The 288358-nt window shown below is 42.6% G+C and overlaps 3 protein-coding genes across 12 annotated transcripts; 2 read left to right on the top strand and 1 right to left on the bottom strand.

Moving 5' to 3' along the window:
• Nucleotides 1–67840: 67840 nt before the first annotated feature.
• Nucleotides 67841–229958, top strand: cdk5rap2 (CDK5 regulatory subunit associated protein 2). 8 transcript variants are annotated; one of them, XM_041193294.1, is made up of 52 exons: nt 67841–68077; nt 76861–76931; nt 78813–78880; nt 97289–97399; nt 100397–100473; nt 103118–103241; nt 104015–104181; nt 106056–106212; nt 110823–110876; nt 118848–118982; nt 119282–119401; nt 119572–119664; nt 119774–119992; nt 121887–122057; nt 125003–125119; nt 126613–126750; nt 127548–127727; nt 128130–128324; nt 129360–129551; nt 135617–135743; nt 138805–138950; nt 139082–139195; nt 140589–140729; nt 140837–140946; nt 142699–142838; nt 147021–147173; nt 150882–150997; nt 151156–151299; nt 151776–151868; nt 152429–152808; nt 153493–153949; nt 156933–157158; nt 158893–159009; nt 159586–160291; nt 162242–162474; nt 171339–171390; nt 178304–178441; nt 180804–181051; nt 183692–183790; nt 190409–190744; nt 195018–195143; nt 195657–195773; nt 200034–200223; nt 205218–205330; nt 208801–209058; nt 211859–211996; nt 213010–213266; nt 217613–217756; nt 218622–218760; nt 220147–220193; nt 227259–227310; nt 229174–229958. In XM_041193294.1, the coding sequence occupies exons 1-52, from the start codon at nt 68025–68027 to the stop codon at nt 229320–229322; spliced, it is 8448 nt and encodes a 2815-aa protein (XP_041049228.1). In that variant the 5' UTR covers nt 67841–68024; the 3' UTR covers nt 229323–229958. The 8 variants fall into 8 exon arrangements, with proteins under 8 accessions (XP_041049228.1, XP_041049227.1, XP_041049226.1 ...); XM_041193293.1 differs by having other exon boundaries at nt 183683–183790; nt 229177–229958; XM_041193292.1 differs by having other exon boundaries at nt 183683–183790.
• A 12351-nt stretch (nt 229959–242309) lies between these two features.
• On the bottom strand, nt 242310–257758 carry LOC121280686. Of its 3 annotated transcripts, XM_041192778.1 has the most exons (8): nt 257634–257758; nt 257142–257361; nt 255475–255607; nt 253623–253735; nt 250646–250745; nt 250098–250222; nt 244721–244957; nt 242310–242746 (listed from the first exon to the last, which is right to left on the bottom strand). In XM_041192778.1, exons 2-8 carry the CDS (start codon nt 257221–257223, stop codon nt 242640–242642), a joined length of 897 nt encoding a protein of 298 aa, XP_041048712.1. In that variant the 5' UTR covers nt 257224–257361; nt 257634–257758; the 3' UTR covers nt 242310–242639. The 3 variants fall into 3 exon arrangements, with proteins under 3 accessions (XP_041048712.1, XP_041048713.1, XP_041048714.1); XM_041192779.1 differs by lacking the exon at nt 257634–257758 and having other exon boundaries at nt 257142–257499; XM_041192780.1 differs by lacking the exon at nt 257634–257758 and having other exon boundaries at nt 255475–255617; nt 257142–257498.
• Nucleotides 257759–258102: 344 nt separating this feature from the next.
• Nucleotides 258103–263519, top strand: rpl28 (ribosomal protein L28). The gene is made up of 5 exons (XM_041192834.1): nt 258103–258171; nt 259176–259267; nt 261874–261997; nt 262396–262514; nt 263382–263519. Exons 2-5 carry the CDS (start codon nt 259187–259189, stop codon nt 263469–263471), a joined length of 414 nt encoding a protein of 137 aa, XP_041048768.1. The 5' UTR covers nt 258103–258171; nt 259176–259186; the 3' UTR covers nt 263472–263519.
• The last annotated feature ends 24839 nt before the right edge of the window (nt 263520–288358 follow it).

Genomic DNA, 288358 nt, shown 5'->3' with positions numbered 1-288358 from the left:
ACACTCTGTATCTCACACACACACTCTGTATCTCACACACACACTCTGTATCTCACACACACTCTGTATCTCACACACACTCTGTATCTCACACACACTCTGTATCTCACACACACTCTGTATCTCACACACTCTCTGTATCACACACACTCTCTGTTCACACACACACTCTCTGTTCACACACACACTCTCTGTTCACACACACACACTGTATCTCACACTCTCTCTGTATCTCACACTCTCTCTGTATCTCACACACACTCTGTATCTCATACACTCTCTGTATCCCACACACTCTCTGTATCTCACACACTCTCTGTATCTCACACACTCTCTGTATCTCACACACTCTCTGTATCTCACACACTCTCTGTATCTCACACACTCTGTATCTCGCACTCTGTATCTCACACACTCTCTGTATCTCACACACTCTCTGTATCTCACACACTCTATCTCACACTCTCTCTGTATCTCACACAGACTCTTTATCTCACACACACTGTATCTCACACTCTCTCTGTATCTCACACACTCTCTGTATCCCACACACTCTCTGTATCTCACACACTCTGTATCTCACACTCTCTCTTTATCTCACACACTCTCTGTATCTCACACACTCTCTGTATCTCACACACTCTCTGTATCTCACACACTCTCTGTATCTCACACACTCTCTGTATCTCACACACTCTCTGTATCTCACACACTCTGTATCTCACACTCTGTATCTCACACTCTGTATCTCACACACTCTATCTCACACTCTCTCTGTATCTCACACACACTGTATCTCACACACTCTCTGTATTTCACACTCACTCTGTATCTCACACTCACTCTGTATCTCACACACACTCCGTATCTCACACACACTCCGTATCTCACACACACTCTGTATCTCACACACTCTGTATCTCACACACACTCTGTATCTCACACTCTCTGTATCTCACACACTCTCTGTATCTCACACACTCTGCATCTCACACACACTCTATATCTCACACACTCTGTATCTCACACTCTCTCTGTATCTCACACACTCTGTATCTCACACACTCTGTATCTCACACAGACTCTTTATCTCACACACACTGTATCTCACACTCTCTCTGTATCTCACACACACACTGTATCTCACACACACACTGTATCTCACACACACACTGTATCTCACACACACACTGTATCTCACACACTCTGTATCTCACACTCTCTGTATCTCACACACTCTCTGTATCTCACACACTCTGTATCTCACACACAAGCTATATCTCACACACTCTGTATCTCACACTCTCTCTGTATCTCACACACTCTGTATCTCACACAATCTCTTTATCTCACACACACTGTATCTCACACTCTCTCTGTATCTCACACACACTCACTGTATCACACACTCTCTGTATCTCACACACACTCTGTATCTCACACACTCTGTATCTCACACACTCTGTATCTCACACACTCTGTATCTCACAAATACTCCCTGTATCACACACACTCTGTATATCTCACACACTCTGTATCTCACACTCTCTCTGTATCTCACACACACTCACTGTATCACACACACTCTGTATCTCACACTCTCTGTATCTCACACTCTCTCTGTATCTCACACAGACACTTTATCTCACACACTCTCTGTATGTCACACACTCTCTGTATCTCACACACTCTCTGTATCTCACACACTCTGTATCTCACACAGACTCTTTATCTCACACACACTGTACCTCACACTCTCTCTGTATCTCACACACACGCACTGTATCACACACACTCTGTATCTCACACACACTCTGTATCTCACACACAATCTGTATCTCACACACACTCAGTATCTCACACACACTCTGTATCTCACACACACTCTGTATCTCACACACACTCTGTATCTCACACTCTCTCTGTATCTCACACACTCTCTGTATCTCACACACTCTCTGTATCTCACACACACTCTGTATCTCACACACTCTGTATCTCACACTCTCTCTGTATCTCACACACACTCTGTATCTCACACACTCTCTGTATCTCACACACTATCTGTATCTCACACACACTCTGTATCTCACACACACTCTGTATCTCACACTCTCTCTGTATCTCACACACTCTCTGTATCTCACACTCTCTCTGTATCTCACACACTCTCTGTATCTCACACACACTCTGTATCTCACACACACTCTGTATCTCACACACTCTCTGCATCTCCCACACTCTCTGCATCTCACACACTCTCTGTATGTCACACACTCTCTGTATCTCACACACTCTCTGTATCTCACACACTCTGTATCTCACACAGACTCTTTATCTCACACACACTGTACCTCAGACTCTCTCTGTATCTCACACACACTCACTGTATCACACACACTCTGTATCTCACACACACTCTGTATCTCACACACACTCTGTATCTCACACACACTCTGTATCTCACACACACTCTATCTCACACACACTCTATCTCACACACTCTCTGTATCTCACACACTCTCTGTATCTCACACACTCTCTGTATCTCACACACTCTCTGTATCTCACACACACTCTGTATCTCACACACACTCTGTATCTCACACACACTCTGTATCTCACACACACTCTGTATCTCACACACACTCTGTATCTCACACACACACTCTGTATCTCACACACACACTCTGTATCTCACACACACTCTGTATCTCACACACACTCTGTATCTCACACACACTCTGTATCTCACACACACTCTGTATCTCACACACTCTCTGTATCACACACACTCTCTGTTCACACACACACTCTCTGTTCACACACACACTCTCTGTTCACACACACACACTGTATCTCACACTCTCTCTGTATCTCACAATCTCTCTGTATCTCACACACACTCTGTATCTCATACTCTCTCTGTATCCCACACACTCTCTGTATCTCACACACTCTGTATCTCACACACTCTCTGTATCTCACACACTCTCTGTATCTCACACACTCTCTGTATCTCGCACTCTGTATCTCACACACTCTCTGTATCTCACACACTCTCTGTATCTCACACACTCTCTGTATCTCACACACTCTCTGTATCTCACACACTCTCTGTATCTCACACACTCTCTGTATCTCACACACTCTATCTCACACTCTCTCTGTATCTCACACAGACTCTTTATCTCACACACACTGTATCTCACACTCTCTCTGTATCTCACACACTCTCTGTATCCCACACACTCTCTGTATCTCACACACTCTGTATCTCACACTCTCTCTGTATCTCACACACTCTCTGTATCTCACACACTCTCTGTATCTCACACACTCTCTGTATCTCACACACTCTCTGTATCTCACACACTCTCTGTATCTCACACACTCTGTATCTCACACTCTGTATCTCACACTCTGTATCTCACACACTCTATCTCACACTCTCTCTGTATCTCACACACACTCTGTACCTCACACAGACTCTTTATCTCACACACACTGTATCTCACACTCTCTCTGTATCTCACACACACACTGTATCTCACACACACACTGTATCTCACACACACACTGTATCTCACACACACTCTGTATCTCACACACACTCTGTATCTCACACACTCTCTGTATCACACACACTCTCTGTTCACACACACACTCTCTGTTCACACACACACTCTCTGTTCACACACACACACTGTATCTCACACTCTCTCTGTATCTCACAATCTCTCTGTATCTCACACACACTCTGTATCTCATACTCTCTCTGTATCCCACACACTCTCTGTATCTCACACACTCTGTATCTCACACACTCTCTGTATCTCACACACTCTCTGTATCTCACACACTCTCTGTATCTCACACACTCTGTATCTCGCACTCTGTATCTCACACACTCTCTGTATCTCACACACTCTCTGTATCTCACACACTCTCTGTATCTCACACACTCTCTGTATCTCACACACTCTCTGTATCTCACACACTCTATCTCACACTCTCTCTGTATCTCACACAGACTCTTTATCTCACACACACTGTATCTCACACTCTCTCTGTATCTCACACACTCTCTGTATCCCACACACTCTCTGTATCTCACACACTCTGTATCTCACACTCTCTCTGTATCTCACACACTCTCTGTATCTCACACACTCTCTGTATCTCACACACTCTCTGTATCTCACACACTCTCTGTATCTCACACACTCTCTGTATCTCACACAATCTGTATCTCACACTCTGTATCTCACACTCTGTATCTCACACACTCTATCTCACACTCTCTTTGTATCTCACACACACTCTGTACCTCACACAGACTCTTTATCTCACACACACTGTATCTCACACTCTCTCTGTATCTCACACACACACTGTATCTCACACACACACTGTATCTCACACACACACTGTATCTCACACACACACTGTATCTCACACACTCTGTATCTCACACACACTGTATCTCACACACTCTGTATCTCACACACTCTGTATCTCACACACTCTGTATCTCACACACTCTGTATCTCACACACTCTGTATCTCACACACTCTGTATCTCACACACTCTGTATCTCACACACACTCTGTATCTCACACAGACTCTTTATCTCACACACACTGTATCTCACACACTCTCTGTATTTCACACTCACTCTGTATCTCACACTCACTCTGTATCTCACACACACTCCGTATCTCACACACACTCCGTATCTCACACACACTCCGTATCTCACACACACTCTGTATCTCACACACTCTGTATCTCACACACACTCTGTATCTCACACTCTCTGTATCTCACACACTCTCTGTATCTCACACACTCTGCATCTCACACACACTCTATATCTCACACACTCTGTATCTCACACTCTCTCTGTATCTCACACACTCTGTATCTCACACACTCTGTATCTCACACAGACTCTTTATCTCACACACACTGTATCTCACACTCTCTCTGTATCTCACACACACACTGTATCTCACACACACACTGTATCTCACACACACACTGTATCTCACACACACTCCGTATCTCACACACACTCTGTATCTCACACAATCTGCATCTCACACACGCTCAGTATCTCACACACTCTGTATCTCACACACACTCTGTATCTCACACTCTCTCTGTATCTCACACACACTCTGTATCTCACACTCTCTGTATCTCACACTCTCTGTATCTCACACTCTCTGATTCTCACACTCTCTGTATCTCACACACTCTGTATCTCACACACACTCTATATCTCACACACTCTGTATCTCACACTCTCTCTGTATCTCACACACTCTGTATCTCACACAAACTCTTTATCTCACACACACTGTATCTCACACTCTCTCTGTATCTCACACACACTCACTGTATCACACACACTCTGTATCTCACACACACTCTGTATCTCACACACACTCTGTATCTCACACACACTCTGTATCTCACACACACTCTGTATCTCACACACTCTGTATCTCACACACTCTGTATCTCACACACTCTGTATCTCACACACTCTGTATCTCACACACTCTGTATCTCACACACTCTGTATCTCACACACTCTGTATCTCACACACACTCACTGTATCACACACACTCTGTATATCTAACACACTCTGTATCTCACACTCTCTCTGTATCTCACACAGACACTTTATCTCACACACTCTCTGTATGTCACACACTCTCTGTATCTCACACACTCTCTGTATCTCACACACTCTGTATCTCACACAGACTCTTTATCTCACACACACTGTACCTCACACTCTCTCTGTATCTCACACACACTCACTGTATCACACACACTCTGTATCTCACACACACTCTGTATCTCACACACAATCTGTATCTCACACACACTCAGTATCTCACACACACTCTGTATCTCACACACACTCTGTATCTCACACTCACTCTGTATCTCACACACTCTCTGTATCTCACACACACTCTGTATCTCACACACTCTGTATCTCACACTCTCTCTGTATCTCACACACACTCTGTATCTCACACACTCTCTGTATCTCACACACTATCTGTATCTCACACACACTCTGTATCTCACACACACTCTGTATCTCACACTCTCTCTGTATCTCACACACTCTCTGTATCTCACACACACTCTGTATCTCACACACACTCTGTATCTCACACACTCTCTGCATCTCCCACATTCTCTGCATCTCCCACACTCTCTGTATCTCACACACTCTCTGTATCTCACACACTCTCTGTATCTCACACACTCTCTGTATCTCACACACTCTCTGTATCTCACACACTCTCTGCATCTCACACACTCTCTGCATCTCACACACTCTCTGCATCTCACACACTCTCTGCATCTCACACACTCTCTGCATCTCACACACTCTCTGCATCTCACACACTCTCTGCATCTCACACACTCTCTGCATCTCACACACTCTCTGCATCTCACACACTCTCTGCATCTCACACACTCTCTGCATCTCACACACTCTCTGCATCTCACACACTCTCTGCATCTCACACACACTCTGTATCTCACACAAACTCGCTATCTCACACTCTGCATCTCACACACTCTCTGCATCTCACACACTCTCTGCATCTCACACACTCTCTGCATCTCACACACTCTCTGCATCTCACACACTCTCTGCATCCCACACACTCTCTGCATCTCACACACTCTCTGCATCTCACACACTCTCTGCATCTCACACACTCTCTGCATCTCACACACTCTCTGCATCTCACACACTCTCTGCATCTCACACACTCTCTGCATCTCACACACTCTCTGTATGTCACACAAACTCTGTATCTCACACACTCTGCATCTCACACTCTCTCTGTATCTCACACAGACTCTTTATCTCACACACACTGTATCTCACACTCTCTCTGTATCTCACACACTCTCTGTATCCCACACACTCTCTGTATCTCACACACTCTGTATCTCACACTCTCTCTGTATCTCACACACTCTCTGTATCTCACACACTCTCTGTATCTCACACACTCTCTGTATCTCACACACTCTGTATCTCGCACTCTGTATCTCACACACTCTCTGTATCTCACACACTCTCTCTTGTCTCACACACTCTATCTCACACTCTCTCTGTATCTCACACAGACTCTTTATCTCACACACACTGTATCTCACACTCTCTCTGTATCTCACACACTCTCTGTATCCCACACACTCTCTGTATCTCACACACTCTCTGTATCTCACACACTCTCTGTATCTCACACACTCTGTATCTCGCACTCTGTATCTCACACACTCTCTGTATCTCACACACTCTCTGTATCTCACACACTCTCTGTATCTCACACACTCTCTGTATCTCACACACTCTCTGTATCTCACACACTCTATCTCACACTCTCTCTGTATCTCACACAGACTCTTTATCTCACACACACTGTATCTCACACTCTCTCTGTATCTCACACACTCTCTGTATCCCACACACTCTCTGTATCTCACACACTCTGTATCTCACACTCTCTCTGTATCTCACACACTCTCTGTATCTCACACACTCTCTGTATCTCACACACTCTCTGTATCTCACACACTCTCTGTATCTCACACACTCTCTGTATCTCACACACTCTGTATCTCACACTCTGTATCTCACACTCTGTATCTCACACACTCTATCTCACACTCTCTCTGTATCTCACACACACTCTGTACCTCACACAGACTCTTTATCTCACACACACTGTATCTCACACTCTCTCTGTATCTCACACACACACTGTATCTCACACACACACTGTATCTCACACACACACTGTATCTCACACACACTCTGTATCTCACACACACTCTGTATCTCACACACTCTCTGTATCACACACACTCTCTGTTCACACACACACTCTCTGTTCACACACACACTCTCTGTTCACACACACACTCTCTGTTCACACACACACACTGTATCTCACACTCTCTCTGTATCTCACAATCTCTCTGTATCTCACACACACTCTGTATCTCATACTCTCTCTGTATCCCACACACTCTCTGTATCTCACACACTCTGTATCTCACACACTCTCTGTATCTCACACACTCTCTGTATCTCACACACTCTCTGTATCTCACACACTCTGTATCTCGCACTCTGTATCTCACACACTCTCTGTATCTCACACACTCTCTGTATCTCACACACTCTCTGTATCTCACACACTCTCTGTATCTCACACACTCTCTGTATCTCACACACTCTATCTCACACTCTCTCTGTATCTCACACAGACTCTTTATCTCACACACACTGTATCTCACACTCTCTCTGTATCTCACACACTCTCTGTATCCCACACACTCTCTGTATCTCACACACTCTGTATCTCACACTCTCTCTGTATCTCACACACTCTCTGTATCTCACACACTCTCTGTATCTCACACACTCTCTGTATCTCACACACTCTCTGTATCTCACACACTCTCTGTATCTCACACAATCTGTATCTCACACTCTGTATCTCACACTCTGTATCTCACACACTCTATCTCACACTCTCTCTGTATCTCACACACACTCTGTACCTCACACAGACTCTTTATCTCACACACACTGTATCTCACACTCTCTCTGTATCTCACACACACACTGTATCTCACACACACACTGTATCTCACACACACACTGTATCTCACACACACACTGTATCTCACACACTCTGTATCTCACACACTCTGTATCTCACACACTCTGTATCTCACACACTCTGTATCTCACACACTCTGTATCTCACACACTCTGTATCTCACACACTCTGTATCTCACACACTCTGTATCTCACACACTCTGTATCTCACACACACTCTGTATCTCACACAGACTCTTTATCTCACACACACTGTATCTCACACACTCTCTGTATTTCACACTCACTCTGTATCTCACACTCACTCTGTATCTCACACACACTCCGTATCTCACACACACTCCGTATCTCACACACACTCCGTATCTCACACACACTCTGTATCTCACACACTCTGTATCTCACACACACTCTGTATCTCACACTCTCTGTATCTCACACACTCTCTGTATCTCACACACTCTGCATCTCACACACACTCTATATCTCACACACTCTGTATCTCACACTCTCTCTGTATCTCACACACTCTGTATCTCACACACTCTGTATCTCACACAGACTCTTTATCTCACACACACTGTATCTCACACTCTCTCTGTATCCCACACACACACTGTATCTCACACACACACTGTATCTCACACACACACTGTATCTCACACACACACTGTATCTCACACACACTCCGTATCTCACACACACTCTGTATCTCACACAATCTGCATCTCACACACGCTCAGTATCTCACACACTCTGTATCTCACACACACTCTGTATCTCACACTCTCTCTGTATCTCACACACACTCTGTATCTCACACTCTCTGTATCTCACACTCTCTGTATCTCACACTCTCTGTATCTCACACTCTCTGTATCTCACACACTCTGTATCTCACACACACTCTATATCTCACACACTCTGTATCTCACACTCTCTCTGTATCTCACACACTCTGTATCTCACACAAACTCTTTATCTCACACACACTGTATCTCACACTCTCTCTGTATCTCACACACACTCACTGTATCACACACACTCTGTATCTCACACACACTCTGTATCTCACACACACTCTGTATCTCACACACACTCTGTATCTCACACACACTCTGTATCTCACACACTCTGTATCTCACACACTCTGTATCTCACACACTCTGTATCTCACACACTCTGTATCTCACACACTCTGTATCTCACACACTCTGTATCTCACACACTCTGTATCTCACACACACTCACTGTATCACACACACTCTGTATATCTAACACACTCTGTATCTCACACTCTCTCTGTATCTCACACAGACACTTTATCTCACACACTCTCTGTATGTCACACACTCTCTGTATCTCACCCACTCTCTGTATCTCACACACTCTGTATCTCACACAGACTCTTTATCTCACACACACTGTACCTCACACTCTCTCTGTATCTCACACACACTCACTGTATCACACACACTCTGTATCTCACACACACTCTGTATCTCACACACAATCTGTATCTCACACACACTCAGTATCTCACACACACTCTGTATCTCACACACACTCTGTATCTCACACTCACTCTGTATCTCACACACTCTCTGTATCTCACACACACTCTGTATCTCACACACTCTGTATCTCACACTCTCTCTGTATCTCACACACACTCTGTATCTCACACACTCTCTGTATCTCACACACTATCTGTATCTCACACACACTCTGTATCTCACACACACTCTGTATCTCACACTCTCTCTGTATCTCACACACACTCTGTATCTCACACTCTCTCTGTATCTCACACACTCTCTGTATCTCACACACACTCTGTATCTCACACACACTCTGTTTCTCACACACTCTCTGCATCTCCCACACTCTCTGCATCTCCCACACTCTCTGTATCTCACACACTCTCTGTATCTCACACACTCTCTGTATCTCACACACTCTCTGTATCTCACACACTCTCTGTATCTCACACACTCTCTGCATCTCACACACTCTCTGTATCTCACACACTCTCTGCATCTCACACACTCTCTGCATCTCACACACTCTCTGCATCTCACACACTCTCTGCATCTCACACACTCTCTGCATCTCACACACTCTCTGCATCTCACACACTCTCTGCATCTCACACACTCTCTGCATCTCACACACTCTCTGCATCTCACACACTCTCTGCATCTCACACACACTCTGTATCTCACACAAACTTGCTATCTCACACTCTGCATCTCACACACTCTCTGCATCTCACACACTCTCTGCATCTCACACACTCTCTGCATCTCACACACTCTCTGCATCTCACACACTCTCTGCATCCCACACACTCTCTGCATCTCACACACTCTCTGCATCTCACACACTCTCTGCATCTCACACACTCTCTGCATCTCACACACTCTCTGCATCTCACACACTCTCTGCATCTCACACACTCTCTGTATCTCACACAAACTCTGTATCTCACACACTCTGCATCTCACACAAACTCTCTATCTCACACTCTGCATCTCACACACTCTCTGTATCTCACACACTCTCTGTATCTCACACACTCTCTGTATCTCACACTCTGTATCTCACACACTCTATCTCACACTCTCTCTGTATCTCACACACACTCTGTACCTCACACAGACTCTTTATCTCACACACACTGTATCTCACACTCTCTCTGTATCTCACACACACACTGTATCTCACACACACACTGTATCTCACACACACACTGTATCTCACACACTCTGTATCTCACACACTCTGTATCTCACACACTCTGTATCTCACACACTCTGTATCTCACACACTCTGTATCTCACACACTCTGTATCTCACACACTCTGTATCTCACACACTCTGTATCTCACACACTCTGTATCTCACACACTCTGTATCTCACACACTCTGTATCTCACACACACTCTGTATCTCACACAGACTCTTTATCTCACACACACTGTATCTCACACACTCTCTGTATTTCACACTCACTCTGTATCTCACACTCACTCTGTATCTCACACGCACTCTGTATCTCACGCACACTCTGTATCTCACACACACTCTGTATCTCACACACACTCTGTATCTCACACACACTCCGTATCTCACACACACTCCGTATCTCACACACACTCTGTATCTCACACACTCTGTATCTCACACACACTCTGTATCTCACACTCTCTGTATCTCACACACTCTCTGTATCTCACACACTCTGCATCTCACACACACTCTATATCTCACACACTCTGTATCTCACACTCTCTCTGTATCTCTCACACTCTGTATCTCACACACTCTGTATCTCACACAGACTCTTTATCTCAAACGCACTGTATCTCACACTCTCTCTGTATCTCACACACACACTGTATCTCACACACACACTGTATCTCACACACACACTGTATCTCACACACTCTGTATCTCACACACTCTGTATCTCACACACTCTGTATCTCACACACTCTGTATCTCACACACTCTGTATCTCACACACTCTGTATCTCACACACTCTGTATCTCACACACTCTGTATCTCACACACTCTGTATCTCACACACTCTGTATCTCACACACTCTGTATCTCACACACTCTGTATCTCACACACTCTGTATCTCACACACTCTCTGTATCTCACACAGACTCTTTATCTCACACACACTATCTCACACACGCTCAGTATCTCACACACTCTGTATCTCACACACACTCTGTATCTCACACTCTCTCTGTATCTCACACACACTCTGTATCTCACACTCTCTGTATCTCACACTCTCTGTATCTCACACTCTCTGTATCTCACACTCTCTGTATCTCACACTCTCTGTATCTCACACACTCTCTGTATCTCACACACTCTGTATCTCACACACACTCTATATCTCACACACTCTGTATCTCACACTCTCTCTGTATCTCACACACTCTGTATCTCACACACACTGTATCTCACACACTCTCTGTATCTCACACACACTCTGTATCTCACACACACTGTGTATCTCACACACACTCTGTATCTCACAAACTCTCTGTATCTCACACTCTCTCTGTATCTCACACACACTCTGTATCTCACACACACTCTGTATCTCACACACACTCTGTATCTCACACACACTCTATCTCACACACACTGTATCTCACACACTCTCTGTATCTCACACACTCTCTGTATCTCACACACTCTCTGTATCTCACACACTCTCTGTATCTCACACACACTCTGTATCTCACACACACTCTGTATCTCACACACACTCTGTATCTCACACACACTCTGTATCTCACACACACTCTGTATCTCACACACACTCTGTATCTCACACACACACTCTGTATCTCACACACACACTCTGTATCTCACACACACTCTGTATCTCACACACACTCTGTATCTCACACACACTCTGTATCTCACACACACTCTGTATCTCACACACTCTCTGTATCACACACACTCTCTGTTCACACACACACTCTCTGTTCACACACACACTCTCTGTTCACACACACACACTGTATCTCACACTCTCTCTGTATCTCACACTCTCTCTGTATCTCACACACACTCTGTATCTCATACACTCTCTGTATCCCACACACTCTCTGCATCTCACACACTCTGTATCTCACACTCTCTCTGTATCTCACACACTCTCTGTATCTCACACACTCTCTGTATCTCACACACTCTGTATCTCGCACTCTGTATCTCACACACTCTCTGTATCTCACACACTCTCTGTATCTCACACACTCTATCTCACACTCTCTCTGTATCTCACACAGACTCTTTATCTCACACACACTGTATCTCACACTCTCTCTGTATCTCACACACTCTCTGTATCCCACACACTCTGTATCTCACACTCTCTCTGTATCTCACACACTCTCTGTATCTCACACACTCTCTGTATCTCACACACTCTCTGTATCTCACACACTCTCTGTATCTCACATACTCTGTATCTCACACTCTGTATCTCACACACTCTATCTCACACTCTCTCTGTATCTCACACACACTCTGTACCTCACACAGACTCTTTATCTCACACACACTGTATCTCACACTCTCTCTGTATCTCACACACACACTGTATCTCACACACACACTGTATCTCACACACACACTGTATCTCACACACACACTGTATCTCACACACACACTGTATCTCACACACACTCTGTATCTCACACACTCTGTATCTCACACACTCTGTATCTCACACACTCTGTATCTCACACACTCTGTATCTCACACACTCTGTATCTCACACACTCTGTATCTCACACACTCTGTATCTCACACACTCTGTATCTCACACACTCTGTATCTCACACACTCTGTATCTCACACACTCTGTATCTCACACACTCTGTATCTCACACACTCTGTATCTCACACACACTCTGTATCTCACACAGACTCTTTATCTCACACACACTGTATCTCACACACTCTCTGTATTTCACACTCACTCTGTATCTCACACTCACTCTGTATCTCACACACACTCCGTATCTCACACATACTCCGTATCTCACACACACTCCGTATCTCACACACACTCTGTATCTCACACACTCTGTATCTCACACACACTCTGTATCTCACACTCTCTGTATCTCACACACTCTCTGTATCTCACACACTCTACATCTCTCACACACTCTATATCTCACACACTCTGTATCTCACACTCTCTCTGTATCTCACACACTCTGTATCTCACACACTCTGTATCTCACACAGACTCTTTATCTCACACACACTGTATCTCACACTCTCTCTTTATCTCACACACACACTGTATCTCACACACACACTGTATCTCACACACACACTGTATCTCACACACACACTGTATCTCACACACTCTGTATCTCACACACTCTGTATCTCACACACTCTGTATCTCACACACTCTGTATCTCACACACTCTGTATCTCACACACTCTGTATCTCACACACTCTGTATCTCACACACTCTGTATCTCACACACTCTGTATCTCACACACTCTCTGTATCTCACACAGACTCTTTATCTCACACACACTATCTCACACACTCTCTGTATCTCACACTCACTCTGTATCTCACACTCACTCCGTATCTCACACACACTCCGTATCTCACACACACTCCGTATCTCACACAATCTGCATCTCACACACGCTCTGTATCTCACACACTCTGTATCTCACACACACTCTGCATCTCACACTCTCTCTGTATCTCACACACACTCTGTATCTCACACTCTCTGTATCTCACACTCTCTGTATCTCACACTCTCTGTATCTCACACTCTCTGTATCTCACACTCTCTGTATCTCACACTCTCTGTATCTCACACTCTCTGTATCTCACACACTCTCTGTATCTCACACACTCTGTATCTCACACACACTCTATATCTCACACACTCTGTATCTCACACTCTCTCTGTATCTCACACACTCTGTATCTCACACAAACTCTTTATCTCACACACACTGTATCTCACACTCTCTCTGTATCTCACACACACTCACTGTATCACACACACTCTGTATCTCACACACACTCTGTATCTCACACACTCTATCTCACACACTCTGTATCTCACACACTCTGTATCTCACACACACTCACTGTATCACACACACTCTGTATATCTCACACACTCTGTATCTCACACTCTCTCTGTATCTCACACACACTCACTGTATCACACACACTCTGTATCTCACACTCTCTGTATCTCACACTCTCTCTGTATCTCACACAGACACTTTATCTCACACACTCTCTGTATGTCACACACTCTCTGTATCTCACACACTCTCTGTATCTCACACACTCTGTATCTCACACAGACTCTTTATCTCACACACACTGTACCTCACACTCTCTCTGTATCTCACACACACGCACTGTATCACACACACTCTGTATCTCACACACACTCTGTATCTCACACACAATCTGTATCTCACACACACTCAGTATCTCACACACACTCTGTATCTCACACACACTCTGTATCTCACACTCACTCTGTATCTCACACACTCTCTGTATCTCACACACTCTCTGTATCTCACACACACTCTGTATCTCACACACTCTGTATCTCACACTCTCTCTGTATCTCACACACACTCTGTATCTCACACACTCTCTGTATCTCACACACTATCTGTATCTCACACACACTCTGTATCTCACACACACTCTGTATCTCACACTCTCTCTGTATCTCACACACTCTCTGTATCTCACACTCTCTCTGTATCTCACACACTCTCTGTATCTCACACACACTCTGTATCTCACACACACTCTGTATCTCACACACTCTCTGCATCTCCCACACTCTCTGCATCTCACACACTCTCTGTATGTCACACACTCTCTGTATCTCACACACTCTCTGTATCTCACACACTCTGTATCTCACACAGACTCTTTATCTCACACACACTGTACCTCAGACTCTCTCTGTATCTCACACACACTCACTGTATCACACACACTCTGTATCTCACACACACTCTGTATCTCACACACACTCTGTATCTCACACACACTTTGTATCTCACACACACTCTATCTCACACACACTGTATCTCACACACTCTCTGTATCTCACACACTCTCTGTATCTCACACACTCTCTGTATCTCACACACTCTCTGTATCTCACACACACTCTGTATCTCACACACACTCTGTATCTCACACACACTCTGTATCTCACACACACACTCTGTATCTCACACACACACTCTGTATCTCACACACACTCTGTATCTCACACACACTCTGTATCTCACACACACTCTGTATCTCACACACACTCTGTATCTCACACACTCTCTGTATCACACACACTCTCTGTTCACACACACACTCTCTGTTCACACACACACACTGTATCTCACACTCTCTCTGTATCTCACACTCTCTCTGTATCTCACACACACTCTGTATCTCATACACTCTCTGTATCCCACACACTCTCTGTATCTCACACACTCTGTATCTCACACACTCTCTGTATCTCACACACTCTCTGTATCTCACACACTCTGTATCTCGCACTCTGTATCTCACACAGTCTCTGTATCTCACACACTCTCTGTATCTCACACACTCTATCTCACACTCTCTCTGTATCTCACACAGACTCTTTATCTCACACACACTGTATCTCACACTCTCTCTGTATCTCACACACTCTCTGTATCCCACACACTCTCTGTATCTCACACACTCTGTATCTCACACTCTCTCTGTATCTCACACACTCTCTGTATCTCACACACTCTCTGTATCTCACACACTCTCTGTATCTCACACACTCTGTATCTCACACTCTGTATCTCACACACTCTATCTCACACTCTCTCTGTATCTCACACACACTCTGTACCTCACACAGACTCTTTATCTCACACACACTGTATCTCACACTCTCTCTGTATCTCACACACACACTGTATCTCACACACACACTGTATCTCACACACACACTGTATCTCACACACACACTGTATCTCACACACACACTGTATCTCACACACTCTGTATCTCACACACTCTGTATCTCACACACTCTGTATCTCACACACTCTGTATCTCACACACTCTGTATCTCACACACTCTGTATCTCACACACTCTGTATCTCACACACTCTGTATCTCACACACTCTGTATCTCACACACACTCTGTATCTCACACAGACTCTTTATCTCACACACACTGTATCTCACACACTCTCTGTATTTCACACTCACTCTGTATCTCACACTCACTCTGTATCTCACACACACTCCGTATCTCACACACACTCCGTATCTCACACACACTCCGTATCTCACACACACTCCGTATCTCACACACACTCCGTATCTCACACACACTCTGTATCTCACACACTCTGTATCTCACACACACTCTGTATCTCACACTCTCTGTATCTCACACACTCTCTGTATCTCACACACTCTGCATCTCACACACACTCTATATCTCACACACTCTGTATCTCACACTCTCTCTGTATCTCACACACTCTGTATCTCACACACTCTGTATCTCACACACTCTGTATCTCACACAGACTCTTTATCTCACACACACTATCTCACACACTCTCTGTATCTCACACTCACTCTGTATCTCACACTCACTCTGTATCTCACACACACTCCGTATCTCACACACACTCCGTATCACACACACACTCTGTATCTCACACAATCTGCATCTCACACACGCTCTGTATCTCACACACTCTGTATCTCACACACACTCTGTATCTCACACTCTCTCTGTATCTCACACACACTCTGTATCTCACACTCTCTGTATCTCACACTCTCTGTATCTCACACTCTCTGTATCTCACACTCTCTGTATCTCACACTCTCTGTATCTCACACACTCTCTGTATCTCACACACTCTGTATCTCACACACACTCTATATCTCACACACTCTGTATCTCACACTCTCTCTGTATCTCACACACTCTGTATCTCACACAAACTCTTTATCTCACACACACTGTATCTCACACTCTCTCTGTATCTCACACACTCTGTATCTCACACACACTCTGTATCTCACACACACTCTGTATCTCACACACTCTGTATCTCACACACTCTGTTTCTCACACACTCTGTATCTCACACACTCTGTATCTCACACACTCTGTATCTCACACTATCTGTATCTCACACACTCTGTATCTCACACACACTCACTGTATCACACACACTCTGTATATCTCACACACTCTGTATCTCACACTCTCTCTGTATCCCCCACACACTCACTGTATCACACACACTCTGTATCTCACACTCTCTGTATCTCACACTCTCTCTGTATCTCACACAGACACTTTATCTCACACACTCTCTGTATCTCACACACTCTCTGTATCTCACACACTCTCTGTATCTCACACACTCTGTATCTCACACAGACTCTTTATCTCACACACACTGTACCTCACACTCTCTCTGTATCTCACACACACTCACTGTATCACACACACTCTGTATCTCACACACACTCTGTATCTCACACACAATCTGTATCTCACACACACTCAGTATCTCACACACACTCTGTATCTCACACACACTCTGTATCTCACACTCACTCTGTATCTCACACACTCTCTGTATCTCACACACTCTCTGTATCTCACACACACTCTGTATCTCACACACTCTGTATCTCACACTCTCTCTGTATCTCACACACACTCTGTATCTCACACACTCTCTGTATCTCACACACTATCTGTATCTCACACACACTCTGTATCTCACACACACTCTGTATCTCACACTCTCTCTGTATCTCACACACACTCTGTATCTCACACACTCTCTGTATCTCACACACTCTCTGTATCTCACACACACTCTGTATCTCACACACACTCTGTATCTCACACACTCTCTGCATCTCCCACACTCTCTGCATCTCACACACTCTGTATCTCACACACTCTCTGTATCTCACACACTCTCTGTATCTCACACACTATCTGTATCTCACACACTCTCTGTATCTCACACACTCTCTGCATCTCACACACTCTCTGCATCTCACACACTCTCTGCATCTCACACACTCTCTGCATCTCACACACTCTCTGCATCTCACACACTCTCTGCATCTCACACACTCTCTGCATCTCACACACTCTCTGCATCTCACACACTCTCTGCATCTCACACACTCTCTGCATCTCACACACTCTCTGCATCTCACACACTCTCTGCATCTCACACACTCTCTGCATCCCACACACTCTCTGCATCTCACACACTCTCTGCATCTCACACACTCTCTGCATCTCACACACTCTCTGCATCTCACACACTCTCTGCATCTCACACACTCTCTGCATCTCACACACTCTCTGTATCTCACACAAACTCTGTATCTCACACACTCTGCATCTCACACAAACTCTCTATCTCACACTCTGCATCTCACACACTCTCTGTATCTCACACACTCTCTGTATCTCACACACTCTCTGTATCTCACACACTCTGTATCTCACACTCTCTCTGTATCTCACACACTCTCTGTATCTCACACACACTCTGTATCTCACACACACTCTGTATCTCACACACACTCTGTATCTCACACACACTCTCTGTATCTCACACACACTCTCTGTATCTCACACACTCTCTGTATCTCACACACTCTCTGTATCTCACACACACTCTGTATCTCACACACACTCTGTATCTCACACTCTCTCTGTATCTCACACTCTCTCTGTATTTCACACACACTCTCTATCTCACACTCTGTCTGTATCTCGCACTGTCTCTGTATCTCACACACACTCTCTGTATCACACACACTCTCTGTATTACACACACTCTCTGTATCTCACACACACTCTGTATCTCACACACACACTGTATCTCACACTCTCTCTGTATCTCACACACACTCTATCTCACACACACTCTATCTCACACACACTCTATCTCACACACACTCTATCTCACACACACTCTATCTCACACACTCTCTCTATCTCACACACACTCTCTATCTCACACACACTCTGTATCTCACACACACTCTGTATCTCACACACACTCTGTATCTCACACACACTCTGTATCTCACACACACTCTGTATCTCACACACACTCTGTATCTCACACACACTCTGTATCTCACACACACACTCTGTATCTCACACACGCTCTGTATCTCACACACACTCTGTATCTCACACACACTCTGTAACTCACACACACTCTGTATCTCACACACTCTCTGTATCACACACACTCTCTGTTCACACACACACTCTCTGTTCACACACACACTCTATCTCACACTCTGTATCTCACACACTCTCTGTATCTCACACACACTCTGTATCTCACACACACTCTGTATCTCACACACACTCTGTATCTCACACACACTCTGTATCTCACACACACTCTGTACCTCACACACACTCTGTATCTCACACACACTCTGTATCTCACACACACTCTGTATCTCACACACTCTCTGTATCTGACACACTCTCTGTATCTCACACACTCTCTGTATCTCACACACTCTGTATCTCACACTCTCTCTGTATCTCACACGCTCTCTGTATCTCACACACTCTATCTCACACTCTCTCTGTATGTCACACACACTCTGTATCTCACACACACTCTGTATCTCACACACTCTCTGTATCTCACACACTCTCTGTATCTCACACACTCTGTGTATCTCACACACTCTGTGTATCTCACACACTCTGTATCTCACACACACTCTATCTCACACACACTCTATCTCACACACACTGTATCTCACACACTCTCTCTGTATCTCACACACACTCTATCTCACACACACTCTATCTCACACACACTCTATCTCACACACACTGTATCTCACACACTCTCTCTATCTCACACACACTCTGTATCTCACACACACTCTGTATCTCACACACACTCTGTATCTCACACACACTCTGTATCTCACACACACTCTGTATCTCACACACACTCTGTATCTCACACACACTCTGTATCTCACACACACTCTGTATCTCACACACACTCTGTATCTCACACACACTCTGTATCTCACACACACACTCTGTATCTCACACACGCTCTGTATCTCACACACACTCTGTATCTCACACACACTCTGTAACTCACACACACTCTGTATCTCACACACTCTCTGTATCACACACACTCTCTGTTCACACACACACTCTCTGTTCACACACACACTCTATCTCACACTCTGTATCTCACACACTCTCTGTATCTCACACACACTCTGTATCTCACACACACTCTGTATCTCACACACACTCTGTACCTCACACACACTCTGTATCTCACACACACTCTGTATCTCACACACACTCTGTATCTCACACACTCTCTGTATCTGACACACTCTCTGTATCTCACACACTCTCTGTATCTCACACACTCTGTATCTCACACTCTCTCTGTATCTCACACACTCTCTGTATCTCACACACTCTCTGTATCTCACACACTCTCTGTATCTCACACACTCTATCTCACACTCTCTCTGTATCTCACACACACTCTGTATCTCACACACACTCTGTATCTCACACACTCTCTGTATCTCACACACTCTGGGTATCTCACACACTCTGTATCTCACACACACTCTGTATCTCACACAGACTCTTTATCTCACTCACACTGTATCTCACACTCACTCTGTATCTCACACTCACTCTGTATCTCACACTCACTCTGTATCTCACACTCACTCTGTATCTCACACACACTCTGTATCTCACACACGCTGTATCTCACACACTCTGTATCTCACACACTCTGTATCTCACACACTCTGTATCTCACACTCTCTGTATCTCACACTCTCTGTATCTCACACACACTCAATGTATCACACACACTCTGTATCTCACACTCTCTGTATCTCACACTCTCTGTATCTCACACTCTCTGTATCTCACACACCCTCTGTATCTCACACAGACTCTTTATCTCACACAGACTCTTTATCTCACACACTCTCTGTATCTCACACACTCTCTGTATCTCACACACACTCTATATCTCACACACTCTGTATCTCACACTCTCTCTGTATCTCACACACACTCACTGTATCACACACACTCTGTATCTCACACAGACTCTTTATCTCACACACAATGTATCTCACACTCTCTCTGTATCTCACACACACTCACTGTATCACACACACTCTGTATCTCACACACACTCTGTATCTCACACACACTCTGTATCTCACACACTCTGTATCTCACACACTCTGTATCTCACACACTCTGTATCTCACACACTCTGTATCTCACACACTCTGTATCTCACACACGCTGTATCTCACACACTCTGTATCTCACACACTCTGTATCTCACACACTCTGTATCTCACACACACTCACTGTATCACACACACTCTGTATATCTCACACACTCTGTATATCTCACACACTCTGTATCTCACACTCTCTCTGTATCTCACACACACTCACTGTATCACACACACTCTGTATCTCACACACTCTCTGTATCTCACACTCTCTCTGTATCTCACACACACTTTATCTCACACACACTCTGTATCTCACACACACTCTGTATCTCACACACACTCTGTATCTCACACACACTCTGTATCGCACACACTCTCTGTATCTCACACACTCTCTGTATCTCACACAGACTCTTTATCTCACACACTCTCTGTATCTCACACACTCTCTGTATCTCACACACACTCTATATCTCACACACTCTGTATCTCACACTCTCTCTGTATCTCACACACACTCACTGTATCACACACACTGTATCTCACACAGACTCTTTATCTCACACACACTGTATCTCACACTCTCTCTGTATCTCACACACACTCACTGTATCACACACACTCTGTATCTCACACACACTCTGTATCTCACACTCTCTCTGTATCTCACACACACTCACTGTATCACACACACTCTGTATTTCACACACTCTCTGTATCTCACACTCTCTCTGTATCTCACACACACTCTGTATCTCACACACACTCTGTATCTCACACACACTCTGTATCTCACACACACTCTGTACCTCACACACACTCTGTATCTCACACACACTCTGTATCTCACACACACTCTGTATCTCACACACTCTCTGTATCTGACACACTCTCTGTATCTCACACACTCTCTGTATCTCACACACTCTGTATCTCACACTCTCTCTGTATCTCACACGCTCTCTGTATCTCACACACTCTATCTCACACTCTCTCTGTATCTCACACACACTCTGTATCTCACACACACTCTGTATCTCACACACTCTCTGTATCTCACACACTCTCTGTATCTCACACACTCTGTGTATCTCACACACTCTGTGTATCTCACACACTCTGTATCTCACACACACTCTATCTCACACACACTCTATCTCACACACACTGTATCTCACACACTCTCTCTGTATCTCACACACACTCTATCTCACACACACTCTATCTCACACACACTCTATCTCACACACACTGTATCTCACACACTCTCTCTATCTCACACACACTCTGTATCTCACACACACTCTGTATCTCACACACACTCTGTATCTCACACACACTCTGTATCTCACACACACTCTGTATCTCACACACACTCTGTATCTCACACACACTCTGTATCTCACACACACTCTGTATCTCACACACACTCTGTATATCTCACACACTCTGTATCTCACACACACGCTGTATCTCACACACTCTGTATATCTCACACACACTCACTGTATCTCACACACTCTGTATCTCACACACTCTGTATATCACACACTCTGTATCTCACACACTCTGTATCTCACACACTCTGTATCTCACACACTCTGTATCTCACACACTCTGTATCTCACACACTCTGTATCTCACACACTCTGTATCTCACACACTCTGTATCTCACACACTCTGTATCTCACACACACTCTGTATCTCACACAGACTCTTTATCTCACACACTCACTGTATCTCACACACTCTCTGTATCTCACACTCACTCTGTATCTCACACACTCTATCTCACACACACTCCGTATCTCACACACACTCCGTATCTCACACACACTCTGTATCTCACACACTCTGTATCTCACACACTCTCTGTATCTCACACAAACTCTGTACCTCACACACACTCTGTACCTCACACACACTCTGTACCTCACACACACTCTGTACCTCACACACACTCTGTACCTCACACACACTCTGTATCTCACACACACTCTGTATCTCACACAATCTCTGTATCTCACACTCTCTCTGTATCTCACACACTCTCTGTATCTCACACACTCTCTGTATCTCACACACTCTCTGTATCTCACACACACTCTGTATCTCACACACTCTGTATCTCACACTCTCTCTGTATCTCACACACTCTCTGTATCTCACAAACTCTCTGTATCTCACACACTCTATCTCACACTCGCTCTGTATCTCACACACACTCTGTATCTCACACAGACTCTTTATCTCACACACACTGTATCTCACACTCTATCTGTATCTCACACACTCTGTATCTCACACACTCTGTATCTCACACACTCTGTATCTCACACACTCTGTATCTCACACAATCTGTATCTCACACACACACTGTATCTCACACACTCTGTATCTCACACTCTCTGTATCTCACACTCTCTGTATCTCACACTCTCTGTACCTCACACACTCTCTGTATCTCACACACTCTGTATCTCACACACACTCTATATCTCACACACTCTGTATCTCACACTCTCTCTGTATCTCACACACTCTGTATCTCACACAGACTCTTTATCTCACACACACTGTATCTCACACTCACTCTGTATCTCACACACACTCCGTATCTCACACACACTCTGTATCTCACACACACTCTGTATCTCACACAATCTGTATCTCACACACACACTGTATCTCACACACACTCTGTATCTCACACACACTCTGTATCTCACACACTCTGTATCTCACACACTCTCTGTATCTCACACACACACTGTATCTCACACACACACTGTATCTCACACACTCTGTATCTCACACTCTCTGTATCTCGCACTCTCTGTATCTCACACTCTCTGTATCTCACACTCTCTGTATCTCACACTCTCTGTATCTCACACTCTCTGTATCTCACACTCTCTGTATCTCACACACTCTGTATCTCACACACTCTGTATCTCACACACTCTCTGTATCTCACACACTCTGTATCTCACACACACTCTATATCTCACACACTCTGTATCTCACACTCTCTCTGTATCTCACACACTCTGTATCACACACAGACTCTTTATCTCACACACACTGTATCTCACACTCTCTCTGTATCTCACACACACTCACTGTATCACACACACTCTGTATCTCACACACTCTGTATCTCACACACTCTGTATCTCACACACTCTGTATCTCACACACTCTGTATCTCACACACTCTGTATCTCACACACTCTGTATCTCACACTCTCTCTGTATCTCACACACACTCACTGTATCACACACACTCTGTATCTCACACTCTCTGTATCTCACACTCTCTGTATCTCACACTCTCTGTATCTCACACTCTCTGTATCTCACACTCTCTGTATCTCACACTCTCTGTATCTCACACTCTCTGTATCTCACACACTCTCTGTATCTCACACAGACTCTTTATCTCACACACTCTCTGTATCTCACACACTCTCTGTATCTCACACACACTCTATATCTCACACACTCTGTATCTCACACTCTCTCTGTATCTCACACACACTCACTGTATCACTCACACTCTGTATCTGACACAGACCCTTTATCTCACACACACTGTATCTCACACTCTCTCTGTATCTCACACACACTCACTGTATCACACACACTCTGTATCTCACACACACTCTGTATCTCACACACACTCTGTATCTCACCCACACTCTGTATCTCACACACACTCTGTATCTCACATACACTCTGTATCTCACACACACTCTGTATCTCACACACTCTGTATCTCACACACTCTGTATCTCACACACTCTGTATCTCACACACTCTGTATCTCACACACTCTGTATCTCACACACTCTGTATCTCACACACACTCACTGTATCACACACACTCTGTATATCTCACACACTCTGTATATCTCACACACTCTGTATCTCACACTCTCTCTGTATCTCACACACACTCACTGTATCACACACACTCTGTATCTCACACACTCTCTGTATCTCACACTCTCTCTGTATCTCACACACACTCTATCTCACACACACTCTGTATCTCACACACACTCTGTATCTCACACACACTCTGTATCTCACACACACTCTGTATCTCACACACACTCTGTATCTCACACACACTCTGTATCTCACACACTCTCTGTATCTCACACAGACTCTTTATCTCACACACTCTCTGTATCTCACACACTCTCTGTATCTCACACACACTCTATATCTCACACACTCTGTATCTCACACTCTCTCTGTATCTCACACACACTCACTGTATCACACACACTCTGTATCTCACACAGACTCTTTATCTCACACACACTGTATCTCACACTCTCTCTGTATCTCACACACACTCACTGTATCACACACACTCTGTATCTCACACACACTCTGTATCTCACACACTCTGTATCTCACACACTCTGTATCTCACACACTCTGTATCTCACACACTCTGTATCTCACACACTCTGTATCTCACACACACTCTGTATCTCACACACTCTGTATCTCACACACACTCTGTATCTCACACTCTCTGTATCTCACACTCTCTGTATCTCACACTCTCTGTATCTCACACTCTCTCTGTATCTCACACACACTCACTGTATCACACACACACTCTCTGTATCTCACACACTCTGTATCTCACACACACTCTATATCTCACACACTCTGTATCTCACACAGACTCTTTATCTCACACACACTGTATCTCACACTCTCTCTGTATCTCACACACACTCACTGTATCACACACACTCTGTATCTCACACACACTCTGTATCTCACACACTCTGTATCTCACACAGACTCTTTATCTCACACACACTGTATCTCACACTCTCTCTGTATCTCACACACACTCACTGTATCACACACACTCTGTATCTCACACACACTCTGTATCTCACACACTCTGTATCTCACACACTCTGTATCTCACACACTCTGTATCTCACACACTCTGTATCTCACACACACTCACTGTATCACACACACTCTGTATATCTCACGCACTCTGTATATCTCACACACTCTGTATCTCACACTCTCTCTGTATCTCACACACACTCACTGTATCACACACACTCTGTATCTCACACTCTCTGTATCTCACACTCTCTCTGTATCTCACACAGACACTTTATCTCACACACTCTCTGTATCTCACACACTCTCTGTATCTCACACACTCTCTGTATCTCACACACTCTGTATCTCACACAGACTCTTTATCTCACACACACTGTACCTCACACTCTCTCTGTATCTCACACACACTCACTGTATCACACACACTCTGTATCTCACACACACTCTGTATCTCACACACAATCTGTATCTCACACACACTCAGTATCTCACACACACTCTGTATCTCACACACACTCTGTATCTCACACTCACTCTGTATCTCACACACTCTCTGTATCTCACACACTCATGTATCTCACACACACTCTGTATCTCACACACTCTGTATCTCACACTCTCTCTGTATCTCACACACACTCTGTATCTCACACACTCTCTGTATCTCACACACTATCTGTATCTCACACACACTCTGTATCTCACACACACTCTGTATCTCACACTCTCTCTGTATCTCACACACACTCTGTATCTCACACACTCTCTGTATCTCACACACTCTCTGTATCTCACACACACTCTGTATCTCACACACACTCTGTATCTCACACACTCTCTGCATCTCCCACACTCTCTGCATCTCACACACTCTCTGTATCTCACACACTCTCTGTATCTCACACACTCTCTGTATCTCACACACTATCTGTATCTCACACACTCTCTGTATCTCACACACTCTCTGCATCTCACACACTCTCTGCATCTCACACACTCTCTGCATCTCACACACTCTCTGCATCTCACACACTCTCTGCATCTCACACACTCTCTGCATCTCACACACTCTCTGCATCTCACACACTCTCTGCATCTCACACACTCTCTGCATCTCACACACTCTCTGCATCTCACACACTCTCTGCATCTCACACACTCTCTGCATCTCACACACTCTCTGCATCTCACACACTCTCTGCATCCCACACACTCTCTGCATCTCACACACTCTCTGCATCTCACACACTCTCTGCATCTCACACACTCTCTGCATCTCACACACTCTCTGCATCTCACACACTCTCTGCATCTCACACACTCTCTGTATCTCACACAAACTCTGTATCTCACACACTCTGCATCTCACACAAACTCTCTATCTCACACTCTGTCTGTATCTCGCACTCTCTCTGTATCTCACACACACTCTCTGTATCACACACACTCTCTGTATTACACACACTCTATGTATCTCACACACACTCTGTATCTCACACACACACTGTATCTCACACTCTCTCTGTATCTCACACACACTCTGTATCTCACACACACTCTATCTCACACACACTCTATCTCACACACACTCTATCTCACACACACTGTATCTCACACACTCTCTCTATCTCACACACACTCTGTATCTCACACACACTCTGTATCTCACACACACTCTGTATCTCACACACACTCTGTATCTCACACACACTCTATCTCACACACACTCTATCTCACACACACTCTATCTCACACACACTCTATCTCACACACACTGTATCTCACACACTCTCTCTATCTCACACACACTCTGTATCTCACACACACTCTGTATCTCACACACACTCTGTATCTCACACACACTCTGTATCTCACACACACTCTGTATCTCACACACACTCTGTATCTCACACACACTCTGTATCTCACACACACTCTGTATCTCACACACACTCTGTATCTCACACACACTCTGTATCTCACACACACTCTGTATCTCACACACACACTCTGTATCTCACACACGCTCTGTATCTCACACACACTCTGTATCTCACACACACTCTGTAACTCACACACACTCTGTATCTCACACACTCTCTGTATCACACACACTCTCTGTTCACACACACACTCTCTGTTCACACACACACTCTATCTCACACTCTGTATCTCACACACTCTCTGTATCTCACACACACTCTGTATCTCACACACACTCTGTATCTCACACACACTCTGTATCTCACACACACTCTGTATCTCACACACACTCTGTACCTCACACACACTCTGTATCTCACACACACTCTGTATCTCACACACACTCTGTATCTCACACACTCTCTGTATCTGACACACTCTCTGTATCTCACACACTCTCTGTATCTCACACACTCTGTATCTCACACTCTCTCTGTATCTCACACGCTCTCTGTATCTCACACACTCTATCTCACACTCTCTCTGTATCTCACACACACTCTGTATCTCACACACACTCTGTATCTCACACACTCTCTGTATCTCACACACTCTCTGTATCTCACACACTCTGTGTATCTCACACACTCTGTGTATCTCACACACTCTGTATCTCACACTCTCTCTGTATCTCACACAGACTCTTTATCTCACACGCACTCTATCTCACACACACTCTATCTCACACACACTCTATCTCACACACTCTCTCTATCTCACACACACTCTGTATCTCACACACACTCTGTATCTCACACACACTCTGTATCTCACACACACTCTGCATCTCACACACACTCTGTATCTCACACACACTCTGTATCTCACACACACTCTGTATCTCACACACACTCTGTATCTCACACACACTCTGTATCTCACACACACTCTGTATCTCACACACACACTCTGTATCTCACACACGCTCTGTATCTCACACACACTCTGTATCTCACACACACTCTGTAACTCACACACACTCTGTATCTCACACACTCTCTGTATCACACACACTCTCTGTTCACACACACACTCTCTGTTCACACACACACTCTATCTCACACTCTGTATCTCACACACTCTCTGTATCTCACACACACTCTGTATCTCACACACACTCTGTATCTCACACACACTCTGTATCTCACACACACTCTGTACCTCACACACACTCTGTATCTCACACACACTCTGTATCTCACACACACTCTGTATCTCACACACACTCTGTATCTCACACACTCTCTGTATCTGACACACTCTCTGTATCTCACACACTCTCTGTATCTCACACACTCTGTATCTCACACTCTCTCTGTATCTCACACACTCTCTGTATCTCACACACTCTCTGTATCTCACACACTCTATCTCACACTCTCTCTGTATCTCACACACACTCTGTATCTCACACACACTCTGTATCTCACACACTCTCTGTATCTCACACACTCTGTGTATCTCACACACTCTGTATCTCACACACACTCTGTATCTCACACAGACTCTTTATCTCACTCACACTGTATCTCACACTCACTCTGTATCTCACACTCACTCTGTATCTCACACTCACTCTGTATCTCACACTCACTCTGTATCTCACACACACTCTGTATCTCACACACGCTGTATCTCACACACTCTGTATCTCACACACTCTGTATCTCACACACTCTGTATCTCACACTCTCTGTATCTCACACACACTCACTGTATCACACACACTCTGTATCTCACACTCTCTGTATCTCACACTCTCTGTATCTCACACTCTCTGTATCTCACACACTCTCTGTATCTCACACAGACTCTTTATCTCACACACTCTCTGTATCTCACACACTCTCTGTATCTCACACACACTCTATATCTCACACACTCTGTATCTCACACTCTCTCTGTATCTCACACACACTCACTGTATCACACACACTCTGTATCTCACACAGACTCTTTATCTCACACACAATGTATCTCACACTCTCTCTGTATCTCACACACACTCACTGTATCACACACACTCTGTATCTCACACACACTCTGTATCTCACACACACTCTGTATCTCACACACACTCTGTATCTCACACACACTGTATCTCACACACTCTGTATCTCACACACTCTGTATCTCACACACTCTGTATCTCACACACTCTGTATCTCACACACTCTGTATCTCACACACACTCACTGTATCACACACACTCTGTATATCTCACACACTCTGTATATCTCACACACTCTGTATCTCACACTCTCTCTGTATCTCACACACACTCACTGTATCACACACACTCTGTATCTCACACACTCTCTGTATCTCACACTCTCTCTGTATCTCACACACACTTTATCTCACACACACTCTGTATCTCACACACACTCTGTATCTCACACACACTCTGTATCTCACACACACTCTGTATCGCACACACTCTCTGTATCTCACACACTCTCTGTATCTCACACAGACTCTTTATCTCACACACTCTCTATATCTCACACACTCTCTGTATCTCACACACACTCTATATCTCACACACTCTGTATCTCACACTCTCTCTGTATCTCACACACACTCACTGTATCACACACACTCTGTATCTCACACAGACTCTTTATCTCACACACACTGTATCTCACACTCTCTCTGTATCTCACACACTCACACTGTATCACACACACTCTGTATCTCACACACACTCTGTATCTCACACTCTCTCTGTATCTCACACACACTCACTGTATCACACACACTCTGTATTTCACACACTCTCTGTATCTCACACTCTCTCTGTATCTCACACACACTCTGTATCTCACACACACTCTGTATCTCACACACACTCTGTATCTCAAAAACACACTCTGTATCTCACACACACTCTGTATCTCACACACACACTGTATCTCACACACACTCTGTATCTCAAACACACTCTGTATCTCACACACACTCTGTATCTCACACACACTCTGTATATCTCACACACTCTGTATCTCACACACACGCTGTATCTCACACACTCTGTATATCTCACACACACTCACTGTATCTCACACACTCTGTATCTCACACACTCTGTATCTCACACACTCTGTATCTCACACACTCTGTATCTCACACACTCTGTATCTCACACACTCTGTATCTCACACACTCTGTATCTCACACACTCTGTATCTCACACACTCTGTATCTCACACACACTCTGTATCTCACACAGACTCTTTATCTCACACACTCACTGTATCTCACACACTCTCTGTATCTCACACTCACTCTGTATCTCACACACTCTATCTCACACACACTCCGTATCTCACACACACTCTGTATCTCACACACACTCTGTATCTCACACACTCTGTATCTCACACACTCTCTGTATCTCACACAAACTCTGTACCTCACACACACTCTGTACCTCACACACACTCTGTACCTCACACACACTCTGTACCTCACACACACTCTGTATCTCACACACACTCTGTATCTCACACTCTCTCTGTATCTCACACACTCTCTGTATCTCACACACTCTCTGTATCTCACACACTCTCTGTATCTCACACACACTCTGTATCTCACACACTCTGTATCTCACACTCTCTCTGTATCTCACACACTCTCTGTATCTCACAAACTCTCTGTATCTCACACACTCTATCTCACACTCGCTCTGTATCTCACACACACTCTGTATCTCACACAGACTCTTTATCTCACACACACTGTATCTCACACTCTATCTGTATCTCACACACTCTGTATCTCACACACTCTGTATCTCACACACTCTGTATCTCACACAATCTGTATCTCACACACACACTGTATCTCACACACTCTGTATCTCACACTCTCTGTATCTCACACTCTCTGTATCTCACACTCTCTGTACCTCACACACTCTCTGTATCTCACACACTCTGTATCTCACACACACTCTATATCTCACACACTCTGTATCTCACACTCTCTCTGTATCTCACACACTCTGTATCTCACACAGACTCTTTATCTCACACACACTGTATCTCACACTCACTCTGTATCTCACACACACTCCGTATCTCACACACACTCTGTATCTCACACACACTCTGTATCTCACACAATCTGTATCTCACACACACACTGTATCTCACACACTCTGTATCTCACACACACTCTGTATCTCACACACTCTGTATCACACACACTCTCTGTATCTCACACACACACTGTATCTCACACACACACTGTATCTCACACACTCTGTATCTCACACTCTCTGTATCTCGCACTCTCTGTATCTCACACTCTCTGTATCTCACACTCTCTGTATCTCACACTCTCTGTATCTCACACTCTCTGTATCTCACACTCTCTGTATCTCACACACTCTGTATCTCACACACTCTGTATCTCACACACTCTCTGTATCTCACACACTCTGTATCTCACACACACTCTATATCTCACACACTCTGTATCTCACACTCTCTCTGTATCTCACACACTCTGTATCACACACAGACTCTTTATCTCACACACACTGTATCTCACACTCTCTCTGTATCTCACACACACTCACTGTATCACACACACTCTGTATCTCACACACTCTGTATCTCACACACTCTGTATCTCACACACTCTGTATCTCACACACTCTGTATCTCACACACTCTGTATCTCACACACTCTGTATCTCACACACTCTGTATCTCACACACTCTCTGTATCTCACACACACTCACTTTATCACACACACTCTGTATCTCACACTCTCTGTATCTCACACTCTCTGTATCTCACACTCTCTGTATCTCACACTCTCTGTATCTCACACTCTCTGTATCTCACACACTCTCTGTATCTCACACAGACTCTTTATCTCACACACTCTCTGTATCTCACACACTCTGTATCTCACACACACTCTATATCTCACACACTCTGTATCTCACACTCTCTCTGTATCTCACACACTCTGTATCACACACAGACTCTTTATCTCACACACACTGTATCTCACACTCTCTCTGTATCTCACACACACTCACTGTATCACACACACTCTGTATCTCACACACTCTGTATCTCACACACTCTGTATCTCACACACTCTGTATCTCACACACTCTGTATCTCACACACTCTGTATCTCACACACTCTGTATCTCACACACTCTCTGTATCTCACACACACTCACTGTATCACACACACTCTGTATCTCACACTCTCTGTATCTCACACTCTCTGTATCTCACACTCTCTGTATCTCACACTCTCTGTATCTCACACACTCTCTGTATCTCACACAGACTCTTTATCTCACACACTCTCTGTATCTCACACACTCTCTGTATCTCACACACACTCTATATCTCACACACTCTGTATCTCACACTCTCTCTGTATCTCACACACACTCACTGTATCACTCACACTCTGTATCTGACACAGACCCTTTATCTCACACACACTGTATCTCACACTCTCTCTGTATCTCACACACACTCACTGTATCACACACACAATCACTGTATCACACACACTCTGTATCTCACACACACTCTGTATCTCACACACACTCTGTATCTCACCCACACTCTGTATCTCACACACACTCTGTATCTCACACACACTCTGTATCTCACACACACTCTGTATCTCACACACTCTGTATCTCACACACTCTGTATCTCACACACTCTGTATCTCACACACTCTGTATCTCACACACTCTGTATCTCACACACTCTGTATCTCACACACTCTGTATCTCACACACTCTGTATCTCACACACACTCACTGTATCACACACACTCTGTATATCTCACACACTCTGTATATCTCACACACTCTGTATCTCACACTCTCTCTGTATCTCACACACACTCACTGTATCACACACACTCTGTATCTCACACACTCTCTGTATCTCACACTCTCTCTGTATCTCACACACACTCTATCTCACACACACTCTGTATCTCACACACACTCTGTATCTCACACACACTCTGTATCTCACACACACTCTGTATCTCACACACACTCTGTATCTCACACACACTCTGTATCTCACACACACTCTGTATCTCACACACTCTCTGTATCTCACACAGACTCTTTATCTCACACACTCTCTGTATCTCACACACTCTCTGTATCTCACACACACTCTATATCTCACACACTCTGTATCCCACACTCTCTCTGTATCTCACACACACTCACTGTATCACACACACTCTGTATCTCACACAGACTCTTTATCTCACACACACTGTATCTCACACTCTCTCTGTATCTCACACACACTCACTGTATCACACACACTCTGTATCTCACACACACTCTGTATCTCACACACTCTGTATCTCACACACTCTGTATCTCACACACTCTGTATCTCACACACTCTGTATCTCACACACACTCTGTATCTCACACACACTCTGTATCTCACACTCTCTGTATCTCACACTCTCTGTATCTCACACTCTCTGTATCTCACACTCTCTGTATCTCACACTCTCTGTATCTCACACTCTCTGTATCTCACACTCTCTCTGTATCTCACACACACTCACTGTATCACACACACACTCTCTGTATCTCACACACTCTGTATCTCACACACACTCTATATCTCACACACTCTGTATCTCACACAGACTCTTTATCTCACACACACTGTATCTCACACTCTCTCTGTATCTCACACACACTCACTGTATCACACACACTCTGTATCTCACACACACTCTGTATCTCACACACTCTGTATCTCACACAATCTGTATCTCACACAGACTCTTTATCTCACACAGACTCTTTATCTCACACACACTGTATCTCACACTCTCTCTGTATCTCACACACACTCACTGTATCACACACACTCTGTATCTCACACACACTCTGTATCTCACACACTCTGTATCTCACACACTCTGTATCTCACACACTCTGTATCTCACACACACTCACTGTATCACACACACTCTGTATATCTCACGCACTCTGTATATCTCACACACTCTGTATCTCACACTCTCTCTGTATCTCACACACACTCACTGTATCACACACACTCTGTATCTCACACTCTCTGTATCTCACACTCTCTCTGTATCTCACACAGACTCTTTATCTCACACACTCTCTGTATCTCACACTCTCTCTGTATCTCACACACTCTCTATATCTCACACACTCTGTATCTCACACAGACTCTTTATCTCACACACACTATCTCACACACTCTCTGTATCTCACACACACACTGTATCTCACACACTCTGTATCTCACACTCTCTGTATCTCACACTCTCTGTATCTCACACTCTCTGTATCTCACACTCTCTGTATCTCACACTCTCTGTATCTCACACTCTCTGTATCTCACACTCTCTGTATCTCACACACTCTCTGTATCTCACACACTCTGTATCTCACACACACTCTATATCTCACACACTCTGTATCTCACACTCTCTCTGTATCTCACACACTCTGTATCACACACAGACTCTTTATCTCACACACACTGTATCTCACACTCTCTCTGTATCTCACACACACTCACTGTATCACACACACTCTGTATCTAACACACACTCTGTATCTCACACACTCTGTATCTCACACACTCTGTATCTCACACACTCTGTATTACACACACTCTGTATTACACACACTCTGTATCTCACACACTCTGTATCTCACACACTCTGTATCTCACACACTCTGTATCTCACACACTCTGTATCTCACACACTCTGTATCTCACACACTCTGTATCTCACACACTCTGTATCTCACACTCTCTCTGTATCTCACACACACTCACTGTATCACACACACTCTGTATCTCACACTCTCTGTATCTCACACTCTCTGTATCTCACACTCTCTGTATCTCACACTCTCTGTATCTCACACTCTCTGTATCTCACACACTCTCTGTATCTCACACAGACTCTTTGTATCTCACACACTCTCTGTATCTCACACACTCTCTGTATCTCACACTCTCTCTGTATCTCACACACACTCAGTGTATCACACACACTCTGTATCTGACACAGACCCTTTATCTCACACACACTGTATCTCACACTCTCTCTGTATCTCACACACACTCACTGTATCACACACACACTCACTGTATCACACACACTCTGTATCTCACACACACTCTGTATCTCACACACACTCTGTATCTCACACACACTCTGTATCTCACACACACTCTGTATCTCACACACACTCTGTATCTCACACACACTCTGTATCTCACACACACTCTGTATCTCACACACACTCTGTATCTCACACACTCTGTATCTCACACACTCTGTATCTCACACACTCTGTATCTCACACACTCTGTATCTCACACACTCTGTATCTCACACACTCTGTATCTCACACACTCTGTATCTCACACACTCTGTATCTCACACACTCTGTATCTCACACACTCTGTATCTCACACACACTCACTGTATCACACACACTCTGTATATCTCACACACTCTGTATATCTCACACACTCTGTATATCTCACACACTCTGTATATCACACACACTCTGTATCTCACACTCTCTCTGTATCTCACAAACACTCACTGTATCACACACACTCTGTATCTCACACACTCTCTGTATCTCACACTCTCTGTATCTCACACTCTCTGTATCTCACACTCTCTGTATCTCACACTCTCTGTATCTCACACACTCTCTGTATCTCACACAGACTCTTTGTATCTCACACACTCTCTGTATCTCACACACTCTCTGTATCTCACACTCTCTCTGTATCTCACACACACTCAGTGTATCACACACACTCTGTATCTGACACAGACCCTTTATCTCACACACACTGTATCTCACACTCTCTCTGTATCTCACACACACTCACTGTATCACACACACACTCACTGTATCACACACACTCTGTATCTCACACACACTCTGTATCTCACACACACTCTGTATCTCACACACACTCTGTATCTCACACACACTCTGTATCTCACACACACTCTGTATCTCACACACACTCTGTATCTCACACACACTCTGTATCTCACACACTCTGTATCTCACACACTCTGTATCTCACACACTCTGTATCTCACACACTCTGTATCTCACACACTCTGTATCTCACACACTCTGTATCTCACACACTCTGTATCTCACACACTCTGTATCTCACACACTCTGTATCTCACACACTCTGTATCTCACACACACTCACTGTATCACACACACTCTGTATATCTCACACACTCTGTATATCTCACACACTCTGTATATCTCACACACTCTATATATCTCACACACTCTGTATCTCACACTCTCTCTGTATCTCACACACACTCTATCTCACACACACTCTGTATCTCACACACACTCTGTATCTCACACACACTCTGTATCTCACACACACTCTGTATCTCACACACACTCTGTATCTCACACACTCTCTGTATCTCACACACTCTCTGTATCTCACACACTCTCTGTATCTCACACAGACTCTTTATCTCACACACTCTCTGTATCTCACACACTCTCTGTATCTCACACACACTCTATATCTCACACACTCTGTATCTCACACTCTCTCTGTATCTCACACACACTCACTGTATCACACACACTCTGTATCTCACACAGACTCTTTATCTCACACACACTGTATCTCACACTCTCTCTGTATCTCACACACACTCACTGTATCACACACACTCTGTATCTCACACAGACTCTTTATCTCACACACACTGTATCTCACACTCTCTCTGTATCTCACACACACTCACTGTATCACACACAGACTCTGTATCTCACACAGACTCTGTATCTCACACACACTGTATCTCACACTCTCTCTGTATCTCACACACACACTGTATCTCACACTCTCTGTATCTCACACACTCTGTATCTCACACACTCTGTATCTCACACACTCTGTATCTCACACACTCTGTATCTCACACACTCTGTATCTCACACACTCTGTATCTCACACACTCTGTATCTCACACACTCTGTATCTCACACACTCTGTATCTCACACACTCTGTATCTCACACACTCTGTATCTCACACACTCTGTATCTCACACACTCTGTATCTCACACACTCTGTATCTCACACACTCTGTATCTCACACACTCTGTATCTCACACACTCTGTATCTCACACACTCTGTATCTCACACACTCTGTATCTCACACACTCTGTATCTCACACACTCTGTATCTCACACACTCTGTATCTCACACACTCTGTATCTCACACACTCTGTATCTCACACACACTCTGTATCTCACACACACTCTTTATCTCACACACTCACTGTATCTCACACACTCTCTGTATCTCACACTCACTCTGTATCTCACACACTCTATCTCACACACAATCCGTATCTCACACACACTCTGTATCTCACACACACTCTGTATCTCACACAATCTGTATCTCACACAATCTGTATCTCACACACACTCTGTATCTCACACACACTCTATCTCACACACACTCTGTATCTCACACACTCTGTATCTCACACACACTCTGTATCTCACACACTCTGTATCTCACACTCTCTCTGTATCTCACACTCTCTCTGTATCTCACACACACACTGTATCTCACACACTCTGTATCTCACACTCTCTGTATCTCACACTCTCTGTATCTCACACTCTCTGTATCTCACACTCTCTGTATCTCACACTCTCTGTATCTCACACTCTCTGTATCTCACACTCTCTGTATCTCACACTCTCTGTATCTCACACACTCTCTGTATCTCACACACTCTCTGTATCTCACACACTCTCTGTATCTCACACACTCTCTGTATCTCACACACTCTGTATCTCACACACTCTGTATCTCACACACTCTGTATCTCACACACACTCTATATCTCACACACTCTGTATCTTACACTCTCTCTGTATCTCACACACTCTGTATCTCACACAGACTCTTTATCTCACACACACTGTATCTCACACTCTCTCTGTATCTCACACACACTCACTGTATCACACACACTCTGTATCTCACACACACTCTGTATCTCACACACTCTGTATCTCACACACTCTGTATCTCACACACTCTGTATCTCACACACTCTGTATCTCACACACTCTGTATCTCACACACTCTGTATCTCACACACACTCACTGTATCACACACACTCTGTATATCTCACGCACTCTGTATATCTCACACACTCTGTATCTCACACTCTCTCTGTATCTCACACACACTCACTGTATCACACACACTCTGTATCTCACACTCTCTGTATCTCACACAGACTCTTTATCTCACACAGACTCTTTATCTCACACAGACTCTTTATCTCACACACTCTCTGTATCTCACACACTCTCTGTATCTCACACACACTCTATATCTCACACACACTCTATATCTCACACACTCTGTATCTCACACAGACTCTTTATCTCACACACACTATCTCACACTCTCTCTGTATCTCACACACACTCACTGTATCACACACACTCTGTATCTCACACACACTCTGTATCTCACACACACTCTGTATCTCACACACTCTGTATCTCACACACTCTGTATCTCACACACACTCACTGTATCACACACACTCTGTATATCTCACACACTCTGTATCTCACACTCTCTCTGTATCTCACGCACACTCACTGTATCACACACACTCTGTATCTCACACTCTCTCTGTATCTCACACAGACTCTTTATCTCACACACACTGTATCTCACACTCTCTCTGTATCTCACACTCTCTCTGTATCTCACACACACTCTGTATCTCACACACACTCTGTATCTCACACACTCTGTATATCTCACACACTCTGTATATCTCACACACTCTGTATATCTCACACACTCTGTATATCTCACACACTCTGTATATCTCACACACTCTGTACCTTACTCTCTCTGTATCTCACACACACTCTGTATCTCACACACACTCTGTATCTCACACACTCTGTATATCTCACACACACTCTGTATCTCACACTCTCTCTGTATCTCGCACACACTCTGTATCTCACACACACTCTGTATCTCACACACACTCTGTATCTCACACTCTCTCTGTATCTCACACACACTCTGTATCTCACACACTCTCTGTATCTCACACACTCTCTGTATCTCACACTCTCTCTGTATCTCACACAGACTCTTTATCTCACACAGACTCTTTATCTCACACACTCTCTGTATCTCACACACACTCTGTATCTCACAGACACTCTGTAACTCACACACACTCTGTATCTCACACACTCTCTGTATCACACACACTCTCTGTTCACACACACACTCTCTGTTCACACACACACTCTATCTCACACTCTGTATCTCACACACTCTCTGTATCTCACACACACTCTGTATCTCACACACACTCTGTATCTCACACACACTCTGTACCTCACACACACTCTGTATCTCACACACACTCTGTATCTCACACACACTCTGTATCTCACACACTCTCTGTATCTGACACACTCTCTGTATCTCACACACTCTCTGTATCTCACACACTCTGTATCTCACACACTCTCTGTATCTCACACACTCTCTGTATCTCACACACTCTATCTCACACTCTCTCTGTATCTCACACACACTCTGTATCTCACACACACTCTGTATCTCACACACTCTCTGTATCTCACACACTCTGTGTATCTCACACACTCTGTATCTCACACACACTCTGTATCTCACACAGACTCTTTATCTCACTCACACTGTATCTCACACTCACTCTGTATCTCACACTCACTCTGTATCTCACACTCACTCTGTATCTCACACTCACTCTGTATCTCACACACACTCCGTATCTCACACACACTCTGTATCTCACACACACTCTGTATCTCACACAATCTGTATCTCACACATGCTCTGTATCTCACACACTTTGTATCTCACACACACTCTGTATCTCACACACTCTGTATCTCACACACACTGTATCTCACACACACACTGTATCTCACACTCTCTGTATCTCGCACTCTCTGTATCTCACACTCTCTGTATCTCACACTCTCTGTATCTCACACTCTCTGTATCTCACACTCTCTGTATCTCACACTCTCTGTATCTCACACTCTCTGTATCTCACACACTCTCTGTATCTCACACACTCTGTATCTCACACACTCTGTATCTCACACACACTCTATATCTCACACACTCTGTATCTCACACTCTCTCTGTATCTCACACACTCTGTATCTCACACAGACTCTTTATCTCACACACACTGTATCTCACACTCTCTCTGTATCTCACACACACTCACTGTATCACACACACTCTGTATCTCACACACTCTGTATCTCACACACGCTGTATCTCACACACTCTATATCTCACACACTCTGTATCTCACACACTCTGTATCTCACATTCTCTGTATCTCACACACACTCACTGTATCACACACACTCTGTATCTCACACTCTCTGTATCTCACACTCTCTGTATCTCACACTCTCTGTATCTCACACACACTCTATATCTCACACAGTCTGTATCTCACACTCTCTCTGTATCTCACACACACTCACTGTATCACACACACTCTGTATCTCACACAGACTCTTTATCTCACACACAATGTATCTCACACTCTCTCTGTATCTCACACACACTCACTGTATCACACACACTCTGTATCTCACACGCACTCTGTATCTCACAGACACTCTGTATCTCACACACACTCTGTATCTCACACACACTCTGTATCTCACACACTCTGTATCTCACACACTCTGTATCTCACACACTCTGTATCTCACACACTCTGTATCTCACACACTCTGTATCTCACACACTCTGTATCTCACACACACTCACTGTATCACACACACTCTGTATATCTCACACACTCTGTATATCTCACACACTCTGTATCTCACACTCTCTCTGTATCTCACACACACTCACTGTATCACACACACTCTGTATCTCACACACTCTCTGCATCTCACACTCTCTCTGTATCTCACACACACTTTATCTCACACACACTCTGTATCTCACACACACTCTGTACCTCACACACACTCTGTATCTCACACACACTCTGTATCGCACACACTCTCTGTATCTCACACAGACTCTTTATCTCACACACTCTCTGTATCTCACACACTCTCTGTATCTCACACACACTCTATATCTCACACACTCTGTATCTCACACTCTCTCTGTATCTCACACACACTCACTGTATCACACACACTCACTGTATCACACACACTCTGTATCTCACACAGACTCTTTATCTCACACACACTGTATCTCACACTCTCTCTGTATCTCACACACACTCACTGTATCACACACACTCTGTATCTCACACACACTCTGTATCTCACACTCTCTCTGTATCTCACACACACTCACTGTATCACACACACTCTGTATCTCACACACACTCTGTATCTCACACACACTCTGTATCTCACACACACTCTGTATCTCACACACACTCTGTATCTCAAAAACACACTCTGTATCTCACACACACTCTGTATCTCACACACACTCTGTATCTCACACACACTCTGTATCTCACACACACTCTGTATCTCAAACACACTCTGTATCTCACACACACTCTGTATCTCACACACACTCTGTATATCTCACACACTCTGTATCTCACACACACGCTGTATCTCACACACTCTGTATATCTCACACACACTCACTGTATCTCACACACTCTGTATATCTCACACACACTCTGTATATCTCACACACACTCTGTATAACACCCACTCACTGTATCACACACACTGTGTATCACACCCACTCTCTGTATCTCACACACACTCTGTATCTCACACACACTCTGTATCTCACACACACTCTGTATCTCACACACACTCTGTATCTCACACACACTCTGTACCTCACACACACTCTGTACCTCACACACACTCTGTACCTCACACACACTCTGTACCTCACACACACTCTGTATCTCACACACACTCTGTATCTCACACACACTCTGTATCTCACACACACTCTGTATCTCACACAATCTCTGTATCTCACACTCTCTCTGTATCTCACACACTCTCTGTATCTCACACACTCTCTGTATCTCACACACACTCTGTATCTCACACACTCTGTATCTCACACTCTCTCTGTATCTCACAAACTCTCTGTATCTCACACACTCTATCTCGCACTCACTCTGTATCTCACACACACTCTGTATCTCACACAGACTCTTTATCTCACACACACTGTATCTCGCACTCACTCTGTATCTCACACACACTCTGTATCTCACACAGACTCTTTATCTCACACACACTGTATCTCACACTCTCTCTGTATCTCACACACTCTGTATCTCACACACTCTGTATCTCACACACTCTGTATCTCACACACTCTGTATCTCACACACTCTGTATCTCACACACTCTGTATCTCACACACTCTGTATCTCACACACTCTGTATCTCACACACTCTGTATCTCACACACTCTGTATCTCACACACTCTGTATCTCACACACTCTGTATCTCACACACTCTGTATCTCACACACTCTGTATCTCACACACTCTGTATCTCACACACTCTGTATCTCACACACTCTGTATCTCACACACTCTGTATCTCACACACTCTGTATCTCACACACTCTGTATCTCACACACTCTGTATCTCACACACTCTGTATCTCACACACTCTGTATCTCACACACTCTGTATCTCACACACTCTGTATCTCACACACTCTGTATCTCACACACTCTGTATCTCACACACACTCTGTATCTCACACAGACTCTTTATCTCACACACTCACTGTATCTCACACACTCTCTGTATCTCACACTCACTCTGTATCTCACACACTCTATCTCACACACACTCCGTACCTCACACACACTCTGTATCTCACACACACTCTGTATCTCACACACACTCTGTATCTCACACACTCTGTATCTCACACACTCTCTGTATCTCACACACACTCTGTACCTCACACACACTCTGTACCTCACACACACTCTGCACCTCACACACACTCTGTACCTCACACACACTCTGTACCTCACACACACTCACTGTATCACACACACTCTGTATATCTCACACACTCTGTATATCTCACACACTCTGTATCTCACACTCTCTCTGTATCTCACACACACTCACTGTATCACACACACTCTGTATCTCACACACTCTCTGTATCTCACACTCTCTCTGTATCTCACACACACTTTATCTCACACACACTCTGTATCTCACACACACTCTGTATCTCACACACACTCTGTATCTCACACACACTCTGTATCGCACACACTCTCTGTATCTCACACACTCTCTGTATCTCACACAGACTCTTTATCTCACACACTCTCTGTATCTCACACACTCTCTGTATCTCACACACACTCTATATCTCACACACTCTGTATCTCACACTCTCTCTGTATCTCACACACACTCACTGTATCACACACACTCTGTATCTCACACAGACTCTTTATCTCACACACACTTAATCTCACACTCTCTCTGTATCTCACACACACTCACTGTATCACACACACTCTGTATCTCACACACACTCTGTATCTCACACTCTCTCTGTATCTCACACACACTCACTGTATCACACACACTCTGTATTTCACACACTCTCTGTATCTCACACTCTCTCTGTATCTCACACACACTCTGTATCTCACACACACTCTGTATCTCACACACACTCTGTATCTCACACACACTCTGTATCTCAAAAACACACTCTGTATCTCACACACACTCTGTATCTCACACACACTCTGTATCTCACACACACTCTGTATCTCACACACACTCTGTATCTCAAACACACTCTGTATCTCACACACACTCTGTATCTCACACACACTCTGTATATCTCACACACTCTGTATCTCACACACACGCTGTATCTCACACACTCTGTATATCTCACACACACTCACTGTATCTCACACACTCTGTATATCTCACACACACTCTGTATATCTCACACACACTCTGTATAACACCCACTCACTGTATCACACACACTGTGTATCACACACACTCTCTGTATCTCACACACACTCTGTATCTCACACACACTCTGTATCTCACACACACTCTGTATCTCACACACACTCTGTATCTCACACACACTCTGTACCTCACACACACTCTGTACCTCACACACACTCTGTACCTCACACACACTCTTTATCTCACACACACTGTATCTCACACTCTCTCTGTATCTCACACACTCTGTATCTCACACACTCTGTATCTCACACACTCTGTATCTCACACACTCTGTATCTCACACACTCTGTATCTCACACACTCTGTATCTCACACACTCTGTATCTCACACACTCTGTATCTCACACACTCTGTATCTCACACACTCTGTATCTCACACACTCTGTATCTCACACACTCTGTATCTCACACACTCTGTATCTCACACACTCTGTATCTCACACACTCTGTATCTCACACACTCTGTATCTCACACACTCTGTATCTCACACACTCTGTATCTCACACACTCTGTATCTCACACACTCTGTATCTCACACACTCTGTATCTCACACACTCTGTATCTCACACACTCTGTATCTCACACACTCTGTATCTCACACACTCTGTATCTCACACACACTCTGTATCTCACACACACTCTTTATCTCACACACTCACTGTATCTCACACACTCTCTGTATCTCACACTCACTCTGTATCTCACACACTCTATCTCACACACACTCCGTATCTCACACACACTCTGTATCTCACACACACTCTGTATCTCACACACACTCTGTATCTCACACACTCTGTATCTCACACACTCTCTGTATCTCACACACACTCTGTACCTCACACACACTCTGTACCTCACACACACTCTGTACCTCACACACACTCTGTACCTCACACACACTCTGTATCTCACACACACTCTGTATCTCACACAATCTCTGTATCTCACACTCTCTCTGTATCTCACACACTCTGTGTATCTCACACACTCTCTGTATCTCACACACACTCTGTATCTCACACACTCTGTATCTCACACTCTCTCTGTATCTCACACACTCTCTGTATCTCACAAACTCTCTGTATCTCACACACTCTATCTCACACTCGCTCTGTATCTCACACACACTCTGTATCTCACACAGACTCTTTATCTCACACACACTGTATCTCACACTCTATCTGTATCTCACACACTCTGTATCTCACACACTCTGTATCTCACACACTCTGTATCTCACACAATCTGTATCTCACACACACACTGTATCTCACACACTCTGTATCTCACACTCTCTGTATCTCACACTCTCTGTATCTCACACTCTCTGTATCTCACACTCTCTGTATCTCACACTCTCTGTATCTCACACTCTCTGTACCTCACACACTCTCTGTATCTCACACACTCTGTATCTCACACAGACTCTTTATCTCACACACACTGTATCTCACACTCACTCTGTATCTCACACACACTCCGTATCTCACACACACTCTGTATCTCACACACACTCTGTATCTCACACAATCTGTATCTCACACACACACTGTATCTCACACACTCTGTATCTCACACACACTCTGTATCTCACACACTCTGTATCTCACACACTCTCTGTATCTCACACACACACTGTATCTCACACACACACTGTATCTCACACACTCTGTATCTCACACTCTCTGTATCTCGCACTCTCTGTATCTCACACTCTCTGTATCTCACACTGTCTGTATCTCACACTCTCTGTATCTCACACTCTCTGTATCTCACACTCTCTGTATCTCACACACTCTGTATCTCACACACTCTGTATCTCACACACACTCTATATCTCACACACTCTGTATCTCACACTCTCTCTGTATCTCACACACTCTGTATCACACACAGACTCTTTATCTCACACACACTGTATCTCACACTCTCTCTGTATCTCACACACACTCACTGTATCACACACACTCTGTATCTCACACACTCTGTATCTCACACACTCTGTATCTCACACACTCTGTATCTCACACACTCTGTATCTCACACACTCTGTATCTCACACACTCTGTATCTCACACACTCTGTATCTCACACATTCTGTATCTCACACATTCTGTATCTCACACATTCTGTATCTCACACACTCTGTATCTCACACTCTCTCTGTATCTCACACACACTCACTGTATCACACACACTCTGTATCTCACACTCTCTGTATCTCACAATCTCTGTATCTCACACTCTCTGTATCTCACACTCTCTGTATCTCACACTCTCTGTATCTCACACACTCTCTGTATCTCACACAGACTCTTTATCTCACACACTCTCTGTATCTCACACACTCTCTGTATCTCACACACACTCTATATCTCACACACTCTGTATCTCACACTCTCTCTGTATCTCAAACACACTCACTGTATCACACACACTCTGTATCTGACACAGACCCTTTATCTCACACACACTGTATCTCACACTCTCTCTGTATCTCACACACACTCACTGTATCACACACACACTCACTGTATCACACACACTCTGTATCTCACACACACTCTGTATCTCACACACACTCTGTATCTCACACACACTCTGTATCTCACACACACTCTGTATCTCACACACACTCTGTATCTCACACACACTCTGTATCTCACACACTCTGTATCTCACACACTCTGTATCTCACACACTCTGTATCTCACACACTCTGTATCTCACACACTCTGTATCTCACACACTCTGTATCTCACACACTCTGTATCTCACACACTCTGTATCTCACACACTCTGTATCTCACACACTCTGTATCTCACACACACTCACTGTATCACACACACTCTGTATATCTCACACACTCTGTATATCTCACACACTCTGTATCTCACACTCTCTCTGTATCTCACACACACTCACTGTATCACACACACTCTGTATCTCACACACTCTCTGTATCTCACACTCTCTCTGTATCTCACACACACTCTATCTCACACACACTCTGTATCTCACACACACTCTGTATCTCACACACACTCTGTATCTCACACACACTCTGTATCTCACACACACTCTGTATCTCACACACACTCTGTATCTCACACACTCTCTGTATCTCACACACTCTCTGTATCTCACACAGACTCTTTATCTCACACACTCTCTGTATCTCACACACTCTCTGTATCTCACACACACTCTATATCTCACACACTCTGTATCTCACACTCTCTCTGTATCTCACACACACTCACTGTATCACACACACTCTGTATCTCACACACACTCTGTATCTCACACACACTCTGTATCTCACACACTCTGTATCTCACACACTCTGTATCTCACACACTCTGTATCTCACACACTCTGTATCTCACACACTCTGTATCTCACACACTCTGTATCTCACACACTCTGTATCTCACACACTCTGTATCTCACACACTCTGTATCTCACACACTCTGTATCTCACACACTCTGTATCTCACACACACTCTGTATCTCACACAGACTCTTTATCTCACACACTCACTGTATCTCACACACTCTCTGTATCTCACACTCACTCTGTATCTCACACACTCTATCTCACACACACTCCGTATCTCACACACACTCTGTATCTCACACACACTCTGTATCTCACACACACTCTGTATCTCACACACACTCTGTATCTCACACAATCTGTATCTCACACACACTCTGTATCTCACACACACTCTGTATCTCACACACACTCTGTATCTCACACACACTCTATCTCACACACACTCTGTATCTCACACACTCTGTATCTCACACACACTCTGTATCTCACACTCTCTGTATCTCACACTCTCTGTATCTCACACTCTCTGTATCTCACACTCTCTGTATCTCACACACTCTCTGTATCTCACACACTCTCTGTATCTCACACACTCTGTATCTCACACACACTCTATATCTCACACACTCTGTATCTCACACAGACTCTTTATCTCACACACACTGTATCTCACACTCTCTCTGTATCTCACACACACTCACTGTATCACACACACTCTGTATCTCACACACACTCTGTATCTCACACACTCTGTATCTCACACACTCTGTATCTCACACAGACTCTTTATCTCACACACACTGTATCTCACACTCTCTCTGTATCTCACACACACTCACTGTATCACACACACTCTGTATCTCACACACACTCTGTATCTCACACACTCTGTATCTCACACACTCTGTATCTCACACAGACTCTATATCTCACACACACTGTATCTCACACTCTCTCTGTATCTCACACACTCTCTGTATCTCACACACACACTGTATCTCACACACACACTGTATCTCACACACTCTGTATCTCACACTCTCTGTATCTCGCACTCTCTGTATCTCACACTCTCTGTATCTCACACTCTCTGTATCTCACACTCTCTGTATCTCACACTCTCTGTATCTCACACACTCTGTATCTCACACACTCTGTATCTCACACACTCTGTATCTCACACACACTCTATATCTCACACACTCTGTATCTCACACTCTCTCTGTATCTCACACACTCTGTATCACACACAGACTCTTTATCTCACACACACTGTATCTCACACTCTCTCTGTATCTCACACACACTCACTGTATCACACACACTCTGTATCTCACACACTCTGTATCTCACACACTCTGTATCTCACACACTCTGTATCTCACACACTCTGTATCTCACACACTCTGTATCTCACACACTCTGTATCTCACAAATTCTGTATCTCACACATTCTGTATCTCACACACTCTGTATCTCACACTCTCTCTGTATCTCACACACACTCACTGTATCACACACACTCTGTATCTCACACTCTCTGTATCTCACACTCTCTGTATCTCACACTCTCTGTATCTCACACTCTCTGTATCTCACACTCTCTGTATCTCACACTCTCTGTATCTCACACACTCTCTGTATCTCACACAGACTCTTTATCTCACACACTCTCTGTATCTCACACACTCTCTGTATCTCACACACACTCTATATCTCACACACTCTGTATCTCACACTCTCTCTGTATCTCAAACACACTCACTGTATCACACACACTCTGTATCTGACACAGACCCTTTATCTCACACACACTGTATCTCACACTCTCTCTGTATCTCACACACACTCACTGTATCACACACACACTCACTGTATCACACACACTCTGTATCTCACACACACTCTCTATCTCACACACACTCTGTATCTCACACACACTCTGTATCTCACACACACTCTGTATCTCACACACACTCTGTATCTCACACACACTCTGTATCTCACACACACTCTGTATCTCACACACTCTGTATCTCACACACTCTGTATCTCACACACTCTGTATCTCACACACTCTGTATCTCACACACTCTGTATCTCACACACTCTGTATCTCACACACTCTGTATCTCACACACTCTGTATCTCACACACTCTGTATCTCACACACACTCACTGTATCACACACACTCTGTATATCTCACACACTCTGTATATCTCACACACTCTGTATCTCACACTCTCTCTGTATCTCACACACACTCACTGTATCACACACACTCTGTATCTCACACACTCTCTGTATCTCACACTCTCTCTGTATCTCACACACACTCTATCTCACACACACTCTGTATCTCACACACACTCTGTATCTCACACACACTCTGTATCTCACACACACTCTGTATCTCACACACACTCTGTATCTCACACACTCTCTGTATCTCACACACTCTCTGTATCTCACACAGACTCTTTATCTCACACACTCTCTGTATCTCACACACTCTCTGTATCTCACACACACTCTATATCTCACACACTCTGTATCTCACACTCTCTCTGTATCTCACACACACTCACTGTATCACACACACACTGTATCTCACACAGACTCTTTATCTCACACACACTGTATCTCACACTCTCTCTGTATCTCACACACACTCACTGTATCACACACACTCTGTATCTCACACACACTCTGTATCTCACACACTCTGTATCTCACACACTCTGTATCTCACACACTCTGTATCTCACACACTCTGTATCTCACACACTCTGTATCTCACACACACTCACTGTATCACACACACTCTGTATATCTCACACACTCTGTATCTCACACTCTCTCTGTATATCACACACACTCTCTGTATCTCACACACTATCTCACACTCACTCTGTATCTCACACACACTCTGTATCTCACACAGACTCTTTATCTCACACACACTGTATCTCACACTCTCTCTGTATCTCACACACACTCTGTATCTCACACACTCTGTATCTCACACACTCTGTATCTCACACACTCTGTATCTCACACACTCTGTATCTCACACACTCTGTATCTCACACACTCTGTATCTCACACACTCTGTATCTCACACACTCTGTATCTCACACACTCTGTATCTCACACACTCTGTATCTCACACACTCTGTATCTCACACACTCTGTATCTCACACACTCTGTATCTCACACACTCTGTATCTCACACACTCTGTATCTCACACACTCTGTATCTCACACACTCTGTATCTCACACACACTCTGTATCTCACACAGACTCTTTATCTCACACACTCACTGTATCTCACACACTCTCTGTATCTCACACTCACTCTGTATCTCACACACTCTATCTCACACACACTCCGTATCTCACACACACTCTGTATCTCACACACACTCTGTATCTCACACACACTCTGTATCTCACACACACTCTGTATCTCACACACTCTGTATCTCACACACACTCTGTATCTCACACACACTCTGTATCTCACACACACTCTGTATCTCACACACACTCTATCTCACACACACTCTGTATCTCACACACTCTGTATCTCACACACACTCTGTATCTCACACTCTCTGTATCTCACACTCTCTGTATCTCACACTCTCTGTATCTCACACTCTCTGTATCTCACACACTCTCTGTATCTCACACACTCTCTGTATCTCACACACTCTGTATCTCACACACACTCTATATCTCACACACTCTGTATCTCACACAGACTCTTTATCTCACACACACTGTATCTCACACTCTCTCTGTATCTCACACACACTCACTGTATCACACACACTCTGTATCTCACACACACTCTGTATCTCACACACTCTGTATCTCACACAGACTCTTTATCTCACACACACTGTATCTCACACTCTCTCTGTATCTCACACACACTCACTGTATCACACACACTCTGTATCTCACACACACTCTGTATCTCACACACTCTGTATCTCACACACTCTGTATCTCACACACTCTGTATCTCACACACTCTGTATCTCACACACACTCACTGTATCACACACACTCTGTATATCTCACGCACTCTGTATATCTCACACACTCTGTATCTCACACTCTCTCTGTATCTCACACACACTCACTGTATCACACACACTCTGTATCTCACACTCTCTGTATCTCACACTCTCTCTGTATCTCACACAGACTCTTTATCTCACACACTCTCTGTATCTCACACTCTCTCTGTATCTCACACACACTCTATATCTCACACACACTCTATATCTCACACACTCTGTATCTCACACAGACTCTTTATCTCACACACACTATCTCACACACTCTCTGTATCTCACACACACACTGTATCTCACACACTCTGTATCTCAAACTCTCTGTATCTCACACTCTCTGTATCTCACACTCTCTGTATCTCACACTCTCTGTATCTCACACTCTCTGTATCTCACACACTCTGTATCTCACACACTCTGTATCTCACACTCTCTGTATCTCACACTCTCTGTATCTCACACTCTCTGTATCTCACACTCTCTGTATCTCACACTCTCTGTATCTCACACACTCTCTGTATCTCACACACTCTGTATCTCACACACACTCTATATCTCACACACTCTGTATCTCACACTCTCTCTGTATCTCACACACTCTGTATCACACACAGACTCTTTATCTCACACACACTGTATCTCACACTCTCTCTGTATCTCACACACACTCACTGTATCACACACACTCTGTATCTAACACACACTCTGTATCTCACACACTCTGTATCTCACACACTCTGTATCTCACACACTCTGTATCTCACACACTCTGTATCTCACACACTCTGTATCTCACACACTCTGTATCACACACACTCTGTATTACACACACTCTGTATCTCACACACTCTGTATCTCACACACTCTGTATCTCACACACTCTGTATCTCACACACTCTGTATCTCACACACTCTGTATCTCACACACTCTGTATCTCACACACTCTGTATCTCACACTCTCTCTGTATCTCACACACACTCACTGTATCACACACACTCTGTATCTCACACTCTCTGTATCTCACACTCTCTGTATCTCACACTCTCTGTATCTCACACTCTCTGTATCTCACACTCTCTGTATCTCACACACTCTCTGTATCTCACACAGACTCTTTGTATCTCACACACTCTCTGTATCTCACACACTCTCTGTATCTCACACACACTCTATATCTCACACACTCTGTATCTCACACTCTCTCTGTATCTCACACACACTCACTGTATCACACACACTCTGTATCTGACACAGACCCTTTATCTCACACACACTGTATCTCACACTCTCTCTGTATCTCACACACACTCACTGTATCACACACACACTCACTGTATCACACACACACACTCTGTATCTCACACACACTCTGTATCTCACACACACTCTGTATCTCACACACACTCTGTATCTCACACACACTCTGTATCTCACACACACTCTGTATCTCACACACACTCTGTATCTCACACACACTCTGTATCTCACACACACTCTGTATCTCACACACTCTGTATCTCACACACTCTGTATCTCACACATTCTGTATCTCATACACTCTGTATCTCACACACTCTGTATCTCACACACTCTGTATCTCACACACTCTGTATCTCACACACTCTGTATCTCACACACTCTGTATCTCACACACTCTGTATCTCACACACTCTGTATCTCACACACTCTGTATCTCACACACTCTGTATCTCACACACTCTGTATCTCACACACTCTGTATCTCACACACACTCACTGTATCTCACACACTCTGTATATCTCACACACTCTGTATATCTCACACACTCTGTATATCTCACACACTCTGTATATCTCACACACTCTGTATCTCACACTCTCTCTGTATCTCACACACACTCACTGTATCACACACACTCTGTATCTCACACACTCTCTGTATCTCACACTCTCTCTGTATCTCACACACACTCTATCTCACACACACTCTGTATCTCACACACACTCTGTATCTCACACACACTCTGTATCTCACACACACTCTGTATCTCACACACACTCTGTATCTCACACACACTCTGTATCTCACACACTCTCTGTATCTCACACACTCTCTGTATCTCACACACTCTCTGTATCTCACACAGACTCTTTATCTCACACACTCTCTGTATCTCACACACTCTCTGTATCTCACACACACTCTATATCTCACACACTCTGTATCTCACACTCTCTCTGTATCTCACACACACTCACTGTATCACACACACTCTGTATCTCACACAGACTCTTTATCTCACTCACACTGTATCTCACACTCTCTCTGTATCTCACACACACTCACTGTATCACACACACTCTGTATCTCACACAGACTCTGTATCTCACACACACTGTATCTCACACTCTCTCTGTATCTCACACACACACTGTATCTCACACACACACTGTATCTCACACTCTCTGTATCTCACACACTCTGTATCTCACACACTCTGTATCTCACACACTCTGTATCTCACACACTCTGTATCTCACACACTCTGTATCTCACACACTCTGTATCTCACACACTCTGTATCTCACACACTCTGTATCTCACACACTCTGTATCTCACACACTCTGTATCTCACACACTCTGTATCTCACACACTCTGTATCTCACACACTCTGTATCTCACACACTCTGTATCTCACACACTCTGTATCTCACACACTCTGTATCTCACACACTCTGTATCTCACACACTCTGTATCTCACACACTCTGTATCTCACACACTCTGTATCTCACACACACTCTGTATCTCACACACACTCTTTATCTCACACACTCACTGTATCTCACACACTCTCTGTATCTCACACTCACTCTGTATCTCACACACTCTATCTCACACACACTCTGTATCTCACACAATCTGTATCTCACACAATCTGTATCTCACACACACTCTGTATCTCACACACACTCTGTATCTCACACACACTCTATCTCACACACACTCTGTATCTCACACACTCTGTATCTCACACACACTCTGTATCTCACACACTCTGTATCTCACACTCTCTCTGTATCTCACACACACACTGTATCTCACACACTCTGTATCTCACACTCTCTGTATCTCACACTCTCTGTATCTCACACTCTCTTTATCTCACACTCTCTGTATCTCACAGTCTCTGTATCTCACACTCTCTGTATCTCACACTCTCTGTATCTCACACTCTCTGTATCTCACACTCTCTGTATCTCACACTCTCTGTATCTCACACTCTCTGTATCTCACACACTCTCTGTATCTCACACACTCTCTGTATCTCACACACTCTCTGTATCTCACACACTCTGTATCTCACACACACTCTATATCTCACACACTCTGTATCTCACACTCTCTCTGTATCTCACACACTCTGTATCTCACACAGACTCTTTATCTCACACACACTGTATCTCACACTCTCTCTGTATCTCACACACACTCACTGTATCACACACACTCTGGATCTCACACACACTCTGTATCTCACACACTCTGTATCTCACACACTCTGTATCTCACACACTCTGTATCTCACACACTCTGTATCTCACACACTCTGTATCTCACACACTCTGTATCTCACACACTCTGTATCTCACACACTCTGTATCTCACACACACTCACTGTATCACACACACTCTGTATATCTCACGCACTCTGTATATCTCACACACTCTGTATCTCACACTCTCTCTGTATCTCACACACACTCACTGTATCACACACACTCTGTATCTCACACTCTCTGTATCTCACACTCTCTCTGTATCTCACACAGACTCTTTATCTCACACAGACTCTTTATCTCACACACTCTCTGTATCTCACACACTCTCTGTATCTCACACACACTCTATATCTCACACACTCTGTATCTCACACAGACTCTTTATCTCACACACACTATCTCACACTCTCTCTGTATCTCACACACACTCACTGTATCACACACACTCTGTATCTCACACACACTCTGTATCTCACACACTCTGTATCTCACACACTCTGTATCTCACACACACTCACTGTATCACACACACTCTGTATATCTCACACACTCTGTATCTCACACTCTCTCTGTATCACACGCACACTCACTGTATCACACACACTCTGTATCTCACACTCTCTCTGTATCTCACACAGACTCTTTATCTCACACACACTGTATCTCACACTCTCTCTGTATCTCACACTCTCTCTGTATCTCACACACACTCTGTATCTCACACACACTCTGTATATCTCACACACTCTGTATATCTCACACACTCTGTATATCTCACACACTCTGTATATCTCACACACTCTGTATATCTCACACACTCTGTATATCTCACACACTCTGTACCTTACTCTCTCTGTATCTCACACACACTCTGTATCTCACACACACTCTGTATCTCACACACACTCTGTATCTCACACACTCTGTATATCTCACACACACTCTGTATCTCACACTCTCTCTGTATCTCGCACACACTCTGTATCTCACACACACTCTGTATCTCACACACACTCTGTATCTCACACACACTGTGTATCTCACACTCTCTCTGTATCTCACACACACTCTGTATCTCACACACACTCTGTATCTCACACACTCTCTGTATCTCACACACTCTCTGTATCTCACACACTCTCTGTATCTCACACACTCTCTGTATCTCACACACACTCTGTATCTCACACACACTCTGTATCTCACACACACTCTGTATCTCACACACACTCTGTATCTCACACTCTCTCTGTATCTCACACACTCTGTATATCTCACACACACTCTGTATATCTCACACACACTCTGTATCTCACACACTCTCTGTATCTCACACACTCTCTGTATCTCACACACACTCTGTATCTCACACACTCTGTATCTCACACACTCTGTATCTCACACACTCTGTATCTCACACACACTCTGTATCTCACACTCTCTCTGTATCTCACACACACTCTGTATATCTCACACACTCTGTATCTCACACTCTCTCTGTATCTCACACACACTCTGTATATCTCACACTCTCTGTATCTCACACTCTCTCTGTATATCTCACACACTCTGTATATCTCACACACTCTGTATCTCACACACACTCTGTATCTCACACACACTCTGTATCTCACACACACTCTGTATCTCACACACTCTGTATATCTCACACACACTCTGTATATCTCACACACTCTGTATCTCACACACACTCTGTATCTCACACACACTCTGTATCTCACACACTCTGTATATCTCACACACACTCTGTATATCTCACACACACTCTGTATATCTCACACACACTCTGTATATCTCACACACACTCTGTATATCTCACACACACTCTGTATCTCACACACACTCTGTATCTCACACACACTCTGTATCTCACACACACTCTGTATCTCACACACACTCTGTATCTCACACACACTCTGTATCTCACACACACTGTATATCTCACACACTCTGTATATCTCACACACTCTGTATATCTCACACACTCTGTATATCTCACACACTCTGTATATCTCACACACTCTGTATATCTCACACACTCTGTATATCTCACACACTCTGTATATCTCACACACTCTGTATATCTCACACACTCTGTATATCTCACACACACTGTGTATCTCACACACACTCTGTATATCTCACACACACTCTGTATATCTCACACACTCTGTATCTCACACACACTCTGTATCTCACACACACTCTGTATCTCACACACACTCTGTATATCTCACACACACTCTGTATCTCACACACTCTGTATATCTCACACACACTCTGTATATCTCACACACACTCTGTATATCTCACACACACTCTGTATATCTCACACACTCTGTATCTCACACACACTCTGTATCTCACACACACTCTGTATCTCACACACACTCTGTATCTCACACACACTCTGTATCTCACACACACTCTGTATCTCACACACCCTGTATCTCACACACCCTGTATCTCACACACTCTGTATATCTCACACACACTCTGTATATCTCACACACACTCTGTATATCTCACACACACTCTGTATCTCACACACACTCTGTATCTCACACACACTCTGTATCTCACAAACACTCGGTATCTCACACACACTCTGTATCTCACACACCCTGTATCTCACACACTCTGTATATCTCACACACACTCTGTATATCTCACACACACTCTGTATATCTCACACACACTCTGTATATCTCACACACTCTGTATCTCACACACACTCTGTATCTCACACACACTCTGTATCTCACACACACTCTGTATCTCACACACACTCTGTATATCACACACACTCTGTATATCACACACACTCTGTATATCACACACACTCTGTATCTCACACACACTCTGTATATCTCACACACACTCTGTATATCTCACACACTCTGTATCTCACACACACTCTGTATCTCACACACACTCTGTATCTCACACACACTCTGTATCTCACACACACTCTGTATATCTCACACACACTCTGTATCTCACACACACTCTGTATCTCACACACACTCTGTATCTCACACACACTCTGTATCTCACACACACTCTGTATATCTCACACACACTCTGTATATCTCACACACTCTGTATCTCACACACACTCTGTATCTCACACACACTCTGTATCTCACACACACTCTGTATCTCACACACTCTCTGTATCTCACACACACTCTGTATCTCACACACACTCTGTATCTCACACACTCTCTGTATCTCACACACACTCTGTATCTCACACACACTCTGTATCTCACACACACTCTGTATCTCACACTCTCTCTGTATCTCACACACACTCTGTATCTCACACACACTCTGTATCTCACACACACTCTGTATCTCACACACACTCTGTATCTCACACACACTCTGTATCTCACACACACTCTGTATCTCACACACACTCTGTATCTCACACACACTCTGTATCTCACACACACTCTGTATATCACACACACTCTGTATATCACACACACTCTGTATCTCACACACACTCTGTATATCTCACACACACTCTGTATCTCACACACACTCTGTATCTCACACACACTCTGTATATCTCACGCACACTCTGTATCTCACACACACTCTGTATCTCACACACACTCTGTATCTCACACACACTCTGTATATCTCACACACACTCTGTATATCTCACACACACTCTGTATATCTCACACACTCTGTATCTCACACACACTCTGTATCTCACACACACTCTGTATATCTCACACACCCTGTATCTCACACACTCTCTGTATATCTCACACACACTCTGTATCTCACACACACTCTGTATCTCACACACACTCTGTATATCTCACACACACTCTGTATCTCACACACACTCTGTATATCTCACACACACTCTGTATCTCACACACACTCTGTATCTCACACACACTCTGTATATCTCACACAAACACTGTATATCTCACACACACTCTGTATATCTCACACACTCTGTATCTCACACACACTCTGTATCTCACACACTCTCTGTATATCTCACACTCTCTCTGTATCTCACACACACTCTGTATCTCACACACACTCTGTATCTCACACACACTCTGTATCTCACACACACTCTGTATCTCACACACACTCTGTATCTCACACACACTCTGTATCTCACACACACTCTGTATCTCACACACACTCTGTATCTCACACACTCTCTGTATCTCACACACACTCTGTATCTCACACACTCTCTGTATATCTCACACTCTCTCTGTATCTCACACACACTCTGTATCTCACACTCTCTCTGTATCTCACACACACTCTGTATCTCACACACTCTCTGTATATCTCACACACGCTCTGTATCTCACACACTCTCTGTATCTCACACACTCTCTGTATCTCACACACACTCTGTATCTCACACACTCTCTGTATCTCACACACACTCTGTATCTCACACACACTCTGTATCTCACACACTCTCTGTATATCTCACACTCTCTCTGTATCTCACACACACTCTGTATCTCACACTCTCTCTGTATCTCACACACACTCTGTATCTCACACACTCTCTGTATATCTCACACACGCTCTGTATCTCACACACTCTCTGTATCTCACACACACTCTGTATCTCACACTCTCTGTATCTCACACACTCTCTGTATCTCACACACACTCTGTATCTCACACACACTCTGTATCTCACACACACTCTGTATCTCACACACACTCTGTATCTCACACACACTCTGTATCTCACACACACTCTGTATCTCACACACTCTCTGTATCTCACACACACTCTGTATCTCACACACTCTCTGTATATCTCACACTCTCTCTGTATCTCACACACACTCTGTATCTCACACACTCTCTGTATATCTCACACACGCTCTGTATCTCACACACTCTCTGTATCTCACACACTCTCTGTATCTCACACACACTCTGTATCTCACACACTCTCTGTATATCTCACACTCTCTCTGTATCTCACACACACTCTGTATCTCACACTCTCTCTGTATCTCACACACACTCTGTATCTCACACACTCTCTGTATCTCACACACACTCTGTATCTCACACACACTCTGTATCTCACACACACTGTATCTCACACACTCTCTGTATCTCACACTCTCTCTGTATCTCACACACACTCTGTATCTCACACACTCTCTGTATCTCACACACTCTCTGTATCTCACACACTCTCTGTATCTCACACACACTCTGTATCACACACACACTGTATCACACACACTCTGTATCTCACACACACTCTGTATCTCACACACACTCTGTATCTCACACTCTCTCTGTATCTCACACACACTCTGTATCTCACACACTCTCTGTATATCTCACACACGCTCTGTATCTCACACACTCTCTGTATCTCACACACTCTCTGTATCTCACACACACTCTGTATCTCACACACTCTCTGTATATCTCACACTCTCTCTGTATCTCACACACACTCTGTATCTCACACTCTCTCTGTATCTCACACACACTCTGTATCTCACACACTCTCTGTATCTCACACACACTCTGTATCTCACACACACTCTGTATCACACACACACTCTGTAACTCACACACACTCTGTATCTCACACACTCTCTGTATCTCACACACTCTCTGTATCTCACACACACACTGTATCTCACACACACTCTGTATCTCACACACTCTCTGTATCTCACACACTCTCTGTATCTCACACACTCTCTGTATCTCACACACACTCTCTGTATCTCACACTCTCTGTATCACACACACACTCTGTATCTCACACTCTCTGTATCACACACACACTCTGTATCTCACACACACTCTGTATCTCACACACTCTCTGTATCTCACACTCTCTCTGTATCTCACACACACTCTCTGTATCTCACACTCTCTGTATCACACACACACTGTATCACACACACTCTGTATCTCACACACACTCTGTATCTCACACACACTCTGTATCTCACACACACTCTGTATATCACACACACTCTGTATATCACACACACTCTGTATATCACACACACTCTGTATCTCACACACACTCTGTATATCTCACACACACTCTGTATATCTCACACACTCTGTATCTCACACACACTCTGTATCTCACACACACTCTGTATCTCACACACACTCTGTATCTCACACACACTCTGTATATCTCACACACACTCTGTATCTCACACACACTCTGTATCTCACACACACTCTGTATCTCACACACACTCTGTATCTCACACACACTCTGTATATCTCACACACACTCTGTATATCTCACACACTCTGTATCTCACACACACTCTGTATCTCACACACACTCTGTATCTCACACACACTCTGTATCTCACACACTCTCTGTATCTCACACACACTCTGTATCTCACACACACTCTGTATCTCACACACTCTCTGTATCTCACACACACTCTGTATCTCACACACACTCTGTATCTCACACACACTCTGTATCTCACACTCTCTCTGTATCTCACACACACTCTGTATCTCACACACACTCTGTATCTCACACACACTCTGTATCTCACACACACTCTGTATCTCACACACACTCTGTATCTCACACACACTCTGTATCTCACACACACTCTGTATCTCACACACACTCTGTATCTCACACACACTCTGTATATCACACACACTCTGTATATCACACACACTCTGTATCTCACACACACTCTGTATATCTCACACACACTCTGTATCTCACACACACTCTGTATCTCACACACACTCTGTATATCTCACGCACACTCTGTATCTCACACACACTCTGTATCTCACACACACTCTGTATCTCACACACACTCTGTATATCTCACACACACTCTGTATATCTCACACACACTCTGTATATCTCACACACTCTGTATCTCACACACACTCTGTATCTCACACACACTCTGTATATCTCACACACCCTGTATCTCACACACTCTCTGTATATCTCACACACACTCTGTATCTCACACACACTCTGTATCTCACACACACTCTGTATATCTCACACACACTCTGTATCTCACACACACTCTGTATATCTCACACACACTCTGTATCTCACACACACTCTGTATCTCACACACACTCTGTATATCTCACACAAACACTGTATATCTCACACACACTCTGTATATCTCACACACTCTGTATCTCACACACACTCTGTATCTCACACACTCTCTGTATATCTCACACTCTCTCTGTATCTCACACACACTCTGTATCTCACACACACTCTGTATCTCACACACACTCTGTATCTCACACACACTCTGTATCTCACACACACTCTGTATCTCACACACACTCTGTATCTCACACACACTCTGTATCTCACACACACTCTGTATCTCACACACTCTCTGTATCTCACACACACTCTGTATCTCACACACTCTCTGTATATCTCACACTCTCTCTGTATCTCACACACACTCTGTATCTCACACTCTCTCTGTATCTCACACACACTCTGTATCTCACACACTCTCTGTATATCTCACACACGCTCTGTATCTCACACACTCTCTGTATCTCACACACTCTCTGTATCTCACACACACTCTGTATCTCACACACTCTCTGTATCTCACACACACTCTGTATCTCACACACACTCTGTATCTCACACACTCTCTGTATATCTCACACTCTCTCTGTATCTCACACACACTCTGTATCTCACACTCTCTCTGTATCTCACACACACTCTGTATCTCACACACTCTCTGTATATCTCACACACGCTCTGTATCTCACACACTCTCTGTATCTCACACACACTCTGTATCTCACACTCTCTGTATCTCACACACTCTCTGTATCTCACACACACTCTGTATCTCACACACACTCTGTATCTCACACACACTCTGTATCTCACACACACTCTGTATCTCACACACACTCTGTATCTCACACACACTCTGTATCTCACACACTCTCTGTATCTCACACACACTCTGTATCTCACACACTCTCTGTATATCTCACACTCTCTCTGTATCTCACACACACTCTGTATCTCACACACTCTCTGTATATCTCACACACGCTCTGTATCTCACACACTCTCTGTATCTCACACACTCTCTGTATCTCACACACACTCTGTATCTCACACACTCTCTGTATATCTCACACTCTCTCTGTATCTCACACACACTCTGTATCTCACACTCTCTCTGTATCTCACACACACTCTGTATCTCACACACTCTCTGTATCTCACACACACTCTGTATCTCACACACACTCTGTATCTCACACACACTGTATCTCACACACTCTCTGTATCTCACACTCTCTCTGTATCTCACACACACTCTGTATCTCACACACTCTCTGTATCTCACACACTCTCTGTATCTCACACACTCTCTGTATCTCACACACACTCTGTATCACACACACACTGTATCACACACACTCTGTATCTCACACACACTCTGTATCTCACACACACTCTGTATCTCACACTCTCTCTGTATCTCACACACACTCTGTATCTCACACACTCTCTGTATATCTCACACACGCTCTGTATCTCACACACTCTCTGTATCTCACACACTCTCTGTATCTCACACACACTCTGTATCTCACACACTCTCTGTATATCTCACACTCTCTCTGTATCTCACACACACTCTGTATCTCACACTCTCTCTGTATCTCACACACACTCTGTATCTCACACACTCTCTGTATCTCACACACACTCTGTATCTCACACACACTCTGTATCTCACACACACTCTGTATCTCACACACACTCTGTATCTCACACACTCTCTGTATCTCACACTCTCTCTGTATCTCACACACACTCTGTATCTCACACACACTCTGTATCTCACACACTCTCTGTATCTCACACACTCTCTGTATCTCACACACTCTCTGTATCTCACACACACTCTCTGTATCTCACACTCTCTGTATCACACACACACTCTGTATCTCACACTCTCTGTATCACACACACACTCTGTATCTCACACACACTCTGTATCTCACACACTCTCTGTATCTCACACTCTCTCTGTATCTCACACACACTCTCTGTATCTCACACTCTCTGTATCACACACACACTGTATCACACACACTCTGTATCTCACACACACTCTGTATCTCACACACACTCTGTATCTCACACACTCTCTGTATCTCACACACTCTCTGTATCTCACACACTCTCTGTATCACACACACACTGTATCACACACACTCTGTATCTCACACACACTCTGTATCTCACACACACTCTGTATCTCACACACTCTCTGTATCTCACACACTCTCTGTATCTCACACACTCTCTGTATCTCACACACACTCTGTATCTCACACACTCTGTATCTCACACACACTCTGTATCTCACACACTCTGTATATCTCACACACACTCTGTATCTCACACACACTCTGTATCTCACACACTCTGTATCTCACACACACTCTGTATCTCACACACTCTGTATATCTCACGCACTCTGTATCTCACACACACTCTGTATCTCACACACTCTGTATATCTCACACACACTCTGTATCTCACACACACTCTGTATCTCACACACACTCTGTATCTCACACACACTCTGTATCTCACACACACTCTGTATCTCACACACACTCTGTATCTCACACACACTCTCTGTATCTCACACACTCTGTATATCTCACACTCTCTCTGTATCTCACACTCTCTCTGTATCTCACACTCTCTCTGTATCTCACACACTCTGTATCTCACACACACTCTGCATCTCACACACTCTGTATATCTCACACTCTCTCTGTATCTCACACTCTCTCTGTATCTCACACTCTCTCTGTATCACACACACTCTCTGTTCACACACACACTCTGTATCTCACACACACTCTGTATCTCACATTCCCTCACAGCCTGTGGTTGACAGTTGGTCTCCGCGCAGGCGCGGCCCAGGTGGCGGTTGGCCCGTTCCCATGATGCCGCGCGATGGTTAAAATGGCGGCGTTGAAACGGGGACCGGAGCTGGATTGTTCTGATCCGCATTGACTCCTGTGTCGGGAAGGGGTTGGGGGGGGGGGGGGTGGTGGTGGCGGGGTGAGCGGCTGTGGCTCGATCCGGAGTGCGGGATCGGACCGGACCGGATCGGATCGGTGCGGAGCGGAGCGGAGCGGAGTGAGGGAGAGAGGGGAAGAGGGCTGATCAGCGGCTCCGCCATCCGGACCATCCCCCTGGCCGGGATCTGACAGTGAGAGAAATAGAAGCAGCTCCAGCCCCAGCTCCAGCTCCAGCTCCAGCCATGGACTCGGTTATTGGGGAAGACCCGACTTTACCGTTAGATTTTAACGGCAGGTGAGGCGGAGAGTTGAGTGAATTATATTGATGTGTGTGTCTGTGTGTGAGATTATTCAGTGTCTGGGATGGGGCTCGAGGCGGCCGCTCTCCCTGTTTGAATATGGGACCATTATTTTCCTCCTGAAATATCTCTGGACTGTCGGTCCCTGTGTAATTGGGGATTTCACCCCCTTGTCCTGTTAACACCGACCGTCTATTTGCCCGATCAAGCTGGTCTTTGACAACAATGCCTGTCTGTGTCGAGCCCGCACCCCCCCCCCCCCCCCCCCCCCGTTAACGGAAAATCTCTCAGGCGGTTCCTGACTGGACAGATTTCATATTTTAACCCCAACCAGGCGGAGCATCGAGCGACAAAGCTGCACTCGGGACTGGGACTGGGCCATGCGCAATCGCTCCTATTGTATTCCTTGTGTCAAGTCGATAAAATTGACATCCGACTGTTTGTTTGTTTGTAATTTGGGGGACTGATCTTCAGATTGTATTCCCGCTCTTTGTTAACTGCATCCCTCTGTTGGCCCTTAAGGAAAATGCAAACGGTACCGTCTAATTCATAAGCATTTTAATAATAACCTTCTCAATCATGAGAGAGACTTGAGTGTATCTTAAGTTAGTCTGTGTGCTCTGTGATCGAAAACAAAGCTTTATTTCTCGGAAAAATTGACACGTTTTCTTGCAACAGATTGTTTACTATATATATATGTATTAATTTATATTAAATCTTACCCTTCATTGTTATTGAGCATCAAATAGTGCTTGTAGCTTGAGAACCTTTGAGGAAAGTTAAAGTAGATTGCTCTTGCAGCAAAAAGTACAACGTAACAGGAGGGAAGACGCTAGTGTAACTGATAGTAGTTAATGGTATATGTTACCTGCCTTTTGTGGTGAAAGATAATACTTGGTCGCCCTGACAATGCACTATGCTAATTAGTGAACCAGTCCTCAGAAATTGTAGAGATATTTTCAAAGAACCAATTTCACAAATTGCTTTAGAAAAACCATTTATTAGATCTTGAACTTTTTGGTGGGTTGGAGCAGAGTTTTAATTTAGTGTGACTTATAACATCGCATGGTGTACTTTTAACTTGTACATAGACATTAATGTGTTCATGAGATGTGGGTGATGTTGGCAAGGTCACATTTATTTACCATCCCCAGTTGTCCTGAAATTGTGGTCAGTTGGCTTTATAAGCCTCTGTAGTACTTGTGGCGAAGGTGCTTCAACAGGAATGTTGACCCAGCAATGATGAAAGAAGAAACAAAAACAGAATTACCTGGAAAAACACAGCAGGTCTGGCAGCATTGGCGGAGAAGAAGAGTCAACGTTTCGAGTCCTCATGACCCTTCAACACCTGCTGAGTTTTTCCAGGTAATTCTGTTTTTGTTTTGGATTTCCAGCATCTGCACTTTTTTGTTATTATATTGATGAAAGAATGTTGGTGTATGCCCAAGTCAGGGTAATGTCACTTAAAGGAGAACTTGGAGCTTCTGCTGTTTGCATGATATTGCTGTTCTTTTTCTTCTCAGCAGCTGGGATGGTGGAAGCAGAAAAATGTTTTTGTATATGTAAGTCAATATTGTTATTGTGGAATGGTAACGTTATTAACATTATTGGGCTACCAAACCAGAGGTCTGGCCTGATACTCTGGTGACATGAGCTGGGGGAAAATTAGCTTCAATTAATTAATAAATCTGGAATGAAAAGCTAATCACAGTAAGAATAATCATGAAATGACAGGATTGTTGTACCCATCTGATTTACAAATGTCCTTTTAGGGAAGGAAATCTGCTGGCCTTACCTGGTCTGACCTACATGTGACTTCAGACCTACAGCAATGTAGTTCTTCATTACCCTCTAAATGGCCTAGCAAGCCACTCAGTTTCATCAAACTACTGCAGAAATGTTGAATAAGAATAAAACTGGGAGGATAATCTGGCGTTGACCTAGATACCAGAAACAACAAAGGCAGACTTTGCAAAGTCTTTCTCACTAACATCTCAGAACTTGTGCCATAATTTGGAGAGCTGTCCCACAGACAACTCAAGCAATAGCTTCAAAACAAAAATAAAAATACCTGGAAAAATTCAGCAGGTCTGGCAGCATCTGCGGAGAGGAACACAGTTCACGTTTTGACTCCATATGACTCCTCAACAGAACTGAGTAAAAATAGAAGAGAGGTGAAATATAAGTTGATTTAAGGGGGTGGGACAAGTAGAGCTGGATAGAGGGCCAGTGATAGTTGGAGATAGCCAAAAGCTGTCACTGACAAAAGGACAAAGAGGTGTTGAAGGTGGTGATATTATCTGAGGAATGTGCTAATTAAGGGTAGAAAGCAGGTCAAACAAGGTACAGATGGCCCTAGTCGGGGTGGGATGGGGTGAAGGAATCAAAAAAGGCTAAAAGGTAGAGATAAAACAATGGATGGAAATACATTTAAAAATAATGGAAATAGGTGGGAAAAGAAAAATCTATATAAATTATTGCAAAAAAAGGGGGGGAATCGGAAAGGGGGTGGGGATGGAGGAGAGAGTTCATGATCTAAAATTGTTGAACTCAATATTCAGTCCGGAAGGCTGTAAAGTGCCTAGTCGGAAGATGAGGTGCTGTTCCTCCAGTTTGCGTTGAGCTTCACTGGAACATTGCAGCAGGCCAAGGACAGACATGTGGGCATGAGAGCAGGGTGGAGTATTGAAATGGCAAGCGATAGGGAGGTCTGGGTAATGCTTGCGGACAGACCGAAGGTGTTCTGCAAAGGGGTCACCCAGTCTGCATTTGGTCTCTCCAATGTAGGGGAAACCGCATTGGGAGCAACGAATGCAGTAGACTGAATTAAGGGAAATGCAAGTGAAATGCTGCTTCACTTGAAAGGAGTGTTTGGGCCCTTGGACGGTGAGGAGAGAGGAAGTAAAGGGGCAGGTGTTGCACCTTCTTTGGTTGCATGGGAAGCTGCCGTGGGAGGGGGTTGAGGTGTAGGGGGTGATGGAGGAGTGGACCAGGGTTTCCCAGAGGGAACGATCCCTGCAGAATGCCGTCGGGGGGTGAAGGGAAGATGTGTTTAGTGTGGCATCATGCTGGAGTTGGCGGAAATGGCGGAGGATGATCCTTTGAATGGTGGGGTGATAAGTGAGGACAAGGGGGACCCTATCATGTTTCTGGGAGGGAGAGGAAGGTGTGAGGGCGGACGCATGGGAGATGGGTCGGACATGGTTGAAGGCCCTGTCAACCACCGTGGGTGGAAAACCTCGGTTAAGGAAGAAGGAAGACATGTCAGAGGAACTGTTTTTGAAAGTGGCATCATTAGAACAGCTGCGACGGAGGCGAAGGAACTGAGAGAATGGGATGGAGTTCTTACAGGAAGCGGGGTGTGAGGAGCTGTAATAGCTTCATGCAACTACACTAATCAAATCATGCTTCAGAGCCAATGTCTCAGATCCATACATCATCTTCCCTGTCTATGTCTTGCCCTTCTGCTGGGCAGATCCACCAGAGGTGATTTGGTATACAGTTGGGATGGAATGGCCCTGGGAATCCTGAAAATTGACTCTGGACCCCATGAAGTCTCTTGGCATCAGGTCAAACCTGGGCAAGGAAACCTCCTGCTGATTACCACCTACTACCCTCCCTCAGCAGATTAATCAGTATTCCTCCATGTGGAACACATTTGGAAAAAGCAACCAGCATAGCAAGTGCACAGGAAGAACTCTAGGTGAAGGACTTCAATCTCCGTCATCAAGAGCACTTTGGTAGCATCACAACTGACTGTGCTGGTTTGAGTCCTGAAGGACCTTTCTGCCAGGCTGGACCTGCAGCAGGTGATGAGAGAACCAACAAGAGGTAAAAGCCTCACCAATCTACTTGTTGCAGATGTATCTGACCATGACAGTGTTAGTGGGAGTGACCACTGCACAATCATTGTGGCGATGAAGTCCTTTGCACTGACAACACCCTGCAACATGTGTGACACTACCACTGGGCTATATGGGATAAATTCAGAACAGCTCTGACAGTTCAAAACTGGGCAGCCATGAGGCACTGTGGGCCATCAGCAGCAGCAAAATTATATCCAACCATAATGTATAATATCATGGCCTGGCATATCTCTTACGACGATTATCATCAAGTCAGAAGGCCAACCCTGGTTCAGTGAAGAGTGTAGGAGACCATGCTAGGAACAGCAGCAGGCAAATCTAAAAATGAGGTACCAACCTGGTGAAGCTACAACACAGGACTACATGCATAACAGCAGAAGCAACATGCCTTGGACTAAGCAATCCAATAACCAATGTATCAGATTAAAGCTCTGCAGTGCTGCCACATCAGTCATAAATAGTGGTGGACAATTAAACAACTAACCTGAGGAGGAGGCTGCACAAATATCTCCATCATCAGTGAGTTTGCGATCCAGCACATTAATGCAAAAGACAAGGCAGAAGCCGTTGAAACCATCTTCAGCCAGGACTGTAGCATGGATAGTCCATCTCCTGAGGTCACCAGTCTTCAATTGATTCGATTCACTCCATGTGATATTAAGAAACTGTTGAAAACACTGGATACAGCAAAAGACAACATCCTGGCTATAGTACTGAAAACTTGTGTTTAGAACTAGCAGTGACCTTAGCTGTTTTGGAACAACTTGGCTATAACATTGACATTTATCTGACAATGTGGAAAATTGTCATGGTATGTTGTGTCCACAAAAAACAGGACAAATCCAATCTAGCCAGATATCCATCTGTCTACTCTCAGTTTGCAAAGTGATAGTAAAAATAGTAAGAATTGAGAACAAGAGGGCACAAATTTAAGGTGATTGGAAAAAGGAACAATGGACACATGAGAAAAAACATTTTCATGCAGTGAGCAGTTGGGTTCTGGAATGCGCTGCCTGAGTGTGTGGTGGAAGCAGGTTCAATTGAAGCATTCGAAGGGGAATTGGATTATTATCTGAAAAGGAGGAATTTTCAGGGCTACATGGAGAAAGCTGGGGAGTGGCACCAGGTAAATTGTTCCCTCAGAGATCCAGCACAGGCATGACGGACCAAATAGCCTCCTGTAACCATTCTGTAATTCTAACTGTTGCCAACAATGCTAACAGGTGGCACTTATTCCACAACAACCTTCTCACTGCTCATTTTGAGTTCCGCCAGCTCCAAAGCTCATTGCAACCTTGACCCAAACAGAAGCAAAAGAACTGAATTCCAGAGATGAGATGAGTGACTGCCACTGACATCAAGTCATTAAGGAGCCCTAGTAAAATTGAAGTCATTTGAAATCAGGGGAAAACTCCACTAATTGGAGAGCACCAAGCGCAAAGGAAGATGATGGTGATTGTTGGAGGTCAATCACCTTAGCCCCAGGTCATCGGTGCAAGAGTTCCTCAGGGCAGTGTCCTAGGCCCAATCCATTTTCAGCTGCTTCATCAATGACCTCCCCATCTTCATCAAAAGGTCAGAAATGGGGATATTTACTATATTCAGCACCTTTTGTGACTCCTCAGATACTGAAGCAGTCTGTGTCTGTATGCAGCAAGACCTGGACAACATTCAGGTTTGGGCTGAAAAGTGGCAAGTAATATTCACACCACACAAGTGCCAGGCAATGACCATCTCCAACAAGAGAGAATCTAAACATCACCCCTTTCTCATTCAATGGTATTTCCATTGCCGAATCCCCTACGATCAATGTCCAGGAGCTTGTCATTGACTAGTAACTTAACTGGACATGCCATTATAAATATAGTGGCTACAAGGAAACATTTAGAGGCTGGGACTTGTACATCAAGTAATTCACCTCCTGACTCTCCAAAGCTTGGCCGCCACCCACAAGGCACAAGTCAGGAGTATGACGGAATACTCTCCACTTGCCTGGATGAGTGTAGCGCCAACAACACTCCAGAAGCTTGACATCATCCAAGACAAAGCAGCTGGTTTGATTGGCACAGCACGCTTCATTCATTTACTCACTCCCTTCACCACTGTTGCATAGAGGCAGCAGGGTGTACCATTTACAAGGTGCACTGCAGCAACTTGCCAAGGCTCCTTCGACAACACATTACACACCCTTAACCTCAACAACCTAGAAGGACAAAGGCAATAGATGTATGGGAACGCTTCCCGCCAAGCCCCACACCATCCTAATTTGAAATAATAACATTGTTCCTTCACTGCTAAATCAAAATCCTGGAACTCTCTTCCTAACAGCAGCGTAGGTGTATCTACACTACATGGACTGCAACGGTTCAAGAAAATGGCTCACCACCTTCATGAGCATTTCAGGATGGACAATAAATACTGGCCATGTCGGTGGTGCTTGCATCTCAAGGAAGAATAAAAAAATTCAAATAATTTGCATTTGCTAGATTGCTTTAGATGTTGGGAATTATGTGAAGCTTTTGCCTATGGCAGTTTTTATTTGTTCCTGAGAGATAAGTGACACTAGCAATGCAGGATTTATTTTGTTGCTCAAGCGTGGAATTTGAGATACTTTGGCTTGCTACACTAAGCTGCTATACTTATGCATGTCGTCATCAGACTTTCACCCACAAAGTTTGGCTGACATTCACAATGATAAAGCAAATTCTATAAGCAGACTGAAGGAAATCAAAACCTATGCCTGTATGCATGGTGTAAGTGCAGTAATGGGACTACAAATTGTCGCTTTTAAAATCTAAAAGCTTGCGTTTTACATAATGCACTTTGTGACCTCAGTGTCGAGTTTTGACATTTATCGTTGTTGTGAAAGAAACACAGCATCCAATTTGTGCACTGCAATGCACCACAAAAATGAAATAAATGACCAGTTTTAATTACATAGGTTAAAATTATTGGCCAGGATCCACTTCTGTTCTTTAAATAGTGCCATGGGATCGTTTACATCCATCTGAAAAAGATAGACGTGGCCTCAGTATAACATCTCAATCAACCATTTTTTTTAACCTTTTTTATTCTTTTGTGGGATGTGTGCCTCACTGGCAAGGCCAGCGCCTGTTGTCCATACCTAATTGCCCTTGAATTGATTGGCTTGCTAGACCATTTCAGAGGGCAGTTAAGAGCCACACCACATTGCTGTCACCATTGCTGAAACTAGCTTTCAATTCCAGCTTATTTAGTTGAATTTAAATTCCACCAGCTGCCGTGGTGCAATTTGAACCCTTATCCCTAGAGTGTTAGCCTGGGTCTCTAGGTTACTTGTCCAGTGACATTACCATTACACCACCATCTCCCCTGACTGCACTGAAACATCAGCCTAGATTATGTTCCTTTGTGTTTGGCATGGGGCTTGAACCCATTACCACCTGACTCAGATAAGTGTGCTACCACCGAGCCAAAGCTGACATTTTACCTATGGTTTAATCTAAAGGAGATCACATGGGATTTCCATGACATCCTGCTGCCTACTAGGAAAGGTGGCAAATGCCACACTGTGTGTCTATGTTCAGGCTAAACTTTTATAGAAAGCAGTTCGGAAACAGCCAGATGCTAGTACCATAAGTACCTTGGCACAATAAAGGTATAATTCTTTACAGAAGTTTAATGTCCATTTGGGAATACCTTTCTTATCTTGGTAAAACTGCCCTTTGTAGATTTCCTAACTTAATATCACATATAAGTACTATGAATCCTGTGTAAATTTTGAAGAATAGATGACCTCACTTAATCCAGGATTTGCATATCAATTTATGCTCTAACTGTGTTCAGTCTGATTTAGCATCGAGAACAATATACTTGTCTTGGATGGACCACAATTTCCTTTAGCTAAACATTGGAATGACTGACAACTTTTGAGTTTTGTACCCTTGACTTCTTTCCCTGATTGGGCTGAAGTAGACAAACAGGTGTCCTGTTTGACTCTGAGTTGAGCTTCCAGCCCCACTTCCTCCTCATCACAAAGACTAACCCTAATGTTTCCCACCATTTGGCTTTATCTCAGCTGATAAGCTGCTGAAACTCTCATTCATGCTTTTCATCTTCAGACTTGGCTGTTTCAGTGCTCTCCTGCCTGTCCTCCATCCTTTGACTCTTCCTATGTATCATCCACTTTAAATTTTGCTCAGCTGTAGCTAAAGCTATGCCCTTGTTTGTGACCACTGCCAGCTCTACAAGCTTGCTTTGTTATGGGATATTTTTTCTACATTGAAGGCACTGTGGAAATACAAATCGTTGTTCTGGATTGTCATAAATGCTCTTACCAACAGCAAGTCTGTACAACAATCTCTGTATTTTGTATAATGTATAACCTGAGGAAAGCAGGTTGATGATCCCTCATCAGATCACTTAGAGCATTTTATGAATGTTCCCTTGTATAATATTATCATTACTTCATTACTGATTCATTCATTTTACTTTATGCCTCTATTTATAAAACCTGAAATTAGTCTTTTTATGCTGTTGCCGTGTGCATTTTGAAACCTAAGCTTTGTAATTCAGAAGGTGGAAATTTTGAATGTGCTTTACTGTATTATTCACACCTCCTACAGCTGAAGAGGTATTTTTATGCATTCATGATGGTACTGCAAGCACACAGCCAGAGGCTTTACTGTAGGATTAATTCCCATATACTAAATTAACTGCGCAACTAGAAAAACTCATCTAATGTGTTTATATAGTTTGTGAAATTCTTGTGTAGGGAAAATGATTGCAACCTTTCAAGATGCTATATGTGACATAGACCCAGCTTTGTTTCTGTCTTTTGTCTGCACAGGTAAACTAAATTACATTTTGGTATTGCTTGTTATAGTTGTCTTGGCTATAATTTTTTTAATGAAAAATTTGCTTATACATTCCAGCTCCAATGTCTCTAAACTGCCAGATATCACTGTTGCTGCAGCCAACAGTCCTGTCAAAGAAAATTCCCTTGGTAGGTACATTGTTTTGATTTAATTTCACCTTCATAGATGGTTACCTGTAGTCTATCCTTAGCCATTGCTGGCAATTAACTCTCTCTCCTACCTCGGTGTTTCTTAATGTAGTCCACAAAGTTCAAACGTGGATCAGTAATTGCTCTGTTCAATCTGTACCCTGCCTGCTGTAGCAGGCTGGCACCATGTTTCCATGATAATCATTTGGTAAACTACTTCAGTGCAGTAGACTTGTCTTTATATTTCCTAGTTTATAGTGAAGAGCAAGATTTTTTTTCTGTCCACTAGCTCCACAAATAGCCTGCAGTCCTTGGTGCTTTTGCCTACTGATGGCAATGGGGATGTCTGCAACTTGTACTCCATGCAGTCATGACAGAAAATATTCCTTACTAGCAAATGAAATTATACTGGAAATCTTGAAGCCAAATGCGTTTTGAAGTATTTAACAAAATGTTAATCAATTCCTGTAAAAGGCAAATCCAGTTTAGAATCTATTATTCAACTTCAGTTTGTTACAATTTATGGCTTCATCTCTCCAAACTTTTTTTTAAAAATTCTGACCCGTGTGAGAGATGGAAACCCCTTTAGGACTGTGGATTATTGTGGACCTATGGGCAGAATTTTGCTCTTGTTGGATGGGCCTGGGAGTGGCCGTGAAGCTAACTGCCACCCGTGTTCGAGCCCCGACATATATTTCATGCGGCTGGCCAATTAACGGCCAGCCAGTGTGAAATGCACACTGCAGCACTCTGAGCTGCCGGGGTGGGGGCAGGAGGAGCATGGAAGTGTACACATGCGTTGGGGTGTGCAGAATAAAAGCTCCCTGAGGCACAGTGCTTCCTCAGGGAGCTGAAGATTTTTAACAATAAAAACAAACATTAAAAATAATGAAAATATGTCCACTCATGTAGCTCTGTCACATGGGCAGGGACATGTTAAACATAAGTGTTAAAAGTTTTAAATTTTCTTTTTAATCACTGGTCAAAACCTCATCCTGCTCGTGGGTGAGGTTTCGCCAAAAATGCAAAGGCCACTTAGCCTTTTCGCACACCTGCCAACTGAACGGTTGGATGGGCAGCAAAAAGTTCAAGTCAGTTGGTTGCTTAAGGGCCTTAATAAGCCAATTAATTAATGCCAGGCACGGTTCCAACTCCCGCACTTGTCCACCGACTGAAATATCGTGCGTCATTTTACGCTCATTCGGATCAGGTGCTCGCCCGCCTGACGAGCGCAATATTCTGGCCTATATGTAATATTGCTAACCTTTTTTATAGGCACTTTTATATTATGTTGAATAATAATTATAATGACATTGTTTAACTTTTAATAGGAACAAGCAGTATTTCTGTAACTTCACAAACAAAAATAAAATTGTGTTGTAGTTTTGCTTTCTACATTGGATTAAATCATTTAATGGTGCTACATACTCTGCAGCCTATCTGAGTAGCAAGAAGATTTATCAACTAAAAGGTTGAATAGATACCTTTTTATAAACTTCTGCATGTTATTCTTGAAATGTATTTGCATTTTTAAAAAAAATATATTTTTGTCCAGCTCTTTAATAGGTTTGTGCTTTAAATAGAGATGCAATAATATTCAGTTGTATCACTCTTTTACCAGTAGATCCCCTAGTTTTTTGGAAACCTATTTGCATAAAGTTGGTCTAGACATCAGCTTTAACTAAAATACAGGCAGACCAGCTACACTCTGTTTGCATATTTTTCCTCCCACACGGTAGAAAGATGTAATCAATCATATTTGTCTTGTTTCAGTACTGAAGGGCTGTTGACTCTGGGTACAGTTCCAATCCTTTGTTTTATCCTTCACTATGACAACCTTATTTGGACATTTTCACTTAATCTTTTTGTCTTAATTTTCAGTGCTCCCGAATATTACTAGTGGGAAATTGTCTCCAGTTCGTGCTCGTACCATGAAAGAATTTGAAACGGTAGGTTAGAAACCAGTTGTATGTAAATATTACTTTAACATCTCAGAAAAGATTAATTCTAATCACCAGTAATCTTCTTCAAACTACATTAGAACTGCACCAATTCCAGAAGTGTTCCTTCCTTGAATAAAATCCCGAGATGTTTTTTTTTCTTCCATACTTTTAATACTTATAAATCATCAGTATTTATTGATGTGAATGAAGTAAAGGACAGATGCCATTGCAGTTCAACTGATATATTTGATTCATGAGATTTTCATATCATAACTCTTCAGATATGTTTTTCTTTATATTGTCAATTATTCTCCAACTTGGTGTACACTTATGTTCATTTTCAAATGAATTTGGACTATTTTTCCAAAAGGAAAATTTTGACCTTTGACCCTTCTTTGCTCCAACAAAATCTACTATCTTCCAGAAATCCTAGGAAAAATATCTGAATTGCACAATGGACTTATGAGTTATTGTAGTCAAAGGGTACTGCCCTACCATTAAGAGTCTCAAAATATATTTGCACTTTTTTTTTCCTCCACTTCCCTTCATTCTCTAGCTTAGGGACTTTCCTTCACACTTATTGGGTTGAATGAATCCCTGCGCCACCCTGTGTTGTAAGATGGGTAATAAAAAACCTTTCTTGGGTAAAATCAGTTTAAAATAGAAGCAAAACTCCTGATGATGCTTTTGTAGCACTATTCGAAATCTTGCAAATAAATTGAGTATATTAAGCATTTGTGATGTCTTTTTTTGGTTGCTTATTGCATAGCAAATACCGTAATTCTTAGAATGTTGAGAATTAATGGCAATTGAGGGTCTGGACGTTTAACATTCTGTAACTTATCAGAAAATGAAAAAGTAATGCAGCTTGTTGAAGAGCACTCAATTGTAAGCTGCTCAGAACTGCATTATATAGCCCTACTTGAAGAATCTAATTTATGTTCCTTTCTCAAATTGTGCATTTTTCAAAAAAATCTTTATTTAGAAATGAAACACTTAAGAAACTTCAGTGTCTGATTGTCCAGTTGAAGATTCCTGGGAAGAAAGTTTATTATCCCAGTCAGAAATCTCTTAAATTTAAGGTCTGATTAATTAAGCTTGTTGTTTACAATCTGGCTTGATTTATATAACTGGGTTAGAAAATACTGATCAGGAGGTGGATTTTCAAAAAGCTAACTAGATTGGGGACTTGTATGTCTGCTCTTTTAAAGGGAGGAAATTAATTACAGCTGAGCAGTTCCGTCTGGTCACTTTTTGCTGGCTTATGAAGAAGGGTTCTTTTGTGTTTTGCTGAAACAACTGAACCATTACTGAGTTAATCTTAAAAAGATGTTTTGAGTTTAAGATTCTCCTGGTTCACATATATATTTGTCAGTCTGTACTTGGTGTGTGCCTTTCAATAGCTACGTACCTTAACACTCAGCAGTGAATAGTTGAAATTGCCTGGCTCAATCCAGCAAAAGCTTCTTGGCAGCATTGATAGTCAAGCCTTTGGGCCATGTAGCTAAAGGTAAAGAAAGCACTGAACTGGGAGAATAGCTTCATTTAGTGTTAATCAACAATGAGGCCACATAATTGCTAAACAGGGTGATAATGTGATGTCATTCTTTATTGATATCAAAACTGTTCTGATTTTTTAAAAAAATAGCTTTTAACTTACTAAATGACTTCTTAATGGATGCAGATAACATCAAAAGCTTATGGGAAGAATTTTTCAGTCAGCGAGCAGGGCTGGGGCCTGCTCGCCAACATGTAAATAGACATGCGGTGACGTCGGGCATGCATCCCAACGTCATGGCGCGTCATTCAGCCTTTCAGTTCGGCGGGCCTATTAAGGACATTTAAATGTCAATTAAAGTTATTAGCTGAGCTGCCCATCCAACCCAGGCGGCCTTCGCATTTTTCATGGAACCTCATCCACGGGCGGGATGAGGTTCCATGAAGGGGTTATAAATTAAATACATTTTTTCATTAATGTTCCTTGACATGTCCCAGCTCATGCATGCACAGAAGAGTGCAGGCCCCAACTCAGTGAATTCTACCCCCACTCACCCTGTACAGGGAGCGCACAGCACTTCTGGGCGCACGTCCAGAAGAGTTTTATTGTCCAAAGCTTTGGTACATTTTAAATTTATTTAATTAATATTAAATTGATGCTTCTAGTTCTTCATTTAATAGTTCCTTTGTTGCCTGGCCTTAATCCCTTACTTCCACAGTACAATTCCCTAGATTCTTCTGGCTCTACGTATGCAGACAATCAGAACACTGGGGTAAGGGATGTATAACCAGGAAGGGGAAACTTTCCTTGTGCCTTATGGTTCACACTTGACTCTGTTTTCCACCACAGTTACCCAGCTAAGTATATATTTCAGGGCTTGCTTTGTTGCTGCAGCAGTGCCAACTGTCTCATGGAAAACAACCAAACTGATGAGATCAGATGGTATGGAGTACAATACTGTACTGTCTCCATGTTTTGTATCTCGAATGCTGGTTAATTGTATTTGTATCTGATTTTGTTTTTGCTTATATTTGTCAGCTTGTACTTGATTAAAATCAGTGCAAGGAATTTTGGGACAGTGTTTGGCATGAGGTTTTATGACTTATACTTGCGTAAGGTTATGTAAAATTGCAGTTTAGGAGAGGAAGAAATGAATTTGCTTCTCAAAGTAAAACCCTTTGGTTATTGAAATTAACAGATACAGCAAAGTAGTTACGAACAATATGATATAAATACAGAATTAAATAATGCGCAGGTGATGCGCTGTTTCACCTTTTGACTGCTTCTCTGTTGCCAGGCTGCTTGTTCAATGTCAAGTCTTGTATATGATGCAATTGTTATCCAGTTGAACAATGGGACAACCATTGTCTTTGACCTCCACTACAACCTCTATATTCTTGCCACTGATTTTAGCCCCCATCATTATTTTCAGTTAAACTTGACTATTTGCAACAATGGCATCCTGTTCAAACCTGAGCTGAGCTTCCAGCACCATGTCCTCTCTATCACAAAGATTGTCGACTGATGCTGCCCTGTCCAGCCTCCTGTGTCCTGTACCATATCCCATAGGTGCTGCCCATGCACTGCCTCTGTCCATGCTGACCTACATTGACTCCCAGCCCCTAATGCATCAAACGTAAAATTGTCACCTTTTTTTAAGTCCCATCATGGACTTCCCCCTTGCTATTTCCAACCACTTTTAGCCCCCCACCTCCATGAATTCTATTCCTCTGACTCTGGCCTATACACTTTCCCTGGCTTTCTATCTCTGTCTCCTTTTTAAGACTCTCCTTAAAACCTACATCTGAAAACATCTCTTATCTTGTCCATTGCTTACTGTCCATTTATTATTTTTTTTTAGTTACACTCCTGAAGGGGCATTATTCAACTTTAAAGGTACTATGTAAATGTAAGTTGTTGAACTATAACTAGGCTATTATTTACGTTTATATAACCCCTTCTTAAAATGAGAAAGCCTCCCAAGGCACTTTGAAAAGTAACATGAAATGCCTGGATGTATGTTCCTTTTGAGTCTCAGTTATGGGTGGCGTATTTAAGAAGGGGAATTGGGGAACAGATGAGAGTTTTTTTTTAGAAATGTGTATCTCAAATGATCCTTGTCTGAAATGGAATAAAGTTGTTGTTTTATTTGGAGTTTAAAAAAAAATCAATTCAGTTTAGTGGCTCATAATTCAATCTGGTCGATCAAATCATAAAATAGCAAGGTGGGGGGGTGGAATAAATTGAATATCCCAGCTGTATTTATTAGGGTACTGGCCAGAATGGATCATTGCAGCAAAGGATCTTCTGAAATCCAACTGTTTTTATTTTAGGGATGAAATTGGACAATGTTGCAATATCCATGTACTACTTGTTATCTTTCAACTACATAGTGAGCTGGAAATTCTATCCACATATCTTAAACGCTCTCAGAATAGATTTCAAACTTGGAGGAGGCCCCCTGCACTCAATGTCCCCATTTAAAATAGGCAATCACTTTTTTAAAGCAGCCAAGAAGCGAAAACCATTTTCATTATCATCAATTCCCAAGTTATGTCTTAAATGCTTCATTTATTTTGTCCAGGAAGAGCTGTGCTTATTTATGTTTGCACCTCTGTTCTTGCTTGAGTGCACTGAAGAATGATAAATAAGGTATTTGAATAAAGCTACTGTAGTTGCTTTGCATGCAGTCTTGTTTGGTTTCTTCAATATTGATCAACAGTGTGTAAAACAGGACATAAGAATGTGAGAACTTGAATCGATACTTCTGTTGGTTTACAGCTTCGTGGTGCATTTATTCTACAACCATTCCCCAACCTGGGAACAAAAAGCAAGAATTGTTGTGTATAACCTAATTGAGTAGATAAAGTAATAAGACAGAGCATTAGGATTCAGAGAAGCATTTTATTTCCTGATTAAATTGAGATGCTGACTCCAGGTGTGAGAGAGCGAGTGTGTTAGTTATATGGACCATTGCATATAGTGATTTGCATGAATACATCCATTATGAAAGGTTGAGACAGTGCCTCCTCCTGCCCTTTCCTCTTTTTCCTTTTTGCTGCCTTTTCAGGAAGAGAGTTCCAAAGTCTCACAACTTTGAGAAAAAAATTTCACCACATTCCCATTTTAAATGGGCGACCCCCTATTTTTAAGCAGTGACCCCTAGTTCTAGATCCTCCTACAAGAGGAAACATCCTCTCCACATCCACCCTGCAAGATCTTATATGCTTCAATCAAGTCGCCTCTTACTCTTCTAAACTCCAACGGATACAAGCCTAGCTTGTCCCAATCTATCCTTGTAAGACAACCCACCCATTCCAGGTATTAGTCTGGTAAACATTCTCTGCCTTCTCTGAATTGCTTCCAATTCATTTACAGCCTTCCTTAAATAAGGTGACCCAAACTGTACACAGTACTCCAGATGTGGTCTCACTAGTGCTCTGTATAACTGAAGCATAACCTTCCAACTTTTGCATTCAATTCCCCTCGCAATAAGTGAAAACATCCAATTAGCTTTCTTAATAACTTGCTGTACCTGCATACTAGCCTTTTGTGATTCATGCACCAAGACACCCAGATCGCTCTGCAACTCAGAGCTCTGCAGTCTCTCACCATTTAGATAATATGCTTCTCTTTTTACCTTCCTGCCAAAATGGACAATTTCACATTTTCCCACATTATACTCTATTTGCCAGATCTTTGCCCACTCACTGAACCTATCCATATCTTTTTGTAGCCTCCTTATGTCCTCTTCACAACTTACTTTCCTACCTATCTTTGTTATCAGCAAATTTGGCAACCAGCCCATCCATCCCATCATCCAAATCATTTATATAAATTGTAATCAGTGCAGGTCCCAGCACTGATCCCTGTGGCACACCACTCGTTATATCTTGCCAACCTGAAAAAGACCCTTTATGCCTTCTCCCTGCTACCTGTTAGCCAACCCATCATCTATTGGTCTTATGGCCAGTTAGCTTAACATCTGTCATTGGGAAAATGTTAGAGTCTATTATAAAGAATGTAATAGCAGAGCATTTAGAAATGCATAATATGATTAAGCAGAGTCAACATGGCTTCATGAAGGGGAAATCATGCCTGACAAATTTATTAGAATTCTTTGGGGAGGTAACAAGCAGAATAAATAAAGAGGAACCGGTAGGTGTAATATATTTGGATTTCCAAAAGGCATTCGATAAGGTACCACATATAAGGCCACTTAATAAGACAAAAGCCCCTGGTGTTGGGGTAGTATATTAGCATGGATAGAGGACTGGCTAACCAATAGAACACAGAGTTGGGATACGGGGGAGCATTTTCAGGATGGCAACATGTAACTTGTGGAGTGCCACGGGGGTCAGTGCTGGGGCCACAACTATTTAATGACTTGGATGAGGGAAGTGAATCTACTATCACCAAGTTTGCGGATGTCACAAAATTAGATGGGAAGGAAAGTGGTGAGGATAACACAAAGAGTCTACAGAGGGATATAGACAGGTTAAGTGAGGGGGCAAAAATGTGGCAGATGAAATATAATGTGGGAAAATGTAAAGCTATGCACTTTGGCAGGAAAGATAGAGGAGCTGAATATTACTTAAATGGGGAAAGACTGAAAAAAACTGCAGCACAGAGGGATTTGGGGGTCCTTGTACATGAATCACAAAAAGCTAGCATATAAGTTCAGCAGGTAATAGGTAAGGCAAATGGAATGTTGGCCTTTATTTCAAAGGAATGGAGTATAAAAATAAGGAATTCTTGCTAAAGCTATACAATGCACTAGTTAGATCACACCTAGAATACTGTGAGCAGTTTTGGTCCCCTTATGTAAGGAAGGATATACAGGCATTGGAGGCAGTCCAGAGAAGGTTCACTCGGTTGATCCCAGGGATGGAGGGATTTTCTTATGAGGAGAGGTTGAGTAGGTTGGGCCTGTACTCATTGGAGTTTAGAAGAATGAGAGGCGACCTTATTGAAACAAATAAGATTCTTAGGGGGCTTGACAGGGTGAGTGCTGAGAGGTTGTTTCCCCTTGTGGGAGAGTCTGGAGCCAGAGGGCATAATCTCAGACTACAGGGGTGCCCATTTAAAACAGATGAGGAGAAATTTCTTCTCTCAGAGGGTAGTATATCTGTGGAACTCTTTACCGCAGAGACCTGTAGAGGCTGGGTCATTATGTATATTCAAGGCTGAGGTAGACAGATTTTTAATCAGTAAGGGAATCAAAGGTTATGGGGAAAAGGCAGGAAAGTGGAGTTGAGGATTATCAGATCAGCCACAATCTCATTGAATGGTGGAGCAGACTCAATGGGCTGAATGGCCTACTTTTGCTCCTACATCTTATGGACCTATCCATGCCAATATGTTACCACCCATACCATGAGCTTTTATTTTACACAATAACCTCTGATGTGACATTTTATCAAATGCCTTCTGGAAATCTAAGTGCAGTACATCCACTGGTTCCCCCATTATCCACAGCACATGTTACTTTCTCAAAGAACTCCAATAAGTTGGTCAAACATGATTACCCTTTCACCAAACCATGTTGACTCTGCCTGATTACCTTGAACTTGTCCAAATGCCCTGCTTTAACTTATTTAATACTATCTTCTAATGTTTTCCTTATGACAGATATTAAACTAACTGACCTGTAGTTCCCTGCTTCTTGTCTCCCACCCTTTTTGAATAATGGAGTTACATTTGCTATCATCCAATCTAATGGGACCTTCCCCGGACCTAGGGAAACCAATGCATCAACTATCTCTCTAGCTACTTTTTTTAAGACCCTAGGATGAAGCCCATCAAGATGTGGGCACTTGCCAGCCTGCAGCTCCAACAATTTACTCAGGAAAATTACAATCACCAGAGAAATGGCACTGAGTTCCTCTCTCCCTTCCATTTCCTGATTTATAGCTGCTTCTGGGATGTTACTTGAATCCTCTATAGTGAAGACTGATGCAAAATACCTGTTCAATTTATCTGCCATCTCCTTGTTTTCCATTATCAGCTCTCCAGACTCACATTTTCTTTAGGACCAACGCTCATTTTGTTAACTTGTTTATTTTTAAAATACTTATAGAAACTCTTATTATCTGCTTTTATATTTCTGGCTAGCTTTCTCTCGTACTCTAATTTTTCCCTCCTTATTAATCTTTTAGTCATCCTTTGCTGTTCCTTATACTCTGTCCGATCTTCTGACCTTCCACCTGTCTTTGCACAATTGTATAATTTTTCTTTTAAGTTTGACACTACCTTTAACCTTTCTAGTTAACCACAGATGATGTGTCAGGCCTTTGGACTTTTTCTTACTCGTCAGAATGTATCTATTCTGTGTGTTCTGAACTATCCCCTTAAATATTTGCCACTGCATCTCTATCGATCTATCCCTTAACATAATTTGCCAATTCACTTCAGCTTTGCTCTGCTTTCATGCCCTCATAATTGCCATTATTTAAGTTTTAAAACATGGCCTTAGATCCACTCCTCTCCCTCAAACTGAATGTAAAATTCAATCATATTATGGTTGCTGCTACATAGGGGCACCTAGAAGAGCCATAGTTGAAAAAAATTAGAGCTGGATATATACATTTTTGTGATGGAGGGCATGGAATTAGAAACTATGCTCTGGATCATATAGGGTGCCATGATTGTAAACAGATGAATCAACCTGAGGTACTGGCTGGGGTGAGGGTATGGAATTTGTAGCAGCAGCCAAAGATGAAGGCTTTAGTTGTCCCAGTGTTTGGCTGGAGGAAGTCACAACTCTTCCAAGATTGCTTGTCAGATCTGCAGTCTTGAGGGTCAGTTAAAGGGTTGACAGTTGTGAAGTGAGCATGCATACGGACATGTTACTGTTCCTTGAGGGGGAACACTTACAAGATGAGACCAAGAATGATTACTTTGGGAAGACACTAAGAATGGGGAGAGAAGCCATGGGTGCTCTGGCTAAGGTTGGAGAGATGAGAGTAGAACCAAGTGAAGATAATCCCATGAATCAGGATAGTGGAAAGAGATACCAGAGGTGGGTACTGTGTTCAAGACAGCAGAGCCTCTCTGATTTGTGGCCATCACTTTAGAAATTCATGTTTGAATCCTTCCAATCAGGTTTCCATAGTAGCAGAAATGGCGCTTACCAAATGACATCTAGTTGACTGTGACAAAGGTTAATTGTTCTTCCTCATCCTTCTTGACCTGTCTGTAGCCTTTGTCACATTTGGCCACAAAATTCTACCCCAGCATGTTTCTGCAATCATCCAGCTGGGCGGGACAATACTCAATCTGGTTCCATTCTTACCTATCTAATTGTAGCAAGAATCATTTGCAATGGCTTCTCTTCCCACACATTTATGTCTGTCACCCAAGGATTTTCTTTGGCCCCTTCCTATTTCTTATTTACATGCTGCCCCTCGACAACATCATCCAAAAACACAACATTAGTATTCACGTGTACGCTGACAATGCACAGCTCTACCTTGCCTCCATCTCTCTTCACCTGCAATCTGTCAGGTTGTTTTTCTGACATCTAGTACTGGGTGAGCAGAAATTTCTTCCAGCTACATATAATGAAGACAGAAACCAATGCCTTCACAAGCTCTGTTCCCTAGCAACCAACTCCACCCTCTCCTTGGCAACTGTCTGAGGCTGAACCAGACTGTTTGCAACCTGGGTGTTATGCTTGACCTTGGGTTAAATGTCTTACGACAAATCTGCTAAGACTGCCTAATGTCGCCCAATCCCAGCCTAATGTCGCCCAATCCCAGCCTAATGTCGCCCAATCCCAGCCTAATGTCGCCTAATCCCAGCCTAATGTCACCTAATGTTGCCCAATCCCAGCCTAATGTTGCCCAATCCCAGCCTAATGTTGCCCAATCCCAGCCTAATGTTGCCCAATCCCAGCCTAGTGTCGCCCAATCCCAACCTTGCCTCTGCTGCTGAAGTCCTCGGCCATGTCTTTGTTACCCCCCCCCCCCGCCCAGGTTTGACTATTCTTGTGCACTCTTGGCTGCCCTCCTTAGTTCTATCCTCTGCAAACCTGAGGTCATTCAAAACGCAGCTGCTCATGTGCTAAGTAGTGTTCATCCATTTGCCTTGTGCTCGCTGACATACATTGACTCCAGGTTAAGCAATGCCTCAATTCTAAAATCCTCACCTTTTGCCTTCAAATCCCTCCTTGGTCTCACCCCTATCTGTCTCTGATTTCCACCAGGATCCACCCTACTGTCTTCCCTCATTACCACATTACCTAACCTCCCCACCTAGAATCTCTGCATCATCTAATTCTGGCCTCTTGAGCATTCCAGATTTTGTTCATGTCGTTATTGCTGGTCATGCCTTCAGCTGCCTGGGCCCTGAGTTCTGGATTTTCCTCTTCCAATCTCCTCATTTTTCCTCATTTAAGAGGTTCTTTAAAACATAAGTTTTCGACCAAGTTTTTGGTCATCTGCCCTAAGGTCTTTATGTGGCACGGCATCAAATTTTGTTTTAAACTTTGTAAATGCCTTAGGACATTTTATGTTAATGATAAAGCATCACTGTCTCAAAGAAGATTGTTCGTTTGTTGGGACCACTTTTGATGTTGTGGAAGGGTTTCCATTGTCACTGACCGATTCTCTCCAAGCACAGAATCAAAGTGATGGTGACTCTTTTTGCAGCTTACTATCTCCCCAATAATCCTGTGCTGCAAGTCATTATCTTTCTGCCATCCTCTAGCTTGGCATCTATCCCAGATCTGATAGTTCTAACTCTCCATCTACACAGTGTCTTTTAACTGCTTTACCCTCCCTAATCCCATTTTCTTACAGATGTGCTATTGTTTCTCGTCACCTTATATGACTAACACCCACCCCTTCCATTTGGCCCATTAGTGTAGCCCCACTCTGATTAATGGAGATATGGAGCCAACATGTAAAAATGTTACGCCTACATAAAAGATATAATGAGTCAATATGTTGAGATATTACTCCTACACAAAGATACAAAGAGCACATGTCTATCTTGCAGCATCTTTTTTCCTTTCAGTTTTTCCTAGTGTTCCCACTGGGTAGAGTAACTTCTGAGATCTGAACAGATCTGGAGTCTGTTGTTGAGAGACCGACTCACTCCCCTAACCTGTGCAACATTCTCACTTTAACACATTTCTTAATGGAGCGTTTATACTATCCTTTGTCCATGGAACTTGGCCCAGGTACTTGTAATTGGCGGTGATTCTTGAGGTTATGAGCATTAAAATTGAGACATTGCTTAACAGTTTACTGTATATGCCATGGATATTGGGCTAAACATAAGATTCAATCTATTAGATGTATAGCTTAGTGGAGTTGATGTTGATCTTTGCTTCATCAATCTGAATGACCCACGCATATTGAACGTCAGCTGATTTTTGCTCCTTTTGATACAGCTGTTTGCTTCAGAACCCAGTTAAGCCTTGATTACTGAGCTTATAAGTATTTAATAAAGCTTTACAACTTTACTTTCTCTCTTATTCACTGTGTATAGGCGCCTTAAATTTCTTTTCAAATCACATCTTCCCCAAGGGAGATGGCGGCCCTAGTGGCAATGATGCTGAGCTAGTAATCCAGAGGCCCGGGCTAATGCTGTAGGACATGGATTCAAATCTCACCATGACAACTTGTGGAATTTGAATTCAGTTAATAAATCTGGAAGCAAAAGCTAATTTCAGTATTGGTAACCATGAAACTATCATCGATTGTCATTAAAAACCTATTTGGTTCACTTTAGGGAAGGAAATCTGCCATTCTTACCTGCTCTGGCAGTCTTACCTACATGTGACTCAGACATTAACTGCCCTCTGAAATGGCCTCATAAGTCATAAGCGATTAGGGATGGGCAACAAATGCTGGCATTGCCAGCGATGCCCACATTCTGTGAAAGAATAAAGGGAAAAAAAAACATGCTTACTGATTTGGGTTACAGATTATATAAATTTACTGTATAAAGTAAAATTTAATAGCTAGAAACAGAGTTTAATATTTTCTTGAAGCAAATTATTAAAGTTAACCAAAGACTGAGAAATACTGCTGAGAGATAATTCGCCAACCATCAATGTTCCTGTAGCCTGAAAGATACCTTGCAGGCTTTGTTTTGTGAGAAATAATGAGTGGGCACAAACCGCAAACAAATTTAAATAATATGCGTGCAACTAAATTTTCAAGGGAACGTTGCTGGCTGCCCAGTGCTCGGATATATCAGAGAGCTTGCCACGCAGTGAGTGTTAGCTCAGTGCAGAGCATTTAATTCAATTGCAAACCTCTATCACAATGCCACCTACAGGTTTAGCTGGTATTGGCATTTCTAGGTGGGTTTCTGATTGACCCAACTTGATATCAGACATTTTAACATTTTATGACTTTCTCAGCAATTTTAATATACAATATAACAGGGAGACTTACTTATTCAAAAATGTGTCTTTTCACAATAGTGCATGATTTATGTGTGAGCATAATTAACGTGATTGATAAATGTTTCTTTGAAACATTGCTGCAATTAAGCAGTTGCATTTAACTTAATGAGTAATTACTCAACTTGCATCTTTTACAATGAAAGGGTTCCAGGCATCTATTTTGACTAATGAGTGTTTCGCTGATTTTATTTCTGTTTTGTCTGCTTTTTCTCAACACAGTGTCGTATGATCTTAACAATGTAATTGTTGAATGTTTGAGCAAAGGTTCCAGGATACTAATTTAATTTGATTGGCATCCTAGTGAAATGTGATTATAGATGGACTGTAACACTGTCTGCATGACCATTAATGCATAAAAACTTGCCTGAATTTTAATCCGGCACTGAGTGAGTTGTCCTCTTTAATCAGTGTGCTGCAACAATATATTTATACAAACAAGGTTTAGTCAAGGGCTTTCATTCCTACTTTGAATGTAGAATTTTTTAAAAAAAATATTTTTCTTCAAAGAGTTTGTTCACTAACATGCAAATCTAATATCATTAAAAATTTTGCAATTGACTTTTATTGTTTAAATGTGCTGAACAGGAAGGGAAGGAAGACGTTTTTTAAAATTGGATAAGAGTGGAATTAATTGCACATACAAATTACAAGCACTCACTGAACAGTCATGGTGGCTAGACCAACTTTTTTGTCAGTTGCAGAATTTTTATACACTATTTGTTTTTATACTCTTGCCTTTTTTTCAGGATTCCAAATGTAATTTGACCCCACAAGCACCATTTTCACAAACCTGCTGTCTGGCAAACAATTTGTTTTTGTGAAAGAATTGCTTTGATGATTCACAGGATGCTGGTAGCTTTTTAAATATAATTTAACATGACACATAAGGCATTGTGCTGGTTGAAATTGAGAGAGGCCATGGCGAACTGAAAGAAGTGTTGCATAACAGATTGATATTTCCGATTCATAAACACAAGTTATTTTTTACTGATAAAATGAAAATAAAGGTCAAAAAGATATTGGTGCATTGCATGACCAAGGAAAACGGACTAGGCAAGCTTGAGGAATTGGGATTATTGGACCATAGTGGGTTGTAAATGCTTTAAAACGGTAGGGAAATGCAAAGCCTAGTTATAAGGTGAGTCCTTGTCAAGGTACAAGAGAGACTGCATGATGAGTTTTGATTTCAACTCTAGGCTGCTTAGGATGGCATACTTAGAGATTTGAGGGAATAAAAAAAGGAATATGAAAAAAAAGCCACTACTGACAAGAGCTGATTCTGAGCTGAACTTAATCAGAACTCTGGTCTCAACCCAGCAAGCTCAGCTTAAACAACTGAGGATGCAGAAATTGGCACTCAAGTCACAATTTTTTTTTTGGCAAGAGCAAAACCACCTCTACTGTATAAATTTTGAGCTTGAAACATTAGAATGGCTGACCTTTAAAAGCCATGGATGAGACAGAATACGGTTGTTACAATCAGAAAATCATCATTGATTTTGACCAAGAAACTTTTTCTTGGGTAGCTAGTGGGGGAGGTGGAGGTAATTGAAATGAGCAATGGTAGATTTAGGTTTGAGCAGTGATGATGTTTTACAGCACTTAGGAGAGGAAAGGGAAGGGCTAGATATGACTTGCATAGTAGGAGAGGAAAGAGAAGACAGATGAAGAGTGTGTAACAAGGAGCGGGTAATGAATGAAAGCCTGTGTCAGCCAGAATAGCATCTGTTAGGGATGCAAGTTAAAGTGAAAAAATAATCAAACTGAGTAACACACTTCTCAAAGGTCATCTTCATGTGCCAAACGTGAGAGAGTGATTCACATATTGTTGTGTTACAGGGTATTTCTTAAGTGGAGGATCTGAGACAGTGATCAGAAGAGCTTCTTCCCACACTTCCCTTTCCTTGTTATAACTCATAGAAAAGACCCACTGCAGTGGAGTTGTGCTGGGAGTTTCCTTTGGTAGTTGGGCCTCCTGAAATGCTGCCCATGGGTTGAGATTCCTCAATGATTAGGAGGAATCTGTCAACACATGTGGAGTTGAAAGGCAAAGAGCAAGAGAGAAAATTGGACAGAGCTAAGGAACAAAAAGTGGATCAGGAGAGCAAACATGAGGTGCAGAAAGGAAAGATTGTCTGGGGCGGCAGGTGGGGAATAGGATCTGGCAACTTCAGTGCATTGGAACATCTTGTTTGTCCAGAAACAAATATGGACAGATAGTTAATCTGTAACTATTCATGACTGAGAATGTCTAAGTGACCCCTACAGCTTTTAACTGTAGTGAATTAATCTGTAAGGCAGGAGTTCCAAGTACTTGGCTTATATGAAAATACGACTCAGTTGCCATGGAAAGCAAGCAATTATTTTAATTCATGGATGTGGTGGTCGCTGGCAAGGCCAGCATTTATCACCGAATCCTACTTTCCGCTGAGAAGAAGCCTTCTTGAATACAGTTTTGTGGCTTGCGATGCCATTTGCAGAGGGCAGCTAAGAATCAACCACATTGTTATGGGTCTGAAGCCATACAGATCAGATTGGATATGAATGTTAGGTTTCCTTCTCTAAAGGACATTAGTGAACTAGTTGGATTTTTACAGCAATTTCGTAGTTTCATGGCCATCATTGTTACTAGCTTTTATATTTCAATTATATTAACTGATTTTTAATAAGTTTTGTGGGTTTTTAATGGATTTGTGAACTGTTCACACTTTCTTTGATCAAAAAGCTAACTTATTTCCCAAATGGTGACAAATTTGTACAAGGCTGTAAAAAAAAAAGCACAATTATCAATGCTAAAATTTTCATTAAATCCGCCAATTGCCATATTGGAATTTGAATTTATGTCTCTCAACAACTAGTCCAGGTCCCAGGATTACTCATCCAATAACATTACCACTATGCTTGTACTTGTGTTTTGTTTCACTGGATGATGGCTTTGATGTTCGAGACCATTACAGTCTATACTGACATGTATCATTCGTTGATATCTTAGCTGTTGTACTGTAATATTAGAACGTGCTATTTTCCTGGACTAAAGCAGCTACAGGAGAAGGGAGACTCGCTGATCTGAAACCTATGCTCGTAAAAACAATTCAGCTTTTTCTTCCATACTGATTACTTGTAGCATCGATCAACTGCTCTGTAGAAAGAGCTTTAATAAAATTTGTGATTTGAATAATACAACTGATAAATCGCAACTTTTCTTTTGTTCTTGGATTGTACCCAACCTGTATCTGCTTTGTAGTTACTTCGTTTTGAAGTGTTATTCTTATGCATCGTATGTGGTAGCATATTTGTGCTCAATGAAGGATCCACAAATAGAATTGAGATAAATAACTATTGAATCTGTTTTGATGGTGCTGGCTGCGGAAATAGATATTAACCAGAGGACCAGAAGAACACCCTGTCCCTTTTCCATTTTGTCATGGGATCCTTTACATCCACCTGAAAAGGCAGAAGGGACTTTGGTTTAATGAAAGATGATAGTTATGAAAGCATCCCCTCAGCACTGCACTGAAGTGTCAGCCTAAGTTATGAGCTCAAGTAGCAGAATGAAACTTGACATGTGATCTTTCAATTTAGAAGTGAAAGTGCTGCCTCCAGTCAAGGTTGATTGTTGGCAAAATCATTAGGTTGCCCAAAATTAAAACTGCCATTTTCCCCCTACATAACATGGAGGAAATCCCTGTCTCTGCTTGAAAGTACGTGGGTGTTAATAAAACTATAAAGTAGATCCATGTGGTTTTACTTGACTTCTAATTTACACTGTAATTAACTTATATGTACTTTAATTTTATTGTTGATAATTATGTGGAACTACTGTCAAATCATTCCTTCGAGGCTTCCTAGAAAAAGGCTAGTGGGAGGGTTGGGGGCTGTATTTCAGTGGACTGATAGTCCAGATGGCACTTTGTAAATTTAGAAGTTGCTGATACCATTGACATATGTTACTTAGGTTTGTAAAGATTCCTGTTCAACTTTGTGCACGAGCTTGCATTTTTAATTACTATCTTTAGAATGTAGTAACAGGAGAGGACTGTATGGCACATCGAGCCTGCTCTGCCGTTCAATATGATCGTGGCTGATCTTCAGCTTCAACTCCGCTTTCCCACCTCTCCCCATATCCCTTGATTCTCAGCCTTAAATATATTCATTGATGGCACATCCATCACCTTCTGGGATAGAGAATTCCAAATATTCATCATAATTTGAGTGAAGAAATTTCTCCTCATCTCAGCCCTAAATGATTGGCCCCTTATCCTGAGATTGTGTGGCCCCTTGTTCTAAATTCCCCACCCAGGGGAAACATGCTCTCAGTATGTATCCTGTCAAGCTCCTTCATAATCTTGACTGTTTCAGGGAGATCACTTTTCATTCTTCTAAACTTCAGAGAATATAGACCCAATTTACTCAGCCTCTCATCATAGGTTACTCTGTCATCCCAGGGACCAATCCAGTGAACCTTCTCTGTACTGCCCCCATTGCAAGTATATCCTTCCTTAATTATGGAGGAATAAAGGTCAGGATTTTTCAGTCGGCATGCTCTTGGGGGGGGGTGACACACTGAGGGGTAAAATGACGAGTGATGACATCAAATGTGCGTCCCGAATGTCATCGCACAGTTCCACGATATTTCATTCAGTGGGTGTGCACCGGAGTCAGCTGCACACCCGCCAATATGTAAATGGCCTATTGTGGCCATTCAGGGAGTCATTGATGTAATTGTTAACGCTGCCGGTCCAACCTTAAGGTTGGGGGGCAGGCGAAAAGCCCAAGCGGCCTTCGCGTATTTTAGGAAACTTCATCCACGAGCGGGATGAGGTTTCCTAAAGCTTATATTAAATAAACAAATAATTTTTCCGCAAAATCAAAACATGTCCCATCTCATGTGACACAATCGCATGAGGGGACATGTTTAATTGAATTTTACATCCATTTATTTAATAATTACAATAGCCCTTCAATTACCCGAGGCAACTCCATGACTCGGGGAGATTGAAGCGCTGCTTTGTGAAAGAACGTTGGCCCTGAATCTCTCCACCCCCCCCGCTCACAGAAGTAGCGCTGAGCGCTACCGCTTACGTCTTACGCTGGGCAGGCCTTAATTGACCCAGCTGCATAAAATGGCAGCGCAGATGGTGATTGGCTCCGCGACCACCCGCACCCGCCGAGCCTGCCTGCCGCCTGAAAAATTCAGGTCAAAGTTGCATACAGCATTCCATGTATGGTCTCGCCAACACCCAGTACAAATGTAGCAAAGCTTCTTTATTCTTGTACTCCAATCCGCTTGCAATAAAGGCCAACATGCCATTTCAATTCCTAATTGCTTGCTGCACCTGCATGCTAACCGTTTTTGTGTTCCTTGTACAAGTACACCAAAATCTCTTTGAACATCAACACTTATAAGTTTCATGCCTTTTAAAAAAAATTTCTGCTTTTCTATTCTTGCAACCAATGCAAGTAACCCCACATTTCTCTGCATTTTCCTCCATCTGTCATCTTCTTGCTCACTCACTTAACCTGCCTGTATCTTTTGGCAGCCTCTGTGTCCTCCCCACAATTTACATTCCTACCAACTTTATATCGTCGGCAAGCTTATATATATTACTCTCTGTCTTTTCACCTAAGTCATTAATACAGATGGTAAATAACTGAGGCCCCAGCATTGACCTTTGTGGCACTCCGCTAGTCATTGCCTGCCAACTTGAAAATGCTCCATTTATCCCTACTCTCTGTTTGCTGTCTATTAAACAATCCTCTGTTCCCCTTTTTTTGGTTTTTGCAGGATAGTAATTGGTGCTTAAGGATTGGCCAATGCAAGCAGGTCTGAAAAAGTATCTTTAAATAAGTTCAATCCTAAATTATAGAACTTTTTCAGCTGAAATTTGAAATTGCAAACAGTTCAAATGCAGAAAACAGTTACGGTGTTTTTTTTTTGAAGTTTCAGTGCTACTCAGGCTTCAATATGCATCCAGTTGAAGTCAATAAATCATGTTACATCATGTGTACTGTTCTATCGATGACACTGTTCCTGTAAGGAATGCTTCTCATTCTGTAACGAGATTTTAAAAAGGAGATCTCTGAAGGCAAAAACAGAATTACCTGGAAAAACTCAGCAGGTCTGGCAGCATCGGGGGAGAAGAAAAGACTTGACGTTTCGAGTCCTCATGACCCTTCAACAGAACTAGGCAGTTCTGTTGAAGGGTCATGAGGACTTGAAACGTCAACTCTTTTCTTCTCCGCCGATGCTGCCAGACCTGCTGAGTTTTTCCAGGTAATTTTGTTTTTGTTTTGGATTTCCAGCATCCGCAGTTTTTTGTTTTTGGTCTCTGAAGGCTTTGGTTGCTGAATGGTCCAGCATCTTCTCAATGGGTGCACTATTAGAGAGTGTTTGCTAAGTTAAAGCTAACATTTAAATGTCAAGATAAATTTTAGATGGATTGAAAAATGTACTCTATCTGCTGCCATATCGCATTGTCACTTTTTTATCTTGCAGGAAATCACTGAGCTAAAGAAAGAAAACTTTAATCTCAAACTTCGAATCTACTTCCTGGAGGAGCGGATGCAACAGAAGTTTGATTGTGGCAGCGAAGATATTTTTAAGATGGTGAGGGTTAAAATAATGTAGGAACATTTAATGCAAATGATGTGCACACTTACCAATACATGAGGGAGATTTAGTGACTCGTAGTCAGCTTTCAGCAAACAGATCCGTAAAGAAGGTTTTTTTTAAATTTAAAATTACCAATCTGCTGGAGATTGGAAATAAAACCAAAAATGGCTGGAAGCACTCCAGCTTCTATAGAAAAATGTTTCAGATCAGTGATTTTTCATCAGATTCTGGGGGTTGCTAATTGACCAGCCACACACATACCATGGCGACTGGAGCAAGCCAGAAGCTGGGTATATTGTGGCAATTGGCTCACCTGACACCTCCAAAGCCTCCGTCATGCTGGAGCCTGATGGAATCCTCTCCGCTTGCTTTGATGGTTACATTTTTAACAAAACTCAAGAAGCTTGACCCCATCTGGGATAAAACAGGCTGCTTGATTAGCACCACATCCACTAGCTCAAACATTCACTCCCCCATCATTGGCACATAGTGCACACTACAACCACAATCTGCAAGATGGACTGCGTCAGGGTTTCTTTGGCAGCACCTTCCAAATTTGACCCCCAACACTACCTAAAAGGCCAAGAGTCACAGGTGCACGGGTGCACCATCACCTTCAAGTTAAATACTTTATATTGCTGTTCATTCATTGTTGGGTCAAAATATTGGAACTCTCTACTGCACAACATTGTTTAAGTACTGTCACCTCATGGCCTGCAGCAAATCAAGATGGCGACCCACCACCATTTTCTCAGGAGTAACCAGGGATGGGCAAATGAAGGCTTAATATGCTAGCAGCCACACCTCAAAAATAAGAAAAGGAAAAGAATCACTTTTATTAAAAAAAAATGACCTAATTCTACCATCCTGTTCACTTTCATACCATTGCAAACATCATTTTCTTCTCATCCTGGAATTTATTCTAATAATCTAATGCTTGCTGTCTTGCCATTTGTTTGTAACTCAGTTTCCATTCACCCTGTTGCAAGCCTACAGTGACATTCTTCTTGTTTGACTTCATGGCTTTCAACATGCCATTCTTCACCCTGTTGTCTCCTCAGTAGCCTACTTCCTTAAACCAATACTCTCATGGCTTCAGTTCTACCTGTTCTAATACACCTGTGTAAATATCCTGAAAAACTTATTTTCCTATGTCTGCATACTCCTCTACAGTGACCCAAGACATCTGCTTTGGCTTGCTAACACTTCTCATCTATGAGTGGTCCTTGGTGCAAATCTCTGTCCAGGAGGATCAGTTCTATGTATGTCAGCGATGCATAGATTTACCTTTCAATGACCATGCTGTTAAATTACCCGTCTTGTCATTAAGTTGGGAGACTGAATTTCTTGTAGGTTGGTACTTGCAAAAAGCTATCCTGTCTGGTGCCTAGCAGAAACTTCATATTCTAACCCCAATCCTATTTCCCTTCAGTGTCCACTTAAACTAAGTGCAACAATGCACAATCTTTTTCTGTCCCCTCAAGATTCAAACTTCACATCTAGTTCATCACCAAGAGTTGCCTCCAATGCTTATCTTTCACTGCTGCTTAAACCCTTGACTATGTCCTTGTCATTCTAGATCAATGTCCAAATGGCCATTGAGCTGGTTTCCATTTTATTAAACTTCTAACTCACCCAGAATCTCTGGTAACTGTATTATGCACTACACAAAGACCACCTTTCCTAATACTGCACGATATGTTAAAACTGCAGTTGGCTCCCATCATTTTGTGCATTTAATTTCACCTGCTGTACCTCTTGCCACCTCGAAGTTTCTCCTTCACAGCCTAATCTATTACACTGAACTTTTGTCATTCACTTCATTCACCTATTTCCATCCCCCCACCCCCTCCCCTCACATGAGGCCCCCTTTCAGCCCCCCTCTTCCTGAGTTTGACACTGAACTATGAAGTACCTCAGGATGTTTTGCTAAATTAAAAACACTATATATATAAATACAGGTAATTAAAGCTAAATACCAGAATAATGTTTTCTCTATGAAAATATGTGAATTATGACTGAAATAACATTTGAAGCAAATTTCCGAAGTTTTGCATGAACTGATGGCCATAATGCTACTGTTCAAAAAAATTGTGTTCCGTTTGAGTTTATTACTTGTAACCAGACCACTAATCCAATTTTATAAGTTGTAAATTCTTGACATCCTATACATGTATTAAGCATGCATTGATTAGATTTTTGTTTTTAATTTAAATCTCCCCATCATCAAAATGCACAACCCTGGCCAGACTAATGCATTATGCCAGTTTAGATGCAAAGAGGATTCTGATAGGTTCTGGTGTGGTATCACATAATATTGTTAAACGTGCTGGCCATGGAAAGACTTGTGATACTCTGTTTATTGCTACCTTGTATTCATTGTGGAGGAACACAGTTATTGGGTGGGATTTTCCGCACTCCCCCTTCCGCAACCCCCCCCCCCCCCCCCCTTGCTGGGATCTTCCAGTCCCGCTGCAAGTCAATGGATTTCTAGCTTGGGGGTCTCCTCGTCCGCGGCGGTCCCCACCTGAGACGGGGCCCGAAAATCCCGGCCATTGTCTTTAGTCTATTTATTGTCATTTGGGATTGTTTTTTGTAACACATGCACTTCTTCAATTATCTATATATCTTCATTCAGGACAGATAGTGTTTGTTGTCGAGCAAAATTGGAATAAATTGAATATTTTTAATATTCTGAAATAAATCTTAATTTGTTAAAGTAATTCTCTTTACTGAAGGCTAACTTTTATTGGAAGCTGTTGAAGCCAGTTTTAAGACTGTTGATCCTTTTTTTAAAAAATGCTTGAGTAAAACCAGCAGTATTGTGAGCCAGGACATATTGTCCAGCCTGCAGTCTCATAGAAGAGACTGGCTTTGCATTTGTAGAATACTGAAGACATGTGCCTTAAATATTCTGATTGGTTAGCTGCAGCTAAACCATTCCATTTTTCTTATTTATTAGTTAGTGGGCTTTTCTTGTTGTTTTTGCAGAATATTGAACTCAAAGTGGAATTGGAGAGTTTGAAGCGTGAACTAAAGGAGAAACAAGGACTTCTTGTCAAAGCTTCGTAAGTCCTGGTTAAATATTAAATGCATTTTTAAAAGACCTGAGAGCCACTTGGTAAACTTCTAAATCTTTCCCAATCAACATGTATGTTTCAGTTTTTGTGAGTTGAAATAAAAAGTGCTGATTACCCCTTCCCCACTTTTTAAAAAAGTCTCCTTTTCCCTTCTCTCTGAGTACAGTTCCATGACACTGAAACCTTATCCAAATGGTCATTCTTGACACATGAGCCTGCGTACTAATTGTCAGCAGGGTATATTGCTGAGCTATTAGGCCAGGCAGCTTCAGAGGAGAGGGAAACAGAGTTAATGTTTCAGGTCAATGAACATTTTTTTTTCAGATTTCCAGCATCTGCTGTATTTTGCCTTTCTATCAACAATCCCAATTCCCAAATAAGTCGGCACAGACCAGGAATTGAACCCAGGACCTTCTAGTCTCTATTTGTGGTGTATTTCTCCTTGATCCATTTGGGAGCTCAGTAGGTGGATCAGTTTAATTATTAAGAAAAGTAGACAAAAAGTTTTCAAGCCTGAGAAAAACCATCCACGAAGGAATGGTTATTATAATGCAGCAATGGGATGTAGATTTAAATCTGCAACAATATTTGAAAATTTTAAACTTTGGTTCCTGTTGTTCCTAGGCCACTCATCAATATTTATGATACTTCTTGTTTTAGCATTGTGGGAAACCCCTTATTTATATCAAATCAATAATTACACCTGCATGCCAATGATTTAATTGAGGTACTGAACTAGAATTGCGTGTGATTCTCAACTGGGTATTAGAAATGAATTTAAATACAAAACACTTTAATAACTGTAGCTCAACGATTTTTGTTTCAGTTTCTTCATGATGTCAGAATTTTAAAAGCTATTAGGAACTGTTTCAGTTTTAAAAGGAAATGCAAATTTTATCAGAAGGGAATAATCAAAAAGTTAAAGCAGCCAGAAAAGGAAAACTAACAAATGAGCAATTAAAAATTTTGTAATAACTAATTTGCTCCAACGGTGGAACAGTTGCAATTATTCATGCTGTGGCTGAGTGAACGCTGACGGTGGGTTTTCCAGCCACGCCCACCGCCAGGATCATCCGGTCCCACTGAAAATTAATGGACTTCTGGCTGGGCCACCGATTCGCCTGCCTTGGGTTCTGCCATGACGGGGCTGGAAAATCCCGGCCGAAGACTTTTGTGCAACGTACTTCATTTTAGTTGAAGTCTTGAGTATTAATATCTCAAGCATACTGTTCTGAATCACATTGGTTGATTTTTTTCTTTCTGATAATGAAGCCGCAAGTCACAAACTGAACAAACATAAAGAAGTAATACAACAACATATAGCTCCCCTTCAGTAAAAATGCATGTCATAGCGCCTATGCAAGACAGGAAGATAGATGCCAGTCATAGAATGGAGGAATTTAGGAGAAAGTTAAAAGATCAGATTAGAAGTAATTGAAGAAATGACAATATAGGCTTGATGAGGTAGATGTTCAGAGGCTGGTTCCTTTCACTGGAGAGTATAGAACTATGGAGCAGAATCTCAGCAAAGACCATTTCGAACTGAGGTGAGAAATTTTTCCATTTGGAGGCTTGTGAATCTTTGGAATTCTTAACTCCAGATAATCAGTTGTTGAGTATATTCAAGGCTAAGATTATTAGATTTTTAGATTTGAGGAACATGAGGGACCTGGTGGGAAAGTGGAATTGCATTTGAAGATCAGTCATGAGCGTATTAAATGTCAAAGCAGGCTGAGGAGCCATATGGCCTATCCTGTTCCTATTTCTGATGTTCTTATGGAATGTGTTTTAGGGAAATTTTTCAAAGTAGTATGGAGGCTGTAGGATGAAGTTGTTTTGGCATGGATTTCCAGATGGTGGCCTTTGATGTGAAGTGTGGTGTATGGGATATGAGCAATAATCTGAAGTGAGAGGTACGGAGAATCTATGCGGCAAAGTGAAACTGAGGAAGCTTGCTCACATAGAGGGGTTACAGGAGGGTTTTGAAGATGAAAATCCTGAAATTGTTTTGTTGGAGCACAGTGTTATTGGAAGCAATAATTGGAGCACTATTGGAATTCGGTAAATCAAGATCAATTATGTGGGTGAGTGATTGTTCTGACATTTTCAATATCTAGTGGTCCACATACGGAGTAATGCTCCCACTACCCTATAATTTATCAGCTCAGTTCTGATGAGTAGGACTTATGGAGAGAACTTTTTTTTGAATGGTCAACTCTGTTCAAGCCTATTTGGCTCAGTTGTCACACTCATCCCTCTGAGTCTGGAGGTTTTGGTTTCAAGCGGCACTCTTGTGACGCTATTTGAAACGCACTTTGTTGTCCCATTTGTGAGAAAAATTGCAGCTTTTGTTCAACTTTTTGCCTTTCACTAATGATCACTGAATTTGCTCCATGACATGTAGGTATTTGGATATAGCTGACACCTTTTTTCGGTAGAAGAGCGATAATTTTTAAAATACATTTTTATTGTATTTCAGTATTGTTCCGCTAACAATGAATGACAATACTTCTGCTTCTGAAAGGGTTTTCTTTCCTTTCTGTCCAAAATGCTTGCAAACAGTAATTGCTCAACATTTGTAAAACAGAGGAAACTTCTAATAAATGTTTTGCTGTTAATATTAATGCAACAGAAAAGCAGTGGAGAGTTTGGCTGGCAACAATGATGCAGAAATTCAGCGTGTGAAAGATGGAGCCCAGAAAGAGATACTTCAGGTTAAACAGCTCCTCAGTAACCAGATCCAAGTCTTGGAGGAGGTGAATATATTCTTTATTTTATCAATTTGTTTAAACCAATGATCATGTTTGGGTTAACAAGCTTTTTACCTATTTGGCAAGAAACTTTTGGACAAGGTAGTTTGGTAACAGTTTTTTGGCAAATATGGTTTGTTCCATTATGAAATATTGTAGTTGACGCATGCATTGGAAGGTATCTGGATTTAGCACTTAGGGAACCAATTATTGTGGCTAACACTGCCACTACTTTCTCATTGCATTTTCCTCTCTTACTCTGTCATAGTTTTGCTACCCTGGTCTTCATCTTGAGGCATACTTTTAGGGTGGAGCATGCAGTAGATGCAACACTAATTTGTGGATGCGTACATGTACAGGGAGCCTCCCCATGGTGCTGCAGCGCAAATAAATGCAGCCATCCATTATACCCACTCCACGGTCCTGAATTTCTGGGAGGCTTGTTCCAATGTCCTGCAGTAAATTCAGAAGGAGGCTCATGGAAGGTCTGTAAACAGCTAGATACATGTTTAGCTGGGGGTTCTGCTGTCCTTCCACTAAAGTTACAATGGGAGATCGGGTCAAACTCCATGGAAATTTCCCTAAGAAATTAAACTGATTTTGAAAATTGTTTCACTGGGCTATCATCCCCATCGGCCAATAGAATTTCCATTTTCCTTTATGCTCTATAATATGTGAAAATATATTTTTTTGGTGGCTGGAAAAGGGAAATGGGTATTGAAAATGTCCTACTGAAAATTTACAGGAATAAAATCATTTTTCCCCTTTCATGCAATTAGGATGTTAAAACTACCCAGGAAGAATTGGAAAAGATGGCTGCTATTGCAGAGCAGGAGAAGATTCGGAGTATCAGCCTGGAGAAGCAGATTCTAACAATTAACAAACAGAACCGTATGGGATCACCTTTACCCCCAGAGCAGACCAAGAACCGCACAGAGACTGAACAGTCAGTTTTCTTTTAGTTTTAGTTTTCTGATGTCAAAACATTCTTAAAAAGAGACCAGATTTTTTAGAAAATCTTTCACAGGATAGGGGTGTCACTGGCTAGGCCAGCATTTGTTGCCTAAACCTAATTGCCCTTGAGAAGGTGGTGGTGAGCTGCCTTCTTGAATCGCTGCAGTCCATGTGGTGTAGGTACACCCACTTTGCTGTTAGGAAGGGAGTTCCAGGATTTTGACCCAGCGACAGTGAAGGAATGGCAATATAGTTCAAGTCAGCATGGTGTGTGGTTTGGAGGGGAACTTACAGATGGTGGTGTTCCCATGCATCTGCTGCCCTTGGCCTTCTAGGTGGTAGAGGTCACGGGTTTGGAAGGTGCTGTCGAAGGAGTCGTAGTGAGTTGCTACAGTGCATTTTGTAGATGGTACACACTGCTGCCACTATGTGTTGGTGGTGGACGGAGTGAATGTTGAAGGTGGTGGAAGGGGTGCCAATCAAGTGGGCTACTTTGTCCTGGATGATATTGGAGTGACACTCATCCAGGTATGTGGAGAGTATTCCATCACACTCCTGACTTGAGCCTTGTAGATGATGGACAGGCTTGGGGGAAGTCAGGACATGAGTCACTTGCTGCAGCATTCCCAGCCTCTTAACCTGCTCTCATAGCCACAGTGTTTATATGTGTAGTCCAGGTCAGTTTCTGGTCAATGGTAACCCCCAGGATATTGATAGTAGGGGATTCAGCGATGGTAATGCCATTGAATGTCAAGGGGAGATGGTTGGATTCTCTCTTGTTGGAGATAATCATTGCCTGGCACTTGGGTGGTATGAATGTTACTTGCCATTTGTCAGCCCAGACCTGATTGTTATCCAGGTCTTGCTGCATATGAGCAAGGACTTCTTCATTAACTGAGGAGTCATGAATGGTGCTGAACATTGCGCAGTCATCAGCGAAAATCCCCACTTCTGACCTTATGATGGAGAGAAGGTCATTGATGAAGCAACTGCAGATGGTCAGGCCTAGGAAACTACCCTGAGGAACTCCAGCAGTGTTGTTCTGGAACTGAGATGATTGACCTCCAACAACCACAACCATCTTCCTTTGTGCTGGGTGTGACTCCAACCAGTGGAGTTTTCCCCCGATTCCCATTGACTCCGTTTTGTTAGGGCTCCTTGATGCTGTACCCGGTCAATTACATTATGAAAGGGAGGTAGTCTTTAAGTTATGAAGAGGATGGATCAGTTTACATTATAAACGAGGGGGGTTAAAGTACATTATGAAGGGGAAGATAATTTTTACTGTGAATGTTGGAGTTAGTTCACACAATAAAGGAGAGGGAACATATTACTATAAAGGATCATGAAAGATAACATGCAGGTACAGGAGAAACAGCAAGAAATTAGGAAAGCAAATGTTTTGTTGGCCTTTATTACATGGGGATTGGAGTATAAGAGTAAAAAAGTCTTACTGTGGTTATCCAGCATGGATTTGATGTGCTGAATAGTTGCCTTCTGTACCATATTGACTGACTTTTTTCATTGTCTTAATTAGTTTAATTGTTGCAGTGTTTGAATTCCAATATATTGCCAGTTTTTTCTAAGAAAATACACTTTTGCATCCGAGTTTACAAAAAATTGTTGCCTCTTTAACTTACGTCTCCCAAGTGTCAGTATTTAATAAGGAAAAGCTGATGCATGACATGTGCGGTAATTGTAATATTCTGTTCAAAGCAAAATTTCCAGAAAATGATGAAGCTAATCAATAGCTTCAATATTCAATAAATTCAGAGCTTAAGAATATCTGACAATTTTCACTCACACTTTTAATGTCGGGATTTAGCTTTGTGGAATACCAGGTAAAGGTGTGCTAATATTTTTTAGGCTAATTGATCAGCTAAATGAGACTATAAAGAGCAAAGACGTTCTTATTAATCAGCTTCAAAATGAAAAGGCAAAGATGCAGGACAGTCATGTGAATCCTTCAGAAAAGATCCAGGAACTCACTGAGGCACTTCTGAAGAAAGCTGGTGAATCTGAAGTAGGTGATGTCTTAATACTTTTTTTTTTACTAACTCCAATATTAATACAATATAAAGAATAGATTCCAATGTGGCAATTACTTGATTTTTCAAAATTAGATTTATGTTTCAACCTGAGTATCATAAGTTGTGATTTTCTATTTCTGTCCTCTCTGCATAATTTTCTGTGCATTTGCCTTAATAGACATGGATAGAAGACTGGCAATTACAGAAACAGTGGCTTTCTCTGAACACTAAATACAATCTTAACATGTAAAGAGTGGTAATTGTTTTTGGATTGAAAGAAGGGTTGTTTTAGGACTCTCTGCACGGCCTTCTTGAAGGAAGGATTACTCTTCTTGAACCTGATATTTTAGCTGAGGAGACATGTTACAATGTTTGTATTAAATTAATATTGACTCCCTAACTCTAGGTTTGCAAAGTAAAATAAGAGAGCTTGATTTTATTCCTCCTCGAAATTGGGAGTGAGGCCAGGGACTTGAATTAGTACCTGTGTCTTTCACCACTAGTCATGTTCCTGACATCTGCCCACGCTATTTGGAGGTTGCACTGAACTGTTGCCAAGACGTCTCTTCAATGAGAGAGAGGAAATCTGGGAGATGAAACTTCCTAGCACATGCTAGCACATTATTTGGAAGTAAAGTTGTATGAAGCTTCGGAGGCTTGCTCCTGTCGGAGGTTTCCTGTATGAAATGAGGACTAATTTGGAACATAGAGGAAGGGGATCCCTAAAGTGGGGGAACCACTTGAAAGTTAATGCTGGTATTTTACTGTTAACTTTCAGGATGATCCACTCGAAGTTAGGTAGGAAGAAGTACATGTACAACAGATGTCAGGTAGAAAATACAATGGAGAATTGGACTGAATACAGAAAGACTAGAGGGGAAGTGAAAAAACTAAGAAGAGCAGGGAGAGAGCATGAAAAGAGACTGGAAGCTAACATAAAAGGGAATCCCAAGATCTTCTATAAGCATATAAATATTAAAACGGTGGTAAAAGAAAGAATAGAGCCTTGCATGTGGAGGCAGGAGAAATCACGGAGGTATTAAACAAGTACTTTGCATCTGTCCTTACAAAGGAAGAAGATGCTACCCAGGCCGAGGTGAGAGAGGAGGTAACTGGTACACTAGAAGAATTTACAATTGAGAAGGAGGCAGTGTTAGAAAGGCTATCTTTACTTAAAACAGATGAAGTACCAGGACTGGATGAGATGCATTCAGCGATTCTGAGGGAAGTGAGTGGAAATTGCAGAGGCACTAGTGATAATCTTACAATCTTCCTTGACACAGGAGTAGTGCCAGAGGACTGAAGAATTGTGAATGTAACACCATTGTTCAGCCACAGTCCAGTCAGTTTAACTTCAGTGATAGGGAAACTTCTGGAAACTATTGTTCGGGACAAAATCACTAGTCACATAGACAAGTGCAGGATAATTAAGGAAAACCAGCATGGATTCATTAAGGGAAATCATGTTTAACTAACTTGCTGGAGTTTTTTGAAGTAACAGAGAAGGTTGATAAGGGCAACATTGTGATGGATATGTATTTTCAAAAGTCATTTGATACAATGCCACACAACAGACTTGTGAGCAAAATTCTAGCTCATGGAATAAAAGGCAAAGTGGATAAGAAATTGGCTGAGTGACCATAAACAGGGTAGTGATAAATGGTTGTTTTTCAGATTGGAGGAAGGTTTGTAGTGAGGTTCCCCAGAGGTCAGTGTTGGGACCCTTGCTCTTTCTGATATATGTTAATGACCTAAACTGTAGTGTTCAGGACATGATTTCAAAATTTGCAGACCATATGAAGATTGGAAATGTTGTCAGCTGTGATGGGGATAGTCTTGGACTTCAAAAGGACATAGACATGTTGGTGAATTGGGCAGACAAGTGACAGCTGAGATTAAATTCAGAGGAGTATGAGGTGATTCATTTTGGCAGGAAGAATATGGAGAGACAGTATAAAATAAAGGGAGAAACTCCAAAGGAGGTGTAGGAGCAAAAGGGCCTCGGTGCGTATGTACATAAATCTTTGAAGATGGCAGGGCATGTTGAGAGAGCAGTTAATAAAGCATACAGTACCTTAGGCTTTATTAACAGGGGCACTGAGCACTAAATTAAGGAGGTCATGTTGAATTAGGCCTCACCTGGAGTCCTGCATCCAGTTTTTGTGCGCGATACTTGAAGAATGATGTGAAGGCATTGGAGAGAGTAGAGAGGAGATTCACAGGAATAATTCCCGGAATGAAGAACTGAAGCTATGAGGAAAGTTTGAGAGGTTGGGACTGTTTTGCTTGGAGAAAAGAAGGCTGAGACAAGACTTGGTAGAGGTATTCAAGAACCTGAGGGGTATGGACAGGGTAAATAGTGAAAAACTGTTCCCACTGAAGAGAGCATCAAGAACTAGAGGGAACAGATTCAAAATAATTGGCAAAAGGAGTAATAGTGATATGAGGAAAAATGTTTTCACCCGGGGGTGGTTGGAGTCTGGAATGAACTTCTTGAGAGGGTGGTAGGGGCAAATTTGATCAAGGTATTCAAAAGGGAATTGGATTAATATCTGAAAAGAGAGAATGTGCAAGATTGTGGGGATAAGGCAGGGGAGTGGGACTAGGTAGAATGCTCTTTCAGAGAGCCAGTGCAGACTCAATGGACCAAATGGCCTCCTTCTGAACTGTAAAGATTCTGAGGTTTTAGACCACAAATTACTATTTTCAGGAATATATTCTTATAACGAGTTATGCATTGTTATGCATGTTTGAGCTTACTTTGTGCCTGTGGTGAGGTGTCCTATGCCTTTAAGCCAGTGGCTTTAAGCAAATGTGCTGCATGGCTCCCCAAATCTTCAATCTCTTTTTGCTGCAATATTTAAGGAAGCCACCAGAGACATGCCTGCAGGCATCAACATTAGGTTACATTCAGGGAAGTTCTTCAGTCTCTCCAGATGTGTGCCTCTGGCAAAACCACAGAGGCAGTAATCAGAGGGCTTCTGTATGCAGATGACCAAGGCCTATATGCCCACAACAAGGAAGACATCCAGACTGTTTCAAATAAATTTTTGAGTGCTACCAAAAACAACTTATCTCCAAATCAGTGTCTGCAAGACCGAGGTTATGTTTTAGCCAGCGCTAGGCACATGCTATAAAGCACCAGACCTAACTGTTGATGGCAGTAACATCTCAAGGCTTTAGAAAAATTCTCATGCATAGTAACATGCTCTTTAGCGATGTCACTGTTGATGAAGATATCAGTGCACAAATACAGAAAACAAGCTCTGCCTAGGGCTGACTCCATGATCATGCCTGGAAGCAGTGTGGCATTAAGCTGAAGACTAAAATCAAACTTTACGAAACCATTGCCCTTATTACTGTGCTGTACAGCACAGAATCCCAGATCTGTTACAGACGCCACATCAAAGCTCTGGATACTTTCACCAAAGGCACCTGAGGACCATCATGAGAATTTGATGGTAGGACAAAAATCACAAACAATGCCTGGGCTCAACATCATGGAGACCACCCTCCAAAAACTCTGTTAAGATGGGCAGCCATGTCTCCTGCATGGATGACTACAGGATCCCAAGCAGATCTTCTAAGAGAGCAGCCACAGGGCAAACAATATCAAGGTGGTCAGTTTAAACCTAAAACTTATGAATTGCAGACTATCTCTCTTGGGAAAACACTGCAGTTGACTGGCCCATGTGGAGGCAAGCACTGAAATTTGGTTCAGCACACTTCAAGGACCATCTATGCCAAACTTACAACATTCAGCCTGCCCAGAGGAAGGCCATCTGCAGAAGTTCCCTAAGCACAGACAATGACAACGTGAACTGCCAGTTCTGTGGATGAACATGCGGATCCCACATCAGACTCCTCAGTCATGAGAGGATGATAAAATCACTTACAACTTGGAGATACTCGAATAATGAGGAATCTACCATCATATGTAGTATATGGTACAGAATATAGTCGGATGTCACTAATATTGCCTGCTGGAGCTGAGTCACTGGTGCTGGGAAGCCTCTGTTCACTCTGAGGTTTTAGTACATTAAGCTCCCACTTGGTTTCCAGAGCAGGGAATTTTTCACCATATCCAACTAAAATTAGTAGAGATTACTTTGGAAGGAGGAGGCCCTATTATAATTCAGTATTCTTTTGATTTATTGTTGTTTTGCTTTGTATAAGTCGAAGTTGTGATTGTGATATTTATGCTGCTGATCATTCAGTAATATGGAATTTTTAAAAGTCTTTGAAATACTTTCATTTGTTAACATAAAACAGTAAACTGATCAAATGGAAAATGTGCTTAGTTTGATTTAGAAAGATTTTGTGTTAGATTTTGTATGCTATTTTATTACGCTGCATTGTGATTTAGATACAAAACCAGAAGCAACATGTACATTCATTAATAGAAATTCAAGTCAGCATGACCAAAGTCAACTTTCAGATTTATATGTTACCAATTAGCTTAATGCATTGGTGAATAACTAACTTTTGCTTGATAGAAATAGTGAAATGAATTATTGCAGATAACATTCACATGCTATATTAGAGTTTTAAGTTTTACCAGCATTAAATAATATTATATACCTCATTTTCCTTCCTTAATCAGGCCCTTCGAGGTGAACTAGGAAATGAGAGAAATCGCTTTGAAAAGGAAATGCAGGTAATTGTATCTTATGTATATTTTATCAAGTACAAAGAAAACTTAATTTTTAGTTTGCAGTTCACTATGCCATCACATGGGTTATCTGTACTTTTATGTGTCTATGGTAGGTCCTGTAGCTCAGAATGGAACTGGAATTGCTTTATTTCTGCATTTTGAGTGATGTCGCTGCTCAGGGTCTTGCTTCCCTCTCAATTATGTTTATCCATTTTTAAAACTGATCAGGCACAATTGTCTGGCAAGTGACTTTTGACTTTTAGCTAGTGCTTGTTCAAATGGGAAATTTCCAGGAACTGGGCCAAATAAAAAAAAGAGTGAGTGAAATTCCCCTTTGTACATTTCATTTAACAACAACTTTGCTAGCTACTAGAATTTCCGGGGGTCTTCTATTTCAGAGATGTTTCTTCAGTCTCTGACGCCAACTGGTTATCCATGAATGAACTGTGATACTTGAGTGGAAATGATTATAGCTAAGAAGTGTTGGAATAACGTTTACTTGCTTTAAAAGTTTTATTTCTTGGAATGAGCTGCACATTGCTGTTGCCTTTACATCGTATACCTTTGCTGTGTAAGATATCATGAGAAACTATGATACAGTAGGCGTTTTGGCTCCTGCAATAAAATGTTCAAATTAGTGAAAAGTTGCAATTCCATTTGTTATTACACACTATACAAACTTGGAACTTAAATATTATCTCTGTCCCTACAAGAACTACCGAAAAAAATTGCCTGAACTCCAGGATAATTTAAAGACCAACAATCAAGAGGGGGTCTCCCATTGTTGAATTAGCAGTAAGAGAAATCACTGTCAGGCTTGTCTGTCTGCTCCACTGCTAGTTAGTTGCTTTCTAGAAATATTTTGCCTACTCACTGTGATTATCTTCTGTTATGCTTAGTAGAGATATAATCGAAAAAAATCTCTTGTAAATTCTTGAAACTATAGAAACACAGCAAGGTTTTCAAACTTTTTTCAATACTGTCATCTAGCTTTAGCATGCAACATGCTTGATAACTTACCTGGCATCCAATTATCCACTGCTGTTGTTGCAGGGTTACAGCTGCTTTCAGGTTCTGCATAAAACAGGCATTAAACTGTGGTTTTAGGTTTTGACATTAGATGTGATTCTATTATTGAGACAGATTATCTTCTGTGTTTAAATGCTCTTCATTCTCCTTGAAAGGCTGATGCCTTGCAGCTGTATTGCATAAGAAATCTGTAAACTACCCTCAACAGAACTTTTTAATCTGATATATGCTAAGTGCTTATGTGTGTTAATTGCATTTTTTCCCCTGCACACCACTTACTTTTCTGCCTGGTTTACTATCTGCCTATTTAGATATTGTTTATTTAAAAACGGGCTGATTTGTTTACCCCCCCCCCCCCCCACCCCAGTAGCCTAGTGTATAAATATGTCACAAAACAGCAGCAGACCATTCACACCTGGGTGAGCCAGCTGGCTGGTTGGAGAAGCCAAAGGAAAATCAGCTACCTGGGACAGTATGGGGGTCGTGGAAAGATCACTTTTCTAGAGCGCATGTGTCTGTCTGCTACTCAGTGATTCCTGCTGGGAATACATACACGTAGGTGCTTGTTAAGAATAGTGGCAGTGCCCCTCGTAGCCAAATGAATCACCAAATTCACATATGAAACCACTTGAGAGCTGCCAGAGCACATGCATCCATTCTTCCAGGATAAGTTATCATCTTTAGTTTCTTCCACCCTCTGCTATTCTACCTTTTATAGTCTTAGGTTCACTTTTTGAAATTCCCTATTTACTTTAGGGAATGTGATTATTTTTTACATGCAGAAATACCCGCATCATCCACCACCACCACCACCACCACCACCACCACCACCACACACCGCCCCCCCCCCCCCCCCCCGCCACCTGCAGCTCACCATCCGCAACAACGAGGAGTTCTGCTGGGAGGGGCCATCATAGCCCAGGGTGGGGTCCCAACATCCAGGCTGTGCTGCTGCCCAAGAAAACCGGCCACCCCAGCAAGGTTTACGCCTGAAGGGGCGAGATCGGAATCAGATCAATAATCAAAGCTGGAAAAGTATTTAAAAAAAAAACACCAGGCTTATATTTAATTCTTTGCATCCACTGTGCACTGTGCAAACCTAAAGAGCTTCTTGGTTATTCACATTGGCACCAGGGCTCATAAAGCTTGTAGACATCTGGCAGAGGTGTCGTACCACTGATGCAATGCATGTTTATTGCTCGTTTACTAGTAACAAACTGTTGAAAACATGGAAACCAAACAAAATATAGCATGCAAGTCAGCATTCTGCACTGTGTTATCTGTGCATTTAAACTTTGTTTCATTTCTTGTTTTTAGGGTTTTATGGTCGTGAGTTATTTTAAATTTCATTTAAAACAACATTGGTTTCTGCATAATCTGAAATAATGAGTTATTTCAATCTACTCCACATACCCAGACAGTCTAGCTGAGAAGACAGGGAGAACAAAATCTTACAGCTGCCTTGCTACCCTGTCAGTTTTCTCATTGTCTGTGTACTTATCCTGTTTATTGCAAGACTGTACCAGGCAACCTTGATTTGCAGGGGGAGTGTTAAAAAACTGGCTTTTTAAAAGAAAAGATTTTTCAGTATTGAATCAGATCTGAATGAAGGAGCATATCTAAGAAATAAATGCCAAGTACAAAAATTAAGTACAAAATTAAGCTTCGATTTAGAAATGATTTAAGCAGTTTCTCGGAAATGATTTGCATAGGCACACCAAAAATTGCTCGTAAGTTTGGTTTACTGTTAAGTAGTTCGACAATGTGGTTGGAGGAGAGAACTTGTAACCACACGCAGTTGTTAGTTTTGCAGTTCTTGTGTGAAAGACTGTTCAGGGACACAGTTGGAGATCTGGAGTGGACATTTGTATTTGTGATGAAACAGCTAGAGTGAGCTTTCCAATCTGGCAGGCCGTGGGCATTCTTGCAGAGGAAGTTACGAAACCGGGGATTAAGTCATCGTGTTAATCATGTAGAATAGTGGCTGGCTTTTTTTTTTGAAGACTGCAGAATAGAAAGCAGAAATGCAAAACAAAAAGCAGAACAAATGGAAATTCCGATAAGAAGTAAAGATTTTAGACCAATAGATGTCAATTATCTGCGTGCAGAGGCCCAGTCTGAGAGTGAAGAAAAGTTAATGAAGATCCTGAATCTGGGGTGAAAATTATTCTACACTGTGTGCTTGTGTTTATGGCTTCCTAGAATATTTGACTATTCTATTTTGAAAATTGGCAATATGTTGGCAAAGAAGATTTATTCAATGTAGTCCTGTCTGTCGCATGTGTGATGCAAGCTGTTCACTGACGACTATACTGAGAACAGGAAACTAAAGTAGCATGCAGATGTTTGTGGGCTAAAATAGGAAGACAGCCTAGTTTGACAAAAGTCGACATCTTGAAAATGCCTTTTTAAGAAAAAAGCCCCTTGCAAGCATAGGACCACGAGGATAGGAGCACAAATCAACAACTACCAAACGGCTGAACTTGCACTTCCTAAAATATTTGTTGTTGTGCACTGAACAAAAAGAGAATCAGAAACTTACTGGAAGGCTGGGATTAGAGTTTGGTCTGTAATCTATGCTGGTTCACACTGAAGCAATAAGAGTACTTCAGTAAATGCACTGTTCTGGTGACCCATGTTTGTCACTTCAGTTTACTTTGTGAAGTAGTGAGCTGACGGAAGTTTTCGCAGGACAGCAGTAATTGAACAGTTCAGCCACAGGCTGTGGTGAACTACAGTGGAAAAAATCGTATCTCATCGAGGAGAAGACGAACGACAGCAGTCTGTAATGCTACTTGACTAAAGGTTGTGCTTCCTGTATCTTGCTCTTTCATGTTGGGATTGTTATTGAAATGAGGATTCGTCTTCACAGAATGGTAACAAAACATCAGTGCAAACTTGATATGTTCCAACCAGCAAAGAGGTGACTTTTGGAAGAATTGGTAGTCAGAGGTATCTGTTTGAAAAGCTTATGAAAGGCTAATGACGATACTGCCTCATCACTGAAAAGCTGCAGTTGATCACCATAGCAACTCTTGACAGAGCTGCAACTGGCCCCTTTTTTGAAATTTTATGTGATGGAGCAGAATCAGAAAATGTGAATGAAGAGCTTTGCGCTATTTGAAGTCGGTAACTCAATCAGTATTCTACAATTCAAGGACGGCATGGTGAGCGGTTTTGCTTAGAAGAAGCTCAGAGTTTAATTTCTGAAAATGAAAGATCTTTGTCGCATGTGTGCCAGTGATCTCCAAGGAAATCAGCGACGCTGGATTTTCCACACCTCTAGCAAAAGAAGATTGCAGATTGTTCTTTCTTATGTATTGGGTTATACCATTAGCCGTGATGGCCAAGGAGAGTTCTTATGCAGTAAATGTGCCTTTATGTTGGAAAAGGTATTGGAATATGACATTGTTATTGCTCGTGTTAAGACTGTTGCCAGTGCGAGACTGCAGATGTTAACGGCAGAGAAAGAACAATTAATTCAATGTATAGTGTATTTGTATTTTCAGTGTAATGAAAAATCTAAAATTTCCCAATGTAAAGAACGCATCTCTACTCGGGGTGTGAATCAATTTTCTTTACAATACAGCATGCTTCTACAAGATGAATCTGTTGTATCTGAATTCTGGATGCCAGGAAGGAGCAACAAAAAAAGCTTGCGCTGCTCAAACTGCTGGCGCACTTTCAGTGGTGGGCACAGGACAAGAACATGCCTCTGCTCTGAGTCAGTGCGAGTAGCAGGTTTATTCTGTGACTTAGTCTGTTCCACCCCTAGACGGACCATGCGGAGTGGATTAACAGGAAATGTACACCAAATTCCGTTAAGCAGCCAATCACGGAGTATGTGCTTTGATTTAGACCAGAGAAGACCTACCATTGCAAGGAAGCTGGCCAATCGTGCCCGTTCAAGACAGTCAGCTTGTACAGACGATCTGGAAAATGAATCAATGCCAACATTAAATTCAACCAGGATTGATTGGATGACTGATGAATCTGAGGATATTCAGCCGAAATCCATGTTTGATTGTAGAGTGACAACTGAAAATTGTGCCTTAATGAGACAATGTATTGCTAATGCAATTCAGGAAATTAGGGATATTGAATACAAATCAGTGCCTTCCTTGTCGAAAAGCAAAATACCAAAACGTGTGAAATTTTCTGCAAGGAGACCAACGTCAGGATGTAGCATTGCGATGGCCCTGCAAGAAACCGATAACCTTAATGGTGCAAAACCTGTACAAACGATTTGGGTGGACCTAGAAGATGATTGTCCTTCTTTAAAAACTGAGGTAGTTGATGCCAGTAGCGTTACACCTGTCTGTCTGTCTGTCTGGGTCTGCCCAAATTTGTATCTAAAATTTAGCTGCTACTCATTTGACATGTCAATATTAAGACTGGCATATGTGGACATATCCAGTTCAGTTGACAGAAGCCTGTCAACATTTAGAAATTAAAATGCTTATGTAAACACATATTGGGAATTTCAAAAATAAGCTCTTATCTTTGTTGGGTGTTGAGTATCAGACCTCTGACCTATAGTTCCTTTCCATTCCTTGCCAGCCGGTTCTTCCACTCTCTTGGCCTCCTCCACCTCAAACCCTGTTCCTCTGAACAATCGTCAGTTTCTAGCCTCAAGCTGCCTGTGCTCCATATAATCTAATTTACCATTTTGCAGCCTTGACATATGCTGAGAAGGCTCTCCCATTGTTCTCAAATGTTCCCAGTCTTCTGTGCTTTGTACATGGCCTTTTCTCCCCTTAAGTGTCTCTACTGGCTCTTCCGTTGTTCTCAATCACAGCCTTCTTTGCCCCACTCAGCTGCCCATTTGTCTTTTGCATAGTTTTCAAATCTCATGCTACCCATTCTCCTCTTTAAGTTTTTTTTTCTCTTACCTACATCACTCTTCTATTTAACTTTTTGGTGTGTCTGTGACACCAATGGAAAATATTAGACTGGCACAAATAACCCTCAAAAATACTCATATAAATCGGTAACATCAGTATAGACAAACTTCATCCCATAAAGGTCACAAGCACATTAGCTAACAGGGAACGGAGTAGCCATAAATGGGTCTTTTTCTGGTTAGCAGGATGTAATGAGTGGTGTGCCACAGGGATCAGTGCCTGATTTTACAATTTATATGAATGACTTGGATGAAGGGACAGGTGGTATGGTTGCCAAATTTGCTGATGACACAAAGGTAGGTAGGAAAGTAAGTTATGAAGTGGATGCACAGAGGCTACAAAGTGACATAGATAAGTTAAGAGAGTGGGCAAAGACCTGGCAAACGGAATATAATGTGGATTAATGTGAAATAGTCCATTTTGGCAGGAAGAATAAAAAAGAAGCATATTATCTAAATGGTGGGAGATTGCAGAGCTCTGAGATTCGGAAGGATCTGGGTGTCCTAGTACATGGGCAGAATCTTCGGGTTGGCGAGTGGGGCCTGCCTACGTGTAAAATGACACACGGTGGCATCAGGCGTGCGTCCCAATGTCACTGCGCGTCATTCTGATTCTCGGAGTTGGCTGCGCGTCTGCCAAACTGTCAAATGACCTATTAAAGCCATTTAAAAACTAATTAAAGTAATTAATTGAGTTGCCCATCCAACCTTAAGGTTGTCGGGCAGGCGAAGAGCCCAGGCGGCCTTCACATTTATCATGAAACCTCATCCACAGGCGGGATGAGGCTTCGTGAAGGGTTTCTAAATTAAATAAATTTTTTTATTGAAATTCATTGACATGTTCCAGCTCATGTGACACTGTCTTAAATTTTTTTTCTTTATTAAAATTTTTTTTAAATCACACTAATCTCCCTGAGGCAGCTCTGTGCCTCCGGGAGATTTCTGCACTCTTTTGCGCACATGCATAAAAGAGCGCAGGTCCCGACTCCTCCTACTCCCCCCGCCTGCACAGGGAGCGCTCAGCGCTTCTGGGTGTGCCCAGTATGCAGGTACAGTAAGTAATTAGGAAAGCTTGTAGAATGTTATTGTTTATTGCGAGGGGAATTGAATACAAGAGTAAGGAGGTTATGCTTCAGTTGTACAGGGCACTGGTGAGGCCACATCTGGAGTACTGTGTATAGTCATGGTCTCCTTATTTAAGGAAAGATGTAAATGTGTTAGAAGCAGTTCAGAGAAGGTTTATTAAACTAATACCAGGAATAGGTGGATTCTGTTGTGAGGAAAGGTTGGACAGGTTAGGTTTATATCCACTAGGGTTTAGAAGAGTAAGAGGTGACTTGATCAAAACCTTTAAGATCCTGAGGGGTCTTGACAGATGTGGAGAGGATGTTTCCTCAATTGGGAGAATCTAGAACTACAGGTCACAGTTTAAAAATAAGGTGTCGTTCACTTAAGACGGATGAGGAGAACTTTTTTCTCTCAGCGTTGTGAGTCTTTGGAACTCTCTTCCTCAGAAGGCAGTAGAAGCCAGGGCCTTTGAATATTTTTAAGGCAAAGCTTGATAGATTCTTGATTAACAATTGGTGAAAGGTTATTGGGGGTAGGTGGGAGGTTACAATCAGATCTAATTGAATGGTGGAGCAGGCCTGAAGGGCCAGGTGGCCTACTCCTGCTCCTAGCTCATATGTTTGTATGTTCACACAAATTTCTCCAGACAAACTTCATAAGATAGTGCTATCACAGTAAAAAAAATCTCAGCAGCTGAGAGAAAGGTAGTTACATACTAGGATACAAGGCAAGTTGCAGAGAAATCAAGAAATCACAAGCACAGAAGGAGAGATGGCAAAAAATATCAAGTTAAGGTCACTTGGGCATGAACCACAGGAGATCTGCTACTACTACAGAAGGTTAATTATCTCATCTTAATTACAATGCTGTCTGAAGGATGTTGGACCTTCTCTATAACTTGAATAACTGAGTTTCATCATTTCTTACGTTACTATGTTACAAGGATATATTTTCTTTTCATTACCCCTTAACAGAACCTGGTTGAAAAACAGAGGCAACTGGGACAACTGGAAGTGGAAGCCAAGCAGCTAAAGGATGACCTTGAGACTGCTGATGTTACTATTAGTACTCTGCAAGAAAAGTTGAAGAAAGCAGACGGTGCAAATAAGGTAAAAATTCTACCCATTTTTTTTGTCAAAGCCCTAAATTATGCAAGTATGCTTAAAAGGTTAATTTACGAGCACCTAATTTTCGCCTAAAGAGCTCTGAAAACTTTTTGTACCAACAATTTCTCATTGTTAGGGACATGGCCAGATTATTTAGAAAGACCTTCGTGAAAATCAAAGAAAGTTAACCAAACAGGTGTTTTTATAAGGCATTAATTACTGACAGGAAATTTCTAAGATCATAGTATAATTCCAGTTTTCAACAAATTGGTCTTAACATTCTATCGCACTAATTTTTTTAGATTCTTCAAGAGCATGCTAATGAAAAGGAGAATGAGCTGGTTGCTGAGAAGCAGAACAGTCTGAAGCGAGATAAAACTATTCAAGGACTGACTCTGGCTCTGAAGGCCAAGGATAAAGAGGTATGTGGCTCAGTAAAGTGAATACTGACAAGCAGGTTTTTATCAACTGTGCAAGAGATATCTTGCTTTAGAAATGGAACTTGAAGCTAATCTGTTAAAACATTACCATATATTTATCATTGCATTATATGCACTTTTACACTGTTCACTCTTTTAAAATCCTCAAACAGATAGAGGAACTTTGTCACGAAATTGAGGACCGAGATAATACTCTAGTAAAAGCCAGAGATTCTATACATAAAGCACAACTGCAAAAATTTCAGGTAAAAGACAAAACTGCTTAATAATGGCTGCGATTGTTTTATTATTTGGAGTTTAGGTAAATGGATTTCTCTGTATAAAACTCTAATTTTGAGAGTTTTTGATATTCAGGGAGCAGAAGAATATCAAAGTCTCATGACTGAGAAAGAAACTGAGCTTGCAGAGCTGCGTACAGATCGCAATGGAAGAGTAATGGAGATCCAGAAATTGCAAAGAGCACTGAACAGGCGAGAGCAGGAGCTGAATGACTTAACTGAAGCAAAGGATCAGCTAGAGGAAGAAATGGAAGGGCTGCAGCTTCAAAAAGCAAAGGACGACAAGACCATTAATGTTAGTGTCCATTCTGTAACTCTTCTTTACCATTTTATATGATGTTATCTATCAGTAAATTGTTTGTATTATGTTCTTGTGGTAAGAACAAATGAACTTGAACTCGTATTGTTCCTTATTTCATTTCTCAAATATCCAAAAGTGTTTCAAATGCATTGAATTACTTTTGAAGTACAGTCCCAGTTGTGCGAATGTGGAGACCTGTTTTTGAGGTAATAGTCAAGTTTAATTGGAGGTTTTATATTTTAGGCTTTAAAAATTAGGAATAACTTTTTAATGTCTCGTATCCACGATCCATTAATAATGTGATGTTAAATCATATTCTTATGTGACATCTATGTAAACCATCTAATGAAAGTCTAAACAAAGTCAATGACTGAATGTAGTATGCCCTGCCTGTTACAAACCAATGTTGATAAACCCATGTGTTTCTAAGTGTTCATGAATTTCATTCTGCATTATGGATTGTAGAAAACTACAGTACCCATAGTGGAAGTCAGACTAACTAGCCTGTAGTTTGCTCGATTATCTCATTCCCCCTTTTTGAACAGGGTGTATTATTTGCCGCCTTCCAATCTTTGACACAATCCCCTTCCCAAAGATCTAAAGAGTTCTGCGTCACTTGTGTGAGTAAATTTAACTTTTTTTTAAAAAATCCACACAATCTACTCTTCCCTGAAAAGCTCAGCTTCTAAATAATGAAGTTCTGAGGATATTTTCACATATGCTACAATTTCTGAAATCAGCTTGAAGTGATGGATTCCTATCACTTATGTTTATTTATCTAAGAGTGAGCTAGCAACATGAGGAAGAACACTGACTTTTCCGCATCCCCTATCCTCTCTCTTTGCCAAGGTTATGAAAATATTTTGAAGAATCTTGCCACATCTCCCAGTATATTAAAGGATATTGTATCCTTTTATTTTATCCTTTTATTTCTGAATGGGGAACAGTACGGAAACTTGTTGAACAATTTCAAAATGTGTCTAGATTCATAATTTTAAAATGTAACTGTTTTAAACTTAAATATTTACAAGATGAATTAACACCAACCATACGTTGATATTTTAGCACCCTTGTAAAATACAGCTTGCAAAAATAGGCATCAAATCCTACTAACGTTCTGTGAATTAACTTTGAATACCATAACAAAAACAAAAATACCTGGAAAAACTCAGCAGGTCTGGCAGCATCTGCAGAGAGGAGCACAGTTAACGTTTCGAGTCTTCAACAGATCTAAGGAAAAATAGAAAAGGGGTGAAATATAAGCTGGTTTAAGGGGGGCGGGACAAGAAGAGCTGGATAGAGGGCCAGTGATAGGTGGAGATAACCAAAAGATGTCACAGACAAAAGGACAAAGAGGTGTTGAAGGTGGTGATATTATCTAAAGGAATGTGCTAATTAAGGGTAGAAAGCAGGATGAGCGAGGTACAGATAACCCTAGTGAGGGTGGGGTGGGGTGAAGGAATCGAAAAAGGCTAAAAGGTAGAGATAAAACAATGGATGGAAATACATTTAAAAATAATGGAAATAGGTGGGAAAAGAAAAATCTATATAAATTATCGGAAAAAACAAAAAGGAGGGGGAAAATCGGAAAGGGGGTGGGGATGGAGGAGAGAGTTCATGATCTAAAATTGTTGAACTCAATATTCAGTCTGGAAGGCTGTAAAGTGCCTAGTCAGAAGATGAGGTGCTGTTCCTCCAGTTTGCGTTGAGCTTCACTGGAACAATGCAGCAAGCGAAGGACGGACATGTGGGCATGAGAGCAGGGTGGAGTGTTGAAACGGCAAGCCATTCAAGCAAATACCATAACTATTTCTAAAGTGAAATAATCTCTGTGTACAAAACATTTCAACAACTGGTCTAAAATTCATGTCCATCTTACTTTCTGTAGGATATTCAAAATCACATTCAAAAACTGGGTGCTGAGTTGACAGAGAAGGAACGTGCAATGGAGCACAAGTACCAAACTCTACTGACTGAGAACAAGCAGAAACTACAGAGCCAAGAACTAGTCATTGAGCGGCTGACAGACAGTTTAAACAACAAAGATAGACTGCTCCAGGTGTGGACCAGAAAAGAAACTACTGTGGAAAAATAACCTAATTGAAAAGCACTAGTGTAGACTGGTAACTTATGCTTTGATATAGCTTGAGTGATGCAAGTTAAATGTTCAAAATAAAAATGTTTTTATAGAAGCCTAATCTGAAGCAATGCTAGTAAGTAATGCATCAGGAAGCTTGTTTAAAGAGTTGCATTTAAACTCAACTGTTTTTTTTTTGCCATTTTGTGACCAACTGAATGACGCCATTAACATTTTGAATAGAATAATATGTGATTTGAGTTATAGATATAGTGCCATTCTTAATCTATCTGGTAGTATAGGGCAGTGGTCACTTATTAATTTTCTTTGGCTGACTGCCATACTTTTAGAAAAACAATCCATGGCAATTGACTTTATTTTTCCCATCCTCACTATTGGAAAGCATTGAACCTCTACCCATTGCTCCACACCGTTGCAGTAATTGAGAATCTTTGATGCACTAATGTCTCAGTGCACCGCAGAGCACTATGTTGATCCAATGTTCTGTATCACTATTTTTGTTCTTACTTTATTTAAAATCCTATAGTTTACCATTTTAATCCAGGCCTTAAGTTATAATAGGCACCATGTACAAATTGCATAATTGACCTACTATTGACAAAATTATAATTGGCAGAATTGCAGTGAGCTATAGAGAAAACATCAAAAAAGTATCAGTTGATGAATCAATAAAGGAACCTGACAATTTGAGTAACTCATTCATGAGTGGGCTATGGATAGTGGAGATCCATAACATATATTTCACTGTTGGACAAAACAAGTTTTATAAATAAGATGTTATATTTTCAACTGGGAGAAAATCCATTATCTTTCTAACTTGTAAAAAAAAGGTAATATTGATTTATACCTTCCTATTTTATATCCAAAAGTATTAGTGGATTTGACCCTACAACCTTCAGGTCTATTGTGTGTTAAGTGGTTGCATAGCACTAACCTACTGAGCTAGTATAGAGCTTTTCTTCAAGCTTACTCCTTGGAAGCCATTTAATCTAGATAATGATGTAATTAGTTAATGACAGGTGTCATAAATTAAGACCAATTCTAGCCTGATTTTTTTTTGCCTGTAATTATACAGAATGACTACTGAGCTTGGCCTAAATAGCCAAGTGGTTATGGTCCTGGGTTTGTAACCCCAAGATCAAGAGTTCAAATCTCACAATGGCAAACTATGAAATAATGTAACCTCATCTGAATACAGATGGAAACGTGTTAACTCGAAAGAGTATCAAGAGTTCAATTCTCACAATGGCAAACTATGAAACAATGTAACTTCATCTGAAACAGATGGAAATGGGCTTATACTCGAAAGAGTTACATAAATAGCCAAGTGGTTATGGTACTGGGTTTATAACCCTAAGATCAAGAGTTCAAATCTCACAATGGCAAAACAATGAAATGGAAGAGACATTGAACAAATATTTAGCTTGGCCTAAATAGCCAAGTGGTTATGGTACTGGGCTTATAACCCCAAGATCAAGAGTTCAAATCTCACAATGGCAAAACTATACCCATGACATGCCTTGGCCTAAATAGCCAAGTGGTTATGGTACTGGGCTTATAACCCCAAGATCAAGAGTTCAAATCTCACAATGGCAAAACTATACCCATGACATGCCTTGGCCTAAATAGCCAAGTAGTTATGGTACTGGGCTTGTAACCCCAAGATCAAGAGTTCAATTCTCACAATGGCAAACTATGAAACAATGTAACTTCATCTGAAACAGATGGAAATGGGCTTATACTGGAAAGAGTTACATAAATAGCCAAGTGGTTATGGTACTGGGTTTATAACCCTAAGATCAAAAAGCTTGGCCTAAATAGCCAAGTGGTTATGGTACTGGGTTTGTAACCCTAAGATCAAGAGTTCAAATCTCACAATGGCAAACTATGAAACAATGTAACTTCATCTGAAACAGATGGAAACAGGTTTGTACTCGAAAGAGTATCAAGAGTTCAATTCTCACAATGGCAAACTATGAAACAATGTAACTTCATCTGAAACAGATGGAAATGGGCTTATACTCGAAAGAGTTACATAAATAGCCAAGTGGTTATGGTACTGGGTTTATAACCCTAAGATCAAGAGTTCAAATCTCACAATGGCAAAACAATGAAATGGAAGAGACATTGAACAAATATTTAGCTTGGCCTAAATAGCCAAGTGGTTATGGTACTGGGCTTATAACCCCAAGATCAAGAGTTCAAATCTCACAATGGCAAAACTATACCCATGACATGCCTTGGCCTAAATAGCCAAGTAGTTATGGTACTGGGCTTGTAACCCCAAGATCAAGAGTTCAATTCTCACAATGGCAAACTATGAAACAATGTAACTTCATCTGAAACAGATGGAAACAGGTTTACTCAAAAGAGTATCAAGAGTTCAAATCTCACAGTGGCAAACTATGAAACAATGTAACTTCATCTGAATAGGAACAGATGGAAACGTGTTTGTACTCAAGAGTTACAAGTTTCTGGTGATGGACTGTGTCAGAGAGCTTGAGCTTGGCCTAAATAGCCAAGTGGTTATGGTACTGGGTTTGTAAACCCAAGATCAAAAGTTCAAATCTCACAATGGCAAACAATGTAACTTCATCTGAACAGATGGAAACATGCTTGTACTCAAAAGAGTTACAATCTCAGCAGGGACCACTAAATAGCCAAGTGGTAATGGTACTGGGTTTGTAACCCTAAGATCAAGAGTTCAAGTCTCACAATGGCAAAACTATCAAGAGTTCAACTGTGCCTGATTTAAAAGATTATCAAGAGTTCAAATCTCACAATAGCAAATTGTGAAACAATGTAATTTCATCTGAATAGGAACAGATGGAAAACATGTTTGTACTCGAAAGGGTTACAGAATGAATAGTGATCACTCTTTTCTCATGTTTTTCTCTTTTCCTAAGGATTACATGGAGTTGGCAAAAGGAGTTCAGCAAGGAGGGGATCAAAGCCCAAATGGAAAGGATGCTTTGCTAGCTAAACTGCGTGATCGTCTAAAAGAGAAAGATCGAGCTCTTGAGGTATTCTCTCTTTAGTAAATTAAGCAGAAAAATGGCAATGAATGATATGATTATTGTTTGTAGAAATAGAATGTGAAAAATAGATTGCAAAATTAAATGTATTTCAAAATTATCAGCACAGTTTTTACTGGCTGCTATTATGTGGTCTGGTCACAAAAATACAAGATCTATAACTATAATGCCTCCCACCATCCCCATAGTTCAATTGGTAAGCATGTTGTATTAGGGAGTCAAACAGACCAGGACGATTGAAGGTTCAATCCCTAATCTGTAGTCAGTCCAATGACCACAGCAGTGGGAGCGCTGCAGTTGACCTTTAGTGTTGCCAGCCTAAGGAGGGGAAAATTTTAGATGGGGATCCTGCACCTGATCACCACACTGCTGATAGGTACTTGTGTATGGATGTCAAATACAAACCTGACTTAGTTCAGCTACAGCATCTCCATGGTAAAATAATCTGTAAACTCACAGCTCACAGATGCAGAAAGGCTATTTAGATGATATACTGGAGGACAGCAGAAACAATTGAACCAATCCCAGTAACGTATGGGAGGATAAACATCAATTGAAATGTCTAACCTGAAAATAGAATTATTAAAACTGTATTGACCTCTTTTGAAGTGTACATGTGACAAAGATGTATGAAAAATGCAGTCGGAGACTCATGGTATTTTTATCAAGCACTAGCATCTGTTATGGTAGCAAGTTGTTGGACTCGTAATCCAGACAAACGGACTAATGATCTGGTGACAAAAGTTCAAATTCACCATGGTTACTGAGGAATTTAAATTGAGTTAGTTAATTAATTAAAGAAATCCGGAATAAAGATGGTAGGATCAGAAATTAAATGACCAGTTTGCTGTAAAAACCTATCTGATTTGCTGAAGTCCTTTTTAGAGAAACGATATCTATCTATCCTTATCCAGTCTGGCCTATAATTGACTTCAAACCCACTCTCAACTGCCCTCTGAAACACCCTAGTAAGTCATGTATCTGTGTTCAAGAAGGTGGCTGTAATAAATACTGGTGTTACCATCAATGCCCATCTCCCTTGAATGAGCTTTTTAAAAGAAAAACTTGCATTGCTATTTCTCTTAGCTTGTACAGACTGGTTTGAACATTTGGCTCTGTAACAAGTTGCTATTTTTATATTTGCTTAGCAAATAACTGACGAGCTGCTGCTTCACTCACTCCAGAGTATCTAACACCAGTGGAATTGCAGTCATTACCCAGAGTGCTTCAGTGATTGTGCCATTTTTCTGCACACATGTGAATCTGCTAATTCGGTTCTCCTGTTCTATAATGTAATAACTTTTACCAACCAGTGCCTGGTTTAGGTTATCGGTACTCTTTTCACAGACATTGTCAAGAAAAAGCTAATAAATTCTAAATCTTTGTACCTATTTGTTTTATAAAGGGGACAAAATATATCCTATTTTTATTTCTTCAATATAATATTCACTCTTTACAATTTTTTTTTGTAAACCCTAAAGCAAGCCATTGATCAAAAACATGCAGCTGTTGACGAAAAGGAGAATGAAATTCAACAGCTGCATCTAGCTTTGAGAGAAAGGGAACATGATTTCGATCGACTGAAGAGTCTCCTTGCCAACAATGAAGAAACCATTAATGTAAGTTTAATGCAGGAATTACATATTCTGTACAAATACAAAATATCCTACAGCTATTTTCTTTGGACGTATTCTAAAGGCGCAGGTTGTACTTTGGTGAGGCAAAAAATGATTTGTTAGCAGACTGCTTCTGTCACTCTGCACGTACCTCTGTACCTTTATCATTTCAGAGGACTTATATATTGAGTAAAACATTGGCATGCAAACTTGAGTACTAAAATTTTTAACTTAAAATTTAAGAGTGAAATTTAAAATCCATATGTAAAACAGTCCTCCTCTGGTCATTGAAGAGCAGCAGCTGCTGTAGAAAAGTCTTAATTGGAGCAAAAGACATGTAGATGCCAGTGTTAGGAAGCAATTCACAGGATTATATCCTGTGGAGTGAAGGGCAGTACAAAAGAGAAATTAGAAAATAAAGGAATACTTCATTTTGAACAATGAGTAAGTGTGTGGCATCATTGTTGTAGTGTCACATTTATTTGAAAGTCAAAATCATTTTTAAGAAAAAAAAGATTAGAACAATTTATTTCAGATTGTTCTTATTTAGCATCTGAAAAAGTTAACTTATGACCTGAGTGTCCTTTTTAACAGTAAATTTTAATTATCTGGAGGACAGAGCAAGTTCATATGAATATGCTTTACTTGGTTAATTAATTGTTCTGGCCTATATTCATATTCCTAAAACTGCAGAGAATATAGAGACCTTCAGGATACAGTATTGTTTTCCAGGTAATTTCAAGTGACTGCTCTCATTGTAAGTAAAATTACTGTGATCTAAGTTTAATTTTTCTTTGAAGCGCTTGGATGGTATGATTAAAGAAAAAGACGTGGAGCTGCAGCATCTGGCAAATACATGCAAGAATTTGCAAAGAGCAAAACAGGAGTTGGAGGATAATCAAGCACAGTCTCTCCGTGAGAAGGATGCCATTATTTCACAGCTGCAGCAGTCTCTAAAAAATAAGACTGAAAATTTGGAGGTAATTAATCTTTGGACAAAACAAGATTCTAGAAATAACAGACATTTGTGCTGCACAGATCCTGTGTAATATTGTACAAGTAGGCAGTATATCAGATATCCTAATCAATCTGATCAATTATGTATCCTGCAGTTTTACTCTTTTTGTGACTTTCTATCCCAAGTTTGAACAATAAAGCTTTTTTGAAAAAACAGTTTTCCGATGCTAGTCTGCTAGTGCTATATGTGGGTGTGTGTGTGTAAATATTCAATATAGTTTTTCATCCCACTTCATTAAATTCTTGGGAATTAGATGCTTCACAATAGGCACATCAGTTATTTTAGATGCTTTTCAAGGTAATTACTTATCAGTGAATGTAATAACTAGTCCTTAACTGTAATATATTTTTTTTCTCAAATGCAGGAGATGACAAACTCATTGCTGAGCCAGGCTCATTGTGGCACCAAAGACTTGGCAGAGCAATTGAATCAGCGCTTAAAGGTAAAAGAGAAGATGCTGGAGGATGCTTGGGCAGAGAAAAAGCAGCTGAGTGCAGAGCATGAGAAGGAGATTGCAGATCTACTAAACGCCATTAACAGCAAGGATCAACTCCTCAAAGTATGTGGTTGAGAAATAGATATAAGATACTTATTTTTTTTTTATTACTTGCATTTATATCAAAATTGTCTGACCCAATTGGATACTTTTCAGATGCATTGATTCTGAAATAACTTCAGCGAACTTATGCAGCTCTGAAACTTACTCTTTTGTCTCTGGGCTGGACTGTAAACAGGATGATTATGCCTGGTATTTGTAACAAGCTATTTATATTGATTGTCACAGGGACACTGAAAAGGCACAAGAGTCCCATTGGGGTCTCATCATAACAGAACCCCTGGAAAACAGCCGAAAGCTGGTTAAGCTGAATCTTCCCTTTGCCTTGGGACTTTCTGACGTGCCTTGTAAGGAGCAGAACCTCTTCCTGTCCAGTGCAAAACAAAACAAATGTTGTCTGGTATCAGGTGCAGGGCCAGGAGCTCCCAACTCAAGGAATTCTTGCTATCCTGGCTCAATCAGCAACTACCATTTCTCTGCAGGCTGGTATTCCCCCAAGGGTAGCTTCCAGGCTACAGAAGTAGGCTGAATCCCTGAAGGAAGCATCAATTTTATTTTTTAAAAGTGCCAGATTGCGGCCCTTGTACAGGAGACCAAGAGGGACATAACTTGGAAATGGGGTGATGGCTTGGGAAAGAAAAGAAATTCATTTAAACAATTACAGAATCCTTGATTGGAAAACTCAATGGTACTTATGAACCTTTTTTGCCTAGAATATTTACACTGTCTGTTCCAAATACATCCTTTTATAAAATGATCCCTTTAATAAAAGCATTGTGCATTTGGTTGAATAATGTTCTGTGATGGTGGCATTGAAACATCTTTTTTTTAGATACCACCTAATTTATTGAGTTTAAATTATTAAAAATTTAAATAAATTTTGGCTCTTGCAGATTTTCCATCTGTTAAAAATCGATATCATCAGTCATGCAAGGATTCCAATAATTTTTTTATATTTGAAGTTCCAACCTTGGACAGTAGGTACTATCTTCTTAGCAATGGCTGACTGAATATTTTTATTTTGCATTTCCTTTTCAGGAGGCATCAGAACGTTATAATCGCCGTCTATCTGAACTCAGCCGTGAGAGTCGGGGACTGAATCGTCAATGTGCTGAGAAAGAGCAAGACGACTTTGGCCTGTTGAAACATGACTGTCTGTTAAACCAGGAGCAGATACTGGAAATGGCTCAACTTAAAGCTGCTCTAGATGAAAAGGATAAGATTATTAACGTGAGTACGGCTGCAAATCTAGATGAGTTCTTATAAATTATACTTTAACCTCACTGATACTGCAAGAAGTATCAGTCTTGGTGTTAAATTGATAATTGTCTGAATTGTCTCTTGGGCAGAAGGTGCAGTTGTTTCTAATTCTAAGCATGGACGGATTGATGCAGTTAATTAAAACCATACAGGAGCCTGTCATTTAAATTTAATTGTCATCCAAAATTTAGACAACATTATTTTTATAAGTAGTGCAAACCTTGGATGATACCATCCTAAATGCGGTAGCGGGTAGGTAAAGTTTACCCATCGGCCGCAATGACGGCTTGTCACGCCGCATTAATTATGCATTCCCAGGAAACATGCCGTTTCCATGGCGGGCAGGCTGTCATTCGTCCGTCACACCATCATCTCGCCACTTCATCACGCCAGGCGCCATGACCAGAATTGTACGCTGTTCCTGCGGGCGCTCGACCGACCCAGAATCACGTGAGGAGATGTCGGGCGCGCGTCCCGATGTCATCATGCTCACGCGCAACATTACGATCAGCGGGCGCGTGCGGGAGTCGGAAGTGTGCCCACCGGCAATTAAGTGGGAAATTAAGCCCATTAAGGAACCACTTTTGTTAGCGATTTTACGCGGCCTATCCACTTGGCAGACAGGCCAAACCAACAGGCGTCCTTCATGTTTTCATTCCAAGCTACAGCCAGGGCAGGATAAAATGTCCAGGGTTAAATAAAATAAAAGAAGACGTTTGAGGGATGACCTGCTATGTAATCTGCTGCCAGGTGCTCACATTTACAGTATTGTCACAGTTTGCAGCAGTTTATTGAGCTGATTTCATTCTTAAATTACTGCAGCTCCCTGAGGCAGCTCCACAGCAGCCTTCAGGGAGCGCAAGCCCACACCCTCCCTTCTCGCGGTGCCCACCCTCTTCCTGCAAACACACACACACCCCAAACAGCTCTGAGCCTTTTTCAGCACGTGTTTCACTGCAGCCAGCATGAAATTGCGTTTGGAAGCTGATCGCGGGCAGAAGTGCATTTTGCGTCCGTTTCTGGACCCACCGATCGCGCATGCCTGCTGCAAAGAAGACATGGCCCTGAATGACAAAAAGACTGCAGCCCCCAGGTCCAATGATGCCTCCCTCGTGCGCCTTTTGGGCACAATGGAGGCGCGCCATGATGTCTTGTACCTCCCCTGTGGCTGCAGGACGGGCAGCAACCTCACTAACCTGGTTTGGGAGGCGGTGGTTAGCACCAACGCCCTGCAAAAGAAGGCAGCCACCCATTGCCGAAAGAGGATGAATAATCTTCTCCGTTCCGCCAGAGTAAGTTACTTTTCTCATTGCTCTCACACTCTCACAAACCCATCACACATGCACAGGGCCCTCACTCACTGCCAGCTTAAGGGCCATCACCATTCACTCTCTCGTACACACCTTCATTGTCCTCATCCCATCCGTGGGACCACTCACCACCCATACATGCCAAGCATACCTATCATCTGACCTGGCAAGTGCCCTGCTCACACTCTCTCCATCTTTATTGATACAGGACAAGCTGGCATACAGCAAGAGGGAGAGGTCACTTACTGGTGGAGGAATGCCTGAAATCAAGGTCCTCATGGACTTTGAAAACATAGCCATCCAACTGGCCGATGAGGATCTGGACCACCCCTGTGCTGACAGTGAGGTCGGCGCTGCTCTACCACGTAGGATCCCAGCAGTGCAACATCCATCACACAACCATGCTGTGAGTGGTATGTCCCGTTTCACAGCCCACTGCCATTCACTAATTATCTCTCCTTGCTTTCGCAGGTACATCTGCCAAACAGCTGATGGAGTCCACAACGCAGGGCCTTCACACAAGCCCTGAAGAAACCTCTGAAGAGGAATATGAAGGCACCCCCCCTTGAAGTCCCGTCACAGTGTTCACCCACACTCTCCATCAGTGCAGAGACACATACCTTGGTGGGACCTAGCTTTAGAGTAGCCTTGGGATCACAATCTGGTGAGCACATCCCACTTTCTGATCCACAGCAGGCAGTGGCTAGGTCTTCCCAGGTTTCCGGCACTTGGAGGACTGCTGGAGGCCAGAAGTTTGCAGAGTCTGAGTCAGGTGATGAGCCTCTGGACTCAGTCATGTCACAGTTGCTGGAGCTGCAAGGCAAACTTGGGAACATCAGGATGTCTGCTGTACTCCTCAGATTGCAAGGCACGATTGAGGAGCCCGTCCGCTGTCAAGTTGAGGTGATAGCACTGGCATTGCCAACATACTGAAGTCAACACTGGTAGGATGGAGATCTTGGTCCAGAATGTCACTCGTGCACGGCTGCGCGGGCCAAACTCCGTCGCTGACGCCATAGCTTGCTTCTGACAGATTGTATGCGAGAGGGATGTAGGGCAGCTCAATCTCACTCCAGCTACCCCATCTCCTCAAGGAGTTATCCAGTGGCCCTTGGGCACCCATCGTGAGGAGGACCAGCAGCTCAACAATCCGGGGCCATCCACCCAGGTAACTCCTGGAGTATCCGGCCCATCTGAATCACCTGTTCCTGCGACACCAGCAGCTCCAGCTCCATAGGCCGAGGAGGGTGCCACTGCCACACAGGCGGACCCTGAGAGCAGGCCGCGGCCCTCCTGGGCTCGGCCCTCCAGAGGACACCCACCAAGGTCATCACCGACAGGGCGTAGCAGTCAGCAGGCAGCCTCCACCTCAACTGTAGATGTCCAGGGAGCACCAACGCATAGTGGCAGGGTTAGGAAGGTTAAGAAGATGTAGTTGCACAGCCTGGGTACGGATGTTAATCACTTGTACATAATGTTCACTATGGTCAATTAACTGCCAAGAATATCTCCCTGCCTGTGGCTCCTTGCTCTGATGAGCAGTGTTCATGTCACTCAGATGGGAACCCTTTCTGCACAAGATAAAGACAGGTGTCTCAGCCCAAGGCCTCTTCCCTGTGCTTTGTGCAGCCTTCAGACCAGTGTGATGGTCCAGCCTCACACTCCCTGGACACATTACTGATGCCTGCACCTCGATGGTGCTGGTCATTGCTGCCAGAATGTCGCGGGCAGGCGTCACAGAGTTCCGCCATTCTCTCTGTGTGCTCTCAGCACCTTTTAAGGTGGGACAAAAACAGAAAATGCTGGAAAAACTCAGCAGGTCTGACAGCATCTGTGGAAAGAGAAACAGAGTTGCTATTTTGAGTCCGCATGACTCTTCTTCAGAGCTACAGAAAAGTAGAAATGTGATAAAATTAATGCTGGTTAAGTTGTGGGGGGGGGTGGGGGGCGCGCAGACAGGTGAAGCTGATTGAAGGCTAGTGATAGGTGGCATCCTGGCTCTTCTGGTCCTGGGCGAAATGCACAAAGTTGTATACCCTTGTGAAGATGGCATCTGTGATCTCGTGGATGCATTTGCAGCTGACACTTGTGATATCCCACACCCGTGGAGCCCTGAAAGGAGCCATTGGTGTAGAAATTGAGCGCTGCAGTCACTTACACAGCCACTGGCAGTGGATGCCCTCCATGTCCACGTGGTGCCAAATCCTGCAGTAACTGACAGATGTGACTGACTAGTTCCCTAGACATGGGTAGTCTTCAGCGACACTGGTTCTTGGTCATCTGCACGGATGAAAAGCGATGTCTATAGACCCTGGTCTAGCTAGGCGCTGACTGGCAACGGCTCACTGTGGCTCTTCAACGGCATATGCGGGAGCCCCAGCCTCCCCTTATTCCAGAGGGTGCTGCTCCTCTGTCTGCACAGCTGGCCGTTCAGCCGCTCTCTGTCGTCTTCACTCTCTGTGCACTTCAAGGCATAAAGCTAGTTCATCAGGCTCCATGAACTTGATGTACTCCTCCTGCAGGATGAAAGGGAGAGACGTGCAGGTTCGCATTGGTGTACTATGAGCCTGTCTTGGTTAAGTCTGAAGGCCCCTTAACGCATTCCGGAGAGTGCTGGCCACCACTTGGATGGCCGGAGATTAGTGCGTTGCATGGCTGACAGAAACCCCACCTTCGACCCACTCCGCCTGACCAATTGGCAGCAGCTTTGCTCATTGGACTGCATACTGTGCTCATGGCTCAGGCACAGGTATTCTCCTGTCCCACACTGCAAAACTGTACTGTTAGTTTGAACCATGGGGGAGACTGGTCCAAACCCGGATGCTGACATTGCAAGGAATTGTGAGTACCTCTACCAGTGCCTCCTCCATGGCCAGCTTTAGCAAGGAGGTTGTCCAGCATGTCCAGCCTTCCACTGTTCTGCAGTCCACTGAAACCTTCATTAGTTTACAGTCTGTGCCCAAGGTGTGAAAAGCTCTGGAGCACTTGGTGGCATTTTCATGTCTCTGCGTTGCTTGAGCAGGCAGATAAACTAGAGACCCAACTCCACACATATCAATGTGGCTGCACCTGAACTGTCTCAGCTGGAGAGAAATGGTCACTTTATATATGGTGTGCGTAATGCGTGGCCACTTCCCTCGCCCACCCCTCCCCCACCCTGCTTGTGCTCTACCTTCAACCACAGGGCAGCCTTTTCACCCATCCCCACCTGCAAAAGCCTCCCAAAATCACCTCAACTGCAGGGCAGCCTTTGCCTCCCCACTCACCCCCATAAATGCTCCTCAATCTTGAAGTCTAACCGGCATCCCTTGCGAGCGCTCTGCAACATCACTGTGCACTCACATCTTAGTTCCCTCAAAGTGCAGTCTGCCAAGTGCATGCCTATTATAAGCTGTAGTGAAACACATCTCCGTGCAATCGTGCCAACGTGAGCCGATGATCAGCGGTTGGGTGGGGGGGTGAATGAGTCTGGCGGGCTAGCCTTATAATGACATGCAGGTGTATTACAATAAGGTTCCCGATGTCTGATGGCAGGAAATGTGGCCCACCATCGATGGGCTGAGCGGACGATTGCAAACTGGTTTCACAACATCGTGAAACTGATTTTTGGCTTTCTCGCCATTTTGTCCACTCACACCACCGAACACGCCTGATGCCATTGGGCATGGATGATTCTGCCCTTGGTGATGTTTGTTTTGTAAGGGACAGGAAGAGGTTCTGCTCCTTTAAAAGATTTGTCAAAAACTCCTGAGGAACAGTAGGAACCTCGCAGAACTGGATTAATGCTATTTATAGTGGTCCTTCCAGAGGTAGGGAGGGATTTTGATCGGACCCTTGTGGTTTTCAGCTCCCAGTGACAAACAAATTTAGCTTTCTTGCACTTTAAGACGGCTGGTTCTGGTGAAAACAGGCTCTTGGTTACTGAACATTGTTGTTTGGGAATAACAGTTCTGGCTTTTTCATTGACAATGGGCAAAGAGTGCATGAGACAATGGCCTTGTTTTTGGAGGTAGTATACTCGTTGGGCAGGATTTTCCACTTGGCGTGCGCACACTCAAGCATCGCATGATATTTTGGTCAGCAGGCATATGCGAGAGTCAGCAGCGCACCCGCCGACAATTAAGAGGCCTATTAAGGCCATTAATCAATTAATTAACTGCTATTTTTCGCTACCCGTCCGACATTAAGGTTGGCGGGTGAATCGGCCAGGCTGCCTTTGGATTTTTGAGGAAACCTCATCCAAGTGTGAATGAGGTTTCCAACATTGACGTTAAAAAAATGGGCAGAATTTTTATTATCAACATGTTTAGTGAGTGATTCGTATTTGTGGAAATTTTTTCCAGGATTTAACAATCTTTAATTAAGGGTTTAAAATTCTTCAGCTCCTTGAGGCAGCTCTCTGCCTTCAGGGAACTTTCATTGCGCGCTCCCCTGTGCCTGTGCTGACTTCAGCGCTTGCCCTCCTCTCGCCCCCACCCCAGCAGCATTGAGCCTTTCAGCGCGCGTTTCACTCTGGCTGCCCGTTAATTGGCCAGCCCGTGTGAAATTGTGGTTGGGGGCCGATCGCGGCCGGCGGGCTGTTTCCAGGCGCGATTGCCTGACAACCTCAAAATCCTGCCCGTTGGAAACTTGGTGTATCATTATAATGAGTTCTTCAATGATGTAACATTCATTTCTGTGACTTAAAAACTCATTTCTGACATGAATTATAACCTTCTTTGGTAGAAGCTAATGGAACATGGACAAAAGAAAGACCAGTACTTTGCACAACACGAAACACCAAACCCCTCGCATATTCTTGAGCTGAAACAAACAATACAAATACTGCAAGAACAACTGCATGAGAGAAAAGGTAGGTAATGACGGGAAAAAGATTGATAAAATTAAAAACCAGTTGTCTGAGTGAATTACCTTCTGGTGCAGCGTAATAATCCTGAGTGGTTGTGTTGTGTAAAGGCGGAGCTTTGGCTCCCTTCTACCCATTGGTTTGTTGAATAATTGAGGCAATACTTGGAAGGTTCTGTGGCCAGAGGATGAGTGAGAAGCAAAGAGCGAAGTGTGTTGTATACTGACTATACTGATCACTATTAACGCAGTGATTCTGATGATGTTATGTGTTGATGATCTGGGGGGAGAAAAACAAGACCTATCAACCACTGTTTTACATGAGTGTTTACAATATGTCTCATTCAGCATATTTAACTTGTTTGAAATGCTATAGCCTGTGTTCTCAGTTACCCAATTTACACATCCATTACCCAGACAGCCCCTCCCACTTACCTTCTCCAAGTTCCATTGGCTTCTCATACCCTAGCAAATGGCCTTTGAAATGCTCGTCCTTTGTCTTCAAATCTGTCCCAATTCATCTGCCTACTTTAGTGACGTCTTCCTACTTCACATCTCCACAATTATCCCCACCTCAAACTGAACAACTTCTTGTCTCCTGCTCTACCAGTGACAGCTGATTCTTAGCCATCCTGGGTTTGCCTGCCCAGCGCTTTCCTCTTTGCCATCTTGTTCTTTATTTAAAAGGTAAAAAAAACCCTTTTAAAATCCTTCTCTTTAACCTTTGGTTTCCCAAACTTTCTCATCTTTTGTTTCCTTTCTCCCTTCTTGCTAGGTATCTACTGTTTTGTCAGCCTAAAATTAAGTGCTTTGAAACATTATTCCGCAAAAGAATAATACAGAAAGACAGCTTGTATATTTAGTTTGGTGCCTCTTCCAGATTGCATTGAAGTATATGCAAGAATTTATCTCAATAGAAAGCGTTTAATGCCATTATAGCATCTGATATATACATAACCTCTTCCATAACTGATGGATTTTATTTTTATAAAAGCAAAAAACTGTGGATGCTGGAAATCAAAAACAAAAACAGAAACAGAAATACCTGGAAAAACTCAGCAGGTCTGGCAGCATCTGCGGAGAGGAACACAGTTAACGTTTCGAGTCTGTATGACTCTTCAACGGAACTAAGTAAAGATAGAAAAGGGGTGAAATATAAGCTGGTTGGCGGGGGGGAGGAGTGGGACAGGTAGAGCTGGCTGGATAGAGGGCCAGTGATAGGTGGAGATAGACAAAAGATGTCATAGACAAAAGGACAAAGAGATGTTGAAGGTGGTGATATTATCTAAGGAATGTGCTAATTAAGGGTAGAAAGCAGGACAGGGAAGGTACAGATAACCCTAGTGGGGGTGGGGTGGGGTGATGGAATCGAAATAGGCTAAAAGGTAGAGATAAAACAATGGATGGAAATACATTTAAAAATAATGGAAATAGGTGGGAAAAGAAAAACCTATATAAATTATTGGAAAGTGGGGGAGGGGGGGAGATCGGAAAGGGGGTGGGGATGGAGGAGAGAGTTCATGATCTAAAATTGTTGAATTCAATATTCAGTCCGGAAGGCTGTAAAGTGCCTAGTCGGAAGATGAGATGCTGTTCCTCCAGTTTGTGTTGAGCTTCACTGGAACATTGCAGCAGGCCAAGGACAGTCATGTGGGCATGAGAGCAGGGTGGAGTGTTGAAATGGTAAGCGACAGGGAGGTCTGGGTCATGCTTGCGGACAGACCGAAGGTGTTCTGCAAAGTGGTCACCCAGTTGAGGAGTCATACCGACTCGAAACGCCAACTGCGCTCCTCCCCGCAGACACCGCCAGACCCGCCGAGCCCCTCCAGGCACTTTTTTTGTTTTGGATTTCCAGCATGCGAAGCCTTCTGCTTCTATCCCAATCTGGTAGGATTAGTGTTGCTGTATGCATTATCTGGTACACACTGCATACAGCAACACTAATCCTACCAGATTGGGATAGAAGCAGAAGGCTTCGCATGCTGGAAATCCAAAACAAAAATAAAAGTGCCTGGAGGGGCTCGGCGGGTCTGGCGGTGTCTGCGGGGAGGAGCGTAGTTGGCGTTTCGAGTCGGTATGACTCCTCAACTGGGTGACCGCTTTGCAGAACACCTTCGATCTGTCCACAAGAATGACCCAGACCTCCCTGTCGCTTAACATTTCAACACTCCACCCTGCTCTCATGCCCACATGTCCGTCCTTGGCCTGTTGCATTGTTCCAGTGAAGCTCAACGCAAACTGGAGGAACAGCACCTCATCTCCCGACTAGGCACTTTACAGCCTTCCGGACTGGATATTGAATTCAACAACTTTAGGTCTTGACCTCCCTCCTCCATCCCCACCCCCTTTCCGATTCCCACCCCCCCCCCCTTTGCCCCCCAATAATTTATATAGATTTTTCTTTTCCCTCCTATTTCCATTATTTTTAACTGTATTTCCATCCATTGTTTTATCTGTACATTTTAGCCTATTTTTATTCCTTCATCCCACCCCATCCTGTACCTTGCTTGTCCTGCTTTCTACCCTTAATTAGCACATTCCTTAGATAATATCACCACCTTCAACACCTCTTTGTCCTTTTGTCTATAACACCTTTTGTCTATCTCCACCGATCACTGGCCCTCTATCCAGATCTACCGCCGCCCCCCCCCCCCCCCCCCCCCCCCAACTTAAACCAGCTTATATTTCACCTCTTTTCTATCTTAACTTAGTTCTGTTGAAGAGTCATACGGACTCGAAACGTCAACTGTGCTCTCCTCCGCCGATGCTGCCAGACCTGCTGAGTTTTTCCAGGTATTTCTGTTTCTGTTTTTGATTTTATTTTTATTCTGAGTTAAATTAAAACACTAAATTTCATTTATGGAGATTTGATTGTACAGTGACGAATGTTAATGACTTGCGATACAACCATGGCAGGAATTTGAGCTCAGTAATTTTTGTTTTCGTTAATAGATCAGAAATTAACATCGTAGAACCAAGAGACTAAATCCATTTATGCAAACCTCACAGCATTTCCCCATCTGGTTGTTCTCAGTAATTAATGTATGTCCCTTCTTTCTTTAACTTAGCTGAATTAAATCAACATGAGCCTGCAGAAGATGAGATTCTCATTAAAATGCCCCAACATGAGAAGAGCTCAGCCAGCCTGAAAAGAGAACTCGCTGAAAAAACTGAAGAATTAAACAGCACCTTAAAGAAAGAAAACAAAGCAAAAGTATTATGTCTGCTGTAGCTAGAATAAGTCTTGGCAAAATTATTCGTTGAATGCTTTTTAAATGGCTTCATATAATTCTATTCTGGGTGACTGTGTAACCAAGTTTTTTTTTTAAACTCTTAATTTTGCAGATGGAAGTGGCCCGACTCAAGTCGTTTGACAAATTGGAGAAAGATATTCAGACACTGGTTGCAAATGTTGAGTCATTGTCCAAAGTCATGCTGACCAAGGATGAAATTATTAAAGTAAGACTGTCACGAACTCTTTTTTTTGTCCAGTGGGGTAAATTTAATTGTCATTCATTCTCAGCATCGCTGGCAAAGCTGGCATTTATTGCCCATCCCTAATTTACCTGTAACAGGTTTGGCAGGCCACTTTCTTCAACTGCTGCAGTCCATGTGGTATAGGTACACCCACAGTGCTATTAGGGAGAGAGTTCCAGGATTTTGACCCAGCAATAATGGAGGAATGGTGATATAGTTCCATGTCAGGGTGATGTAAAACTTGAAGGGGAACTTGCAGGTGGTGGTGTTCCCATGCGTCTGCTGCCCTTGTTCTTTTAGTTGATAGAGGTTGTGGACTTGGAAGGCACTGTCAAAGGAGTGACGTTGACACAGTACTTTTGTAGATAGTACCTGCTGCTGCCACTGCACTAATAATGGAGGAAGTAAATATTTAAGATGGTGAATGGGGTGCTGATCAGGTGGGCTGCTTTGTCTTGGATTGTGTTAAGCTTCTTGAGTGTTGTTGGAACTGCACACATCAAAACAATTGGAAGGTATTCCATCACACTCCTGACTTGCACCTTGTAGATGGTGGACAGGCTTTGGGGAGTCAGGAGGTGAGTTACTCTCTGCAGACTTCCCAGCCTCTGACCTGCTGTTATTTATTTATGTGGCTGGTCCAGTTCCGTTTCTGGCCATGATAACTCCGGGATGTTGTTAGTGGGTGATTCAGAGATGGCAATGCCATTGAATGTCAAGGGAAGATAGTTGAATTCTCTTTTGTTGGAGATGGATATTGTCTGGCACTTGTGTGACATGAGTATAACTTGCCACTTATTAACCCAAGCCAGAATTATTGTCTGGGTTTTGCTGCATATGGACATAGATTACTTTTGTGTATCTGAAGAGTTGTAAATGGTATTGAACATCGTGCAATCATCAGCAAGCATCCTTGCTTCTGACCTTATGATGGAGGGATGGTCACTGATGAAGCAGCTGAAGATGGTTGGGCCTAGAATGTTAGGCTGAGCAACTCCTGCAGCAGTATCCTGGAAATGAGATGGTTGGCCTCTAACAATCACAACCATTTTCCTTTGTGCTAGATGTGACTCTAATCAGTGGAGAGTTTTCCCTCTGATTCCCATTGACTTCAATTTTGCCAGTGCTCCTTGATGCCACACTTGGTCAAACGTTGCCTCGCTGCCAAGGGCAGTCACTCTCACCTCACCTCTGGAATTCCATGTTTTTATCCATGTTTGGATGGGATTTGAACCCATGCCCCTAAAGTATTAGCCTGGGCTGCTGGTGCCCAGTCACATTAGCACTACGCCACCATTTCCCCCATGAATGGGAGGATTTTTTTTTTTCCATTTTCTTTGTATTTTTGTAAACTTAGTTAATTTTTTTATCACAGGATCTTCAGTCTAGACTTTCTTCCTCTGAGGTAAAGGGAGCGGAGCAGTTTACAACAGAGGTAATTGTGCTGAAGGATGATATCCAGAGACCTGATCACCCTCCAAGAGAAAGAACTATCATCGGTGGAGACAGCCAGCAGGTTTGTCACCTCTAACATGGCTATTTGATTTTGTCTCTTATAGATATGTTTTACTTAAATCTAGTTAACAAGGGCACCAAGATGATCGCTAATTAAATTTTTTACAGTCTGTCCCGACTTTAGAAGATCAGATGTCAAAGGAACACTTGCATCATGTACTAAAATCTGAACAGCAGCTCTACTCGAGACTGATCAAAGCAGTGAAAGAACCAGACAGGTAGAAAATAATGACTGTTTCTACCTTTATTAAATATGCGGGGGGTTCTTTTAAAATAAGACCTAAACAAGAACCATTTTGAAGATTCGTGTATTTCTGTTTGTAGCTGGCTTATTTATAAACAAATGTAAGATCTCATATGAAAGTAAAATACAGCAGATGCTGGAACTCTGATAAAGACAGAAAATGCTGGAAATACTCAGCAAGCCAGGTAGCATCTGTGGAGTGAGAAACAGAGTTAACTGGCTGAATTTTCCCATGGACTTTGAGACCCCAAAATCAGGACCAAATGGGGGTCCTGTGTTCACACATGCCAGCAGTGAGACCGGCACATGGATATTCAAGGAGACAGCCTCCTATTTCAGCTCTGGAGCCTCAGGAGAGGTGAGTGTTGCTGTGGCAGCGTAGAAAATGCCAAGGATGTCTCAAAATGGATGTGCCCTCAGAGCCTAAAAGTAATTGGAGGGGGGAAGCATTCAGAGGCTCGAGTGGCCCCCACAGCCTGCCACTTGGGGTGAGAGGAGGGGGGGAGGGTTGCCTCCATTAAGCTGGTGGCCTCTACACATACTGGGGATCTGCTCTGCTACCAGTAAGCACGAAAAGTCACCCTTATTTGGGGCCTTAATAACTTAAGTTGATGGCCTCCTTTGTTGAGGAGGCTCCCCACTATTCCATCCCCCCCCCCGGCCACCACCACTTGCCTCTTAGCCTGCCACTCTGGGGCTGGGAAAATTCAGCCCATTGTTTCAAGGCTGTGACCCTTCATCTGAACCATTCTGATGAAAGGCCACTGACCTGAAATGTTAACTCGATTCCTCACTGCACAGATGCTGCCAGACCTGCTGAATATTCTGTTTGATGTGCAAGATCTGATGCTGCAGTGCACTTTTGACAAAAAGTATATATTAGAGGTGGAATGTGTCTGATACATTTAAAATCACAGCTTGAACTCATTTCTCATACTGACCTCACCTCTAATGAACAAAAAAACTGAGTTAACTCTGCAAAGAAGTTGTCAATCTTTTGCTTTCATTCTCTGCTACAAAGGATTTAAAACGTACATTTCTTAATCTAGAGTCATGTTTTTAGTTTTAAATAAATGTTTTAGATTATACATGGTGCTTTTAATGAGACTCAAAAGTTGGTGATATTCTTCTAACATCCTATGTCTGAGAGGTTTACCTAAGGCAGTGGATTATTTATTAACCTTTTAACTTTTGGGACATGGGCTCAAATCCACTCCAGATCCATGAGTTTGAAGTTTCTGTTTTCTAGCTGACAGGATTTTTTGAAATGAGTTTGAACACTCTCAAAACTTCTAGTAAGCATTGTCCTACATCACAGCTTAATAATTTGACCCTCTGCCAATTCCACTTGGATGATGCAAGAAGGCTGGCATTGTAAATTGGAGGTGGGAGGGGAGGAAGTCACTTTATAGAGGAGTTTTATGGTTGTGCTGTAATTTACTTGGATGTGCATGATAACTGTATATGAGAGACTCCTTTGGGCTCAAAAATTAGTTGATCGAGGCTTTTACTGCTTCCAATAGTTGACTGTTGGCATTCCTTTTTATGTATTTTCCTACATTAGGCTTTCACAGAAACCTGTTTATTTACTTTGTGCCAATATGATAGAATAAGTAAGCCAGCCAATGTATGTTTTACTGTGTGTGTTTTTATAAATTGGCTGTTAAATCTTTTGTTTTTTTTTTCCTTTCCCATGATGCTGCTTCTTTGCCACAATTCTGTGCAGCTGCAGTCGCATCCAAGCCTTGCAGATGGAGCTGACAGCCATTCAGTTGCTACGACAACAGCTTGAGGAAAGCATTCAAATCAATCAAAATCTACAGAGGAACTTGGAACAGCAAATCCAGGAAGCAAAAAGAAAAGAAGGTGGGATGCAAATGAAAACATTGTAGTACATTATAGGGAAGGACTACAAGCTAGTTCCTTAAAGAGAGAAAAGTTTATTAAAAGAAAGATTTAAATAATACATTGCACTTTGACTCAATGGGAGACATGCAGTTTTGTTTTTGAAGGATTTTTTAATTGCATTTGGAAAAGCACAACTAAGCCCATAGAATTGGCAAGCTATTTAATAGTGGACAGCATCACAGCAGTGTTCAAAACTTGTTCGTACACATTATCCACCAACGTGAACATACTAGCAGGGGTCATGGAATAGGGATCACAAGCAGGAATCCTGACTGGTGTTTACTTTCCCCTTTCTTCCCTAGCCCACAGGCACTGACATTAATTTAATGTTTCCCAGCTGCTGCTTAAAATAAATAAAAAAAGAAAGACTTGCCTTTCATGACTTCAGGATGCTCCAAAACACTTCACAGCTAATAGACTACTTCTTGGAGTTTGATCACTGCTGTTGGAAATGTGACAATTAATTTGTACACAGCAAGCTCCCACAAATATCAATGTGATAATGACCAGATAACCTGTTTTAGAAAACTTAGCTAAGCCAGTACCAATCACAGTCGAACCTGGAAGGTTCTGGTCTGAATGGCTTAGCATTATACTAGGTGGTATCTTTAACCACTGGACCATTAATTAGAGGAGGCCTGTCCCTGTGAATTATAACACAATTTCACTCATTTTTAGATTTTTGTTAGGCAAGAGCATTAAGGGTTATGGCACCAAGGTGGTAAATGGAGTTAAGATACAGATCAGTCATGATCTAATTGAATGATGGAAAGATTCAAGAGGCTGAATAGCCTCCTGCTGTTCCTCTATGCTAAATTTACTCTGGATTATTTTGAAAAACTAAATGTAGCCTTCAAATAAGTTGTATTGTTCAATGTGAAAGGTACCAATTTAATATATTATCTTCCATGTTATTCAGGAGGTTTGTTTTGGATTTAATTTCTGAAATGAGTTATGAATGCTTGATTGATGCAGCTTTACAATTAAAAATTGTGTTTATCAAGAAATTAATGAAAGTATAATTAAATTAAAACTGTCCTGTCCAGATACTAAATGAAATTTTATTTAGCTTGCCACTTGTAAAGCCAGCTAATGACATTGTCGTAATCATTGAGTGGGTGGCACCTAAATCTATTCTGCTCAACAGTTTACAAAGTAACTTGCAGTTCCAACCTTTATGGGCTTGTAGAAGCCAGTATAGTTTATTAATATTTTGCAGTATCCTGCAGGTTATGTCAGTTTAATAGCTGCATATAATTAAAAATGTTCTGTTTTGATCCATTAATATCTTTTGTTAAAAGAAAATTTGGAGTGGAATACCCTTCAAGTACATTACTTACAGCATATCATTTAGTACATTACATCCAAGCTATAAAATTGCTGAGTTGACATCACCAATCAAAGAGCCCAGCACTGTTTCTTATAGACCCAATGCTACAATGATACTGCTGGACTTCTATTCCTAAAATTGTAGCTTGCCAGCTCTGGGAATATCTGGATCTTAGTGTATCATTATCAACTAGGTGGCCTACTTTTTAGTACCACGATACTGGCTGAGTAATTACACTCAAATTTGGGAAACCTAAAAGCAGGAAGTCAAAGTCTAGCTGAACAGCTTTTTAAAACTTGGAATGTGCAATTCACCATTGGAAACTGCAATTTTTAGTGCTTGCTGTCCTAATCTTCATTTTAAATCTATTGATTTGAGCCAGAAAAGTTGTATAGTCCTTTAGTGATTCTAGTGTAAATGTTTTGTCCTTTCCAAAGCTGAGATTGTTATTGCTTTTAAGCCATTTTTCCTCTAATCTTATAAATTTCTGGTGTACCCCTGGGTTCACTTCCTAAAACTTTCCTCCATGTTGATTGTTCTTATTTTAGTGTAACTGATTTTAGACTCATTTGATGATTCATCAATTATTAGAAGTTAAGGAACAAAAGTAATTTATTTGTGAGTCATGTTAAAAACACTGGGATGTTCAGCACAAAATTGATTGGATCAAATTGTGACCCAGTTCAGTCCCTGAAACAGTGATTTTAAAAAAACATTGCAAATATCTAAACATTGTGTGCTTGACAAAGACAATACTGTTCCAAGACTTTGCTATGGTCAGTACTACTTCTGCTGTAAGAGAAGTGCTGTTCAGAAAGAGGAACTGAGTATGTAGGTATTTTTGCGAGTGGAAAACAGTTTCTAGTGGCGTTCCACAGGGCTCAGTGTTGGGTCCCTTGCTGTTTGTTGTATATACTAATGACTTAAATGTTTCGTGGCATGATTGGGAAATTTGCAGATGTTACAAAAATTGGCTGTGTATTTGATAGTGAAAAGGATAGTTGTCTCCAGAATTATATCAATGGTTTGGTTTATTGGGCGGAAAAGTGGCAAATGGAATTCAATCCAGAGAAGTGTGAGGTAATGCATTTGGGGAGGGGAAACAAAGCTAGGGAATTCACAATAAGTGGGAGGGATAGAGGAAGTGAGAGACTTTGAAGTGCATGTCCACAGGTCCCTGAAGGTGGCAGGCCAGGTGGATATGGTTGTAAAGAAATCATATGGAATGCTTTCCTTTATTGGACAAGGTATTGAATACAAAAGCAGGGTTATAATGATGGAACTGTATAAAATGCTGGTTAGACCACAGCTGGAATTTTGTGTACAGTTCTGGTCACCATATTACAGGAAGGACATAATTGCTCTGGAGAGAGTAAAGAGGAGATTTACAAGAATGTTGCCAGGGCTAGATAATTGCAACTATGCAGAATGATTGGATAGGCTGCGGTAGTTTTCCTTGGAACTGAGGAGGCTGAGGGGTGACTTGATTGAGGTGTACAAGATTATGAGGGGCCTAGATAGAATAGATTGGGATGTCCTGTTTCCCCTAGTGGAGAGATTGATTACCAGGGGGCGCAGATATAAGAGGATTGGTGGAAGGATTAGAGGGGACATGAGGAAAAACTTCTTCACGCAGTGGGTGGTGGGTGTTTGGAATTCGCTGCCTGGTTTGGTGGTGGAGGCAGAAACCCTCAACTCGTTTAAAAGGCACCTGGACCTGTAATCTGCAAGGCTTCGGACTGGGTGCTGGATTAGAACGTGCAGCTAGTTTTCTGTTTTTTATTTTTCAGCCAGTGCAGACAAGATGGGCTGAATGGCCTCTTTCTGTGCCGTAACTTTTCCATGGTTTTACCACACAGTGCACAATGGAAGTCAAACTCTGTTCCCTAAAAGGCTTTGGATGCCGGATAAGTTGAAACTTGAAGACTAATATCATTAGGTTTTTTGTTGGTAAAGGACATCCAGAGATATGGAGTAAAGGCAAATAAATAAAGTTGAGGTCGAGATCAGCCATGATGTAATCAAAGGTGGAACAGGCTTGCAGCTCTGAATGGCCTACTCCTGGTCCTATCTTGGCCAGAAATTATTGCTTTATATTTAATAAGTCACCAATGTTAAAACCAATTGCCTTTTCCAGCTTTGTTAATTTTTCTTCTTGATTTATTTGATGAAGAGAAATAGCTGGAAAATGTATAGATCACAAGATGTTTGAATGAAAAAGGCTACATAATCCATCTTGATTCATACACCCAGAAAGATCCTGCTGTCACGCCCTCTCACTTCCAATGCAGCATCTAATTATTTCTCAAATAATTCCAAAAATGTTGCCTCCCGATCGCTTTCCAAAGTTAGCCCCATGTATTTAACATTGGCTTTATGGGTGAAGAACCTACAATACTTGTCCTAAATTTGAACCTGTTTAAACCCACGTTTCCTTATCCTACTCTCTTAATTTAGTTTGAAGTAATATTTTGATTCTGCTTTCCCAATGTGACTTTCTGTCTTGTATATCTTGATCAGATCATCTCCCCTCTTCAAAGCTTGGAAGCTTAAATTTCTTAGTCTTTTCATGTAACTCAAACCTCAACCCTTAGGATCAGCAGAATAGCACTTCTGCATTGGCTCCCACATTTGCATTTATTCGCTATGTCTTAATGTCCAGAACTGGAACACAGTACTCAGGGTGTGGTCTGATGAGAGCACTGTACCTTTTGAAAAATATAATTTTCTGCTTTGTTTATTTTTATCAGTGATAGCTACAAGTAGTCATTTTGCTCATGTTTTGTGTTGTTGAAACTTTATTGCCCCAGACACTGCATCCAAAGCGGACATGGTTGACTTTAGAGAGATTGAGACTCTACGACACCAGTTGGAAGACACTCAGCGCTGGAATGTGTCTCTGCAGTCCCGACTTGGACAGATGCAGGCTAGAGCTGGCGGAGTGGGTGCAGCCAATGATTCCGGTATAATGTTACTTTTCCCCCTCTCTCATACATATCATTTGTTTTTTATTCATTCATGGCATGTGGGCTTCGCTAGCTGGGCCAGCATTTATTCCCCATTCCTACTTGCCCTTGAGAAGGTGGTGGTGATGCCTATTTGAACCACTGCAATCCATGTGGTGTGGGTACACACCCACAGTGCTGTTAGGAAAGGAACTCAAGGATTTTGACCCGGCAACAGTGAAGGAACGGTGATATATTTCCAAGTCAGGATGGTGAGTGACTTGGAGGGGAACTTGCATGGTGGTGTTCCCATGTGTCTGCTGCCCTTATCCTTCTAGATGGTAGTGGTTGTGGGTTTGGAAGGTGCTGTCAAAGGAGCCTTGGTGAATTTGTGCAGTGCATCTTGTAGATTGTACACACTGCTGCTATTGTACATCGGTGGTGGATGGAGTGAATGTTTGTGGATGGGGTTCCAATCAAGTGGGTTGCTTTGTCCTAGGCAGTGTCAAGCTTCTTGAGTGTTGTAGGAGCTGCACTCATTCAGGCAAGTGAACAGTATTCCATCACACTCCTGACTTGTGCCTTGTAGATGGTGGTCAGGCTTTGGGGAGTCAGGAGGTGAGTTACTCGTCTCACGATTCCTAGTCTCTGACCTGCTCTTGTAGCCACAGTATTTATATGGCTAGTCCAGTTCAGTTTCTGATCAATGGTAACCTCCAGGATGTTGGTAGTGGGGGATTCAGTGATGGTTGCGCCATTGAACCATCGAGAGACGATGGTTAGATTCTCTTTTGTCGGAGATGGTCATTGCCTGACAGTTGTGTAGCGCGAAAGTTACTTGTCACCTGTCAGCCCAAGCCTGGATGTTGTCCAGGTCTTGTTGCATTTGGACATGGGCTGCTTCAGTACTTGAGGAGTAGCAAATAGTGCTGAACATTGTGCAATCATCAGCAAACATCCCCACTTCTGACCTTATGATGGAAGGAAGGTCATTGATGAAGCAGCTGAAGATGGTTGGACTGAGGTCATTACCTGAGGAACTCCTGGGGCTAAGATGACTGACCTCCAACAACCACAACCATCTTTCTTTGTGCTAGGTGTGACTCCGACCAGTGGACAGTTTTCCCTTTGATTCCCATTAACTCCAGTTTTGCTAGGGCTCCTTGATGCCACACTCAGTCAAATGTGAATTTGATGTCAAGGGCAGTCACTCTCACCTCACCTCGGGAGTTCAGCTCTTTTGTCCATGTTTGAACCAAGGCTGTAATGAGGTCAGGAGCTGAGTGGCCCTGGTAAAACCCAAATTGGGCATCAGTGAGCAGCTTATTGCTAAGCAAGTGCCACTTGATAGCACTGTTGATGACTGATGATCGAGAGTAGACTGATGGGGCGGTAATTGGCTGGGTTGGATTTGTCCTGCTTTTTGTGCACAGGACATATCTGCCAATTTTCCACATAGCTGGGTAGATGCCAGTGTTGTAGCTGTACTGGAACAGCATGGCTAGGGGCACAGTAAGTTCTGGAACAAAAGTCTTCAGTACTATTGCCGGAATATTGTCAGGGCCCATAGCCTTTGCAGTATCCAGTGCCTTCCGTTTCTTGATATCAAGTGGAGTGGATCGAATTGGCTGAAGACTGGCTTCTGTGATGCTGGAGACCTCCAGAGGAGGCCGAGATGGATCATCCAGTGAGTTGTTTAATTGTCCACCACTGTTCACGACTGGATTTGGCAGCACTGCGGAGCTTAGATCTGATCCATTGGATGTGGAATCGCTTAGCCCTGTCTATTACTTGCTGATTATGCTGTTTGGCATGCAAGTAGTCCTGTGTTATGGCTTCACCGGTTTGACACCTTATTTTTAGTAATGCCTGGTGCTGCTCCTGGCATGCCCTGTTGTACTCTTCAATGAACCAAGGTTGATCCCCTGGCTTGATGGTAATGGTAAAGTGGGGTATATGCCGGGCTGTGAGGTTACATATTGTGTTCGAGTACAATTCAGCTGCTGCTGATGGCCCATAGCACCTCGTGGATGCGCAGTCTTGAGTTGCTAGATCTGTTTGAAATCAATCCCATTTAGCATGGTGGCAGTGCCACACAACACGATGGAGGGTATTCTCAATATGAAGGCAGAAATTCTTCACCACAATGACTGTGCGGAGGTCACTCCTACCAATACTGTCATGGACAGATGCATCTGTGGCAGGCAAGTTGGTGAGGATGAGGTCAAGTATGTTTTTCCCTCTTGCTGGTTCCCTCTTAGATCCAGTCTAGCAGCTATGTCCTTCAAGAGTCAACCAGTTCGGTCAGTATTGGTACTATTGGTGGTGGACATTGAAAACCCCCACCCAAAGTGCAATCTATGCCCTTGCCACCCCCAGTGCTTCCTCCAATTGGTGTTCAACATGGAGGAGCACTGACTCATGGGCTGAGGGAGGGTGGTACCTGGTAATCAGCAGGAAATTCCCTTGCCCATGTTTGACCTGATGTTATGAGACTTCATGGGGTCTGGAGCTGATGTTGAGGACTCCCAGGGCAACTCCCTCCCAACTGTATACCACTGTGCCGCCACCTCTACTTTTCTGCTGGGTCTGTCCTGCCAGTGGGACAGGACATAACCAGGGGATGGTGGTGTCTGGGACATTATCTCTAAGGTATGATTCCGTGAGGATGACTATGTTAGGCTGTTGCTTGACTAGTCTGTGAGACAGCTCTCCCAATTTGGCCCCCAGATGTTAGTATGGAGGACTTTGCTGGGTCGACAGGTCTGAGATTTCCGTTGTCGTTTCTGGTGCCTAGGTTTCATTCCTCTTTTGTGACCTTGTAGTAGTTTGAGTGGCTTGCTAGGCCTTTTAAGAATCATTGCTGTGGGGAGTCACATGTAGGCCAGACCAGGAAAGGATGACAGATGAATCAAATGTGTGTATTTACAACAATCGTTCAAAGGTCATCATTAGATTTTTAGTTCCAGATTTTTATTGAATTCAAATTCCACCATCTGCCATGGCAGGATTTGAACCCGGGTTGCTGGATTACTAGTCCAGCGACAATACAACTAGGGTCACTTGTATATCTAACTTGCTGGCATATTGTGCTTGTTTCCTTTTCCAGAATACAGATCAAAGTTAAGTTATACTTTGAAATGGTTACAATCAATATGTGGTTTCAAAGATTATTTTCTCAAACTGCTAGTGAAACATTTCATCATTTCACTGCATTATACGCAGAGGACAAGTAAATGTCATTTATTGGGAGAAGGATGTAACAGAATCATATTAATCATTTGAATACTTGCCTCTATCATGTGCAAAAGCGTCAGAAATTTCTAGTGATATGTTGCAGTTTAAATGCAGAGAAATTATGTTGCCTAATACATAATTTGCCAGGAATAGATAATATTTTTGTGCTGGAATAACATAATAGCCTTCAAACAGTTAAACAGAAAAACTGTAAATATTAGAAACACATGACAGATTAGTCATCTCATTTGGAGCAGGGGGTTGGTGGGGGACAGGTGAACATTGTGGGTGGTACCTTTCAGCAGAATGCACGATTTAACCACCCAACCTAAAATATTAACCACTTTGTCCTTCAAATGCTTACTTAGCCACCAATTAACTTGCATCATTATTTTTCTTTTTTGAAGATAGTGTGTTGAGATTCTTGAACTGAAACAATAGAACATAATGCACTGCAAGCTCTCTTCACTGATCTGTAATGTTTTCTAGGTGACACATTTACAAGCTATGGAGACCAGACTTCATATCTCAGCATCTGCCTGGGACCGTTTGATGATTTGGAGCAGGAAATAGTAAAACTTTCCCTGCCAGAGCTCAGACAAAAGGTGAATTGCTTTTTAAAAATCACATTTAATTCCCACCCCACTCCTCAGCTCTTGTGTCTTTTAATTAGAAGGGAATATTTTAAGTTGCATTATCCTATAAAACTGCAAACAACTCATCTTTAAAAAAAATCCTTGTTTTGCCTTTTACATATATGCAGGTCATTGAACTTCAGAAGTGTTTAAAAGCATTGCAAGCCAACAATCAGGAGCTGCAAGATAGAATTATTATGTCAGAGCATTCCACTTTGGGCTCTGACAGCCAAGAAAAACAAGATGTACCAACAATGGCTGCTCAAATAAAGGTGAAGAAGTTGCTCTGAAGCAGTAGTGAATCAACAGAATGTTCTGTCACTGAAAGTATTTCTCTTCCAGTATTACGCACAGCTTCTGAAGTAGTACAAAACATAGGTTTAGAATGCAGCCTACTTGGATATAAAAACGTATACAATAGTATGATCTAATCAGCTTATGACTTTCCTAGCATAGAAATTTGTATTTCCCATAGACTTTGTGCTTGATTTCCATTATATAATGCAACAAGTTTTTACTTAATTTAAAACTATTCAGATATTTATGAAGCTTTTCAGAATGTTTGATCTGACTATTTGAGACTTGAAAAATCTTTTGTTACTTTTTGTTTCAGGTCTTCTGTAATCCATTTTGCATTCAATACATGTTTTCATTTAAACTTCAGTTATATATGCTATAGTTTTCATATGTCCAGTTTTTTTTCTTCAAACTTCATTCTTTTGTCTCATCCCGCTCATGTCTCATATAGCTACTTAATCAAAGGCTAGAAGAATCAGTGAAAATGAATGAAGTCCTTCAGGAGCAGCCACAAAGCCTTAACCAGATTGACACCCATCATTTGGTAAGACTTTTATTTTCCCATTAAGAAATTCTGGCTTTACCTGTTTTGCATTATCTTTTGTCTACAGCCACATGCCTGTACGTGGATGCAAACTGACTTTGAAAACCTGTCTGAATTTAACATTTTGATTTTTTTTGTTAGTGTGTGTGTGTGTGTGTGTGTGTGTGTGTGTGTGTGTGCCTACGAGAGAGAGAGGAATGATATGGCGGGACTTTCTGCACCTGTCCGCCGCTGTGATTTTCCGGTCCCGCCACCATTCAATGGACTTCTGGCTCCCCCGCAGCCACAACAGGGCCGGAAAATCCTGGCCATAGTGAGCACTTGAATAATGTGGGACTCTCTTTATAACCTGCCTCACACCACCTATTGATGTGACTGTCTTTCCCCTCAATTTGGTAATGAAGCTACAACTTGTAAAATTATGCTTATGGCAAGGTTAAGTGTAAATATCAGCTAAGCCCGAGATTTAACGTAAATGAAAGTCTAACACTGTTAGTATTTCTTTAGGTCCTGGGTTGCTTCCTCACTGTCTGTGTATTTATTTGATTTGTCAAACATAGGCCATGTCCAAAGATGACAAATGTATACAGACCACTCCTGAAGTTAAACCGGCATCCGAGATTGAGCCAGAGCAGCAATCTGCCACCCATGGCCTAAGGACAGCTACTGAGAAAAATCGGGAGCTGAATGTTTCAGTGGCACCCAGTGACTCTGTTGCTGATAATAGTTTAGAGTCTGCAAAGTTAATGAAGGACCTGAGCAAGATTAATTGTGAATTGGAAGATAAACATCAACAGCTGCAAGAAGTGCAGAGACAGCTGGAGATGACAGAATGCCAATTGCATGAAATGGAGGCAAAGCAGCTCCAAATGGAGGAAGAAATTAACGCAATGAGGTTATTGATGGAGGAGAATGGTGTATCATCAGTATCTGATTTCAAGTAGGTGCCATTGATACCTTCAGATGACTTATTTATTCCTTTTAGTGAAATGTTGATGGTCCTGGGCACTGATCATTCATTTCATTTAATGGGCTCCCAAGCTAGAAATTTAATTCAAGATTCATCCAATTCTGACTGATTGATTGATTGTTTTCCTCTATATTCCCCAACCCCTCAATTTCTTGGCTGAATTTTGAACAGATTTTGATTTGTTTGATTTGATATTTTATTTCCTCTGTCAATGCAAATTGAAGTTTAAAGCTTCACTAGCTCACAAAAATTGTGATATAAAAAGGGCAAAGAGCTTTGACATTTTTATGTCCATGAATTAAAATGAGAGTGAAAGAAAGTAGGTGAAGATTTGATTTTAAAAGTTATTCATGTTCCTTATAGCACAATGAATGGAATAGTTTTGTACACCGTATTTGGGGGGGGGGGGGAAAAACTTAAGAAACAACTAATATCTCTTGATCGTAGATTACAAAACAGATATCTGAAATAATTTAAAACAGCTAATTTGGAGGGTTTTTTAAAACCGAGCCTGCATCAAGTGCTTAAAAGCACTATGCGTACATTTATGCTTTGGACACACTCATGACATTTTCTTGTGTATGAATAGGCCATCTGTATGATATGATAGAGTGCATCTATGAGCTGATTAATTATATAAAACATCATTTCCAGGAGTGAAGTTGGGAACTTGAGAACAAAGATAATTGAATTACGAGATCAACATGGAGAAGACCTGTCAATATGTCAAAATGAAGACACTGGGGAAGAGACCAGTGATGAGAATGAAGACAGCGTAAGAAAGGAAGTTCAGAGATTAAGGATTGAACTGAAAAATCGCAGGAAGATCCGTAACCTTCTTGAGCAGCAAGTAGAACTTAACTGCTGTGGAGAAGGTGAAAATTGTTTCAACCCTGACTTGATTGTAAACATGGCCAACGAGATTGAACACCTGAAAGCTGAACTGGAAATTGCCAATCAAGAAATGACAAGCGTGGACAGAAGTCTGAAAGAAGTGAACGCTAAAGAGCGGGAGGGATTCCAAGGATCAAAGCTGCCACGGTCAGAATCTTTGGAACTTGGAAACAGCGAGGGCAAGGCCACAGAGCAGGAGCCTGCTTTATCTGCAACAGTAAGTTGTTCTGTCTTTCCGTTCATCTTTTGCACAGGTTGATTATTGAACAAAAATTCCAACGTAGCTTGGCCTTTTCAGTATCCCGTACCACGTGAAAGCAATTGCACACTTTGTCCTGGAAGCATATCCTCAGTCCTTTTTCCACTATCGCTGGTGCTGGTTCCATTGTCAAACATTCCACAAAAAAAATGATCTATTATTCTTTTAGTCTTTTCAAAGATTTTAATGTACCTGATGCAACTTGTTCCAGTTTGTCAATTGTCAGCATTTAATTTGGATCTTTACCTTGACTGGTTATATTCAGCCAAAAGCCTGTGGCACACTTCATTGAATCAAGTACCTGATGCTATTCAGATAACATTCGTGCTATAATGTATAATTTGGCCAGAATCTGATGTGGTGTCAGAGTTTGCAGCCTATTTAGAGTGTAACTAAGAGGCAGCCAGTTGATTTTACAGTAATGACCTTGTGGCAAATGTTTTTTTTTTATTTGCTTGCCAGTGCTCCCTTCGCAGTACAGAGTGCTCATCTCCAGAGAAATGGGGCTGAATTGTCACCCTGAGGGTGGAAAACAGGAATCCGGTCTTTTTCTCGGTCCCAAAGTTGCCCTGGTTGGCGGTGGGGGTGGGGTCAATTAATGACCAGCCGTGGTGAAACATGCGCTGAAAAGCTCAGCACTGCTGGGGTTGGGGGCGAGAAGAGGGTGGATGATGACGTCAGTGTGGGTGAGGATGGTTGCTGACAGGACGCTCCCTGAAGGCAGAGAGCTGCCTGAGGGAGCTGAAGATCTGAAACAGCAAAAATAAAGGTTTCAAAATCTGAAAAAATGTGTCCACGCATCATAATCAGTCACCTGAAAATTTAGCTAATGAAAATACTGTCCACAAAAATTTGTTTATATTTCATTTCATCATGGAAATTTCATCCAGCCCATAGATGAGGTTTGATGAAAAATGACCGATTTGCCTGTCTGCCAACCATAAGGTTGGATGGGCTATGTAAAATGACAGACAATTGCACCGTTAGTGGGCCTAATTGCCCTCTTACTTGTCCGAGGGCACACTTCCGACATTTGCTCACGCCCGCCAACCGAAATATTGCGCGAGCGCCAGATGACGTCGGGACACTCACCTAATGTTACCTTGCACAATTTCATGCCCGATTGGGTTGGGTGGGTATGCCCGCCCGATCAGCATAAAATTCAGCCCTTAGAGTTTTTCGGCCGAATTTTCACCGAGTCGGAATGACTTGGGAGCCCTTTAAAAATGACAGAAGGGTCCCGATTCCAGGGTTCCTGACCCCATCCCCAGGCTGTCTGATTTTTGGGAGCGCCTCTAAGGGTGCGGGTTGGTTGCTGTCAAAGCCCGCGTCGCCCACTCCTGACTTGGCTGGCTCCATTGCGGCAATAGTTATGTTTTACCCCTCCACAATTTTCATGGAGTTGAGCCAGGTTTTTTAAATTGTGGTTCATGGCCCCTCAGAGGAGTCGTGCACCCTAGTCTGCATGAGGGGACCTATTTAAGAGGTGAGTTCAGAATGTTCTCCTCAGCCCCCTATGCCAAGCTATGTCCTGCCACTCATTCCTGTGGCTCATGCCCCCTATGCCAAGCTATGGCACTTCCATACCCACTGACCCATTGTAAAGAAGCAATGGTCATGTAAGGGCCATAGCTTGCGGGACTGATAATGAAACGCTAAGGGTACTGGCATTGGGTTCCGGACATGCGGCAGTGGGAAATGTGGCCTGCCATTGAACGTATTTTCGCAAACTGGCTTCACGTTGGCATGAAACCTATTTTTGGCCTTCTCATCATATTGTCCATCCCACCTACCTGCCGTGCTGTCTGACCCTAACGGGGCTAGAAAATTCTGGCCTTTGATTGCCTTTGCTTCCACCACCCTCCTAGGCAGCAAGATCCAGGTCATTACTGCTCACACTTTTAAAAAAAAAAAGCTCTTCTTCACATTCCCCCTGCACTTCTTACCCAAAACCTTATAGCTTGTCCCCCTTTCCCTTGTACCATCAGCTAATGGGAACAGTTTTCCCTTGTCTACCTTACTTAACCCTGTAAGAATCTTGCACTCCTCTATCAAATCTCCTTTGTTCCAAAGAGAACACCTCCAGTTTCTCCACTCTAATTTTGCTGTACAATCCTACAGCCCTGGGACAATTCTGGTAAATCTCCCCCATCCTTCCTAAAGTGTGGTGACTAGAACTATGCAATACTCTTAGTTGCAGTCCCATTTTATTTAGTTTTGCCATTTATCTGGAATAGGGTCAATTAGAAGATTGATGTTTGGCTTCCACTCCATGACAAAGGGAGAAAGGAAGGAAGTTTATTCCTCGCCTTTTCCAATCTTGGTGCATAACTATTTGCTGGTAGTTATTTTACTAATTTTTGGGATTTGGACCACGGCACCCCCTTAATTGGCATGGAACAAGTGCCCTGTACAATTAAGGTTAGTAGGTGGGCTCACGAAGCTGGAGGACCAATTAGAAGATGCACTCTGCCATTTTTTAGAGAATGCAGCAGCAAGGAGGAGCTGTAGGTCTGTCTGGAGAGCTGGCAGCCCAGTCTGCAGCTGCTCTATGGAGTTGATCTGTCTCCCTCCATTCCAAGTGTTACGTCAGAAAACTGGAGGTGGTTTGGAAATCCTAGTCAGCCTCTTTAACTTAACATTGGTGGCCCATATTGGTATTTTCAGGCCCCATCTGTTCCTGACCTCGGTGGGGCCCAAAAATCCTGCCCATGGACCCGGCCACATTAGGCTTAAACATTTTCTGTGTGGCTGTCGTTACTATTTTAATATATCTGTAATAAAGCAGAGCAAGTGAAGAAATAACTTATATATTGATGAGTATTTTTGCAATTTCCTATATGTAACCAAATACAAAAGACACTATAAGCTCTGAAATATTTTTGAAACTTTGGTTTGCCTTTACTATTAATAAAAGCTCTAATGCATTTATTTTATTCAGACCAGTACTAGGTCTCGCCTTCCTGTCCCACTAAGGCGACCAAGGTCAGTCAGCAACGTGAGCATTGCCGCCTCTAGTCAAGATATTCCTCCTGACCATCAACACACTGATCAGTTGAGGACAGTAATGAAAGACTACAAGCGGTTGCAGAGTAAGTTGTATGCAGCTGAGGCAACACTTGTCAGCCAGGCAGAGAAGTTAAAGCTTCATTGTATTCCTTTGCATGGTAAGTAGCTCAATATTACTTGGAAAGGGTAATTGTCCAGAAGCATTATTCAGCATTTCAGAATTATGTAAATTTTGCAGAGTGAACCCCTCCCACTCCCAGCTGTACAATAGATCTGCTCATTGTGTCAAAAATTGTTATAACTTAGATACGCATCAAAGTGCTATATTTTTCAAGCAGTGGTTACTGTTCTAGTTATATTTTTAAACTGCACTTTGATTTCCCTTGACTTATGTGGTGAGCCTTTTGGATTATAAACAGACAATTCCTAGCTAGCAACTATGAAAGGGACAGTGTCAGGGTTATTAAATGGAGAAAAGAAGAATGAATTAATGGTATCTGGGAGGCCTACACCACTCTCCAGCTCTGACTCTTGATACCTCGGTGCTACAAACAACAGCAGAGCACTGACACTGCCAGGCAACAATATCATTGCCGAAATCTCTCTAGACAGCTTGACTTATATGGTGAGCCCTTTTATTTGTAATGTGAGAATGTGCTTCAAATGTGAGATGAAACTTATTATAATGTATTGTAATAACTCGCACACAGGGGGCAGAATTTAATGCCCTCCCCTTAGGTGCGTTTGGAGGCAGAGGGGCATTTTATCAGATAGGCAGGGACTGTCTCAGGTTCTATTAAGTGTGGGGTGGGAAGACTTGTGGGCAGCCTTCTCACCCTGCTGCCAATTGAGGCTCATTTAAGGACTTCATCCTGCTCCCACTGGTACTTAACCAAAGATGGGCAGGGCAGTTGCTATACTGGAAGCCGGAAAAGCAAACCCTGTCGGGGTGGATCGTGGGCTCCCAGCAGGATGGAGGGTTGCCACTGAGATCTAATGCCCCTGCCCTTGCTACCAACCCCCTTCATTTCCCCTCCCCACAACCCCCATATGCCCTAACTCACCTGTGGCCTTGGCCCCTTGGCAATCCTAGGCCTCTCCCTGGCTCCCACTGGCATTGTCTGCAATGGCTAACTGCTGGCCTCTGATTGGCTGGTAGCTCTTGGGAGCAGGATTTCTGCCCAGAGGTTCCTTGATTTTGGAGAAGGTTAGCTGTTGGTGGGCCTTCCCCAAGGGAGGCATCTTGGGGCTCTTGCCTGCTCTCCAGCTGGCAGGCAAGACCTCCGTCACCAGCATTAAATACTGCCCAACATTTCCATGATTCTCAGCACAATTAAATTTGGTGGTATAAAATAGATAGTCATTGTCTGGGTTGACAGAGGAGTTTGCATTTAAATGGGACCTGCTGTTTGTCAAGAATATCTAAAGGCTTATCATTAAATTTGTGCTGTGTTCGTTTTGTTATTTGTGATGTATTTTGGCTGCCAGTAGCTGGGGTCATAATTTTGAAAATGTGGTTTCTTCTATCTTTATTGTGGGCTTTAGGATGAAAAAGGAATGCACGGCAGGTCAGATTGCATTGTTGTGAAATGCATTTACTTGTCCTTTTCCACATAGCCATATCACAGACAGAGATGCTAACCTTAGAGTAAAGTTAAATCCCTCTTTTTTCCCTTCTCAAGAACAACAGGATGACAGAACAGTGAAATCATTTGGATGGTGGGACTTGAAATGCATTGGAATTAATGACGACTATATTTATATTTGTTGCTTCAAGTTTCTTTTCGTTTTTAAGCCTTGCTTCTGGAATTTTGAGCCTGCAGCTAGTTCTCGCTGTTTTGCTTCAGCCTTCTGTGTTATGAACTTGGCTTTTGTCCTTATTTTTTCTGTAGCTGAATTATCTTTGAAACAAGATGATAAAGAGGTCCAGGTGGATGTTCAGGACCTTGGTTATGAAACCTGTGGAAAAAGTGAAAATGATGCGGACAGGGATGAGAGCAGTAGCCCAGGTAGATGGCATGAGCCTAGAACCCTAACTAATGATCAGAAAGCATGAGGGAAAGGACTGCTTTATTTTCTATAGAACTCACGTTATTAACTTTTGTTTTCTCATTTCATGCTAAGATGTGCTCATTGATTATTTTCAGTTCAGTAGCTTGTTAAGTCCCAAGTTTGAGAAATGATGGCACATAACTGATTACATAATCATTCAAGTAGTTGAACTCTTGATTTGCAACTAGGTTGAGCTGACTCAGTGCTTGTTCTGGGTGAATGAAATTAATAAATTTTCAGCCACATCTCTTAAATGCACAATCATGCGACAAATTCTCTGATCTGAAGATAATAAATTGGCACAGCAAATATTCTGTCTTAAATTTCTGCATGTTTATTCTGCTGCTTTCAACCACTTTATGCTTTTTGTAATCTTGTCTCTGTTATTTCAACTTTTTGGGATTTGTGGTGACATTTGCATGGAGCAGAGAAGGATAGCACTTCTCTTAATTCATATCGTTCAAAACCCAGGAATAAACTAAACTGATGGAATTAATAATAAAATCTTTAACATTTGAATTTTTTTCCCTCAGACACAGTCAGTCATTTACCAGGCCATCACTATGGTGACTCAGCCATTCCTTCCCTACTTAAATTAAATCGCCGTTTCTTCTCTATGGAAAATCTTGATACAAACTCATCAACTTCGTACCCAAGTTCACCAAGTTTGATTTCACCCAAAATCAGCTTGAAGAACCTTGATGTATTTGATGACTATGGACAGACAGATGACGTGAATGAGCTCAAACTTCAAATTGCTGAGCTAAAGGAACAAATTGAGAAGTACCAGAAAATTATTCGCCATCTGCAGGCTTGCATGCGCAAAAATTCTCTATCCAGTGAACAGCTGACTGTCTCAGATCATAGCCACCAAGCTACAATGAGAGGTTCATATGAAGGACACTCTTTGGATTCGATTCAAAAGGATGATGATAGTAACCATAGTCAGAGAAGACATTCCATACAGTCTCCAGACCTATCTGTTCAAAACACCCAGAAGATTGGAAATCTTTCTAACCATGAGTCAAGATCACCGAGTATGGATTTTGGAAGCCAGAGTGAAAAAGGAGACTGGCTGGTATCTAACTATCCCCAGGATGAACAGCAGGTGCAAAAGTTAAAGGAACAAATGGAACAACTGGAAGATCAGTTGCAGAAAGAGAAGGCAAGGAATGAAGAGCTTCAGGATCGGCTGCATCATCTTCAAACTAAGTTGGCCGCACCGTCACCAGCTCAAAAGTAATTTGTTTTACATTGCGAATAATAATAGTTTTTTAGTTTTCCATACAGATTAGTTTAGGTTTGGTAGTATATGCCCTAAAAGGCTATTAGTGAACCGGTGTGAAGATTTGAGTTTTGATATAAAACTTTCATTTCTTAATACAGTCAAATGCAGTAAATCAAAAAAAAACTATATCAAACTGTGGCCTGAATGTTTGCCAAAGTGGAGAGGTTCTCTGTCATGGCAGAAGTGGCTGAAAATCTTAAGTTCCATCCCTAAACACAGCCCTTCCTATTTTTGCTGGGGTGGGAATGGGGAGTGGTTCATAGAGACAGCCTGCGCACAATTCTGATTTTTGCACCCCTGTAGTGTAAAACCCAGACTGTGCAGATTAAACCAGGTAAGAGCAGACTGAACTTTGTGTATTTGTTTGGATAGCCCATGTACCCGTTTGGAGAGGTAAGGTACCTCTTTGGATCTGGTCCCAGGGCATTTTTGGGGAAGGTGAGTTTGAACTATGGTGCAGGTCAGGTGCCCTTTGGAATTGTTAAAAGTAGGCATAATTGTGCGTAAACTCATTACTGTCAACCTCATTGGAACTGTCAACAGACCTAAATTGTCAGATGTGCCTGTCAAGGACTATCAGGGGGGTGAGTGCTGGAGGGATGTTTTAGTTCTTCTTCAAACCTTCACAATGTGCCAGAGCACAGAGGCAGGCCTCTGGCCAGCCCACCCGTACAGCAGACAGCTCTGCACTCGTACCGACTCTGCAATCTCAGAGCCTGTGTTCGCTGCAATCCACAGTTTTATCTATTGCTCAGACTTGAGGTGTGATGTTAGTATAACATTAAGGAATTAATGTGGGATTAAAATATAAGCCCTGATATTTACCAAGGTGCAATCTTGAAGCAGTGGGGAGGAGGAATTATAGTCAGGAAACCTGGGAGAGTGGGTTTCCTGGACATTGAGGGCAAGCAATGTCAGGTTTCTTGCCTGACTGGAAAGATTGTAGATAGATTTAATGGGGTGTAGAATGGTAAATGAAGGCATCAAGGGTGGCAGCGGGAAGGGCATGTGCTTAGGCTGATTGTGGGGGCGGTGAGTTGGAGGGTTGGCTTGTTAGGCCTGGAAGAAGCACTGGACCACAAGCAATGCTGTAAAGTCACTTACCCAACCATCTCACCCTTCCCGCCTCTTTTTTTACCTGCTCTGTTTCCCCAAGCCTGGGAACCTCAGCCAAAACAAATCTAAATATAAAAACCTTCGTAAAATGAAGGTGCATAGCCTCGTTAAAAGGTTTTAACAACCATCCAGCCTCCTGAGAGCAGAGCAGTCGCTCATCTGACTTTTGTTAAAACCAGAAATGGGCTGGTTTGAGGCAGCTTCAGGTCAGATTTGACATTTTTAGCATTTTAACTCCTTAGCAGATCCTGTTATTGGGAGTTAAAAGTACCCCCTTAGACTCTACATTCAGAGTGATCTCTGAAGTTAAAGGGATGATCTGACTCAAGGGCAATTAGGGATGAACAATAAATGCTGGCCTAGCCAGTCTTGTCTACATCCTATGAATGTTTTTTTTAACATTTCTTGTTTTAAAAATAGAACTCTGTGGGTGCAGCTAAGAGAGATGAGAGATTCAGCAGATCAGACAATCCACATACCTGCTGATGTCTCCAGTGTTGTCAGGTTTTGTTTCCAATTTCCAGCACGCACAGTATTTATCTTTTGTTTGCTGGGGTTGCAACTCTGCACGTTGCACACATACCTGCAATAATGTCAATATCCGAACGTACAGGGAAATATTCCCCGTGAGAACTGCTTATGTTAAAAATCTGTTTCGTAGAAATATAAAATTACGCATGATTTACATTATGTGACCCACAGCAGATCCATTGGAGCTCAATACAAATGAATACACAATTAGAATACAGGGAACTAAATGGCTTATTTTGTTCTGCTTTATTTAGATATGATTCGCTGGTGCAGTCACAAGCAAGGGAGCTCTCACACCTTCGACAGCAAATTAAAGAAAGCTTTAATATCTGCACTTTGCACCACCAGACTCTGGTGGATCTTACCAAAGCCTTCGAGAAGCTGCTGCAGGCCAGTGATGTTGATTATTACGTTGGTGAAGCTTTTCGTGACCAGCTAAACCAGAGTTTACAGCTGGTGGAAACGCTAGAGAACAAGTTTGATGGCGGTAAGCTAACAGTAAAAATTGCTGAGTTTGAAATCGTAGTTGGAAAAGAAAATTATTTGGCTGCATATTCATCTCCCTACATATTAAAATCTTGCAAGGGACATGTTTTCTGTCCACCACCAGGACTTGCTACTGTCTAGGTTTAATGGTCATGCTTTTCTGGCAACATTTCCCATTCTCTTTTTTTTGTCAGCTGTTATAGTGTAGATCCAGATGCTGGTCACTAGATAGCTCTGCAGCAAATTTCTGACCATGACACTGGTAAGAATTTGATGCCTCTCTCCCCAACGTTTGGAGGCCGGGTAGCATTTAGTTGGGCTGAAGGGTGCCAGTGGGGAACCCTGCTGCCTTCCTGTCTCTGCCCAATTAAGGGTGGAATCATCCCAGATTTGCACCAAGTGCGGTAGTGAGTGCGTAAAACAACTTTTTACCCACCAGCCGCAATGGCGGCTTTTCACATCATACCATCCCAAACCCGCTGTATTAATTATGCATTCCCGGGAAACATGGCATTTCCATGGCAGGCGGGCTCTCATTCATCTGCAACATCATCACCTCGCCACTTCCTCATGCTGGCAGCCATATTTAAAGTCCAGCCATGCACACCTCTCAGTGCTTCCAGCCCAGGACTGCTGCAAAGAAGATAGGGCCCGGAAAGGAAAAAAGACTGCAGCCCCCAGGTTCAATGACGCGTCTCTCGAGCGCCTTTTGGATGCAGTGGAGGCTAGCCGTGATGTCCTTTCACCCCTGCTCTGGCCGCAGGATGGGCAGCAATCTCACTAATCCGGCTTGGGAGGCGGTGGCAGCAGTGATCAGCGCCAACGCCCTGCAAAAGAGGACAGCTACCCAGTGCTGCAAGAGGATGAATGATCTCCGTTCCGCCAGGGTAAATCACTCTTCTCATCATTCTTGTCTCTCACAATCTCTAACCCATCACACACCCACAGGTGGGTAGACCACACTTTTATGAACCTCATCCATGGGCGGGATAAGAGGAGTGAGTGGGGTCACGAGTGTTATTTGTCAGACATTTAATGCTTAAAGTTACTGCTAGTTCCCTGTGTGAACAGGAATGCTTCAAAACTCTTCACAGCTGCTTGGACAGAAGCAACAGCCTTCAGGTCAGGACTCTGGAGTAAACATCATTTCTGGGGCCTTGCTGGTTTCGGGAAGCCTTCCCTCAGCCTGGGAATGGGAGTTGTGCTCTCCACTGGAGGGCCAGAAGGAGGAGGAGGCCAGGAGTCCAGAGTCAGCCTCCAGGGGAGCCACCTTTGGGAGGAGTGGAGCAGGGCCAACAGGAAGGCCAAGGCAGAAGGGACCGCAGAAGACGCCACTCTCCTGCTGCCAGGGTTTACAGGCAGTGAGGCAGCTACCTCAACATGTCTGAGGTGCAGTGCCAAAGGAGGCTCCATCTCTCAAGGGGAGACAGTCACCTCCATCTGTCAGGTGATAGGCCCTGAGATCTGCGCCACCTGTGTGGGTGGACACCCCATGCCAGTGGTGTTGAAGGTTAAGGCTGCCCTCAACTTCTAGTCTCCGGCTCTTTCCAGGGGTCGGTGGGTGGTCTTTGTGGAGCCTCCCAGTCAGCTGTCCACGTGTGTCCAGCAGGTGACAGACCTTCTGTTCAGGCATGCATTGACTTTCATCCACTACTGCTGGGACGAGGCCAGCCAGACAGTGTGAGCCAGAGGCTTTGCAGCAATTGCTGGCTTCCCCCACATCCAGGGTGCAATCGACTGCACACATCTGGCCATCAAGGTGCCAGTGGGTGAGCCCAGTGCCTTCGTCAACAGGAAGGGCTTCCACTCCATGAACGTGCAGATAGTGTGTGATCACAGGATGCTGACTCTACAAGTCTGTGCAAGGTACCCAGGCAGCTCCCACGTCACCTACATCCTCAGACACTCCCAGGTGCCGGGGCTCTTCAGTGCTCCAGCCCGGCTGGATGGATGGCTGCTGGGTGACAAGGGCTATCCCCTCAGAAGGTGGCTCATGATGCCTCGCCGACATCCAAGAACAGAAGCTGAGCAGCGGTACAATAGGACCCAGGGCTCCACAAGGGCTGTGGTGGAGAGAACCATCGGTCTTCTCAAGATGCGCTTCCAATGCCTGGACCATTCGAGGTGCACTCCAGTACCCCCCAGATTGTGTGTTGCTGATAGTGGTTACATGCTGCACTCTCCACAATCTGGCGCTGAAAAGGGGGGACGCAGTGGAGGAAAAAGATGTTGACGTAGATGCTCTGGCTGCAGATGATGAGTCCAGCATTGAGTCCAAGGACGAGCACGGTCAGGAGAATGTTGAGTGGGTAGACGCTGACCTGGGCAACCTCCAGGGAAGCAGGGACACCAGTCAACCACAGATGGACCTCAAACATATGCCAGGGCTGCAGGCTCCATACTCGATACCTGAGAGCAACATCTGCCTGGTTAGGAACTTTAACTATGTGTCTTGTCAATAAAGCTCAATGACAAACATCCTAGGTTCCCGTCCACCTGCAGAAGTAAGGAATGACCCTGAGCTATGCTCACAAATCAAAATTTACTGATTAACAAAATGAAGCAGAAAATGAAATGAATGCAAAGGTGTTATGCATCACACCAACTTCTCATCAAGTTATAGCAGGGCAACATAAAACCACCAGTGAGAAGCCAGTGGTGTGGCTGAGCTGCCTTAAGTTTATGCTTCCAAGTGCTACGCCTAGATGTTCCCCCCTCGCTGGCACTGGCATCTGAGACAGCCTGCTCACTGTGCTGTCCTGTTGGCCTCGATGACCTTGGTGGACGTCTTCTGGCCCGTGGAGCCTTTGATGGCCCTGCCCGGGAGAGAGCCGCCAGTTCCATGGCTGGCATCTCTCCAGATGCCGCAGCCTCATCAGACCCCACGATCACTGGCAGAGGGGCGGAGGAGCTGCTGCCCTCATCTGGAGCACCCTGAGAGAAGCACGCAGAGACAGCAGGCAGCTGCTGCGCTGATGTGAAGTCGCTTCGGACCTCCCTGCTCACCATCGATGGATGAGCACCGAGCTGGGATACTTGGTGCCCAATCCATTTCCCACACTGGCACTGATCAGATGAGGTCAATGCCGCTGTGAGGGCTTGCAGGTCTGAGCGCAACTGCAGGAGGCCCTGATTGTTCTCCTGGAGGAGCCACTCCACAGGAGTCACCACTCCATGGAGGACGCATGGCGCTCGGCATTGGTGATGCTCCATGTGGACTCCTCCAGTACGGGCACCATGCCATACATTGCCTCATGTATCTCTGCCAGATCATCCCGCGTACCCTGCTGGACTAACAGCATCTGCTGCCTCACGGATGACTCCAGAGGTACATCAGCAGCCACCAGTGGAGCATGTGCCTGGTCCCCAGCAGTCCTCCAACTGCTGGTGCCATGGGCACTCTCTGTCTCCATCCGCACCTCAAGCGAGGATGAATTGCCCTCACCACTGTGCCCCGGGACACTAGCCGATGATCTAATTCCCACCGAGATGCTAGTATCTGCGCTGGTGCCTGCCTGGCAGAGATGGTGTGACGCTGGTGATTCCATTTGTTCGGGGCCCCCGGGTGTCAGAGATGGCCCCTCTGCCTCCTCCTCCCGGCCCTGCTCCGGTGATGCTGGAAGGAGGAACAAGGACATTTGATTAGTTCAAGTGGAGACAATGTCAATGTACATGCCTAGCCCCCGGATCAGTATACTCTCGTCCTTCCATAATCAATGGTCAACCCATGTTGGAAGCTTCAATCACTGAACATTCAACAGTGGGATGGTTGCTGGGACACACATGGTGACCTCAGTGCATGGCAATCTTACCTTCCCCCTGGCACCCCAGCCTCACCACCACCAATGGACCTGGGCACATGGCAAGTCTCAAGCTCCAGCACCTCCTGCATTGATTAGTCCAGCCTGTACCTGGATTCCCATCGCATCCCTGCCACCCCAACCTGAGTGGGACATTGCAGGGCTCCAGCGAATCATCAACCCGGAGCTGCTGCACACTCACACCAAGAGGCCAGGGCTGACCTCCCTTGTCCACATGCTGCCTCCATCACATTTGCTGCCACACGGTGTAACCTTGCAAAGCATGTACGCACAAGCACATGGAACGCCAAGGGCAGCAGATGGATGGGTGCCCTGCCACATGGAAGCTCCCCTCCCAACTTGTTAGCACCCTGACTTTGACATGTTCTGCAGTTCCAGCACTGCGCCTAGGTGCAGATACTTGAGGAAGCCCCCAAAACAGTACTCTGGGTATCAGTCCAACACATACTGTGGGCGCAGAACCCATCTCAGCACTACCCTCTCAGGGTGAACACTAGGCATGGGCAATATCGCTGGCCCACGCAGCAAGGGACACGTGCTGTGAATGATTCAATTCTGTAACTGTACTCAGAGTTGGGGGGTGGTGGGGTCGCGGTGGTGCTGGGGGGAAAGCCTACCTGCTGTGGTAAGTGACCTCTGCCAACATGGTACTCACCGTTCCTGAACGCAAGAGGTTGTTGAAACTCTTGCGGCACTGGACCCACGTGTGTCACACTATGTCATGGGAATGACTATATGTCTGCCACCTCCTCCCAGGTACGTTTGGTCAGACCGGGGTCGTCCTCCTGTCACTAAGAATAAGCACCTCCCTCCCGTGCTGCCACCTCCTCCAGGAGGGCAGCTAGGCACTCGTCAGAAAAGCGAGGGGCACAGTGTGCCATTGCCCTACCCTCCTGCCTGGCCTGCTCACCAGCAGCACCCTGGGGAGCCCTTCTGTTGGCTATAATGAACAGCCTTTGCAAGACTGCCTGTGCGCTATTTGAACAGGTCCACCATTGGGCTTGGCAGTCATTACACTCCCGCCGCCTCCCGTTGTCCTCGGGAGCCGCATTTCACGCTGGGCAGGTCTTAATTGGGCCACCCACATAAAATGGCAGCACGGAGCTGATCACAGGCGGCGACCAACTCTTCACCCGCCCACTCCCGAACAGCCCAGCCGATGGGGAGAAAACTCTCCTCCGGGAATTGCTATACAATTTATTTTGAATGGCCATTTTATTGCATTTGAGGCACTTCCTTTCTTTGCTCACCATACTTTTTTTGAAGAGGCACTTGAATTGGGAACTACTTGTACATTAACTTTCCTTGGTGTCATTGTCTGGAGTATTAATATTGCTATCACCTAGATAATATCCAAAATGCTGACTCTGCCTTTTGTCCTGATGTGTTATCGGTGCATATATAAAACAAGCTTCTGTTCTTTCTTTTCATCCTTGGTTTGCTCTTTCCTTTTAAGAGTGCTATTCTAAAACCTTTCTGCATTTTTTAATTAAAACTTAACGGCAAAAGCCAATTTGCAGAATAGGGCCTGGAGTTTCCCTTCAATTGTGCTGTCTTTTTTCAGTGAAATTTCTCTGAAACGTGCAACTGGTGCAAAAGATGGAATTTTAAATGCAAATTCCATTCAGTGCAACTTAAATTTCCGTGATCTTTTGCATTAATCTTAAGGATATCATGCTAATGCTGACACTGCCCACAAATCAGGCAATTCCCCCAGGATAAAATTAATCATCTTTGGGTGTTTCCATAAATTGTACTTGTTAGTTGGCCTTCCAAGAGGCTGCAAAAATTTAAGCTGGATCTTTTGGACACAAGGACACTAATGGATATCTTTTTGAAGGGCTTTGAATGAAATTACCTTTAAAACTTAATAAGCTGACTACTGTACTTCAATCTAACTTGAAAATAATTTTTTTGTACATTTTTAAGTCATTTTCAGTGTTTTTGTTCACAGGCGCATGGATTTAAAATGTTTATATTTTGTGATAAATCCATTTTCAGTTGTATTAATCAAACTTTTCCAATTTTTACTTTTAAATATATCAAGGAATAATTTTTAAGCAAAATTTTTTTTAAGTACTTTAAAAAGTGCTGACTGATTTGCCTGATTCATAGAAGAATTTGGCCCAGATTTTAGCCACGATGGAAAATGATAGAAATGCCCAAAAATTTTAAGTCCCGCCTCCCTACACGGCACATCCCATTTTCATGGGGGGTTGATCGCATTTCATGCATGCGCAGTTTATAGAAAGCAACTGATCATTTTACCTGCACTGAATTCAGATTGGTAGCCCAGGGGTGCAAAACCTGATGTGTGCAGAGTAGACCTGGTAACACCAGGTCTGAACTTTGTGGATTAATTTGGATAGCCAGGGTGCTCCCTTAGGTAAGGTACCCCTTTGGATCTGGCTGCAGGACACCTTTGGTGGAGGTGAGATGCATTTTGCGGGAGGCCAGATGCCTTTGGACATAATAAAAGTAGGCATCAATGTGTGTAAAAAGTGCATAAACTCGTTGGGCAGAATTTTCTCACCGTCGGAGGTGGGGGGGAGAGTTGATAGGCAGATGCGTGCAGGCACACTTCCAATCAGCGCCCCGATTAAGGCCCGCCCAGCATGACATCCGAATGGAAGCACTATGCACTTCTTGTGCAGGCGGGGGTGCCTAAAATCGAGAGCACGCTCTTTCATGCGTGCGCACCAAAGAGCGCACTCATCTCCCTGAGGCTAAGTGCTGCCTCAGGGAGATAGGCTCCACTGTGTAAAAAAATTATTAAAAATAGAAAGAAAAAAATTCCCTTACATGTCCCCTCATGTGACAATGTCACATAAGTTGGGACATGTTCATAATTTCCAAAAAAAAACTTCATTAAAATTTTTCAAACCCTACATGAAACCTCATCCCACCGGTGGATGAGGTTTCATGTTTTTTCTACTTCCCGCCGGGGCTCCTGGCCTGCCCGCCAACCTTAAGATTGGACGGGCAGGTCCACTAATTACTCTAATTGATCTGTCAATGGCCTCGATTGGCCATTGACAGGTCAGCAGGCACGCAGCTGATTTTGCTGCGCCCCCGCCTTCCTGAAAATGTAAATGGGGCGCGGTGACGTCACGAGTTCCGTCCGACGTCACTGAGCGTCATTTGACGCGTTGGCCAGTGGGCCCCGCCCCCGCTCGCTGACGGTGAAATCCTGCCCATTAACTGTCAAACTCATTGCAACTGTCAACACACCTCTCAAAAGGACCAGTTAAAAGCACCTGTCAAAGGGAGCTGTCAAGCAATTTAAAAGTCCTGCCATTTAAAGCTTTGAAAAGAAAGTCTGCAGTGTTTAAAAAAAAAAATTTGCTTGCAATTTCACTCAGTCTGTTGACATAAGTTTCATATCTGGATTGGTGCTGCATGACTGATTTCACAACCATCCATTATCACAGTAGGTTGCTTGCCATTTCACCTTTTGATTGACAGCTACAGGTGATTCTAGACTCTTTGAAGTGGGCCTTTGAATTCCAATGCTTGTTGTTATAAGGGATTGTGCACTTGATTGAAATGTTTGTTGCTGAGGCCTTATGTAGTTGAAGGATTGTAAATATAGTAAATGTATTTTTAGGAGAGTGTTTTTTCCACTGTAGTGAAGTCTGCGATAGACTCTTAGGCCAGAAATTTCCAACACCCCTGCAGCAGGTTCCCCCACAGTGGGACTAGCAAGCCATTTAAATCTCCATTCACAATGGTGGGACCAGAAGACCCCGCTGTGTGAGGGGCTGGAAAATTTCAGCCTTAGAACATGATTTTATAGAACTTTATTTTATCTCTGCATGGGTCCTGAGGTCTGCCCATGGTGGATACTGGGTGAGTTGGCCTGGTAGGTGTAAGGGCAAATAATGGTGGGTGGGTGGGTTATGGGTTGGCATGAGTTGGCACTAAGTTGGCATAGGCTATAAAGGGGCATAGGAGGGCATGAGGGTCCATGGACAGTGGGTGTAGAGCATAAGGTGGCATGTGTTGGCGTGGATGGGGCCTGGGGAATGTGTATGGGGTGTGGTGAGGGCTGGAGGGATGTTTTATGTTTTATTCTTTTTCTCATTTTGGACATAGTGCTGGCGCTCTGAGGCCGACCTCCTCACCCAGCAGCCTCCTCAGCTTTTCCTGGATCGCCTGCCTCAACTTCTAATCTAGGCCACCTCTGTGCGGCCCACTTCCCCTGCCAAAAATCTGCTGTCCGGGTAGCCAGTTTTAAAGGTCGGGAATCGTCGAGCCAGGAACGCTCCTGTCTCTTTGCGCACCCAACGTAAAAATTCAGGCCTTTGTATTTGATGTGCAAATTACTTTATGTGGACACTTGGTAGGAGAGGGGGGTCACTTCTTGCAAAACAGGCACAATTTGTGCTGGAACTACCAATTGTACCCAATGTGGAAACACTGTCCCTGTATGTGCAAATTCATAATCTTTGTCTGCAGCATGTGACAAATGTTTTTAGTTGTTAAATGAATTAAGATCTTGCAGTGGACTAGCTCATTAGCTAATTCCGAAGGTATTAAGGTTGTAAGAGAATGGAATTAGATTCTGTTTGAATTGACGTTGGTATTTAAGGTTACTTTATACTTAAGCAGAATGCATGTAGGAGATGGGGAGACATAACCTGTATTATTAAGATAGACTTTCAGAGAAATGTGCAAAGGGCTAGTCAATTCGAACTAAGGATGAAGTTGCGAATACTGGGATGGGGGAGCCATCTTACATTAGAAGTACTTTTATATGTTGTAAATCAAATAATGCAACAGCCGGAGATTTCCTGATGCAAGAAATATTAAAACTGAAAAGAATCAAATCTTTGTCATCAGTCGGATGTATTAAGTTTATAAATTATTTTAAACTTTATTTGCCCTATTATTTATATAATGAACATTTTTAAATAGAGTTCTATTTTTTAATGGCTGCTTTAAGGAACTCATACTGGGCAACAAAAACATTTATAAACTTATGTTGGAGTTTGCACGGAAGTAACCCACATTTTCTGTTTCCTTGTTTATTTATGTTTTGCAGGGGACGTATCTTCGGTTGATGGAGACCGCACACTTCTTGATTTCTCTCAAAGGTAAAGACAAAATCTAGATCCTATCGAAAAGATAGGCAGGTTGGCAGAGGGGGTGGGGTTGCTCTGTTAGTAAGAAATGAAATTAAATCGATAGCAAGAAATGACGTAGGGTCAGATGATGTAGAATCTGTGTGGGTAGAGTTGAGGAACCGCAAAGGTAAAAAAACCATAATGGGAGTTATGTTCAGGCCTCCAAACAGTAGTCAGGATGTGGGGCACAAGATACACCAGGAGATAGAAAACGTGTGTAAGAAAGGCAAGGTTACAGTGATCATGGGGGATTTCAATATGCAGGTAGACTGGGAAAATCAGGTTAGTAGTGGATCCCAAGAAAAGGAATTTGTGGAATGTCTACGAGATGGCTTTTTGGAGCAGCTTGTGGTGGAGCCCACTAGGGAACATGCAATTCTAGATTTAGTGATGTGTAATGAGACAAATTTGATAAGGGAGCTTAAGGTGAAGGAACCCTTAGGAGAAAGTGACCATAATATGATAGAATTTACCCTGCAATTTGAGAGGAAAAAGCTGGAATCAGATGTAACGGTATTACAGTTGAATAAAAGCAACTACAGAGGCATGAGGGAGGAGCTGGCCAGAATTGACTGGGAGATGAGCCTAGCAGGAAAGACAGTGGAACAGCAATGGCAGGAGTTTCTGGGAGTAATTTGGGAGACACAGCAAAAATTCATCCCTAGGAAGAAGAAGCATACTAAAGGGAGGACGAGGCAACCATGGCTGACAAGGGAAGTCAGGGACAGCATAAAAGCTAAAGAGAAAACATACAATGCGGCAAAGAGCAGTGGGAAACCAGGGGATTGGGAAGCCTACAAAGACCAACAGAGGACAACTAAAGAAGAAATAAGGAGGGAAAAGACTAAATATGACGGTAAACTAGCCAGTAAAATAAAAGAAGATTGCGAGAGTTTTTTTAGATATATAAAGGGTAAGAGAGGCAAAAGTGGACATTGGGCCGCTGGAAAATGACGCTGGAGAAGTAGTAGTGGGGAACAAAGAAATGGCGGAGGAACTGAATAGGTACTTTGCGTCAGTGTTCACGGTGGAAGACACGAGTGACATCCCCAAAGTTCAAGAGAGTTGAGGGGCAGAGGTGAATGTGGTGGCCATTACCAAGGAGAAGGTGCTAGGAAAACTGTAAGGTCTGAAGGTGGATATATCACCTGGACCAGATGGATTACATCCCAGAGTTCTGAAGGAGATAGCTGAAGAGATAGTAGAGGCGTTAGTGGTGATCTTTCAGGAATCACTGGAGTCAGAAAGGGTCCCAGAGGACTGGAAAATTGCTAATGTAACCCCCCTGTTTAAGAAGGGAGTGAGGCAAAGACGGGAAATTACAGGCCGATTAGCCTGACCTCGGTCGTTGGTAAGATTTTAGAGTCTGTTATTAAGGATGAGATTTCAGAATACTTGGAAGTGCCTGGTAAAATAGGGCAAAGTCAGCATGGTTTCATCAAGGGGAGGTCATGCCTGACAAATCTGTTAGAATTCTTTGAGGAGGTAACAAGTAGGTTAGATAAAGGAGAGCCAATGGATGTTATCTACTTGGACTTCCAGAAGGCCTTTGACAAGGTGCCGCACAGGAGGCTGCTCAGTAAGATAAGAGCCCATGGTGTTAGAGGCAAGGTACTAGCATGGATAGGAGATTGGCTGTCTGGCAGGAGGCAGAGAGTGGGGATAAGGGGATCCTTCTCAGGAAGGCGGCCAGTAACTAGTGGAATTCCGCAGGGGTCAGTGTTGGAACCACAACTTTTTACTTTATACATTAATGATCTAGACGAAGGAACTGAGGGCATCCTGGTTCAGTTTGCAGCTGATACAAAGAAATGTGGAGGGACAGGCAGTATTGAGGAGGCGGGAAGGCCGCAGAAGGATTTGGACAGGTTAGGAGAATGGGCAAAGTGGCAGATGGAATACAACGTGGGCAAGTGTGAGGTCATGCACTTTGGTAGGAAGAATAGAAGCATAGACTATTTTCTAAATGGGGAGAGAGTTCAGAAATCTGGAGTGCGATGGGACTTGGGAGTCCTAGTCCAGGATTCTCTTAAGTTTAACCTGCAGGTTGAGTTGGTAGTTAGGAAGGCAAATGCAATGTTGGCATTTATTTCGAGAGGACTAGAATATAAAAGCAGGGATGTGCTGCTGAGGCTTTATAAGGCTCTGGTCAGACCACATTTAGAATATTGTGAGCAATTTTGGGCCCCATATCTCAGGAAGGATGTGCTGGCCCTGGAGAGGGTCCAGAGGAGGTTCACGAGAACGATCCCAGGAATGAAAGGCTTAACATATGAGGAACGTTTGAGGACTCTGGGTCTGTACTTGATGGAGTTTAGAAGGATGAGGGGGGGATCTGATTGAAACTTACAGAATACTGAAAGGTCTGGATAGAGTGGACGTGGGGAAGATGTTTCCATTAGTAGGAGAGACTAGGACCCGAGGGCACAGCCTCAGAGTAAAGGGAAGACCTTTTAGAACAGAGATGAGGAGAAACTTCTTTAGCCAGAGAGTGGTGAATCTATAGCCAGGTCATTGAGTGTATTTAAGACCGAGATAGATAGGTTCTTGATTGGTAAGGGGGTCAAAGTTTACAGGGAGAAGACGGGAGAATGGGGTTGAGAAACTTATCAGCCATGATTGAATGGCGGAGCAGAATCAATGGGCCGAATGGCCTAATTTCTGCTCCTATGTCTTATGGTCTTATACAAAGCTTTCACAAAGCATGATTCGATGTTCTCCATTCAGTTTATCTCATCCCAATTTGACGTGTTATCCAGCTATTAAATCGAGGTTAATCTGTACTATTCACTGTAAGCTACCCCTGTTTAAAAAGGGCCTGATGTGCTGATCATGTCCTATGAGTTATTTTGAGACTTTAAAGGGAGAAAGTATCATCTCCAATCTTTTGAAATTTCAAATATTATTAATATTGCATTTGTCCTGGATGATTGATTTTAGTGCACAGCAGGCTGATTTAATGACAAGGTGAGACTTGACTGTCATCATTTGTATTGTTTTAGTTGTAATCCTTCTAAGGTACTAATGGCTTGGCAAATGTTATCTGGTTTTACTACAAAAGCAAGTCCTATTTATAAAGGAGCCCAAATATTTCATTTTTGGCATTGAAATATTTCAAGTCTTCAGTCCTTTCAGTTTAATAGTGAGCCTGTTGTATTAATTCTGCCTTTTTGGGAAAATGGTGTTGTATTAGGCTGCCACCTCTGCTGGCAAAACTCCAAAACCGCAGGCATAATATTACTTTTGGATGTAGACAAAGAATATGACAGAGCCATTTACACAAACCTACTAATATCATCAATTTTTACCAATTTGATTAAAGCCAGGCACAAGAAATCCATGTAAAAGCTGCAGTTTGTTAACTCATTATACCAATCTTATTTATCTGCAAATTTCTAAATTAGCTATAGATTCCAATTTTGTTGACAACACAGGGACTAAATCACCCTATGTTGCATTGGTGATGCAGTGATTTGGTCATAGAAATATCCAGAACTTTTATCGATGGAGGCAGAAAATCCCGGCCTATCGTAGTGGGATCCGGACCAGGCAGGGGTGCAAAATCCCGCCCATAGACTCTTTGTAAATGGTAACAATGTTGGCAATAGATTCGCTGTGTTCAGCAGTTAACAGATGTACCTTAGCATTAAACATCCCTTACTTGTGATGGAGAGGGCATCACATCAGACCTTCACACAGTTTGGACATGTCTTGCATTTATCACAAAGGAAGGACAGCACGTATCCCGTTAAGTTGTTTTGTAAAATCCAGTTATGGTCAAACTAGGTTTGGTTGTAGTAATTTTTAAAGCTTTTTTTGTTCTTGGGTTTCTGCATCCTGCGGGTGGAATCGTCCCAGGTTTTCACTAAGTGCAGTAGCGGGTGGGTAAAAGGACTTTTTACCCACTGGCCACAATGGCGGCATTTCACACCATAGCATCCCAATCCCACCTCATTAATAATGCATTCCCAGAAACTCTCCAGCAGGTGGCCTCTGACTTGCCCGTCGCACCATTACCTTGCAGCTTCCTCAGGCAAGGCACCATATTTAAACTGCAGTTACACGCACATTTCTCAGTGCTTGCAGCCCAAGAAGGCACCGGTGAAGACATGGTCCCAAAAACGAAGAAGAGTGCAGCCCTCCTGATTCAGTGACACATGCCTGGGATGCCTCCTGGACACCATGGAAGCCTGTCGTGGCGTTCTCTACTCCTGCTCTGGCCGCAGGAGGCCCATCAGTCTCACCACTCCAGCTTGGGAGGTGGTGGCAGAGGTGGTCAGTGCCATTGCTGCACAAAAGAGGTCGGCCATCCAGTGCAGAAAACGAATGAATGATCTCATCCGTGCTGCTAGGGTAATTACTCTAAACTCTCACACTCACAAGGCCATCACACGTTCACTGGCATCTCATTCACTGCCAACTCAAAGGTCATCACCACTCACTCTCTCTCTCATATACACCCTCACACCATCTGGCCTCATCTCTGGAGACTGCCTCTTCAGCCCTCACCCTGGGATCCCCCTTTCCCCAGTATAACCCTCGCCCTGAGGCCACTTCACCCCTTTTCCAAGCAAGCCCTAGCGCTGCAGCTGTTGAAAAGCCACCCCCTCTTTAAAGCTGGTCTGGTAGGTAGAGACCTGCCCGTAAGCCCCTCTAAAAATTATGTGCTGCTGTCTGCAAAGCCTGGTGTTGATGACCATGACTGCTGCCCAAAGTAAGGTAGGCAAACATCCCAAGCAAAGTGCAGCTTGCCAGGTGCATATCGCTTATGTACAGTTGTGAAACGCGTCAGCGTGCCCAGATGATCCAGCGTGAGGGGACTGATTCCAGCAAGCAGGGCTTATAATGAGATGCTAAAGTATCAAAATTAGGTTCCCAACGTGTGGCAGCGGGAAAAGCGGCCCTCTGTTGATGGGGAGAGTGGACGATCGCAAACTGGTTTCACAGTGGCCTTCATTTCAGGAAAGATCATTTTAGGTTTGACGTTTCTAACTTTAACATGTTAGATGCATCGTCAGCATCTTAAAGTAATCATCCTGTGTTTTAATGATGAATTGATTATTTAATACTGCAGCAGAGAACTTTGCTCCAAGCACGTTGCATTATTTCTATGATGATGATTAATACAGCTAATGCAAGATACATTACTTTCTAAACCTCATCGTAGTGTTTATATTTTTACATATATGAATGTCACTTTATAATAAAAGATAGGCCTCTTGATAGTAAGTTTTTTTTGTAAAGGGAGAAGTCATGCCAAAGGAATTCCATGCTTGAACTATAAATTTAACATTTCCCCACAAATGTAAAAATTCATTGGCTGTGTAGCTGACTGTGGATGAGAGAGAAAATCTAAATTGTGAAAGTGGGTTAGGACCTGTGGTGCTTATTGTAAGAGGCCCAGAGAGCAGATTCTAATGAAACTTTTCGCTAAACATTTTCAGGAGTTTAAATTCAACAGATACAAATAATCACAATTAGTGGAGAAGATCCAATGATATTGACAGCTACTTTTAAAGCCTTTACGCTGCTTGTCTGTAATGTTTCCCTGTTTGCAGGATACGTTTTTGCAGGATGCTGTTATGCAGGCCTTTTGGAAACTTCTGGTTCTAGTATGGCCCTTGAGCTCACTAAAGCCAAGTAGTGTAAAACTTCCCCCATATCCCACCAAGCATTTATCTCACATCGCTTTGATTCAACTACACTCTGGTAGGAAGCCACCTTTTTGAAAGCTTGAATGGCTATATGAAATCTTTTTAATGTTGCAGGGCAATGACATTGCCACTTATGGCCTTGTACTCTAAAAAAATTAACTGCCTCAGGAGCAGTGGTCTGCATAGGCATTGCTACAGTGCCAAGTAAGTCCAAGTGACTCTCACTTCTGATTCAGTTCGATGTTGAGAAAGTGCATTGCCTAAGGTGTGTCTTTTGGATAAGACATTAACCAATTTAGACAGACACAAAAGACTCCAGAAACACATTTTAAGAAAGAGAGGAATCTTCTCCCAGCTCCCTGGACAATACTTATCCTTCACCCAACATCATCCTAAAAAGAGATTAGCTGGTAATTTATCTCATTGCTGTCAATCAGCAAACAATGGCTGGAGAGAGATAAGGTAATGATTTACAGATTTACATAATGATATTTGTGTCATGAGAGGTGTGATTTGCAATGTATTTCCCCTCCTACAGTGTTTTAAAAGGACGGAAAATTGCAATCCATGGCAAAATATAATGTAGGGGTACTTTTAAATTTAAAATTCCGCTGTACTGCTATTATGACTAGTTTGGGATAGATGCTGTTCCAGCAACTTTGATTAAATGGAACAGCCAAGTAAGGCTAAGAACTGTACACTAATCCTAATGCATTTATTAATCTCATGCCGCTGTTCTTAACATAACAGATCCTCTGAATGCTGAACAGTAGAGTTCTTAAAGCAATAGAAATGATTCTGTATTCTTCATTCGTTGATGCATTGATGAACAGAAGCAGAACTTAAAATTGTGTGAAACATTGATAAAAGTGGCTTGGTAATCTTACTATGGGAAGATGGAGGTCCATTGATGTGTGGATGAGCTGCTTAATATATTCTAATGTTTTGAAAGTTACTGCTGTTGCTAAAGCTGTTTTGTCAAAAATTCAGTTCTTCTACTTTACTTTGCATAGGATAAAGCCAAAAATGGGCCTAGTATTTTTTTGGGGGGAGCAGGGTTTTTCTGTGCTTTAGGCAACTGTAAGAATAGTGCATGATTTCTTTCCTTGCAATCTGTCTGCATAAGTGCCTTGGACTTACCGAGGCTTCTGGCTTGCACTTACTGCAAGCATGCTATCCAAATTTAGTCCCATCTACCGAGAGTCTCTTTTTTCCTTCTCTTTGGCTAGTCCTCACAGCCTGCAATATGAAGTTCTCCACCTTCGAAAGCAGCTAGAAAATGAGCGCAAACAGCTGCACAAGCAGCTGAATGAACTTCTGCGTGAGAATCAAGCCTTGTCACAGGCAACTAAAGAACAACATGAGCAGTAAGTTTATACTCTATGTTGATATGGGCTAAGATAGGCGTCCTTTAGTGATTTACTTCTGAAGAAATTCATGAAGACACAAATATCTTTGTTACAAAGTTACTATTGAATGTTTTGCTTGGACGAATGCTCTGGCAGTATAGATATGGTAGTTACAAACTTTGCGTTAAACTCTAATGCAGGCACTGCCAATGCATCTGTATAGATTAAGGCCTAACTTGTCTGTGCGGTACAGCTACTTTGCTCATTAAATATTAAGGGAGTCCAGAGTTTTGTATTCCAAACACAAAAGTAAGGGTTGTAATCCAAACTGCAACGGTCATTCAAACTCCAGTATCATCAATGCACTTTGACTTTAAACTGAAGTTATAAACATAACAAGTTAGACATTGGCACTAGCAGCCTGGAGACTGATTGGTGTTGCAGTAGGTTGTTTTTGGATTGTGCCACTTTTGCCTGGTTTATTGAGGGAGGTTTTGTAGTGGAATTAGCATAGAACCTTCTGCTTTCATATTTAGCCAGAGGTTTTGTGAGGGGACTGTGTTCCAGGTAATGATTCCATGGGGAGAATTTTCTCCCTGTTGGGTGGGCCGGACAGGAGCGGGCGCGGGCGGGCATGAAGCCGATTGCCGCCTGCGATCGGCTGTGCGCCGCCAGTTTACGTGAGCGGGCCAATTAAATGCCTGGAAGCGCTCAGTGCTACCTGTGCAGGCCAGGGGAGGAAGGAAAGTCAGGGCCTGCGCTCTTTCACATGTGCGCACGAAAGAGAGCAGAAATCTCACTGAGGCACAGAGCTGAAAGTTTCAAATAAAGAAAGAATAAAATTATTTAGACATGTTCCCTTATGTGACAGTGTCACATGACTTGGGACATGTTTATGAATTGTGTGAAAAATATTTATTAATTTTTTAAAATCTTCATGAAACCTCAACTCGCCCGTGGATGAGGTTTCATGCAAAACGCGAAGGCCTCTTGGGCTCTTCGCCTGCCCACCAACCTTAAGGTTGGACAGGCAGTGTTGAGAATTAGTTTAATTGGTTTACTTAATGGCCTTAACAGGCCTTTGACAGTTTGGCGGGCGTGCAGCTGCCTCTGGCGCACGCCTGCCAAACCAAAGGTCGGAATGACGCGGGGTGACATCAGGACACACGGCTGACATCACCAAGTGTCATTTTACACATCGACATAAATTCAGCTGATGGGGGAGAATTTAATATATACCAACTGAAGTTTAGGAGGCAAGATTTCCATGGCCTTAACATATCCATTGGAATTCTGCTGAACAATATGCTAAAATTTTGACAGTGTCCTTTTTAAAGTAAGCGAGATCCTGGCAATGAATGTCTTGTGTAACATTTGGTAATAATCATCCGGATTTTTTGAAGATTCTTGTCAGGATAAAATTGAAGTGTTCCCTGTTGGGGGGCCCTCTACAGAGGTGTCCTCCCGCTTTCCATCGGGGACCTGGGGTGGAGGGTGTTGCAGGCAGCAGTCCCCTACAACCGCAGGATGTGTCGGTTCACGGACTCCCAAGAGACCTGTGCTTTTTGCAGCCTTCTGGAGCCCATGGACCACGTTTACATAGGGTGTGGTCGGCTGCACTCCCTTTTCAGTTATTTAAAGAACCTTTTATTGATGTTTTGTTTGCACTTCAGTCCCACGCTCCTGATCTACGGACACCTAGTGCGGAGGGGGGCCGGGAGGGAGGAGGACCTCCTCGTGAACCTGCTCCTGGGCCTGGCCAAGTTGGTCAAGGCAGCGGGCGATTGAGGGGGTCGTCCAACCCGACTGTCTGCCCCTCTTCCGCGGCTACATTCGCGGCCGGGAGAGGGAGCAGGCGGTGTCTGCCAGCACCGCCGAGGCCTTCTGTGTCCGGTGGGCACCGCGGGGACTGGGATGCTTTATCACCCCCTTTAATCACATTTTGTTTTGATGTTTGTAAGATTCCTTTAAATTTTGTCTTTGGTTTTGCAGTTCCCTAATTTAGAAACTCATGGGGGAGAATTAACGCCGATGCGTAAAATGACACTCGGTGTTGCCGGCCGTGCGTCCTGACATCACTATGCGTCATTCCAATCTTTTGTTTGGCAGGGGCACACCAGAGGCAGCTGCACACCCGCCAAACTGTCAAAGGCCTGTTAAGACCATTAATCCCTTTAATTTATTTTGTCCCTCGTTTTGTTAATTTAGTTTATTTGGTGGACTCTAAAAGAGTTAAAATTGAAGTGTTGCAGTCCTTTAATTTGTTGCTCACTCAGCATATTTCCTTTCTTCATTGTACAGAAGGGAGACATTTAAATCTAAGTTACAGCAAAATTAAAACTATAATGCAAAGTATTTAATCTGACTTGTTTTTTTGCAGACTTTCAAAAGAGGTACAGGAAAAGAACAAAATAATTTATTGTCTGCAGCAACAGTTAAGTCATCAATCATATGTGCCATCCACCAGCCAAGTCTCTTCAGATTCTGAGATGTCTGATGGAAACTCTATTAGTTCACCTGAAAGTCGATCAACTACATCTGAACCTCCATTCACTGGTGAAAATAAAAGTAAGAGCCGTAACAGTAGACAGCGAAGTTTTCAAAGGAGACTGTCACACAGGTCACCAGGTAAGATGCATTCCAACTGAGAAGTGTGAAGTTTTAAAGTTTGAGCAAACTTGAAACATTCCTTGAAAGATTTTCTTACATCATTTATTTTTACACACCATTTTTCATGGCCTCAGGACATCCCAAAGCACTTCACAACTATTAAAAATAATTTTGAAGTTAATGACTTTGTGATGAAGGCAAGATGGTACCAGTTTGCACACAGCAAAGTGCCAGAAACAGTAATGACATAAGTAATCACTTTGTTATAGTGACAGTGGTTGAAGAATTGTTTTTCTGTTCTGATAATGAATGAGGGGCAGGATTTTCCTGTTGGGGAACACCCCGCTCTCCGACACATAAAATGTGGGGTGGAACTCCCGACGTCACCGCGCCCCATTTAAATTTTCAGGTAGGCGGGGGCGCAGCAAAATCAGCTGTGCGCCCGCCAACCTGTCAGTGGCCAATTGAGGCCACTGACAGAGTCATTGAAGTAATTAGTGGACCTGTCCATCCAACCTTAATGTCACGTGGCGGCACGCCCCGGATCAGGGGTGCTGATCAGAGGCGTGCTTCTTGCATACCCGCTGTTCAAAGTCCTCCCCCCCGCCCCTCCCAACGGGGGAAAATCCTGCCCAAGATAACTATCTATCTCATCAGCTTCTTTGTAAGCAAGCCTATCCTTTGTCTCTTTTCACCTCTTATCTATGCTTTTAAGATTTCAAAATTTCCTACTTTCCAAGGTACTTTGTTCAATTTTTTCTTGCACACTACATAACATCCTGATTCCCATATCACCCTTGAACTTTGTGTGTTTAATTGCTTGTGTTTTCATTTTTGAAGAATATGAAAAAGACTACTTGGTATTATAGCTTGTGATTGCTTTGATGTATAATGGCACTAAGCGTAATACCGTATATGGAATTGTATGATCAACCTGATGTCTGTCAGATTCACCCTTTTTTTTGCTTTATCTTTCTCTCTCCCTTTCATTATCCAGGGAGCTCTGGCCTTGGTTGCCCTACCTTTCCCTCTTGTGGGAATATACCTGAACTGTACAGTAAAATTGGCCTTCTTCCAATCAAGTATCTTTACTCTAAATAGTTCCTTGTCCTTTTCCACAGCTAACTTAAACCCTATGATACTATTATCAATGTTCCCCTACTGACACTTTCTTTATCCACTTGACCCTGATCCTTGTAGGGCTTGAAGGATTCTGATGAAGAAAATTCCCCTGAGCACATCTCACAAACCCTTTCCATCACCACCACCCCGAACCCACCAGCTTTATTACCCTAGTCTGCATTACGATAATAATAGGTCCCACCGTTATCAGTACTGCATATCTTTGCATCTCTCTGTAATTTCTCTGCAAATTTGTACTTCTGTATCTTTCCTACTAGTTGAAGGGAAAGCTTTTCAATAGAAAATACTGCTTTCTTTTGACATTGATAAAGTAACTATAATGTATTATTCTGAAAGCCTTCAATTGACTTGTAAAACAAGTCCTGAAAGTTCAGCTGGGGTTGTTCTTTTTTCATCCAGCTTTAAGAGCTACATAATTTATAGTCAATTAATCTGTAAGTGATACTGTTCATGTGTAAACAAAGGATAGTATGATTGAAATTCTTTGGCAATGCCACATAAGAGAATTCAGAAGAACCCCAGCATTTGCAGTTGGACCTCTTGATTTGTGTCATTTAGAAGTAAAATACTTCCAAATGTCAACCTTTTGAAGCTAGCCTATTTATTATAGCTTAAAGGAGCAAAGTTCCTTTAAGTTAAAGTAACTATCAAAGTACAAAATCAGCCACTGATATTTGTTACAGAAACATGATCAGAAAATGAATTGTGAAGAGTTAAAACCAATTAGAGTTATGCGTAGTGGTGTCATACGTGGGAAATGGAGGAAATTTGTTAGAGCTGCTAAGCAGGAATGTAAAGGTACAGTGATGTGCACTAGTAAGAAAAGTGCTGCAACCACTCAATTATTTTCTTACGTTGGAAGTATAAGTTTAATTGTTTTGTAAGTATTTTAAACGCTAATAAATTGGAGTTTTTGTATGAGATGCTCCCTTAATCAACATGAGATTTTGTAAGTCAGTTGCTGTAAGCAGATGTTATGTCATCCTAAAGGTGAGTTTGTAGAAACTTTGAAAACTGTAGTTTGACCAATTTTTAATTTGAACAAAATTCCTCACAGTTTTTCCAGAGGCATTATTTTGTTCCAATAGATTTGCTAATTTCACGGTAATCTTTTGTAAGTGATAATCTGACCTTTAAATTCTGAAAGAGACATTTCAAAATTTCTCTCAAATATAAATGGTGATGTTTAATCCGCCAAACTGTCCTGTGAACATTCGTTTCAGAATGCTGTACTGTAGTTCAATATTGTTCCATTAGTGAAAACTAAAACTGAGATGTTACTTTATTTATTTAGCATGAGTGTGAAGTGTGCAGCTACAGTGTTACCAATGGTTACTTTGCTTTGTATTCATTTGGTTCCATTCTCTAGACCCAGTGCGAATATTGCATATTTGGACCTCTACATATAAATGTTTAAAATGCAGTGTGGAATATGCCAAGATTTTATTGTAAAACTTTTAATGTCATACTTCACAAGATGTTCTCAATTACCAACTTTTTTTTTAGGTCTCCCAGCAACGAATGCAAGCACAAATTTGCAGAATGATCCACAGAATAAAGAAGCAAGCCTGACATCTGGACTTTCTACTCCGGATGGAAAGACACAACTTCAAGGTTTGCATTTATTTATGTTCTGGATACCTGGGGCAGGATTTTTACTTTGTTGGGTGGGCACAGCGGGCAGGCCCAGGAGCAGCCGACCACCACCCGCGATCGGGCCCTGACATCAGTTTCACGCTGGCTGGCCAATTAATGGCATTAAACGCGCACCACAATGCTGAGCGCTGCCTCAGGGAGCTGAAGATTTTTACAAGCCAAAAATAAAGACCTTACAAACGTTTAAAACGTGTCCCCTCATGTGACTCTGTCACATGAGCAGGGACATGTTATAAATTACATTTCAACATTTTTTTTTTTAAATTCCTGTTGGAAACCTCATCCCATCCATGGATGAAGTTTCATAAAAAAAATCCAAAGGCCGCCTGGCCAATTTGTCTGCCCGCCAACCGTAAGGTTGGATGGGCAGCGAAGAATTGAATTGAATTAATACTTTGATGGCCTTAATAGGCCTGTTAAATGTCAGCGGGCGCGTTGCTGACTCCCGCGTGCACCCACCGACCAATGCTCGCCTGACGTCATCACCTGTCAGTTTATGCTCGAGTGGGTCGGGCACGCACAGGGGAGTCAGCAGAACTCAGCAGAAAATACAGCCCTTTAGCTTTTAAAGTTTAAATGGTATTAAACTTTAATAAGTTTAAATTAAACTGGTATTAGATACTGGCATTAAAAAGGGATTGTAAAATTTGAATATAAATTTCAAAACTTCTTTTGCTCTTCCATTTCCCCCTTCGCATCCATCAGGAAAGTCACAAGCATTTTATTTCCTTCCTGGATGATGATGATGAGACCATTGGCTACCCTTCAATCATTTAATCGTCAGTCTGCTTCAAGTTACATTACAGCCTTTCAATACCATTGCATTTACATTGAACTTGGGATCAGACTGCCCAGTACCATTTTCAGTTACATTCTGACCCAGTTAGTATAGAGAACTATAAACAGCCAACTAATTAATTTTTAGCTGTCTTTGTGCTTTCAGAGTATGTGTGAGTTGTCAGCAGAATCACATATAATTATGTCATAATATTAGGCCTCTGAGTATAACTATATGTTTTAAGCCATTAAAAAGTATGCATTTGTGGTGTTGCATTGCAGCAATGAGGCAGGACCATGCAAAAGTTAAGGGTACAGTTTTTGCACATTGTCAGGACCAGGTATCATTTTAGTGGGGTTTTTTTTTTTGGAAATCAGAAATTGTTGTTGACATTTTTTAGATAAAGTACGCTCAAATGTCGAGGTAATATGGGATATATTCAATTGGGGTAATTTTAACTATTGGCAATGTTGTGAAACAGGCAATATCAGACTGGGTACCTGTAGTGCATCTCTTTCCATTGACTTCAATGGAAATTAAAATTGTGAGAGGTGCCCAAAATAGTGGGTGACCCATCACATGTTGCCCATTTTGTGCTATTGCTAAAACTTAACAGCTGAACAGTGGGGGTGGGGGGGTGGGGGGGGGTGGCATTGTGCAGGGGCAGGCATAAACCCAATCAGTGCCCCCGATCAGGTCTGCGCCACCATTTTACATGGGCGGGCCAATTAAAGCCTGCCCAGCGCCAGCGTGAGGCACAACACCCGGAAGCACTGAGCACTCCCTGTGCAGGGGTTGGTGGTGGTGGTGGTGGGGTGGGGGTGGGGGGGTCATCCCGAGATCTCCCTGAGGCACAGAGGCGCTTCAGGGAGATTTGTTTAAGTTATAGAAATTTGAATAAAGGTGGGAGAAAAATTTAAGGACATCTCCCCTCATGTGAAACTGCCACAGGAGCTGGGACATGTCCATTATTTATTCCAAAATGTTTTATTTAAATAATACACCCTTCATGAAACCTCATCCCGCCCGTGGATGAGCATGAGCTCTTCGCTTGCCCACCAACCTTAAGGTTGGACGGGCAGCTCAGTTAATAACTTTTTAACAGGCCTTAATAGGCCTTTGACAGTTCGGCGGGCGCGAGTCCGAGTCAGCTGCGTGCCCGCAAAGCTGAATATGTTAATGACGTATGATAACATTCTCTGTCTTTTCTGAAGGCATGATCAGACATTGTGATTCTGCCCCACGCCATTTCAAGCAGCACAAGTTAGCGTTGTGTCAAAGTAGATCCTCATCCTTTGAATTGACCAATGCACAGAAGGTGTTATCCAAGCTATATGGGCTGGGTAAAGTGAGAGCTACTCACGTTCTAATTTTCATCCTGCAAAGCCCACATATCTTAGTGCATCTTTCAGCATGTCAGTCCATTCCATTTCGTACACACCTCATTTCCAATTGGCTAATTTCTGTTGATTGCTTTATACCTAATAATTAGTCATTTTTCATAATACCTTTGCCATCAACTTTTCTGAAAAGTTCTGACAAATCTTATTTCTGAAACCTACAACATCATAGGTTTATGTACATTCAAAGGTGAAATTTTATAGTCATTGCTGTACCTTTTTATCCATTGTTGTATTTGTTTAAGCCTTATTTCTTCATTATTTTATTTTTATTTGGATAATTTGTTTTTTGATGTATACTAGGACCAATCTCAGTGCAATGACTTCCAGTTGTAGCTGAGGTGGGTAATACAGAAAATATTAATGATTTTGCCATCTGCACCACTTCAAATTCAGCTTGTACAGCCCTCATTTCATGGGCAGAATTTTACCGACGGCGAGCAGGGGGCGGGGCCCGCTCACCGATGTATAAAATGATGCGGGATGAAGTTGAGCGGAAACTCCGACATCATCCTGCCCCATTTAAATTTTACAGGTAGGCGGGGGCACAGCAAAATCAGCTGTGGGCCATAAGACATAGGAGCAGAAAATAGGCCATTCGGCCCATCGAGTCTGCTCCTCCATTCAATCAGGGCTGATAAGTTTCTCAACCCCATTCTCCCGCCTTTTTCTCCCCGTAACCTTTGACCCCCCTTACCAATCAAGAACCTATCTATCTCGGTCTTAAATACATTCAATGACCTGGCCTCCACAGCTTCTGTGGCAATGAATTCCATAGATTCACCACTCTCTGGCTAAAGAAGTTTCTCCTCATCTCTGTTCTAACAGGTCTTCCCTTTACTCTGAGGCTGTGCCCTCGGGTCCTAGTCTCTCCTACTAATGGAAACATCTTCCCCACGTCCACTCTATCCAGTCCTTTCAGTATTGTGTAAGTTTCAATCAGATCCCCCCTCATCCTTCTAAACTCCATCCAAGATAGACCCAGAGTCCTCAAACGTTCCTCATATGTTAAGCCTTTCATTCCTGGGATCATTCTCGTGAACTTCCTCTGGACCCTCTCCAGGGCCAACACATCCTTCCTGAGATACGGGGCCCAAAATTGCTCACAATATTCTAAATGTGGTCTGACCAGAGCCTTATAAAGCCTCAGCAGCATATCCCTGCTTTTATATTCTAGTCCTCTCGAAGTAAATGCCAACATTGCATTTGCCTTCCTAACTACCGACTCAACCTGCAAGTTAACCTAAAGAGAATCCTGGACTAGAACTCCCAAGTCCCTTCGCACTCCAGATTTCTGAATTCTCTCCCCATTTAGAAAATAGTCTATGCCTCTATTCCTACCAAAGTATATGACCTCACACTTGCCCACGTTGTATTCCATCTGCCACTTCTTTGCCCATTCTCCTAACCTGTCCAAATCCTTCTGCAGCCTCCCCGCCTCCTCAATACTGCCTGTCCCTCCACCTTTCTTTGTATCATCTGCAAACTGAGCCAGGATGCCCTCAGTTGCTTCATCTAGATCATTAATGTATAAAGTGAAAAGTTGTGGTCCCAACACTGACCCCTGCGGAACTCCACTAGTCACCGGCCGCCATCCTGAGGAGGACCCCCTTATCCCCACTCTCTGCCTCCTGCCTGACAGCCAATCTTCTATCCATGCTAGTACCTTGCCTCTAACACCATGGGCTCTTATCTTACTGAACAGCCTCCTGTGCGGCACCTTGTCAAAGGCCTTCTGGAAGTCCAAGTAGATAACATCCATTGGCTCTCCTTTGTCTAACCTACTTGTTACCTCCTCAAAGAATTCTAACAGATTTGTCAGGCATGACCTCCCCTTGATGAAACCATGCTGACTTTGCCCTATTTTACCATGCACTTCCAAATATTCTGAAATCTCATCCTTAATAACGGACTCTAAAATCTTACCAACGACCGAGGTCAGGCTAATCGGCCTGTAATTTCCCGTCTTTTGCCTCACTCCCTTCTTAAACAGGGGGTTACATTAGCGATTTTCCAGTCCTTTGGGACCCTCCCTGACTCCAGTGATTCCTGAAAGATCACCACTAACGCCTCCACTATCCCTTCAGCTATCTCCTTCAGAACCCTGGGGTGTAATCCATCTGATCCAGGTGACTTATCCACCTTCAGACCTTTCAGTTTTCCTAGCACTTTCTCCTTGGTAATAGCCACCATACTCACCTCTGCCCCTCGACTCTCTTGAACTTTGGGGATGTCACTCGTGTCTTCCACCGTGAAGACTGACGCAAAGTGCCTATTCAGTTCCTCCGCCATTTCCTTGTTCCCCACCACTACTTCTCCAGCGTCATTTTCCAGCGGCCCAATGTCCACTTTTGCCTCTCTCTTACCCTTTATATATCTAAAAAACTCTTGCAATCTTCTATTATATTACTGGCTAGTTTACCGTCATATTTAATCTTCTCCCTCCTTATTTCTTTTTTAGTCGGGCCCGCCGACCTGTCAGTGGCCAATTGAGGCTATTGACAGGATCAGTTAAGCAATTGGTGGGCTGGCCAGGAGCCCCGGTGACAACTAGAGAAAACATGAAACCTCATGCAGCGGAGGGATGAGCTTTCATGCAGGGTTTTAAAAATTGCAGTAAAGTTATTCTGTAAGTTATGAACATGTCCCACATGTAAGGGAATTTTTTTTTTTTCTCAATTTTTAATATTTTTCAAAGTCCAGGCGATCTCCCTGAGGCTGCACTTAGCATGCGCGAAAGAGTGCGCACTCGATTTCAGGGATTCCCCCTGCCCCCACAGGGAGCGCATAACGCTTCCCGCCGGACGTCACACTAGGCGGGTCTTAATTGGCCCGCTCACGTAAAATGGCGATGCGGCCTGCTCAGCCAGTGGGGATCGGCTCCGTGCCCGCCCGACTGGCAGAAAATCCTGCCCCATGTCTTCACCCTTCAGATGGGTTAGCGAGTTTTCCTGTGACCTGGACATTGATTCGTAAAAGGATGCTTATTTTAAAATGTATTCATTTAGCTACTCAGAATTATTTTGTGTTTGATATTGCCTGAGCAGTAATTGCAATAATCACTTTTTGGGCTATGTGTAGTGAAAACATGTTTATAAAGAAAGTGTTCATGATTTGCTATATATTACACAAGCAGGAAATATTCTTGCTGGTGCACAGTGCTGGATTTGCACTGTGATGTGGCATTGGGTTTAACAATTGTTTCACATGTTTTTGAACATATTAGGGAAAGTAATCCTTATAAATTATAAACGTCATCATCAGGATTCCTTTTAAAATCAAATTGCTACAAAGAATTATATTTTTTAATTGATAACCTTGGGCGCATTAAAATTGTTGAACTACCTTGGGGTTTAGGATGTTACTGAGCCTGAGAGCACAAGGGAGTTAAATTAACTGCTTGGCCAGAAAATTGCCGTCAGTGTGCAGGCCCGACACGCCGACGCATAAAATTACGTGAGATGGTGTCGGGTGTGCGTCCCAACATCATCATGCGTCATTCCGATCTTTCGTTCGGCGGGTGCACACTGGAGTTGGCAGCGCGCCCGCCGAACTGTCAACGGCTTATTAAGGCAATTTAAAAAATAATTAACTATATTAACAATGCTGCCCGCCCAACCTTAAGGTTGGCAGCAGGCGAAGAGCCCAAGCAGCCTCTGTGTTTTTCAGGAAACCTCATCCATGGGCGAGATGAGGTTTCCTGAAATTTTTTTTTTTAAATAATTGAATAAATTTTCAAAACTTCACAAACATGTCCCAGATCATGTGACACTGTCAATGATGGGACATGTTTAAACAACTTTTTACTTTATTTATTAAAAAGTTTCATTGTCAACTTAATCTTCCTGAGGCAGCTCCGTGCCTCCTCAGGGAGATTGCTGCGCTCTTTAGCGCACACGCGTGAAAGAGCGCAGGCCCCAACTCTCCCTCCACGCCCCCCGCCCGCACAGGTAGCGCTGACCAGCTGCACATTAGGCCGGGCGGGCCTTAGTTGGCCAACCCATGTAAAATGGCAGCACGCAGCCAGTCACGGGCAGCGATCAGCTTCGCGCCCGCCCGTGCCCACTCCCAACCAGCCCGCCCACCAACTGAAAAATTCCCCCATTGCTGAGAGCTCTGGTTCAGCTGCAAGTTAATTCACCTTCCTTGCATACTTCTTTATGTTGATAATTTAGTTCCATAGAAAATGTATTATCTTTTGAATGAATCCAATCCTAATGATATTAATTTTACACTTTGCGAGTTCTTCGGATTAGCTTATCTTTTTCCCCATAGTGGGGTATTGAAATGAATCTCTTGACATTGATTTTCAAATTAATTGCCATGTAATTCTCAATTCCTTCAGTTGTATTTCAAGTAAAGGTGGGTCATTTCTCTCTTTGTTTTCCTACAATTCAGAGAATGTGGAAGGAATCCCAGTGCCACACGAAATGTTGTCCACTCGTAGCTGGCCAATTGAGTATGCCAGTGCTCAAACATCCTTGCTTAATCAAAGATTGCTTGAGCTCCAGAAAGAGAACTCTGTACTTCGTGAGCAGTTGGTGAACAAGGAAGATTTGAATGAGACTCTACGGACAGAACTTGATTTGCATCGCTCCATTTTAACAGAGAATCAACAAAACATTGATAACCAAATTGCCCATTCACTTAATCACAGGGACCGATCTTTAATAGCAAATAAGCAAATTTCAACTTCCACAGAGCCAGAAAAAGACCTTGGCCTAAGTGCTGCAGGTAATTTATTTTATTAACAACTTGCATTAAAATAGAAAACTTTCATTTATTGTTTTTAAAAAAAAGTTTGAGACAATTCAGATCGGCAAAAGGAATACTGCAGCTGAGCGAGGAATGGAGAGATTAGGATGTGTGACTGAAAGCTTGGCTGAACAAATTGGTTTTGTGAAGGTTCTTGAACGAAGTGAAAGGCAAATGTTTTAAGGAGGGAATTTAGAAATTAGCAAGGCAGTTGAATACTTTGGCACCAGCTAGAATCAGGTGCATGAATGTTCAGGCCATAGGACTGAAGGCAAGTGCATGGATAGGGGGTGGTTAGGCCATTAAGTTACTTGAAGATAACTGAGGATTTTGAATTTAATGCACCAGGGATAGTGAATAAAGAGGATCAGTGAAGACTGTGATAATGGTCGAGCAGTAATTGGTACAGGACAGAAATTTTGCATTGGAGTTTGGGACAAATTGGAGTTGGGAACCTAGAAACTAGCTCCTTGAGCTTGCTGCATCATTCAATGAGATCATGGCATAACCTAACTCTGTATACCTGCCTTTGCTCCATTAACTTATATGGAAGATGAAGGATGGGAGAGCAGTAAGAAGAGTAGGAGAGTCTAGAGAGACAAATCCATGCCTAAAAATATCAGCAGCGATGGAGCAGAGCCAGGTAAAAGTAAACAGCCTTTGTCATGAAAGAGAAATAGAGTCTAAAGCTCCATTTGGGATCATATTGGATAAAAGGATTGCAAATGATCTGGTTTAGCCCGTGAGAAGTGTTAAATTGGGGGAATGGAATGGAGGGTCGGTGGGATACTTTGTGCTAAGGGCCAAAAGCAAAATACTACTTTGCTGAAAATCTGAAATAAGGACAAAAAATGCTCAAAATACTCAGTCTGGCAGCATCTGTGCAGAAGGAAGTAAAGTTAATGGGCAGAATTCTGCAGATTGGATGAACGGCCAACATTGGCTAGAAAAGGGGGTCACTGGCACGTCCAGGCGGCCTATGGGACTTCCCCTCAATTTTATGGATGGTTGCTGCTGGGATTGCCGTTCTCTTCAGGATGGCAGCCATTGGCTGAGAGCTGCCAGCCCGATCTGAGGGCCACCAGTAACAGTGACCACTGCTGAGGCAGACAGGGCCCTACAGCTTACAGCAAGTAGGCTGAAGAAAATTTAAAAAAAAAAATGTGCTAGCTATGGAGGGGGAGCCACTCTGCGGAAATCACTGGGTCTATAGTGGCTGCCTGTGGGCCCCCCCTTGCTTAAAAACACTATTCTCATCTGTGCCCCAGGCTGCCACTGGGAGGCTGCCCCCATTTAGCTGGCAGTCTTCCCCTGCAGTGGTGGGGGTGGGGGGTGATGGTTGATCTGCCATCAGCAAAATGACAACAGCCTGCTAAAATGGCCCTTAGCGGGGCATTTGCAAATTCAAATTGGCTGCCCACCCCAAGAACCTGTTCCTGTTGTCAGTAAAATTCCCCGATGACTGGACGTGTTCGGGAAGCCTGTCCGACACAGCTCTTAGCGACACAGCCCTTTAACAGCCATCCCCTCTCATCTCCCTTCCTGCCTCCATACGATCAGAAAACTCTGCCCGATGTCTCAGGTCTGATGAAATGTCACAGACCTGAAACGTTAACCATGTTCCTCCACAGATGCTGCCAGACCTGCTAAGCATTTCCAGTATTTTCTGTTTTTATTTCAGCCTGCCCACTGTTGAGCTTTGGCTCTTTAAAGATTGGATATCAGAAAAGCAGTATTAACATAAAAAAGAGGAAAGGGCCATGGGTGGATTCCTTGGAGACTGGTTTGACCGCAGCTGGAGCTTTAAGTCCAATTCTGAACACTATGGGGAGAATTTTCGGCTCAGCGAGCAGGGGTGGGGCCCGCTCACCGAGGTGTAAGATGACACGGGGTGACGTCAGGCATGCGTCTTGACGTCACTGCGCGCCATTTAGATTTTCAGTTCCACAGGCGCACCCGCTGAGCTGTCAAAGGCCAATAATTAACTAATTAACTCTATTGAGAAAGCTGCCCGTCCAACCTTAAGGCTGGGGGGGCGGGGCAGGCGAAGAGCCCAGGCGGCCTTCACATCTTTCATGGAACTTCATCCACAGGCGGGATGAGATTTCATGAAGGGTTTATAAATTAAATAAATTTTTCCATTAAAGTTCATTGACATGTCCCAGCTCCTGTGACACTGTCACATGAGGGACATGTCTTAATTTTTTTTTCCTTTATTAAAATTTTTAAAACTTAAAACTTAACTCCCTGAGGTAGCTCTGCGCCTCAGGGAGATGTGCGCGAAAGAGCGCAATCCCAACCCAGGGAACTCCCAGCCCCCACAGGGAGCACACAGCGCTTCCGGGTGCACCTCATGCTGGCTGGGCCTCAACTGGCCTGTCCACGTAAAATGGCGGCCGGACCCGATTGGGTACCACCGCACAATCCCCCCAACGGGGGGAAAATTCTCTCCCATGTTTTAGCTTTGAAGAGCGTACAGAAGAAATCTGTTAGAATGGTCCCAGAGATTAGCTCCATTTACGTGGATAGAGCAGAGAAGGTTAAGAGGAGATTTGATAGGAGGTGTTTACAATAATGAAGGGTTTAGATAAAATAAACAAAAAATAAATTATTTCCAATGGCTGAAGTGTCAATAACCAAACGACATAGATTTAAGATGATTGCCAAAAGCACCAGACATGACAGAAAACAATTTTACACAGAGTGGTTTGAATTTGGAATGTACTACCTGAAAGGGTGGTGTGTGTAAATTCAATAGTAGCCCTCAAAAGGGAATTGGATAAATATTGTAGGAGAAAATTTTGCAGAGATGGCAGGAAAAAGCAGAAGAATGTGACTAACTGGATTGCTCTTCAAAAGAGCTGGTGCAGACTTGATAGGCTGAATGGCTTCTTTGTGTCCTGTACTATTCTATGAAGTTTATGGTAGCCAGGGTACATCCACAAATAGATGCCCAAGCTGTGTAAACATGACACAGATTCATTTTCTTCATTTATTTATCTCAAATGATCTTATTTATTGCACTTCATTATTGAGAATAACTGACTTAGATGTTACAAAGTATCTATGTTCCCCACCCTGACTCCCCAAAAAATAATGTTATTAACTGACATCAAGAAGCACTTATCTGCAAGATACTTCTGAAGACTATGGTAATTAAGAAATGCTTGTTTGTTTTTGATCTACTCGAGCATAATGCTGTATTTCTCAAAACTGCAAACACAGTACCTGCAGAAATGAACAGAGGTGACAGGAGCTGTGACACCTTCACTGGGGTGTTGTTAGATTGCTAGACTATTGCTCTAGTAATGTAATTGGCTTAAACTAAATTATTTAGAAAAGCTTAGACCAATACAATTTTTTGTGTGTGTGTGTGTCTATATGCACAATACTAAAGATATTTGATTTGAAAAGAACTTTGTTTTGTGGACGCATCCCCCATTATGCAACTGAGTACCATTTTTCATGTGTTTGGACAAATAATTAGAATGGCGAGGTGGCATGCACTCAGTTGCTGGATGTATTGATGTTGACTAGCATGACTGTTATGAAATGCATCTGGCTGAGGGGATCTTCTCTGCTGATGCCATCTAGCGTTTGCTGATAATGAATGCCATGCAGTGCTGTTTGGAAATCTTTGTTCTTTTTTGGAAGTGCATTTATAGTGTGGACCCCTCTTTCGACCTCCCTTGGACTGTGGGTTATTTGGGGAGCTGGTACGGTGGTGGATGCAGGATGTGGTGGCAAATTGGGCGAAGTTCTCATTTGAAAATTGTGAACTGTTATCGGGCACAATCTCCTCCAGGATGCCATGGCTCACGAGCATCTCTTTCAGTGCCTTAACTGCTGCACCCGTGGTTGTCGTGTACGGTTGCTTCACCTCAGCCCATCTGGAAAAGTAATCTCCCATTATAAGGAATCATTTGCTGTTGAAGTCAAATAAATCATCGCCATAGCATAAAGGGCTACAGGCCAAGTGCTGGAAAATGGGATTATAATAGATAGGTGCTTGATGGCCAGCAGGGACACAATGGACCGAAGGGCCTGTTTCTGTGCTGTATAACCCTATGACAAAATTTTATGTAGGAATGAAAATATTTTAAAAGGTAAATTCACGAGTATAGAGATAATGATGTAAGGGAATAACTTAAGTACTTTCCTGAATTGTTATCTTTTCACATGTTTTCCCAATTATTTCAGTGGGAATGATGTAAGTGTGGTTGGTTCTAATTCTTAGTATTTTTGTGCTTAGACTTACTAGCCGAACACCTTCATGAAATACGAAGTTTAAGGCAACGCTTGGAAGAATCTATTAGAAATAATGACAGATTAAGACAACAACTGGAACGTCGACTTGCTGAATCTGAACATGATCCAGGTGAGCAGTGCAGTTTGAACTTCCACCTAACCTGGGATCAGTAACGTTAGTCTCGATTTGATTAGTGTTTTCAGTAGCGAAAAGAAAGCCAATTCTAAACATGGATGACAGGCCAAAAATGTATGCTTGATCTTCTAAAATTCAGTATGGTGTTGAGGTCAATCTTTTCACCCTCAGCTAACTACGTGGATCCTATATGAAATAAGTTTTGCACAGTCTCACCTCGTAATGGATGTGGCTCTTTATCACAAAACTCTCTGCAGTTTGGCATATGTTAGTATTAAACGAGCAACATGAAAGTGTTAAGTGTGTGTTCGAAAAATAAGTTTGACGGTGTTGACCTGTACTTTATTGCTTTGGCAATTACTGTCATTGGAGCCAGTTTGTGGAGAAGTATTACATTTTTAAAATCTCACTTTAAAAATAAACACAATACCGACTAGTGATGGAAAGACATGTATTTGTAAACACATGCTATTAGCAGTACTAATAAAACTTTGCTTGCACCTTCAGCTTCCACAAATATTTTCATCCACGGCACAGAAGAGCACAGTCATCTGGCAGATGAGATTCATTATGTGAAGGAACAAAACAAAGCTTTAAAGGAGCAGCTGACAAGAAGCTCCAAAGGTGAGTGTTGGTGTCAACGTTCGATCACTACATCCAGAATCGGCTAAAAAAGCATATTTTCAAATCATGAGGCTCGGCATTATTTTCATAAAATCTTGTAGCCGTAATATCTGTCAGAACTTTGGTATCTGAAAGACTGCTGTACTAGGTTTAGAAATGCAATGGCAAAGGTTAGTTTTGTTGGGAGTACAGGAAGAGATTTGTCAATAAGTGTTAGAATTTCTGTCAGAAAATGGCTGCGGTGCAAGTTTTCTGGAAAATTCCAGTACTAGTCAGCATTCTTTCATTTGCTGACCAAACCACAGTTACACAAAACTAGATGAAAAAGCTTCAAAACAAAAACAGAATTACCTGGAAAAACTCAGCAGGTCTGGCAGCATCGGCGGAGAAGAAAAGAGTTGACCCTTGGGTCATGAGGACTCGAAACGTCAACTCTTTTCTTCTCCGCCGATGCTGCCAGACCTGCTGAGTTTTTCCAGGTAATTCTGTTTTTGTTTTGGACTTCCAGCATCCGCAGTTTTTTTGTTTTAATGAAAAAGCTTCAAGTTTATTCAAATCGACAAGAATAGCAATTTGTAGAGCTGGTCAAAAAAATAGTAATCTTCATTCATTCAACCTATGTGTACAAATAAAACATTAACCATGTGGGGGAAATTACTGTGCAGTGCCCCTTTACTGTAGCAGTCATCCATGGCACGTAAGTAATCTACCTCTGCCCATATGGTATTGAAGACATTATTCAAGATTTGTGCTCCATTTCCTCTTTTCTCTAGCGGTCAGCAATAGTTCCAGCACACCGTTGAAAATAAATTTTAAAAGTCTTCAAACCTACAGGTGATATTGACTTTTGCTGCTTAAATAGCTCGTCATAAATTAACTGTTTGAAAGTTCAATGCTTGTAAGTTTTTGCTAATCTGGCTGGTTTTTTAGTTCACTGATTAGCATTAAAATCATCGAATAGAATTATTCGAATTACATAGCTCAGTAGGTCGTCATTTGATTCATTTTGCCAGTCTTTCCTAAAGACCTGTCCGTTTAGCCCCATCACCCTACCCTGTCGTTAGACTCTTTCACATTTGGAATATAAAAATTTAAATGCGCTATCTTTTCAACTGCTATTATGGATTCCGCTTCCACTGCTATTTTTGGTTGAGCATTCCGTGTTGTATCAAACTTCTGTCTTCGGGCAGAATCGTCCCAGATTTGCACTGTGCGTTGGTAGGCAGGAAGAAGGACATTTTAGCCACAATGGCAGCTTTTCACGCCACACCATCCCAATTCCGCCTCATCAATCACGCATTCCTTGGAAGCACGCTGCTTCAATGGCGGGCGGGCTCTGTTTCACCTGACACTTCATCACACCAGGTGCCACATTTAAAGTGCAGCCACGCACACACCTCTCAGCCCAGGACTGCTGCAAAGAAGACATGGCCCTGAAAGGCAAGAAGACTGCAGCCACCGCCACCACCACCAACCCCGGCCCCCAACCTCCGTTTCATGACATGCCCCTCGAGCACCTTCTGGACGCCGTGGAGGCTGGCCATGATGTCCTCTACCCCAACTGTGGCTGCAGGAAGGGCAGCAACATTCCCACTCTGGCTTGGTAGGTGATAGCAGAGGTGGTCTGTGCCAATGCTGCACAGAAGAGGTTGGCCATCCAATGCAGAAAGAGGATGAATGATCTCACCCATGTGCCAGGGTAAGGCATCTCATCATTCTAAACCCACACACTCAAGCCCATCACACATTCACTGGCATCTCGCTCACTGCCAGCTTAAGAGATATCACCACTCACTCTCTCACACACACCCTCACATCTCCATCTGGCCTCATCTCCTCTGGAGGCTGCCTCCTCAGCCCTCATCAAGTTGAGGCCACTTGCACAGATCAGCTTGTGCCCCCGCACACACCCTGGGATACCCCTCTTCCCTATTACAGCCCTCACCCTGCAGCCTCTTCCCTTGCCTGAGGCCACTTCTCCCCCCCTTCCCCAAGTAAGCCCTAGCCCTGCAGCCATTGAAAAGCCACCCCTCCCTTCTGGCTGGTCTGATGGATAGACACCTGCCCATGAGCCCCTGTAAAAGTGATGGTGCTGTCTGCAAAGCCTGGCACTGATGACTGCCAGTGCTGCCCAAGGCACGATAGACAAACCAACCACAAAGTCCTGAGTGAAGTGCAGCTCGCTAGGTGCATTGATGCTTACAAACTGATTTCATGACATAGTGAAACCATTTTTTGGCCTTCTCACCGTACTGTCTGCTCACATGCCAACACGGAGAATTCCACCCTTCGTTTTTTTTTAAAATCCCAATCTCAGCCTTTGCCCTTTCGGTGTTCATTTCTAAGTTACTTGATTACGAGAGGACATAAAATAATGGTGGAAATAGTTTTTTTCCCCAAATTTACCATAACAAAACCCCTTATCATTTTGAAAAGCTGCAACAGAGTTCCCCAAGATCTTCAACAGAAGCGAAGTGCTGCAGATGTTGGAAAGCTGAAATTTAAACAAAAATGCTAGAGATACTTAGCAAGTCAGACTGCATCTGTGGAGAAAAAGAGGATTAATGTTTCAGATAGAAAGATCATTCCTTCAGTAGCAAAAATCCAGCCCTGACACACTTCCAGCATAATTATAGTCATTGTTACTCATTTCCATTTATTTGCTTCAAATGTGTGGAAAGGCTGAACAAATGAAGAATGCTAGATTTATTATCATAGTGGCCAGGATTTTCCCCTTGGTGATTTGGGGGCGGGGCCCGCTCGCCGAGGGGAAAATGACGTGTGTTGACGTTGGGAGGAATCCCCGATGTCATCCCGGTCCATTTAAATTTTCAGGAAGGCGGGTGGACAACAAAATCAGCTGTGGGCCCGCCGACCTGTCAATGGCCGATTGAGGCCATTGACAGGCTCATTAAGATAATTAAAGACCGTGCCCGTCCAACCTTAAGCCCAGTGGGCTCCAGATTATTGATGAAACTACATCCAAAGGCGGGATGAAGTTTCATGTCCATATTGTAAAAAATTAATAAAGTGTATGTGTTCTTTATTAACATGTCCCATCTCATGTGACGTTGTCCCATGAGGGGGACATGTTAATCATTTTTTAATGTTTCTATTTTTAATGTTTTTGACACTATCGGTATTCTCCCCGAGACAGGACTTTGCCTCAGGGAGACGTGCACTCTTTGACAGTTGGGGATTCCCTCCCCAACCCGCCAGCATAGGGAGCGCATAGCACTTCCCGTCAGGGATGCCGCTGTGTGGGCCTTAATTGGCCCGCCCACTTAAAATGGCGGCAGGCCCCGTTTCGGTGGCGGGGATCGGCTGTCCGCCCACCGCCAAGCCGGTGGTGCGCACCCCACCCCACCCTCCAAGGGCAAGATTCTGCCCAGTGTTTTTTCAAACTTTGCACTTATTCCAGCTTTTTCTCAATCTCACCTTTAGGATTTACTCTTAATATGTGTCTGCACATTTCTGATAGCTGTCCCATCTGCCCCTCCCTCCTTCAAAGGAATTAATATGGAAGATTAGAATGAAGTATTGTGTAGCATATGGACCAGGGAAAATGAAATGAATCGTATAATTACAGTAGGGACAGATTTAATTTTTCAAGTAATGCTATGCTTTGATTTTCTTTTCCACCGCCCCACCCCTTTGTATAATGGTCTACTCATGTGAAGGTTGAATCATATTGATTGAATGGAGAAAAATCATAGTTAAGGAGAGATAATTTAAGATTATCAACATCATGCCAATGTAGTGGTAGTAAGACACAGATATCTTATCTCCTTTGAGAAGTAGAGGGTGCTATTTCTTATGTTTTCGGTAGACGGGACAACAAAGATATTTGTTGATGTTTAATCCTGATTAGAAAGGATAGCTGACCTACTTCCAAGCTTTTTCCAATGCTTGAATTCTATGACATGCTGTCACGAAAGGCAACTCCCTCACCAATTTCCCTTCTTTCAGCTGGTCTCTGATCCCAATTTGTCCTAAATAGGCAAGTGAAAATTAGGAAGTCACTGTATAGAGAATTGTGGGATCAAATGTGCATCCTGTTGCTCTGCTGCACAGCCTATTAGCCAGTCAAAGCCACTGGATCACATAGCAGTTTTTTTTTACAACTACAGATAAAATAGGAAGAAAAATGCCATATATTTGCAGCTTGAAAGAATTGGATTGAAGACTCAAAACTCATTTTTCATTGAATACAAAAAACTTGGTACAGAAAGCTAATATTTTTTAAAACTTGCTTTGCAGACAAACAGAGAGAAAATGAGAAACTAAAAGAATCTCTTTCAAAGAAGACTGCTGCCACTGAACGCCTGCGTAGTGAGTGTGAACGTGCAAAGAGGGAAAATAGTCGATTGCAAACTAAAGTTACAAATGCTCATGAAGAAAGCAGAAGGCTGAAAAATGAGCTGCACTGCAGTCATGATGAAATCAACAGGTACTGGTTACACTCTCGGCCGGATTTTGGCTACCAAGGCAGGTAGCTTGAGTCGAGAAATTTCAGTTTGCCAGACTGCCCTTGGTATAAAGTACCCCAGCTCACAAGATTTTTGTTTCCAGGGGTGCAGGATGGAGTCTGGCTTGCCAACCTCAGAAGCAGAGCATAGGTGGTCATGGAAGCGGGCAAGTGCCAAGCTAGGCTGGTTAGGAATTAGGAGCAAGAGTAAGCCATTCAATCCCTTGAGCCTACTCCGCCATTTGATATGATCATGGCTGACCTGATTGTGGCCTCTATTTTCCTGGCTACCCCCTATACACTTTGACTCCCTTGTCAGTCAAGAATCTATCTAACTCAGCCTAAAAAAGTATTCAATGACCCTGCCTCTACTGCTGTCTGGGGAGGAGAATTCCACAGTATAACAACCCACTGAGGGAAAAAAAATTCTCCTCAACCCTCAGGACCTTATATGTTTCAATAAGATCAGCCCTCAATCTTCTAAACTACAAAGGATATAAGCCCAACCTTTCTTCATAAGACAATCCCTTCATCCCAGAAACCAGTCGAGTGAATCTTCTCCGCACTGCTTCCAATGCTATTGCACCCTTTCTTAAAAAAGGAGAGCAAAATTGTACACAGTGCTCTAGATGTGGACTCACCAATGCCCTGTACGACTATAGCAAAACTTCTCTTATTTTATTGCAAGGGGAATGGAATATAAACAACATTCCATTTGCCTTCCCAATTGCTTGCTGTATCTGCATACTAACATTTTATGATTCATGTACCAGGACACCCAGAAAGCTCTGTATCACAAAGTTCTGCAATCTTTCTCCATTTTAATAGTATGCTGTTTTCCTATTCTTCCTGTCAAATTGGATAAATTCACATTTTCTCACATTATACTCTATTTGCTAAATTTTTTGCCCACTCACTTGACCTTCTTTTGCAGACTCCTTATGTCCTTTTCACAACTTACAATCCTACCTATCTTTGTGTCATCATCAAATTTAGCAACCATACATTTTGTCCCTTCATCCAAGTCATTGATATAAATTGTAAATTGTTGCAGTGCCAGCACTGATCCCCATGGCAATCCACTCGTTATATCTTGCCAACCCAAACATGACCCATTTATGCCTAGTCTCTGTTCCCTCTTAGCTAACCAATCCCTTATCCATGCTAATATGTTACCCGCTATGTCTTGAGTTTTTATTTTCTGTGGTAACGTTTGCTGTGTCACCTTGTCAAGTGCCTTCTGGAAATCCAAGTACACCACATCTACAGGTTCCCCTTTATCCATGTTGCTTGTTACTTCCTCAAAGAACACTAATAAATTAGTCAAACACAATTTCCCTTTCATAAAACCCTGTTGGCTCTCCCTGATTGCATTGAGGTTTGCTAAGTGCCCTGCCATAACTTCCTTAATAATAGCTTCCAACATTTTCCCTATGAGGATGCCAAGCAGCCTGTAATTTCCTGCTTTCTGTCTCCCTCCCTTCTTGAATAGAGCTGTTAAATTTGCTATTTTCCAATATGATGGGACCTTTCCAGAATCTAAGGAATTTTGGAAAATTAAAACCAAGGCATCTACTATCTCAGCAGTCACTTCTTTTAAGGCCCTAGGATGAAGTCCATCAGGAACTGGGGATTTCTCAGCTTTTAATTCCAGTAATTTTCTCAGTACCCATTCCCTGGTGATTGTAATTGTTTTAAGTTCCTCATTCCCTTGCACCTCTTGATTTACAAATATTTATGGGATGTTATTTGTATCTTCCACAGTGAAGACAAACACAAAATTCAATCCATCATCATTTTCTTATTTTCCATTATCAATTCCCCAAACCAACATTGGAAGACCAACGTTCTTATTCTTTTTTAAATACCTGTAAAAATTCTTACTATAATTTTTATATTTCTAGCTAGCTTTCTCTAATACTTTTATTTCTCCCTCCTTTTTTTAGCCATTCTTTGCTATTCTTCATATTCATAAGAATCAGGAGCAGGCAATTCAGCCCCTCGAGCCTGCCCCGCCATTCAATACAATCGTGGCTAATCTCATTTCAGCCTCAACTTCAATTTCCCACCCACTCCCCATAACCTTTCAACCCGTTACTAATTAAAAATCTGTCTATCTCCTCCTTAAATTTATTCAGCTTCCCAGTATCCACTGCACTCCTAGGTAGTGAATTCCACAGATTCACGCCCCTTTGAGAAAAGTAATTCCTCCTCATTTCTGATTTAAATCTACCACCCCTTAGCCTAAAACTATGGCCTCTGGTTCTAGAATGACCCACAAGGGGAAACATCCGCTCCGCGTCTACTTTGTCTATCCCCTTTAGCATCTTATATACCTCAATTAGATCTCCTCTCATCCTTCTAAACTCTAGCGAGTATAGGCCTAAACTGCTCAATCTCTCCTCATAAGACAAGCCCCACATCTCTGGAATCAATCTAGTGAACCTCCTCTGAACTGCCTCCAATGCAACTACATCCGTCCTCAAGTAAGGGGAAGATCCTGTCCAATTTTTGACCTGCCAATAATCTTTGCGGAATTGTATGCTTTTTCTTTCAACTTAATACTATCTTCAACTTCCTCAGTTAGCCGCGGATGGTATGTCCTTCCCCCTAGAACCTTTCTTTCTCACTGGAATGTATTTTTGCTGAGTGTTAATATCTCCTTAGGCTGAATTTTCCCCCCCCCCCATCGGGGGGGATGTTGAAGGGCTGGCGCGCTCAGGCACGCTTCTGATTGGGGGGGGGGGTGCCATTTTACATGGGCGGGCAAATTAAGGCCTGCCCAGCGTGACATCCGCACAGAAGCGCTATGTAGCTTCCTGTGCAGGCAGGGAGGGATCCCAAAATCGAGAGTCCGCTCTTTCGCGCATGCGCATGAAAGAGCGCACTCATCTCCCTGAGGTTATAGGCTGCCTCAGGGAGATCGGCTCTAAATGTTAAAAACCTAAAAATAGAAAAATAAAATTTCCCTAACATGTCACATGAGTTGGGACATGTCAATAATGTTTACAAAATCTTTATTAAAATTTTTAAAGACCTTCATGAAACCTCACCCCGCCCGTGGATGAGGTTTCATGCTTTTTCTGATCTGCGCCGGGACTCTGGCCTGCCCGCCAACCTTAAGGTTGGACGGGCAGGTCCTTTAATGACTTAATTGACTCTGTCAATGGCCTCAATTGGCCATTAACAGGTCGGCAGGCATGCAGCTGATGTTGCTGCGCTCCCGCCTACCTGAAAATTTAAATAGGGTGCAGTGATGTGAGGAGTTCTGCCCAACGTCACCACGCATCATTTTACGCATCGGCGAGCGGGGCCCACTCGCCAACGCATAAAATCCTGCCCCTTAAGTATCTGCTACTGCATCTCTACTGACCAATCCCTTAACCTAATTTCTGAATTCACTTTAGCCCACTCTGTCTTCATACCCTTATTATAGCCTTTATTTAAGTTTAAAATACTAGTCTTAGACCCGCTCTTCTCTCCCGCAAACTAAATGCTACCATGGGGCATATTTACTATGAGGTCATTAATTTATCCTGTCTCATTGCATGTTACCAGGCCTAGAATAGTCTGCTCCCTGACTGGCTCTAGAACCTGCTGCTCTAAGAAACTGTCATGAAAACACTATGAATTCATCTTCCAGGCTACCTTTGCAATCTGATTTGTTCAAACTGTGTGTAGGTCAAAATCACCTGTGATTATCTCTGTACCTTTCTCAAATACCCCCATAATTTCTTCTTAGAAGAACCGCTTCTGTTCTCTGGGACTTTGTTCCAGCTGTTTTAGAACATTTTGGGCCTTCTAGCCCTCACCCCTAATGCCCCCACCAACCCGTCCATGGTCCCTCATACTCTCCATCCCAACCTCATAGCCGTTAACCTAATATTCGCCTTGGACAGACTTCAGGAGCCATGTGGAGATGGAATAAAATACATTTGTAAAAATCTAATATAGTTATCACCAAACAGACTTGATAGTAAAAAAAAAAGTCATTCATGAAAGCATCAAAGCTTTTAAACCTCCTCAAGTTGTTAATCTCTTAGTTAAAGAAAAAACTTCTATTCATACCCCTAATCCTTTAATAGCCTCTTTAAGCTGTCAACCAAATTGCGAACGCCAACCCCCTTGCTGGGATAATTGTGGCTTTTGAAACTCAGCCAAGTATTCATAATAAATAGCCCCTAGGGAAAAGGCAACAAAAAACTCTATTGAAACTGCTCACACTGATGCTACACCAACTGGCCTGTCAATCAAAGCCATCCAGCAGAGTTTTTTTTTAAACAATCACTGACAGCTGCCACCAGTTTTCTTACAGTTTAAAGAGTGGGGGGCATTAAAAATACTCAGATCATGACCGTTAAACAGACCTTATCTATCCTTCAAGAACGTTCACATCTAATGCAAGATATGTGACTTACACACTGTGGGTTAAAAGCCCTTGCAACAGCCAAAATGAGGTCAGTTTGAACTCAGCACCAGGTTCAGATGGCCCTGCTAGTTTGGGATTCCCTCCTGTGTGAACCATGCCCCCACTCCTCTCCTTCCCCCTCTCCCCCCCCCCAAGTAAAAATGGGATATCGAAAAGGACGGCAGGAATCTATGTCCAGATTCTGTCCATCACCTTTAGAGTTCCGTGGAGACTTCCTGACTCTGCAAAAATGCGGCCCCCTGTATTAAGAAGTCCATGTTTTTAAAGAAACAGTTTAAATGTTGTGGAAGGGGAAGACACTAAATCCTATATGATCAACTTTGTTACACATTGAGTAATTATCCTGAAATGTGGGCCAAGTGGTGATTTTTTTCTATTTTACGCTTAGGTTATTTCAGGGTTATTGTCAACTCCTTGGAAATATATTTTGGAATCCAGAGTAAGCTTCCTATAGTAGTAACTAAATTTAAGAAGATGTAAGGAAGGTGTGGTGTGAAAAATTTATTTGAATAATTTTGACATAAACTAGTTTAAGTTTATTTTACAGACTACAGCGAGAACTTGGCTTACAGAGTCAGCTATTCACAGAGAACCAGCAGCTACTGCAGTCATTACGAATGGAACTTCGAGTATATGAGCAGCTTGAAGAAAGGAAAACAGGTACTTATGCATTTAATACTGAAGATTAAAAATTCTCTCACCCCCAACCAACCTTTCAATTTGCGAACAGGAGTTTGTTTAATGAAAATTTGATGTAAAGTATGGTGGCCCAGTGTTCAAGCCTGGCTAATGGTGAAAACCCAGCCTGGACACTAACCTAACACTACATGGGAGCATAAGAAATAAGAGCAGGAGAAGATCGTATGGCCCCTCGAGCCTGCTCTGCCATCTCCACACGATCATGACTGATCTTCTGACTCAATTCCACTTTGCTACTTGCTGCCCATATCCCTTGATTACTTGAGAGATCAAAATTATATTATATTATAATTAGAAAATTTGAAGAACTGAGGTTCTCTCATGTTTATATATAATCTACACAGTTCCCTTTCACTCTGTAAGGATTCTAATCAATGTTGTATGTCTTTTAAGTAAGGCTAAACTTTCAGAGGAGCCTCATTCAACTTCCAATCTTTATTATCATTTTCCTGAGTGAGAATAGGTTTAAAAAAACACTCCAGGATTAAGACATTTGGTGCCAATGCCATTGTAGGGCTGTATGGAAGACACCTTCCATTAAATTAAAAAGGAATAGTGGACGGTATCTTGCGGAGGCGATGGGGGTCTTAGCCACCAGCTGGAGAGCTGGCGAGAGGCCTGCATCACTTCCTTTAGGGAAAACCCGCTGCATCTTGTTGCACTCAGGCACTTGACAGGCCGGCAGGGGGCCTTCCTCCATGATCAGTGACCCTGGGGGGTGAAAGTTCCACCTATCGAGTGCTGATGACCAATCAGAGGCCGGAGCATGGCAGCCCCACTGGGGAAATGGTGGCTGTTGCAGGCACGACACCCACCTGAGACCCAGGATTGGCTCTGGATCCAAGGCCAGAGATGTGCGATGATGGGAAGGGGGGTAGGGGGTGATATTTGCAGGGTTGGGGGTGAAGGTCAAGGAAGAGGAGTGTAGTAGCAAGGGAAGCGGGCTGACTTGCAGCGATCCACCCCCTTTCCTGATGCCAGGTCCCTCAACCAGCCACTGAGTGCCATTGAACGATGGATCACCTGCCTGCATTAATTGCCCACTTGAAGGCCTTAATTGGTAGTAGGGCAGCAAGGCCATCCATAGGCCTTCCTGCCAAGGATGTAATCAGAGTGGAGGCAGAAAGGTGGTGGGTCCCCACTCATCACCCTCCTGCCATCAAACTCACCATGGGGAGGGCACAAAATTCTGCTCTATTTTTCAGTTAGGTTGTTTGATGGCTTCCTACCATGTAGTTTCTGTATTTTGATCAAGACTACTTTACGTTTTTCTGAAACTGAGGTAATGGAAAGTAATGTTCTTCACTGAACAAAGACCTAGCACCAGTCCTTTATATTTTTAAACCTACCCTTGAAAATGGCATTAAAATTGTACCCTGAACTACGGGTCAACCACTCCTAAAACTAGAATGAAAAGGTATAGAGAGTTTCAGTTTAAATAAAATTTAAGAAATGGCTTAACTTAAATTTTTCATATTTCTATCCAGTTCATTTTGTTTTTATTTTATTGGCAATACATATGCATTAGAGGTTTGCCTTAATTGCCTTAAGTGGTTTGCTCATTATCATCCACCATAAAGTGATTTGGTGAAGTAACTGCAAAAGAAAATAGTTTTTTAATTCTTTTACTGCAAAAATTTCGGAGAGCTGTTGAAATGTTAACTTGGGATTATGAAAAGTAATCCTGGTGTTCTGAGTGTTATCTATATTTTTATGTACAGTAAGTCCTTGCTTAGCCTGTAGTTGCTTTCTTGAAAAGTGCAACTTGAAATGGAACAACATTAAACGAATCGGATTTTCTCATTACAACCAATGTAAAAATCTGTAGTTAGGTTTTGTAGGACCTCTCTCGTCAGAAAAAAACATTAAAACATTATACCCTGTAAGTTGAAAACTTTACATTGCTAAATTCCTATATTTGTAAATTGAATAACTTCTACAATAAAATAATATTTAACATCTAACAGAAAAATGTCAACTTTTCACTTAACCTCCCGCTCACTCTCTCCCACTCACTGTCTCTCCTGCTCACCGATCCTCTGGCTCACTGCTTCTCCCACTTGCTGACCCTCCAGCTCGCTGCCTCTTCCACTCCTCAACCTTCCCAGCTGCCACTGAGCACGCTCTTTGAACCTCTTGCTCACCACGCATCCTGTTCCCTGACCCCTCTCACTGCTGACCCTACCGCTTGCTGCCTCTCCCACAGGGAAGGCTTGGGAGATGAGCGGCGAGAGGCTAGAAGAGCAGCTTCAAGTTGAAGGATGTAAGCTGTAAGGGGGAGGGTTGGCAGCAACCAGCTGGGTCAACAAGCGGGAAGGTCGAAGGGTGAGAGGGAAGTTCAGTGCATGAGTGGAAGGGTCAGCGAGCGGGAAGGATAACGAATGAGAGGGAAGGGCAGCGAGTGAGCGAGAAGGTCGGGGAGAGCGAGAAGATCGGCATTATGGAGTTCGGCGAGAGGGAGGATTGGCAGTGACCAGCAGGGTCAGCGAGAGGGAAAGCCGGGAGCAGTTGATCCAAAGTGGCGCTGAGCAGGTCACATAACCCTACGTCAGACCCGGCGCAAAACAATTGTGATGACTGTCACTTTAAGATCAGTTCAACTGAGTAGAGGGTCACGTAATTTGTTCAACATGTGTGGCTATCATGGGGGGATAAATTATAGGGAGGGGTTTCCTAGGAACAAATGGCTGCATGAGGGATTAGCTGGATGCAAGCAGCCACAGAAGTTCTCATGTAAATAAAGTTTGTTTTATTTGACTAAGAAGCTTCCCAGAGTGTGTTTCTACAACAATGTTAAAACAAAACTCCTGATGTTAAATACAAATACCCGCCCCATTAACTGGCCAACATTAAATTGAAATAACTTAAAATGGGGGAACTTAAAAAGGGGACTTACTATGTAAAAGATATATACACACATTGTCAATGTTACTTGAACTCCAAAATCTATTACCACTTTGGAATCCACTCCATTGCTTCTTATAATTGAAGCATTTTTTCTGTGTTCACTTTAGTGTTTTCCAGGGACTAGGGATGGAATGTTTAAAAGGTGTCAGACTGTAAGCTCCATATTGTGTATAATTGGAATGGAAATTATGTTGGAATATAATGTTCTTTATTCTATAATCTAGGAGCTATTGCAATCTCTCATGTCATGCAGTAAAGTTGACATTTATTTAATCATTTGGCAAGAGTGGACAAGATCAGTAAAATCTAATTACATCAGGATAAGAGCCTGTGGAGGAGAAAGATTATTTGTGTTGAAGAGTGCCTTATAAATTAAAAGAAGAAACTGAATTATCCATTTTTGTTCACAAAGCACCCCCCACTTATCTGTGCAGCTTTAAATATTCAGACTGCAAAAGATAGCATCTGACTTTTATGTAAAATTTCAGTAACCACTACAACAGCCTTGTTTTCCAACCCTGCAGAGCCTGCACAACAGATGAGCCATGCATCGGTGAAATATTTTCAAGGATCTATTGATTTGAGTGATCTCTTGACCGAGATCCATTGCCTACGGATTCAGTTGGAGAGAAGCATTCAGACAAACACTGCTTTACGTCAGAAGCTTGAAGAACAACTTCAACAAGGACAGTTCAAAAATGAAGGCAGTCCTTCCACTATTAATATAAACTATCTCTTGGCAAGAGAGCAAAGACATTCTGGGAAAAGACACTTGTTTCAAGGTAAACAATTTGACTAAATCTCCTCATGTAGAAAGACAATTATGCAAAAGTATTCTTGATTTTTGCAGGGATTGTATCTTTTGAGCAGTCAAGTTGCAAGTTGGGTACGCAACACAGATGAAATCCAAATTATATTAAATAAATAGTCAAATTGTTCCATTTGTGATATCAAAAATTGGATGAAGTAGTTTAAAACTTTTTAAAAAAATTTCTCCTGAACTGTGGCTGACATGAGGCAGTGTTTATCGTCCACCTTTATTTCCTTGGGCATTGAGAGTTAACCGTACAGTATGGGACTGGATTTCCGTACAGGCTAGACTGGTTAACGGTAGGAGATTTCCCTCCTTGAAGGTCATTATTGTGACTCAGTTTGATTTTTATGACAAAATTACTGTCTTTGTAGACATTTTCTGGCACCAACCAACAATTAAAAGTTTTATTGAATTCAGTTTTACTATTTGTCTTTGTGCGATTTGAAATCTCAATCTCTAGCATGCTTGTTAGGTACCAAAACCGTCAGTCTACCTTTATGCTTGCAGTTGGTGTTCCTTAATCCTGTGATGGTGCAAACACATTGAACTTGTTGCTGTTTGACGTGGGTTTAAAATGTTCAGTACTTGAATTTCCTTTTCGGATTTTGTTTGAAAATTTATTTGTTTAGTAATATTGGGCTGAACTTTCCCAGACATTTGGAGAGAGGCAGGGAGGTAGGAGGACTGGCAATATGGCAGGGGAAGGGGTTGAGGGAAGGGGTCGAAGTCTTTTTGCTGACATGCTGTTGCCTGTGGCAGAAATCTCAGTGACGTAGGAAATTAATTGCCCTCTTAAGGGCCACTTCCAGCCCCCTGTGAGCATTTTGACCACGTCGGGAGGGCCTACCACCATGGGGGAAGATTGTCAGGTAAACCCTGGCAGCCTCCCAGTAAGCTCCTGGGGCAGGGGAGAGAGGGGTGGGGAGCTCCTTGATGGGCACTTCATGGTCTAAGGAGGGGCTGCCCCAAGGTGCTTCCACCCAAATAACACCTCCCCCTACCTGATGGCCTGGCCCCAGTTTCCTCAAAAAAAACTCGCCCATCTTCAAGGGCACCTCAGTTAAACTTGGAAAAATATTGCTTTGGAAGTAACGTATATCATTTACATAACACACAGTTTAACTTCTACATTTGGTATTTCTTTTCAAGTCTATTCTGTTTGTTTCTCTGAATTTAAAATATGTTCAAGTTCGGAGTTTGAATATTTGGATGATCAAGCTTATCTAAAATGTCAATTTCAGCTGAAAACTATCTGTATTTCAAATTTGGTAAACACCTAGGTAGAAATGGAGTTTACCATTTAATTGCTTGCATGATGCAATAGAACCCTTATATACAGTATTAAAACAAAAATACCTGGAAAAACTCAGCAGGTCTGGCAGCATCTACAGATAGGAACACAGTTAACGTTTCGAATCCGAATGACTCTGCAACAGAACTAAGTAAAAATAGAAGAGAGGTGAAATATAAGCTGGTTTAAGGGGAGGTGGGACAAGTAGAGTTGGATAGAGGGCCATTGATAGGTGGAGATAACCAAAAGATGTCACAGACAAAAGGACAGAGAAGGTGGTGGTATTATCTAAGGAATGTGCTAATTAAGGGTAGAAAGCAGGACAAGCAAGGTACAGATAACCCTAGTGGGGGTGGGGTGGGGTGAAGGAATTGAAAAAGGCTAAAAGGTAGAGATAAAACAATGGATGGAAATACATTTAAAAATAATGGAAATAGGTGGAAAAAGATGCAACCGCAGAAGTTGCAACACCTGCCCCTTTACTTCCCCTCTTCTCACCGTCCAAGGGCCGAAACACTTCTTTCAAGTGAAGCAGCATTTCACTTGCACTTTCCTTAATTTAGTCTACTGCATTTGTTGCTCCCAATGCAGTTTCCCCAAATTGGAGAGACCAAACGCAGACTGGGTGACCACTTTGTGGAACACCTTCGGTCTGTCCGCAAGCATGACCCAGACCTCCCTGTCGCTTGCCATTTCAACACTCCACCCTGCTCTCATGCCCACATGTCCATCCTTGGCTTGCTGCATTGTTCCAGTGAAGCTCAACGCAAACTGGAGGAACAGCACCTCATCTTCTGACTAGGCACTTTACAGCCTTCTGGACTGAATATTGAGTTCAACAATTTTAGATCATGAACTTTCTCCTCCATCCCCACCCCCTTTCCGATTCCCCCCTTTTTTTTCCCAATAATTTATATAGATTTTTCTTTTCCCACCTACTTCCATTGTTTTTAAATGTATTTCCATCCATTGTTTCATCTCTACCTTTTAGCCTTTTTCAATTCCTTCATCCCACCCCACCCCCAATAGGGCTATCTGTACCTTGTTTGTCCTGCTTTCTACCCTTAATTAGCATATTCCTTTAGATAATATCACCACCTTCAACACCTCTTTGTCCTTTTGTCTGTGACATCTTTTGGTTATCTCCACCTATCACTGGCCCTCTATCCAGCTCTACTTGTCCCAGCCCCCCTTAAACCAGCTTATATTTCACCTCTCTTCTACTTTTACTTAGTTCTGTTGAAGGATCCTTTGAACCTGAAACGTTAACTGTGTCCCTCTCCGCAGATGCTGCCAGACCTGCTGAGTTTTTCCAAGTATTTTTGTTTTTGTTTTGGATTTCCAGCATCCACAGTTTTTTGCTTTTGTACAGTTTTAAAGGTTGTACATTAATAAATCTTAAGTGTCTAGTCCCTTAGATTGCTCCAATGATGCTATCTTCATGCTGTAATTGTATTTTTGTGCTAATGTTTGACAGGCTTTGAAGCTGACGTGTCTGTTTCGGCTGATGATGGAAAAGAAAATTTCCAATCTCATGAATTTCCAACATCACCAAAATCTGCTAATATCCCTGCAGATGTCAATATTGCTGATGGATCAATGTTCGGTATCCCAGGCATGTAATATTCTTAAGCAGTGATCTCGATAATTTTCATAATGAGATGAAACTGTGATAAGAACTTTAACACTGCCAGTGAGCAAAATTCAGGGTATTACAGCAACATGCATACTTAATGCCATTACTTAATGTATTTGAAATTAGGTCAATATGTAAGTGCTAACTTCAGACTGTTCAGCAAGTCCAGCATATGTATTTTATGAGACTAGTTTTAGTTCTGTGTGGCTTTGTAGATGAATTTGCTACTCATGTTTCCCAATTTAGTTTCCTGTCACTTTTGGCTTCACACTGATATTCATTTGCTTAGGACAAATGCATAGAGCTGTACACGAGTCATTGACAACAAAATTTACAGCTATATTCTATAGAGGAATTAAACAGTTTAGTATTTTCTTTAGTTTAAGTTTGTGTAATTAACTGCTGACTCTAACTATATGAATATTGAAGCCATGGCAGTGCAGCATTTATACATTTGGTGGCATTTAAAAGAAACTTTGTTGTTATGTCAGGCAGTAATTGGATAAAATTGTCTGAACTATTTATTTGGAGCTGAATTTCCTTCTCTTGTCCTTACCTTTGCTTTCCGTAAAAACTCATTCAGCATTTGGATATAGAGTATAGTTCGGGAGAGAAGAAGAACAGTGGAATTCTGTATGAAATTGAAGTTAATGATAGTTGACTTTCTAATTGTTGAAAGACGAGCGGAGATCCAATGAATATAATGCATGGCGATTTCGGTTTTTTCTACTGAGTAGTTTTGTTTCTCCATATGCATGTTTTTCTCCTGAAATTATATTTTAAAATATTATAGGGCAGGATTTTCCGGTCCCACCCACTGCTGAGATCGTCCAGTCCCGCAGAAAGTCACTGGACTTTTGGTTGAACCACCGCATCGCCTGCAGCGGGTCCCACCATATCGGGGCCAGAAAATCACGGCCATAGAAATAGTTGGATTATTGAACCAGTGATGTTTCTTTTAATTTGTAATCTTTAACTTTCATCTGACTTAGGAATCAGAGCACTGCCAAAAGACGAGTATGATGGTTCCTCACATTACAGTGACAGTTCCATAGAAAATCTATCACACAAGCCTTCCAGATTCATACCAGCGCATTGGATGTGGGCAGACAAAAATGGGCAATATGTGCTTGGGTCAGTAGGAACTTACAGTGTACTGCGCAAACAAATCTCCGAGAGCCGTTCACTGCTTCATGGAATGGACACACGTCTTGGAGATGTTGCTGCTTGTCAGAGTACTAGTGCAAAGGTAAAGCCTGTTCTATTGCTTATTTTTACAATTTCATAATTTAGCAGTACGCACTTGTGTTCCATAGATGTGCATTTCAGGATAACCATAGTTGAACACAAGTTGCAGCTGGATTACTCTATCAGAATTTAAAGGTGGATTTTAATGCCCACCTTGTCAGCAAGTTACATAAGAACACAAGAAATAAGAGCAGGAGTTGACCACATGGTCCAATGAGCCAGCTTTGCCATTCAGTACAATCATGGCTGATCGTGGGCTTCAATTCCATTTTCTCGCCTGCTCCCCTTAATTCCTTAATTTTCTGAGAGGCCAAAAATTTCTCTATCCCAGCCTTAAATGTATTCCACTTCAGGCTTAATGACCTTCCTGCCACTTTCAAATGTGACCTTCCCCAACAGCCAGGCTGCCTCCTAATATCTGCTCATGACAAAAACATCCAATACGACTTGCTGCCATCTTCCCCCTGCCCCCATCCAGAGCATCTAGTTTAGAGACGAGGGGGGCATTTAATTGAGTGGGAGGGTGCTGGGTGGGGACCTCGCCACCTTCCTGCCTCTGCTCGATTTAAGTCCAGGGTGGGAAAGCATGTGGGAGCTAACTGAGTGTCTTAAGTAGGGAATTAATGCCCACTTAAGGACTTCATCCTGCTTCTGCTGGGATTCAACCAGTGGCGGGCAGGGGAGTCGCCATGCAGGGAGACTGCCCACCAAACCATGTTGGGTTTGCTTATGGGCTTCTGGGGAGTTGGGGGTGGTCCCTCATTCAAAGGCACAGTGCCTGATCGAGAGACCCGGAAGTAGGGGGAGGGAGGGGGGGGGTGCTTGCTGTTAGCTAACCCATGCCCTTTCTTCCGAAATCCCCCCCAATCCCCATACACAGCCAGCAACAACCTTCTCCGTATGCCAAACTGCTCTTGCTCACCTGTGGCCCGGGCCCCTTGTCAATCGTAGGTCTCTGTTGGATGCATTACCAGCAGCAGCCACTGCTCCAAGTGGCGCTGTTGGGCAATGGAGAGCCCAGTAGCTCTCAGCGGGCAGGATTTTCATCCCCAGGGTCCTAAATCCTGGGAAAGGTCAGATACTGGCCAGCTAAGTGCCTGATGGACACAGTTCCTGCAGGCCTTATCCAGCAGAGGCAATGTGTGGCTCCCACTGGCTCTGCAGCTGGCCAGCAAGACTCCCATTGCCCTAATTAAATTCCGACCTGTATGTGGAAACCTGTGCTTTGCAACTCCTTGGCGTTCCAATCTTGGAGAGGTTGAAAACTCCAACAAATTTTGTCTAAGAACGTACCTGTGATGTGCCTGAGGATGTTTTAGTATGTTAAAGGTACTGTAGGAATGCAAGTTGTTATTTTGAAAATATGTTGGATTGACGCAGTACAAATTTATTGGCTTTTCCTAGCCCTTCAATATATTACCTTCACTTGTTTAACTCAACATCCTACAAATAGTACTGAAGCACTTGTGCTCCAGAACAAGTCTCTCCCTTGCCAAGCTGTTCCAGTACAGCTACACACTCCCTTCTACCCAGCAATGTGCAAAATTGTCCAGGTGTGTCCTGTACACAAAAAGCAGGACAAATCCAACCCGGTCAATTACACCCCATCAGTCTACTCTTGATCATCAGCAAATTGATGGAGCGAGTCATTGACAGTGCTATCAAGCGACACTTACTCAGCAATAGCCTGCTCACTGGTGCTCAGTTTGGGTTCTGCCAGGGCCACTAAGCTCCTGACCTTATAACAGCCATGGTTTAAACATGGACAGAAGAGTTGAACTCAAAAGGTGAGGTGAGAATGACTGCCACATCAAGGCAGTATTTAACTGAGTATGGCATGAAGGAGCCCTAGCAAAGCTGGAGTCAATGGGAATGGTGGGAGAAACTCTCCACTGGTTGAAGTCATACCTAGCACAAATGAAGATGGTTGTGGTTGTTGGAGGCCAAGCAGCTCAGTCCCAGGACATCACTGTTCTTTGGGGTAATGTTCTAGACCCAACCATCTTCAGCTACTTCATCAATGACCTTCCCTCCATCATAAGGTTAGAAGTGTGACCCTCGCTGATGATTGCACAATGTTCAGCACCATTGGTGACTCCTCAGGTACTGAAGCACTCCATGTCTATGTGCAGCAAGACCTGCACAACATTCAGGCTTGGGCTGATAAGTGAAATAACATTTGCGCCACACAAGTGCCAGGCAATGATCCTCTCCACAAGAGAGAATCCAGCTATCTCCCCTTGACATTCAATGTCTTTATCATTGCTGAATCCCCCACTATCAGCATTCTGGGAATTACCATTGACCAGAAACTGAACTGGACCAGACATATAAATATTGTGGTTACAAGAGTAAGTTGTGAATTCTGAGGCGAGTAACACCTCCTGACTCCACAAAGCCTCTCTACCATCTACAAGGCTCAAGTCAGGAGCATGATGGAACAATCTCCACTTGCCTTGATGAGCGCAGCTCCAACAACATTAAAGAAGCTTGACACCATCCAGGACAAAGCAGCCCACCCACCACCTTCAACAAGCATTCCCTCCACCACTGACGCACAGTGGCTGCAGCGTCTACGATCTACAAGATGCACTGCAGCAACTAACCAAGGCACCATTGACAGCACCTTCCAAACCCCTAACCTCTATACCTAGGAGGACAAGGGCAGCAGATACATGGTAACACCACCACCTGGAAGTTCCCCTCCAAGCCACTTACCATCCTGACTTGGAAATATATCGCTGTTCCTTCACTGTCGCTGGGTCAAGCACTGTGGGTGTACCTACACCACATACACTGCAGCGGTTCAAGAAGGCGAATCACCACCACCTTCTCAAGGGCATTTAGGGATGGGCAATAAATGCTGGCCAGCCAACCACATCACAGGAAAAAATTTTAAAAAGTCCGTGTATGCTGGTTGAACTTAATGAAAAAATAACATATGGAATCAGCTAATAAATATTTTAATTATATTTGCAACCTGTTGCACAACTTAAAAGCAAACCATTAGACCCTTTTTGTTGAACAGTTTTAACTCAAAATCTCTGGACTCTCAAGGATGCATATTAATTTCAGTATTCCCTGTTTTTTGGTAGATAATAAATATGCAAAAAAGAAATTCACTTTGCTTTCGACTCACTGTATACGGATATCACTAATATCATTGTTTCATTCTAATGCCACCACTGCCTAAAACTGTCTGGAATAATCAACATAAAAAGTTGATGTGACAAAAATGTATTTTCCCATTGAGTTTACATTAATATATGCTTATTTTCATCCTTTTTTAATTCATTTAAAAAATATAAAATATTTTAGAACGCTCATAGTGATAGGAATGTTTTCTGCTTCCCCTGTCCACATCCCCCTACATTATGCACTTTTCCTAACCAAGAGAACTTGCTCCCATTATCTTCACTAATGCCATTTTGTATCTGGCTGCCAGGAGCTATACGAAATGGTGCCAAGTAACTGCCTCCATCTCCAGTCTCTTTCACCAAATTCTTTTATTTATTTATTTATTACACTTTCATGACTTTATAGGAAAGCAAAAACAGAAAATGTCAGAAATATTCAGTAGGTCTGATGGCAGCTATGGTGAAAGAATCAAGTCTGTGGCATTTCACCGGAACTGGGAAAAGTTAGAAATGTAATAGGTTTTGAGCAACTTGAAAGGGGTCAGGGTGGCAAAAAGAACACAAGTGAAGGTCTGAGATAGGGTGGAGGATGGGAGACATTAAATGACTGAATATTTCACGGTGTGAAGTCTAAGGGACAAGGAAAGAAACAAAAGTTATGCCTTGAGGTATAAATTGCAGGATGCTGGTTAGATGCCGTGTAAATGCAAAGTGAAGGAAATAAGAGAAACAAAAGGGAAAGAAAACAAACCAACAAAGAAAAACAAAACATTTTATGACCTAAAATTGTTAAATTCCAATGTTGAGTCCAGAAGGCTGTAAAGATGGTTGAAAGTCCCTCAAGCTTTGACTGAGCCTCATTAGTACATTGTTGCAGGCCAAGGACAGAGAGACCAGAGTGGGAGCAAGGTGGAGAATTAAAATGATAGGTGGCTGGAAGGTTGGGGTCACTCTAGCAGACTGATAGGAATTGTTGAATTTTGCCTGATACTACCACAGCAGCGTGCCCAAAATTGCAAAAATCACTTTTTAAAAGTGATGCTCGCAACTTTTTACTGCCATGGCTTTTTACATTATGCTGGAACATGCTGTACCACCATGTACCGACCAGGAAAGATAGACACTTACCTTTTTCATGACTGTGCTTCTTGGAAGTTCTCTATTTTTTGATAAAGTTAATTATAATTCACGTCTTTTCTTTCTGCTCTAGGAACCAGGTGAACCTTTGTTAAAGTACTTGTCCTCAACTGTAAGGAGCATGAAACAAATGTTTGAGGAAGCAGGACACTTGCTAAAACGCTTCTGGAGGGTCTCTTTACCCATCCCTGCTGCCAACTCTAGTCATCATACACAGGTACAAAGAGCACGGTTATTGGATTACAGCAATGTCTTTTTTTAATTTCCTTTAGTGTCAGGCCTTGAAAGCAAATACTTTTCACAACATAGGATTATTATGTTTTGGTGCTATGATATAGAATCATAGAAACTTGCAGCACAGAAGGAGGCCATCTATTGAATTTCAAACCAAAAGCTAGCAATCATCGTTCGGCAGGGATGTAATTGAGGTCCAATAGTGAAAGCACCTTTTTTTGGTCCAAGCACCTGACTGTATGGTAGATGAATGGTTTGGTACCAAGCCCATGTGGACCAAGAAGCTAGCAAGTTTTAATCCCACATCAGTGCTTGGTAAGTTGAACCCTGCTACACCCTGGGAGCAGTACAATTTACCTGTTTCATCAAACCACACAACATAGAAGGAGGCCATTCAGTCAATTGTCTGAGTCAGCTCTTTGAAAGAGCTACCCAATTAGTCCTGCACCCGTGCTCTTTCGCCACAGCTAAGGATATATCCAATTCCCTTTTGAATCCCAGGGTGTTTCCCAATACTAAAAAGAGACATAATCAATGTAGATCATCTCCCATTTCTCGCACCTTAAACTGGAAGGTTATTATATGGATTGTGAGAAGGTAAGATTGAACTCATTGATGTTCCTTCTGGTTGATTAACCTGACACACCTGGTATACATTCATACATGAAAAATAACCAGGGGAACCCAATCTCAACACACTGAGTTGCCTGTTTGGGTGGGGTGATGAATATGTACAACTAACTTCTCTCAAAGTTCTATTCCACGATAGTCGACACCTTAATAACTAACTAATGGAAATAAAAGAATTACATATGGGCATTAACACATCTTAAATTTTTTTCCCATAGGAAAAAACTGTAAGGGATGAAATCTATTGGCTACGCAAGAAATTGACTGAGCAGGAGAAACTTTTGCATGGCACTGTTAAACGTCTTCGTACGACTAACCAGATTAAGGAGGGCATGGAGAAAGTCATCATTAACCAATGTTAGTAAATGGTCAAGGTTAAATCACTCATGTATACAATCTGCTTTTCTGACCAAACCAAATTTTCCACAGCTATATTTTTCAAAAAGTCAGTTTAATACACACTTTCATGTGATGAATAATCATAATATAGACACATATGTAACCACATCTTTTATCATTATTTATTCCTGTCTCTTGATCAAGCTGTTTCCAGAGCATCACATTTTCTTTTATTGTCTCTGCCTATCAGCTTCATCTTCTTCAATTGTTAATATTTTTCCTGAATAAATATTACAACTCCCTCTATAAATTGTTCTTTATTTTTACTGAAATAAATGATTTCCCCACATTGGAGAAGCACATTCCTTGTCTGGGAAACATCCCATTTATATAATATATATATATATATATGAGTTGGTTGAGTTTATTCTATCATTATGTACCCAGAGAAGCCTATTCTTTATATATTAATATCCTAACCTTCCTCCATTTCTCTGAAAGCCTTTACTCCCCAAGCATCTCACTCTCTTTTAAGCTTCTTAATTAATCTACTCCTATGACCTTCTGGGCAATTCAATTTCTTCCTACTACCCTTGTGTGAAGATTTTTTATTTAATTCATATTTTTAGATTATTTCCCCCTGTTTGGGATTCCTCTACTAAATCTCTATTATCCTCTATCTCTATTAAATCTCTTTAGCCTCTCTATTATTGGAATTATCATCCTGATGTGTAATACAGATTCACAAGTATGAGATGAGCCATTCGTATGAGTGTGCAATACTCTTGGGTAGCTCCTAGGTACTAGTTGTACTTGTTCTGTAGTAAAATGATTAGCCCTGCAGCTCATTATTAGTCCGTTTATTAACCTTTAGATGTTCAATTAATCTAACTGATTTGTGAATCCGCTCCATTTCATACCAGGGCAGTTCCAAGTGCCAATAGGTAGAAATGAACAAAATTAAGCTTTCCAATACAAAGCAGCTGGCAACACCAGCAGCAATGTATTCAAGTATATGTAAGATTCCTGTGTAGAATCCACACATTCACTTGTGTCCCCAAGATTGAGAACTAGACTGAGTCTTAGACAAAGTTTTGAGGTGGATCTGAGCTATTACAGGGTTTGGTGGTTTAATTTACAAATCTAATTTCAGATTTGTCTGAATCTACTGTGTTTTAGAATGTTCATTACTATATGTTCTTATCTGACTGCAGTTAAAAATTCCCAGATTAAAAATTGCACACAAAAATCTACATTACCCACCCTGATATTGCACATTGATGAGTCACCTTGCAATGCTGAGAACCTACCCAGTGTCTTATAAAGCCAAGGTTGTCAGTATGTTATATAATTTAAATATAGTTGTAGATCATTTTTAATGAAACTTTTCTATTCCTTTTAAAGTGTCATTAACCCATGATGTTTTGAAGAAAGCTAGAGGAAATTTGGAGGTGAGTAAAGCATTCAAATAAACTCTAATAGAAGAAGATTAAAATTGTGATAACAGTTGGACTGAGTTTGCCAGTACCATCACTCCTAAGGATAATACCATTAGTTCTGTTTTTCTTTCCTAAATTCTGATAAATCTCCTCTCTGCTGTCTTTTCAAATTTGGGGTAACTTTATCTATTAATGTGCAGTGTTGTGTTTACATGAGGCACTGTGTTAGAGGGAGGATGTATGAAGGATGGAAAAGTCACAGATTGATTTAAAATGCAACCAGGGATGCAGGTTCACAATTACAAAGAGGTACTTGAGAGATTAAGGAGAGACCTCCTAGAAATCTTCAAGATTAAGTTAAGTGGTTGATTTATCATTTCCAGTAATTGGTAAGATTTTTACCAAAGGGGACACACAATTTAAGAGAATCACAAAAAAGAGTAGTTAGAAAAATATCCTTGCACAGAAGGTGGCAAAGTATGGAATCCACTGACCAACCATTGTTGAAGCACAAGTTTTTTCTTTCAAAACTGAATTAGTTGTTTGAAAAAGAGCTATATTGATGGCTGGGGGAGCAAACAGAAGAGTACAATTAGATTAGGGAGCTCATTTGGAGGAAAAAAACCATCAGACTCGATGGCCTGTTTGTGTGCTGCAACATTTTATGATTGAATTTACAGTTAAGCCTGCTTTAATCTGGTGTTCTTTTCTAATAATATATTGAATAGTACCACTCTTCAGTGGGAGTGCTCTCACTTGTGAAATCAATGAGATTTGAATTGGCAATTCAGCAGAAATTTGGATTCATTAAGATCTTATGCATAGGTGTCACTTTGCATTGTGCAGATTTGCTATGTAAATTAATTGTGGCTGTTTAATAGTGTGTTGTGTATGTATGGATACAAGGTGTTTTCATTTTGTGTAACCTTCGTAAGTGAGATGGATTGGATAATACTCAAATGATGAAGCTGACTGTAGATTAGGATCTGCCTCAAAGGGAGACATTACAGGTATAACTGATCTTTGCCAGAAGTGTGAAACGAACACATAGAAAATCAGCAGTATGTTTTACACTGAGCTCAATGTTCCTTTGCATTGAAGTAATGAATGTTATAAAATGAACAAATAACAGGGAGTGAAGTCAATAGAAAAGAATATCAAGTGTGATTTTTTTTTAAAAAGGCTGCCTATTTATTAGGAACTTGTTTTGTAACACTAGCAAGGACCAAATCACCCTTAGTCAATGAAACAATATGATGAATAATACCACTTTCTTTCATAACTTTCTTTGAACTGTTTGTAACTAGAAATGATGAACAATTAGTACGTATTTCTGGAGTTTTGTAGCTATGAAAATTGATAAATACCTATCCATGTACTGTGATTTAAACCCCAACATATTGACTCATCATATAAACTGAGTTGTGGTCCTTTCGCACCAAACAATCTTAATTCTTAGAATTGTGGCAGATTCACAGGTCAACATTTCTAAATTTAAAAGAAAGAACAGACTGTTGCTGAAACAAGCCATACAATTGTAGCAGTTAATATGCTTGGAAGTTGGGACTAGTTTCATTTCTGTTGTAAACAGACAATAAAGGAGGATGAACTAAAACATTGAGCCTGTTCTACACTGTCATGATGTGATTCTACACACCTTCACTGTCCAACAGCCATGCACCTTCCTGAAAGAGCATAGTAACAGCATGCTCATACCAAAGTAGATGTAACCTGAACTCTCTCTAATCTATAGTTAATTTTTTTTAAAGCAGTGCTTTGCAAGCTTTTTCCCCAGCATAGCACCATTTTAATGCCTCGGGCTTCATGTGGCCCTGGAGTGAAATTTTTGGGGGGTACGAGAGTTGTTGAAATGTGGGGGCTTCAGCTGTCAAGCAGGAGGAGATTGTTAATGGATGATTAATGCACTTTTACTCTGATTATTAATGTAATGTGGAAGCTATTATTAAAGATGTTTATAGCAGGGCACTTAGAAAAGTTTACAGGTTTTGTGAAAGGGAAATCATGTTTAACCAATTTATTGGAGTTCTTTGAAGGAGTCACCTATGCTGTGTTTATAGGGGAACCGCTGGATGTACTGTACTTAGATTTCCAGAAGACATTTGATAAGGTGCCACACCAAAGGTTATTGCAGAAAATAAAAGCTCATGATGTAGGGGGCAATATATTGGCATGGATAGAAGTTTGGCTGGCTAACAGGAAGCAGAGGGTAGCCATAAATGGGTCTTTTTCAAGTTGACAGGATGTAATGTTTGGTGTGCCACAGGGATCATTCTGGGGCCTCAATTGTTTACAATTTATATAAATGACTTGGATGAAGGGACAGGTGGAATGGTTGCTGAATTTGCTGATGACACAAAGATAGATAGGAAAGTAAGTTGGGAAGAAGTGGTAAGGAGGCTACAAAGTGACATAAATAGGTTAAGTGAGTGAGCAAAGACCTGGCAAATGTGGAAATTGCCTATTTTGGCAGGAAGGAATAAGAAGCATATACTCTAAATGATGAGAGATTGCTGAGCTCTGAGATTCAGAGGGATCTGGGAGCCCTCGTGCATGAATCAAAAAAGGCTAATATGCAGGTACAGCAAGTAATTAGGAAAGTTTATAGAATGTATCATTTATTGCGAGGGGAATTGAATACAAAAGTAGGGAGGTTATGCTTCAGTTGTACAGGGCACTGGTGAGACCACATCTGGAGTACTGTGTACAGTATGGTCTCCTTATTTAAGGAAAGATGTAAGTGTGTTAGAAACAGTTCAGAGAAGGTTTACTAGACTAATACCAGGAATGGGCGGGTTGTCTCATGAGGAAAGGTAAGGCTTATATCCACTGGAGTTTAGAAGAGCAACAGATGATTTAATCAAAACCTTTAAAATCCCACGGGTTGGATGTAGAGAGGATGCTTCTTCTTGTAGGAGAATCTAGAATTAAGGGTCACGGTTTAAAAATAAGGGGCCGGTCATTTAAGACGGAGATGTGGAGAAATTTTTTCTGAGGATGGAGTCTTTGGCACTCTCTTCCTCAAAAGGCAGTGGAAGCCAAGGCCTTTGAAAATTTTTAAGGCAGAGCTAGATAAGATTCTTGCTTAAAAAGGGGGTGAAGGGTTATCGGGGGCAGGCGGGAGGTTACAATCAGATCAGGCATGATCTTATTGAATGGCGGAGCAGGGTGAAGGGCCGAGTGTCCTACTGCTGTTCCTAGTTCGTATATTCGTAATAGCATACAGGTTAATAGTTTTATAAGATCATGATTATTGACCCAATTGGCAAATGACTCTAATGTATTAGCATTCTGTTTATTGAAGCAATGGGCAGCTGATTTTTTTAAAAATATTTATTCACGGGATGTGGGCTTCACTGGTTGGGTCAGCATTTATTCCCCATCACTAGTTTTCCTTGAGAAGGTGGTGGTGAGCTGCCGCCTTGAACCGCTGCAGTCCATGTGGTGTAGGGACACCCACAGTGCTGTTAGGGAGAGAGTTCCGGGATTTTGACCCAGTGACAATGAAGGAGCAGCGATATATTTCCAAGTCAGGATGGTGAGTGATTTGGATGGGAACTTCCAGGTGGTGGTGTTCCCATCTGTCTGCTGCCCTTCTCCTTCTAGATGGTAACAGTCGTGGGTTTGGAAGGTGCTGTCGAAGGAGCCTTGGTGAATTTCTGCAGTGCATGTTGTAGATGATACACACTGCTGCTACTTTGCATTGGCGGTGGAGAAAGTGAATGTTTGTGAACTTGGTGTCAGTCAAGCGGGGCTGCTTTGTCCTGGATGGTGTCCAGCTACTACAGTGTTGTGGGAGCTGCACTCATCCAGGCAAGTGGGGAGTATTCCATCCCACTCCTGACTTGTGCCTTGTAGATGGTGGACAGGCTTTGGGGAGTCAGGAGGTGAGTGACTCATCGCAGAATTCCCAGCCTCTGACCTGCTCTTGTAGCCACAATATTTATCTGGCAAGTCCAGTTCAGTTTCTGGTCAATGGTAACCCCCCCAGGATGTTGATAGTAGGGGATTCAGTGATGGTAATACCATTGAACGTCATGGGGCGATGTTTGGATTCTCTCTTGTTGGAGATGGTCATTGCCTGACAATTGTGTGGCGCGAATGTTACTTGCCACTTGTCAGCCCAATCCTGGATATTGTCCAGGTCTTGCTGCATTTGGACATTGACTGCTTCAGTATCTGAGGAGTCGTGAATGGTGCTGAACATTGTGCAATCATCAGTGAACACCCTCACTTCTGACCTTATGATGGAAGAAGGCTATTGATGAAGCAGGTGAAGATGGTTGGGCTGACGACACTGCCCTGAGGAACTCCTGCTGCAATGTCTGGGAGCCAAGGTGACTGACCTCCAACAACCACCACCATCTTCCTTTGTGCTCTGTATGACTCCAACCAGCGGAGAATTTACCCCCTGATTCCCATTGACTCCAGTTTTACTAGGTTCTCCTTGATGCCACACTTGATCAAACGTGGCCTTGATGTCAAGGGCAGTCACTCTCACCTCACCTCGGTAGTTCAGCTCTTTTGTCCATGTTTGAATCAAGGCTGTAATGAGGTCAGGAGTTGAGTGACCCTGGTAAAACCCAAACTGGGCATCAGTGCGCAGGTTATTGCTAAGCAAGTGCCACTTGATAGCACTGTTGATGACCCCTTCCATTACTTAACTGATGATGGAGAGTAGATTGATGGGGTGGTAATTGGCCAGGCTGGATCTGTCCTGCTTCTTGTATACAGGACATACCTGGGCAATTTTCCACAGAGCCGGGTAAATGCCAGTGTTGTAGCTGTACTGGAACAGCTTGGCTAGGGGCATGGCAAATTCTGGAGCACAAGTCTTCAATACTATTGCTGGAATATTGTCAGGGCCCATAGCCTTTGAAGTATCCAGTGCCTTCAGTCATTTCTTGATATCACATGGAGTGGATTGAATTGGCTGAAGACAATAAGAAGGCAATAAGATCCTGATTGTTGATGCAATAGGCATCAGACTATTCATGTAATAGTATTCTGATTAATGTAGAAATACCCTGAATCTTAAAGTAATAGGACGCTGACTATGAATGTAATAGGACCCTGTTGATCCTGAATTTCGAAGAAATAGACTTTCTTCAAAAAATACAAACACCTACCTTTTCGGAGGCTTTTTTTTTTTGCTTCAGCAGCAGTAGTTGGGCCTCCGAGCAGTCTAATAACCGTGCCCACAACAAAAAAAACGAGAGGATTTAAAGGGTCCTCACAACAGTCAGAAATCAGTCCAAGCTCCATGGCAGCTATTGCTGCCTTGGAGCTCACGACCCCAAAATCCTGTTTCATGACCCCCACTGGAGGTTATGACCCACAGTTTGGTAAGCCCTGTTTTAAAGGAAAGAACTGGAAGCTTTTCTTTTATAATCCATATCACTTGGATTCTACCAGAGGTGGCACCAACATTGGAAAAAATAGGTCCAGGGGCATATTTTTAATTCAGTTGTGCATTCGAAGTCTTGCCCACAGATTGAGCCAAATAAGTCGTTTGATTAATTTTCCCTTCATTCAATCAACAACATTGGGTTCAGAACAAGATACCTGATTTGCATTCCCAATGGCTCAGTCACGGACAGATGAGTTCAGCAATCCTTTCTTTCCTTAAGCGAATATTCTGTTTATAATTTTGTGATCACAGGTGCTCAGACTGGGAAGAACATGCAGTATGCAATCAGAAAAGTAAGAGTGTTGTGAAGATGCACCGTCTTACTCTGCTTTTGTGTGAAGCATATTTAGCTCTGCAGGTGCAAACTGAAAAGGCCACCTGAACGAGGAACTTGGGGAAGCTTACCTCAGGCTGATGTCTCAATCCTGTCAGGGTTCAATCAAGCCGGGTACACAGAACTGGCAAGATGACTTCAGCTTAGCCCAGTGAATCATGCTTGTTCTCGTGAGAGGTCATTGATCTGAAACATTAACTTTGTTTCTTTACCCACAGATGCTGCCTGACCTGCTGAGTATTCCCAGCAGTTTCTGTTTTTAACTGCATTTCAGATTTCCAGCGTCTGCAATATTCTGCTTCTGTATTCATGCGACATTAGTCAATAAATAGTGAGCCTTCCCACATATGTAGCTGGCTAAGTTCCAGTTTGGCTCAGTTGCAAACATTGTAGTTTTCAGCCTCACTCCAGTAGTCAAATCACACCTTCTTGAATAGCATTCCAGCACAGCATAGAAATTATGCTGTATTATCAGAGGTGACAACAAACAGAGCAGATCTATGTTTTGCTGTTCAGGTGGCACCTAAGCCAGCAGATAGACAGTAAAGTTGATAACGTGGAAAGATAAGACCAAATGAACTAAAAGCTTATCTGCATCCAATTAAATTTTAAATATTCTATCTAGATTGAACTGTGCAACTCTAACGTTGGGTATAAATGTAAACTGAGTTTAGTATTGATTAGTTTATTTTTAATCTGCCCTCCTGAAGTTCTTTAAATCTCCCTTGTTCTTGCTTTCACATGTAAAAGTTGTGCTGTTCCTAACTGCTGATTTTGGTTTGAGTTGAAGAAGTTTATTAAAGGTTTTGATCCTTCCTGAAGAATAAAAATGTTATAACTTCATTCATTTTTATGACACCCTACATGCGAATAGACTTGACCATGTGAGAAAAACAATTGTTTGAAAACCTTAATATCTAAAAGCACATTTATGAACTCAAACCAGAAAAGACTTTTCATATTAAAATGTAGAATTATTTAAATGCCTTTTTAATGACTAATTAACCAGGTTTTAAATGTTATGAAAGTTTAAAACATTACAAATTTAGACCTTTGTTTATTGCAGTTCGTTTACATTTATATTTTTTTACCTATGTAACAAACGCTTGTAAAAGCAGTCTACAAAATCACATTTTAATATTTTGTGGTTTTGTTTTTCTGCACGAGTTCTCCTCCAGTTGCAGTTTCCCCTGTATTAATCAGTACACTTTTGTGGCTAAAATTCTCATCTTGCTTTTCAAACTTACTTAATTCAATATTTTATTCCTTTTTCCTTTTTTCTCTCCACTCTTGTCGTTCGACTGAGCTTTTCCAGATGAATCATTACATGGTTTTTGATCTGAAAGGCTTTCCAAAGCAAAGTGAAGGTTGGTGAAGTGTGTGATCACTTCTGTGACTGTTGCATGCAAATGCCTGATTCCCACTGATTTTAAGTTTCTGGGTTAGAATTGTTTCATTTCCAATTGGCTGATGGTTTCTCCTGAAGGTTTTCCTAACTTGGTGTTTTAATAACTTTTATATCTGGTAGTGCCATAGTTGGCTAGTGTATCTTATTTAATACATCAGTTCAGAATTTGCTGGAGCATGGCATCTTGCGATGTACCCTGTTAGTTAGGCTTGTTCGTGGAATCATGAACTAATAATTATTTGGTGAGGACAGGAGGGCCTCTGGGATCTTGGCAAACAACAGCATAAACAGTGCATCTCCTTAACCAATTAAATTAAATAATTTTGGGATACACAGAAGAGTGAATTGGGGTGGGTGAATTAATGTCAAATCAGTTACTGAGAAAGAAATAGAGGGGGTCAGAAAAAGGAGAAAAAGAGAACACGAAGTGAAAATGATTTATTGTAAAACCGCCAATTATTTACTGTCTGAAGAAATAAGACTCTACACTTTTTTTAATTGTTCACCTTCTGGGAAGGAGATATTGATTAGCAATCACTAACGGTTATCATGTCCTTAAAAGGGTACTTGTGCTGTTAATTATTAGACTTCACTTTCTGTGGCAAGTTTAATGGCTGATTAATGTCCAAATGCAGCAACTTCATAAAAATTATGGGGAGATTACAGCTGAAATAATTTTAAATAGCTAAAGGTGGAGTGTCATTAGTCAGCCAGCAGAACTCTGGTTCACAGTTCACGGGCTATTTTTTTCATCACCACAAGTTGCTGGTTGATTTGCACGTTAGTATTTTTTCAGCAAATTTTGGGCCAATATATTAAATCCAGTGTGAACTACTGAGCAGTGAGAGCTAACTCTGTACAGTATAGTAACACAATTAAGACTCTGCAAAGTTTCAGGCATTTATAAATATTCCAACCCAGAATCTATAAGTTGATTTTTTTTTTGGTCAGTTTGACAGATTTCAGGCATTTTTCCATTGTGATTTCTTGCACTTAGAAGGCCTGAAGCTAATGTGAAGTGTATTTTGTGCAGTGATATTTCGCAATGGAGCCTGAAAGAACTGCGTATTAGATTATGTTCTGTAAATATCATCTACAAATAATTAGCAAAGTTGAAGACCAGTTGTATCTCACTAGATAATTACTTCTGTTTGGCGCAGAACAACAAAGTTGTAAGAGATTGTTGTTTTGCGCCAAAGAGATATCTGTAAGAGATACTTGTTTTTAATACATTAATATATTGAGCTCCACATGACTCATGAGAATAAATAATTATGTCTCTTTCTGTTTGTTATTCTTTTAATGTCTGTAGTGCTTTATTTTAAGATAGGGGAAAAAACTATATCCACGGAGTTGTTAAGCCTCCGAGTGATGATGTTGCATAAATGTATATCTTGACTGTGGTACACATAGGTAGAACAAACATCCTCGTGTACAGATTCTCCTATAGCTAGGGAGAAATTGCCAAATTTCACATTCTGATTTAGGATTGTAATATTACTGATGGTGCTGTTTGCACGGATTGATAATAATGTGACTCCTAGTTTTCTATTGTTTTATAAAACTAGTTTTATATTTATATTAACAGCCTGCTCTCCCTTTTAGAATACTTTGTTGTGTATGATAGCAATCAGACCATTTTGTGCTTGTGGTGTTGATTACATAAATAATGCAAGTTTATTCTGAATGTTTGTAAATGACAGTTGCTAGCATATTGTGTAAGTTGTTAACATTTGCTTGAAATCATCTGACTGTTTCATGCCATTGTAATTTCATGTTCTTACAAAACCATCCCAACAGTAAATTGTTTTTCTTCTCCAAGCAGACCCAACCTTCCGAAGCTCAGCCAGTAAATGGAAACTAACTAATACGGTTCATACAGCTGCCTTTAATTGGGGTTCCAGTGAAGAGGCTTGCTCTACTCCTGAAGAAAAGTTTGACTCTCTGACCTCATCATTTTGCAGCTATTGAAAATAATTTCTTCAAGTAGCCTGTCAATTTGCAAGTTGAATTGCTGATTTTTTTTTTGTCTGGAGATTAGCTTTTTTGCACAGAGGTGCAGAACTGTTTCTGCATGTCTACCTGTAAAAATATTAGATGTAACCTTGAGTACTTGTCAGAAACTATAGCAATTGGAACAGGACAGATAAAATGTTGCAGATTTTAAAAAGAGTGAAGTTTTAAAGGGATTTTTTAAAGTGAGACTGTAGTAATTGACAAAATAATGTAGAGCATCAGAAATGTTGAAGCATTTCAGACCTTTTTTTTTAGAAGAAACCTTTGTACATTCCCTCAGTTCAGCAATAATTGTAGTGTGTAAAAATCAATTTTGTAAATAATCCAAGGGTTGTGAGTGTGACCTGCTGCAGGCTGTGAGGTTATTGTATTGTGCTGTTGTATAATGTTCCTTTCCTGGTATTCAGATGTTTGCAAGATACTGCCTTGGCCTTATTCTTTTTAAATAGCCTTGTTTGTGTTTTTATTGGAAAGAATGTATGTAGAAGATTTCAAATTGTGAAAAGAAGCCTGCCTTACTGTACATTTTACTAGAATGTATGGACTTCAATCTGTTCTCTATTTTTCAAAATACACTTTATCTGAATTTGTTATCCAGCCTTTTCTGTTTATAAATTTATATTCAAGAGGCTTGAGATGTATTTTACAATGATTACTTTCTAATTCTCAAATACAATGGTAAAAGTACCAACGTGCACCCTCTAAAACTTTAGCATACAAATTAGGGAGAAGGTATTGTCATTGGGTTAATATTGCAGAGACCCAGGATAATGCTCTGGGGACCTGGGTTTGAATCACACCACTACAGATGGAATTTGAATTTAATAAAAATCTGGATGATTTGAATAGCAATCTGGATGTCCTGTCCCACCAGCAGGATAGACCCAGCAGAGATGGCACACTGGTATACAGTCAAGAGGGAGTTACCCTTGGAGTCCTCAACATTGACTCTGTGAAATCTCATGGCATCAGGTCAAACGTGGGCAAGGAAACCTCCTCCTGATTACTATGTACTGCAAACCTCTGCCCCTCCCCCTCAGCTGATGAATCAATACTCTTCCCTGTTGAACAACACTTGGAGGAAGCACTGAGAGTGGCAAAGGTGCAGAATGCATTTGGGGCGAGGGACTTCAATGTCCATTACCAAGAGTGGCTTGGTAGCACCACTACTGACCGAGTTGGCCATGTCCCAAAGGACATAGCTGCTAGACTGGGTCTACAGCAGATGGTGAGGGAACCAGCAAGAGGGAAATACATACTTGACCTCAGCCTCACCAATCTGCCTACCACAGATGCATCTGTCCATGACAGTATCTGTAGGAGTGACGACCGCACAGTTGTTATGGAGACGAAGTCCCATCTTCACATGGAGGATACTGGTGCAGCTACAACATGTGCTGTTTGGCATGCAAGTAGTCCTAAGTGACATGCGATAAACAGAACTAAGCAATCCCACAACCAACGGATCAGATCTAAGCTCTGCAGCCCTGCCATATCCAGTCCTGAATAACGATGGGCAATAAAACAACTCACTGGAGGAGGAGGCTGCACAAATATCCCCATCCTCAAGGATGGGGGGGCCCAGCACATCAGTGCCAAAGATAAGGCTTGAAACATTTGCAACAATCTTCATCCAGAGTGGGTGATCCATTTTTGCCTCTTCCGGAGGTCCCCTCCATCACAGATGCCAATCTTCAGCCAATTCAATTCACTCCGTGATACAAAGAAATGGCAGAAGGCACTGGAAACTGCGGGACCCTGAAATTATTCCGGCAATTGTCCTGAAGACTTGCGCTCCAGAGCTTGGCTCTGCCCCTAGCCAAGCTGTTCCAGTACAGCTACAACACTGGCATCTGCCTGGCTATGTGGAAAATTGTCCAGGTATGTCCTGTACACACAAAGCAGGACAAATCCAAACCGGCCAATTTTTTGTTGAAACTTTTCGTCTTGCACACATCAGGACAATTTGCAAGAACACCACGTGTAAAGAGAACAATAACTTATTATATGTAAAGAGCATTCTGATTGGATGGCAGGTTTTGAATTGTCCTGATGAATGCAGACGAAAAGGTTTGATAAAAGAAGCAATACTCAAAGTTATGTACTAACAAACAACTGTAATGGCAAATGAGAGTATGCCTAAAGGAAAATGCACTTGAGAAGCCTGATTGGGTGAATGGGAAGCCAGAGAATCTGGCTGTAGTCAGAAGCAAGTTGGGTGCTAATAGCAAAATTGGCAAAAATATGAACCCCTGATCAATTCCTAGCTGCAGAAATTCAAAATCTCAAGATTCTTGCATCAGGAACTCGTTGCTTTCACTTTGATCAGGTATCTTCCATTCTGGAGTGTAAGTTGGGTGGCTGGAGGGGTGATGAGTGACTCCCACTCAGGGACTGGCCCTCTGCAATCTCAAGCTGTCCAGCTTATTACATATGCACGCACAAGGAGCGTGGCAAATCTTGCAGCAGGGGTAAAGCAGGAAGTCCAAAACAAAAACAGAATTACCTGGAAAAACTCAGCAGGTCTGGCAGCATCGGCGGAGAAGAAAAGAGTTGACGTTTCGAGTCCTCATGACCCTTCGACAGAACTTGAGTTCGAGTCCAGGAAAGAGCTGAAATATAAGCTGGTTTAAGGTGTGTGTGTGGGGGGCGGAGAGATAGAGAGACAGTGAGGTGCAGGGGGTTGGTGTGGTTGTAGGGACAAACAAGCAGTGATAGAAGCAGATCATCAAAAGATGTCAACGACAATAGTACAATAGAACACATAGGTGTTAAAGTTAAAGTTGGTGATATTATCTAAACGAATGTGCTAATTAAGAATGGATGGTAGGGCACTCAAGGTATAGCTCTAGTGGGTTTTTTTTTAATAATGGAAATAGGTGGGAAAAGGAAAATCTTTATAATTTATTGGAAAAAAAAAAGGGGGAAACAGAAAGGGGGTGGGGATGGGGGAGGGAGCTCACGACCTAAAGTTGTTGAATTCAATATTCAGTCCGGAAGGCTGTAAAGTCCCTAGTCGGAAGATGAGGTGTTGTTCCTCCAGTTTGCGTTGGAAAAAAAAACCCACTAGAGCTATACCTTGAGTGCCCTACCATCCATTCTTAATTAGCACATTCATTTAGATAATATCACCAACTTTAACTTTAACACCTATGTGTTCTATTGTACTATTGTCGTTGACATCTTTTGATGATCTGCTTCTATCACTGCTTGTTTGTCCCTACAACCACACCAACCCCCTCCACCTCTCTCTCTCTCTATCTCTCCGCCCCCCACACACACACCTTAAACCAGCTTATATTTCAGCTCTTTCCTGGACTCGAACTCAAGTTCCAACGCAAACTGGAGGAACAACACCTCATCTTCCGACGAGGGACTTTACAGCCTTCCGGACTGAATATTGAATTCAACAACTTTAGGTCGTGAGCTCCCTCCCCCATCCCCACCCCCTTTCTGTTTCCCCCTTCTTTTTTTTTCCAATAAATTATAAAGATTTTCCTTTTCCCACCTATTTCCATTATTAAAAAAAAACCCACTAGAGCTATACCTTGAGTGCCCTACCATCCATTCTTAATTAGCACATTCGTTTAGATAATATCACCAACTTTAACTTTAACACCTATGTGTTCTATTGTACTATTGTCGTTGACATCTTTTGATGATCTGCTTCTATCACTGCTTGTTTGTCCCTACAACCACACCAACCCCCTGCACCTCACTGTCTCTCTATCTCTCCGCCCCCCACACACACCTTAAACCAGCTTATATTTCAGCTCTTTCCTGGACTCGAACTCAAGTTCTGTCGAAGGGTCATGAGGACTCGAAACGTCAACTCTTTTCTTCTCCGCCGATGCTGCCAGACCTGCTGAGTTTTTCCAGGTAATTCTGTTTTTGTTTTGGATTTCCAGCATCCGCAGTTTTTTTGTTTTTAAAGCAGGAAGTCTCCATTCTTGCTCTTATCTCATGGGGTTGCAAGTCGTGGAGTCATTTTTAAAAGGCACCTGGATAGCCATTTGCTCACTGCAAACTAGGAGCTCCAGATTCTGCACCTACGGAATGACTCAGAGCAGACAACGTGTGGCCCCATGGTTCAACAATGCCTCCCTGCAAGTCCTCCAGGCCATCCTGGAAAGACAGGAGGTCCTGTTCCCCAGGGATGGCAGCAGGAGGCCCTCCCCTCTGACCAAGGTGGCCTGGGCAGACTTCACAGCAGAGGTTAGTGCTCGTGGGGCCCACAAAAGAACCAGCCAGCAGTGTCGAAAAAGGATGAATGACCTGCTGCATTCTGCCAGGGTGAGTGGCACTATCTGTTCACTTCAAGGTGATGCTCATAAGGGCATCAGGCAGTGTAAGTGTGCAAGTGCATAGGGATGTCAGACAGGTGCTTGGGTTGTAGGATTCAGCAGCAGATGGGACATGTGCACTGAATGTGTGCCAGCCACTTCATGCTGTTAATGTCCATTAGTTGCAGGACATTGTGCTTGTTAATCACTCACTGGGGTGGGCTCAGGAGCTAGCATGGGCATGCTTCTAAACTGCTCTTGCACCCATCGGGATGACACTCAATCCTTCTGTATATCTGCAGCACGTGAACGTTTGCAACAGGAAGAAGCAGGCCCAGACCAGTGGTGGAATGCCTCTGGACTCGGCCGTAAGACACTTAGAGGTGCAGAGGCAGACAGGGGAATATCAGGCAGAGGCCAATGGCCATGTGCAGAGTGGACCAAAGGCCTGGAGGAGGTTGTCCACGTTCTGTGTGATGTTGTGGCTCCGACATGCGAGCACCTGGCTGCCTCCATGGAAAGAGTGATGGCTGCCTTGGAGACCCAGGCCCAGGAGAACACACTCAGACCTGCACCCAGTTGCTTTAGCCATGGGTGCAGTGCAGCAGTGGCTAGGGGAAGAGGAGAATGAGTGAGGCACTTCAACCTCCCTCCAGCTGCCCCAAGCCCTCAAGGAGTCACGGAGGCGCTATCGCACACCAACACCAGCCAGGCACCCCGGTAACTTCATCCCAGGACACTCCAAGGATGTCCTGCTATTCAAACTCGCCACTGCCAGTGACCCCATAGCTTCCGGCAGGTCAAACCGAGGAGGGTGCACCTACACCTGTGCAGGAGATCCTTGAGATCCTTAGCAGTCCAGGGCCCTCTGGGCCGTGGGTCACCAGAGGATACCCACCAAAGTTATCAGAGTCAACAGAGCATAGCAGTCAGGCTGCCTGCACCTCAGCTGTGGTTGTTGGGGTTGCACGTAGGCATAGCAGTGTTAAAAAGAAAGATAAAGAAGCTTTGAAGGGATGTAGTACACGGGAATACAACCATTGTACTTCTGTCATTTGTAAATTTTTGTTTACTTGCATTGTTTGGAAGTTTCCTGGATTCTCATCTTGCTGCTTTTGCTTCAATGGTCGTGGGCAACCAAGGGTATTGAACTTGGTCCTCCATCAGAGTCTGAGAATGAAACCCCTGCAGAGTCCCTTCTCTCACATTATCAACATTGCGATTACTGAGTATTCTAACATGAGGATGCTTAAGCACTGACCATCATATATGAGAGTGCAATCTGAGCACACATCATACAATCCAATACTTGCAGCTCACCAGGTTCTGACTCCAAGAATCATGTCTGCGCAGAGTATGCAGGAAAGCCCTTGTTCAGTTGTAATATTGAGCTAACATGAAGGTGAAGGCTGCAAGTAAGGAGGCAACGGGCAAGTTGGCTTTGAATGAAAGAGGGATTAAGTGGATTAAGGATATGTGTGCAGTTGACTGCAGCCTTTGTGAGACATCACATGAAGAATTGTTTGCCCTGTTTGCCTCCTTACCAAGGATAGAAATAGACCCTGCAGAAAGGGATTGCAACAAATGTGCACATGATTTCATTAAAGGACCGAGGTATTATCCCACGAGGTGAGTGAGTAGAATGGGCCTGTGCAAAGGACTTAGAAGCTATCTTTGTGAAACATCAAGAGCTCTTGCAGGGTCCATGCAGGAAAGGTGTTAAACTTGGCTGGTCTGTCCAGAAGGATGCAACACAATCTCGCAGTAATACCATAGCCATCTAGAACTGAGATGTGTTGGACTGTCTACAATTGGAGGGTCATAAATTGTTGGACCTCCACACCCTGTAGTGCAATTGAGGAACTATCATTGAGTGGACTCCAAAGTTACTTTGATACTTTTCAGAATGATAAAGGTGTCAAGGGATAGTGTTACTGAGGACGATTGGTGATCGGGGACCAGTTACAAGAATTTACCTCATCAAGGTCCATGAAGGAGCCATCTTGAGGGGGCCAAATAGTCCATTCATGCTATTCTTCCCTGTATATCCATGCTCTAGTTCCACCTGAAAGAGCTCTCTACAAGGTCTACTCCCTATTGGGAGCAGGTGTGAGGTGACATGAGTGCATCCTTGCCAAGATAAGAAATCATGTTGCTTTCAATGTGCTATGCATACAAACTGAGAGCATGGGAAAAATTTCATTTCTGCTTACAGGTGCCCAAGGTTGTGGGAGAACAGAGTGCTGTGCAGGCTCTGATGCATGCATTTTAAAACATATTTGTTTATGGGATGTGGGCATTGCTGGTTAGGCCAGCATTTATTGCTCATCCCTAATTGCCCTTATTCGAGGGCCAACCACATTGCTGTGGGTCTGGAGTCACATGTAGACCAGGTGAAGACAGCAAATTTCCTTCCCTAAAGAACATTAGTGAACCAGATGGGTTTTTTCCAATGACCAACAATGGTTTCATAGTCATCATTAGACTTTTAATTCCAAATATTTATTAAATTCAAATTCCACCAGCAGCTGTGGTGGGATTTGAACCCAGAGTCCCCAAGGAATTACCCTGGGTCCCTGACCCAGTGACAATACTGTGATGCCACCACCTCCCCTTTAGCACAAGTGGTCTATATCAGCGCAGTTTGGTGTAGTCAGAGGATTGCACCACCAGCAGGGTTGATGTTAAGTAGTGCAATTTAATTCAGCTGTCATAAATCAGGGTACATGAGAGTTAACTATAAAGTGTGTTACAAATAAGGAGACTCAGCCTGCCATCCAGCAGAGGACTGAAAAAAAAGTAAAGGATAAGTATTGGCAGTTTACTCTGCCTGGGATCTATTAGCTATTAGATTGTCAATGGCCTGTCTGCCACATCGCACTCTTGCAATGGGTCTGTATGTGTCACCATGACACCCTGGCCTTCGTTATCACCATCAACTTGCCTGCCCTCATCATAAGAGGAAACAAATTGATCCTCTATGTCTCCCTCTGCAGAGACAAACTCCACTTTGTTCGAGAGGTTTTGCAGGATGCAGCAATGATCCAGGATACTGTCTGGGGGGATATTAGAGAGCCCCTCCTGAGCAGTCCAAACATCCGAACCTCATCTTTAGGAGGCCTATTGTCTGCTCAACAGTGGCCCATGTGGATGCGTGAGCAGCACTGTATCTCTGTGAACAGTGAACCAGTGCCATCAGCCAGGTCTTCTGGGGGTATCCCTTGTCCCCAAGGAGCTAGCCCTGCAATCACTGAGGTCCCTCAAAAACTTGTGGCGCCTAGGAGTAGTTCAGAATGTAAGCATCTTGAGAGCTCCCTGGGAAATGCACACAAACACAGGATTTGTCTGGTGTGGTCACATATTTGCTGCACGTTCAAAGAATGGAAACGTTTCCTGCTTGGATCTGTAGACAAATTACATCAGCATCTTCTTTGTAGATTCACCTCCATCCCTGAATCTTTAGACCAATGCTAAGCCCTGTGCTTAGCATCCATCTAAACCTGGCCTCTCCACTCCATCATGGTGAAGGACATCCTGGAAGACCACAGATGAGTGTTCCTCCCCTTTATACAGGAATGTACATGGAGACATTGTGCATTGACTGGGTTGATGAGAGCCATGAGTGAGAACCATCCTTCAGACACTATTCAGTTTGCCTCCATTACTCTTGAGATGCAATAGAAAGACCACTGCCTTGGCATCATAGAAAGACTTACCACATAAGCCCCTGTCAGCCATGATCATTTACCCGGAGGAGGAGGTTTGGAGTCAGGACATTGTTGCTTCCCACCACCTGTGCCCCTTGGAGGCCTCCTCCTCCCTCCCTCCCTCCTTTATCCCCTCCTCTGACAGCAGAAGATGCCAATCAGCACACAATACACGGCGGCTCCAAACCTTGCTGGATTCTCGCTGGAATGTGACCCATGAGTAATGGAGCAATGCTGGTTTAATAGGTATTGGGAGCCCAAGAGTAGAACTTAGCTCTGCCTGGTTCTCAATGGAGTGGACTAATAATTAAGAAGGTGCTCCTTTACACACCCCAAAAAAACGAAGAATAAACTTCTCCCACCCAAAAGACTCTCCTCCCGGATCAAACGCTTGAGAGGTTTTACGAACTACGCAACAACTATGACAGCTTCAGCATGGTGCATGTGTAGTTTATCCATGTGTCAAGCATCTTCTATTATCCACCTGTTATCTACCAAGATCCCCATCATCCTACACAATCACTGCCTTGTCATTCCTTTTCAACCTCCCCCAGTTACCCTGGAACCTATTGTAATGTATGTGGACATCCCTGCTCATCCCACTGAGCCCATAACTGTCAACATGCCCTTGCCCCTCCTGAGACTGACTCCCTTTCTCAAGACCAACTGTACCCTGACTTTCCGCAACCCCCAACCCACTATGCCCCTAGCACATTCATCCTACCTGATCCAATTCCACCCATCCCCTCACTCCGACTGTCACTGTACCCTCTGCCTCCCAATACCATCATTTAAACCCTTAGGGCCAAAAGCTTGACATCATTGACCCTATCCTTTAGACCCAACTATCTACAAGGCTCAGTGCCCAGAGAGCCCATCCACTACCCTACAATGGGACCAAGGCATGCAAGACGTTTTTACCCTCCTAACACTGCCCCAACACCCTCCAAAACAGTGCCAGTCAGTGTTTGCCTTCCCTGGACACCCTTCCCCACTGACCCTGCCTCCTTTGTGTACCCTCTGCCCAGCTTGGACTACCAGCACCCGATGTCATCAATAGGCTGATGTTTATGAGCGGTCCCAGGGACAAGGCAGCGGCTAATTACTGCAAATTCCAGGAAGAAGTCTACCTCGGCAGGTGCACTCCTGAGGTAAGGGGACCAAAACCACGCACAGTACTCCAGGTGCCATCTAACCTAACTTCTTTACAATTGAAGCAAGACTTCACTGCTCCTGTGCTCAAATCCTCTTGTGATAAAGGCTAACATTCCATTAGTCTTCCTACTTGCCTGCTGTACCTGCATGTTAGCCTTCAGTGACTTATGGACAAGGACACATCTACACTTTCTAATCTCTTACCATTTAGGAAATACTCTGCACATCTGTTCTATCAAAGTGGATAACCTCATATTTTTCCACCTTATATTCCAACTGCCGTGTTCTTGCCCACTCACTAAATCTATCCAAATCCTCCTGTAGTCACCTTACATCCTCCTCATGACACATATTCCCACCTACTTTAGTATCATCCACCAAAATTGGAAATATTGCATTTGGTCCCCACATCCAAATCATTGATATATATTGTGAACAGCTGTTCTTTCTGTCAGCAAAGAACAGGATCCTGTGTATTAATATATGCAGCTGCCAGTACACAAAAATGTGCCACACTGACAATCTTAAAATTGGTTGTCAGCGTAATTCTTAGCACACTTGAGGATGATTTAGCAAATGTTGTCCACATCCAATGTTGGACACTGTTTTGAGTTTAGCAAGCATAGGCTGGTTAGGTATGGTCTATACCCTGCCCTTTGCAAACAGTGCCTGGGATATGCTGTTTGACACAAGCCACCAGTCTTTGTGACGTATGGCTTAAATCCCTAGCATCACACTGGCGTTGAAATTCATGTAACAAATTACTCATTTGTGTGATAGGCAGAGTGTCTTTTTGGCTTGATAGCAGCATCCTGTTAGTGGTGAAAAACACAATTGTGCTGCTACTGCCACTGCATAGTGGCAGCGTGAAACAGCTAGCTTCACCTGTTGCTCAAATTTTTCAGATACTTTGCCCTTCCAGGGTAATCTGAGGAAGACTGGGCACTTTTCAGGGCTGAAAGTGATGGCTTAGGCCCATTCATGAGTTTGCGTGATATACAACACAGAATGATCTGATCAGGGTAGCCATTATCCCACAAGATGCTTTTGATGTGCCCTATTTCAGCATCAAGCTTGTATGGTGAGCAAACTATTTACAAGGTTTCTTGCAAGACCAATCTTATAGCATGTGGAACTGTAAGAATCCCAATGCGTACATTGACCAGTGAAAGGTAGGGTTGTGGTAGCCAGTGGTAGAGAAACCCACTGGAAGATTTCTCAACTAGTACGCCAAGGAAGAGGAGTTAATTTGACTGCTCCATTTCAAAGGTGAATTTGAGCACAGGATGGAGCCCATATAAGACGTGTAAGGAAATTATTACATGCAGCTGCAGATTGAAATATAGCGAACATACCATCCACATATCGAATATATGCGAGGCGTAGGAAATTAGGTATCATTCCATCAAAGACACATTTCTCATGAAGCCCAGCAAAGATGTTTGGCAGAGCTGGGCCTAGAGGGAATCCCTTGGCAACACCATCTATTTGGGCAAACATGGTGTTGTTAAAACTGATCTTAACTGCGCAAGTTGCCGAGTTCATAAGTTCAATGAATACTGGTTCATGCAATGGTGGCTGGTCCAGGTCACCATGAAATAGTGCTGCAGCACAAATATCTATGGCTTCCTTAAGTGGAACATTGGTGAATAGGCTAGCAATGTCAATTGAGCACATGGACACAGTATCGCTATTGATATGCAAGTCCTATATGGCCTTTGCAAATGTGAAGGCATCCTTCACTGTGTATGTGGGAAACTTGGTCAAAACTGGTTGTAACAACTTGCCCAACCATTTGGCAAATTCATGTTGTGCAGATCTGGTCCTAGATAAGATAGGGCGTAAAGGGACATCACTTTTCTGTGTCTTGGTCAGCCCATACATAGGTGGATGCAGCTAAATTTGAGGGTGAACCCTGTCATATATATCATGCAGCAGCTCTTCACTCTTACACAAATCCAGAAAGTGTTTTTTTTTAAGCTTACTTTCGAGGAAGGCTGTCTGGTAATATTCAGCGGCAAGTCCAATGGATATGAGTTTGGAATCATCAATAAGAATGGCGTGCATTTTGTTGATACAGTCACATTTGTTAAGGATGACTATTCCCGTTCCTTTGTCAGATTTACTAATGTGTTTCCCCGGGTTGGTTTTAAGGTTTCGCAACACTAAGACACTTGCACTGTGTGTGAAAGTCAGACAGGTCATTCAGAATCCCACAATATGTGTGCGCTAGATCTGCTAGGCGCACTTTGAAGGACTCAGCATCTTCAGTGGACACTGGTTTGTGGCGTGATAGTTGGGAGTAGAGGAGTTCGAACTCAGAAAATACCTCTTCCTGGTTGATTGGGATGAAGGCACATTAAAGTTGAAACCATGTGCAAGACAAATTCCTCGCTTTGAGGTACATGGTCAGAGAGATTTGTTGTGTGTTTAGTGGCATCATTAATTGCTTTGCCAAACCGCTTCCACTTAAGTGAGTTTATGGTGTGGACGTGTTTCAAACGGCCACTGTTTATGGTGTGGTCATATACTGAAGCAACATAGCAGCATAAATGGATCAAATCAAAAAATGAAAGAAATTTGCACATCTCAGACCAAGCACAGTGTAGGACATGGTGTAAATTAGTAACCCAATTACCAATCTGTTCAATCTTATCTCACATAAACGCTCGCTTGATCATGGGACTGTCTCGCACTTTAGCATTACCAACCAGCCCGTGCTTGCAAAACTCAAAACAGTGTCCAACATTTGATATGGTTCCACGATTGGACAACATTTGCTAAGTAATCCTCAGTGTGCCAACAATTATGCTGACAACCAATTTAAGATTGTCAGTTGGGCTTGCAATGTGGCACGTTTGTGCATACTGGAAGCTACATATATTAATACACAGGGTCCTGTTCTTTGCAGACCGAAAGAAAGTGTACACACAAGATCACTTAAACAGTGCAGACTAAATCTATCACTTCAAGTTACCAAACTCAGCTGCATCACAGCTCGAAGCTGTTGATGAGGAGCAGAACTCTTTGACTCCACACAATAAGCTGCTCAAAGACATGCAGAAATATTACCATAGAGACCTGGCAGTCAACTGTGACCTATTCTTTCAGCTACAGGGGTTAGAAACACCTTATGAAAAAAGATTAAATGCTCTTAGGATGGAAGCAAAATTATCCTCTAGAGAGCATATTTTCCAGCTTCCTTTCCTTTGGACTTTGCATAATCTAGGCATTGATCCATGTTAATTTATGTTTTATACAGGTACCTGGTTTTAATCACGTTATGCACCCGAGATAGAATAACAATTCAAATTAATTTACGGTTAAAAGTGTCTACTGCAATGCTTTTAAAAACTAAATATGCTCCATTTGTAAGTAACCTGGGATCACTGAAGTTTCATTAATCAAATTTCATGCTTCTGGCATGGCTTCTTGGCTGAACTGTGATAACATCCTATACTAATTATGAAAGCGAAGGTATGTATAGTTTGAATGAAAAGCTTCCCAGGACAAGAATCCTGTGGATTTCTTTGATGTGTATTTTTATCTTACCATAATATGTTGGGGGTAACCTTTTTGAGAATGTGGAGTATGACAGTCAGTCAAAGCCACAGGCCATGGGGTAAGTGAAAAGATTCCCTTTTACTCTTGGTTTCTGTATAACATTTTTAATCTAATTGGTATTGGAATTATAAAATGACATAATTTAATAGATTTTTTTTTTACGTGGAGCTTTTGAATTCTTTAAAATATATTATACCAATTGTCTTTCAGAAGCAGCATAGTCACTCTGTCTCTAATCATTAAAAGTAAAACGTTTATTTGAAATGTTCTTCACAGAAGTTTCTTTTTCTACTGATAACTTGTCACTAGGGTTTTGTTGAATGCAATTCCAATAAATAAATGTCCTACGGTTCAAAGATAACTCCTGGCACTAGAAATGCAGACAGTTTAAAGCTCTTCACTCTGTTCAACCAGCTTATACACCATAAACTGTCCTGTAACTTGCTAATTTCTTAAATCAATCATCATTCAAAATAAAACACAGAAATTGATATAGCTGTGATTGCTTTGTAATTTCTGGATTATTATGCGATTTGTTAAGTTTTTAACAGTAAAGCACATCTTCAATCATCTTTAAGTGCTAAAGCAGCAATTTTAATCTTCTCATTTAGTTCTTCTGGTGATTTCAGCAGTTCAGCTAAGCGGCTGTGAGACATCTCAAGCAGCATTCCTAAAAAAGATAGCAGAAGTATTAATGCTATTAAAAGGGGCTGCGTTCTTATCAAGATCACCATAATGTTAAGTTGATGCCCAGACCCTTAAGTACTGTAAACATTTTTAATAAAAATGTTAATGGATCCGATAGCTCCTTAACATTGCACAACCACAATTTGAAATGAGGCTAATATCCAAGGTATTTTATCAAAAAATTCCAACGTATGATTAGTATAGCACCTGAGAAACCTGTGTGTTTTCTTTACAAAGTCATGGATTCTACTGCTGTAAACATTAAACATAAGCATTTTAGTGATCCCATCAACTAAGACAATTTAAAGCCACTTATGCTTGTACAGCTCCTTTGACATATGCTCCTAAAGCTTAATGACCATCAATTTTGTACAGTTTATCAAGTAGTCTGTTTTGTTTTCACAATGACATGCAGATAAAGACATTTTTACCACTACCTAAGGGAGTAAGAGTTATATGTAGGCTTTGATCACCAGCCTGAGATGATGTTTTTTGTACTTTGAAATGTTTTGAGATTTTTGACTATTTGGACTAGGAAGGATAACATGATTAAGATGATTCCATTGATTAGGTTAAGTTAAATAAACCCACAAAAAGGTCCACAACAAAAACTGAAAATGTGATTTTTCCGTGTACCAAATGAGCCTGAGACAGAGGGTGGGCTAAGACATGCCGTGAACATTACCCTTCAATGGCTTCAGTAACCAAACTGTCTGTAATAAGACTACCATGTGACCCCAGACAAACTTCCAACCACATATTTGCACCACCCCCATGACTAGCTATTTCCACCTCTGTAATATTACTCGACTTCATTTCTGTCTCTGTTCATGTGCTGCTGAAACCCTCAGCCATGCCTTTATTACCCTGAGATCCCACCATTCCAAGGTATTCCTGGCCTGCTTCCCACATTCTACCCTCTGTAAACCTGAGGTCATCCAAAACCATGCTGCCCATGTTCTTACTTGCACCATGTCCCATTCTCCTGTACTCACTGACCTACACTAGCTCTCCATTAAGTAATGCCACAATTTTAAAAATCTCACCCTAGTTTTCAAATCCCTCCATAGCCTTGCCTCCCCATCTTTCTGTAATCCCCTCCAGCATCACAACTCTTCGGAGTATATATACGCTCCTTATTCTGGCCTCTTAAGCATTTTAAGTTCTCTACCACTGGTGGCTGTGCCTTCAGCTGCCAAAGCCCTAAGCTCTGAAATGTCCTAAATCACTCTGTCTCTCTACCTCTCTTTCCTCCTTTAAAAATCATCCTTAAGACCCACCTCTTTGGCCAAGCTTTTGATAATCTGCCCTATTACCTCCTTGCGTAGCTCAATGTCAAATGTTGTTTTATAATGCTCCAATGAAGCACTTTGGAATGTTTTATTACATTGAAGGCACTATATAAATACACATTGTCGTTGCTGCTGTTAAGATCAGCAGGGCTTAGTTGCCAAAAACCTACACCTAGGACAACAATAGCAGGTTTAGTTACCAGTTCAACTGGCTAATCTCCAGACAGAGAACTGGGTGGTTCAGTGGTTCAAACTTTGGTTTCCCATCTAGCTAAGGAAGGTTGACCAGTCTGTAGAAATCTCATGAGGAACTCAAGACATAGATGAGAAATCCCCGCTTACATTTAGTGTCAACTAGAAATTTCAAAGTAATCTGATAATGACCAGATAATCTGTTTGTGACGTTGGTTAAAGGATAAATATTAGCCAGGACATGAGGGAAAATTCCCCCTACTCTCTTAGAAATATTGCCATGGAGTTTTACATCCAACTGAGGGTGCAGGTGTGGCCTCAGTTTACAGTCTCATCCAACAATGCAGCACTCCGTCAGCACTGCACTGGAATGTCAAAGACATCTAAGATGTGAAGAAAAATGTATAAAGAATATAATTCTATATGCAATAAGGGTCAGAATTTTTCATAATGTCTTTAATAATTACATGTACCTGTTATCCTGCTAGCATGTTCACTGTATTTTGTATTGCTGATATAACAATATAACTCCTCTCCTATCTTTTCAGTCTCACTGTCCAGATCACTTCCATCTTCATTATTCAGCAAGTCAGAATTCTGAGGAGCTGACTGAGAGAGTGCTGCCTGTGCTTTTTCAACAGCAGTTTGTAGTGCTAATCTGTCAGTTAGCAACATCTGAATGGCTGAAGGATCCAGTTCCAGTAGCATTCCTAAAATCAAAAATGGCATTAGGCCCTTGACAAATTAGAACCATTTAGAGTACAGAATTTGGTAGATGTAGATTCTAAAACAGCAAATAGCCTCACCAACATTAATGGCATGGATAGCTGCACAAAACGCATTTTAAAAGTATTTGCAGTGACAAAGACAGGCAATATGTACTTAAAATTAAGATCAAATTTGGAGTCTGGCTTCATCCGACAATAATAATTATAATTAATGATAATAACAATAATTTGTTCGCATTTTAATTCATAAAGTGAAATAATTCCTGCATTCAGCGTTCATCTTATATCATGCTGCCGCTAAGGGAGACTTGGCCTTGAGTTTTCATAACACAACTTGATTAGTTTCATAGTCTGTTAAAAATCACAGGTATTTGTGCAAAAACACTGGCTGTTGGTCTCATCTGGCCAAGTATTAATGTTCTTTTGAAGCAGTGTAAGCTCCAGCTGTGTCTAATTAACAACTGACATTCCAACTGGACGTAACCATGAGGATCAGCATGTCCGAGTCATAACAGCCCGAGAGCATAAATGTTATGGTGGGTGCACTGTATGCTCTGCCACTAGACATCACAATCCTATTTAGTAAATACAATTATAAAGGCATGTTATAGATTTCTGGGGTAGAATATCATCTTACCAATTTTGTTTCCACTATAAATTCCTTTAATCCAATACTATACACCCAAAATCAGATGGAGAATCCTAAGGGGGCACTTCCCTTCAGGATCCTAGGTCTAACAGATGCTCCGGTGTTAAATAAATGTGCTGGGGAGATTTTCATAATATATTAAAATAACCAGTTTGTCTGAAGACAATGATCTTGTTTCTTTAGAACATCTCAAGCTGAGGTCTAGATATTTTACTGCTCATATTCAGGAAACCAAATGGACCTACTTCAAAATCAATTTGCAGCAAGATTCCAACTTTTAATTTAAGTCCTCATACAGAGAGTTATCAATCTCCCCACAGAATGTGTGGAAGTGTCATATGGTTTCCCTAAAGGAAGAGACAGAAGTTGTTGCATGTCTTGCACACACTCTGCTATCTGGTTGGAGATGGTGGTCAACATCCCCTGCCTGTTCATTATACAGTGCAGCTTGGCCAAATAAAGCTGAGGGATAGAGATGAAAAGCTGGAAATATAAATGTGTATCAAAAGAGCGCTGAGAGCTTCTGTTCTCCCACCTGTAATCTTAAAACAAGTATAGTAGCACAATAGGGTACTAGACTAGCAACCTAGCAAAGCCCACCATGACGCCCTTTGGAACTGAACTGCACAAATCTGGTACAGTAATTAGTTAGTTAACCCTGGAAAGAAATACTGTGTTGGTATCAAAACAAATGATTAACTACTGTCTTTCAGAAAAGAGAACCTGCCACCCCTACCTGGTCAGGGGCACGTGTGGATCGAATCTACATTTTGTGGTTAACTTATAATCTGTCCAGTTCTATACACTTTTTCCCAGTTTCAGGTAATAGATTGCAGGGATAATGATTAGTAATGAGCTTGATTTCTTTTGGAAAAATTGCTGTATCCGGAACTATTAGTTAGCAAAATATTTCATTGTTCTAAAAGCAGGCAGAGCATCCTCCACTGATGTTAATATTAAAGATATTTACAAGTTACTTGAAGGTGGACTTGGATTCAAACAGGCACCTGTGCTCTGTACTCTGGTTGATGTAATGTGTTCAACCATAATCTGTAACCTCATGGTTAGGCATAACCCCCACTCTACCATTACCATCAAGCCAGGGGATCAACACTAGTTCAATCAAGAGTGCAGGAGAATGTGCCAGGAGCAGCACCAAGCATACTCAAAAATGAGGTGTCAACCTGGATGAAGCTACAACTCAGGACTATTTGCATGCCAAACAGCGTAAGCAGCAAGTGATAGACAGAGCTAAGCAAACCCACAACCAACTGATCAGATCTAAACTTTGCAGTCCTGCCACATCTAGTTGTGAGTGGTGTTGGACAATTAAACAACTCACTGGAGGAGGAAGCTCCAGAAATATCCCCATCCTCAGTGATGGAGGAGCCCAGCACATCAGTGCAAAAGATAAGGCTGAAGCATTTGCTACAATCTTCAGCCAGAAGTGCCGAGTGGATGATCCATCTCAGCCTCCTCCAGAGGCCTCCAGTATCACAGATGCCGGTCGTGAGCCAATTCGATCCATTCCACATGGTATCAAGAAAAGGCTGAAGGCACTGGATATTGCAAAGGCTATGGACCCTGACAGTATGCCGGGAATAGGGCTGAAGACTTGTGCTCCAGAACTTACCACACCATCAGTCTATTCGTGATCATCAGTAAAGTGATGGAAGGAATCATCAACATTGCTATCAAACAGTACTTGCCTAGCAATAATCTGCTCACTGATGCTCGGTTTGGGTTCCACCAGGGCCACTCAGCCCCTGACCTCATTGCAGCATTAATTCAGGCATGGACAAAAGAGTTGAATTCCAGAGGTGAGTTCAGAGTGACTGCCCTTGACATCAAGGCAGCATTTGACTGAGTGTAGCATCAAGGAGCCCTAGCAAAACTGGAGTCAATGGACCCAACCATCTTCAGCTGCTTCATCAATGACCTTCCCTCCATCATAAGGTCAGCAGTGTGGATGGTCGCTGACGATTGCACAATGTTCAGCACCATTCACGACTCCTCAGATACTGAAGCAGTCCATGTCCAAATGCAGCAGGATCTAGATAATATCCAGACTTGGGCTGACAAGTGGCAACTAACATTTGTGCCACAACAAGTGTCAGGCCACGGCCATCTCCAACAAAGAGAAAACAACCATCAACCCTTGATGTTTGATGACATTACCATCGCCGAATTCCCCTCTATCAACATCCTGGGGGGATTACCCTTGACCAGAAACTGAAATGAACTACCCATATAAAGACTGTGGCTACAAGAGCAGGTCAGAGGCTGGGAACCCAACAACAAGTAACTCACCTCCTGACTCGCCAAAGCCTGTCCACCATCTACAAGGCACAAGTCAAGAGTGTGATGGAATACTCTCCACTTGCCTGGATGAGTGCAGCTCCAACAAGATTCAAGAAGCTTGACAGCATCCAGGACAAAGCAGCCTGCTTGACTAGAACCCCATCCACAATCATTCACTCCCTCCACCACCGACGCACAGTAGCAGCAGTGTGTACCATCTACAAGATGCACTGCAGGTACTCACCAAGGCTCTCTAGGCAGCATCTTCCTAAATCACGACCGCCACCATCTAGAAGGATAAGGGCAACAGATACATGGAAACACCACCACCTACAAGTTCCCCTCTGAGCCCTCAACATCCTGAATTGGAAATATATTGCGTTCCTTCAGTCACTGGGTCAAAACCCTGAAACTCCCTCCCTATACCATATGGACTGCAGCGGTTCAAGGTGGCAGCTCACCACCACCTTCTCAAGAGCAATTAGGAATGGGCAATAAATGCTGGCCTAGCCAGCAACACCCATGTCCCATGAATGAATAAAGAAAAAGTAGAAAACTAACCTAAGTTTCTTGAGAAACACCAGGTTCAGGTGGCAAATTGAATACATGGTCAACTCTTACACAAGGTGTTCTTTCTTCTGATTTTAATATTCTACATTCTGTTCTATATAAATACTGACTGCAGCATAAATGCCTACCAATGTGACTAAGCAGGAGTTCACTTCCAATGGCAATGCCCAAAATTCCTTTTGTAGAGAAGAGATAATTCTGTCTATAAAATTATTGATAACACTGGAAAGGAAAGGCAAGCCACAGCAAAGCTCTGACACACAATTGTGACACACTCAAGAAAGCTGGTATTTAAGGCTACTCTCCACCATATGTCCAGTCTAAAAATCATGGACCTAAAATAGTTTTTTTAAGTCACAGATAAGGGACTTGACTGATTCCACTTAATTACAGTATTTTTCACCATTCCATTTTCCAGTAAAGTCATAAAAAATTCCAAGCAATCGCGCTTAATAATTTGGCCTGTGGGGGAAGAAAACTACTTTTGGTCAGCCCTACAAAAGGTACTTGCCTTCTTTCCCTTATTTTCAGTTTTGACAAAAGTCTTTACCCAACACATTTAGTCTATTCGCTCTTCCGATGCTGAAGGACCTGCTGTGTATTTCCATCATTTCCTACATTTATTCAGTGACGGTAAAGCAGTTGGGTTAATTGACTCAAACAATCCTAACTGCTAACCATCCTGCAGTTTTTTTTAAATTGCAGTTTCTGCAAAATTACTTGGATTTGCTCAATTGATATCTCCATTGGAAGCATCTTCGTCCATTAAAGATTTTTGCTATTAATTTGTCATGGTGAAAATATATGCGAATTTATATCAGTATTTCTTGAAGACTTGATTCAGCAAGAAAATCTTGCATTTATATAGTATCATGCAATTACTTTTGAAGCGTAGTCCACTGTTGTAATGTGGGAAACGGAGCAACCGATTTGTGCACCAAGAGCAATGTGATAAAGGCCAGATAAACCGGTTTTCTTTTTTAAACATGTTGATTGAGGGATAAATATTGGCCATAACACTGGGAACAACTCCCCTGTTCTTCTTCAAAATAGTGCCACGTGAACCTTTTACGTCCACCTGAGAGGGTGGACAGGGCCTTGATTTAACATCTCACCCAAAAAAAAAAATTTCCAAAAGCGCAGCCATTCTGCAGTCAGTTTAGATTTTTGTGCTTGTCTCTGGAGTGGGCCTTGAACCTCCAACCTTCCAACTCAGAGGCAAGAATGCTACCAACTAAGCCACAGCTCTCACAAATGTACTTCAATTTCTAAATCAAAATGAATGACAGGATTCACATTTAAATTTTCTATTATCAGGAAATCATTGCCATATCTCCAAGATCCAAAATAATGACAATTGGAAAGTAGTGCTATTTACAGAAGATGATGTTTTGTTTTAAAAAAAAGTGACATAGAGAAGATAATTCCTAACCTGGGTGAAAAGTTTGTAATTGACAATGAAATAAGTTTTCAAATCTTTAGAACTCCCGTAATCGTGAGCCTGTTGCATTAAAGTAGTCTGTCAATGCTCCTGCTGTTCAACAGATTTGTCACCCCACAAAAATTAATTCATAGATTCAAAAGGATAGGGGTTCCCCTCACCAGTGATGTAAGCGCAGTTCTGTGGATCGATCTTTTCTACTTGTTCAAAAATCTTCTCTCCCAGCTTCTCCTTCACATCATCAAAATCTGAATTGTTGGACATTTTCCTCTCATTAGGCATTTTTCTAAAAATGTGAAAAGCATTGAATTTTTGAAGTACTGTGCACACAGGATATTGTGCAAGATGCTTGCTTATGTCTCTTAACTTCATAGTAACATAGCTAGCATATTGTAAAATAGTCTTATATTGTTTTTAGAAACAGGGACAGCAGAGTGGTCTGTTTTAAATTTCAATGTGCTGACAACAATTTCAAGCATTTGAAAAGCAAACTTCCATTTTTAGTCCCTTGTAAACCATTAGCTCAAACAATTTTCTTCTCTTCTCTCTAACTTTGTGACCCATGGGGCAGCCCGTTTCTTCCACCATTTTAAGACTCAGCAGGTCATGGGGTCAAGCAAGGCTAGGGTATTCTGTCAATCACTACACAGTAAACCAGAATGTAAAATATTCTAAACAGAGTTTGCATTTATAATACACACAGACTTACTGTTCAAGCGCATCCTGTGCAATCTGGATCTTTTGTTCTAACAGTTGCAAGTCACTGACCAGCTTCTTCACTTCATTCCGTCCCATTTCCAGTAGCATACCTATTTAATAGGCACATTAATAAACCTGCATGCAGTACAATTAGAAGTATTTTAATTTGTGTTTAAACATTAACTTCAACTTGTTTTGCAACCATCTCCCTACATAGTTCCTGTATCCAACCTAATGTTTATTCCATTCAATTCAAAATTGATTACGATAATTCCATCTTTATTCAAGGTTAGATCAAAAAATCTGATTTTCTAGACCATTCATTATTGTCCATTTCATTTCAGTTCAGTAGCCTGTCAATCCTATTGTTGAATAGATTTTTCATCCTATACTGGGGTGGCCAAACCACGGCTCGTGAGCCACGTGTGGCTCTTTTAAAGACAGAGTGCAGCTCAAGAGGCAAATGGTTGGCTACCACCCGATTTACAGCCCTGTCACTTTTTGAAATCCTGTCCAGAGTTTTTTTTTTAAAAAGACTGTTCAGGAAAGAGTACAAGGCTAATTTCTAAATACAGGATAGTTGAGTCAAGGAAACAATGGCTGTTCAAAAACGGACACAAACAGTTTCACGGAGAGAACTGGAGAGCTTTGGGTTTCCGCCAGACGAAGGGCTGTGTGACCTGTGCCATTTTGGAGCAGCCTACCTGGCTCCCTAACCCACCTTCTCGCTGCTGACCCTCCAACTTGCAGCCTCCATCCAGAAAAAGGAAGAAACAGCTTAACACAGAACACAGGAATGTAAGAATCTACTGTATTAGGGCGCAGGTGCTCTGATTCAGATTTGTTCTTCAGTAGGTGGTTACAACTTCTCCCCATTTCGCACGCCCCCTCCCCTGCCCACACCCCACTCCTGTCCTTCCCCCAAGTGTAATCGGTCCTTTTTTTAAACTTCTAGACTGATTCTCCACATTGCAAGAGAAGGGCTGCCAAAACTAGTTAAGTAGTGAGCATGTGCTAGCTCTGATGTGTCTCAGTGAAGCAGTTTTGTTTTGTCTACCTCTAGCAGTGATTAGCCCTGATAACTGCAAGTTTCATCTTAAGGGATATAAACTATTAAGGCTTTCCCTCACAAAAGTGTGTGCAAGAATAGTAATAAAAATATGCCTGTAAAGGTTGCCCGTGTCTTGCAGCTATCAAATATCTAAAGATTATCATATATGGCTCCAAAGTTCAGAGTTTGGCCACCCGAGTTACACAATATAATCTTATTATTCTTTGAAAATATGGTCGAGTTCCTTTCACCAGAAATGATTCAATCATGTATCCAGATTAATAATTATCTCGCTTAATATCTCTTTTTAAAAAGCCTTTTGTTAGCATTCTTTACTTGCTACTTATTTTAGTTCTTTAGACAATTTGTTCTGAGACATTTTCAGTTAACGTATCTTTTCCCTCATTTGGAATTACTGGATCTTAAAGAAAGTTTGCACAAAACACAGAACTTGAATGATGAGCAGACAGTATTGCAATGGAAGCAAAAGCAATCCAACAACCAGCAGCTGGGCATAAATAAACAATATACTGCACCACCTATATCGCAATCTTTTTTTTTGAGAAACGGTAAACAGTTTCGTACTGGCTAGCCAAGTTGTCAATGATAGCACTCTCATCGTTAAGTCAGAAAATTTCGGGTTCAAGGCCCACTCTTGGCGATCGTCCAGATGAGGCATTAGACTGCAGTCCTATCTGCCCTCTCAGATGCACATAGAAGATCTTAATGGTACTTTTCAGTCAAGAAGCATAGAGGAGTTCTCTGGGTGTCATGATAAATATTTATTCCTCAAGCAACAGACTATCTGCTCATTTATCTCATTGTTCTGTGTGAAAATTGGCTGCTGCATTTCCCTACATTAAACAGTGACTCCACAAGTATTTCATTAGCTCTAAAGCACTTTGGGATGTGCTGAGGTTGTGGAAGTCACTATAAATGCAAGTTCGTTCTTTCTCATGGTTCTTATGAATTGAATGTCCATAAATAATGCTAAGGTACAAACAAAGACTTGCAACTAACCTGAAGACCTTTATCACATTTTGCCAACAATCGGAGAGTACTAACTGTTCATGAACTGCTAAATTGAACGCGAGTAAATTATGGAATCGGGATAATTTGTTGGTGTAACATGTTCCAGTTTGACCTTCAATAGTGAAGGCTAGAATAACTAAATCCCGAATAATATACAAACATATGAAAAATGAGCGACAGGAAAAGACTCACTGGTCCATACAGCCTGTCTAACATAATTCTGATGTACGGACAGTCAAACTTGCATTTATATAGCACCTTTTACAACCTCAAGATGCCCCAAAGCCCTTTATTGTCAAAGAAATAGTTCTGAAGTGTTGTCACTGTTACAATGTAAGAAACATGGCAGCCAGTTTGTACACAGTAAACTCCAACAAACAACACCATGATAATCACTCAATCATTTGTTTTTAATGGTATTGATTAAAAGATCAATATTGGCTAGGACACTAGGGAAAACTTCCCTCCCCTTCTTCAAAATAGTGCCATGGGGTCTTTTATAACAACCTGTGAGAGCGGGCAAGGCCTCTGTTTAATGTCTCATCTGAAAAATAGGACCCCCGACAGTGCAGCACTCCCAAAGTACTGTACTCATGTGTCAGTCCAGATTTTTGCAATCAAGTCTCTGGAGTGGGACTTGAACATTCTGACTCGGAGGGAAAAGTGCCACCAACTGAACTACATTGTGTACAACACATTTCTTTTCCACTGTAAGAAAAAAAAGTACACTGCTGAATTCCAGAACAGAGGGTGTTAGCATTTCTGCTCACCAAACTTCTGTCAGGCACTGATGTTAAGCTCTAACATTGTAAAAAGAAAACTCTCATAACTTCAAATAAAATTTTTGATTTCACAAACATTTTTATAATTGAAGGTGGCAATCTTTTAAATTGTATTAACCAACCTGTTATTTTCTCACTGTGCCCAGTATTATGGATATCCACCAGGTCATACAGCTTATCGCCTAATGAATCAGTAGAATCAGAATCCGTATCATCTTGCGCAAGTTTAAACAGACTGGAAACCAAACAAATATTTGTTTCTCAAACATCAAAATTAACACCATTATAGATGGAAAACATGAGCCATTTTGAGATTAATAAGGCACATTAAAAAGCAGGAAACTACAGGCCAATTAGTTTAACATCTATCATCGGGGAAATGCTAGAAGCTGTTATTAAAGATGTTATAGCAGGGCACACAGAAAAGTTTAAGGCAATCAGGCAGAGTCAACATGATTTTGTGAAAGGGAAATCCTGTTTAACCAATTTATTGGGGGTTTTTGAAGGGGTCACATGTGCTCTGGATAAAGGGGAACTGGTGGATGTACTGTACTTAGATTTACAGAAGGCATTTGATAAAGTGCCACATCAAAGGTTATTGTGGAAAATAAGAGCTCACGGTGTAGGGGGTAACATATTGGCATGGATAGAAGATTGGTGGCTAACAGGAAATAGAGTTGGCATAAATGGGTCTTTTTCTTGTTGGCAAGATGTGACGAGTGGTGTGCCACAGGGATCAGTGCTGGGACCTCAACATTTTACAATTTATATAAATGACCTGGATGAAGGGACAGATGGTATGGTTGCTAAGTTTGCTGATGATACAAAGATAGGTAGGAAAGGAAGTTGTGAAGAGGACATAAGGAGGCTACAAAGTGACACAGATAGGTTAAGTAAATGGGCAAAGACCTGGCAAATGGAGTATAATGTGGGCACATGTGAAATTGTCCACTTTGGCAGGAAGAATTAAAAAAATACATATTATCTAAATGGTGAGAGATTGCAGAGCTCTGAGATTCAGACGGATCTGGGAGTCCTAGTGCAAGAATCACAAAAGGCTAGTATGTAGGTACAGCGAGTAATTAGGAAATCTAATAGGATGTTATCATTTATTGCGAGAGGAATTGAATACAAAAGTAGGAAATTAATGCGTCAGTTGTACAGGGCACTGGTGAGACCACACCTGCAGTATTGTGTACTGTATTGGTCTCCCTATTTAAGGAAAGATGTAAATGCATTAGAAGAAGTTCAGAGAATGTTAATTAGACTAATACCAGGAATGGGCAGGTTGTTTTATGAGGAAAGGTTGGACAGGATAGGCTTGTATCCACAGGAGTTTAGAGGAATAAGAGGTGACTTAAGATCTTGAGAGTTCTTGACAGAGTGGATGTGGAGAGGATGTTTCCTCTTGTGGGAGAATCTAGAACTAGGGATTATGGCTTAAAAATAAGGGGTCACTCATTTAAGACAAAGATGAGGAGAACTTTTTTTTCTCTCAATGAGTCTTTGGAACTGTCACCCTTAAAAGGCAGTGGAAGCAGAGTCTTTGAATATTTTTAAGGCAGACCTATAGATTCTTGATTAACAAGGGAGTGAAAGGTTATCGGGGATAAGCGGGAGGTTACAATCAGATCAGCCATGATCTTATTGAATGGCGGAGCAGGCTTGAAGGGCCGAGCGGCCTACTCCTGCTCCTAGCTCATATGTTGCATGAATTCAGTTTTAAAAAAAAGTTATTCAAGCATTGAAGAGTACCAGCAATCTAGCAACCACATGATGGACAATACTAAGTAGTAATACTTAATACTAAGTAGTAATCGATCTCACACTCTAAAGCTGAACTGTACTCAAAAGGTCCACAAGAATTACTTAAAAGTAAAACAAGCTAATTATCTAATTTAGTTTACAGTGAAAATAATTAGAAGTGTCATTAGCTTCAAATCTCCTCATTATGAACATAACACTCCCATGTACCATTTATTTATGTCTTGCCATTTCTCTGTGGAATCCTGAAGTGTGTTAAGTGCTTTCTGAAGTCCAGCAGACAGAAATTTCTCATCCTGTATCATCTGATCCAGCACAGGAACTGGGAGTTCCAACAGCATCCCTGTAAGAGGCTCAAAACAAAAAGACACTTGAGCTTTTTATATAAATGCATGTATTATTTATGCCAAGGTATTTTAATGCAATTAAAATAGATATTTACACCTATCAGAAGTTAATTTGATATTCATGGCTAATTTTATGTTTTACCACTAAGCAGTAAGAAGATTAAGAGAGTCTGTAATGTACTTACTATTTTGTTACAGTGAATCCTCATATCCTCAAATTGTTACAACCATGAAAGGATCTCCATTTGTTACTAATTTCACACAAACTTGACTGCTGTTAGGCTGATCCTTCTGGTCCTCTTTTGTCTACCTCATAACAAGCCTTTCTTTCTTCAGGAATGCAGCTAATTGCCTCTTGAATGATGTTTCACTGTGTTCACTTCAATGCCCTTTCATCACAACTTATTCCACAATGCTTCTCAACTTCGCGGAATAGAAATGCACAACTATCGTTCCCATTTCTAACTTCCTCATTTTGAACCAGGGCTCCTTGTATTTCAGCCTTCTGCTCAAGTGAATAATTACTTGAATCAATTTGTTAGTCCTCTTCATAAACTTTAATGTTACAGTAGGACCACTTTGGAGTTTTTCCCCCAAAAAATATACAAACTAGGGATGTATTCCCTGGGCTTTAGAAGGGATAATTTGATCAAAGGTTTCAAGGATATTATGGAGACCAGGTAGAGTAGCTAAAGGGAACCTATTTTGCTGGTTAGGGAGTTTATAACTAGGTGATCATGGTCTAAAAATTAGAGTTAGACCTTTCAGGAGTGAAATTGGGAAATACTTCTACATGCAAAGGGTCAACAGCAATTGATGCTATATCAATTGTTAACTGAAAATCTGAGATTGATAGATCTTTATTAACCAAAGATATTAAGGGATATCCAGCAAAGTAGAGTATGTGGAATTAGGCTGCTGATCAGCATGATCTCACTGAATGGCAGAACAGGTGTGAGGGGCTAAATAGCCTACTCCTGTTCCTCTATTTCTCAGCCCAACTTCTTTATCCTTGCTTCCAATTAGTGTTTCTGATATCTATCTGCTCAAATCTCAAGGGCTATAATATCTTCCCCAAGGTTCTTGAAATGCAATTTAACCAGTTATTCACACCTATATAACCTATTTGATTTCTATTCTATCCTGTGATAATATTTCACAGCATCTAATTTTTCTGCATTACTACAGAGTTAATGGGGTCATTGATTTATCCACATAACCCAAGGATTGGGTTCCTGCTCACTACCATTTTTGACAGTTCAATTTAACCCACACACCACATTTTGGTTTTATGCCTCCATGCCAACTATGTTACTTAGCTATAGTGAACTACGTATCTTAACCAACTGACCGTTATACAAAATTCTTCTGATTCCTTTGCTTCTCTTCTGGTATTATCTACAAGCTTGGAGGTTTTGCAGGTGATACTTTAACACACATCAGGCCTCTAAAATATATTCAGGATCCCAAGAGCAACCCCCCCCCCCACCCCCCTACATATAGTACAGGGTGAAAATAAAGCGGCTGTACCTGTAAGTTTTATGGCCAGTTCCGGGTGTCGTGGAGAGATGGCATTATAAAGTTTTTCACCTAGTGTGTTCTGTTGCTCCATTGGTTACCCATTTAAAACCATTTGGAGGGAAGCCAGGAGGAGAACGAAGGTGTGAGCTTCCCTCAGCCAGGTTGTCTTGTCCTCTTCATGGGGCAACTTGCAATGGGCGCCTCCTTCAAATTCACAGCCTCACTGTCCCTGTCACAGACAAAACCAAAACCTCAGACTAGTCACACAACTGAAAACAGGTCAGTTGCTCACCCATCCCCTGACTGTCTGTGGACAATGTTTCTGCCATATTTCCCTGTATAACAAACACTGAACGACCAGCTTCTGATGGAGGGGGAGGGGGGAGGGGGAGGGGGAGGGGGAGGTGCAATGAACCCCCCCCCTCCTCCATCCCCCGCCCCCTCTTAAACGTCTTAAACACAACAAAACCTTTTTTAAATCCTGTACATTCGCAGAATTACCTCTTGTTTTAAACAAATGGTGGAATCCAGAAAAAAAAAAAGAAGCCGCCCTTTCCAAACAATCGCTTCACTCTGGTTTAGACCATGACAACAGCCATGTCATCCCGCCGCGCCGCGCCGCGCCGACCGCCGATTGCGTCATCAACGCCGATTGCGTCACCTCCCCCCGCGTCGCGCACATTACGCGTCATCTCCGCCGATTGCACCTCCCCTCCCTCCCCCCTCCCCCTTTCTCCTCGGCCGGCGAAACACCCCGCGACCCCTCCGCGCAGGGAACAACATAGTTCCACACAAACATGCCTCAGGTGAAGACCGCGTCACGCGTCCACCAGGCCGCCGTCCACTTAATCGAGAGACATGGCGGACTGGGGATCCCGTTCAGGAAGAAGAAGAGATAAATGTCCGGCGGGCGGCGGGCGGCGGGAGACGGCGCTGGATATAGTCCCGGGCGGGCGGAGGGAGTGTCGGCGGGCGGGGTGTGATAAGGCGGCGCGCGGCGCGGCCTCGCTCTTTCCAGCGGCGGCGGCGACGGGAGCAGGTGAGGGGCGGGCGGCCTCCGGGATTGGGGCGCGAACACCACCCACACCCCCCACACCCCCCACACCCCCACGCAGCCGGCTTCCCCACCCGGCCCCGCCCGAGAGCCCAGGCCAGGAGCGTCCGCCTGTTGGTGCCGGCCAGGCCGCACCTTGGGCCTCGGGCTCAGTTAGGACCGAGCGGGGGGGGGGTGGCGCAGTCGGGCCTGGACCATTCGGCCCAGCCCCAGGGTGGGCGAGCGGTTGGTTACCTGGGCGAGGGTTTGGTTTTGGGGTTGAGGGGGGGGGGGGGGGGGGGGGGGGGGTGGAGAGAGAGCGGCCGATATGTTCCCGAGGGCTCCGGCCCCATGTGGCCGCCTCTGGCCAGGGCGGGCGGGCGGGGGGGGGGTTGAAGCGGTTTCAGAAGCCGAGCCCTTGTCCTGGGAGGGGGCGTGTGGGGGAGGGGAGGGGGGTGTGGGGGAGGGGAGGGGGGGTGGGAAGGGGGGGGTGGGGGAGGGGAGGGGGGAGGGAGGGGGCTGGGGGAGGGGAGGGAGGAGTGGGGAGGGAGGGGGTTGAAGCCTGAGCGGGTTCAGAGGCCGAGCCCTTGTCCTGGGAGGGAGGGGGGGGTGGGGGAGGGGAGGGGGGGTGGGAAGGGGGGTGTGGGGGAGGGGAGGGGGGGTGGGAAGGGGGGTGTGGGGGAGGGGAGGGGATGGGAAGGGGGGAGGGGGGTGGGGAGGGAGTGGGCTGGGGGAGGGGAGGGAGGGAGGAGTGGGGAGGGAGGGGGTTGAAGCCTGAGCGGGTTCAGAGGCTGAGCCCTTGTCCTGGGAGGGAGGGGGGGTGGGGGAGGGGAGGGGGAGGGAGGGGGTTGAAGCCTGAGCGGGTTCAGAGGCCGAGCCTTTGTCCTGGGGCGGGGGTGGGGGGTTGACTGGCCTCCACCTCGGGCCTGGCCTCCATTGCCCGTCACTGGGGATCCCGGGCCCGTGTTGAGCTGCGAACTCAGCTTGTGTGTCTGTGTCTGTCTGTCCAGGTGGGTTAAACATGTCAGCTCATCTCCAGTGGATGGTCATCCGGAACTGCTCCAGTTTCCTGATTAAAAGGAACAAGCAGGTCTACAGCACCGTGAGTACCGAGCCTTCCAGCAGCCCGTCCTTTGATGTTTAAATCCAGTTCATGGCGATTTAACGTTGGGGTGAAGCCTCAGCTGGATTTTGGGCTTTGCTTCCGTGCACCATTATTGTCGCAGCTTTGTGCACGGGGTTGCGGTCAGTCTGTGTGCGGTTGGGGAGCGGTTGACTTGATTGCTTTTGGGTTGTGAGGTTGAAAGATTTAGTGGATCAAGGCATAGGTGAATTCTCTATTTTTGTTTCTCCCTTGGGAGAGTTTGTAAAAATGTGGACAGCTCTCCCTGATCTGACATTTATTCTTGGGCCATTCTGGTGACTTTGATTATATTCTGGACCCTAAACCAATGTCATAGCTTGATTATGGGGCTGATCTGATGTCTTTCTTACGAACCTCTGCCGGCTGCTGCTCTTGATACACCTGCTGCCCATTTGTACTCTCAATAGTGCAGGAATAGACAAGTGTGGTTGCTGAGTTTGATTCCCAGGTTAAGGTATTGCCATGACACGTGTGTTAGTTTTAATTCTATTATTGGGGCTACTGATTTGTGGTAGGGTGTAGTTCTGCAGGCATTAATCACGTCAGTATTTTACCATGATGCCACTTTAACATCTGAAATTATTATTTGACTTGGAGTCATGCTGAGCACGCACCAGCTCTATCCTTCCTGGCATCCAGGACTTCTTTCTATACAAAGTTTCTATACCCATTTTGCTGTTGAAAGCTCTATCAGATACTTCAGTTACTGTACCAGTGACACTTAGAACACAAGAACTAGGGGTAGGCAGTTCAGCCCTTCCAGCCTGCCGCACCATTCATGAAGATCATGGCTGATCTTATTTTGGCCTCAACTCCACTTTTCCACCCTCTCCCCATAACTTTTCAACCCATTAATTAAAACTCAAATTTATTCAGCGTCCTGGCATCCACTGCACTCTGATGTAGTGAATTCCACTGATTCACAACCCTTTGAGAAAAGTAATTCCTCCTCATCTCTGATTTAAATCTACCACCCCTAAGCTAAAACTATGGGCTCCTTGTTCTAGAATACCCCACAAGGGGAAACATCCGCTCCACGTCTACTTTGTGTCTCCCCTTTAGCATCTTATATACCTCAATTAGATCTCCTCTCATCCTTCTAAACTCTAGTGAGTATAGGCCTAAGTTGCTCAGTCTCTCCTCATAAGACAAGCCCCACATCTCTGGAATCAATCTAGTGAACCTCCTCTGAACTGCCTGCAGTGCAACTACATCCTTCCTCAAGTAAGGGGACCAAAACTCTGCACAGTACTCCCGGTGCAGTCTCACCAATGCCTTGTACAGTTGCAACAACACTTCTGTATTTTTATACTCTATTCCTTTAGTAATAAATGCCAAAATTCTATCTGCCTTCCTTATTTCCTGCTGTACCTGCAAATTAACTTTCAGTGATTCATGCACGAGGACACCCAGATCCCTCTGCACTGAAGCATTCTGAAGTTTCTCTCCATTTAAATAATAAGTCGCCTTTTTATTCTTCCATCCAAAATGGATAACCTCACACTTATCCACGTTAAACTCCATCTGCCAAATTTTGGCCCATTCACCTAACCTGTCCATATCCATTTGTAAATTTCTTATTTCTTCATTGCAACCTACTTTCCCACCTATTTTGGTGTCATCTACAAATTTAGCTATTGTACCTTCTATCCCTGAATCCAAGTCATTAATATAGATTGTAAATAGTTGGGGCCCAAGGACCAAACCCTGTAGCACCCCACTAGTTACAGCTTGTCATCCAGAAAAAGACCCATTTATCCCAACTCTACTTTCTGTTGGTTAGCTGGTCCTCTATCCAAGTTAATATATTACCCCTAACCCCGTGTGATCTTATCTTGTGTATTAATCTTTTATGTGGCACTTTATCAAAAGCCTTCTGGGAGTCCAGATATACTACATCTACAAGACCCCCATTATCCACTTTGCTTGTCACATCTTCAAAGATCTCCAGCAAATTAGTCAAACACAATTTACTTGTGCTTTTTCAGCCAACTGCATTCTCTTGGCTGGTTTAGTTCCAGGTTTTGTATTACAACTGAAATGACTTTTGACAGGGCTTTGTACTCAATTAATCAATTCTTGAGTTATCCAAAACTAGTTAATCATTTATGGTACAGGAGGAGGCCATTTGGCCACCCAAGACCATGCCAGCTCCCCACGGAGCAGTCCAGTCAGTTCTACTCCCCTCTTCAATCCCTGTAGCTCTGCAAGTTTATTTCTTTCAACTGCCCATCCAATTCCAATCTAAAATAATTGTTTCCGCTTCCACCACCCTTGTGGGTGGTGAGTTCAGGCCATTACCACTTATTATATCTTTTTTAAAAAGATTCTTCCTCACATTGCCCCTGCATCTCTTGCCCAAAATCTTTCATCTGTATCCTCTAGTCCTTCTAGTTGTGCACCTTGTTATTAATATCTATGGTTTACTATATATTGCTTCCCTGTGTCTAAGATTTACGATCACTTGTTGACAGAATTAATCCAGAGTCTTGTTAATGTGATGAAATGAACGTTGTGCTCCATTTTAAAAATCTTTTTGACACTCTCTTGTACCTGCGATACAGGAGCCCAACAACTTGAAGTCCAGAAACTCTTTCCGTTACAATGGGCTTATTCACCGCAAAACTGTAGGTGTAGAGCCAGCAGCCGACGGAAAAGGAGTGGTGGTCGTCCTCAAAAAGCGGGCAGGTAGGTTGTGTTGATACTTGTGAATTATATGACTACACCTTGTATTCTGTGCATTTCAAGTAGTTGGGTATGCCCATCGAGTATGAATTGCTGTAACTGGACAGGAGTAACTGAGTGCTTTGACAATTTTTTTCTCTACTTTCTCCCAGACATTTAATTACTGTATTCTATTGAACTTTCTATTCAGTGGCTGAATAAGATTAATTTGCCAATTCTGCTCTTTAGGTAGTCTCTCAGGCTGCTTTTTAGCCTGAGACACCATCTCTGAATTGCCACTCCTTTCCCTATTCAGGCCTGTTTGAGTAAGATTGTCTGGTAGTCTGGCCACTTGCACACTGCTTCTGGTACTTCATTTTTTTATTGCTTTCTATTCAGTTTTGTGCACTTGCCTATTTTAGGTCAACGCAAACCAGCGACATCCTATGAAAAGATCACCATCAACAAGAATGGCCGTGCTACCCTGAACAGTTTGCGACACATCATCCGTAAGAACAACTACCGAAAGGATCTTCGCATGGTAAGAGAAGTTTGATACTATACGCACAAACTCCAGCTACATGACTAATGAAGCTAGTCGAGTAATTTTGATTCTGTTTAATGCAGCAGCTGGTTAAAATATTTTTTCTGCATGATTTCTTTCTCAGCTGAAGCTTGTCTTTGTGCTAATTTGCAGTTCCATGGGCATCCTCTGTTGTTGTGCCCAATTAACCACTTGTGTGCACACTGCTCTGTTTCTGCCCCCTTCTCACTTTAATTCTTACTTGGCTGAGATCAGCTGACTTTGCACACACTACAATTGGAAACTAAGATGTTTTCTATAGCTGAGAATTTGTCCGCTAAGCCACCAAGAGACCTCTTTGAATTCAACAGAAAAAATCAGATGAGAACAGCAAATGCCTTTGTTTCAGTTTGCAAAAATCAATTGTAGTACTTAGATGGGATGTTTAACCCCACTGGTCAACAGAGGTGAGTCTTCAGTTTAGTCACCTAGTTTAATTGCATTTCCCTACTCTTTCCCTTTTAACTTATAGACTCTGCTTCAACAATGATTTGTGACTGAATTCCATATTCTTTAGAGAATGTTTTCTAACCTCGCTTGTCTTTAATTCAATTTTAATTTGTGCCTCTTCATTACCTAGCTGACCACTGGATCTATCATTTACTTGTACTGCTACTTTTTTTAGTGACACTTATCTGCACCATGATTTTGTATTTGGCTTCTGCCTTTCACCTCTAGTCATATGGTGCCACTCCCCTTAATTCCATGCATTATTACATATGCTGTTGCTATAAATCACTTGTGAAAAGTTTGTCCTGGAAGTTATAACCCTGCAGTTTATTGAAAATAAGTTGACTTTATGATGGTGGGTTTATTTTTTTCCAGGCTGCACTTCGTCGAGCCAGTGCCATTCTGAAGAGTCAGAAACCAGTTGTGGTCAAGAAGAAGCGCACTCGGGCTACCAAGAGTGCATGAACTTGTAAAAGATTTGACATGATTCATAATAAAGGAAAATTTTAAGTAGCTTGTTCTGTGTGCTTGTGTTAAATGAGCTGCTTGTGCTTGGGACTAGTATCACTATCATGGGAACTTGCTAACTGTCTTTAAGGAATCATCAACTCCATTGATGGACTGTTTCCTTTAGGTCAGGAGTCTTTTTTTTAAATTAAATTCCAGAAGAATGTGCATCATTTAGATGTTTCCCTTCCAAACATTGGAATCTTGACTTCCATCATATCGAACTGCACTTGGTTTACCTGCAAGAATGGAGTTTGGCTATTTACAATCCATATTAATGACTTGGACGAGGAGACAGAGTAATGTATCTTAAGTTTAATTAAGGCAGAGTTGGACAGATTTTTAATATACAAGGGAGTTGAGGGCTATGGGAGGTAGATGGTAAAGTATAATTGCGAGCACAGCCAGATCAGCCGCAATCTTACTGAATTTGAGAGCAGGCTCGAAGGGCTGAATGGCCTACTCCAAATAATTGTACACATCTCTACGCAAAATATTTACACATTTACTGGAAGTGATAATGCTGCTCTGGCTGTTACTTTTTTCTTTCCAACTTATATTCAAATACATGCTGACCATTACTTGAATATAACACTTAAGCAATAATATGCTGATCTGCTTTACCACTGGGAAGGGTAAGTGTATATTTTCCAGAAGTAAAGCCTTCCCTGTTGCCATCCCAGTCAGCATTTTGTGTTGTCAACAAACATTAGATTTCTTAAAAGGTATTTAACTAGTGTTACACCATGAAATATGCTTGCAATTGAGCAGAAATGTCACAAGATAAATGGAAGGAAACTTGTTTGGCTATCCAGCTCATCTTTGAAACATACCTCTTTGAATTAAAATATCCAACTCCCTATGAAATAATTCAGTTTGCATCTACTATCCCAGGCATTGCAGAATTTCCTGTTACAATAACTAAGCTTGTTCTTGTCCCACTTTGTTCCAGTTCTAATCTTGTCTACGTTCTCCAACTTATTGCATTTATCTTGTTGCTTTTAAGGTTCTTTGTTATTGTGCTCTTTCTGAGAATTTTTTTCTCAACTTTCCCAAATAGTTCAGTCACTTGATACTGACCCAGGGACAGTGAAGAAATGTTAATTATCGTTCCAAGTTAGGATGGTGTGTGATTTGGAAGGGAGCTTTCAATTGGTAGTGTGTATGACCATGGATCATAGCCCCAAATTACTTATGGACATAATGAACCAGTGAGATTTTTCTTTTTTTTAAAGAAAATAGGATCTACAAACAAAGGCTGGCTAAGACAGTAAAGTTACTACTTGCTGGAAAATATGTAGATTACAATTGATCAACTAATCCAGAGAGTGGAATGTTGCACCTAAAAAAAAAAGTGTCAAGGCCTACTTTAGACAGAAACACTTCAAAGGAAAAGCTGTAATGCAAAAACTGAACTGTAATCTGAGGTTGCAGATATAATGAAGGCCTAGAACATCAACTAGGTATCCCTGTGCCTTCATTGCTGGAGGGAAGTCACAAATCAGCAAAGCCACAATTGAAAAGGAAATGACAACTCCTTTCAGCTAACTTGCAGAAGTGTGTATGTTACATTTTTATTATTTTTTTGTGTTTTGGTAACTAATAAACCCACTCTTTCTTTGACTCAAGAAAGCCTGATTAAATTGGCTCCTTTAATAATATAAATACATTTGGACTGGGATAAGGTACCCAGGAGGGGCCTTTTTTAAATTAACCTTATTGTGATCAACCAAGAGGGTTGAATAAAAAAAGGGGAGCCAGCTCATTCCTCCTCACTGGGGGGTGGTGGGGGAAGAACAGGGATAACAATTTAGGGGTACCTCGTCCAGGCTCATAATTTGGGGGAACCTCACCTAGGAACTGGTGGTAACAGGTGCCCCCGTGCGTCTGCTGCTTTCTTCCAGGTGGTGGATTTGGAAGGTACTGTTGGAGCCTTAGCCAGTTACTGCAGTGCACCTTGTAGATATTGCTGAATGAATAGACATGCTGTTGAAGTTCTTTGCACTCACCAGGACAGATCAGTGCCACCTCCTGGCCCGCTCTATTTAACCCTGTCACTACATCTCAAATTCACCAGGTAATAATTACACACTACACTTCAACAAATGCACAGAAAACTCCTCGGTAACAAGCGACTAAACTATAATATCGATAATTGTTACAGCCGTAATCTGCAATTTCTGAAGATTTAAATATTTTCTACATAAAATTTATAAAACGAACAGTTTAGTGGTAATTGGATTTAATTTTAATAATAACGCACTTTAAAACGAGTGAAATCGATGGTATTTGATGCTCTATAATCCTTTCACTAAATTACAATGGGAATGATGATGTCGTATTCCAGCTATAAAATATGGCGCAGTTGGACTATAAATAAGTTGGTACTGATGGAGAATGAGTAATCCTTAAACTCTGCAGAACTCCAGCATATGGGGGATTATTTTTGCGCAGCATTTTGCTGATCTTTTACCAACCCGCCCACCTATAAAGATTATTGAGTGACTTGGGGCGCAGTACAGAGCTAAAAGCAATGTAAGGGAGTGAAACGGCGAAACACATAACGGGAGCAGCAAGGTCGCGTCGTTAATCGCGCACCCGAGGTATTGTTGGGAAAGGTGGACAAAGGGTTTGGGGCAGTCGTCGGGCTGGAAAAGGACATCGCTCTGGTCAACATTCCTGCTCTTCACGCAAGCAGGGAAGACGACAGCAAGTGCTGATCGCTTACGTTTTATTGAGGCTCTGTCGTATCTCCACACGCTGGATATAAAACCGACCTTACCGCGTCTAAATGGCTGTGTAACGTGTGCCAAAGTGAATGCACCTGGAGTGTGGACATCGAGTCAGAAGCCTGGGGTCTGGAGTGTGGTCTCAGCCCCCCCCCCCAGGGTGGGTTGCCCATTGTGGAAACAATTCAGTCAGAAAAGTGCAAGTCTGAAGACTGAGCCCTGGAACACGAGTGTGTGTTCCTTGAACTGAATTCCTATCTTCCGAGAAATGAGAAGGCGGAGTATGGAAGAGAAGCTAAAAAAGAGAGCACCCAGACTAGAGAAACAAAGTCCAGTGGGAAGCTCCGACATGCAGTTCTTAACCGTCCTGCTCCTTGTGTGCGCCCTCGACTCCTCTTCTCCCAGCGCAGCCTTCCAGCTACAGGACACCATCGATGGGCTGAGAGAGGAGAACGGTCACCTGCATGTTCAGGTGGAAAATCTGACCGAAGCTCTTCGGCAAGTCCGGCAGTTACTGTGGAATTACTCCAGAGGTGAGTCTGCTTTGCCTGAGAAACACCAATATCGCTGGTGGGGCGCATCACCCACCTTGGAATGTGACAGGTGCAATTGGGATAAAGCTTTGCAGAGGGTCAGTGCTGAACGACTCGTGTGTTAAATTATTCACAAAGTGAGTTAAACTCATTGGCAAGACAGAGAGGAAATTTGAAGATTTTGTTTTCCGACAAATGAGACGGAATATTTTACCACAAGTGGCTATTCAGACTGAAATTGAGGGAGTTGTATAAGTATTGGAATTGAAATAGTGGGATATAGTGAGAGGACGAGGACATGCAGTTAGAGTAGGCATTCCAGTTGAAAAGCTAGCAGTGACACAGGGCTGGATTTTCTTTGGGTTGACGATACCTGCTCCCTCAGCAGCAGGGGAGGTTCGCTCCTCTCTCCAGTGAGGCAAGGCTGACAAGGTTAAAATTCTCAACCCAGGTCCCTGTGATTGTGGTAAAAGCAAAATACTGCAGATGCTGGCAACCTGAAATAAATAAAGTGGTTGTGAATTGATTGAAGAAACCCAACTACATTTAGTGCTAATATAGTCAGTTCACACAAGAGAAGCTTCATGGAAAATGGAAATGTCACATTTTGTACCATATTAGATGGGAGCAGATTAAGAAGGATTATGGGAAAGACAAATAAGGGTTTAAATGGTTCCAGGGATGAGAAATTTGAGCTATGAGGATAGATTGGAGAGGTTGGGACTGTTCTCCTTGGAGAGGAGATTTGATAGAGATGTTCAAAATCATGAGGGAGCTGGATAGGGTAAATAGGGAGAAACTGTTCCTGCTCGTCAAGGGATTGTGAACGAGAGGGCACAGATTAATGTGATTTGCAAAAGAAGCAAATGTGATGCGAGAAAAAAATTTTTCACACAGTGAGTGGTTCGAGTCTGGAATGCACTGCCTGAAGTGTGGTGGAGGCAGGTTCAATCGAGTCATTCAAGAGGGCAACAGAAGATTATTTGAATAGAAACAATGTGCAATAAATCATGGCAGTAAATCATGCTGCTCATTTGGAGAGCTGGTGCAGACATGATGGGCCAAATGGCCTCCTGTGCAGTAACAATCCTGTGATTCTGTGAGAATGCTTGTATGTAAACATACAAAGTGTGGTGAATAAAGGTGAATTACAAGCGCAAATAATTGTGTAGGCCTATGGTGTGGCTTAAAAATGGTGAAGACTGTGTGCTTAACATTCAAGGGTTTTGAGCAAGTGATACAGTTAGGATGTGAGGAAGAGCTTTTACTCATCAAGTGGTAATGAACTGGAACTTGCTGTTTACAAGGGTGGTGGAAGCAGAGATGATCAATGATTTCAAAAGGAAAACTGGATGGATTCTTGACAGAAATAGACTTGGGGGATTCTGGGAGAAGAGGATGGTTTGGGACTGACTGCATTGCTATACAGGGAATTGTGATGAGCTTAATGGGCCACATGGCTCCCTTGTATACTTTAATGACTGTATTGATGGTAGATTTCTTAGGTTGCAGATTGAAAAACATTGTGGCAGTGCAGTTCAAGCTTTCACATATTCTTAAAAAGGCAAAGGTGCTGTTAGGCAGGTAGAGTTTCAGGACATCAACTAACAATGATGAATGAACAGTGATATATGGCCAAGTTGGGATGTTGACTTGGAGGGGAATGGAATGTAGTTAACCACATAAACCAATCACCATCCCTGGCCCACTTACAAATGTTTTCTGTATGTCACTGTAATAAGATATAGAATTAAGTTGGTGATTGGTTTTGCATTAAGTTTGTCTTTTGGGAAAATATTGTAAGCCACACAGACTGTACTGCTTTTCCTGGGATCATTTAGTTTATTTCCCCCCAGCACAATGGCATTGTTAGGTTTCTTTCTCAAATAAATTAATCCCAGTAATTTACCCCTTCCTCAATAATGTATTATTTATTGTACATATTATACCATTTACCCCTGTGGATTCAAAGTTGTATTTGACAAAATTGCAAAAAAAATTGAAATGATAAATATTTTGAATGAACCAACTTTAAGAGGAGATTGAGGTGTTTAAAAGATAGTTGAAAATTATATTGAATTTTTGATCATCTGAAGCTCTCCATTTGCAGCATCATGTATACCTGAGTGGTTCTCATGGTGACAAGGCTAAAGGATATTTTCTCTGCTTGCTGTTCCTTTGTTGTTTCTAACCTTGGTGCATGCAGAGATTGTAATCTCCATGAGGTGCAGGTGGTGTTGAGTTCACTGTGTATAGATGGAACTGTGATAGCTTCACATTTGTGTCATTGAAATATAGCTTTATTTTCACTGTTCCAAAGAAATTAAAGTTTGCATTCCTGAAATGGGTTTCTGTAATCCCAACTTTTGAGGTTAAAAAAAGTCCTTCAAATGAAATGTGATGTTCCAATCTAGTCAGTTTTTGCTTTGAACAATGAATGAGGTCAAATCAACCACCACTGTTCATTTACGGGGAGAGTTAAGCTTGATAACTAATGAGAAATATACTCTCTGTTCACTGTTTGATACATTTGCTTGGTGGTTAAAACTTAATGCACAGTGTAGAATAATCTTATTCTATCATCTTCTGAAATCAAGGAAAATATGTGATCAGTAAGCTAAAATAAATCCCTGGACAAGTTACTTTTTTAACTTGGGTATCTGGGTAAATAAGATAGAGACCAATGGTTCATCCACATTGTGACAAAAATGGTGTGGGATGACTGTTTTGGACACAGCGCAGGGCCGGGAGCTGGAAATTGTCCTGACGTCAGGTTCCTGATTCCAAAACCAAAAGCTAGCCCATTGTTTCAAACAGGTAATATCATGAAACTTTCACTTATACCAAAACTGGAAGATTCATTTGACTTTGTTTCCAATTTCAACCATTCTCTCACCTTCACATGGTCAATCTCCACTCTTCCCTTCCCTTTCTTGACTACTTTGTTTCCATTTCTGGGGATAGGCTGTCAACCAATATTCACTATAAGCACACGGATTCCCACAGCTACCTCAACTACATTCCCTCACCCTCCATTCCCTGTAAGGACTCTATTCCATAGAGTACAATTTAATATACTGCATTCTCTGCTCACGATGTGGCCTCCACTACACTGGGGAGACCAGACTGTAACAAAACCCAAACTTACCTTAATGTTGAGTGCAGTGGTCAGGAACTCCAAATCCTGACTAACCTTGGACTTCCGCACATGTAAAGACCAGGAGCGGGTTGCACATGCACAATTCAGCAGATCTGCATCTTTAAGTTCTTTGGGCCCAGGAAGGTTTGGTGCGCCTGCTCATTAAGAGGGAGGGAGGAAAAACAGGGTGAAAACCCAGATCAAGTGACTGCAAGCGGAGCACCATGAGCACCCAGACAGGAGACGAGGAGAACTCCTAAAAATAGGGAGCGTGGACTGGGAGAGGTCCCAAAAGGAAATTCCAGATAGGGGACAGAGACAAGGGACAAGAACAGGTTAAGTTAAGGAAAAAGAGAAAATTGGAGAAGTAGACTCCCAAAAGGGAAAGGGCTGTGGGAAGCATACTTTAATTGAAGAAGGCAGCCAAACGTTGGTGACCCTTGTGCTGCAGGCCACTGGGGCAAAGGTACCCATTTGGAGCAGTGGTGTTCTGCTGAGCGTGGCCAAAGAGCTGAAGCTGTGCTTGGGAGTTGCTGACTGTGTGCAGACTTGGGAATCCAGGGGAACAGAATCTCAGGAGATGAGGTTGAAACCCTGCGAGCTGGGCCGCCATTGAAGCCATCTGAGATGGAGCAACTTTTGGAGAGAATTCCAAGGTGAGACCTTTGAAGGTGAAGACTGGAATCCCTCTTGAGAGAGATGGAGTTTCAGTGAGATTGGATGACTCTCAGTATTCCTGACACCTGGGTGGGTTGTTGAGAAATCCATGCAATCTGTTTTGGTCACATTTGACATTTATTGTGCAGTGTGCTGTGTTTGACCACAATTTGGGTGTTAATTCACATGTACCTCATATTAACCCTGAATGTTAGAGTATAAAATAGATATTGTAAATTGTTTTATCTTTCTGACCTTGTGTAGTAAAGTTTATTTTAATTTGTTCAAAACCCGTGGAATCTTGTGTGACTTTATTCACTTGGTAAGTGTCTTGAATCTCAAACTTTGGCTACGTTAAACAAAATGTTATTGGTCTCTAATTGGATCTTAACAAAAACTTGAGTGTCTGGTCAAGGATCATCATAAAATGCAGACTGGGTAACCATTTTGCAGAACACCTGTTCAGTCTGCAAATATGACCTTTCTCCACCTTACTCCCACTTTGGTCCTTCTATTCTTGGTCTGCTGCAGTGTTCCAATGAAGCTCAACATAAGTTTGAGAAACAGCATTTTATCTTTTGGCTGGGCACTTCACAGCCTTCTGGGCTCAACGTTTGAACTGAATAATGTTAGATCATAGCATTTGGCTCTATTTTGTTTCTTTTTCTTAATCATTAATTTGTTTGTTTTCTCTAGTTTCATTCTCAATCCACTTATTTTGCATTCAAACAGTTGTTATCCTGCCATTCACACCTCATCTAGACAGATTTTTTATTCCTTTCCTTGTCCCATTATCACTCTTTGCCTTTTGTAACATGAAATCTTTTGTCATTTAATCTCTCCTTCCCAACGCCCTATCACAGACCTTCCCTCTTGTTCTTCTTCCTACCCCCCCCGCCCTTTCACTTCCTCAGAATCTATTTCTCTCTGCACAGATGCTGCCCGACTTGCTGAGTATTTCCAGAATTTTCTGTTTTTATTTTGAGGGGTTTGATTGATTTCTTGGTTCACTATCCCCATGCTAAGACATTTCGCTAATGATTGAATTCTCATTAATAAGTTTTTGAATTACAATTGGTGAATTTGTACATTAGCTTACAGCTAAACAGCTAAAATCGCTTATCTGCCAATTAAGTGAGAGATATTTTATATGTAATATATTTGCATGTAATATGTTAATTGTGATGTTAGCGGTTACACAGTTGTAAGATGGTATTAGGATATAGAATGGTGGGAAGGTTGAACAAATGAAGTGAAACAATTGGAAAAGATGCTATGAGGCTGTGAGGAAATTGCTTTTTACTTAGTTCCAAGTCTTTAGGAGAATTGAACTTATAATTACTGCAATAGCTGAGAACTTCAAGAATGCTGGTAAGAATTGACCTGATGCTAGGAGTCTTCTCCATAGTGTACATGCTCAGACTGCAGCATATTGGGAATAGACAACAGTGTTCAAAGGAGTTCCTGGTGATTCAGTTTCTCCAACTCAGTGGTGGCTCCAATGGACAAAGTAACTCCAGCTCTATGCTATTCAGAGCAGTGAGACCTCATGAAAAACAGAATTATACACATCTTAAGCACATAAAACTGTATGGATGAGTTAATCTTCCCCTCTTTTTAAATGTTTTTATTACGTAAAGACCTTTATTGCCAGTATCATGTGGGTTTGGTCTCCACATTGAAAAGTATTTGGATCTCACTTTGAGTGTCTTGTGGCCTAATCTGTATTAGGAAGTGTTCCTTCTACTCATGAGTGACTCGGGCCTAACTCAGGTAGGTTTCTTCAAAACTACTTTATTTACACTATACACAGAATGGGCTTCTAGGTAAGTACATCTCTCTCATGTACAGATGATTCCATCTTATCATCTTAGTCTCTTACACATGACTGCTGATGTCACTGCTACATCATGATACACATCACTATCTCATTACCATGACTGTTAACCTATTATTCAATGCCATAATTCACAGCTAGCATGAGTTCAGGTTGGCAACTGAAAAAAAGCATCAAAGTAAATTTAGAACAGTTTGATTGGCTTTCTTTTCCCCTTTCTTTTATTTCTGACGAACCCATAAATTTCAGGATTGATAATTGTCTTTCATGTTTGCTGATTGGTAAGTACCTGGCCTGGTTGTGATTTGTCACTGATTTATTGAGCCAATCGCATGCAAGCGTGAGACAGCACTGAAGCTAGGATTATAATTAAGCAGGAGGCACAAGAGTTTGGCGCGACAGACAGGGATTGGGTGCTGCTATATTTTAGATTGATGACATGAATTTGGCTGCTTTATAATGTGATTAAGTGTTTATATTGTTACATCATTGAAGTGTTCTTATGATTTTATTATGCCGTTTTAGGTTGGAGTTCTACTCCTCATCACATCCAAGAACACATTATGTGCTCCTATCACCCACATCGAGATGCTGCACTGATTGTCTGGCCATTGCAGGACCTGATATTCGGATGTTTAGTGTTGATCATCTTCTGGATGCAAAAACTATTCCATTAAAATTATTAATAGCCTTGCAACACTGGTGAACTTCCTGCTTGCAGCAACAATCAAATCTGCACAGCCTTGTAATCTGTAGTTTTACACATTGAGAGCATCTGTTTCTTCAATGGAAACTGAGTGAAAAGTGCAGTTTTTAAAAAATTAGTTGCACTTGGTTAACAACCGCTCTGTAGCGTTGAAGAACCAAACTAAATAAATTGCCCATTGTATTTTCAAGCATGCAGTACAGTCTTCTTGTGATGTGGTTTATGAAATAAGAATTTTGTTGAGACAAAAGGAGTGATATTCGACCTGGGTGGGCACACACACACACAGCGTGCAGTATCAGATCAGCCTCTATTCTTCCTGCTCGATTTTACTTTCCAGTGAAAGTAAGGAAAAAGCTTCATTTCAAAATTGCCCAGCTCTAATTTTAAGATTATGCCCCTTGATCTGGTGGGGATCATTTCCCTAGATCTGACCTGTCAAATCACTTTATCACTTTAAAGAGCTTGATTATTTTTTAACCTTCTAAACCTAAAACCACATTCATGTAATTTATCCTCATAATTTAATCCTTCCAAGCTCTGGTTGCTTCCCTTGATGCAAAAATCCTGCATTAATCCAAAATTTTAGAAATTCTACGAGGGAAAGCTGTTGGGAGATATGGTTGAAACCTATGGTTCATGATGCTTTGTATAACCCATGCAGCTAGACTCAAGTACAATGAGGTCCATAGCAAGACCCAGGTGCTAATCCAGCAGACCTTCTGCATGCTCTAATCCAGTTTCAGATATGAATTTGCATTGTTGCTGCTGGAATGCCCCAATCATCTTGCTTAAGATATTAATTTTTCTCAAAAATTGGGACCTAAGCACTTTCAGAGCATTTAAATGTATCATGTTGTGCTCTCCACAAACAAAGCAGGTGCACCATCTGTAAGAGAAGCCACTTTCCCCCAGGTAGATCAGGAAGCCTGAGAGTTTGGGACCTCAACAATTGATATAAATACCTTGGATGACGGGATCGAAGGGATGGTTGCTAAATTTGCTGATGACACAAAGATAGGTAGGAAAGTAAGTTATGAAGAGGACATTAGGAGGCTACAAAGGGATCTAGATAGATTAAGTGAGTGGACAAAGATCTGGCAAATGGAGTATAATGTGGGAAAATGTGAAATTGTCTATTTTGTCAGGAAGAATAAAAAAGAAACATATTATCTAAACGGTGAGAGATTGCAGAGCTCTGTGATTGCAGAGGGATCTAAGGTGTCCTAGTACATGAATCACAAAAGGCTAGTATGCAGGTAGAGCAAGTAATCAGGAAGGGTAATAGAATGTTTATTGCAAGAGGAATTGAATACAAAGGTAGAGAGGTTAAGCTTCAGTTATACACAGCATTGGTGAGACCACACTGGAGTACTGTGTACAATATCAGTCTCTTTATTTAAGGAAGGATGTAAGTGCATTGGAAGCAGTTCAGAGATTTACTAGACTAATGCCTGGAATGGGCAGGCTACCTTATGAAAAAAAATTGGACAGACTAGGCATGTATCCGCTGGAGTTTAGAAGAGTAAGAGGCGACTTGATTGAAACATACAAGATCCTGAGTCCAGACGACAGGGTGGATGTGGAGAGAATGTTTCCTCTTGTGGGAGAATCTAGAACTAGGGCTCACTGTTTAAAAATAAGGGGTCACCAATTTAAGACAGAGATGAGGAGAATTTTTTTCCCTGAGGGTCATGAGACTTTGGAACTCTCTTCCTCAAAAGACAGTAGAAAAAATGTCTTTGAATATTTTTAAGGCAGAGGTAGGTAGATTTTTGATAAGTAAGGGGGTGAAAGGTTATAGGGAGTGGGCGGGAATGTGGAGAAATCGGATCAGTCATTATCTTATTGAATGGCAGAGCAGACTCAGGGGGCCAAGTGGCCTACTCCTGCTATTAATTCCTATGTTGTATGCTTGGGTCTGTGCTCAATATCCCTGAGCTCCTCGTGTTGCAGACCTTGACCAAAAGTATTGTTCCCTTCGCTAGGGACCTACTGTACATTTTTAACCCGTGAAGTGGATGATATATGCTCTGTGTATCAAGGCGAATGACTCCTCATGTTGTTATTCCGGACCTGAAAGGTGACAGCAATCATATTTCCGAGTCCTTGGCAGATAGAACAAAACATGTTAAGAGATGGCAAAGTTGGGTGAGAGACAACACAAACCTGCTTCACAGAATCACCTGCTCACCAAAACCTTCAAATATATCCTTATAGACAACTGTCTACATCCAGGATCTTTAATCTTAAACAAAAACAGAATTACCTGGAAAAACTCAGCAGGTCTGGCAGCATCGGCGGAGAAGAAAAGAGTTGACGTTTCGAGTCCTCATGACCCTTCGACAGAACTTGAGTTCGAGTCCAAGAAAGAGTTGAAATATAAGCGGGTTTAAGGTGTGTTGTGGGGGGGGGGGGGGGGGGGGGGCGGAGAGAGAGAGAGAGAGAGAGAGGTGGAGTGGGGGCGGGGGTGTGGTTGTAGGGACAAACAAGCAGTGATAGAAGCAGATCATCAAAAGATGTCAACGACAATAGTACAATAGAACACATAGGTGTTAAAGTTAAAGTTGGTGATATCTAAACGAATGTGCTAATTAAGAATGGATGGTAGGGCACTCAAGGTATAGCTCTAGTGGGGGTGGGGAGAGCATAAAGGATGTAAAAAAAAAAAAATAAAATAAATAAATATTTTTTTTTTCTTTTTCTCTTTTTATAATGGAAATAGGTGGGAAAAGGAAAATCCATATAATTTATTGGAAAAAAAAGAAAAGAAAGGGGGAAACAGAAAGGGGGTGGGGATGGGGGAGGGAGCTCACGACCTAAAGTTGTTGAATTCAATATTCAGTCCGGAAGGCTGTAAAGTGCCTAGTCGGAAGATGAGGTGTTGTTCCTCCAGTTTGCGTTGGGCTTCACTGGAACAATGCAGCAAGCCAAGGACAGACATGTGGGCAAGAGAGCAGGGTGGAGTGTTAAAATGGCAAGCGACAGGGAGGTTTGGGTCATTTTTGCGGACAGACCGCAGGTGTTCTGCAAAGCGGTTGCCCAGTTTACGTTTGGTCTCTCCAATGTAGAGGACTCCACATTGGGAGCAACGGATGCAGTAGACTAAGTTGGGGGAAATGCAAGTGAAATGCTGCTTCACTTGAAAGGAGTGTTTGGGTCCTTGGACGGTGAGGAGAGAGGAAGTGAAGGGGCAGGTGTTGCATCTTTTGCGTGGGCATGGGGTGGTGCCATAGGAGGGGGATGAGGAGTAGGGGGTGATGGAGGAGTGGACCATGGTGTCCCGGAGGGAGCGATCCCTACGGAATGCCGATAGGGGGGGTTGAAGGGAAGATGTGTTTGGTGGTGGAATCATGCTGGAGTTGGCGGAAATGGCGGAGGATGATCCTTTGAATGCGGAGGCTGGTGGGGTGATAAGTGAGGACAAGGGGGACCCTATCATGTTTCTGGGAGGGAGGAGAAGGCGTGAGGGCGGATGCACGGGAGATGGGCCGGACACGGTTGAGGGCCCTGTCGACGACCATGGGTGGAAAACCTCGGTTAAGGAAGAAGGAGGACACGTCAGAAGAACTGTTTTTGAAGGTAGCATCATTGGAACAGATGCGACGGAGGCGAAGGAACTGAGAGAATGGGATGGAGTCCTTACAGGAAGCGGGGTGTGAGGAGCTGTAGTCGAGATAGCTGTGGGAGTCGGTGGGTTTGTAATGGATATTGGTGGACAGTCTATCACCAGAGATTGAGACAGAGAGGTCAAGGAAGGGAAGGGAAGTGTCAGAGATGAACCACGTGAAAATGATGGAGGGGTGGAGATTGGAAGCAAAACTAATAAATTTTTCCAAGTCCCGATGAGAGCATGAAGCGGCACCGAAGTAATCATCGATGTACCGGAGGAAGAGTTGTGGAAGGGGACCGGAGTAGGACTGGAACAAGGAATGTTCCACATACCCCATAAAGAGACAGGCATAGCTGGGGCCCATGCGGGTACCCATAGCCACACCTTTTATTTGGAGGAAGTGAGAGGAGTTGAAGGAGAAATTGTTCAGCTTGAGAACAAGTTCAGCCAGACGGAGGAGAGTAGTGGTGGATGGGGATTGTTCGCTTCCTCGAACAGGGCCCTCAACCGTGTCCGGCCCATCTCCCACGCATCCGCCCTCACGCCTTCTCCTCCCTCCCAGAAACATGATAGGGTCCCCCTTGACCTCACTTATCACCCCACCAGCCTCCGCATTCAAAGGATCATCCTCCGCCATTTCCGCCAACTCCAGCATGATGCCACCACCAAACACATCTTCCCTTCACCCCCCCTATCGGCATTCCGTAGGGATCGTTGCCTCCGGGACACCCTGGTCCACTCCTCCATCACCCCCTACTCCTCAACCCCCTCCTATGGCACCACCCCATGCCCACGCAAAAGATGCAACACCTGCCCCTTCACTTCCTCTCTCCTCACCGTCCAAGGACCCAAACACTCCCTTCAAGTGAAGCAGCATTTCACTTGCATTTCCCCCAACTTAGTCTACTGCATTTCATTGCTCCCAATGTGGTCTCCTCTACATTGGAGAGACCAAACGTAAACTGGGCGACCGCTTTGCAGAACACCTGCAGTCTGTCCGCAAGAATGACCCAAACCTCCCTGTCACTTGCCATTTTAACACTCCACCCTGCTCTCTTGCCCACATGTCTGTCCTTGGCTTGCTGCATTGTTCCAGTGAAGCCCAACACAAACTGGAGGATCAGCACCTCATCTTCCGACTAGGCACTTTACAGCCTTCCGGACTGAATATTGAATTCAACAACTTTAGGTCGTGAGCTCCCTCCCCCATCCCCACCCCCTTTCTGTTTCCCCCTTCCTTTTCTTTTTTTTCCAATAAATTATATAGATTTTCCTTTTCCCACCTATTTCCATTATAAAAAGAGAAAAAGAAAAAAAATATATTTATTTATTTTATTTTTTTTTTTTTACATCTTTTATGCTCTCCCCACCCCCACTAGAGCTATACCTTGAGTGCCCTACCATCCATTCTTAATTAGCACATTCGTTTAGATAATATCACCAACTTTAACTTTAACACCTATGTGTTCTTTTGTATTATTGTTGTTGACATCTTTTGATGATCTGCTTCTATCACTGCTTGTTTGTCCCTACAACCACACCCCCCCCCACCTCTTTGTCTCTCTCTCTCTCCGCCCCCCACACACACACCTTAAACCGGCTTATATTTCAACTCTTTCTTGGACTTGAACTCAAGTTCTGTCGAAGGGTCATGAGGACTCGAAACGTCAACTCTTTTCTTCTCCGCCGATGCTGCCAGACCTGCTGAGTTTTTCCAGGTAATTCTGTTTTTGTTTTTGTTTTGGATTTCCAGCATCCGCAGTTTTTTTGTTTTTATCTTTAATCTTAATGTTTATATAGACAGGTTCAATATTAAACATTGACATAAGAACATGAGAAAAGTCTGTGACAAGAGGTAGAGCAGGATGTACACCCATACGCAGGATTTTATTAATAGGTTCATTAAACAAGGCACAGTAAAATATCAGCTTGGTTTAAAAACAATCAAAAAGAGCTTTATTTAAATATATTTTTCCAAATTCTTGAAAACCACAGCTATACTTGTTAGGTTTTTGAAGAGCTGATATTCCCAGTTTGTGATATGTGTTGCATGAAGTTACTTATCACAAGTAATGTGGTGCAACAGAATTGTCTTCGTTCTTTAGTATGATAACTAACTGAGCAGTGTGCTGATAACAGGCTCCTAATATTGAACGGGCTTTGGAAGAAGCTACCTTTTATTCAGATCAATACTGCTCATCTAACATTTGTCTCCTGGAATTGGTGATCTATCTGCAACCAGGCCTCCAAGTTTTTCACTCCAGCCAGTTGGCCAGAGTGATGGTGGAGGATATCACTGTCTTTACTTGATATCCACTTACCCACTTTCCACTGGGGATAGATAGACTGCAAACAATGAATGGGAACTCTGATCATTTTACTTTCTCAGCTCATGAGTTCTGAAGCCAGTTATAGTATCGTTGCCTGTGCCCTGACTGAGATTAACAATCTCAACACAGATCAGAGTTTGAACCTTGGACATTCAAGCTAAGGCCTAGCAGTCAGTGGAGATGATGGCAAAGTGATAATGTTGCTGGACTAATAATCTAGAGATGCAGGCTAATAATCTGATGACATGGGTTCAAATCCCACCATATCAGCTGGTGCTATTCAAATCCAATTCACTTAATAAATCTGGAATATAAGACTAATCTCAGTTATGGTAACCATGATAACTTTCATTAATTATTGTTAAAAACTCACCTGGTTCACTAATGGCCCTTAAGAAAGGAAAATCTGCCATCCTTACTTAGTCTGGCCTACATGTGACTCCAGGCCCATGCAGAGTGGTAGATTCTTAACTGCCCTCTGAGTGGCCCAGCAAAAAAACTCAGTTGAAGGGCAATTAGGGATGGGCAATTAATGCTGACCTTGCAAGTGATGCCCTCATCCCATGAAAGAATCAAAAGAGGTAAAACTTGGAAGTCTGTAAGGAACTGGCTGATGGAGAAAAGCAGTTAGAAGAAATATAATGAGTGGCCTGTTCCAAAGTCTGTGCTAGAGACTGTCTAATCTGCATAAACTGCTCAGGATTGAAACACATTCACACATCATGATATATTAAGGTGGGCAGCTGAACCCGAGAAGCAGAGAACTACAAATGGACCAGGGCATAATTTGAAAGTGAATAAAACTATTGCAGATGAAATTCAAAACAAATTCATGCAAGGTATTATAAATTGGAAGAATGTTGGATGTATACTTAGTAAAATGTAAGGCAGAGGCTAAAAAGACTGATTATTGGCTCAACACTTAACCATGTCCAGTTATGAAGCAGCAAATAAAAACTACTGAATGGTGATGCCAAATTGGTAACCTCAATCTGAGACTATTGTGTGAAGTTATACAGTGCTCTTGTCATTTTCTATCCTGATTAGTGCTGGTTATCATGAGTTCAGGGGGAAACCTAAGCCCTGGAGGTGGTGAAAAAAATGTTCCTGAGACTGATCCCAAAAGTCCAAAGGACTGAATTTTGAGAACAAATTGGGAAAACTCATATTCCTCACCCTTGAAAGGAGGCAATCGAGAAGGGACTTCATAGAAGTCATGGAAAAAGAAAAGCTTAGCCTAGGGCACTACTTTCAATGAAAGCTCAAGAGAAAAAGGTGCAAAGCTGCTCTGAGGCCGAGTAGATGATCGATCTTGGCTTCCTTTTGAGGTCCCAGCATCACAGATGCCAGACTTCAGTCAATTTGATTCACTCCACATGATGTCAAGAAATGGCTGAAGGCTCTTGATCATCAGCAAAGTGATGGAAGGGGTCATCAATAGTGCTATCAAGCGTCACTTACTCAGCAGTAACCTGCTGAGAATTCTATGGTGAGTAACTCACCTCCTGACTCCGCAAAGCTTGTTCACCATCTAAAGGCACAAGCCAGGAGTGTGATGGAATACTCTCCACTTGCCTGGATAGTGCAGTCCCAACAACATACAAAAATTGAATTTATAAACGTTGGAGTGTCCAGAAATGTTCAGCCAACTGCAACATACAACGATGCTTTGAATTCTGTTGTAAGGTTGTTTGCTGTTTCACTAAGAGATCTGGAGGTTTTGTGGTTGAACATAAACCATTTATTGTTGACACACAACTGTATACATATCTCTAAGGTACAGCCCTGTCTACGTGCTACCTTCAGGCCGATTTGTCTCAGGCTTCACACACAGTCCACAATCATGTGACTCGCTTCCCCAGTCCTATATTAACTATCTAACCTAACCTAAACACCCTTATACTACACATTCCCCAAAGTCCTTACCCAAATATATTTACAATATAATATTTCCATGCTATCCCATCTACCCCCAAGTCCCTGACTTTACAAATTCAGATACTCTGGGGACTTTATGACTCTCCCAGATCTCATCCTCTTATTTATTGGTTCGGAGTTGAAATTGGATACTTGGTGCTTCAAATATTCAGGTTTTAACATCTGATTTGCTTTTTTCGTTCTTTAATGTTATGATTTTCTTTGTTGACAATCCATCTTCAATCGGATACCATGGACTTATCCTGTTCTTTCCAAGGAATGTTCACTCCGTTCATTCATAGAGTGGACTCAGTTTACCTTTTCCATGGGTCTGCCAGATTATTTCTGGAAGATAACATTTCAAAAATGGAACATTCATTTCCATTTGTTTCATAATTTTAGCCAAATATTTGTTTCCTCTTTTATTTTCCAATTCTTTTTCAAGCTGATTAATCTTTTCATTTAAGCTCAGCAGCTGCTCTGGTTCAGTTCAGTTCTCTTCAGAGTGATCTGCGGAACCCTCACACAAGCTTAACAACGTCACCTGGGCACTCTGTTCCTTTCGGAGTTTTTATTCCATGGTCACTGATGGCTCCTTAGACTCTTTCAATTCACTCATTAGAACCTCAATCTGTTTCTTACATTTTCTTTATCTGATTTTAAAGTCTGGATTTGCTCTTCCATATTGCGCACCTCATCTTTTATGTTCTTCAGATTGGATCGAAGTTCAAGAATTTCATTTCCCTTTTCATGGCAAAATTTTAACATTTCATCAGTTTGGGTTGTTAGTTCAACCAACTGTTCTAGTTCATCAGCAATTCCTTTTCCTGCTTCAGGCATTTTTCACAATACTTAATGGAGATTTATGTACTTGAAGTTCGTCCAGTTCTAATTTTTCATTAGCAAACTTGTCTTGTGAATGTGAAGGTTGGTTCTCCTCACTGAAGAGACTTTCCCTAGCAGAGCCTAATTGCCCTGTGCTATCCTTCAAGCTCACATTCTGTAATTTTACTTCTGCTGGTTATTTCTGAGATCTTCATGCTCCTTTGTGAGAACTTCTACTTTCTCTTGCAACTGTTTTTTCTTGGCATTCCAGATTCTTGATTTTCACTGCAGCTTTGCCATTTTTCAACAACTGAATGGTTCTCAGTAAGGTTGAGGTTAAATGGGACAGATTTCAAACAGGTATCAAAACAAAAAACTGCGGATGCTGGAAATCCAAAACAAAAACAGAATTACCTGGAAAAACTCAGCAGATCTGGCAGCATCGGCGGAGAAGAAAAGAGTTGACGTTTCGAGTCCTCATGATTCTTCAACAGAACTGATTTTTCTTTACAAGGAGAGGGGTGAAATATAAGCTGGTTTAAGGTGGGGTGGGGGGAGAGAAGTGGAGGGGGGGTGTTGTAGGGACAAGCAAGCAGTGATAGGAGCAGATCATCAAAAGATGTCACAGACAAAAGAACACAGAGGTGTTGAAGTTGGTGATATTATCTAAACGAATGTGCTAATTAAGAATGGATGGTAGGGCACTCAAGGTATAGCTTTAGTGGGGGTGGGGGGGGCATAAAAGATTTAAAAATAATGGAAATAGGTGGGAAAAGAAAAATCTATATAAATTATTGGAAAAAAAAACAAAAGGAAGGGGGAAGAAACAGAAAGGGGGTGGGGATGGAGGAGGGAGTTCAAGACCTAAAGTTGTTGAATTCAATATTCAGTCCGGAAGGCTGTAAAGTGCCTAGTCGGAAGATGAGGTGCTGTTCCTCCAGTTTGCGTTGGGCTTCACTGCAACAATTGCATTTCCAGTGAAGCCCAACACAAACTGGAGGAACAACACCTCATCTTCCGACTAGGCACTTTACAGCCTTCCGGACTGAATATTGAATTCAACAATTTTAGGTCTTGAACTCCCTCCTCCATCCCCATCCCCTTTCTGTTTCTTCCCCCTTCCTTTTGTTTTTTTTTCCCCAATAATTTATATAGATTTTTCTTTTCCCACCTATTTTCATTATTTTTAAATCTTTTATGCTCCCCCCACCCCCACTAGAGCTGTACCTTGAGTGTCCTACCATCCATTCTTAATTAGCACATTCGTTTAGATAATATCACCAACTTCAACACCTCTGTGTTCTTTTGTTCTTTTGTCTGTGACATCTTTTGATGATCTGCTCCTATCACTGCTTGCTTGTCCCTACAACAACACCCCCCCTCCACTTTTGTCTCCACCTCCCCCCCCCCCGCCCCCCGCCACCTTAAACCAGCTTATATTTCACCCCTCTCCTTGTAAAGAAAAATCTGTTCTGTTGAAGGGTCATGAGGACTCGAAACGTCAACTCTTTTCTTCTCTGCCAATGCTGCCAGACCTGCTGAGTTTTTCCTGGTAATTCTGTTTTTGTTTCAGATTTCAAACAGATTCAGCAGCTCAAGACTGGGCATCCATGAGACGCTGTGGACCATCAGCAGCAGCAGAATTATACTCCAACACAATCTGTAACCTCATGGCTTTGGCATATATCCCGCTCTACCATTACCACCAAGCCAAGGGATCAACCCTGGTTCAATGAAGAGAGCAGGAGGGCATGCCAGGAGCAGCACCAGGCATACCTAAAAATGATGTCTCAACCCAGTGATGGATACAAGTCAGGACTACCTAAGTGCCAAACAGTGTAAGCAACATACAATAGACAGAGCTACAACCCACAACCAACAGATCAGATCTAAGCTCTGCAGTCCTGTCACATCCAGTCGTGAATGGTGTTGGACAATTAAACAACTCACTGGAGGAGGAGGCTCCACAAATATCCCCATTCTCAATGATGGAGGAGCCCAGCACATCAGCATTTGCAACAACCTTCAGCCTGAAGTGTCGAGTGGATGATCCACCTCGGCCTCCTCTGGAGGTCCCCAGCATCACAGATGCCAGTCTTAAGCCAATTCGATTCACTCCACGTGATATCAAGAAATGGTTGAAGGCACTGGATACCGCAAAGGCTGTGGGCCCTGACAATATTCTGGCAATAATACTGAAGACTTGTGCTCCAGAACTTGCCACACCCCTAGCCAAGCTGTTCCAGTACAGTTACAACACTGGCACCTACCCAGCAATTTGGAAAATTGTCCAGGTATTTCCTGTACACAAAAAACGAACAAATCCAATGTGGCCAATTACTGCCCCATCAGTCAATACTCGATCATCAGTAAAGTGATGGGAGGGGTCATTAACAGTGCTATCAAGCAGCACTTGCTTAGCAATAACCTGCTCACTAATGCTCAGTTTGGGTTCAGCCAGGGTCACTCAGCTCCTGACCTCATTACAGCCTTGGTTCAAACATGGACAAAAGAGCTGAACTCCAGAGGTGAGTTCAGAGTGACTGCCCTTGACATCAAGGCAGCATTTGACTGAGTGTGGCATCAAGGAGCACGAGCAAAACTGGAGTCAATGGGAATCAGGGAGAAATCTCTCCATTTTTTGGAGTCATACCTAGCACAAAGGAAGATGGTTCAGGTTGTTGGAGGTCAGTCATCTCAATTCCAGAGCATCACTGCAGGAGTTCCTCAGGGTAGTGTGCTTGGCCCGACCATCTTCAGCTGCTTCATCAATGACCTTCCTTCAATTATAAGGTCAGTAGTGAGGATGTTCGCTGATGATTGGACAATGTTCAGCACCATTTGCAACTCCTCAGATACTAAAGCAGTCCAAATGCAGCAAGACCCAGACAATATCCAGGCTTGGGCTGACAAGTGGCAAGTAACATTCGCACCACACAACTGTCAGGCAATGAACATCGCCAACAAGAGAGAATCTAACCATCTCCCCATGACATTCAATGGCATCGCTGAATCCCCCACTATCAACATCCTGGGGGTTACCATTGACCAGAAACTGAACTCAACTAGCCAGTGACTAAATACTGTGGCTACAAAAGCAGGTAAGAGACTAGGAATCCTGTGGCAAGTAACTCCTGACTCCCCAAAGCCTGTCCACCATCTACAAGGCACAAGATTGGAGAGCAACCGACATGCCTGCATGGATGCTGCTCCAACAATATCAAGAAGCTCGACAGCATGCAGGAGAAAGCAGCCCGCTTGATTGGCACCTCATTGACAAACATTCACTCCCTCCACCACCGACGCACAGTAGCAGCAGCGTGTACCATCTACATGATGCACTGCAGGAATTCACCAAAGCTCCTTAGTCAGCACTTTCCAAACCCACGACCACCACCACCTAAAAGGACAAGGGCAGCAGATGCATGGGAACACGATCAGCTGCAAGTTCCCCTCCAAGCCACTCACCGCCCTGACTTGGAAATATATCGTCTTCCTTCATTGTCGCTGGGTCAAAATCCTGGAACTCCCTCCCTAACAGCACTGTGGGTGTACCTACACCACATGGACTACAGTGGTTCAAGAAAGCAGCTCACCACCACCTTCTCAAGGGCAATTAGGACTCGGCAATAAATGCTGGTCTAGCCAGTGACACCCATGTCCCATGGATGAAAGAAATAAAAATTCAGTTCTGAAATCATGCTGCTCATGGCTTCAATATCCGCCCACAGCTTAGAGAGTTCTCTGGCTTTTCCTTTCAATGCCTCCCCTTTTCCATTCAGCTGGTTCTTCAGACTACCAATATCCACATTCATCTTCTCTTTCAATTGGCCAAGCTGTAAAAGTGGTAGATAACTCTTTTTCTAGCTGTTGAATTGGAGCTGCAAGTTTTCTACTTTAGTTGCCCCTGTACACAAGAATTCTTCATCTTTTCCTTTTCCTGCTGCAGTCTTTCTCTCTGCAGTTCAGTCTCTGCATACTTCCTTATCACTTTGTCTGCATGTTCATCTTTTTCACTCATAGCATTAACAAACTTGCTTTCCATTTCTTCGTATATATCTTTGGAAACATTTTTCCAAGTTTTCTTTGAAATGTCCAACCATTTCCTTCAGCTCTGCAGTCTCTTTCTTATACCTTTTGGCTTCCTCCTGGAATATTGAACAATTCTGAGTCTTCTCTGCCAACTGGTTCTTCAGTTCTTCCAAAGTGGCATTAAATTCATTTTGTTGCTCTTTGCAATCTAACAAACTTTGATCCGTGGGATCCTTGTAGTATGTGAAGGTCCTTCAACAGGTTTTCCTTTTCTTTGCAAAGCTCCATTGCTTCATTTTAAGTTTTCCTGAGCACTCCCTGTGCAGGGAGGGGGTGGGTTCCCTGAATCAGGGCCTGCACTCTTTCACGCATGCACAGGAAAGAGCACTGAAATCTTCCAGAGGCACAGAGCTGCTTCAGGGAGATTAGAATAATTTTTAAAAATTTTCTTTTCTTTATTTAAATTTTAAGACATGTCCCCTCATGTGACAGTGTCACATGAGCTGGGACAAGTCAATGAATTTTTATAAAAATTGTTATTCAATTTATAAACGCTTCATGAAACCTCATCCCGCCCGTGGATGAGGTTCCATGAAAAATGGGAAGGCCACTGGGGCTCCTCACTTGCCCGCCAACCTTAAGGTTGGATGGGCAGCTCAGTTTATTAGTTTAATTTGTTTTTAAATAGCCTTAATAGGCCTTTGAGAGCTCGGCGGGTGTGCAGCTGACTCGGCTGTGTGCCTGTCGAACTGAAAATCTAAATGATGCACGGTAACGTCGGGATGCGTGCCTGACCTCAGCCCGCGTCATTTTACTCCTCGGTGAATGGACCCCACTCCCGCTTGCCAAACTGAAAATTCTGGCTCAAGAGTCTGCTCAGCTTTTTTCTGCTTTTCAAGGCAGTCTTCATTTCTTCATACTGTTGAAGAGTTATGTACTCCTTTTGCATTTGATCTTAAAGCACAATTAGCTGTTCTTTCAGCTGTTTATTTTCTTGTTGACCTCTTGCCAACTCACGCTGTGTTTTGGTGCCTTCCTTTGTTGCTACTGATAGTTCTGATGCAGCTTTTCCTGAAGTAGTGTTCAACATCTTTCTCTACTCATGTTTTTCCAGGGCCATGTATTGATTCTTCATAGAGTCTTTCAGGGCAGCAACTTCTTAGAGTGCCTTTCCTGCCCAGCTGTTGTGCCTGGCTGTACCTCTGGTTGAGTTCTTCCAACTCAGTTTTGATATGAACATTTTCCTGTGGAATAACTTCATTTTCTTTTTGCAAATGTTGTTGTTTTTGCGTTATATCAAATAACTTTCCTTCATTCACAGCCATCTGCTCACTTCACACTTCCACCTGCTTTTGCAGTTTGGGTATGGTGTTGGCATTTTCAAGAATTTTATTTTCAAGTCTTCAGTTGCTTCTCAGCTATTTTTTCCTCAGTATTAAACTCTTCCTCTCATGCACTTCATTATGCTGACATGGTCTGCGACCACCTTATGTTTTGTTTGGGCATTGTCTCCCTTGCCCTAGGGTCTCCTTCCTCTTTTGGTGATTTATTGGAGGGTTTAAGGCACTCTCCCTAAGGTCTGCACAACACTGAGTTTAAAATACTTGTCAAAGTCTTTCAGTATCTCGCCAAATGTGGTTAGGATTTACCTGTACCTCGTCTTGTGATTACCTTGTTGGCAATTTCACCAAATAAGTACAAGAATATATTAATTTGCACAATCCCTGATTTTTCATTTAATCCTGATGCACTCCTGTGATCTAAACATTTTCTTCTCCGTGAAGCCTAATCTTGCATCTGGTTTGGCCCTTGCATGATCACAAATTGGTCTGTTAGTTTTAATTTACTATCCACGGCTGTTTTTCAGAACAGGGAAGTACAGGTTTCATTTTTTTTCGACATAGTGCCGCAGTGACCATTTCTTCTCTTTTTGTGCTTGTCAGGTTTTGGCAGGCCCCCATCGCGATCATTGAGCCATCTTTAAAAGTTTGCAATTCTGCAGGAAACCTTTTAAACCAACAGTTTTGGACAGCAATTTGTTTCTCTAAGCTTGGGAAATCAATTTGAAGGGAATTTTTTTTTTTTGCTCTGCCTTCTGTTTAAATGTTTTTATATTCATTCAAGCTTGTCCCCATCTGGTATGTCGTTGGCTCTGGACCCAGCTGCAGGGTTCATCTAGCTGCTCTGCTTAAACAAATCGGCATTTGGCTTTAAAACAAAAACAGAATTACCTGGAAAAACTCAGCAGGTCTGGCAGCATCGGCGGAGAAGAAAAGAGTTGACGTTTCGAGTCCTCATGACCCTTCGACAGAACTTGAGTTCGAGTCCAAGAAAGAGTTGAAATATAAGCTGGTTTAAGGTGTGTGGGGGGGGTGCGGAGAGAGATAGAGAGAGAGAGAAGTGGAGGGGGGTGGTGTGGTTGTAGGGACAAAAAAGCAGTGATAGAAGCAGATCATCAAAAGATGTCACAAACAATAGAACGAAAGAACACATAGGTGTTAAAGTTGGTGATATTATCTAAATGAAT

This window comes from Carcharodon carcharias, chromosome 8, assembly GCF_017639515.1.
Source record: "Carcharodon carcharias isolate sCarCar2 chromosome 8, sCarCar2.pri, whole genome shotgun sequence".
NCBI lineage: Eukaryota > Metazoa > Chordata > Chondrichthyes > Lamniformes > Lamnidae > Carcharodon > Carcharodon carcharias.
The sequence above is the reverse complement of the archived record's forward strand: the minus strand, read 5'-3'. Positions and strand labels throughout refer to the sequence as shown.

Excerpts from the sequence above, each read along its gene's own strand:
- cdk5rap2 (XM_041193292.1), top strand. The coding sequence starts at position 68,025 with ATGGACTCGGTTATTGGGGAAGACCCGACTTTACCGTTAGATTTTAAC. Across the intron at positions 209,059-211,858 it reads GAAAAGACACTTGTTTCAAG|GCTTTGAAGCTGACGTGTCT; the intron begins GTAAACAATTTG and ends AATGTTTGACAG. Across the intron at positions 213,267-217,612 it reads GTCAGAGTACTAGTGCAAAG|GAACCAGGTGAACCTTTGTT; the intron begins GTAAAGCCTGTT and ends TTTCTGCTCTAG.
- LOC121280686 (XM_041192778.1), bottom strand. The coding sequence starts at position 257,223 with ATGGAGCAACAGAACACACTAGGTGAAAAACTTTATAATGCCATCTCT. Across the intron at positions 255,608-257,141 it reads ACTGGCCATAAAACTTACAG|GGATGCTGTTGGAACTCCCA; the intron begins GTACAGCCGCTT and ends AGCCTCTTACAG. Across the intron at positions 242,747-244,720 it reads ACATGCTAGCAGGATAACAG|GAATGCTGCTTGAGATGTCT; the intron begins GTACATGTAATT and ends TATCTTTTTTAG.
- rpl28 (XM_041192834.1), top strand. The coding sequence starts at position 259,187 with ATGTCAGCTCATCTCCAGTGGATGGTCATCCGGAACTGCTCCAGTTTC. Across the intron at positions 259,268-261,873 it reads ACAAGCAGGTCTACAGCACC|GAGCCCAACAACTTGAAGTC; the intron begins GTGAGTACCGAG and ends CCTGCGATACAG. Across the intron at positions 262,515-263,381 it reads ACCGAAAGGATCTTCGCATG|GCTGCACTTCGTCGAGCCAG; the intron begins GTAAGAGAAGTT and ends ATTTTTTTCCAG.